The 288,358-nt window shown below is 40.4% G+C and overlaps 1 protein-coding gene across 1 annotated transcript; it reads left to right on the forward strand.

Moving 5' to 3' along the window:
- The first annotated feature begins 268,106 nt into the window (after nucleotides 1–268,106).
- On the forward strand, nucleotides 268,107–272,326 carry slitrk2 (SLIT and NTRK-like family, member 2). Its single transcript, XM_058063718.2, has one exon. It carries the CDS (start codon nucleotides 268,858–268,860, stop codon nucleotides 271,510–271,512), a length of 2,655 nt encoding a protein of 884 aa, XP_057919701.2. The 5' UTR covers nucleotides 268,107–268,857; the 3' UTR covers nucleotides 271,513–272,326.
- Nucleotides 272,327–288,358: the final 16,032 nt, after the last annotated feature.

Consider the following 288,358-nt stretch of genomic DNA (forward strand, 5'->3'; position numbering starts at 1 on the left):
TTCTATACCAAAGGTTAGTACAAAGTAGAGATAATTTATACTGACGGCTGTAAAAAAAAGTTAGAAAGTTGCCAGAGTAAACGGCTGACTGCAAAATGATTGTTACAAAATGTGTTGTAGAACATTTGAACATAAGCGAAATGGCTAATGCTAGCAAGCCTTGTACAGTTAATAGCATGCAGCAGGCTAATTGAAATATGTGAAATGTGTCTGGAAACAAATGGGTAATTGTTGATGTAATCATCTTATTATATCTGAAGTGCTGTTATTTTTGAGAGGAAGAATAAATCCTGAGGGTGAATATACGTCAAGTCTTCGTTGATTGTATTCCTTATTCTGTAGCACAGGATTTTCAATGCACACCCCTCTCCAGGTTGTGGAGGGGCAACACAAGCACACAAGTTTAAGGTTCATTTTCTGGAGAGGTGCTCATTCTGAGCTTCTGAGATTCCAGCGCTGTGACCAAATATATTGCTTTTATTTTTGCATACAATTTGACAACCTTTTTAAATTATGTGACCATGGGCCACTTCTCTGATAGCAACATGGTCCAACGAACCAGCAAGAAAGGCTAAGGAGAAGAAATAGCTGTTTCAACACAACACAATACATAGTAAACCAAGGACCTCCTGTATAGTGTTAGTAAAGTGTATTTTAGACTCTCTGTCATGAACATTGACATCCTACAAATGCAACTGGGGAAGGTTTTACTGAATACTATCACCCAGTTGATAATGTGTATTACCGCCTCACAAAACACAAATCCAAAGGACATTCTAATCTTGGCCCATGAAGAGATCTCATGTTTTACAATGAGAAAAAAACTAAAGGTTACAGTTTTCACTTTTTAGTTGTCTGCATGTCCGCTCAAATCTGCACAGACATCACTGTAAACATTTAGCAGTGGAACATTTGGGCTATGACATTGAATGTTGACATGTAAAGTCATACAAGGAAAGCCTATGTCCAGTGGTTAGACACCATCCATTCAAATTTAAAAGGGCTATTGTTGACTAAAAGGAAATGACCCTGTTGTTCACAACATATTGCCCTCAAGTGAAAGCTTTTAGGCCTCTATCTGGACTTCTCATCACATACAGGAATGAATTTAACGGACAATGACCCTTTCAAATGTCCAAAGTCGCTCTTCAATCCCTGGGGTGCTGTTATTTGTGGTGGATTTACATCAGTGTCGTTCAGTCTATTCAAGAAGTCCTGTGGCCTCCCAAAGTCAACCGCTATGCCACAAAGGAGTCACACATGGGAAATGCAGTTATTGCAATAAAGATCAGACTTAGCATCAGTTGGACTGCACATGGTCTGATCATATCTCTTAAAATGTCAGGATGGGGATAGATCACACGCAGTGAAATCTCAGTTTTAAGAATAGTAAAATATTATTTTCCAAAATGCAAAGTATCCATATTATCTGCCTGCTATAGTGCACATTTGCACACATCACACAATCAGTAGTTGCGAAAATTGTCCTGTTACACCTGATCTCAACAGCATATGCTTATACCAACAATATTCACAGTAATACAGCTATTTTTGTGTGCATTTTTCTTTTGCCCCCTCTATACTTTTTGTGCACCTTCATACTCAGATTTAGACTCTTAAAGATTTGTGTGTATAAAACATGCAGACTTGATTGTGTGGATTACTAACAGGGTGAAATGCATTCATTACATTAATTCATTCATTACATTGTTCTCCGCTCGGCCATCTGTGTGTGGAGTTTGCATGTTCTCCCCGTGCATGTGTGGGTTTTGAATGGTTGTTCTACATGTGCCCTGTGATTGGCTGGTGACCAGTCCAGAGTGTACCCCACTTCTTGCCCCCAAAGACAGTTAGGATAGGTTCCAGCACGCCCGCGACCCCAGTGAGGATACGTGGTATAGAAAATGAATGAATGAATAATGACATTGTGTTTCAGTGTATTTATGGCATGCACACCAGAACAAGCATGTTATGACGACAGACGGAATCACAGTGGGACGTCCCCACAGAGTCTTTTATAACTTAATTCTAACCTGAACACATCAACAGCAGTCCAAATCCAACAACATATACTGTGTGTATCTCCCACTCACACACGCCTCTAGTCCATTCATCCTGGGAAAGAAACTTCTCATTCAAGAAGGCGAGATGCATTCAGGCACACTCCAAACATCACAAAAAAAAACCACGAAGATAAAGAAAAACATGAAGTCGATATTCTTGTCACTAACGTCTGAACTCTTAATTGAGATATTTAATGAAAACAAGTAAATTGACCTAAAATTACAGAATTTCTTTGAACACAACCCCTTATTAATAAGATATTGAAGTTTTGAAGCAAATACATTTTTCGACTTGTGTGATGTCTTTCTGCTTGATTGACATATTCAGTTCATTTGGCGTTGCTAATACATACAAATCATGTCTTGTCATTTATCTGTCTGCTAATTATATACAGTAAAAATGTGCATATTTCATACATAGTTGCTATTGGTGATTAACCGTGATGCTTTAATTAAAAAAATGAACTGTGACTACAACAAATACAAATGAATATTCTTGAATGAATGGGTTGTCTGCATTTTGTTCAATAGCTGGCCTCAAACTTCCAGCCCTGTGGTCCCTTACCACTGGAAAGACTGAGCCACTTAGGGCTGCTGACTCTATGAAGTAAATATACATATAAATATGTAAATATAAGGTACATCTAACTGGCAAGACCTGCCTGCTGTTTTGCCATGACACATGCGCTTGACAGTCCGTGTTTAAGTATTTTTTTTTTTTAATGGTGGGGACAGGGACAAATATACTTTTAAAAATATTACTGTCGTTATGGATATGGCCATCTACTAAACTTACTAAAGCAGATCATACATCCCAAGCAAGTCATTAGTGCTAAAAATCATTCAATCAAATAATTTTTACAACATGGTTACAGACTTTGTGGGCCAATTTTACATTATGCAGTTTATTTTTTTAAACAAACATCTATAGAATATGAAATATACTTGCATATACTGTATATTCAGCCCTTTTAATCTCTTTTGAGTATAGTTAAAGACTTATCACTCAACGTGATTTACCTGGTTGAGAAAAGTTAATGTACGGTCATTCCTTATCCACACATACCTTGCAAAAGACGGCACAAGGTCAGTGCTTTTTGTCCTCTTTACAATGGCTGAGCAGTTGACTGTTTTAAACCCACTTCACTGTCAAGCATTCACCTCAATCATCTCAGAGCGAATGACAACTAGTCAATGCGGTGCTGTGCGAAAATGCCGTGACCCTCACAATTCAGTCCCCGCGGCTGTGCCAGAGGGATGACAGATGGCTTATTGAAAACAGAATAAGTTAAGTATTAATTTTAAGCATAAACATGTAGATGTTATCTCCCAAGTACCATGTCAATATGAATGGAGCATCTTGTTTTTGTAAATACACGTGTCTGCAAGCAGCTATTGTTACTGCAGCACAACAGTGCCTCACCACAATTACATTCCCTATAAATATATATATATCCATCTCAGGTTAATCTACACCATACATCTCTCTTACCCTCTGCGGGATTTCCTGTCAGCTTAATGAAACCATTACAGTTCAGCTGAAATAAAATGTATTACAACTTATAAGCAAGTAAATTTCAATCAATAGCTGTGTGTGTTAATGACGCCATAAGGTACACAAGATGCTCATACTAAAAGTACTAGGTTCTAGTAATAAAGCTGAAATAAATTTAAATTTACCGTCACATGCTGGAGCCTATCCCAACTGTCTGGACTTGATGCCATCCAATCACAGGGCACATATAGACAAACAACCATTCACACTCACATCATACCACATTCATTAACTATGGACAATCTGGAGTCATAAACCTGCAGTACCAGGAGAAAACCCACACACCCACACACGCTGCTTTATGATTTGTCCAAACAATTTTGATCCATTCTGGATACCATCCTGTCTACAAGGACTGGCTGCCTTTATACAATTCTTAATATTTTGTGTTTAAAGTTATGTTTTTTTTTAGTAATTCTATGTACACATATTTGGGTTTTTTTTGTCATTCTATGTGCATAAGTAAATACACTGAGTGTATTGAAATACAATGTGTGTATTTACTTTTCTGTTCTCTTTGATTTATCTGACACCATGACTATACTTTATGTTCTGTGCAGCTATCCCCCATTATAGTGCTTTCCGTCTGATATAATTGTTAATAGTAGTATTAAAAGTGGTGTGGTACCCCTGGACTTGATCTTGGGACCTCCACAATATAGCCCAAGCACTCTACTAGCTGAGCTATACAGCTTCCTGAAGACCAGCTAATACTAAGGTGTGTCAAATAATTCTAGTGTGAGTTCCCATCATGCTTTGCTACACTGCTCTTTAAATAACTGTTAATATTCATTCATTTCCTACCGCTTATCCTCACGAGGGTTCTTAGTTCTGTGTTCTCCACTATTCATATGACTGTAGTTTGTGTTCTGTGCCGTTGTCCCCCGTCACTTCTGCTTGACTTTTAATTAACAAATGCTCGAGGATTTAATCGACTTTTTTTTACTGCTCTTTAACAGTACCTATAGTCAAGAACCAGGTGCTCTACTATCTGAGCTATATACTTGCAATTGATTCAGCAGAATGCACATAGTCATAGGCTCTGTAATTCTATTCTTAATTGCCATAATGCAGAGGTAGGGAACCTATGGCTCGGGAGCCAGGTAGGGCTCTTTTGATGACTGTATCTGGCTCTCAAGCATTTCTTACCACAATAAAAATGTATTTTTGCTAACATTTTAAAGTAAACCATCACAGAAATGACTGTTAAAAATAATATTCAAAATCAACAACTTTCTTATGCATTTTAATCCGTCCATCTATTTTCTACTGCAATACGGCTGACCATATCCATCTTTCTTGATGATATTTTCCAGGTCAAACACCAAAACTCGATTATTACTGGGTAATGCGGTAGTCTACCTCGGTCATTGAGATATCAACATGTAAATGTAAACTTTCCTCCTTTAGTCAAATAGTTACCTAGCTAAAGCTGCAGAACCAAGCCTTCTGACGAAGATGGCCAAAAGAATGAAATATACAGAGTATGGTGCAAAACTATGCAGCAGCAGAAGTTGCATTAATGGCAGCAAGTATTTGATTTATTATTAGACACTGCGCTGCTCACGAAAGTGTGCTGGCCACACCCCATTGTCGTGGGGTAGTGTGCCTGGTCTACATAATTAGAGCCCATTATATCTAAAACTGTTGGTCTTACATAAAAATGCACACATTTTATTGCATTCAATGTTTAAAAAAATGCATATGGCTCTCACAGATACACATTTTAAAATATCTGGCTTTCATGGCTCTCTTAGCCAAAAAGGTTCCCGACCCCTGCCATAATGCATTGCTATTGGTAGATGACCAGTGTGTATTTACTAACTGTATGTATTTACTATTTATTTAATATTTACTAAATACTAAATAAATAGAAATAAAAATAAAAGAAATATTCATCACACCATGACTATGTTCATGCCCATTACTTTTCAATGGGAAAATGTTCACAGAGAGTATGAAATTACACCAAATGTGGGAACAATTTGAAACGTCTGAAGGGGTAGCACACTTGTCCTGAGTGAGCTGGTAATTTTGATGTTAGATTGATTTGAATTGGTTAAGAAAGTCGCAAGCGGACACAAAATGAGGAAGAATGAGACGTTGGAAGAAAATGAATAAATAGATAAAAGTGGCCGATATAAATAACATACATTATATGCTTTCAGCATTCAAACAATTACGAACATGGATAGTAAATGACAAGTCCCCAAAACACTTAATCATACGGGTAGAGCATAGCTCTATGGTTAGTGGATTGGTGTTAATTTTGGATTTTGTGCTGCAGCTTTAAGAACAATTGAAGTACTAACCTCAATAAAATTTGCCCAATGTTTAAATAATTTTGAAGATTTTATCACATTAACTCATTCAATACCAAATACGTAATTATATGTTTAAATACATATTTATATGTCTACATTTTTTGGCACACAAGGCTAAAAGAGGTGATGACGCAACTCCCCACGAATGCATGAAGCTGTAGTGTAGTATTGAGCCATAAAAACGGCCACTGGATGGCAGAAGTGCCTTTGATAAGAGCTCAGCAGCAATCATGTAAATCAATTAATCACATCCAAAAGAGGGAGGTGAAAGAGCATGGAGGAGTGTAGTGTGCAGAAGGTAAAAAAAACGCATGCAGGCACTCTCATGCACGTCAACACACAGGAACACACGTACTTCTGTTCCAAATGTGAAAATTGTAAATTGTAAAAGTTCATGGTGTTATTTTTGAAGTTATTTGGATGGAAAAAAAAGTTTAGATATTTAGTTAGTTTAGATATAAAGATAATATAAAAAATATAAATATTAAAAAATATTTTAAAAAAAAATTGTGTGTTAAAGTTATGTAAAGAAATGCATCTTCACAAAAAAAAATTTTTTCTTTATTTCCCTGAATTTTTCTTGATATTTCTGAAACTTATCTATGTTTTACTGAACGAAAAAGGTAGAAACAAACTAGGTTTCATGTTCATATAGCCATAGAACACAATATTCTGTGTGCCTTGAAAGATCGTCTAAAACGGCTGGTACTGCAGGGGATGTCTTTTGGAAAATGGCTGGGAGTTAAATGCGGACCCATGTCTCTTTGGCTTGATTATTGGAGAGTTTCCAAATCAAAGATTTTGCATTTTCATAATGGCAAAGACATCACTCCTTCTCTTCTTAGCTTTTTGCCCTGTGCATCTCAGTTTTTTAAAAAAAGATCCCAGCACTCAGAGGGTGATTTCATCCTTCAGTGGGCCATGAAAGCATTTATAACTACATTGCCGCTGCCAGCGCATTAATCGTCTCGGACATATTGATTTGGCTGTTCTGTTGTGCAAGGCGGCATATGGACGTGGGGCCAGGAAGAGACAAGAGGACATAGATACAAGGGAAGGGCAGCGAGGTGTAGAAAGAAATAAATGGAGAAGTACCATTTGGTAATTAGATGTCTATAAAGAGGTGGTCTGGATCTCACTGAGTGGATTTGTGCATACCAGCTGGTCTCGAAAGAAAGCAGGTAGTACATAACATATATGAATTAATCAAGGAAAGTGTTTTTTTATGCAAGACTGCAGCTCGGAGTTGAGTTCATGAGTTGGACGCATTTATCACTGTCAGCTGTTCAGAAAAAAACAGGTGGTGAAAATAAAATGTGTTCTATTCACTACACAGTTGTATACAAGGCCACGATCATACAAGAATTGCTGTGGTCAAAACGTGCACTGGTCATGTTGTAGTATATGCAGCTGCCTTTATGCATATGGTGCAGTCTCTGAGCATACACACAAGCCTGAGCACCTCTGTGACGGCCATCAGATGTGCACGCCTGTATCACAAACGTTCCCTTTGGCATACTTGGGCAAACTCGTAACACTCCCTGTATCCGGTAAGTCTAGAGGGGATACTCCTGGCTCTCAATTTCACCACAAAGACTCAACAAGACGCTCGTTTGGCGTCAGTATTTTTTTAAATCTCAGGACTGGAGCACACATCTTGTGCTGGAAGACACAGCCATCCCAAGGAGGGCGGACATTGTGTCGTTGTTGTATGCTGCTATGGTGTTGATGGAAGTAGCATTAGCTATATGAGCTATTTAAAATCAATGCAAGATACTGTAAGTATTACATATTTTCATCAATGTACTTAATGCATGATTACAGCATGTATTCATTCATGTTCTACCGCTTTTTCCTCTCGAGGGTCGCGGGGGTGCTGGGGCCTATCCCAGCTGTCTTTGGGCGAGAGGCGGGGTACACTCTGGACTGGTCGCCAATCACAGGGCACATATAGACAAACAACCATTCACACTCACATTCATACCTATGGACAATTTGGAGTGGCCAATTAACCTAGCATGTTTTTGGAATGTGGGAGGAAACCGGAGTACCCGGAGAAAACCCACGCATGCACGGGGAGAACATGCAAACTCCACACAGAGATGGCCGAGGGGGGAATTGAACCCTGGTCTCTTTGCCGTGCCGCCCTACAGCATGTACGTATATCAAACAATAAAATGTTAGATGTTAGATTTGTAGTTGACATACTGTAGGTAATTCCCGTTGTTGTGCATTGTTATCTAGCTTATATTAACTCATTTTTGTTGTCAGAATGCACTGAAAAAGAAAAAAAAAATGTGTGCATGTTTCACATAATGAATGTGAATAATGGGCAATTTTTTTTTTGCCATAACAGAAATTATCTAACCTGCGACACAGCAGCATATACTACATAAAGCGCTGTTAATTAATTGATTGGCTGTATAAGTAAATATGTACTAAGCGTGTTCTTGCTTGTTGTCGCCTGTCACTCACAGAGTCACATTGCAAAATGGTATAGAATAAATTATTATGTGTTTTGTGATATATTTGATTTGCTGGGTGCAGTGCATGATTGCACACACTCACAGCTGAGAGGGAACGTTGGGCAAATGGGTCACATCCTCGCCAAGTAATACCCAAGCCTGGACAAATGATTTTTTGATTTTGATTGATTTTGATTTTTGCATCAGGAAGGGAAACCAGTGTAAAAACTAAGCCAAACAAATGAAGTGTGCAACCTGCTGTGGCGACCCCTGCCAAAAAAAGCAGAGGTGTGATGGAAATTCTGACTCTTTTTAGAGAGGCTCAGTAAAAAGAGCCGTCTCTTTCGGATCCCAAGTGTCTCCTCAGATGTTTTTGTTTTTAATTTATGAGAAAATTATGTACATTGTATAAAATTAATTACTATTGAAAGAGAGCCAGGGACCAGGTAGTCTCAGTGATGACAGCTGATTGAAAGAAATAAGCAATATACAGCACAGAAATATGAAGTGCTTAACCAAACACATTCTTAATAGCTTGCATTAGCATTCCAATCCCACATCAATAACATCGATCAGTCTGTGTACAGTATTTCCATCTTCAACATCAATCATGTACGCCCCTCCCCCTTCACTGATTACTGTAGCACTTTTCTCATCGGCCTCCCTTACAAATTCCTCCATATAGATTGAAATGGCCCACATCATCACAAGAACTCCTTTCCATCACATTACCCCCATCGGGAAGAACCTACACTCAAATCCAGAATGATATCCAAAATCCTTCTGTATACATTCAAGGCCATCCACCCCTGCCTTTGATCTCCTCAACATTGCCACCTCCTCCATCCACATCACCGTTGCACCTGATTGCTTCAGCACCGTGGGTTGGAGAGCTTTCAGCTGCTCTGCTCCCAAACTTTGGAACTCTCTCACTTGACATCCCTATCTTAGACCGTCTTCCTCTTTTCAAATCCAGACCCAAAACCCACTTACTCAGGACCTCTTACTTGCTGTACTTTACTGTGCCATTTTATTTGATCTTATTTTCTTCTATTCATGTGGTGCTATTATTGTTTTCTATGTACTGTGTCCTTGGGTTCTTTTAAGCAGATACAATGATTTTTTTTTTATATTATTTAAAGGGAAAAACGATACTGCATCAACATATGAATACAACCTCTATAGTCTTGAAAATCAATTGGTGATCAGATTGCCAGAAGCCCCTGCTTGCTTTTATCACCAGTAACACAGAGTATCTCTAATGGCCTTTTAACAGGTTTTCTCAAGAAGACCATAAAAGAAACGCAGCCCATTTTGTTAGTTACTTTCCAGAAAGAAAATTGGTACTTTGTCACTGATAATTTAAGATGAGAGTAGTCAGCGATGAAACAGTGAAGGAATATAATATATGAATTATATAAAATTATTAGTATTAGTATTATGTAAATGTAAATATGTAAATATTGGATGATGTAATAAATCATGTCGTGCTGTAGTTGCATACTATTAAAAAACATATTTAAGCTTTTTTTCATATGTTTCGCCTAAATAAAGCATCAATATAAACATGGTTTAAAAAACAAATATAAGGTATTCAGAGATGTTATGTGATGGTATGCAGTATTCTACACTGGTCGCTAGGTGTCAGTAATGTTACTGTAATGTTTTCAGTGAGACACACAAGCATCAGACTTGCTTGCAGGAGCAACAATGTTTTTTTTTTTTTTTTATTGCAAGTTTGGATAATCTCACAACATGCACAATGATCCCTAACACAGGCTACTGTTGCAGCCATAACCCACGGTAAAAGTAGTCTTACCCCTAAATGTTCATAAATTTGTAGTTCCATTGTTCATACTCCCTCGGAAGCTTGTTAGAAAAGCTCTCTGCCACAGACGCACATTTCTCTCCCGTCAAGCGAAGCAAAAACTAATCTGCTAAAATAGTTCACATGTGGTGCCAATGCTTCTACACTAGAAATTACATTATTGTTGTGCACACAACTCACCCTCGTTGTTCAGGTAGGTCCACTAACTCAACAACCACCGGGAGCTAAACGATAAAACACATTTGTGTCAATCTCTTAACTCCGTTTCTGACGTGAGTCTCTCTCTTCTTCGTCTTCAGGCCACTATATAGTAACCCAATTGGCTCACAATTATTAACTAATTGGCTGGAACTGCACATTGACACCTGGCAAAACAAATTCACAAGAATTCATTGCTGAGACGTTCAAGGTCTGTTTCAATCTGGGAATTTTCTGTATCTACATATCTACATATTTGGGCAATATAATTGATGTCTCGCTTAGTATTGATGAGCTTTACAATGCATGCAATAAACTGAAGTAAGCAGTGTGCTACATACAAATATGTTCAACAGCGAGGCATACACTCAGGTAGTAAGCAAGTGCATAAGTTCAACAGAAGACATAGTTTAGGCAGTAGGTCTAATCGGTTTGGTATTAGACCATATGAGGTTTGTTTATTCAAGATACGAGCTGTGGAGTCAGACCATTATGTTTCTATAATGAGAGGAAATACCAGATTCAAAGGATGAGGTCAAGGTGCAATTTGGATGAGGTCAAGCTTCAATAGTCAATGTTGGAGGCTAAATATTTGCAATATGGCCAGAATATATTGAAGTGTGGGGGTCCTAATAGACATTTGAGGTATTGCTAGCGTAGTGGATCAACACAGCTGTCCTTTATGAGTGAGTGGCCATATTTGGATTATCCGTAACGGATACTCGTTTATAACAAATATACAGCTCGTCCCTAGCTATCACCATCAGAAGTTGCATTTAAGATAAGAAATGTTTTAATGTATTATTGCTTTGCTTCAGTATAACAACGTTATTAAAAAGAATAAATGATATTATTATATTATATTCTGAAATTATTGGTCTCGTCTAAAAATGCATGCATTTAGCATAGTTGCATTCACTGTTCAAAAAAGCCTTCACATGGCTCTCACAAAAATATATTTCAAAAGGGACCGCTTCGGCTCTTTGCATTGAGTTGTGGAATCCTATAGAGCAGCTACACACAATAACCCACATAGAAAGCTTTCTAGATATTCCAGAAATATCATGACTAAAATTCAAGGACACACAAATTTTCAAAATTCAATTCAACACTTGTTTAATCAACAGAAGATCAGGTTTCAAAATCAAACTTTTTTGTCAGTCAAGTACAACTATGGCACTTTCTTTCAAGTCACATACAAGTTGTGTCGCACATAAAAGGTTAACATGGCCGCTTTATCACTGTGTCCAACTCTTGATGTTCTCCTCCTAATTTGCTACAGCCCAAAATACTAGAAACAGCAGAAATATCTTAGAAAACAGATGGGAGAGATGACCCGAGTCGTCAAATAAAACGTAATGCTTTAAGACCTTCATTAGCCTTAAATAGCTTGAAGGTTTGCGTAACTCAGTGGAAAAGGAAATGGTCAAACCGATCGATTCAAATGATGAAAATCTCACCGCATATTTGAAAGAGTTGCAGCAGTGTGGAAAGGAGAGTTCACATACTTGTTCATCACAAATCCTCCTGACAAGAGGTGCCTACCTTTCAAATGCAGTATTGTTAATCTGCCAAGTGAATTCAACAGGGGAGTCTGAAAATCCATATGTCATATAGCAGAAAGCCTTGAGAGTGTGAGTCAAAGCTTTATCTCAGTGACATTAAAACCCCTATATCGCTGACGAGAAAATGTAAATGAACGCACGCTTTAAAATATGACATTCTCTTTTGCTGTTAAATACAGACTCCTAAAGTTGGCCCACCAAATTTAAATTAAGGCATAATAGAAATGGAGAAACCAAACAATATTGGAAATTGCTTCACATGTAAAAGTGAATTTCAGTGACAACCCAATCCACATCCACTATTGTGATGTGAGCTATCATGATGGAGACTGTAGGTCCAGAAGGGGCAGATTTAATATGTTTATCCCAAGTCCTCCAGGACACTCTCAGTTCTCAGTGAACACAATCTCAAAGACCACTGCACTGCTGCCGGTGAAATTCAATAATGTCATATCAATTCAGCATCAGCAAATCTATACCATCACACAACTTCAGTTATATCTGACAGTGTGGCCAAAAATGGAAAAAATAATGACAAAATATTAAGAAATATTTAATATATATTTTTTTTAATTTTAGTAAGTTAGGTTGTGAAAAAGTTGTAATATTATGGTAATAAAATAAAAATATTCCAAAAAAAATACTACTAAATTTCCTAAGATTTTTAAAAAAGGAAGATAAAATATTTGGAAAACTAACAAAAATAGCAAACTAGGAAAAGGAAAGACAGACCAAAGTTCATACTAATAATTGGCTTTTTCCACTTTCTGAGTTACACTGCTCTTGCAGCCCTGTGATAAACATTTTGTGGATTAATAAAACGTTAACACTTTTTTGATGACTGTCAATCATTAGAATTGTGCATAGCAACAGTTTCAAGATGTTTTGTCTTTTGTTTTTTTCTGATCCACAAAGCTTGACATCAAACACTTGGTATCCACCACATATCAATAACAATACGACAACACATTACATCGCTAACTGAGCAAAATCATTACAAAATTGACATTGATACCAAGGTTAAAATGGAAGCAACCACCATTTCTCCCTCTGCCTTCTGCCTTGTGGAGTGGATTCAACACTAACCCAATAGCTTATCACTGACTGTGCATTTTCTTTCAATTCCGGAAGAAACGTATCACAAGTGATACATGCCTCTCCAGCCTGGTAGCAGAAAATTCCCACTTTCCACCCTCAACAACACATAACGTTTTCATTATGTGGTCTGAGAGGGCCCTTAAATATTCCAATGAACTTTTAGACATAATGCCTCCTTTGCACATTTAGTATTCCCATTTAACATAATTTAAGATATTTACAAATCAGAAAGTAAGTTAAAGGCATATCACCACAATTCCCTAACAAATCTCCATTAACAGTTTTGGACAATATGTCACCTGACCCAACTGGGAAGAAGACAATATTGAGCATTCTTGGTTAAATATCCAATATAGCCTTCACCTCCATTTCGAAAATCAGAACTTTATGGGAGCAAGTTTGGTTAGTTTGATGCTGGGCTCCGCATTGACAAGAAAGATGGACAAAGAGATTCCAGAATGAAAGTACACAGAGTATATTTTGCAGTTGCTGCACCCCTGTAGAAAGTGAGTATAATGCATTTTTTCGAGTGTGAAACGAGTACATTTCATAATTATCATATTTGTGTTAAAAGTAAATGCTCATAATTTATTCACTCGTCAAGCTCTCTGATTGGCCAGTCACACACAATGACAATAGTTTGTATCTAAAGTTACTTGGTAAACTCCGATTGTGTAGTGAACACTCAATACATACTACAACCTGCAATGACTGGCCACAACATTAGCTACACTTGCACAAGGAGCACAAGAGTGTGTAAGGCTGACATGAACCATACATAAACTATTATTATTATTCATGATATTATTATTATATTATTAATATTATTATAACCCCCTAATATGTTGCAGTAGGCAACTTGCAATCTTAAACTTGTTTCATAGCTGCACAGTGCATTTTTAAAGCCAGCTGGCACGACCGTGCATCAGTCACTGACAATGTTTTGTTTTTTGCCAGCTTGATTCAGGTGGGGGCTGATGATATTGAGTCAGTTGGAAAACTGCTTGTAATACTGAACACGGTGTTTTTGAGAAAAAAAATCTGTCAGCAATCAGTCATGACATAATGACATTATTGTCATGTTTATTTCCATGTTTGCATGAATAACACTTTGCACAGCTAATATATATGAAATTATTAAAATATATACAGGCTCTGGCAAAATGCAACATGTGTAGGGCAGCGTATGGTAGGCAATAATCCGGCGTTCCCCGGCTGTCATTAGTCGGCTTAAGTGCCAGAGGAGTAATCAACCTCAGGTGCATTCACAAGCTCCCCCTCCAAGCCAGGAACAGAGGATCTGGAATGAGAGAATACACAGGGAGGAGACGGGGGCACAGAGCAAGGGCACCAGGATGTGACAACACATTTGTAGGTTAAATAAAAGGCAATTAAAGTAAAGAAACAAAAAATGTTTTTATTTCTGAAAAGTACATATACAAGTACAAGTACATATAATGCCATTATGTTTCATCATGTTTTAACAATTAAATCAGTTCTGGTGGTGCGAGGTTGGCCGGCTAATTTTCGTTTCAATGCAGATCCAGTAGCTCTAAAGTTGGCAAGCCATAACAAGATCGTGTTTCGAGCTGGTATGGCATCATGTCTACCAACGGAATGCTCGTTGTTTTGCAGTACAGTTTCATTTGTTTTTGTTAGAATAAAATGTAGATAGAATGAATATAGTGTTAGTTATCACCCTTACATCCATTTGCTTACACAATAGAAAGTGTTTGAATGTGCTGAAGAAGAAATGTTCCCGTGACCCTGATCAGGAGTTTGAACCTGACAGTTTTGATAAACGTTTCCACAATGAAAGCATGATGCTCACTAGTCCAATTCATGGCAGCAATAAAAAAAATGAAAAACAATGGCATTATAAAGAAACAAAGCAAAATGGCATATGAAAAAAATGTCATGAATGAATATGTTTTATGCAGCTCGTCCTAACTAAGGTCACGGGGGTATGCTGGAGCCTATCCCAGTTGACTTTGGGCAAGAGGCGGTGTACACCCTGGGCATGTTTTAATAAATAATAAATAGAAATTATATATATATATATATATATACTCCTCATGTGTTTTAAGTCTTACCTCATACTTACACTTGCTCAGTTGCAGTTAACACTGAAGTTAGCATAAGACCGTCTAAAGCAGGGGTCTCAAACACGTGGACCGCAGGACACTAGTTTGAGGCCCCCGCCTTGATATGAAAGTTTAATGTTAGTGCGGCCCGCGCAAGTTTGATATGGATGCTGAATGGTATCATGTACCCAGAAAAAAATATTATGTTTGATTAATGTTCATGTTAAAGGTTAAATAACTGTTAATAGTTATCCTCCCTATCCATGTGGAAGTGGTAAGTTTTTGGCTATTTAAGTTTAAAGGAAATAACTTGAAGGCTACCGTTTAGGTCGCTAGCTCTCTAGTTTGCGAGTTAGCATGTGTCTCAAGACCCTGCAGTTGCGCAATATGTTGTAAATAAAAAGAGTATAAATGTCACGCCCTGCGTGAGTTCCTGCGTGACAGTTTATGTTTGAGCTCCGGTCTAGGTTTTGGTTTCCGTTTCACACTCTTATTTTGTATTTTCCTGTCTTCCTTGGTTGCCTTAATCATTTACACCTGTCCCTAATTTGTGGTCTTATTTAGTTCAGGTGTGTGCATCTCCCCTTTGTGGGATCATTGTTTGGTTGTCCTCGCTGATGCTGAGTTGTGTTCTCTTTTGCTGCTATTATTGATAAAATAAATATTATTTTACCTGCATTCGGTCCTGCTCTCTGCACCCTGGGGTCGCACCGCAACACAGTGATGCCGAAACGTGACAGAATGATCCCACCATATGACGACGACCTCGCGGAGAGTGATTTTCGGACCTGGCAGCTTCTCGAAGCCTTGGAAGAGGAGGAAATGGCGAGACCGCCATGGGAACTGGAGGAAATGGTGCGCCGGCCGGGCGACACGCTCGCTTCAATGTCGTGGTTTTATACCGGACCCACCGACGACACTCCAGACCGGCCGCGACGCCGACGCAAGCCGCGGCTCCGGAAGGCGAAGCCACGCTCGTTCTCTCCTCCATGCAAAGCCAAGGTGCACCCGCCCTCCTGCCCTGCCGGCTTCGACGAGCCCGACGGTGATCTCGAGTTCGACGAGTGGACCCGGCAGTTTTTCAAGGCGTTGGAGCAGGCGTGTGCGATGTACACGCCGGAGGAGCTGGAGACTATGGTATGGGGGCCGGACTGCACGTTAGTGCCCATGATTTCGGTGTTCCCAGTACCCGCTGCACACCCTCCGACGCGGCGGCGTCGCCAACGCACGGCACGTCGTCAAGAGGTGTGGCCGCCCTCTTCCGCCTCGCCATGTCACGCCATGGCACAGCTGTATCCTTTCGCCGTCTCCGCGTCTGGGCCGGACGCTTGTGGCTTCTAGACTTCCTGCCGGAGCCCAGGTTCCACACCCAGGGCGCCCCCCTGAGGATGCCTACCTCGCTCTTGGTCGAGGGCGCCCCCCGGAGGGTGCTTACCGACCCAACCATTCCCTCCGTCACGTGGAGGGGTCTTGCTGGCTCCGCCGGGCCTGCCGCCCCGGCCGGCCCCCTGAAGGGTCCCGTCGGTGACCCACCTCCGGTCCCCCCACCACCCATCCCTCTTTGACTGAGAACCATTTTGGACGTCTGGGATCCGTCCTTGAGGGGGGTGTACTGTCACGCCCTGTGCGGGTTTGTGCGTGACAGTTTGTTTATGTTCCCCGTTTGGGCTTTGGTTTCCCTTTTGAACACTCATTTCCTCTTTTGCCTCGTCTGCCTTTGTCGCCAGGGTTACCCACACCTGTCCCTAATTTGTCTGCTTATTTAGTTCAGGTGTGCGCTTCTCCCTTTGTGGGATCATTGTTGGTTTGTCCGTCAGCAAGTCGAGTTGTGTTTTCGCTGCTGCTGCAATTATTGCTTTAAATAAATATAATTTACCTGCATTTGGTCCTGCTCTCTGCATCCTGGGGTCGCACCGCAACACAGTGATGCCGAAACGTGACAATAAATGTGACTATAGTCGTGTTTTGTCATGTCTACAGGGCTCTAATAATGCTTTGTTCATTTTAATCTGAAAAAAATAATTTGTCTATTCACCAACAATATGTGGTTTCTTAAGTTTTTATTAATTGCTGTTTTTTTATTATTATAATTTTATTAATATAATAAAAACTTTTTTACACACTTTTAAGTCTTTTACAGGACATTCTAACTTGTGAATGATGAATGTGAATTCTTGAATAGCTACCACACAACATAGTCAAACAGATGGATGGTTGGACTTATTATTTAAACAACTTGCTGACAAAAACACAGTTTATCTAGCTTTGTTACTGTTTAAATGCCTTTAGGTGTTTGTTTGAAAACTGGGCTGACATTCCAAAACTTCAGCGTATTTAGTGAAACATTTCCTGTGGTAATGTAAGGTAATTGTATGCTAATGTAGGCAAAGGTGTCTGGAGGGTAAACGAGTACACAGGAGGAGTGTCAGGAGGTGAGTTTCCAAATCAACTCCCATCTGTTGCAGCACTTCGGGGCCATGGACGTTACTACTGTGGACATGAAAGGACAGGTGCTGGAGGTTAGAGAAGAGGGGCACACCGCAATGCTTTTAGTGTAGAAAAGATGTATGTGTGCCTGTACTTGTCAGCGAGCCAGATGCTGGCCTAGCAGGTGGACCATCCCCTGACAGGCAGCACTTTTAACTGCTTTGAAAACCTTATGGCCAACAGACCGGGGTCACATTGTTAGTTAAGTACTTTGTGATTCTTCGGGGGAGCTCACTTTAACCTGCCTGACATAGGAACACAGTTAATTAGGCTCTTTATAAAATGCCAAAAGCACTTGCACAAGGTCTGGGAGGAACACGCGCACTTTTAGGCTTTTTTTAGCAAAAAAAAAAAAAAGAAATGCAGGGCTACATTGATTCCTAAAGCTGCTCTTGAAATATTTCAAATGTGGAAATATTGCATCAAAGTAATTCTAGCAAAACATTTTTTATTCTTTTACATACAATATTCAAATTTTCACCAGGTGGTCCTTGGTTTATAGCATTAGGGGGGTTCATGGTCACAAACATACTCCCATAAATTAATTGAGAATGTAACACAAGAATAACTCAGCAACTACAGGAATGATAACATTGGTTATTAGTTAAACTATTTATACTTAATTATGTCACCCATGTTCTAGAACAGGGGTGGGCAAACTACGGCCCGGGGGCCACATCCGGCCCGCCAAGTGTTTGAATACGGCCCGCCCAATCTTTCCAAAGTATTTCATTTAAACTCAACATACAACCTGGCATCATGGCCTGAGCCAACCTTTTGATGGTTTTATCAATTTTGTTTTTTGACATGGTCTGTTGTTTACAAAGTGCTCCTGAAAAAAGGGACACAAGCACATAATAATAATAATTATAATTATTATTATATTATTAGATTATTATAATTATTATTAGAACTATTGTGATTATTATAATAATTATATTAATGCTAATTATTATATTAATTATATATAATATTATTGTTACATTTGCATATTTTACATAATAATAATATAATAATTATTATTTTAATTTTATTGTAATTCTTATAATATTTAATTATTTTTAAAATATTTAAATATAAAATAATAAATAATAATAGCAGATTGCATGACAATTTTACAGATACAATAATACCAGATGGACTGTTACGTGTAAAATATATAGTCTGCCCCCCCCCCCCCCCCGTAAATTTTGCCATATCAATGTGGCCCGCGAGTCAAAAAGTTTGCCCACCCCTGTTCTAGAATTTCCAGAATGTTATAGTATGTGGTGCATATATTTAAGAGCTGACATAATTCGTAATTTGTAAGTCGCCGTCTAAGGATTTCCCATCATGAATGCAGGAAGATTTTTTTTTTCTTCTATGCATCCATATTCCAATATTGTCATGTAGGGTGTTTAATTACTGTAAAAGTTGAATCTTATTTTAACATTTACTATTTTTTTAGGATCTATTCCACAGAATGCAACATACTGTGTCCATTTTGATTTGTGTTCTGCATTTGACACAAGTGTGTGTGTGGGGGGGGGGGTGGAAGGGGGGGAATCATTAGCTGATTAGTTGATTATATGAGCTGGATAATAAAAACAAGCATCCATTACGGAAAATGCAGTTTTGTCAATTAAGAGTATGAAACGAGTACAGCTGTCAATGATCTGTATCCGTATTTGGGGGGGGTTACCACTTGACTTTTTGTTCCCTAATGCTCAGGAGCTTTCAAAAAATGTAGAAAACTGCATCCAACCTCAGCAGCAATGGCACGCTGTGAGAGGCCGTACTTATGCGGCTCAACGATCCAACCACATTCAAGAAGAGAAAGCTTCTTAGCTTAGGAGGGCATGACCGTGAGAATGCCTGACAGAAAATGAGAATTTTGATCAGATTTTGGCTTTTACAGCCTGTTGTCTTAAACTTTTGAGCAGGTGAAAAAAAAACCTAAAAGTTAGTTCAAATTGCAAACGTTTTTTGTGTCAGTCCCACTTCTTGCTTTTGCATATTGTAGCTCTACTTAAAACCCAATTAAGGTGCAAAATGCACATTATAGCAATTTTTTTGATTTTGATCAGGTCTGTATTCACTATTCAGTCATCACTTTGTGATTGGCCAGTCACACACAGCAACCTTTCTTTCAGCCAGCAAGTCTATCTGTATCGTATTTGGCGTATGTGGCGGTTTCAAGCCTCGGTACTTCCAAGTGTGTACTGTCTATTTGCAAAAATGTAAGCAAAATTTGGGGATCCTTACGTGGTGAGTACAGCCAAACTGAAATAAAAAAGCAGAACAGGTCCAGATCTTGGTTCACTGTACTTCTTGCCATTCTTTCCATGATCCAAATTGTAAATGTGAAATCAACCATCAGTCAAATGAGTGAATTCACCTCACATGTCTGGACCTTGTTTTTCTGCTGGTATACTGGAAAAGCGGTCAAAATGAGAATCCCCTGAAGCTTACATGATGAGAAGAGGAGCTGGTTGTCATTGTGTTGGCTAATTGTACACTTATGGTTTCAGTTGGGGCTCAAAATATTGCTTTATAGTCATATTATTATAACCGGGTCCAAACCCACCCTAACAATACAGTGGTCATAATTTCAACCAGACCATTTTAAAATGTAGTAAAATTTATTTTTTTGGTTTTATTTTGTTGAAATAGAGTTTCCTGACAAAGTCAAACAGCCTTAAAATGCAATAAACAAATGTTATGTGATTCTTTTTATGCATTAAAATGTAAAAAAGGTTGGTGCCGACCCTAACACATGAGGAGGGTTAATGTAAGGAACATTATACAATGTCAGATGAAGATGCGCAGATTCAGAGTGAAAAAAAAAATACAAGAAGCATGTTTATTTTGAACGCAGTTCGTCTTAATAGCTCACCACAAACGGGACACACTTCTTCATATTAATAGTGCCATTGCCTCATGTCTGTGTAAATAAAACAAGAGTGTCATAAAAATATCTTCCATATGCAGTTAGAATTACATGGGTGACTACATCTTCCTTAATCACAAGCACAGGCATTACAATTTGTTGAAGATTTAGTAGCAGAGGCTGGCATCAAGTGTATGTCATTATTAAGATTGTACCTTTTAATACAACACTCACAATTTAAATGTTATATCATTTTACATTATCATATGGTGATATTTCCAACAAATCTTGTGATACATGTTAAGGTACATATCGCTCAACTTTCATAATGGGACACGTTTTGGTTTTGTTTGTTTTTTTTTTTTCATCAGCAGAGGAAAAACAGTAAAAAAGGGGTTTAGCACAAAAAGTGGCTGACACAGCTACTTTGAATAATGCTTGCAATGAAGAGTAATATTCAGACAAAATGGCTTACAATCAATAGTTTAACACAGCAAACTATGTATCAGAGCTTTGCTTTTAACCGGAATAAATTGTGTGGGAACTCATTTCACAGATGAATGAGCAAGATGCTGCCATTCATTGGCTTGTAACCATTCCATATGATTTGGTGCAAATGAAAAACATATAGGATAAATCCTTACCTTATTTCTTATTACAGTCTTTTAACAATTCCTATAGAGACAATCATATAGCTTTCAGATTGAACAACATGCTTATGTTTGCACTCGAGGTATGGATGATAAAAAATATAATAGTACTACAGTTAGTTTGATGCAGAGAAGAACATAATGCCTGTGCTTATGTGTTAAAGACCTCACATTTTTGTCCCTCTAAGAAAGAAGATTATGTGCAAATGATGTTACGCATGACAAGCCAAGGGCAACAATGTCAGCATTGCTTTTTTTGGTTGTTTTTTTTTTTTTTCCAACAACGCCTATAAATGTTGTTCATGTGATGTGTTTTTTTTTGTAAGCATTTAATAGGTCAATTAAAACCCGGATTTAGGCTTGTGTTTAGCACATCTTAGTAATTGTTCAAAGGTGGCACTATCTCTACTTCTCCTCTTCGCAAGGTCACATTTTACCCAACCACCCACCCCCCTCCTTTCATACGTTGCCTTAATTATGCAATTGCAAGCAGTGACAGAAACAGTAGGTCAGTTTGGCAAGCTTAGATAAGGTTGAAGATGCCCAATGTACTCAATTTCCCCTGATCCTCTACTGCAGCATCTGCAGCATTCACTCATTTTCTGCTGCTTACGCTGCTCAATATCACTGGTAAGCGGAGCTGAGAGAGAAAGAGAAATTCATATTTCCAGCAGGTCTGTAAAAGTGTCATAATACTTATATAATAATATACGATGATAATAATAAAAAAGTATAAAAATAAATAAGGCAAGAATGTAAAGATGATAAATAAGAAATGGATAAGAATGAATAAATAAATAAAAGTTAATTCCAGTTATGTGTGTTTTTTTTTTTTTTTTATTGCTTCCCCTATGTTGTGTTGAAGAGTTGCATGAGTTTCCACTTTCAGTGGAGCAGGACAGTGATAGTAATCTGCCACTGAAACTACCGTTTGGGGCTCTGTGCAGCTGGGAAGTTGAAAAAAACAGCTCACCGTTTGCCACAATGCCTCTGCTTTATTAGGTTTTCTTCAGATCGCTTCTACTTTGGTTTGTCTCTACGTGGTAAACTTGGTCATTAACATGCATGGTGCACAGCGCTGTGCAGTCACTCAATAACTCAACTGGGATAGCATGACTGCATTTTTGTTTGAAATGTGTTTTTGTCTGACTCCATAAAAGAGGCATGCTCTCTACAATATATATATATATATATTGTTAATTTTCAGTTAGCAGTACACAGCCAGTGCTAACGGTATCCTGCATTGACTGGTCACAACATTAAGTACTCTTGCACAGTAGCACAAGAGTGGCATCAAGCATTCTGCATGTATGGCTGACATAAACATGTGAAAATATTACACCCTTTTCAGTAAGTTGCTGTATGCACCTTGCAATCATAAGCAGACTCAGCTCCTGTGTTGCCAGATGGGGAACATCAAATTATCCTACCAAAAAATAAAAACATATTATGAGGAAAATATCATATGTACCCTATTTGACGTTGGTCAGGACCATCACCTACAGTAAAAAAAAAAATACCAGAAATCTATAGTGTAGCTTACAATGCAGTTTTATCTTTAAGTGAGATAATGCATGACATCAGGCAATGTGCTGGTTTGCATTTTACGAAAATTGGTTTTCTTGACCTCTTAACTACCAGGGTCAAGCAGTTGTGAAAGGTTAATAACATAAATAATTATACACAACCCGACATCTTTAGGTTGGAAGTAAGATTAGTGACTTGGAAGACAAACTCACCACCACATAGAAGCAAAGTCTTTAGCCACCACCACCAGTGCGGAACATTCCCTTTGTGGAGCCGGAGCAGCTGGGAAATCAAGGAAACTGCGTGACTTATGAGGGAACAGCTTGAAGCAGATGCTTGCTGTGAGTCTGATTCCTCTGTGTCAAACAACTTTGCACCACTCAACAACTTGCCCACTGAGAAACCATGTTGTGGTATTTAAGCGCATCCCGCCAGGCCAGTCGATGTTGTGTCTCAGTTTAAGCCACTAGTTGGGGGTGGGGGGGGGGGGGCTATAAAAGGGAACATATTATGCTTTTTCCACTTTTCTGACCTATAAATGTTGTAAGAATGTTGTATTCTTGCGTTAATTGAAGCCAAGGTTTCTGATAATTAGGTTTGTGCATTTGGAAGTGAGCCCTGAAAGAAGTTTGGGATGTTTCCGAACGCTCGGTTTCAGAATGTCTTTTGTAACACCGGCTCTCTGTGATGTCACAAAGTACCGGGCTTCCTCATATGGGCGTGCGGAGTAGGCCAGATACACTCTCTGCCCTCCTCCAAGACCTGCCTCTCTGTTATATTGTTAGCAATGTCTCCACGAGTGTTTCTTTGGGTGTAAAGGAAAGCTAAATTTGTTTACAATTCCTCACGGGGCAAACATCAAGCAGAAGTGGTTGGAGTTTCTGACTCCCGACCAGCAAAAGAAAATATTTTAATCTGTCCACGGCATTTGTCACAAGAACTGTTGCTGAAGCCCACTGCCTTTCCAACATTATTTGGTCAATGAGTAACACTTTATCAGTGTCCTTTTGGGGTCTCACCTTCCCAACATGTTATTGATGACCATGTTCACAGCAGCATATTCATTAGCCATAGTCATTCATTAATGCACCCATTCTCTTTACCACCTGGTCTTTATACCAGCCAATGGCAGGGCACATATAGACAAATATTCATTCAAACTCATATTTATACCTACAGACAATTTGGAGTTGTCAAATATTTTTTTTAACACCCGAGTGGGGAAAATGCACATCTTTGTAATGAGTTTAAAAAAAAAATCCAACTTTGTGTGCGACCATGAATGCATCCTGGCTGAGTTCTGACTGGTGATTGGACAGACGGGATTCTTTTCAGTTCTCTCACACAGGTAAACATGGAAGAAAAACAGTAATACTTTCCCAGCGCTATTTGATATTTCATTCATTCATTCATTCATTTTCTACCGCTTTTTCCTCACAAGGGTCGCAGGGGGTGCTGGAGCCTATCCCAGCTTTTGATATTTCAAAAAAAAATAAATTTGAAATAATTTTAAAAAACTTCAGCATTTGAACTTTGCACCAAAGGAAACATATCAGGTAGGTTTACAGTAATTTACACATGCATTTATGTTTATCTCCGATATTAGCAATCCATCAACTCGTCTTTTCTTATCTGAACTACTTTGATACCCCTCCAAATTTGATGCTGTTGGTCGCCATCTAAAAGAAACGGGCTGTCAAATCTGTTGTATTCGCTTGTTAGAATTTAAGTAAGACGTATGATTTGCAGCTCCAGGCTATTTTTCTTTAGTGGGCGGGGGGGATCTATTCATAGTTGCTGACCCCTGATAAAGAAACAAAACATCTTCACGAAGCACATCTTGGACTTGAACAGAACACAAACTATTCACACTCTCATTCACATCTATGGACAACTTAGAGGCTCCAGAAAGCTTTAGCATGTTTTTGGAAGTGGGACACTCTAACACAGGGAGAACACACAGAATCATACACAATATCTTGAAAATGTATTGGATGTACATAATCCAACCAATGTATGAATATTATGCTTACTGAAGACAAATCTTATAAGAGAAAAAAGCTCAGAGAAAAAAAGCTCACCTGAGATCAGTCGGGTGTCAGTGTCTTTTGGCACGCTAACAAATAACTGTTTAGTTTCTAGTTTGAAACTAATGAATAGAAACAGTATTGACTGAGAGAATAGATAATCTTACATTTTGTACTGGTTTCCTTTGAAACAAGATTGATGCTTCAGATATGTGTGTGATATTCCCAGCTGGCTGTCAGATTGCATGTTAACAATGCTTTCTTCATTCACAAACGCAACATGACCATTAGTCTTTGATAGGCAAAGAGTGATGCCTCAAACAGAAGCAATTTTAAAACAAATCATTTTTTTTTTTTTAAGCAGACACAGAGGATACGCTCTAAAATTGAGAGCTTGGATAATAGTGATTTGCAAAATAGAATGGTTGCATATGGCATCTTACATGTGCATTTATCCCCAATGTTCAAACATGAAAGATTATTCAAATCATGTTTATGTTTTATTTTCTGATTGCAGGCACACCAAAAGCTCAAAGCACCAGTAAAACCACAGATTGTGCAGAACAATTTTCTATTTATTTTGTTTATTGATCATCCTGTGCCGGCCTACTCCAGCAAGTTTAGGTCTAGAAGGCAGGCACTTGAGACCAGTTGGGAAAACAAGTGCATTTTTCACGTAACTGTCCACCAGTGTCCACCACAATCTATGATGGTTATGATGCTAAAGGTGTCTTGTCTTTCAAACCACTGATACATATTATGATGACTTGTTTCATGGCAATGTGACATAACCATGAGTTGCATTGTACAACACTAGGCGGTTGTACAAAGTAAACAATTGAATAAAAGAGTTAACTGTTATGGTCAAGACCATTTCATTGATTATATACAAACAATATCTTATTTCTTTTAATCATGTCTGCAAAATAACCAACAGCAGAGCCAAAGAAAGTTGCAATTGGCAGCATTTTGATATAAAATGCGAGATACGCTGTTGAAATCAAGAAGCATCTCATAGGGGAACATGAAGGTGGTGTCCGTCTTAATCTCACTGTACCCACATTGAGTCTTTGGCGACAATCACATCTTCATTGAAGGTAAAAGTGTTCATTAATCCCTTCATTCATTCATGTTTTCTGCATGTAAAACTACAATAGTAAAAGTATTAAGTGTATGTGTTAACATTTTTCGCTTTATGAGAAAAAAAAATGGTTTTACTTTACAATAAGGTACACAAAATGGCCCCAGTGGGGGCACAGCAGACAATAACTGAGAACCACTGGTCTATTGTGCATCTTATGTTGGCGTCCTCCAGCATTCACTTATGTTTGCTCAGCTTGTGCAAAATGCGGCTTCTCATCTTAGCTAACACATCCAGATGAGAACACATCCATCCTCTTTTCCCTTTCAGTCACTTTCAGAATTGGTTTCAAAGTCTAAATGTTTGTTCTTAAAGCTCTTGCCCATTCTTATTTATCAGAAATGTTAACACTCTGGTGGATGTGATACAAACACTGGGGTGAACATTCTGTTGCTGGCCCTTAATGGCTCTGGAATACATTAACCTCTGACCTCTGTGTCTGAATTGATCCTTTAAAAAAATTAAAGTAACCATGTCTTTCTGTATAAACACTTACATAAATGAGGTTTGTGAAACGTCTTTGTTTTCACTTTTTTTTCTTTGTCAGGAAACTCTATTTCAACAAAATAAAACCAAAAAATAATTTTGACGACATTATAAAATGGTCTGGTTGAAATTCCGACCACTGTATTGTTAGGGTCGGATTCGACCCGGTTATAATAATATGACTATAAAGCAATATTTTGAGCCCCAACTGAAACCATAAGTGTACAATTATCCAACACAATGACAACCAGCTCCTCTTCTCATCATGTAAGCTTCAGGGGATTCTCATTTTGACCGCTTTTCCAGTATACCAGCAGAAAAACAAGGTCCAGACATGTGAGGTGAATTCACTCATTTGACTGATGGCTGATTTCACATTTACAATTTGGATCATGGAAAGAATGGCAAGAAGTACAGTGAACCAAGATCTGGACCTGTTCTGCTTTTTCATTTCACTTTATACTAAAGTTCTGTTGCTGAAAACAATCACTTTTTATACCTTTTCTTGACATTAAAAAAATAAAAATAATAAAAAAATTATATATATATATATATATATATATATATATATATATATATATATATATATATATATATATTCACCTGAACACCATAGATGTTTCTTTAGTGATTAATACTAAAATGAGAAATTAAATCAAACTAATTGATTTAAGAGATATGTTCTATAGCCCTCAGTAATAGCCAGGTAACAAAATAATTCAATTTATTAATATGATTCTTTTGAGGTTCATTTTACCATTTTTTGAAATTAAAATTGAGGGGTATAGTGACAAAAAAAAGGCCTACATTTTGTTTTTCTACAGTTCCAGTTGTCGACCCTCTTATAAATGTGGGGGGCATCTAATTTATCTTAGATCTCCCTTCTGACCTGGTTCCCATGGAAGTGGGTCATGTTCTGGGCCTTGTCCTTGGGATTCTGGAATTTTCTCATTAAAACGCTTCCTAACTCCCCAAATCTTAACTTCAGATGAATAAACTAACTTTACATTCTTTGGGCCTGGATCTGTGAGATCCTTGCTTATTTCACACAGGGCCATGTAGGTTTTCCAAACACATCTAGAACTGTGGTCTTCCTTTTCTGAACTATGTTCCTCACAGCTGAAATCCCTGAGCTCGCTTCCTTCCCCTAGACCATGATGTTGAACAATCTTTGAATTCAGGTCATTTGACAGATTTTTTTGAAACTACCATGTTGCTACTCTTCAGAGAAGATGCAACTTGCAATTGGCCACCTTAAATACCCTTTCTCATCATCGGCTTCACTTGTGTATGCAGGTCAAGGGTTAATGAGCTGACCAAATAAAAAGTTCGTGTTCCAATAATTAGTGTTCAAATCAATAACATGACAAGGGTGCCCAAATTTATGCACCCACCTACTTTTGTTTAGTTAGTATTGCATTCTGTAAATCCTATTAACTTAATTTCACTGATGTATACGTTAATGTGTTTGTCTGCTATATGATATAGTTATTATTATATAACTGAAATTGCTGATCCAAACGACCAGTAATTTATAAGGGAAAATCATGAACATTACCAGGAGTGACCAAACAGTACTGGTGGGATACAACTTGAAAATGTAGAAATTCATTTGTAGTCATGTCACATATTTAGACTTTTCACTGTTGAAAGTTTTGTTCTCCTAGTCTGACAGCTAGACGGCTAATATGTCAGTGCCTGATGGCCTGCCAAACATTGATGCAGGAACCCCCATTGGGGATCTTGGAGTGAAGACTGAGATGGGCAGTGATATTTAACAACTGTGAAAACTTGAATCTGTCTATTTTCAGAAAAAAATAATTAATTTGTTGCTGCATGAAAAACACAATTGTATAATAATAATAGTTATATTAATAATAATTATATAATAACAATCATAATAATAATAACAATTATCAATAATTTATATATGATAATAATAATTACACAAAATATAAAATCTACCTTCCCTCCCACCTAAGGGAGATAGCTCTGCAAAGGCAGCGGGGTACAACCACCTGTGCCGCCACCAAGGGCCAAGGCCCCCCCCAAGCCCCATACCCTACAGTCCCACACTGTAGCCAAGCGAGAGCGCCCAGGGCAGACCCCGTCCCACCGCCAGAGGCAAGGGAGGCCGAGTAAGAACCAGCGCCACCGAGTGCACACGGGCCCCCCCAGCAGCAGCCTACCTGCCTACCCACAAACCGATAGGCCGGCCCACACTGCCCCCGGGATGACCACCACCAACCACCCCACCCATGCCCCATCCCCAGATCCGGACAGCCCCTCACCAACCCCTGTCCACTTTCAGGCACAGGTTTTTTGTCGGGGACCACTTTACAAAGTCCTGTCCTCCACCTCCTGTCCATCTCTGATACACCAAAGCACTGTGGAGTCATCAGAGAAGTTTCCGCAGATGTACAGAGTGAACAGAAATGGAGACAGGACTGCCCCCTGTGGTGCCCCTACATGCCTGTCCACAGAATCAGACAGGGAAGTCAGGGAGAGTGGGGCCTGTCAGACAAGTCATCAGTAATCCAGGAGACAGAAAATGAGCTGACACCCATCCTGAGCAGCTTCTCACTCATCACAAAAGGGCTGGATGGTGTTAAAGGCTCTGGAGAAATCAAAGACGAACGCGAGCCTCACGGTGCCCAAAGTGAGCATCATGCAGCAAGTCGATGGCACAAACATGAGATTGATATGCAAACTATTGAGGGTCCAGGTAAGGGGCCACCAGGGTTCCCACCTAAGTTATGGCGGCAACAGTAACCTGAGATAGGAATTATTGTGCCTGTTGTAAGATAATTCAAACCTGTTTTCTAGCGAACATGTTTGGTGCTTGTGTCTCACCAAACATTACAGTAACATCACTGAAACCCAGCGACCAAGGTCGATACCACATACAGTATAATCACAATGTCTTTGAATGTGTCTTCTTTAATATGTGTATTAAAAAAATACTTAAATATGCAATTTTGGATTTACAGCACCAGAAGTACAGTAGCACACAAGATTATACTACGAAGCTTGCAAGAGCAGATAAAGTGAAAAACGGGACTACAAATACAAATCAAAAATTGCATAAACAAAATACAGTTATGTACATGTTGATCAGGTCACAGGTGTCCTGTATGGTTATTACAGTGTTTATTGCATGGTTATTGTACAAGCTGCAGGAAGGAAAGACCTGCGATATCTCTCCTTCACACACTTTGGATGTATCATCCTGTCACTAATGGACTCCTTAGTGCAGTGAGTGTGTGTTGGAGAGGGTGGGAGACTTTATTCATCACAGAGGACAGTTTGGCTGTCATCCTCCACTTGCTCACCTCCTCCACCAATTCCAGAGGACGGAGTTGGCCTTCTTAATCAGCTTGTCCAGTCTCTTCTTGTCAGCTGTTGTGATTCTGCTCCCCCAGCAGACCACACCATAGAAGATGGTGGAGGTCATCACTGAGTCATAAAATATAGTACGGGTCACCAAGGTTTTGTTTTATATATATACCTCACTTATGTTTGCTCATAATTTACCTTTTTACCAAACTTTAGCTTTCATCCACTTTGCATGCAATCATTCCTATGCTTTTTTCCCTATGCACCTTATTTTGCAACAATAATGTTGTATAAGGTAAGCAATGATAGATGCCCAACACCTTGCAAACATCTCCAGGGCCTATGGGGGCTTCTCACTGTGAAAGAAGATGAGTTTTACTCTATTAGCATTTTACTGCAATTATCATCTTAACCTTCATTCCAGAATTACTGGCGTTTCATGAACGAAGGCTAATTATAGACTACTCTACCTTTTTTAATACAAACAACCTTTGAATACTAACAAAGTTTTTGCAGGTTTAAATGAACGATTCTCCAACCAAGGACAAAGATATGCCAAAGTTAACATTAATATTCCACAACAAAGTTTATCAAGTAAAAAAACAAAAAAAAACTATATATATATGATATAAAATGAATTATATTATAATGAATTAATTAAATTAGCTTGCAAGTCAGACTTGTCCTGCCAGAGAAACAAGTATTGCTTATAAATAAGAATAAATATAAATATTCACTGGTCATCGGGCAATATTCATTCGTCAATTTTATGTCGCCCTTTTGCCAAAGTAAAAAAATTGCGGAAAAATTTGGTTTCAAAAATGATTAATTCTCTGATCATTAACAGTACTACCTTTCTGATTCAAAACAAAAAATATATATTTATTTTGGTAAATTTTAACTAAGTTGCTAGATGTCTCATTAGCCCAGTTAAAAAACATCTGGACCAACTTTGATTTGCCATTGTCTTGTTCAAAAACCCAACGACGACTGTATTCATTTTAACGTTCCATCCATCCATTCTCTATGCTGCTTATCCTCACTAGGATAACGGGATGCTGGAGCCTATCCCAGTTGTTTTTTGGCAAGAGGCGGGGTACACCCTGGACTGGTTGCCAGCCAATCGAGGGGCACATATAGACAAACAACCATTAATGGACAATTTGGAGGCCTCAATCTAGCATGCATGTTTTTGGAATGTGGGAGGAAACCGGATAAAACCCACGCACACATGCAAACGTCACACAGAGATTCGAACCGAGCTCTTCCCGATCTACCGGCTGTGTGGCCAACATGCCACTCTCCACCGTGCATTGATGTTATTTTCCAAAAGATCAACATAATTTTCAATTTTCCCATTTATTTGAACAAGGTTTCCTGTGTCTGAAGCCGCAAATCCCACATAATTATGCTCCCACCAGACTGCTTCACTATAGAAAAAGTATGTTTAGGTTTGAAGGCCTCACCCTTCCAGCATTCAGATACCGAAAAACAGCTCAAGTTTGGTATCATCAGTCAATCCAGTGGAAGCCACTTCAGTGACAATCACCTTTTTAAGTAATGTTGAGATTCTTGTTCACATCTGTTATTTTTCAAACTTTTGGGGGATTTTCAACCACACGCCAGCCTATTTTTGGGCAGAATCGGGTTATTTGTATGTTCCAATGATGGAACGCACAGCAGTTCAAGAGACTGAAGAAGTGGAAATACTGTATGTGCTGTATGGCAGTAACTATCCCAGAAAGAAGCAGAAATGTGTGAGCATCTGACAAAATGCAACATTGACATCATCAAGAAAGCACACAACTTCAGGATACAAAGTTATTTTATATTAAGAGACAAACAAAATTCGAACCTACATGGTCTTGTGTGTAAAAGTCAATTCTCCTCATATTAAAGTGAGATTGAGATCTCTTCTGACTAATAACTAGTAATGTTTTCCAGCTGCTCTGGCTGCATACTGGCCTATGGTCACAAAACAGTCCAGTGTGAAATGCCATTGAGGGATTAAAGTATTTTTCTAGGGAATGAAGAACTCCCAGATGGTTCATCACACCCTTGAAAAGCACCAGGCTAAAGAGAACAAGAACACCTTGTGTGGTGGATCTTGTCAGCAAAATAATACTCCTTCTCTGTACGATGTGGAGCTTTTATTTTGTTTTTCTTTTGCTGCCTCTTCCTAAGATCATGCTTTCAACCGCAGTGAAAAAGGCACCACTTTTCAGGCCTTTTCTTCCGATCTGAGATCAGTATAAAATGTTCAAAGCTGCTTCCACTGACTTTGTGCTGCTTTTGAAATAACCCAACAGTCTCTTTCCCTTTTCACAGTTGGAAGACTGACAGTGTTGGGCTCAGTCTGGGAGCCTTTTAACAATCGGGTTTAGAGCATGAACTTTGGAGTCTGGTGAAGTTTCAACTCCCCGTCACAGGCAATCATGTAGGGTGCTCTATCAGTCCAGACATTGTTGGATTGTATAACCTTTTGGCCCATGGGGGGGTCAATATACTCAGTAAAAGCATTATTCATTCATTCATTTTCTACTGCTTTTCCTCACAAGGGTCGCAGGGGCGCTGGAGCCTATCCCAGCTGTCTTTGGGCGAGAGGCGGGGTACACCCTGGAGCCAGCCAATCACAGGGCACATATAGACAAACAACCATTCACACTCTATGGAGTCACCAATGAACCTAGCATTATTGGAATGTGGGTGAAAACCAGAGTACTCGGAGAAAACCCACACAACCCACGGAGAACAAACTCCACACAGAGATGGCCGAGGGTGGAATTGAACCCTAGTCTCCTAGCTGTGAGGTCTGTGCGCTAACCACTCGACCGCTATGCAGCCCAGTAAAAGCATTAATTAAAACATATTAAGGACGGTTGCTTGAGTCGAGGCACGGTGCACAGACCTCACAGCTAGGAGACCAGGGTTCAATTCCCACCCTCGGCCATCTCTGTGTGGAGTTTGCATGTTCTCCCCGTGCATGCGTGGGTTTTCTCTGGGTACTCCGGTTTCCTCCCACATTCCAAAAACATGCTAGGTTAATTGGCGACTCCAAATTGTCCATAGGTATGAATGTGAGTGTGAATGGTTGTTTGTCTATATGTGCCCTGTGATTGGCTGGCCACCAGTCCAGGGTGTACCCCGCCTCTCGCCCGAAGACAGCTGGGATAGGCTCCAGCACCCCCGCGACCCTCGTGAGGAAAAAGCGGTAGAAAATGTATGAATGCTTGAGTCGAGCACGGCGTGGGAATATCCCAATATCGATCCCCTTCGCCAATCACCCCCGCAGCTCCAGCTTATGGCAACCGTCTCCCGCCCACTTTTCCTTCACAAAAGCCAAATGGCATAGCAAATGTCATGTGGATCTTATCTGTCATTGTGAGAGTAATACAAGTTTTCTACCTAGCAAAACATGCCACGAAAAATGTCTCACCGGGGTGGCACATTGCGTGGCATTTGGACAGCAGGCACTTGGTAGAGTGTGGTGGGTTATCGAGGTTATGTGATCATAGGTCGGCCAGCGGATAATGTAGCGTCAGCTATGCAGTTGCAGGTCTAATGGCCGTCACACAGGAGGCGACAAACAACCACGACCAACGAAACCCAGGAACTTGGCGACATCAAAGGAGTTAAGAGGGGGTGCATCGCAGGCAAGTGGTTAGCGCATAGGCCACACAGCTAGGAGACCCGAGTTCGATTCCACCCTCTGTGTGGAGCTTGCATGTTTTCTCCAGGTACTGAATGTGAGTGTGAATGGTTGTTTGTCTATATGTGCCCTGTGATTGGCTGGCAACCAGTGCAGGATGTACCCCGCCTTTCGCCCGAAGACAGCTGGGATAGGCTCCAGCTGCCCCACGACCCTTGTGAGGATAAGCGGTAGAAAAGTAATCAATGAATGAAAAGGAGTTCAGAGCAGGAAATGCAGCGGGTGGATGTGAATGTGTCGCCCACTGGGGTAGCTGGCCCCAGCCACCTGAGACCCATCGACTGCAGCTGCCCATCACTTCCTGTGGGCGGCGCCCTTAAGTCGGAATGCCCAAAAAGTGGTTGGATTTGTCTGACTGCCTGGGGGTCTTGCTAGAGCGCCATCAAGTTGATGAATTCCACCCCCTTAAACCTTCCCTTTGTTCTTACTCCTTAAAACCAGGGTACTAAGTAATGGTACACCACTTTATTCTGTTTATGGAATCAAACCTTTACCGCTTTCTGGCTGTGACAATTAAACACCTTGTTATGCCAAGGTAGTACTGTATATGATATAAAAACATTCTCTGGCAGGCTATGTAATCCGTGATAAGTCAAACACAGCGACAGTAGATACAAATAACTTTGGTCTTACTACAAGAGCCATCTACCAGGGCTTTGAAGCTAACCTTACTAATTAAAAAAACTATTTTTTTATTCATTTCTGTTCAATATTTGTACCAGCTTGTGGTTATGCTTCAATCAAACTACGGTGTGGCCCTAGGATCAAACAGCACGAGTTAATCGTGTGTTTAAAAAAAAAAAAAAAATACTGTGTTAACTTTGACAGCCCCAATAAATAAATACAAATACAAAACATATCTCTCTATTTCCTGGTTCAAGTCATTACATACGAAATATGCTGAATTTTGGAAATAAAGATGCTGACTTCTTGGAAGTTTGAAGAGACCCTGTAATTGTAGTGTTGCATGGAAAGTAGAGTCCTTTGTCTTACTGGACTGTTCTGTTGTGTCTCTCTTGCTGCAGCCTCAGGGGTACCCCAATAAAGAACCATCCTACCATAAATAATTATTCAAATATGGAGGGATATTGGAAAGGAAATGCAGGCGGGACAACCAGAAAAATGAGAGTGTTGGGCTTAATCCTTCTGCAACGTCTACCACTTCCAACACAGACCAACAGCACCCTCCAGCGTCGAAGGCTGGCAAGGAACTTTTTTTTTTATTTCACACAATGTTGTATGAGAGATTTAAGTTATTATGGCTCTGTTCCAATGAGACAAATGGGATAGGGGACATAACTATGCTCAGCATAATTTTTTGGAATCAAGTTTGGATTATGTTACTATAATATACATATAAAATTAATTCTGTCAAATTTGCATAAACAGCTAAACAATAATGAAATCAGTATTTTGAACACAACTAAAACATAACTGCTGAGTTGCTTTTCTTAAATGTCAGCAAAGAATGCTATACCTAATGGAAATAATAGTTTAATAATAGATTAGAATCATAGTCTCTTTATAAAGCTGCTTTGAAGGAACACCTTCTATACAGGAAGCTTTTGGCTTTAAAGCACAGTGTAAACACATTGAGGAAAAAAAGGATGCTATTTTTAGAAGATAAAAACAACCAAAGAACAATACACACATCAAAACAATGAAGAATTAACACTTTTTCAAGATGGCACGGAAAAAGTAAGCAATGTCTCGTTTACCTAATATCTAAAGACACTTGATGAATTAATCCACCTACAAGCTGTCCCCACATGTTTCTCCAATTAGTTAATTTCACAAGAGAAAGTTTTAGCTATATTGTGATATGGGACATTTTGAAGATATAAACACTTTTAGTTGAAAATATATCACAATGCAAAGCAAAAACATTGGTGATGAAATTAGATAGGTGGTGTATTTATGTAAGGACAGCATGTACACTAAATGCAACTAAAGTTAGCAGAACGTGTGAAACAAGAAACGTAAAGCAGGCAAACACAGAGCAGGGCAACACAGGAAGAATGACAAAATTAGGGCACGGAAACAGGAAGTACGGCATACAACAGGGCCATAAACACACAACACGGCAAACAAATAGTGCATGCCAGTACCCCACCCTCAAAGACAGACACAGATTCCAAAAAAATCCAAAGTCAAAAAGAGGGATGGGTGGAGGGAGGACTGGCGGTGGGTTATCAGCAGGACCCCTCCGGGGGACACAGGAATAACAGATCTAGTGAAAGTGGCAGGACCCTTTCAGGGGAAGCAGATACCTGAGCCCAGCAAGACCCCGCCGGGGGGCAGTCAGCATGATGAGCCCAGCAAGTCTGCTGGCAGCTCTCCACGCTGAGCAGCAAGAACGTGTGCGTGCAGGTGATGGCCATTCACACAGCCCTGGACAGTTCACAAAGCAAGGGAAAAAAAAAAAAAAATGCTGGAAGTCCAAGCAAATGCCACACACACTGACACACAACTTGTTCAACTTGTACAATTGTGGAATGAATTTAATTGTTCTCTTTTTTCCAATTACCATAATGAAGAAACATACATACTATTCTGCATGCATATCTGATATATATTTGTCTTGTATATATATTTTTTTTTTTTCGTTCTCTGGTATTTTGTAGCAAACTTAACATTGTTTTTTTCAGTATAAAAACAACCCTTATGGGCTGTGATCCTTTTCTAAAAAGAAGGATTGCAATCAACTGTCAGACTAAACCACCACCTTTACTGGTCAGCGATCTCGACGCCACCTCAACCAGATATTTATTGCAAAGTACGAACCAACAGAATAATGATCTCTTCCCTTGAACAGCTTGCGTTAAATGGGTAAAACCATATTAGGTATCAAATATTTTGCTCATGAATTCTAAAAGATTATAATTGCAATCACATATGACATTGGACAACGTCGGTGTAGGCTGGAGATAATAAGTCAGGATATCAATAGACATTTTCTCAGTGCACTAGAAAGCTGACATGATGAGATGAATTTCAGTTTGTCTCTTTCTGCCATTTTTATTTTCAGGTACAAATTTCATGGATTCGCCCTGAGAAAATTGTTTTGTCAGAAACATTGCTGAAGGACAATCAACAACTTTCTGGACAAGAACACACTTATTCACTTGAAGCATTTCACAGTCTACTTAATCACTTTGCTCCCAAGACCTACTTTTCTCTCATGAGGGTCAACTTTGAAGGTAGATGCAATCAGATTCAGAACTCTGCCAATTCATCACTAAATTGTACTCAATAAAAGTACTTTGTCTTTTTCCAAACAATCATGGCCATCCATCATTTTAATGAAAATGCAGAGAAAGCACAAAAAAAAACAACAGTTGACAAGCAAGATTTGGTTTATATTTTTCCAAATTGAAAAAAGTGGCAACACAGTGAGAAAATGTCTTCTAAACCCCACTTTTGTTAAGTTGTTTAAAGTATTTGTTGTGGAAAATAATGGTTCTCTAATACTGTGTCATTTTGTTTGCAAAGTCAATCTCAAAGTTTTTGTTTTCAAGCGTTTTTTTTTTTTTTTTCATTCAATGCACTCAGTGACAAATGACACACTTTAAAAAAAAAGTATTTCAACAATATGCTTTATTTTTTTAATGTCACTTCTTCTGAAATAGTACAACATTTCACCATGAAAACTTCATTTTTCAAACAATGTTAGTAATATTGCCAAAGAGTTGCCTGATCACTGCAAAACACAGCCCGAAGATCAGCCCGGCATTGATCCCGCTCCACTGAGCAGTGGTTTTTAGCGCCCTGACAAGGTGACTGCTATCGCTGAGCAACTGTCCAGGTATTAATCTGGTTTGTCATTCTGGAGGAGGTAGATTGAATCCAACATATTCAGCTGATGGAAAGGCAGATGATGGTAGAGGCATCCTGTGATGGCTTCCGAAGTTTCCCCAACATCCATTTTCTATACTGCTTATCCTCATTAGGGTCATGTGGGTATGCTGGAGCATATCCCAGCTGACATTGGTCACCAGCCAATCACAGGGCACATATAGACAAACAACCATTCACACTCACATTCATACCGATGGACAATTTGGAGATGCCAATTAACCTAGCATGTTTTTGGAATGTGGAAGAAAGCCGGAGTACCCGGAGAAAACCTATGCACGCAGGAGGAGAACATGCAAACTCCACAAAGAGATGCCCAATCAGATATTTAAACCCAGGTCATCCCAATCTCCTGACTGTGGTCAACTCGGCTGTCCTAACAAATTGTCTGTAGTCTGTAGTTCCTGAAATGAAATGGACCATTAAGCATTTCTGTTTGAACTTTCCCTTCATACAATAATTGAAGGATAAGTAACTCCAGAGTAAATCTTACCATTCTGTGTTTTCAAGGCAACCAACCTTCATCTAGCTTGAATTTTCTAGTCTCTAACAACATATTTGATGCTTTCCAATTAGGCTTTAGACCCAACCACAGCAAGAGACAGCTCTGATCTGAAGATGCAGGCAAAGTCTCACTTTTAGTTGTGTTGGCTGCCTTTGACATAGTTGACCACCTGATCTTATTACAGAGGTTAGAAAACTGTATGGGAATCTCTGGTACTGCTCTTGAATGGTTCAAGTCCCATCTGGAGGACAGAAAGTACTTAGTTGGAAGTGCTGACTGTGTCTCGGACCAAATGGCTAGGACCTGTAGTGTATCTGTACATGCTCCCTTCAGGCCAGCTGCAATGTGTCCTACCACAACTATGGAGATGACACTCAGATATACGTCTCACTGACGGCCGGTGAACATTGCCCTGCAGATTTACAGATCGGTGGTTGGAGGTAAAACAACTTTCTCCAGCTAAACTCAGACACAACTGCAATCATTGTCTTTGATCCACAGAAACAAAGACAAATTGTCATCAGTCAACTTGAGACTCTCACCTTGTGACTTCTCTAAAACCTCACCATCATGTTAGAAATCTAGGGGAATCTAGCGGTAAAACAGCTGCAGTACATCCAGAATGCTGCTGCTAGAGTCCTGACTAGAACCAGAAAATATGAGCAAATTAATCCAGTACTCAGGTCTCTGCACTGGCTTCCTGGCTTCAGGGAATAGACTTTAAAACATCTTGTCATGGTCATGTGCCAAAGTAATCTCCGACATGTCAGCCACATAAACCATCTAATGCTCTGAGAAGCTCAGGTAGTGGCCTCCTGCAGGTTCCCAGAGTCAGGACTAAACATGGTGAGGCTTTTTCAGGATTCACTGTTTGGTTTCAAAAATCAAACAATTTAGAACATTACAAACAACATATAAAATATGTAAAGAAAAGTTGATGAATCATGTCAGGGATCCTGCACGCCGGCATTGTGGTTTAAAGGGACGACGTCTTTAATGCGGAGATTAGACTCAATGCAGGTTCAAATATTTATGTTGCATGCTGTGTCATGCTGTGGAAGGGATCCAGCAATAACAGAACGTTTATACATTTACATAAAATATTCAATTTACACCTGACTGATGCCAAAGCCTGAACAAAATAATCACATAGAAATGAGGAGCAGATGCGTTGGAACAAGAAAGTAAAGGCAGACGGAAATGGAATGTAACAGAGCAGGAAGTAAATACAAAATAAGAACCTGAAAGAAGAACTAATGCACAAAATGGTAAAATAACCAAACTGTCAGGCAAGCAAACAAACATTTGAGCGGCACAGTACTAATTGCCTTTTGCTGCAATCTCGGCAAATGCAATGGTTGCGCTGCTTGTTCTATATCGGATCTCATTATAGGGAAGATACCAATTCCGATATAACCTGATACCAGATTTTTATGGCTGATATTCATCCCTAGTGTTAGAACATTCCTCATTGGCTGGTTGTGTGTCTATAATTATGCATAATTATGCATATGTATATAAATGCAATTGGCAGTGTAATCATCTATTGTGTGCTCTTCATTCAAAGTTCTATTATTCCAGCGATTAATCATCTTATTTAGGACGTCTATTATGCCGTGACATGGACGCATTATTCTGTCACACCTGCATTATTGTGTGACTCACTTAAACTAAAAAGTCTGTTTGTCTAGGCATATTTTTTTCATTTTGTCTTATCAATAATGTTAACGTCTCATCTAATTCTAATAAACCCAATCTCGTGTATCATTTTGTCTTGTGAACTGCAAAGTGTCTCATGACACCATGAGTTGCTGCTGATCTGAAAGTGTACTCACATGATGCCTGTGGGTATCATTTTGGCATCAAAGTGACATTTTGACAAAGGATTGTTAGGTTTTCATAGAAAAGTTTCAGTTTGACAGATGTGAATGTTTTATTTCCCAATTTTGTGTCTGCATGTTTGTAGGGCTTTGCCACCGAAATGTCTATGATGAGGTTGATTCACAGTATTTCCATATTCAGCACATAGGTTCCAGCATTGACAGCATCAGCATCAAAATGAGCTTGTCGCCGGTCAGAGCAAGACCATAGTATTTCATCAACATCACAAACTTAATGGAAAAAATTAATTTGAATATGTGAGATTTATATATTTAACCTGATGAGAGAATGGCAGATAATTGATGCAATTGTATATATTATATAATTTGTATCTGACATATAAAGGTACACATTTTCATTTATAGTGAGCATGTGAGATATAGTGAGAATTAAAGGGGATCTACTATGCTTTTTCCACTTTTCTGACCCATAAATGTTGTCAAAGGTTCAGATAGTTACGCATTTGGAAGTGATCCGTGAAAAAAAGTTTGGGATGGCTCTGAATGATCGGTTTCAGAGAGTTTTTTTTTTTTTTTTTCCTGTGACGTCACAGTGAACCACAATTCCTTATATGGGTGTTCCTGGATACAATCTGTATGTTTGCCCTCCAATTTGCTGCACTGTTTCATTGTTCTGATTTCACTGTGTGAGCACGGACCTAACTCTACTGGCTTCCAGAAAATATTTGGTCAGGTTTGAAGGACATCTAACTTACCTAAAGAGGCGAACAGAAGTGGTTGGCGTTGCACATTCCAGATGAACAGAAAAATATGGGACTGTTTTGGCAAAGCTGGACTATCGGCCAAACTGTCGCTGAAGTCTGATGCCTTGCCAACGTTACTGGCAGTAAGAAGAGGAAGCTTTAAGTAACAATTTATCAGTGCCCCAACTGTGTTTACTTTGTGTAAGTAAGCAGGTCTATGTAGCATTATAGAGTGTGCATACAGGGAGCTACTTAGTACAGTATTCAATCAGTTTAAAATAATCAGTACTTCTTCCCTGGACAGTTTTCTTTTTCCCTTTATCCCCAAATATACCCACATTTAAACAACTGTCATTCTTTTGACTTTGATCTTCTGTACTTCATGAATTGATTATATGATGTACTGTCCAGGTTTCCAGCATCCACCTGTTGCGATGTCCCAAGTGCGTTTTTTGGAACAATCTTTTCCTTTGTATGATTGTAATTTCTTTTACCTTTGTTTTCTTTTTGTTATCTGATATGTTAAAGTTTGTTCAAAGTCTGTTCAAGTGTTCTGTATTCGCCAACATAAACCAGAAAGGGGATGTATCACATGCTCATACCGGATTGGTCAAACTCTTTTGTGGGTTCCTCTTCCGGTTTGGGTAATTTTAATTTGTTTCACTTTTTGTTCACGTTTTGTTGAAGTGTTAGCATTACAGCTCCACCATAATCTCAGTAAAAAAACAAAGCATCTGTCGATTTCAGATTCACTGGCTTAGATTTCTTTTACAGTGAGTGTGATTGATTAACGGAAGAAGATACAATTTCAAGCTCCCATCCTGAAAACGGAGACATCCCATTTCCTCATGCTTTCTATGGAAATGTCTATCTTCTCTTGTTTCCATTGACAATTATTGGCTGTGTTTACATGCAGTCAAATAACTCTATCATAACTGGAATATTAGCATTGACCCGGTTGCACACGGCCATGTAAACACCAATAATCCAAATATTACCTCTTGGTTACAACTTTTATAACCTGAAAATTGGGTCATATTTTGTTCTGCGCATGTTCCATTCAAAATGAATCTTGGGTCTTTGAGAGGAAATATTGAATTTGAAAACATGTGACATGTAAAATTGCAGATTTTTGGTAATGCAGATAAAAGATGCATTTTTGCCGGATATGAGTATGAAATGAGTACATTTCATCATTATCTGTAGTCGTATTTAAAGGAAATGCTCATTATGTATTCAGTCTTCACGCTCAACGTTTGGCCAGTCACACACAGCGACCGCCTCTCCAGTCACAAAGGAGCTGAGTGGTGCCTCATTCATGTACACGGTGCATTTGGCAAGTTAAAAACTCTACAAGCGGAGGTCAGACAGGAGCTCAGCGGCTTCTCATTAGGCAAGTTAAAAAGGGCTGGTGTTGCGTTGGTCACACTGCCTCCATTTTGTAGGTTTTCTTCAGCTCGCATCGATTTCACTTTGAACCAAAAGTTACTTGTGTGACGTCACCATTAAAATTAACCGTTTGACTGCCGCATTGACTGGCCACAAGATTAGGTAGGTGTTTCACAAGAGATTTATGAGATGTTTCAGAAACCGGACTATTGACTGCATGTAAACATAATGAGTGTCTTTGTCCTTCTTGTAGGGCTTCTTTACCGTTATATCTCCCTTCTGACCTGGTTTCTATGGTAATGTGTCTTTAGCATTGTTAAAAAGCTTCCCCAAATCTTATTTTAGGATGAATAGACACGTTTTTTTAACATCAGTGGGATGTGTCTTAGTGGAGAAATGTGAATGTTCATCCATTATCCATTGCTAACAGCAAACCACCGCTAGGTGCTACTTTATAAAGAAGTTGCTGTGTCATTCTCTCTTGCCCACTTTGTGGTCACCTTGTGCAATCCCAGCAGTGCTGTTTGCGTATGGCAATTAGAAAGTGTATACAGTTATATTTGTGGCCCTACTCTTGTTCCTGGTTGTGCCATTGTAAAGCAGGTTGTTAGCCTCAGGCGGTCCCATGTCCTCCCTGTGCTGCTATCAACGAGCATGTAGCCCCAGCTATTTGTGGCAAAAAGTCACTTTTCTAAATTTTCGACGTAGGTGCAAGCTGCCTGATCTCCCTCTTTTTCTTACACGGGAACTTTACACAGGAAGCAAAAAAACGGCGTCCCAGACCTGCCCCCACTTAGGTCCTGTTGTCCCCGCTCCAGCTGGGTGGCCATATGTAAGAGAGATGATGCGCAATGAGGGACCACAGCAGGTGATCATCACAAAATGTGTTGTATATTGTATATAAAAGGTAATGTTATTAAACTGATTGTAATAAAAAAACATTTTGAGGCTTTGAAACCACTTCCTCTGCCTCATTGGTGCAACAAACCTCGTGTATCTTTGGGTAATTTAGTAATATGTAATTATGTCCTTGGGTGAAACTCCTGAGGTTGTTGGCCTCTTTTGTTAAAAAGCAAATCGATACGCCAATGTTCAGTTCTACTACTATTACAAAGGTTTATAGTGAAATACAGATATCTTCAAAAATAGCTGTGTGATTGAGTGTTTCGTCTCTTCTTTCCCATGCACTTTGGTGTCGAGTTCCGTTCACTTCCTGGTCACCTCGCGTCTTCCTTTCTGCTGCTGTTGATGCAGATACGTATGTAGCAGTGACTGTTTGTTTGTTTGTAGCCAATTAGCCATGTGATTTATTGTTACATTGGTTCCTATACACATTTGTAGACTGTTCCTGAACCCCCCGTGTGCTGGGACAACTCCCAGACTTTGGTTGGTTGCTACTGCGTTCTGCCTGAGGCACGCCTCTCCCTTGCTGGCGTTCTCATATGCTGTGCAGCTTCTAATTGCAATGAACAAAAACTATGTTGCTTTGCCTGGAGCTTCATCTGCCTTTTCGGCCTCCTGTGGCCTGGCTGGGTCATACGCTGCTCGCTTGCGGCCATGTGATCATGATTGGTGTGGATGTGTGCTTTGTTTGTCCTGTTCATTTAATAGAATGTATGATTTGTGATCCATATTGTTGTATGTTTTCGTGTCTTTGGCGTGGTATTGGTTTGTGACGAGGTGTCACAACTTTTTCCAGCGATGCTTACTACAGTAAACCTCGGATATATCGGACTCGGATATATCGGAAATTCGCTCACAACGGACAGATAAAAAAGAACCAATTTTCCTGTAATGCATTTCCAATAAAAATTCATTGCATATATTGGATTTTTTATAACGGATTTCGCCTATTTCGGACAAAATCTCCAGTCCCGTTCCAATGCATTTCCATTAAATTTCCCTCGCATATATCGGCTGGCCGCATCGTGGCGCTCCGATTCGCCGAATCGTGACAGGCCGCTATACGACGTCATTTGCAGCGTTGCCTGCACGTCCACGTACATTGGAAACATAGTCAAGGAAGTTTTTATAACGGATAAAATCCGATTTACGCATATACCAGATATAGATCTAGATATATGCGTAAAACGGACATTTTCCGGTATACGCATACAATGGATTTCGCTTATATCGGACAAAACCAGTGGGAACAATTGAATCCGATATATCCGAGGTTTACTGTAGTTTGCACCAAAGTCCAGAATGCTAATGCTAAGTTTGGGAAGATGTCAGGTTATAAACTAAACTTGCAAAACAGTAAACTCATGCCTCTTAACATTGCAGACACAATATATCCTCTCTCAAAGCGACCATTGAAAATGTCAACAGATAGCTTGACGTATCTGGGCACCTGTGTTACCAGGAAAAGTTCGAACTTAGTAGACCGTAACCTTTTGCCCCTCCTACATAGAATGAACAACGTTCTTTTCAGCTTGCCGCCGTGACAATTTCATGACAAATCAGCATGCCAAAGGTGCACTGAAAGCTTGCCAGCTCCAACCTGGGCTATTCTTGGCGCAGGCAAAGCGCACCCTGCGCAGTAGTAAATTGGATGACTTGGCTTGTCCCCTGAAATCAACATTTTAGAAGTTGATACTCTGCCAGAAAAAAAAAGCACAAGACAGATCCCTTCATTGCTCATCTCCGTGGTTCTGCTTCTTCACACACCAGAAAGCCCCTCCCGGGCTCCCCTTAGTAACTATCCAATCACAAATGAGCCAACACGAAGCGCGGACTTTGTGGACACAGGGAAAGTGACACATTAGACAACTAATATTTAACAACAAATAAAAACACTGATCATTATAAAGTTGGTTGTTTAGATGCCTGTAGGATACCCTGTAGATGTTTTAACTGTTATTTTTTTCTCAAGGCGAATAAGGAGGAGATACTGCAAATATATCATCAAAGGCTCTCCTATTTGGAGATGTGGAGCAGAAATGTTGTTAGAAAACAAGCAAAATGCTTGGATTAATCTGAGGCTATGTTTTTAATGTAACTGTCAGGAACAGATGACATTGAGGTGTGCTTGTGATGCACATTTAAAGACAATGAGAGGCATTCATTTGTTTGGTTAAGATTCAAATGGTTAAACCCTGGGTCTAGTGGTTAGCGCGCAGACCTCACAGCTAGGAGACCAGGGTTCAATTCCCACCCTCGGCCATCTCTGTGTGGAGTTTGCATGTTCTCCCCCGTGCATGCGTGGGTTTTCTCCGGGTACTCCGGTTTCCTCCCACATTCCAAAAACATGCTAGGTTAATTGGCAACTCCAAATTGTCCATAGGTATGAATGTGAGTGTGAATGGTTGTTTGTCTATATGTGCCCTGTGATTGGCTGGCGACCAGTCCAGGGTGTACCCCGCCTCTCGCCCGAAGACAGCTGGGATAGGCTCCAGCACCCCCTGCGACCCTCGTGAGGAAAAAGCGGTAGAAAATGAATGTTAAACCCTCTCGCACCTTCTCTCCTCCCTCTTTGCCACTTGCGCCAGTGGGAGGGATGGCTTTGGTGCCCTGGCCACACCTCATTGGCGCGGCATAGGCGTGGCACAAAGCAGGTGCTGTTATTATATTAATTCCATTTCAATTGATCTGACAATGACTGATTGTGTAATTGAATCTTGGAACTGTTTATGGCCTGAATAATTGCAGGCCATAATAATTCTACTCTGTTGAATATGTTGTTTGCAAATGTTATTTGTCAGCAAAATAAAATGCATTTCAATGTGGTTCTCAGAGTGGTTTGCACTATAATTTGTCACTGGACCAGCCTCCTAATCAGCTTTCACAATGTAATGTGAACTGGACAGAAACTGAAATATAAAGTGATCATTCTAAACCACTATTGAAGAATAAAACGGAATGTAATGGTGGCACTGAGTGCAGTGGTAATTGGAAAAAATGTGTTGTTGTGGGGAATATGCTAGTAAAGAAATTAGCTCAGTGGTAGCTTTCAATTTCCTGTTACACAAAAACACTCACATTAAAAGCCTACCAATATTAAATTAGTGGACAAAAAGCTCAGGATTCATTGGTTCCATAACAATTGATCGGTCAGTGCCTCTAACATACATATCATGTTCACTGAAAAGGTCTTTTGGACATTTGTAGTTTGCCTTTAGTGCCTGAACAATGATTGCAATCTAGTACAAATTCACATAGTAAAAAAAACAAATAATATCAATATACAATTTTAATTATACATATACATCAATGTATTAGCAAAAATAGGGGGAAAAAGGCAAGAATGACAAACAATCCAGGCACAATGCAAGACAATAATAGCCTCAATGACAACAAGAATCTGACAAGACTTGAGTTAAACATGACATGACAATAAGAAACAGTGATGGGACTTGTCATGTGAAGCTTGGGAGCCTATCTTGAATAATGCACTGTTTTGCTAAGCTTGTGTCAAGGCTTTATCCATGAAATATGTGTTAACGTCAGTGTCAGTAAGGTCAGTGTGTGAGAGGTGGCGGCGGTCGTGGATTACCAGCATGCAAAAACACGGGATATGAGCAGTGTTGCCAACTTGCCGACAATAAGTCTGGCAACATTCCAAAGCCGCTTGCTGACAGGTGACAGGTGCTGATTGTCTCAAAAGCAAGTTGCAACAAATCTAGCTGACTTTTTCTGGCATCGGTGGAGAATTTTCTGGTATTTGGGGACTTGAAGGTGACAGCAGGTATTGTTTTTTTTTAATGATGTAGCCCTTTATTGTTGTCACTTATACAGAAGTACAAGCTAAATAGTGCAATCACCCGTCCATGCATAGACAACATACTATACAGTGAGACAAGGGGTGACAGGATGGGAGATTGGGCGATGAAGGCAGTGAAGAGGGGGGAGGGAAAAAAAACTGTTAAAAAAAACCTCGGCATACAATTGGCATACACTGTTCACAGACACAAGACCAGCGCCACAAAGTGGAAACGGTAACCAGCCAGACTACCTGCAGCCCCTTAGGGGGACATTCATATATGTATGTCTTTGGATGCATGAGTGCTTGGTCTGCAATGCTTCCCCCGTCAGGTGCCCAAACCTGGCTCAGTTCGCAGGGTGTCATTGGGACACATAGCAGTTGCCATGGAGAAGTCCGTGGTGGGCCTAGAGAAGAGAAACAACAGGAGTCCATGAAGAAATAATGGAGGGTCAGAGTGTCCCGCTGCAGCAATCTCTTGGGAGAAGTTGTTTTCATAACACAACCTGGGTTAGCCGTGGTGGGGACGCCGAAATCCAGATTAAGAATGTTGTTTGGGTTGGTTTGGGACAGCCACATTCCAATAGACCGGGCGACCCTATTGTCCATTCTGGTCTCCCAATTGATCCAACTGCTTTTGCAAAGCCGAAATCTTCACCAAGATGGCATCCTTGTTGTGATTGACAGTCACAGTCGGAGTGTGAACGGCTTTGCCCACCAAATCATTCACGATGGGCAGCTGTGGGCCAACTCGATCCGCTGCCTTCATCATACAAATTCTGCGATACACCAGGAAAGTTCCCAATCCAATCAGCAACAGACTTGTTATCATGGTTCCGAATAAGTAGACCGAATAGGTAGACCAGATGTCCTCCACGGAACGAATCGCCAGGCACATGACCTTCCACTTTCCCCAACTGTCCATCACGTACCCGTCGATGTACGCTCTGTCAGGGCAGGCAGGTTCCCCCGAACCTGAGCTTCTCGTCGAGAAGATCGTGTCAATTGCGTGGAGAGACCAGTTGATCCATGACTTAGGTTTTTGGAGAACAGTGCACAGAGAGGCTCTTGAGAAAGTATAAGACGAGATTAGACAAGACATAAGAAGAAGAAAGCAGGGAAGATAAGGGATAGGGAAGAGAGGGGAAAGATGCGACCGCCTTTGTTGAGAACCAAAGAGTGGATTGTATTGTTCCGCAGTTTGTGTTCTTACTCAGCAGTGGGTACTACGATGCCTCGGTGAGGATCTCGCCCTAATTTACAAATTGACCTCAAAAAAGTTTTTAATTAAATTTCATTAAATTACTACTCATTACACTGGAGCCTCATTCATACTCGGTCCCTTACTTGTCAGTGTGTCAGAATCTGTTTTGGGAGATATGTTATAAATGATGTGATGTGTTATCAATGAAACTAGTAGTCATACTGCCAGATAAAGTGTGGAGGCTTGAGGTCATTCGGATGTAATTACGTTGGCTTGACTTTGAAAGGTGCTGGCCGAGATAAAAAGATTAAAAAGATTTAATTTTGATTAAGTGATGGCCAATTTGAAAAGAACAAACTGAAAATCTATTTCATTTGTAGTTCTAACATAATTAAGGTGTTTTTACTCAATTTTTAGATTCCCACGAAGTTATGCTTTTTAATCTACCCATCTTCTCAATCATATTCAAATAATATGCAAATTGGCCAATGGTGTCATCTAGCAACTTCTACGACATCCAATAGCTAACTGTGGAGTTTTCTTACTGTGGAGTTGGCAATCTTGTATATTCGATGCAACGGAGGTCCTTGATATTTTGTGGTTTCTGATCACGGATTGTGACAGAAGATTGTGTTTTGGCATTCATATTAAAATGGAATTGGCATTCTGGAATTCTGTTCGAAGTGTTTTAAAAGGGACCTATTATGCTCATCTTCAGCTCTTTGTATTGAGTTGGACTCCTACAGAGCAGATACACAGGATAACTCGTACAAAAAGCTTTCTAGCAGAATCTGCACCTATTCCAGCTGTATTTCTTGGATTCTCAAAATGGTCAGTTTTTAATTAATCCACCCATGGCCTGCCTTCGGGTACGTACACTCCGCCGTGATTGGACCCACTCAGCTTATACAGTTAACAGCTTGTGCAGTTTGTACCTGGGAAGGCCCATATAAGCCTGGCTCACTGTGATGTCAAAGGGAGCCACTGTTAGAAAAAACTCACTGAGACCGAACGTTCAGATTCATCCCTAACTTCTTTCAGGGCTCACTTCCAAATGTGCAAACCTCATTAACTGAAACTTTGGCATCGAGAATACAATATTCTAACAACATTTATAGGTCAGAAAATAATATAGGTCCCCTTTTAGTCACATATCACATTAATGTGTAGTATTTTTTTTTCCAATACTGGTTATTATGTATATAATGCTGTCCAATGTATTAAGTTCAACAGGAAATCTGAACGGAACTTACAGTGAAGAAAATAAGTATTTGAACACCCTGCTATTTTGCTATTTCTCCCACTTAGAAATCATGGAGGGGTCTGAAATTTTCATCGTAGGTGCATGTCCACTGTGAGAGAGATAAACTAAAAAGAAAAATCCAGAAATTACAACGCATGATTTTTTAACAATTTATTTGTGTGATACAGCTGCAAATAAGTATTTGAACACCTGTGTATCATCTAGAATTCTGACCCTGAAAGACCTGTTAGTCTGCCCATTAGAAGTCCACCTGCACTCCATGTATCATCCTGAATCAGATGCACCTGTTTGAGGTCGTTAGCTGCATAAAGACACCTGTCCACCCCATACAATCAGTAAGACTTTAACTTGTAACATGGCGAAGACCAAAGAGCTGTCCAAAGACACCAGAGACAAAATTGTACACCTCCACAAGGCTGGAAAGGGCTACGGAGCAATTACCAAGCAGCTTGGTGAAAAAAGGTCCACTGTTGGAGCTATCATTAGAAAATGGAAGAAGCTAAACATGACGGTCAATCTCAATCGGAGTGGAGCCCCATGCAAGATATCACCTCGTGGGGTCTCAATGATTCTAAGAAAGGTGAGGAATCAGCCCAGAACTACACGACAGGACTTGGTCAATGACCTGAAAAGAGCTGGGACCACCGTTTCCAAGGTTACTGTAGGTAATACACTAAGACGTCATGATGTGAAATCATGCATGGCACGAAAGGTTCCCCTGCTTAAACCAGCACATGTCAAGGCCCGTCTTAAGTTTGCATATGACCATTTGGATGATACAGAGGAGTCATGGGAGAAAGTTTTATGGTCAGATGAGACCAAAATAGAACTTTTTGGTCATAATTCCAATAAGCGTGTTTGGAGGAAGAAGAATGAAGAGTACAATCCGAAGAACACCATCCCTACTGTGAAGCATGGGGGTGGTAGCATCATGCTTTGGGGGTGTTTTTCTGCACATGGGACAGGACGAGTGCACTGCATTAAAGAGAGGATGACTGGGGCCGTGTATTGTGAGATTTTGGGGAACAACCTCCTTCCCTCTGTCAGAGCATTGAAGATGGGTCGTGGCTGGGTCTTCCAACACGACAACGACCCGAAGCACACAGCCAGGAAAACCAAGGAGTGGCTCCGTAAGAAGCATATCAAGGTTCTAGCATGGCCCAGCCAGTCTCCAGACCTGAACCCAATCGAAAATCTTTGGAGGGAGCTCAAACTCCGTGTTTCTCAGCGACAGCCCAGAAACCTGACTGATCTAGAGAAGATCTGTGTGGAGGAGTGGGCCAAGATCCCTCCTGCAGTGTGTGCAAACCTGGTGAAAAACTACAGGAAACGTTTGACCTCTGTAATAACAAACAAAGGCTACTGTACCAAATATTAACATTCATTTTCTCAGGTGTTCAAATACTTATTTGCAGCTGTATCACACAAATAAATTGTTAAAAAATCATGCATTGTGATTTCTGGATTTTTCTTTTTAGTTTATCTCTCTCACAGTGGACATGCACCTACGATGAAAATTTCAGACCCCTCCATGATTTCTAAGTGGGAGAAATAGCAAAATAGCAGGGTGTTCAAATACTTATTTTCTTCACTGTATGTAATACACCACTTTCAGGAATGCATGAAAATAAGCACCAGTAAACACAATTCCAACTGTGTTTTTTTCCCCTTCAGGCTGCCTAATCTGTGGCGTAGGTACAAGGACATCTGCAGTGAGCCTTTTGTGCAATATACCAGTATGGACTTGGGCGTGATTTGTGCTTCAGATCTACAGGTTTAGCCATCAGTAAAGGCAATGGGACCATATTTTGATGACCAGAAAACTTTGCCCCACAATGAGACACTGGAAGTTTACTCAAATATGTCTTCTAATTTCAGTACATTTAAAGTATAATCCATGAAAGAACATTGTTATCCTACAAAATAAAAAGTCCAAAGGACGAACAATGAAACAGGGTGCAACAAGCAAAAGATACGTCAAATTTACCCCACATGTTACAAAACAAGTTTACCAAAGTAACTTTAGATATGTCTATGTAGATATATAGTTAAATAGAGCTGGGCAAAACCTAATAAAGTGGAGACAGTAGGCAATGCCACACGAGCCATTTTGAACTCATCAATTGGACTGTCTATGTGAAGGAGGTACAGCAGCTCCTCTGTGGCTGCAGGCTGCAGAGTTGGTCTATGGATGGGTGGTTGCTGTGTGTGACTGGCCAATCACAGAGCATGAAGACAGAAATATGAAATATGACAAGATGTTCTCCTTTCAAAAATGCATTCTCCATAACGGCTACTCGTTTACAACAAGTATCTGGCTCATCCCCCAGGATGCCGTTTTCCCCCCTCTGATCAACGCTCAATCAATGTTGGGGTTGACCCCCACCAAAAAAAAAAAAACCTTTAAATGTACATATACTGTCTTTTGTTTTAAATACAGATAATGTCCCAGTTTATTCATTATACATTCACTCACTTGAATTGTCATTATGTTACCTTTTTGGCACAGGTCAATCTTACTTTTTAATTATACATTTATTTCTCAACTGTTTTAGTATTTCTAAAGTTTGAGAGCTAAGTTAACCAAAGGTAAATTCCTTATTTGTTTAAGCATTAGTGATGAGTACACCACAGCAAAGATTTTCATTCATTTTCTACTGTTTATCCTTACGAGGGTGAGGAGGTGCTGGAGCCCATCCCAGCTGTCTTCGGGCGAGAGGCGGGGTACACCCTGGACTGGTCGCCAGCCAATCACAGGGCACATATAGACAAACAACCATTCACACTCACATTCATATCTATGGACAATTTTGAGTCGCCAATTAACCTAGCATGTTTTTATGCAGGATTTTTTTTTTTAGTTTTTAGCTGAACTCCTGATCTGTGAGGATTTCAATATCCCATTATGCTGGCCTGATCAAATGGCAAACAACTATAAATGTCTTCTGGCATCATTTGACTTAACTCAATCCGTGGATGAGCAAACTCATGAAGCTGGGCACACTTTGGATTTGATCATTTTCCATGGGCTGCCTGTTTCCATGGTGGAAATTTCTGAGACTCTCATCTCAGATCATTTCCCCATTACTTTCAGTGTTCCTGCTCCTCCACCTGTCAGTCAGCCTCCGGCACCAGGTTCTCGCCGTCGGGTTATTACTTCTTCAAGAGCTGGTGGGGGGTTCTGCTGCTTTTGTGGACTCTGATTTTTTCCAACCTTAATGAAAATGTTCTTCCTGAATGACCAGATAGCTTTCTGTCATCTTTTTATTCTACTTGCAATGGGATCCTGGACACTATTTCTTCTATAAGGCGCAGGTCCTCCTAACCATTGGCCGATCCCTGGTTGAATAACTCTACCCGGGCCCTCAGACATCGCTGCAGAAAGGCAGAGCGACACTGGAAGAAGGATAAATTACATGTATACTCGCTCAGTATCAGAGAGCGGCAAAGTCCAAGTACTTGGAAGTACTTGAATATTATTTCCACTAACAGACATTGCCCTCGTGTGTGGGACTACATATCTACCAAAGTACTAATACTATGAACTCCTGTAACCCATGTCATGCCACCATCCTAATGAGCAGCAGCCATATTGGTCAGCTGACGGTAGGTCCCCTCCTGATTCGCTGTCTGCCCTGCAAGGAAGCACTAAAAGGCTCCTGCTGTGGCTGATCAACAAGCTGCATGCTCACAACCCTCTTTTTGATATCCACACCTACAGAAAACAACTTTGCGGTAAGCCTTTTCCATTTCACCGGCCACGTCTGCAGCCGCTACATCTGTATGGATATACGTATTTCAACTGCTAAACTCATTGCTAGACAGTAAAGTGGAATGAATGCCACAAGTGAACTTTTACTGAGATTATGAAGGATGCCCATCTTGAATTGGAAGTATGAGTAATTAGAATGTTTACCGGTAAATTTGGTAAAGTTGACTGACATGTTAATACCTGTTTGTTTCTGGCCGGTGCAGGTCATTTTTTTTTTTTTTAGAGGGCTTTGGTCCTACCCCAAGCAAAGTAAGCCTTGGCAGCGAACGGGTAGGACTATCTTTCTTTTTGACTCTGGATATTGGATAGAGAATCATTCCATCACCATCCCCGTTAGAGACTCATCGAACTGTTATACCAGCGACTTGTAATCCTCTGTTTTGTGAAAATGTACTTTTGCCATTTTGTTCCCCTTGTTTAAAATATATGATTTCACTGCAAATCACCTGTTTCCGTGTCTCATTTACACCAGTTCAGACTCCCAAGAACTACTCTTCTATGTTGTTTAGTCAGATAGCCCTAAAATCACCGCACGCTATATTATACTGTTGTTTTCAGTAGCTGGGCCCAGACTATGACATAAGCTGCCCCCTGAAATGCGCACTTCACTGACTTTGGGCTTTTTAATTCTAGGGTCAAAACCTATTTATTCTGACTGGCTTTTAATAAACAGTAATGATTGTAGACATGTTTTACAATTTTAGTTGTTTTGTATTTTTATAGTAAATTTAAATTTTGTTTTAATGTTAATTTTTAATGGAAAGCACTTTGGTCACCTTGTTTGTTGTAAAAGGCTCTACAAATAAAAGTTGGTTGATTGATTGATATTTTAGTCATGAATGCTTGATCTGCACAGCACTGTACAGCGTTGCATGGCATGTTACGGAACAGGTTTACCAAGTATCTTGAGATATAAACCAAAATACAGGCGAGCTGAAGAAAGCCTAATAAAGTGGAGACATTGTGACCTTGCACATGAATGAAGCACCACCGAGGTCCTCTATGTCTGCCACGTGCAGAGTCGGTCTTGGGAGAGGAAATTGCTGTGTGTGACTGTTCAGTCACCGAGCATGAAGAGTGAATACATAATGAGCATTTTCTTTAAATACAATACAGATAATGATGAAATGTAATCATTTCACACTCGTATCTGGAAAAAAATGCATTATCCGTAACTCATTTGTAACGAGTATGCAGCTCATCCATAGAAAATGAGCCATTTGGCAGAAGCGCCTAATCTACATCACACATAAATGTGACATTGCTTCAAGCTCACATATTCTGACAGTCCACATTCCTCCTGAAAAAAAAAAAAAAAAAAAAAAAAAAACATGAGTGGTAAGTACATGGTTGTTCATGTTGAGGTATTGATGTGTAGGTAATTTAATAAAAAGTCCAGCAGCTTTGAATGTGTATGTTTAATAATAAAACACAAGGAGAGGCTTGACTCCTATTACTGGACATCTACTGACATTCTTTGGGGAAAAATGTTACTTTAAAGGCTGTTTCTTCCTTTCAACCCTCTTTCTTGCTTCCTGCATTGCTATTGGAGAAGTAGTCAAAGATCACACCATTTAAAATAATTTCTAATCGTATTAAAAATAAGCCACCCTCTGCCATCTCTGTGTGCAGTTTGCATGTTCTCCCCTTGCATGTGTGGGTTTTCTCCGGGGGTTCCAGTTTTCTCCCTGTTAGAATAAAATGTAGATAGAATGAATATAGTATTAGTTATCACCCTTATATCCATTTGCTTAGACAAAAAGTGTTTGAATGTGGAGACCCCCAGCGTCCCCCAGGTCCTGGAGGTGCCTGGATGCGCCAACAGCAACCCTGCAGATGTTCATGTTAATCCTGCAAGAATGTGTCAAGATAAGAACTCATAAAACAATAAAAGTAATTACTCTCACATACACACACACATAGACAAACAAATACAGCTCGTGCAAATGCCTTCTCCCCCCCCTAGAGTTGCACGACCATGTAGTAGGGACCCCCGAAAGAGAATAAAAAAAGAGGAGCGTGAACTGCATATTCAGAGTGGAGCGGCATGTCACTGGGTATGTGGTTTCACTCTCCTCGCTGTGAGTAACTTTGAATATTGTTGTCTGTCTCTTCTGTATTTCTGTATTTAAGTGTTTTTAAAAGTGTCACAGGAGTTTGAACCTGACACTCCCACATTCCAAAAACATGCTAGGTTAATTGGCAACTCCAAATTGTCCATAGGTATGAATGTGAGTGTGAATGGTTGTTTGTCTATATGTGCCCTGTGATTGGCTGGTGACCAGTCCAGGGTGTGCCCCACCTCTCACCCGAAGACAGCTGGGATAGGCTCGAGAACACCCGCGACCCTCGTGAGGATAAGCGGTAGAAAATGAATGAATGAATTAAAAAATAAGAGCAATATGTCACATTTCACTCGAAGTGAAACCTACATTTCTGTGGAAGTGAAAGTTAAGGTTGTGAGAGTGAAAAAAATGCATCTATTGCGTGTCGGCCTCTTCTCTCAGTATCTTTCTATCGGTTGTCCATCAGTGCTGTTCAACTCCAGTTGTGGTATTTAAGCGGTGATGTCATGGAAGCATTCCTATGGGAAGCTATAAGACTGAATTACGTATATATTAGGCTGAACCTAAAAGTAGAGTTGGGATATCGTAACTATTCCTTCAGTGGAAACTGAACAAGTTGGTTCTGCTTGTATCGACAACCCATCCAGCCATCAATTTTCTATGCCGCTTATCCTCATAAGGGTCAAGGGGGTGTGCTAGAGCCTATCCCAGCTGACTTTGGCTGAGAGGCGGGGTAAACCCTGAACTGTTTGCCAGCAAATCTCAGGGCATATATACACAAACAACCATTCACACTCACATTCCAATTAATGTAAGGTAATTAATGTGGAATGTGTCCAATTAATCAATCAAACACCACAAAGAGATGTTCAAGCAGAGAATTGAACCCAGGTCTTCCCGATCATCTGACTGTGTGGTGCTAACATGCTAACCACTGTGGCTACCCGTAAGTCGAACAACTCAGTCCACCATCATATTCTTATTTCTCAAATATGCCTGTTTAAGTCCGCTCTGACATAAATTACATGACCGCATTTGTCAGCATAAAATCTGAGAACCAAATGGGTCACTTCTCTAAAAAGCCGTCCCATATACATATGTTCACTTGTGTAATATAATGTCCCCATTATCACTGAACATCATGAAACGACAACAGCAACACAAGTGTTTCCTTACATCACATATAAATATATAACCTGTTTTATTAATAGTTAATGTGTACTTAGTAAATAATAAATTGAATTGATAAAATGTGTTGCAATGTGACAATCCCACTGTTGTGCTGCACTGTGGTTTCTGAAATTTAGGTGGCGCTGTTGCTGTAAATCCGACCATGTTCAGTAATGGCCTTAAATTTAGTTTTCTGACGATTATTTCTGTGTGTTGTTGACATTTTTCAAATGCAGCTGTTATCAGACTCCAGGGTGAGCCGACTCTGTTACATAATGACTAGCATGCACAAAAGATATCTTCCTTATTACATCACACACAGTCCATTGTTTTTAGCAAAGTCAATGGAGATGCCCATCTTCCATCTATTTTCTATACCGCTTACCCCCATTAGGGTCGCAGGGGTATGCTGGAGACTATCCCAGCTGACTTTGCGCGAGAGGTGGAGTGGACATGTCACAAAGCAATAATCATTTTGACCTGCCTGTCATTGTATTGCTTATTCTCTCAATTATGAAGGCAAAACATCTAATCTACTTCCCATTTCCTATAATATAATAGAACAATAATAGATTTCAACACACCATGAATCAAATGAACCCTTTGATTGTTTAAAAAAAAAAAGTTTTGTGGTTTTATCTTCTATTACCACTGGATGGCACTAGTACTTTGAAAGCAAGGCAAGCACAAGCATTCTCTGCAACAATGCAGATGGAAGCAGAGGAGATGTTAAGAGCAAACAACTCAGGAAAAAAGCTGACAGCTCAAAGGCAGATGAAACAAGAAAACAAGAGCCTTTGTCAGAAGTTATATTCATCGGCTGCTTAGATTCCCTGTAAATTAGAGACAAAAGTGTGAGGAGGGCCAATGGGGAGTTTGACAGGCCCACAATGCATTGCCTGTCTGAGTTTAATGCGCTGTGACTGTAGAGACAGCACTGAACACATAGATGCAAATTTGCAAGCTGTATGTTTAGCGTCGGCTCCAGCATACACCCGTGACCCTAATGAGGATAAGCGGCATAGAAAACGAATGTATGGATGTTTAGCATTTTCAATGTACCTCACTTTGTTATTGTGTCCAGTAATGCTAAAGCCTCATGTGTCAAATATCCTCTGTCATGCATCAAATGAGTCTCCATTACATTGAGGCTATTCACAATGCTACACAAAATAGCATTTCCATTTTTTTTTTTCCATTTATTTCATAGCCATCAATAAAGTGCGTTCGATGCACATCATGTTTCTGCCAAGCCAGGGATTCACCTCTGCTTCACTTTAATTGGACCCAAAGCATTCTCTGTTGTCATTAGGAAAGTTACATATACAATATGTTGAAACTCACAAATCCTTCTTTGTTTCCTCTTTTACAGTGAATTATGATGAAATGTTCCAAGGATCAGTTTAATGTGGCGATGGAGGATGGAAAATGAGCCTCAGATACAAACAACCGTCACTGTGTCATTTGTGTCATAAGGTGGCCAGGTGTAGTTTTGATGTTAGAAATATCATCTAAAAAAATATGACTATTTTGCAAATAATTGCATGCCGTTACAGTTCAACATAGAATGCTGGCCCATCACAACTAGGAATGAGTCGGACACTCTTTACAATCCAGTATCCGTTACAAAATGTATTTTTGCCATATAAGAGAATGAAACAAGCACATTTTGTCATTATCCATATTCATCTTTAAAGAAAATGGTCATTATGTATTCACTTTTCATGCTCTGTGATTGGCCAGCCACACGTACAAGGTGCAACTGGCAACTTAAAAGCGTCAGTCACTTATGCATCAGGGGTAGCATGACTGTCTTTGTCCATGAAGTCATCATAAAACAGGCATGCTTCCTAAAATATAAGAATTTTGTTAATTTTCAGTTAGCAGGACATAGACAGTAGTAACAAAACCGATTGGCTGCCACATTGACTGGCCACAACATTAGGTACACCTGCACAGTAGCTGCATGAAACACTCATACCTGTACCTGTACCACACATACCTGTATGGCTATGGTGAAATATTACACCCGTTCGTGTTGCAGTATGCACACAATCTTAAACTTGTTTTGTATGCGGTGCATTTCACAAGACCTGTATACGGCTTGTTGTGCCACTGCCTGTGTTTTGTGTTTGGTTTTTTTTCTGTCTACTCTTTTCTAATTTGACTGGTGAGTTAAAGTCACTTTGAAATCTTTGCTTGAACTACTGAACAATACGGTGAAAAAGGCTGACAGATTATTTCCCTGCTTACCATCATCACTTGTTTGGCTTTGGCTTTCCACGAAGGTGGTCACATGTTTCCCCTTCCCTCTCTCATCTCGTATCTTTCCTGCTTTGCTTGCTTCTTATGTCTTATTTAGTCCTATCTTATACTTTTTTTTAAGTCTATTGGCGTGTGGCTGACACCCTGCGAACTGGGCACCGGATAGGGGCAACGTCGCAGGCCACGCACTCATGCATCCAAAGACACACATATTAATACACACTCACACCCCCTCCTCATCCAAAGCCTTCACCGCAATATCCATTACATCATTACAAAACTTAAAGGCATAGTTGGTAATGGAATTGGATGTGATTACAACTCTCACGAAAAAGCCCAAAGCTTGAAAACAGTCAGTAAATATGTAAATCTGCTTCAACAATTGTTCACTTAACAAGGATAATCTATTTTTATCAAACCATCTTTTGAATATGGTTTTAATCCGTAACTGTTTTAATTAGCTGTTGTGTATGTTCCCCAGAGCAAAAATATCATCTGCAAAAATCCGGGGCAAAAATGGGGAAAATCACAAGAGACGCACATGTGGACCTCACAAATGTTCAAACCCGCAGACAGTACACAAAGCCCATAGAATGCAAATTATTTTCTGCATGCAGGTCGGAAGGAGACAAGTATGTGTGTCGCAAATTTAAAAGTACATTGTGTACTTAGCTAGCCTCGGTCGTGGCTCCTCCTGCAGCAGTCAAGGTAGTCCTCCAAATGTACACTGTGGTTCTACCCACCTCCGTGTTTGCACGGTAGCATAGTGTATCCGACATTAAAGGGGGGTGGATTCACCCACTGTACACTCTAGTTCGCCCGATCATGATAGCCATAGGTACCATAGGAAGTCGTTACACCCATCTTACAATGGTTGTACGCGGCACTCACAATCTAAAAGCTGCCAACTTTCAACTGGGCGACACACAAGTGGGTGTCACGAGTCACTCCATAATTACAGCGGTTCTACAATTAGTTGATGTTTGCTAAATACAAGGATGAAGAGTCTTGAACCAGTCATGATGTGCTATACAGTGAAGAAAATAAGTATTTGAACACCCTGCTATTTTGCTATTTCTCCCACTTAGAAATCATGGAGGGGTCTGAAATTTTCATCGTAGGTGCATGTCCACTGTGAGAGAGATAAACTAAAAAGAAAAATCCAGAAATCACAATGCATGATTTTTTAACAATTTATTTGTGTGATACAGCTGCAAATAAGTATTTGAACACCTGTGTATCATCTAGAATTCTGACCCTGAAAGACCTGTTAGTCTGCCCATTAGAAGTCCACCTGCACTCCATGTATCATCCTGAATCAGATGCACCTGTTTGAGGTCGTTAGCTGCATAAAGACACCTGTCCACCCCATACAATCAGTAAGACTTTAACTTGTAACATGGCGAAGACCAAAGAGCTGTCCAAAGACACCAGAGACAAAATTGTACACCTCCACAAGGCTGGAAAGGGCTACGGAGCAATTACCAAGCAGCTTGGTGAAAAAAGGTCCACTGTTGGAGCTATCATTAGAAAATGGAAGAAGCTAAACATGACGGTCAATCTCAATCGGAGTGGAGCCCCATGCAAGATATCACCTCGTGGGGTCTCAATGATTCTAAGAAAGGTGAGGAATCAGCCCAGAACTACACGACAGGACTTGGTCAATGACCTGAAAAGAGCTGGGACCACCGTTTCCAAGGTTACTGTAGGTAATACACTAAGACGTCATGATGTGAAATCATGCATGGCACGAAAGGTTCCCCTGCTTAAACCAGCACATGTCAAGGCCCGTCTTAAGTTTGCATATGACCATTTGGATGATACAGAGGAGTCATGGGAGAAAGTTTTATGGTCAGATGAGACCAAAATAGAACTTTTTGGTCATAATTCCAATAAGCGTGTTTGGAGGAAGAAGAATGAAGAGTACAATCCGAAGAACACCATCCCTACTGTGAAGCATGGGGGTGGTAGCATCATGCTTTGGGGGTGTTTTTCTGCACATGGGACAGGACGAGTGCACTGCATTAAAGAGAGGATGACTGGGGCCGTGTATTGTGAGATTTTGGGGAACAACCTCCTTCCCTCTGTCAGAGCATTGAAGATGGGTCGTGGCTGGGTCTTCCAACACGACAACGACCCGAAGCACACAGCCAGGAAAACCAAGGAGTGGCTCCGTAAGAAGCATATCAAGGTTCTAGCATGGCCCAGCCAGTCTCCAGACCTGAACCCAATCGAAAATCTTTGGAGGGAGCTCAAACTCCGTGTTTCTCAGCGACAGCCCAGAAACCTGACTGATCTAGAGAAGATCTGTGTGGAGGAGTGGGCCAAGATCCCTCCTGCAGTGTGTGCAAACCTGGTGAAAAACTACAGGAAACGTTTGACCTCTGTAATAGCAAACAAAGGCTACTGTACCAAATATTAACATTCATTTTCTCAGGTGTTCAAATACTTATTTGCAGCTGTATCACACAAATAAATTGTTAAAAAATCATGCATTGTGATTTCTGGATTTTTCTTTTTAGTTTATCTCTCTCACAGTGGACATGCACCTACGATGAAAATTTCAGACCCCTCCATGATTTCTAAGTGGGAGAAATAGCAAAATAGCAGGGTGTTCAAATACTTATTTTCTTCACTGTATATATCACTATATTGACACTTACTATGGTACCCATTATGTCATTGGATGCTCATATCACCTCGTACTTCGGTATGAGGTACATTATAAAAAAAAATCTTAAACTGTATTATGGAAAGCAGGAAGTGAACAAATGTAACAGTTAGTGATTGTAAAAGTACCAGATGGAGGGGTAGGATTTAATAAGCTTTGCTTCTTCCTACTCCTTTAGGACATGTGGAACTGTGAACTGATTATGGGATGCATTCAATTGTAATCTGATGCATGTTCAAATGAAATAAAACCATAACCATAACCATAACAATCTCATTGATAACCCTTGTTATTGTTTCTATTACAAACAGTTGATGTTTTTGCTGTCATGTTCGGGCATGGTCGTGTAGTGTAGCGACCCCAGGATGCTGAGATGAGGACCCAATTGCAGGTAAAAATGTATTTAATGACGAGGCTATGCAGCAGAACAACTCACTAGCATGTCCAACAGCAAAACACCAATGACCCAACAACCAAAGGAGCACGCACCTGAACTAAATAGGCATCACTGAAAATGGGAAACAGGTGCGTTAGATAATGCAAAGCAACGGAACAACACAGGAAGTGAATACAAAATAAGGGCATGAACCAGGAACTAAGGCAGGAAAGGAAACTAAAAGAACTGTTACAAGGGGGTAACACCCACATGGTGACATTTGATTTACAATTATGGACGATATCAGTGATTTCCTTTCTTGTCACATGCGTAAGAAACATAGAATTATGATTCCTGTCTATTGTTTCATTCTTTCCTCCACTGTCCAGAATTTTGGAATCTGTTTACAAAGTAACATTTAAACTTTTGTACCTTGGTCATATCATCACTATTGGTGTTTTGCCAACCATAAAATAATGAGGGTAGTCGTTCTTAGTACCGGTCCTTATGATACTGTTTAGTGGTTATGTAAATTGATTTTGGAAAGACGTTTTGGTCCATATACACCAGACTCACCCAAGAAATAAATGCTGACAGGCAAATCACGCTGGGGAAAAATGACTTGTGGTTCTGGTTTCTATTATAGCACAATGTCTAGGGACATTTTATGATTAACAATATTTTTTTAACACAGTTGGACTTTTAACAACACAACATGACGTGTGAGAAGTTTAAATTTAATTTGACAACTTGTAAATACAAAAATATTGTGTATAAAACTGGCATACACCAAACAAGATTTCACTGTACATTAAATTATTTGAAATGCCAATAAACCAATTGAAAAAAAAAAGTTGGAGTTTAGTGTACAACATGTGTGGGACTCCACGGGTACGTATATGAGTATGCAGACTGTATGCTGATGCATGGTCATCACGGTCATGGATGTCAGTGACAGTGTTGCCAAGTTAGCAACTTGGCATATTCAGACCCTGACAAATCTAGCAACTTTGTCTTGTTAGAGACTGTTAGAGATTTTCATGCGTAAGCATGTACTGTTCTTAGGCTGGCTTATAGTTTTGCAGATTTGCAGCCGTCCTCACTGACCCACACAAAATGCACAGACAGTGAGTCACCACCAAGGTTGTTTTGTTTGGGAACTCATCCCAGGGAATCATATACTACAGGGCAAAGCGACTAATTTGTTACATGCAATATTAATGATAAGTGAGACTATATAAAAGTTTGCAATTTCACTTCCTCGTAGATCAAGTTCCTCTTATTTTCCTTGTTGACTCGAATGCCAATTTTGAGCTTATGTCTGGGAAGTCAATATGTGCCACCAGCTGGATGGAGTAAGAGGGATTTTTGTTTCTCTCTGCCCCAGTGGCTTTTTTTAATGGCAAAGAAACGGCAAACTTGTTGCTAAGCTTTCTGTGCAATGACTTGTGTTTCCTCAGGAAGGCATATTTGTATTTATCTGCTACTTGCTAAGTCATTTTCACCCTTTTTGATTTTCATCATGAAGCTGGCAATGTGCATGATATATATGTACATAGTATACATCTGCTGAAAACATTGCAAATCTATGCTGGCCGTCAGGTTGGAAGAATCTTTTCATTGTGTGGGTTATTCCTTCGCAGTGTAGGACGGTGCGCCAAGACTATTTATCTATCTATTTACTAGCCTTTCTGTCGTGGTGTAGTGGTTAGCGTTCAGGACTACTGAGCAAATGCCGCAGGGTTTGAATCTCCACTAGTAACCATCATTGGTTTTCGTCAGGAAGGACATCCGGAATATAAATTGCTCAAGTCAAAATCAGTATGCAGAGTAAAAGATCCACTGTGGCGACTCCGTGATCAGGAAAAAGCTGAAAGAAACAAATAAACTAGCTTCTATTTACTCTTCTTTGGCATTCCATACAATTAAATTGGGCCCGGATTATTATATCCCCCGTAGGTTTCACAGCAGGAAACCAAACTGATAACCTCTAACTGAAAAAAAAACATATATATATATATATATATAAGTAAGTAGTAGAGTTTTGCATGCCTGCCAGAATCGGCATCCACCTCGTGGGAGCGCACACGCTCAGTTAAAAGCGAAAATATGTGACGCTGCGGTGTTTTTTCGCCACAGTACTTCACGATAATAAAGCTATTATACTTTGTGTCTCCTTTATCAGTTACTATGAGACACCTAAAGCACACAGTATATGAAAGCTTGGATTTATTGGCTTGGTATTTGTTACGTAGGTCGAAGCATTTGACGTATGCGTATCCAGGAATGCGGTGAGTGGAGCGGGTTTGACATTCACAATGTAATTGTGGCGCTTCGTAACACATTTCTTCCGCCATGTATTTATTTCTGCATAACAAATGACAAATATGAAATGTGGAAGTATTTACCTATTCATTTTGTGGCCAGGAGCTGACGTAATTTCTATCGCATTCCAATGCAACCAAACCACAAGGAAGAGTTGTTAATACAGTGAATGAGGCCTCATGCAACAGTCGATCTCAACCGTTTGACATACTTTGGACTGTAAAATGAAAAATAAAGATGTTGAACTTGTGGGCTCCGCTCATTCATTCATTATGTGGCAACACAATGGTTATTTGGTGAATATTAAATTCCCCATCAGCAAATAGGGGGTGCATGCATTTTACGGCAGGGCGGATTTTGGCCTGCCAAGATTTGCATGCACCCCCCACTAGCATTGGCTGTCAATACCTGTCGATACCAGTATTTTTTGTAAATACACTTTATGTTTGTGGTATTATAGAACTCACTGCATAAATAATACAAGACAGAGTAATTTTGACATTAGTAATTCACAATTATCACATTTCTTGGTTATGGTCATGGTTGTGTGCAACACTTCCAGGCAGATTACAAACGCTAATAAAGTTCTGCAGGAGACCAACCACTGTGTATTTCTTGCAATTGCTGCAATGTTATTACTCTATATAGCTTTAAAAAAAATTCAGGCTACTTGATGGATATCATATCAGTCAGCAGACGTTATCATCATAGTGTTTGTGTTTTAATTCAACTCAAGGCGTGGCATGCTTTAAAATAATCTATCCTGTAATTTATCCCATCATTTATCCTGAAGGTGGTGCACTGTATTACACCAAGGGAAAAACACAAACAAAAGTGGTTTGTGGTGCAGAAGACGCAAACACCATTTTTGTGGAGTTTCATGCCAGCCCAACAGGAGCTCACACAGGCCAGAAAAAAACACGGGATGCCATTGGCATGCGTTTTTTCTGGCCTGGAATGACCAAAGATATTGACAAATTTGTAAGAACACACACGTTTATAATTGTATTTTCTAGTATTTGGCCGAAGAACCATATTCAAAGAAGCAAAAAAGGTACTGAGGACTCTGATTCGCCAGCTTCCGATTCATCAATTTGATGTACATTTAAGTGACCTAATGAGCAATGTTACAATGATGGACCAAGTTAGTTACTGCTGGTTCATATTGAGGTCATGACCCTTTTATTGCATTTTAATAAAGAACGATTTCACAAACTCACAAACACAAACTCTGTTTTTAGGAGTCTTTGGGGTCGTTGGATAAATCCAGTCCTGATTTGACATTTGACATTTAATTTGCTCCGTTTCTCCTCCCCGTTCTGCCTCTGACCAACTTCAGTTTGCATTTGGGTGTGACGATATGTTGGGGTTTGGACCCTAGATGCAGAGGCGGACAACAGTTTTAGTGTCTTAAATTGCAAGTCCAAAGAAAAATCCAAAAGAGCAACATAAGGGGATAGCGAAGGAAAAAAGGAAAACAACAGAAAATCTCACCACAAACACCAGATCAGGTAAACAGCTTGCATTTGGCAAAAATCTGGCCGGATGGGTAGGGAGGGCTAATCTAGCAGGAGTCACACACAAGTAAGCTTAAGCAGTATGTTAAGGAGGACATTAACATGCTGGATATTTTGATAGACAATAGAACTGGTTGGTGCATCCATCCATTTTCTATGCCGCTGATCCTCACTAGGGTCGCGGGTGTTCTGGTTGGTGTCAAAGCTAATTTAATGATTCACTGTTTTTTTAGGTCACACAGCAATTTGAACTTGTGGGTATGGACCTCATTGGCAAACCGACCATCACAACAAATGGACACATGTATGTGTGCGTGATGGTGGACTATTTCACCAAGTGCCCACAAGCAAGGGCTGAGGAGGTCACGGAACAAATACTTAAATTTGTTCATCAATTCGAAGCACTGAAACACATTTTCACGGACCAAGGGAGTGAGTTTGTAAATGCAATCTATTCTTCTTCTTTCTATTTGGGCTTTTCCCTTCAGGGGTCGCCACAGCAAACCATTCTCCTCCATCCAACCCTGTCTTCTGCATCTGTCTCTCTCACACCAACTACCCTCATGTCCTCCTTCACTACATCCATAAACCTCCTCTTTGGTCTTCCTCTACGCCTCCTACCTGGCAGCATCCTTCTACCAATATATTCACTATCTCTCCTCTGGACATGTCCCAACCATCTCAATCTGGTCTAAAGGACTTTATCTCCAAGGCCTCTAACATCTAATGTCCCTCTGATCATATCCATCCTGGTCACTCCCAATGAGAACCTCAGCATTCTCATCTCTGCTACCTCCAATTCTGCTTCCTGTCTCTACACCAAACAACATGTCTGGTCTCACCACAGTTTTGTATACCTTTCCTTTCATTTTAGCTGAAACTCTTCTATCACACATTACCACACCTTATTGGAATCTATTACTATGTGTTTAAAATAAGGTTTCTTAATACGTTATGCAATTGTCTGGAATTGTATATGTGTTACCAGATCAATAAGAATGTCTGCAAAATATTGGGTATCAAAAGAAGTTTGTACTTCCCCCTACCATCCTCAAACCAATGGTCTGGTGGAGCGCATGAACGCAACCATCCAGAGGTAAGTAATGTCACCTTGTCATCCACGTTATCCCTCAAAAATTATATTTTTGAATATATTTGCAATCTATTTTTTTCTCTTTTAGGGCTCTTGGTAAACTGGTAGGGTCCAAACCTGAAATGTGGGATGAATATTCGGATGCTGTCATGTTTGGGTTGCATACTAAAAAACAGATGACAACCAAATTCTCCCCCTACTTTCTAATGTTTGGCCGTGAAGCCCAGTACCCAACAAAAATTCCAGAGAACTTTCTGGTTTGTGAATTGCAGTATTAAGTTTAATTACATTATGAAGAATTAATGTCCATAGGAAAAGCGCTGATCTCCTTGGAGACAATGGAGTAGATTCCAAAAAAATCCGCATTGACCACCTAAAACATTTCAGGCAGGAAAATCCACAGATTCCCCACAAAATTGGAGCATCCGCCGCCACTGCTATCAATGTGCCAGGTGTGTCTGTCCCCACTGCCACTGTCCCCACTGTCACAAGACCTGCAGTCATTGTCCTCCCCAAAACAAGACCTTCAGTGATTGTCGCAGTCGCTTCAGCCCTCGCCACCACAGCCACTGTCCAAGCTGCCTCTGTCCCCGTCGCCACAGGACCAACTACCCCAGTCCACCCAGTCACTGTCCTAGGTGCAGCAGGACCTGAATATAAAGACTCTGCAGCTGAAGGACATCCAGAAAAAATATATTTATTATGTTTAATTTTATTTTTGCCTTTGCAAACACAATAAATCTGGTATGCATTGATGTTTAAATGTTTCTAAGTCAGTGTTCGGTCTCTGTAACTGTGATTAACTCATACGTTTCACTTTTGTAGATCTAGAAGCAGTGTGGACTGGGAACCATTCTAGTGACCACGTGCTACTATCAAAAATAGCAAATTATAAACTCTTTTATTGGGACATTGCAAGGATCGCTCCTGGCCAAGAGCTTGAGAGTGAGGTAAAAATTATTTACTTTCGAATTACAGACTTTAGATTAAATATATCTTGAATTGAGAGTACTGATCAAAGAATGTGTGTGTGTGTGTGTATTTGTTTTTTAATTAGTTGTTCTCACAAGGCACTTGTGGACCATATTTTAATCCATGAATACATAAATGAGTGTTTAAATGTTTCTGTGTTGTGTGGAAAGAAAATGTTATCTTTTTGTAGTCTTTAAGGTGATCAATGCATATCTAACGTTGCTTGTTCAGTGATACACCAACACCAACAACGTTGATCAAGCTGCTGTCATTGACAACAATGAAATGACACGCATTTGGACTCACAATACCTCCAAGCTCAAAGTTAGTAGAGAACATATTTTTCTAATTAAGTAATGATTACACAATTGCTTTTTATTGTCACATTTTACTTTATCATCCTTCAAGTTGTTTGTTTGGATTGAGATGGATCCGATGCAGTTCAACATCATTGTGGGGATTTTTAACGAACATCATCACTGGTTGTTAACGGTAAAGCTTTGACTGTCGCTTTGAATACCTATAAAATAGTCATTATTGGGACTGATATGACGTTTATGATTACAGTTTATGAAACATTTTAAACAAATATTAATCTGTTTTCATTGTCTCACTTGGTGGTAGTTGTAGTGGGAAAGTTGTAAAAGTTGTTACCTTCCAAAAGGTTATTTATCCTCATGAAAAGCGGACCTTGTTTGTGGATCCATTTGGATGATCATCCAACTGAAGATAAAATAAAAAGATGCCTGGAAACAACCAGGTCAGAAGAAAGCAGTTAAAAACATCAATCTGGTATAGACAAAGATGTATCATTTCATCAAAGGGCATTCATGCGGAAGAGGGACTGTAAGGTGTCAAGGTGTCAAGGACATGTGGTACCCTTCCTCATGGATTTCAGGGTGATCACAGGGCACATCAGTTTCAGGGCACATCATGTGGTGTCTTAGCCTTGAAAGTGAGATACTGTTGCAGTTTCATATAGCCACACTTTTAATGTTGACTCAATCAGTCTGTCTTATGCACACATACAATATCCATAACAGATTTTAAGCTTGTATTAGTCCTGCACTTTATTCATTGTCTGTAACCCCCCCCCCCCCCCATGCACAACGATGAGCCAATTCAAGAAACAATACAAGCAGTTGATGTTTGCTAAATACAAGGATGAAGAGTCTTGAACCAGTCATGATGTGCTATATATATCACTATATTGACACTTACTATGGTACCCATTATGTCATTGGATGCTCATATCACCTTGTACTTCGGTACGAGGTACATTATTAAAAAAAACAAAAAACCTTAAACTGTATTATGGAAAGCAGGAAGTGAACAAATGTAACAGTTACTGATTGTAAAAGTACCAGATGGAGGGGTAGGATTTAATAAGCTTTGTTTCTTCCTACTCCTTTTGGACATGTGGAACTGGGAACTGATTATGGGATGCACTCAATTGTAATCTGATGCATGTTCAAATGAAATAACACCATTACCATTACCATGATATTTTTTATGAAGTATGTACAAAGTATCACAATTCATTGGGTCCATATCCAATAACTTGTATTCAGTTTGCTCAGTGTATACTTCGATACCAGCAAAGGGGCTGCCAACAACATGTGAGAAGAGATTGCCAAAACTGTGTGTGCTACCGTTTGCCTTCTTTTGTTTGTGTTAAAATTCATTATTGAAGGGATAGTTTGTGGATTTTTTTGTCACCATTCTGTCGAATTAATTAAGGTTTTTGTGTGTGTGTGTATGTATTTTTTAAATTAGAATCCGTGCAACTCACTGAAATACTAACCGGTATAAAGACTCCAACCTGCTCCCTGGATCCTATCCCTTCTTCATTCATTAAACCCTGCCTCCACATCACCTCCCCGCTGATCACAAGTATCATTAACTCCTCCCTTATCACTGGATCCGTCCCACAGTCTCTCAAGCTGGCGGCAATCACCCCCACACTCAACAAGTCTGGTCTTGATCCCAATAACCTCTCCAATTTCTGTCCCATATCCAACCTCCCCTTTCTGTCCAAAATCCTTGAACATGTCATAGCTGCTCAACTTCAAACTCACCTCAACTCCAACAGCCTGTTTGAATCCTTCTAGTCCAGTTTCCGTCCCAAACACAGTACTGAAACAGCTCTTCTTAAAATCACCAATGATCTTCTCTCCTCCGACTCCGGCCATCTTACCATCCTCATCCTCCTAGACCTCACCGCAGCCTTTGACACCATTAGCCACTCTATCCTCCCTCCAAAACCAGCCTCAACATCACTGATTCTGGTCTGTCCTGGCTCCAATCATACCTCACCAATCGTCAACAGTTTGTGCACATAAATAGCTGCTCCTCCTCCATAGCCCCTTTACCCCAAGGTGTTCCCCAAGGTTCGGTGCTTGGTCTTCTCTTCATCATCTACATCCTTCCACTCGGCAATATCATCCGTCGACATGGCCTCAATTTCCACAGCTACGGCGGCGATATTCAACTATACATTTCCACCACCTCCATCATCTCCAATATCTACTCCACCCTCACCAACTTCTTAGCTGATATCAAAACTTGGATGGAACAACATTTTCTGAAACTTAACTGTGACAAAACAGATATATCATCACCGGTCCCAAAAACATCACAACACCCACCCATAACTTCTATCTTCAATTTGACAGCGCCACCCTCACTCCATCCCCGCTCATCCGCAACCTTGGTATCCTCCTGGACCCCACCCCTTCATTTGAAGCCCACATCAAACAGTTAACCCGGACTGCATTCTTCCATCTTAAAAACATAGCCCGACTCCGTCCATCACTTACATTCTCTGCCGCTGAATCCCTGATCCATGCATTCATCACAACCAGAATGGACTACTGCAACAGTATTCTCTACGGTACACCATCCAAAACCCTCAACAAACTACAATATATTCTGAACTCCGCTGCTTGCCTTCTCACCTCCACCCGCTCCAGTCAACACATTACCCCAGTCCTTAAAAACCACCACTGGCTTCCCGTCCCCCAACGCATTTACTTCAAAATTCTTCTCATAACCTACAAAGCCCTCCACGATCTGACCCCCCCCATATCTCACAGACCTGCTCCATCCACACAATCCCCCACGTCCCCTTATTTCCTCAGACTCCAACCTCCTGGCACTCCCCTGTAAGACCAAGCTCCGAACCTGGGGAGACAGAGCCTTCTCCATCGCTGCCCCCACCCTCTGGAACTCTTTGCCCCATTCACTCTGTGCTTGCCCTGACCTTCCCAGTTTCAAAAACCAACTAAAAACCCACCTCTTTAAATCTGTTTTTAATGTCTAACTTTTTATACCTGACTGCTGTGCCCCGCTTTTACCCATGTTTTATCTGTGAATAAACAAATGAATGTTGTATTTTAATTTATATTTTACTCTGTTTACTTGCTTTTATTCAACTCTATTTTTTCTGTAAAGCGTCTGAGTATTTTGAAAAGCGCTATACAAATAAAATGTATTATTATTATTTAAGTAAGTATGAAATAAATCCCCACAAAGCAGTTGTTTTATGTTTTCTAGCATGCAAGTGTCTGGCACAATGTTTTTAATATACCATTGTACGACCTTGGTAGACTGACATTTTAGGAGACATGTGACAAGAACATGATAAACAGACTTTGTGTTGTTTAACAGGTTCAACAGTGCAGATTCTGTGGCGCGCCTCCACTATTTGCTTCTGTCCCCAGGGTAATTTCACACTATTTTCACCCTTAGCCTTTGTTCTCTTACACAAAGTCAATCCATTTGCCTCACTTTCTTCTATTCCAGATAACAACTCATGTCAGTGCTGATGTTTCACTGCATTACAAAGGCGCAAACATCAACAAACAACAAGCCCTATGTTTGCTGCAGACTAAATTAAATGTTATCAGAAGGGAGCTCAGCTATTTTAACAGTGAGAGCTTATTTGTCTCAACAAAAATGTACTTCCACATATCAGGAAAAAGTTTATAATAGATATTTTTATAGCCATGGCTCCAGATAAACACTGAGTGTTTCTTGGGAAATTCAGGAGTCAGGTGTCTGAGACAAGTGGAGGATGGACTATCCATGTCTTTAATACCACACATGTTTTTCCTCCTTGATGATCATCAGCACCATTTCCACCTCCACTAGTCAATATTAAGTTATGAGTTTGTAAACCATGGTTACTAGTAGACTTGGAACAATTAGAAAGATGGAGGTTAGATGTTTAATGTACCCAACAAATATATAAACGCAGCATTTTTGTTTTTGCTCCCATTTTTCACCAGATGGACATAAAGATATAAAATTCATTCCAGATACACATGTGCATAATTGTGGCATTTCGATGCTAAATCGCTAACGCTAGACTAACGCTGGACTTCAGCCACGGTCATTGACAGCCCGTCAATAGAATCTGTAACTCCAATTTAGCTGGCAGCTTCAAAAATCCTCAGAGAGATGTAAAAATGTGAAAAACACTGGTTAGTTGGGCCGTTCTTATGCCATGGTAGTACTGTATAGGACAGGGGTGGGCAAACTTTTTGACTCGCGGGCCGCATTGATATGACAAAATTTAGGGGGGGGGGGAGCAGACTATATATTTTACACGTAACAGTCCACCTGGTATTATTGTATCTGTAAAATTGTCATGCAATCTGCTATTATTATTTATTATTTTATATTTATATTTAAATATTTTAAAAATAATAAAATATTATAATAATTACAATAAAATTACAATAATAATTATATTATTATGTAAAATATGCAAATATAACAATAATATTATATATAATTAATAAAATAATTAACAATATAATAATCAGAATAGTTCTAATAATAATTATAATAATCTAATAATCTAATAATCTAATAATCTAATAATCTAATAATAATAATAATAATTATTATTATTATTATTGTTTATTATTATTATTATTATTATTATTATTATTATTATTATTATGTGCTTGTGTCCCTTTTTTCAGGAGCACTTTGTAAACAACAGACCATGCCAAAAAACGAAATTGATAAAACCATCAAAAGGTTGGCTCAGGCCATGATGCCAGGTTGTATGTTGAGTTTAAATGAAATACTTTGGAAAGATTGGGCGGGCCGTATTCAAACACTTGGCGGGCCGGATGTGGCCCCCGGGCCGTAGTTTGCCCACCCCTGGTATAGGACAATAAAAACAATACCTGCACTGCTCCAGTCTCTGGCAGGCTATGTAATCCGTGATAAGTCAAAAAGTAACTTTGGTCTCACTACAAGAGCCATCTGCCAGGGCTTTGAAGCTAACTTAACCAACTAAATACTCTTTTCTTCCCATTTCCCACCAATAGTTCTTCCAGATTGTGGCTACAGAGTTACCGTACTTCAATCAAACTACGGTGGGGGCCGAGGGTCAAACAGGAGGAGTGCACGTTAATCGTTAACGCGACAGCCCTAATAGTATATATGCATGTGTACAATGTACACTGTATCTTCTCAATACCCGGATATGCTGGCAATTTGTCAATCTTCTGCAGTCTCTCTCCTGCTCAACCAGAAGGAAGATATTTTTCAATATGCTCTGTGATGTCCAATAAAAGTACAAAATTATCCGACATTAGATAGCGGATTTGGACATAAATCCTGAACTGTTGCTTGTTTGAAGTTTGAACACCGTGGAAGTTTTTCTCCTTTGGTCCATTGAGTCCTTTGATTTCACCTCACTAACTGGCAAGCAGTAAAACGACGACGAATGAAGTGAAGCAGAGGTGTGTGTGTTGTACTGGCGTCCATTGGCCACATTATTGGGCTTGTGAAGTGGAAATTTTGGTTTCCTCAGAGTACAAATTAGTGGGTTAAAGGACAATAGCGGTGGCAACGCAGTGCTTTTATCAAATTTGAAGTGACTTGACCTTGATAGCCAGGTAGGACAATATTTATATTATGCCTTTATGAACTGAGACAAATCTTCATTTACTTTTTCCACATTTGATAGAAAACAGACATGTTGTGAACAGTGCACTGTGGAAAAGAGACAGACTGTATGCACTTTTTGTATTTATGTCAGGTTCAAACTCCTGTGACATTTAATACAGAAATACAGAAGAGACAGACAACAATATTCAAAGTTACTCGCAGCGAGGAGAGTGAAACCACATACCCAGTGACATGCCGCTCCACTCTGAATATGCAGATCACACTTCTCTCTTTTCGGGGGTCCCTACTACATGGTCGTGCAACTCTAAGGGGGGGGCAAGGGGGGGCAGTTGCACAAGCTGTATTGTTTGTCTATGTGTGTGTGTATGTGAGAGTAATTACCTTTGTTGTTTTATGAGTTCGTATCTTGACAAATTCTTGCAGGATTAACGTGAGCATCTGCAGGGTCGCTGTTGGCGCATCCAGGCACCTCCAGGACCTGGGGGTCTCTGATCAGGGTCACAGGAACATTTCTTCTTCAGCACATTCAAACACTCTTTCTGTTGTCTAAGCAAATGGTTATAAGGGTGATAACTGACGCTATATTTACTCTATTTACATTTTATTCTAACAATTTATTTCAAATGCAAATTTTGGACAGTATTAAATCACGTTACATTTACTACACTCACTTATGGGTTCCTGTGTATTCTTTGATGTGCTGCACCACACTTACCCACACACAGCCTTTTTCTTATGAGGTGAACCTAAACTCTAATACGCTGGTCTAATTAATTGCTATTTGAGCCCAGTGCTACATACTGCCAGCAGTCGTTATAAATCACAGTCCAGCCCAGTTACACGTTTCATAAGAAGTTAATACTCCTGTGGTTAAAGTAAACACAACTGTACTGTATATGATAATAACTCTCAAGTATTTCTGTTGTCCATCAATAAAAACAATGTGTAATTTGTGGATATGAAACCTATATCAGCTGGTGCAACAGTACACGATACACAAACCTCACTTCCTGATGCCTTAAATGTCACACTGGACATTAAGTGGTCTAGCGATCTCGGCTGTAATTTGGTGGAACCGGGTTCATGTCCCAGATGGCGGATCGACCTGTTGGGTTACATATAGATTGAATACAGAAATATGTTGGTTAGCGTCATCAATCCATTCAGGAAGGTTGTAAATCCATTGTATCGCAAATCCATCAAATCCACTCCAAATGTCAGATCTATGTTTCTTCTGTCTGTTGTTTTGTTTTTGCTGATCTCTTCCGTTCCCTGGTGTTCTAGACTAGCCCAGTTCCAGGTCCTGGGTGGAGCCACGTGATACACCTGCAGTCACTTAATTAATCACCACAACTCTTAGGCTCAGCAACTGTTGTTTGCAGTTGCTCATTTGTTTCTCATTGTTAATGTAGCCCCCGGGCACTTTAGCTCTTGGTGGTGCAGGTCTCCTGAGCTCTGCGTTGTGTTTATTGGTGGGGAATTAACAGAGACTTGGAGCTTGGTGCAGACAGTGACACTGTTTATTTCCTGGAATAAGACAATGTGTCAGGATCAGTTCCGACGTCAAATTGTCAAATGTCTTGTTTTGTCTTTGTTCAACCTCATCCAGTATTCAGAGGGTAATGTGGCATAAAAGACAGCGATGGGCACAGCAAAAAAGACTGTGCCACGAAAATGCTCATTCAGTATTTCAAAAATCAGTTCTGGGCCTGCTGACACGAGTACTTACTGCTCACACTCACCGTACTTAGCACTTCCTCAGCCTGTTCTGCCACCGGGACCACTTTCTTTCTCATGTACAACATCATTAACGACTAACGGTCTTCTAATTTTGATGCTTGTGCAACATCTGTTAGGCAACAGGAATCATCAGTTGGTTAATGGACACAGCATCATTGTCAAACTTCACTCATTGGAACTGTATAGCGATGAGTAATGATTACCAAGAGTGTAACTTTTACTGGAAAAGAAAAATAACCCAGCTCATATGTATGACTTCGGCCCTGCCTTTGAGCAAACAACAGTAAAAGAACTATTTCATTTTGATCAATAGCTTTAAAATATCTGTTCGATCAGTGCTCTTTTGAGGCATGGCACACTTTTGATACATAAGAATTCCCGCAGCACATCACCCAACACCAAGGCTTAAAACAAGTATGTCTTTTCATACTTAGTTAATCATTCATACTTAACTTGGGTCTGTTTAGTTCAGGGGTCAGCAACCTTTACTATGGAAAGAGCCATTTCCCCCTCCTTGACCACTAAAGAAAAAAAATAGCCTTGAGCCACATATCACACAACATCTTATAAACTCTAACAAGAGAATACAACAATAGAAGTGCAGTGAGTGTGTATGTGTAACGAATGCCAACTAGTAGGGTTACCATGGTATCGTCTTGGTTAAAACTTGCTACCTGATGCCTGAATAAATGTGGATTTATTTTTAGATGGCGACCAACAGCTGTGATGAGCTCACATGCTGAGTCATTTATGAGTCTCCCACGGTTTTGGTCATCAAATTTGGAGGGGTATCAAAGTAGTTCAGATAAGAAAAAACGAGTTGATGGATTCCCCTTGCTAATATTGGAGATAAACATAAATGCATGTGTTAATTACTGTAAACCTACCTGATATGTTTCCTCTGGCGCAAAGTTCCCATGCTGCTGTTTTTTTAAATTGTTTCAAATTTATTTTTTAGAAATATCAAATAGCTCTGGGAAAGTATTACTGTTTTCCCTCCATGTTTACCTGTGAGAGAGAACTGAATAGGATCATGTCTGTTCATCCAATCACCAGTCAGAACTCCAGAATGCATTAATGGCCGCACACAAAATTTGATTTTTTAAAAAAATTCATTACAAAGATGTGCATTTTCCTCACTCAGTTGTATTTATATTTTGCAAAGGAAGCCATAACAAAGAGTGGCTAAAGAGCAGGTTACTGATTAAAATCTTAAGACCAGTTGATACTTGAATATGCACTTCACTCATTTGGACCTTAATGAGGTTTTAAGTAGAGCTACAATATGCAAATGCAAGAATGGGGAGTGAGACAGACGGCGGATGGTTACGTGCAGATATTAAAACGGGCATGCCTCATGACTGACAGCCCTCCTCTGTGTGGTAACAGCTGGGTTTTTGACCAACGACTTATTCAGGGAGAGTAACATCACTCTTCTAGACCATCCTGAACGTTCCCTGATTTAAATCCCATAGAGAACATTTGGGGATGGATGGCAAGGGAAGTTTGTTAAAATGGCCATCAGTTCCAGACAGTTGATGCCCTTCATGAAGCCATCTCCACAACTTGGAGCAATGTTCCCAATAGCTTCTGGAAACACCCTCATCAAGCATTCCCAAACTGATCTTTAAAATGATTAACAAGAACGGTGGAGCTACTCATTAATTAAGCCGACTGAGATTTTTTTTTTTTTGTTCTGGTTTGGCTTTCAAAAAATTTTGAAAACAACAAAATGTTCCTAATTTTGTCAAAAACACCGTCCTTGCTTTTGCATATTGTAGCTCTACTTAAAAAAACCCATTAAGATCCAAATGTGAAAAAGGTAAAGCTGTATTTCAACTGGTCTTAAGATTTTGATCGTTTGAGAAAATATTTTTTTTGGACTGATACATTTCTGGGTTCGTATTCGTTTGGGCATCTCTGTGTGGAGTTTGCATGTTCTCCCCATGCGTCCTTCACCTTTATTTTTATTTATTTTTTATTAACATTGCTTACTTCTCTGTGTTTACAAGTCAAATTGGACCTATTATGGTTTTTTCACTGTTCTGACCCATAAATGCAGTTAGAATGTTGTATTCTCATGTTAAATGATGCCAAAGTTTCAGATAATGAGGTTCAGATAATTAGGATTTGGAAGTGAGCAGTGAGAGGTTAAAACAAAGCTTAAAGCTCAAAACATTGGGTTTCAAAAGGCGTCGTAAACTGCCCCTTTGTGATGTCACAGCGGGGCAGACTTCCTTATATGGGCATGTCTGTAAGACGGATAAGTCCCTGCCCTCCTTCAAGTTCCGCTTTCCTCAAGCTCTGCCCTCCCCCAACCTCTGCTCCTCGGTTTACTTGCTAGCAAAGCCACATTGGTTGGAGTTCCTGAGTCCCTACCAGCAAAAGAAATGGATTTTAATCTGTCAACGACAATTCAAACTGGACTGTTCTGTGAACATAGGCCAGTAGGCAGCTGGACGAGCCGACACCTTTTCAACGTTACACTCAAAAAGCAACATGGGTGTCTGCTTTATCAACAAAAGTGTAACATGCAGTTTCTGCAATATTTATTTATGTTTAGTGGTTATACATTTTTCAGTCATGTAGTTTTAACATGACAAGCAAAATCCTTAAAATTACCTGATCGCTTTATGTCAGCATAACCTAATGGGTTCAGATTGGAATCCCATTTGCAATACCTCTCCAGAGCAGAAGGTGGCAGTCACACGTGCCAGGCTCTATTCATCAGCTGGGGTAGTTTCTGGTGGAGAAGCACCATAGCAGAGAAATAGCAGCCTCATGCCAATCTTCTTGCATCCATCAAAAGTTAAACCATGCCTGGTGGAGAAAGATCTCAATTGGTTAGTTCACTTTCCCTTTTAATTCTGTGATCTTTTTTTTTCGTTTATTTATTTATTTTAGATAGTTATGACTGCTAGTTTTTTGTGTTGTTACATTGTAGCTAAAACTGAATTGCTGCCAATTGCTAAACAATTGTGGCTTGGTTAATTTTACAAACCAAATACATTTTAAAGTTACAAACGACAGAAAAAAAATTGCCCACTATTGTAGTGGCTTCAGTATTCAGTCCACACGGTTATGTTCAAAGGGCTCCCAACAAGTATTAATGGAAGTGCTTCAAGTGCAAAGCCTATCCTGAGGTGGGACTATTCAATACATGATATTGCTAACTATTCTCTTGTGTTCTTTTTATTAAGCAGTGGAAAATGACATTTTTCTTACAGGAGGTTTGGGAAATGGTGTATGACTGCACTTTCCTTTAGGATTGGTTAGAGCTGTGTGTGTATCATACAGCTGTCAGCTTTTATTACACACTATTTTTTTTACTTAAATGTACATGTGTGTGTGTGTTGGTAGGAAACTAAATTTATCTCTGGTTGAAATGTGCTTGTCAACTCGTGCAGCAGCATCTGGCTTCCCAAACGCAACTCCCACTGAGAGTATGTCAGTGTGTGTGCTTTCTGCAATCTCAGAAGAAAAAGAAAGACTGACTGGTGTAGGACTGACACCATTTTATTGTCTCTACTGGTGCATTGATATAAGGCTTGTTCACTTGAGTGTGCTTTATTTGATGAAATCTAAGATTACTTGACAGAGTGCACTTACTAATCAATAGGATTTTTATGCATAATTATTTTGTTATTAAGGATGAGCCGGACACTCGTAGACGAGTAGCCATTACAGATAATGCATTTACGAGCACAAAATGAATGCAGCTTGTCATTATCTGGAATCGTGACAAAATAAAATCCTCAATATGTATTAATTCTTCACGCTCTGTGATTGGCCAGTCCAAACAGTGACCTCCCATGTCTGCTTTCAAAAACGTGGGAAAAAATGTGAGGGTCTGTACGTGGCGAGTACAGCCTCAGTGCACATTTGGGATCACACGGACATGACATAGTACTTTTAGTGAAGGAAGAACTTTGGCTGTGTGCGGGCTGCGTCGAGTCTACAGATATGTGGGATGTGTTTGCCCTCTGCTTCAAATGAGTGCAGAACGCACTGACCAACTCCACCAAACATACACACAAAAATAAAGCGCAGACCTCCGCCAAACACCATAGTTCTCTCCATATTGTGATTCACACCATTTCAAGTGCTCGGACCATTTTCCATAGTATACATGGAAAGGAATATTCCAACCTCTGGTCTACATGCGCTTCTATATACTGCATGCGCAGTAAAACATAAAGGTCAATTTCACATGATACCGGCTTCCTTGGGTTTTTCTTTCACTGGAATAAGGCCGTATTGCAAGTTTTTCATTCAATTCTTTCAAAGTTTGGATAAAAAAACAAACTTTCCACAGCAGTCCAGTGTTGATTGCTCACCTCCATTTTTAAAACTGAGGATCGTCTCAAGCTGCGTGTTACGTCATATCTGAGCATGCACTGAAAAAATCACCTGGAATAAAATTACACAGGAAAAGATAAAATTCAATCTCGCTAATGTTATACAATTAAACCGGAACCATGTTTTATACAGACATATATTTTCCTTTTTATATATTTCTTTCTTTTTATGTGAAACCGATTATATCTTCATTCGGATTGGCACTTTTCTTTCGTAATGAGGCGTATACAAAGGTTAAATTATTTCAGTTAGTGCAAATAAACCGAATTCAAGCGGAATATTTGGGCCCATGTATACGTGTCTAATGGTGTACTCACTCAACCCTACACTTTGAAGTTTCTAGAGGAAAGTGTTTTTTATGGAATCCCTGGGCTGTTTCTGCTGGTATCCATTTGGTGATCTGGCCATTACGTATATATGTATATTTTTCATCTGTTTTTAATGACCAAATTCTCTCAAGCACCTCCCGTGTCTCACCAGGAGATGCATACCTAAATAAACTTCTCTGCATGACGACTCACATAAAACATTAATTGTGGCGGTCTCATATCAGATGGTTGTTTATACAGATAGAAATGAAAAGAGTGGGAGGAAGTGAAATACGAGGCAGATCATAGGGATGCTGTGTGAGACAAAGGAATTTCCACCATACACAACTTCTTCCCTCAATTTTGTTTCTCTCCATATTTGATGGCGCCATTAAAATAAATGTTAGCAATTATTTGCATTAAAATTTAAATTAAGTGTAACCCACCTACTGCATCATCTATGTCATATTGTTTGTGTACATTGCTATTCTTCTTGCAGGTCAGTGAGTCATCATGTGTTACAACTGGCAAGGGAGTCTCAAAAAATCAGTTTTTATGAGATTTTTATTATTATTATTTGCCTTTGTCATAAAGGTTGCCTATATCTGTTTGATGAAAATATGTCTGCACTGATTATTGCTGTTCCCAAAAAATATGTATGCATTACTTGGAAAGGAAATGTCACAGTTTTAGCTCATTTTAAATTTATTTTTAAGTAAAAAATATTATGAATCTGTAATAATAAACCACTGCTTGAATTTTGCATTGTGCTGTACAGCACAGGGAATGTAAGGTGTATTTTAAATTGGAACCACTCAAATAAATCGAAATTACGCACATCTTGACAGATTGCCCAGAGCCTAAGTGTCACGGTCAGGCTTCATTGCTTTAAGGTTCGACCCCAGGATGCAGAGAACAGGACCAAATGCAGGTAAACAATATTTATTTTAGCTATAATTGCAGCAGAAGGAAAAGCAACTCAAGTAGCAGACGGACAAACAACAATGATCCCACAAAGGGAGAAGCACACACCTGAACTAAATACACACTGAAATTAGGGACAGGTGTGGGTGATTAGGGCAACCAAGGCAGACACGGCAAAACAGGAAGTCATATACAAAATAAGAGCGTGCAAAACGGAAACCAAAGCCCAAGAAGGTAACTCCAACTCAAACTGTCACGTGGGAACCCACACAGGGCGTGACACTAAGCTTGTAAAAGAGTAAATTATTTGCTGACAGAGTGTGTGCACTTGCAAAATAGTGATGGAAATTTTGATTCCTTTAGAGAGTCGGTTCTTTTGGCTCAGCTTCCTAAAAAGAGACGGCTCTTTCGGCTCCCAAATGGCTTCTGAGATTCTTTGTTGCTTGAAGGTGCTGTCTGCCTTAGTTAAGTACTGTATGAGGGGTGCTAACTTTTTAATGAGTTGCACGCATATCCCGCCCATCTTCCTGCTCCAACATTGCAAACACAAACATGCAAACACTTATGTTTGTTGTCAGCTAATGCTAGCAATATTGGAAAATTGAACTTACGAATTGTTAGATACCAGTGGTCACTCTGGTCATTATAATCATTTGATGTACACTCTTTGCACTGGTCTTTGGTCCTGGTCTTTCACTTCCACCTCCTAGGCGCTCACAGAACATTTACCTACTGAGAACACAGCATCTGGAGCAACTGGGATACTTCAAGATGATCAGGGGCAGGATTGAAGATCAAACCCCCTCCAGGTTGGGAGACGACCACTCTACCATGCTTCATATGATGCATGTCAAGTATCTAATATGTCATTTTAGCTTCAGGGTTACAAAATTGGTAATGACGTCAGCATGTCTCTTGAGGAATGTGATTCCCTATAAATTGAGCTTGATCTCCTTTTCAACTCATCCCTTGTTTCATCAGGCAGGAAAAGGTCAACAAATGTATACTAAAAAGGGGGAAACAGGGCTTGAGTTCCACTTTTATGCAAATGCCATAGCACTCTACTGCTTTCATTGAAAGTGGATGTATGACCTTTTATGATCTATGCCCTGTTCCTCATTCTCACAATGCCTCTATGGTTTGCATATGGGTGTTGCTAGGTATCAATGTCAATACAGAGTACAGTGCTTCATCCTTGTAGGCGACTAGTCTATTAAAAGTTGTCCTTTGAATTATTGTGGCATTCTCCTACTGATGATGTAGACTTTTTGGTTTTCCTTTTGTAGGAACTGCATACAAAACAAAGCTGCTGAATCTGTTTGTGTAAAAAATATTTTTGCTTCCAGGCAGGTTCTCCTCTTTTTGGGGTTTGGGCTCTCGTTTTCAAATTTCCCCACCAGCAGCAACCACAGCCATTTCAGACAACATATTTTAAGACCTGCTACAGCCATGAAGAGAAGCAAAAACTTTACTGAAACTATGGAGTCTTCACTTCATCGATGGGGGAGACTTTTTTCATGGAATCGGATGACTCTTCTGAAATCCTGAAGACTCACACCACAAATAGACTGGCCTCTCAGCTCGCTGAGTAGGAGGGGAACAAAGAAGAGGCCCACACAGAGCAAGGGGCATGGACGTCAAAGTGTGGACAATTGATGTAGTCTGATGGTGGCCATCATTTGATGATCCCAGTTACCCCAGGGTCAACTCACTATGCTGTTGCTGGAACCAGCTGCCCTGAGAGTGGCTTCAACCCAACGACAGCTGCAGGACATTCAACCAGGGAAAGCTAATTTTTTCCAGCCTACAGCATGAATTTTTTTATTTATTGATGTGTGAAGTCTAGTATTACTCTATAATTCTATATGAATATATGTAGTTCTAGTTCAGAACAACGGAATAAAATTGAAATGTTTTTTATTCCTGAAGTGTGCTCAATTCACTGTCAATCAAAAAGGGATTCGCTTCAGACAAATCATCATGCAAAAGCATTTGCAAGTGAGTGATGGGTCTTAGATAGTTCGGTTTTAGACACCGGCTGTTTGTGACATAACGGTGTGCAGACAGTGAGCACAAACTGTAGACCCACTCACCACCAAAACATCCACCACCCATACCCCACCACACAGTTTTGTTTGAGTTTTCACAGTGTGAGCGCGGAGTGATAAGGCGGCAGAGAAAATAGTGCCAAACAATTTGTGAAGTCTGATTTTTTTTCGAGTAGGCATTGTTGTGATGCAAACACTTTGTGCTTTTGGATGCATATTGTTTTGAGAAGCCAAACTCTTTACTTAACTGTCCCCAGCAACTATCTGGAACTACTTTCATCACAGTACTGAAATCCGTCCAGAACTCGGCAAAGTGGGGAGTGGGTCCCTGTTCACTGCTTATGGGAATGTCAAAAACTTGGTGTCAAAAAATCTGAACTATCCCTTTAACACATTTCAAGTGTTTTGATGCCCAAATGGCATATGGATGTGAGTCACAATTTTATGTTGTAAAAAAAAAAAAATGTTGTAAATTTCTTTCACCTGACTTATCACAATGATTCACAGGGAGATGTTTTATATGCTGGAGTAAATTCTGTGGTTTACCTCATAGTCCACAGTGCTGCACTAAACAGACATTGCTATGTTTTTATTGCTCTGATGACTAAACCTCATGCATTGTGTACTTTATTGACTGCACTGTTTCATAAGCTGCGCTGTTATGACCTTGAAGGTGGAATAAATGTAATTTATTTTGCTCTAAATGGAAAAAAAATGTTGTAAACAGTAGATTGTCAGTGCATCATTTCACAGAATAATGGTTATTGAAGAATTGTTAATTTGAATTAAACACATTAAGTGTTTTTCCCAACAGCAATAATGAATTAACATTTAAAGGGGACCTATTATGCTCATTTTTTGACCCTTTGTATTGAGTTGTGGACTCATATAGAGCAGCTAAACACAATAACTTATGCAGAGAATGTTCTAGATCAGGGGTCTCAAACTCAATTTACCTGGGGGCCACTGGAGCTAGGGTCTGGGCGAAGCTGGGCCGCATCAGGTTTTCAAAAAAAAAAAAAAAAAAAAAAAAAAACGCATTTATTAAAAACAGAAAAATGAATAAACTTTGCTTTGGTTCCGATTTTCTACAAGAAAAGCTCTGATAAAACATTCCACTGTTCTCAAATATCTTGATTTTTATTTTTCTACACAAAATAAAATCAAGTATAAAGAAAATCAATCAATCAGTAATAAATACATATAATAATAATAAAATGGCAAATAATTAAGAAAAATTAAGAAACCACATATAGTTGGTGGGTACACAAATTATTTTTTTCGGATTAAAATGAACAAAGCATTATTAGAGCACTGTAGACATGACAAAACACGACTATAGTCACATTTATACTCTTTTTATTTACAACATATTGCGCAACTGCAGGGTCTTCAGACACATGCTAACTCGCAAACTAGAGAGCTTGCGACCTAAACGGTAGCCCCCAAGATATTTCCTTTAAACATAAAAAGCCAAAAACTTACCACTTCCACACGGATAGGGAGGATAACTATTAACAGTTATTTAACCTTTAACATGAACATTCATCAAACGTAATAATTTTTTCTGGGTACATGATACCATACAGCAGCCATATCAAACTTGCGTGGGCCGCACTAACATTAAACTTTCATATCAAGGCGGGGGCCTCAAACTAGTGTCCTGCGGGCCACATTTGGCCTGCGGGCCGCGTGTTTGAGACCACTAGATCTTCCAGAATCTGCAACTATTCCAGCTGTATGTCCTTGGATTTGTGTATCAGCCAAAACAGTCAGTCTTAATTACTCAACATTAGGGATCAGCTAGTACAGCCATATTGGGGGTGGGCAGGACATAAACCAGAAGTGGGTGCGGTTTAACCGGAAATGGGCGTTTAACCGGAAATCTGTACATTATCTTAAGTCTGAAATTGACATGGATTGATTAGAAATTAGAAGTCGTTATATATATTGTTTATTATCCAGCTATGTATGTACTTTATTCTTTATTATTTTCAATGTGAAGCTATGTGAAGGTGGTGATTTATGCAAATGTTACCCCTCCACAGTCTGGAGAGGGGTATGAATTGAAATTCTGTGGTACAGAAAAAGGAAGACAATCCACGGTGATGTGTATTCACCATCAGGATTTATTCTTCCTCTGGGAACAATAACAACACTTCAGATCTCATAAGATGACTACACCAACAGTTGCCCATTTGTTTTCAGCATTATCAGCTAAACAAACCTTTGAACAGCTAAACAGTTATACAATAGCATTGGTGATGTTAAGACATTGTCTTCACATGTCAATCTAGTGACAGTTTCCACAGCCAATGTATATTTTTCACATACAATAATAAGATAACATACATAACAATAAAAAAAGTACAATAATATCAGTAACACTGTTGTAGTGTGGGGTCCAAAGGCCAAAACAATTCAGGAGGCAGACTTGCAGTTCGCCCAGTCTAGGCACATTTATTTAGCTTGACAGAGAAACTTATGGCAAACACTAAAAATAAAAAAATAAAAAATAGTGGGAAAAACAAATGACTTGACTTCCCAAAACAACAACAGGAACAAAAAAGGTATACACTCACATCACTGAAATCAAGTACTTTAGCCACCTCACCACACATCCCCAGCTGCTCCTCTTATAGGGCTCCCAATCTGCCCAGAATGTCCCACTTTCGTCCATAGGTGAGTCTACAGAACACATCTAATCATGAAACTCTTAGAACTGGATATCAACACCATCATCTGATGCGACCCCACTGCTGCGACCACTCTCCATAAAACATTAACCCATACACATATTTCCCTACCCGAACCTTACACCCCCCCCCCCCCCCCAGTACATGGTATGGTCTAATGACGTCAGTAATGACGTCACAAAACCTATAAAACCCAGACACTCATGGTGACTCCCCTGGTAAGTATCCCCAGGTAAGACGAACTCTGTACACCTGTTCAAATCCCAATTTAACCTGGATTAACACAGCACTATTATCAGTGACATAACTCCACAAACAATGACATCCTGAATACAACACAATGAGTTCTAACTCATTCACTTTGTCACAAACCTGCTAGCCTGCTATTCACCAAGCTAGCATTAGCCATTTCACATGTGTATAAATGCTCTACAAAACATTTTATAACAAACCACTTATGACTTATGCAGTCAGCTGTTTACTTTAGCAACTTTCAACACTCTTTACAGCCGCTTGTAAGAATTATTCATACTTTACACTAACCTGTAGTGCAGAAGACAATCCACGATTACGTGATGTGTATCCACCATCAGGATTTATTCTTCCTCTGTCTTTTTATGACCTACTCTATACCACCATCGCTGCTAGCACCCACTAGGGGACTTTGCGGTATTACACCCAAACACCAATGGAGATTTTGATTATTTTAGAAGCAAACATTTTAAAAATAGTGGGGTGTCTGTTTTTACAACAGAATTTGGTATATCAGACATGAATTATTACATTTCACTGCTTTAAACATATTTATGTTTTAAACTTTTTTTAACCATGTTAACTTATTGTATCTTTTTATGTACCTTACACAAACAGCGATAATCTGTCAGCTTTGTTGGCTGTATTTTTCTCAAAAGCACTGCGTTCAGTACGGCACGCAGTTTTCCTTGTAATTTCATATCACTAGCCAAACCAGCCAAAGCCAGTGACTGAAAAAAAAAAAAAAAACAGTGACTGATGCACGATAGTGCCTGCTGTCTTGAAAAAAATGCTCAGCGTACATTGTAAAACAAGTTTAAGATTGCAAGGTGCATACTGTATGCACTGCACGGTATTAAGTGGAGTGTAAAATTTTAACACGCTGACGTCATACCAGTGTTGAGTGGTTGGCACACAGGCCACACAGCTAGGGGGCCCGAGTTCGATTCGACCCTCAGGCATCTCTGTGTGTTCTCCACGTACTCCGGTTTCCTCCCACATTCCAAAAACATGCATGTTAGGTTAATTGGCGACTCCAAATTGTCGATACGTATGAATGTGAGTGTGAATGGTTGTTTATATGTGACCTGCGATTGGCAGTCCAGGGTGTTTTGATTATATTACTTTACTGTGAAATAACAGTTAAATGCAAGAGTACACTTTAATTTTCCACATTATTTGTTGTATTTTACAGGTGCTTTGATTACAGTGTTGTGAAACCGTACTATTAAATCCTGTGAAATCCTGGTAATATTTTACAGTAAAATTATGCATGCAATTATTCATGCATTTACATTTTACTATTGCACTTGTTGACCGTATTACATTAAAGTTGGGGGAGATAAGAAGAGGGCTTATCCTTGAATGTCCATGTGTTGGTGTGTGGGGGGAAGGAGGGAGGGGGTGGGAGGTGAACACTTGTGCCAGTTCTACTACATGATTGACATTTTCATGCTTCAATGCATTTGTCATATTTACACTGGTGGAGCCATCATGGACCATTAAAAAGTGCTGTCCCTGCAATGGCCAACAGAAGCCATCACTCAAAAGTGTGTTCAGCTTGGATGTTTCATCAGAGGCGGGCTGAAGTTCAGGAGGAGGCAGAGGAGCAGCAATCCTACCCTGGGCCCTCGGGAAGCGAAACAGCAAAAAAGGGTCATCAACCAGTGGATCAAGTATAGAAGGGTTGTGTTTAACAGACATCTGAAGATGGTTACCTGTTATTAATACGTTGTTCCTTGTTAGTCTTGTAAATTATTGTTGCATTAACTACTTATTCAAGGCTCTAATTACCTCATATCAAATATCCCAGTTTGGAAAACTGTACATATTTTGTGATGATTTTGCCATAAAAAACATGGCTATATTTTTGAGAAAAAAAACAACAAAACAATGAAAAAAATGTATAGAAATTTTATATCAACAGATCTGAAGTTGTTCTATAGATTTAAGCTAAGAAAAAAAAAATCTTAACATTCAACACCTTTAAATCTAACCATAATGAGATGGTGCTAGGGCCAGTCCTAGTACAAGGCAATCCAGGGGAGGAATACTCTTATGTACCTAAGCTGTAAGATCCGGACACTCTGTTCCTCGTGTGCAGACATTCAAGGATGCACAATCGATGTCGGCACGCCACACATATGCTCCACGCGACACATCACAACACTCAGAGTCACTTAATTGAACCTCGTGTCATCTGGCGCACACGCCAAACAAGAGACTTCTGTGGTGCACATTAAGAAGCACAAATTAGGGCACTTGCAATTGGAAGGTAACCATGGACTGAACCAAGTTACCAGATTTAAAGTATTAATATATGCTTATGTACTAATTTCTGGTGGCATAAAATGGCCATTATGTTTATGCCATGTTCATAACATGTGAGCTCTTATCATATATCTAAGTTTTTAATGTCTGTTAGTATGCCCGAGGGAGGGGCTAGGGAGGTATTTCAAGGGAAGGTTTCTCCAATGTCAGTTGTTGGGTGTAGGTTAGAAGCTGAAGTGTGGGAATAACATTACTGGTTACATGCTGCTGCTGCTGCTGCATTTTTTGCTTGTAAATATTTTTGAGTTGTGCACTTTTTTGCACTGCTTGGGGAATTGCTGTAAATAAACATTACCAACACCAGTTATACGACTGCACAATCATTTCTTCCACATTTTTTAAGTTAACCCGCAACACTATGACATTTCCAGTAAAAGTATGACATTATATTAAGATTTTATGTTGTACTGCTGCCACTGCACTACACACACAGATAGCAACAGTGTCAACAGGTGAAGGTAGAGGCTTCATGGTTCTTTGCCTTCACCATTCCCTCGATCAAATCTATTAACACCAAATGGCCTCTCTGTGAAATAGACTTATTTATTTATACGTACTTAACTAATATTGCAGCTTTAGACACGTCAGTCACTCTTATTTTGTATATGGCTAAGCTGAAGTGAAACGAAAATGCTTTGAAAAGTTAGAGAAGTAAAAATGTAGAATGAAATGCAGTGGAAATATGGTAAAACATCGAATGGAATTGAAAGTAAATTGGTGGTTTGAGCTCAAATAAGGAATTGAGCCAACCATCTGAGTCTGGATCCAAGCACTCTACCAGCTGTGCTAATTTGCCATAATTGGGGTAACAGTGAGTCTAGCGTAATCTCCCATCATGCTTTGCGGTACTGCTCTTAAAATACTCCATAATATTTTGTGTTTAATGTTGTGTATTTATTTTTTGTTTTGTCATTCTATTTACATGTATTTACTTTTTGTCATTTTTGTCAATACACAGTTTGCATTTAAATACAGTGTGTGTATTTACTTATCTCATTCATTCATTTTTTTACCGCTTAGCCTCACAAGGGTCACGGGGGTGCTGGAGCCTATCCCAGTTGTCTTCGGGCGAGAGGCAGGGTACACCCTTGGACTGGTCGCCAGCCAATTACAGGGCACATATAGACAAACAACCATTCACACTCACATTCATACCTATGGACAATTTGGAGTATTTACTTATCTGTTCTCTTCTATTTATCTGACACCATGGCTATATTTTGTGTTCCGTGCGGTTATCTCCCCTTCCCCACATCTGCTTTACATGTGATTAGCAAACACTTAAGTACTTCAGCCACAGTGTACTGAAGACAGCTTCTGTTATTGTGAAGGATGTAGTGGTGCAATCCAAAATCTAAGTTTCTACAAAAAAAATCTTCTCAGCTTAGCCATTGCTCCTAATTAGTTGATAGGTGGCAGGGAGTAAATTACGGTGACTGCTGTCTGATAGTACCATTTACAGTTGTTTAACACCGACGGATTTCATTGTAGGTTTTTCACATTAGCTGCTCCAATCGTAATATTGCTGTAGCTTGCTTAATATAGAAGTCAGTTGCCATGAAATATACAAAGTTTTCTAGCAAGTTGTTTCTTCATAAACTGAAAAGTTTGAACATTTCAAAGCTAGACTTTTGTTTGTCTTTGTGAGGTGCAAAAGAATAACCTGATATATGGGCCATTCTCCAGAAAGTGGCGCCAAGGTATTACATATATTCTAACCTATTTCCATGTGAAAATAAAGTTTAACTTGCTCTGTAGCGCGGACAAACTACCCGCCAAACAATCAAAATCTTGGAATACATTGGAATATTTGTATACAGAAAGAGCAACTCTATTAAGTCAGCCATTAACCTTGTTATGGCTGTTTGGCACCCTATCTCCTAAACCTAGAGGCATATTCACATTTTAAACTCTCATTCTCCATAAAGTAAATCCATTTTTTGGTTTGTTTTTAAAGACTAAGATTATAAATTGAGGACTGTCACAGATGACTGGGTAAACGGAGTACTCTTAATGAATATTTTAATTGGAAAGTTTTAAACCTCTGACTTGTCCCTTTTCTGCCAACTACAGCGGTGTGAAAAAAAGGTTTGCCCCCCTTCCTGATCTCATATTGTTTTGCACGTCACACTTAAATGTTTCAGATCGTCCCCAAAAAATATCAATCTTAATGACACAAATGAACGCAAAATGCAGTTTTTATCCGAAATGTTTGTATTAATTAGGGAGAAAGAAAATCCAAACCATCTGAATTTTGATGAGCTTGTTGGGTATTGTGGAGACAAGGCGCTGACCATTCCTGAGTCTGGTGACGGCATAATGCAAATGCACCCCCGGTTAGCGTGCAGGCCTCACAGCTAGGAGACCATAGTTGAATTCCATCCTCGGCCATCTCTGTGTGGAGTTTGCATTTTCCCCCCGTGCATGTGTAGGTTTTCTCCGGGTACTCCGAGTTCCTCCCACATTCCCAAAACATGCTAGGTTAATTGGCGAGTCCAAATTGTCCATAGGAATGAATGTGAGTGTGAATGGTTATTCACTTTCGTAATTCATAAACAATTCACTTTGTACCGTTTATTCTCACGAGGGTCGCGGGCATGCTGGAGCCTATCCCAGATGTCTTCGGGCGAGAGGCGGGGCACACCCTGGACTGGTCACCAGCCAATCATAGGTCACATATAGACCAACAACCATTCACACTCACATTCATACCTATGGACAATTTGGAGTCCAATTAACCTAGCATGTTTTTGGAATGTGGGAGGAAACCGGAGTACCCAGAGAAAGTCTATGCATCACAGGGAGAACATGCAAACTCCACACAGAGATGCCGGAAGGTGGAATGGAACTCGGGTCTCCTAGCTGTGTGGTCTGCACGCTAACCACTTGTTCACTGTGCAGCCTGCTTCATACATTTATTCCAACAAAAATAAAAAATCACAGTAGCAGTAGGACACGATGTATGGTATTTGACAATTGTCATTAGATTACTGCTTGTCAAGTGGACTGAAATGAGTCAGTTCATTTACACACATGACAGAAAGCTCACCCATTTGGTCTTCTATGCAGTATGCATCAAAGTGGCCATCATAGTACATTGATTCTACATTACAAGCTATAAATAAAGCACATTATTTGTGTATTATTATATCACAGATCTCCTTGAACACAGGCAGATCAAAGTTGGTGACAGCAAATCAATCTTCTGCTTCTGCAATGACTTTTGGTTTGACAGTTGACCACTTTGCCAGGAACCTCTGAGATACTTCATCACCAAACACTAAAAATCCTTGTCAATCTATAGACAATAAATCAACATTTCATATAAGCTTACAGGTTTAGAAAAGTAATGGTAATGGTTTTATTTCGTTTGAACATGCATAAATAAAACAAAATAAACAAATGAAAAAAAAATACCTATGGAAAAGGAGCTATAAATTTAATATCAAATGAAAATACATTAACACTTTACAGTAAGGTACACAAAATTACAGTACTTAGTGAGGAATGGACCTACCTAACCCTAACCACTACTCATTAGTTCATCAACTACTCGAAAAAACATTTTTAGGCATGACAAATCATGATGACAATCTCTCATTTGGATGAAAGCAGTGTAAATGTTGTAGTAGTTGCCGATGGTCTAAAAATGTTTTTATTAATATGGAAAAGTCAGAGTTTTAGGCCTTATGCCTCGCTGAAAGAAGAAATACATATTGCTTACCACATGAATGTGATGACTCAAGGGAAGGTTTGCTGTGAATCAAAAAAAAAAAAAAATGAAGATGTATTATTCGCTCAAAATTGTGTAGTTCACTTCCAACACATGCCTACTACAGTATTTGCTTTAAGAATGTTAATAGAGAAGTACAAAGAAGGTCAGAGGGAGCTGCATCGGGTCTTTGTAGATCTGGAGAAAACCTATGACAGGATGCCTCGAGAGGAACGGTGGTATTGTATGTGGAATGAGTGGGTGAGTGAGTGAATGAGTGGGTGAGTGAGTGAGTGAGTGAGTGAGTCTGGAGGACTCATAGGACATGTACGAGGACTGTAAGACAATGGTAAGATGTGTGGAGGTCTTGAGGAAAAGACAGGAAGCAGAACTGGAGGGAGCAGAGATGAGGATGCTGAGGTTCACATTGGGAGTGACCAGGATGGATAGGATCAGGAACGAGTACATAAGAGGGACGTTACATGTTAGAGACCTTAGAGATGAAGTCAGAGAGGCCAGGCTGAGATGGTTCTGACATGTCCAGAGGAGAGATAGTGAATATATTGGTAGAAAAATTCTGCATTCTGCCAGGTAGGAGGCATAGAGGAAGACCAAAGAGGAGGATTATGGTTGTAGTGAAGGAGGACATGAGAGTAGCTGGTTTGAGAGAGACAGATACAGAAGACAGGGGTGGTTGGAGGGGGTTGATTTACTGTGGAGATACCTGAAGGGAAAAGCCAAAAACATGCCTAACAATTATTTTGAAGTTACAGTAACAATTACAGTTCCCCACCTTGATATCTTGTACAGCATATCGGGTCCTTTGCTGTGGGCTACGGAGGCCTGCATGTGGGGGGCATGTGCTCCTCGTGCCAATTAGCTAGTTAGCTATTAGCTCATTAAAAAGGAAGACAGTCTAATGAAAATATAACGTAGCATTCATTTACATTGCCAAACGATGCACAGTCAGTACCAATTCAGCTCACAGCAGCACTATCTATTATTTAAATTATTTCTACAAATTATTGTTTACGCTGTACATTGTTCATATTTGATGTAATCTATTTATTCTCCACATTATTATTTATTATTATTACACGGGAGCCAGGCAACAACATTTTGTTGGCAATTTCACTGCTGTGTTATTGCGCAATGACAATAAAGAAAGTCTACGTCTGTGTCTATATACATGGCTGGCACCCTGGCTAGTTCCATTAGCAATCATGTGAAATTTAAAGGACAAAACCAGCAAATAATGGATGATATGGTTTAATAAAAAGTGAATTGCACGGCACTTGCCCATGTCGAAACCCATGAGTAGGCACTGAATGTATCACTGTATCTAATATGCTGTCAATTCTGGAAGCACCGACATCCACTAGTGCATTGTTCCTTTCCTCAATTATGAAAATATGCTAACACAAACTTATGAACAAAATTACATAAAGCTTTAAAATTCTCCCTGAATCATTTTTTATTTACTTGAGAAAATGTGTTTTTCATAAACTGCTTTTTGCACAAAAAAATAGATTAATTAATCCATCCTTACATGTACATGTATCTTGAAAAAAAATGCCAGTACACAAACCAGAAGCACTTATAGCCAAGTTGAGATTTCCCTCTGGTCCACTAAACATGTCTGCATGTCTGCCAATGCTTTTATTAACAAACGCAGAAACTCTTTGCCAGGGCCACCAAGGTCTACAACCTCCTCTGGGGTTCCACTATCATCCGAAACTTGATAAACATCTTTTTTGGGTTGTAGGGAACCTGTCTGAATCCCCTAAATGCATCATCGAGAACTGCAGAAAGATTGATGTTGAACTTGCATGCTCGAGTGTTATCAATTTGGTTGTCGAGTTGACCCTATATTTCACTGATGGGGACCTGTTCTTTTGACTCAACTAAAAATAAGACATTAGCAAATGCATTTTAATTAGATAACAAGTACTTGTTGTTAATCAGCAGAGTTCATTTGGTAGCCTTTATTTTCAATAGCTCAAAATCAAATGATTTTAATTTCAATAATTTAATTTTTGGTCTGCCCATCTTTTCGGTTGCAGCCTGAAACCTGGGAATTTGCATCAACATAAAGTCTAGGGGTCTGGCCAGTGATGGAGGGTCTGGTCACTTGGGAAGGGCTGGGTTGAGCATGCGTTGGACTCCCTGTGAGTTTCTGTCTGAAACATGGGAATTTGCGGTGGCTTGGACAAATACATCCTCCTCTTTCACCCACTCATCTTCTTCTGTGCTTGTATCAGTGTTTTATTGTATCACAAAAGTTTAAATAATGGTCAGCATGATATTCCCATTTGAAATGGAATCCTGATGTGATGTTGCTATTGAATCCCTCAAGTAATTACATTTTCAGGATTAAAAAAATAATAATTCATTGACAATGTTACAATATAGACTAATATCACAAAGGAAGATCAACACAGCTAATTGTGTGCATGTGTGACTGTGACTGGGCATTAGACACAGCCGTCATTTTGCGTGTTTGGCTTACTGTAGGACAGGGGTCTCAGACATGCGGGCCGCGGGCCAAATGTGGCCCGCAGGACACTAGTTGGAGGCCTCCGCCTTGATATGAAAGTTTAATGTTAGTGCGGCCCACGCAAGTTTGATATGGATGCTGTATGGTATCATGTACCCAGACAAAATTATTACGTTTGATTAATGTTAATGTAAAGGTTAAATCACTGTTAATAGTTATCCTCCCTATCCATGTGGAAGTGGTAAGTTTTTGGCTATTTAAGTTTAAAGGAAATAACTTGAAGGCTACTGTTTAGGTCGCTAGATCTCTAGTTTGCGAGTTAGCATGTGTCTCAAGACCCTGCAGTTGCGCAATATGTTGTAAATAAAAAAAGTATAAATGTGACTATAGTCGTGTTTTGTCATGTCTACAGGGCTCTAATAATGCTTTGTTCATTTTATTCTGAAAAAAATAATTTGCCGTTTTATTATTATTATTATTATATTTATTTAATACTGATTTATTTTCTTTATTCTTGATTTGTTAATTTATTTTTCATCTTATTTTGTGCATAAAAATAAAAATGAAGATATTTGAGAACAGTGGAATGTTTTATCAGAGCTTTTACTGTAGAAAATCGGAACCAAAGCACTGAAAAAGTTGATGCGGCCCAGCCTTGCCCAGACCCTAGCTCCAGTGGCCCCCAGGTAAATTGAGTTTGAGACCCCTGCTGTAGGATGTACACAATTCCACATTCATGAAAGGTTTTGCCCTTTGGGACAATTTGTGTGAGTAATAAAAAATCAACAATAAATTTGAGTCAAATTTGAATTCAAGCACCACTGCTGCACATCCAGTTACTCCTACAAGTCTGCTGCACATCCAGTTACTCCTACAAGTCTGCTGCACATCCGGTTACTCCTACAAGTCTGCTGCACATACTCACACAAATTATAACCAAGGCGGAGAATACATTTTTACTAACTTGCAATATTGACAATTCTGACCAATTATACTTCAAACCAACACTTACACTTCCCTAATGAGACAAAATATATCCAATGTGCTGGCACTATGGAGTATATTGCTGGGAGCCATCTCATGGGCTTAATTTAAAGCTTTTATCTTTTTTATGTTGCTGATTTTAATGAAGTTTACCTCGAGTAAGTCATATTTTATGTAAATAATTAATGTAGATGACAAATTTCAGGCTCTCCTCTTTTGTACTCTGATGCTTACCTCAAGGGCCACTGATGGTCTAATCTCACATACGTAAACTGGAGACCTAATGAAGATTAGTGGTGTGTCGGTCATGAACAAACGGGTCAAAAGAACTAGTTCTTTTTTCACTAAAATACCCATTCAGTACGTTCAGTTGCAAATGCTTTGTTTTTTTTTTTTTTGATTGGCTGGAGAATCAGTTCACCGTTCTTTTTGGTGGAATTAAAAGACCGAGTGAAAGACCAAGACATAGAGTATCAGTCTTTCTGACTGGAAATTCGACCGACACTCGTTGGCCATTCATTCATGACCGACACAGATCAAGATAATCAAGATAGTGAAAATGTTTAAACACTTTTAGTTTTTTTGATATGACAAGGAGTGCAGTCGTAACGCCGGACCGGGGAGCTGAGGCACTCGAATCCGGAGGACTGTCATAATACTTCAGATTTCAAGGTACGTCATCACGTGTTTCTGTGCTGTTGAGTCGGAACGAGCGTCAACATGAGTGAATGGAGTGACTTGACACGGCTGACCGGGTCTATGCACAGGGGGAGATCACAGGCTAATGACCATTTGACCGAAATGAACGAATTGAACGGATCTTTTTACTAAATGAACCGGAATGATCTATTTCACTGAAATGAATGGTTTTGCCCACCACTAATGAAGTTCTTCTGCATCATGGAATCATCTAACAGCTGGTCTTTGCCAAGCCTGGGTGGGACCATTTTATTCCCACAAGGCATAGGAATCTCCAAACTGAGAATATATATTCGTACAAAGATGAGAGACAAGTGTCACAAGTACGCAATATCTATATGACAGAAAAAACTGTTGGAGATGAAATGACATGACAGAATAGCTACTACCTGCTCTGGTAGCGTTAGCAATTCAGATGTAGATTAGCTCATTCATTTTCTATTTTTGGCTATGTACCTAGCTGGAATTCAGCTATGCTAACTTGCCATCAATGATTTTTTGTTTGTTTGTGTGTTTGTTTGTCATTTTATTTCGAGCAAAGAAAACAACAACAAAATAAAAAAAAAAGAAATGCACTGTCACAACATACAACAAGATACACACAATCAAGACCACAACAGTCTTGAGCAAGAAGAAATAAAATATAACACATTGAAATACCTGGATATGACCTGGATAATTGCGAAATACTTTAAACATAAACTTGGCTGTATATAATTTAGATTTTTGTCTTATAGTTATTGCCCCATATTTCCACACAGTAGGTTAGATAAGGAAGAACTAAAGAACAGTACAGGGTATGGAGTGCGCTGTAGTCACGGACATATTTAACGCTATTAATAATAGCAATACTTTTGGAAATTTTATTTGATATATGCTTAATATGTATTTTCCACTTTAACTCACGATCTATTATTAATTCTTAAAAATTGAATTTCTGCAACCTTTTCAATTTGAATGCCATCTGATACAACTCATTTTTGTAATTCCAGTTCAACATTTCCAAATACCATTACCTTGGTTTTATTTACATTTAAAGATAATTTGTTACTTTCCAGCCATTTATTTATTTTAATTAGTTCACTGTTTATGGTATGAATAAGATTGTCATTACAGTAAAATATATTTTTGTCATCTGCAAAAAAGTATACACTTTACCAATTGAGAAACATTGAAAATGTCATTAATACAGTGAAGAAAATAAGTATTTGAACACCCTGCTATTTTGCTATTTCTCCCACTTAGAAATCATGGAGGGGTCTGAAATTTTCATCGTAGGTGCATGTCCACTGTGAGAGAGATAAACTAAAAAGAAAAATCCAGAAATCACAATGCATGATTTTTTAACAATTTATTTGTGTGATACAGCTGCAAATAAGTATTTGAACACCTGAGAAAATGAATGTTAATATTTGGTACAGTAGCCTTTGTTTGCTATTACAGAGGTCAAACGTTTCCTGTAGTTTTTCACCAGGTTTGCACACACTGCAGGAGGGATCTTGGCCCACTCCTCCACACAGATCTTCTCTAGATCAGTCAGGTTTCTGGGCTGTCGCTGAGAAACACGGAGTTTGAGCTCCCTCCAAAGATTTTCGATTGGGTTCAGGTCTGGAGACTGGCTGGGCCATGCTAGAACCTTGATATGCTTCTTACGGAGCCACTCCTTGGTTTTCCTGGCTGTGTGCTTCGGGTCGTTGTCGTGTTGGAAGACCCAGCCACGACCCATCTTCAATGCTCTGACAGAGGGAAGGAGGTTGTTCCCCAAAATCTCACAATACACGGCCCCAGTCATCCTCTCTTTAATGCAGTGCACTCGTCCTGTCCCATGTGCAGAAAAACACCCCCAAAGCATGATGCTACCACCCCCATGCTTCACAGTAGGGATGGTGTTCTTCGGATTGTACTCTTCATTCTTCTTCCTCCAAACACGCTTATTGGAATTATGACCAAAAAGTTCTATTTTGGTCTCATCTGACCATAAAACTTTCTCCCATGACTCCTCTGTATCATCCAAATGGTCATATGCAAACTTAAGACGGGCCTTGACATGTGCTGGTTTAAGCAGGGGAACCTTTCGTGCCATGCATGATTTCACATCATGACGTCTTAGTGTATTACCTACAGTAACCTTGGAAACGGTGGTCCCAGCTCTTTTCAGGTCATTGACCAAGTCCTGTCGTGTAGTTCTGGGCTGATTCCTCACCTTTCTTAGAATCATTGAGACCCCACGAGGTGATATCTTGCATGGGGCTCCACTCCGATTGAGATTGACCGTCATGTTTAGCTTCTTCCATTTTCTAATGATAGCTCCAACAGTGGACCTTTTTTCACCAAGCTGCTTGGTAATTGCTCCGTAGCCCTTTCCAGCCTTGTGGAGGTGTACAATTTTGTCTCTGGTGTCTTTGGACAGCTCTTTGGTCTTCGCCATGTTACAAGTTAAAGTCTTACTGATTGTATGGGGTGGACAGGTGTCTTTATGCAGCTAACGACCTCAAACAGGTGCATCTGATTCAGGATGATACATGGAGTGCAGGTGGACTTCTAATGGGCAGACTAACAGGTCTTTCAGGGTCAGAATTCTAGATGATACACAGGTGTTCAAATACTTATTTGCAGCTGTATCACACAAATAAATTGTTAAAAAATCATGCATTGTGATTTCTGGATTTTTCTTTTTAGTTTATCTCTCTCACAGTGGACATGCACCTACGATGAAAATTTCAGACCCCTCCATGATTTCTAAGTGGGAGAAATAGCAAAATAGCAGGGTGTTCAAATACTTATTTTCTTCACTGTATATAAATTAAATAATTTGGGGCCCAGTACTGACCCCTGGGGGACTCCGCAAGCAATGCCAAGACATTCAGAGGAAAACTCACCCATCTGAACATACTGCACTCTGTCGCTTAAATAGCTTTTGACCCATTTCCCATCCACCCCACGTATATACCATATCAATATAATCAATTAGAGTTGCATTGTGCAAAGCAATCCTTGTAGGCTTTGTAATAGATGGAAAAATGACATGCTATGCATTCTATCAATGAAGTCATTAGTAGGTTTGTGATTGATTACTTGGATTCATTAAGTCAATATTAAAATCCCCACAATATCAATATATGGGCATGCCTTTGCCTACAGAAAACAACTTCTCCATCCATTCACTGAAAATATCCACATTTGATCTAGATGTTCTGTAAACACAGCTTACAAGGACATACTTTTTCTTCTCATTATTAATTTCGATAAGTAAAGCATTCCATAACATTATCCACCACACATGACACACTACTTATTATTGAATATTTCACCGTTTTGTGTATGTACAGATCCACACCACCACATGAATTGCTTCTATTCATGCAATTAAGATCATAATTCAAAATGAATTCCCCTTTCTTCATTAGACCAAGTTTCAGAGATGGTTATAATACGGTTGCTAAATGTTTGTAAATATGTTTGTCTCATATTTCATCAAAATGTGCATACATACTTCTACTATTGAAATGAATCATGGCCAGTTTACCTTTTATAGCAAGGTTCGTGTTGTACTGTTCATTAGTATGGTAATCACAATTAGTGATGGCAGAGGAGAGAAAATTATTATCTGGATCGATATCTGTCTCTGTGTCATGATTAGTATATTCGGTAAATCTAATTGCGTTCAGGTCCATCTGCTGAAGTTGCTGTATTTTTTCTACTAGCTCATGTTATCAAAATTGTCCTTCAGTGTAGACATATATCGTTTAGTGTTGAAGGCAGTGAGATTATCAGATGTTACCTTAGTTGATCTGATGAGCCATTGATATCACTGAAACTTGTCCAAGTCAACCACATGTTTAATGTTGAGAATATTTGCCTCCTCTGGTGGCCCATTCAGCTTTATGAAGATTTTACAGTTTGCAACCCATGTTTGTTGAATTTTTTGTCTGTTTCCTGAGGTGTTTTCTTGGCTAAATCCACGTTCTTCTCTGTCAGATCTTCATTCAGATAAACATTGTCCCTTTGAGCTTGCGACCTTGTTTCAGAAATTATATTTTATTCTTCCGATTGATGAGTCGGATAATGATAGCGGGCGTGATGTTACCCTTCCTGGGTAGAGGGTGGTATGCTTTGATGTCATCCAGGTTTAGCTCAATTCCTTTACTCCGGAGAAAGCATCCCACCTGTTGCTCCACCAAACGCGTCTCCAGCTGCTCCTTGGTCGCATCCCCACTGCTGCTCCCGGCCACTGCTCGCACATACGAGCGTGGTTTTATCGGGAGGCCGGTGATGACCAGGTCGTTCATCCGAGAGTACTGTTCGAGGTCGTCCACCCTCTGCTCCAGATCCACAATCCTGTGCTTCAAGAGGCGTCTTCATTTACCAGACAGTTCATTCGGTCTGGTGAACCCAGTACCTTTGGCCATTGTGTCCTGCTTTGTCATGATCGAAATCAGGTGTGTGCATTGCATAAAATTCGAGCCAAAGTGGTGCCGAATTGGTTATTTTTCTGTCTCTCTCTCTCATCCGAGAAAATTCGATTGGCAAACCATCACTGAGGATAATCATGCTCGCTCTCACACAGACATGCCATCTTAACCCCACCTCTTGCTCTCTCGGGGTACTAGCTGTATTTCCATATTTGGGGCCAGTAAGTAATCATTTGACTGGCGGCAGTCAGGAGGAGGTCCTATGATTGTGTCAAGGCTGTGCATACTGACAGCATTACAGTGACACACGCACACACACCCTTGTTTACACCATGTGTCTAACAGATTAACACCACTGTGATTCAGTGATTTATTTATTTATTAATGCCATGAGTCACATGAACTATACTCTGCAAACAATGCATATTTGTACAGCAAGATACAGCAAGAGACATTATTGTTTCATACGAGTTCCCTATCTTCATATAAATGTGGGGTCTTTTGTCAATATAAGATTATCAATGCACACGTCCTGTGAAGAATATGCATTTATTTGGGCACTTGCTGAACTGAACAAAATGTTCATTTTGGAGGTGCATTTTTGTTGTTCTTACAAATCCTGGAGTCTGTCTGTGTGGACAAGAAATATACTACTTTGGTGGAACAGAGGCTACATTATGATTACTTAAAAATAAGTATGTGAGACAGCATGTATTGACCATCAACTCCATTTCAGCAATATATGTGGCAAGATGGTGGTGTGCCTACATCAGTGTTTAACAACTTTACCAAACAAGTAGCCTTGCGAAATGTCTACAATTGATCCTGAGATATAATATCAATATTTATTGGTTAGCTGGCTTCATTTTATGCTCAAGATTCAACAGACAAAAAACTAATAGTAAAATACAAAACAAAGACCCATCTTCATTTGATAAAAAAAGTACTGACAGTCTTTATGGTAACACTGGTCTACAAGCAATATGCTTCTGGAACAAAAGTAGTGAAAATTTTCATGATTTAGGTCACTATTAAAAGAAGTAAGTCAGAAGTGCAGATTGACTATAGTTTCCAAGATACAGTATTGTGTCAAAATAGGAAATTCATACAAAATAAGGCAAAAACGGTAGTTCATCAGAACATACAGTGTGTCTACAAGCAACCAGGTCAATCTGCATATATATATATATATATATATATATATATATATATATATATATATATATATATATATATATATATATATATATATATATATATATATATATATATATATATATATATATATATACGTATATATATATATATATATACAGTGAAGAAAATAAGTATTTGAACACCCTGCTATTTTGCTATTTCTCCCACTTAGAAATCATGGAGGGGTCTGAAATTTTCATCGTAGGTGCATGTCCACTGTGAGAGAGATAAACTAAAAAGAAAAATCCAGAAATCACAATGCATGATTTTTTAACAATTTATTTGTGTGATACAGCTGCAAATAAGTATTTGAACACCTGTGTATCATCTAGAATTCTGACCCTGAAAGACCTGTTAGTCTGCCCATTAGAAGTCCACCTGCACTCCATGTATCATCCTGAATCAGATGCACCTGTTTGAGGTCGTTAGCTGCATAAAGACACCTGTCCACCCCATACAATCAGTAAGACTTTAACTTGTAACATGGCGAAGACCAAAGAGCTGTCCAAAGACACCAGAGACAAAATTGTACACCTCCACAAGGCTGGAAAGGGCTACGGAGCAATTACCAAGCAGCTTGGTGAAAAAAGGTCCACTGTTGGAGCTATCATTAGAAAATGGAAGAAGCTAAACATGACGGTCAATCTCAATCGGAGTGGAGCCCCATGCAAGATATCACCTCGTGGGGTCTCAATGATTCTAAGAAAGGTGAGGAATCAGCCCAGAACTACACGACAGGACTTGGTCAATGACCTGAAAAGAGCTGGGACCACCGTTTCCAAGGTTACTGTAGGTAATACACTAAGACGTCATGATGTGAAATCATGCATGGCACGAAAGGTTCCCCTGCTTAAACCAGCACATGTCAAGGCCCGTCTTAAGTTTGCATATGACCATTTGGATGATACAGAGGAGTCATGGGAGAAAGTTTTATGGTCAGATGAGACCAAAATAGAACTTTTTGGTCATAATTCCAATAAGCGTGTTTGGAGGAAGAAGAATGAAGAGTACAATCCGAAGAACACCATCCCTACTGTGAAGCATGGGGGTGGTAGCATCATGCTTTGGGGGTGTTTTTTCTGCACATGGGACAGGACGAGTGCACTGCATTAAAGAGAGGATGACTGGGGCCGTGTATTGTGAGATTTTGGGGAACAACCTCCTTCCCTCTGTCAGAGCATTGAAGATGGGTCGTGGCTGGGTCTTCCAACACGACAACGACCCGAAGCACACAGCCAGGAAAACCAAGGAGTGGCTCCGTAAGAAGCATATCAAGGTTCTAGCATGGCCCAGCCAGTCTCCAGACCTGAACCCAATCGAAAATCTTTGGAGGGAGCTCAAACTCCGTGTTTCTCAGCGACAGCCCAGAAACCTGACTGATCTAGAGAAGATCTGTGTGGGCCAAGATCCCTCCTGCAGTGTGTGCAAACCTGGTGAAAAACTACAGGAAACGTTTGACCTCTGTAATAGCAAACAAAGGCTACTGTACCAAATATTAACATTCATTTTCTCAGGTGTTCAAATACTTATTAGCAGCTGTATCACACAAATAAATTGTTAAAAAATCATGCATTGTGATTTCTGGATTTTTCTTTTTAGTTTATCTCTCTCACAGTGGACATGCACCTACGATGAAAATTTCAGACCCCTCCATGATTTCTAAGTGGGAGAAATAGCAAAATAGCAGGGTGTTCAAATACTTATTTTCTTCACTGTATATATATACATATATGTCTAATGTTGGCTGCATGGCGGAGGAGTGGTGAGAGTGCAGGCCTCACAGCGAGGACCAAAGTTCAATTCCAACCTCGGCCATCTCTGTGTGGAGTTTGCATGTTCTGTTCCGTCATGGGTTTTCCAAAAACATGCTAGGTTAATTGGCCACTTTGTCCATAGGTGTGAATGTGAGTGTGAATGGTTGTTTGTCTATATTTGCCCCGTGATTGGCTGGCGACCAGTCCAGGTTGTACCCCGCCTCTTGCCCAAAAACAGCTGAGATAGGCTCCAGCACCCCCCATGACCATTGTGAGGATAAGCGGTAGAAAATGAATGAATGAATGAATGAATGAATGTCTAATGTTGTCTTATTTTCAGAAATCTCTTTCTTGGATGTGGACAAAATGCATACATGTAAAGACATTTTATGAACGGTAGCAGAAATGGACTTTTGCATCAGAGTTTTTTGGAAAGTACATTAGGAAAGGCAGATAATTATAGCAGCCGGTGGCAAGTCCTACACAGCCCTCAGCTGCAATATATCACTGAAGATACACTTTTTGCATTCTCATCTAGATTTCTTTCCATTGAACTGGAGAAGAGAGTGATGAGCAAAGGGAACAATTCCACCAGGACATAGCAGCTATGGAGAAAAGATATCAGGGAAAGTGGAACCCATCTATGCTTGCTGACTACTGTTGGGATGTGGTCAGAGATGACCCTGCTGCGGAGTATAAGAGACAAGCCAAAGAGCTTCGTTCAGATACTGAATAAAGGCAACTTTGTTGTTTTAGGTTATGTATATTAGATTTTTTAATTTCTTGATGGATAAATAAATGCAAATACATTTTCTATCTTTAAATATTCTTTTTAATCGGAAATGCATAAATCTATTGCATAAACAGATGTGAGTTCGATTTAAACAATATAATGAAATATATTGAATACAAAACATAATTATCAATAGATTTTCAGTTAATTTTATCAAAAAATAAATGCTATTTAGTCACTTTTATCTCGGAAGCAGAGCAAGTCCAAAATTGTGTAGACAAGTGTAATGGTATTGCATACATGTTACATTGGATATACTGACACATCACGTAGTACAATTCATAGTTCTTTATGTCCAAAAAGGATCAAGAAGAAGTAAAGCTACGCCCTACCCACCCATTTCACATCAATTACAATGCATTTGTTCACTTCCTGTATTCAAAATGTACTCTTTGCCGGGAAGTTTTGGGACATCCATGTTCTGATTTCAGCAAGACAGGACAACATGCAAGAAATGTCTGTGGAGTCAGGATTTATAGGAAAATATAAGTGCGTGTTGTCTGCATAAAAGTGGAAATCAATATTAAAATGGCACATTTCTCCCAGTGGAAGAATCTACATAAACAGTGAACAAAAGAGGGCCCAAAATAGATCCCTGGGGGATCCCACAAAAAAAAAGCAGCACAAGAGGACGAGGCATCTCAAAGACTAACAGAAAAGGATCTTTTTGGCAAATAAGCGCTCTGAGACTGCTGTTGTGCATGTGCACACAGGATGGTATGACATCCCTATCAGCAGTGTGGTGCATCAATGGTGAGTCACGGCTGCTGGCTGCCGGGATCCAGGTGTGTCAAGGGTTTATTCACTGTAAATAAATATAACAGTCATAAATAATAATAACTACAGTATATCATAATATCTCAGCTCTCAACGATGGCAGTCACATCTTTCCCCTCTCCCCCCTTATCTTCCCTGCTTTGCTTTTACATCTCATTTAGTCCCATCTATACTTTTAAGAGCCTCTCTCTGCACTGCTCTCCAAAATCTAAATTATGGGATTGATAGATAGATAGACTCCCTTTATTGTCATTGCACAAAAACACAGTAGTGAAATTGCCAACGAAATGTCGTTGCCTGGCTCCCATATAATAACAGACACAAAAGAAGATAAGTAATAATAAATAATAATAATGTGGAGAATAAATAGATAGAATAGACACCAAATATGAACAACATAATGTAAAGTGCAGCGTGAACAGTAAATTGCCCAAATAATTTAAATAATTTAAACAAATAATAATAGGGAGGTCTTGAGGCCCAGTGGCTCCAACTTGCGTACTAGGTCCTGGCGGATGATCGTGTTGAATGCTGAGCTGAAGTCTAGGCCTTGTATTATGTTACGGGTCAATTTGACCCATTTCAGTTTTTGTGTTGACAAAAGTACTGGTTATCCTTTATTTTTTTTCATGAAATTTTGTGACTTTTCCTCATCTAGGGTCATGAACTGGTGTGTAAAATTTGGACACTCTGAGGTGTCGTGGTATGTCTGTGCTGAGTTTGTATACAAAGATGATGTTGCGGGTCATTTTGACCCAGACACTTTAATGTGGGTATATAGCTGTTCAGATCCAGAAAAAAACATCTCTTTGATGTACTTTGCCTTTGAAGAGCCATTCGGACCCAGAGACCCAGGTGTGTGTAGAGGAGGAACTTTCTCTCCCTTGTCCTTGTCACTGTTCTCTTGTCATCTCTTTGAGATGCACACCAAAAATGAGCTCCAGAAGGTTTACAGCGGAAGAAACTTCACAGATATTGAATAGTGATAGTGATGCAGAGGAAGATATTTCAGAGACAGAGGATCTTTCAGAGGCTGAGGACAATGTTATTGATGATCCAGATTATCAATTTTCCTGTGATGAGGAGGATTCAGAGGACGAGTCTGCTCCATCAGATGAAAACCAAGGAATGCAGCAATCATCATCCACAGAGGAGACATGGGCATCTAAAGATGGTAATGTAAAATGGTCAACATCACCACACCACAGCCAAGGCAGACTGTCATCTTCCAATATCATCAAAATGACTCCTGGTCCTACAAGATTTGCTGTCACACGAGTTGATGACATTCAATCAGCATTTCAGCTCTTCATATCCCCACCAATAGAGAGGATTATACTGGACATGACCAACTTGGAGGGGAGGCGTGTATGTCAAGAGAAATGGAAGCCACTGGATCAGACTGACTTGCATGCTTACATTGGAATTCTGGTATTAGCTGGAGTGTACAGGTCAAAGGGAGAAGCAACTGCAAGTCTATGGAATGAAGAAAATGGGAGGCCAATCTTTCGAGCAACAATGTCTCTGGAGACATTTCACATGATATCTCGTGTGATCCGATTTGACAACCGCGACACCAGAGCTGGTCGACGTGAAAGAGACAAATTAGCTGCAATCAGAGATGTATGGGATAAATGGGTTGAAATTCTACCTTTGTTGTACAATCCTGGTCCGCATGTTACTGTAGATGAGCGCCTTGTTTCATTCAGGGGGCGCTGTCCTTTCCGACAGTACATGCCCAACAAGCCTGCCAAGTATGGCATCAAAATTTGGGCAGCCTGTGATGCAAAATCTAGCTACGCATGGAATATGCAAGTATACACAGGAAAGCTACGTGGAGGAGCGTCTGAGAAGAATCAGGGGATGCGTGTGGTGCTGGAGATGAGTGAAGGCCTGCAAGGTCATAACATCACATGTGACAACTTCTTTACATCCTACCGCCTCGGAGATGAACTTCTAAAGAGAAAGCTGACTATGTTGGGAACGGTCAGAAGAAATAAGCCAGAACTTCCCAGTGAAATTCTGAAGATGAAGGGCAGACCTCGGCACTCCTCAATATTTGCTTTCACTGAGAAAGCAGCAGTTGTTTCATACTGCCCAAAGAGAAACAAGAATGTTCTTGTCATGAGCACAATGCATGCAGATGCATCTCTGAGCACAAGAGAAGACATGAAGCCACAAATGATCCTGGACTAAAACTCCACCAAAGGAGGAGTTGACAATCCGGACAAAGTCACAGCAACATACAGTTGCCAGCGCAGGACTGCTCGTTGGCCCTTGGTGATTTTCTACAACATTGTGGACGTGTCTGCTTACAATGCCTATGTCCTGTGGACTGAAATCAACCAGCAGTGGAATGCCGGCAAATTGTATCGACGTCGACTTTTCCTGGAAGAACTCGGCAAAGCACTCGTCACTCCCAAGATCCAGAGGCGAGCCAGGCCACCTCAATCCCCAGCAGCTGCAGCTGTCATTGAAAAGGTCAAGCTCAGGTCATCTGACCAATCTGCAATGGATCCAGTGGATACAGGTGTAAAGAAACGGAAAAGATGCCAGGTCTGTCCCTCCCGAGAAGACAGTAAAGCAAGCACCTCTTGTGTGAAATGCAAGAATTACATCTGCAGAAAGCATACAGTTACATTCTGTCCATCATGTGGAGAACACTGAAACTGTTAACATTGAAAATCTGAGAAAATTGGGCAAGTTAAATGGAAAAAAAGTGTTTGTGAAGAGGGAAATACGTTAACTAAATAGTTCTTAAACATAGTGTTTGTATTAAAAATGTTTTGTATGTCTCTTTTCTAAATGTTTATATAATCTAAAATAAAGTTGTGATTGGTTAACCTGATTTTTTGACTGTTTTGAGTGGATTTACACAGTATGGGTCAAAATGACCCGCAACATAATCAATGTAGTTTTTTTCCAACATAATACAAGGGCTAGGAACAGCATCCGTACATGGGTGTTCTTCTCCAGGTGCTCCAGGCTCAGGTGGAGAGCAGTGAAGATGGCATCTTCAGTGGAGCGGTTTGGCTGGTACGTGAATTGGAAAGGGTCGAGTGATGGGGGGAGTATGGAGGTGATATGGTCCTTAACCACCCTCTCGAAACATTTCATAATGGTCGATGTGAGTGCAACGGGCCGAAAGTCGTTCAGACATGTAACAGATGGTTTCTTGGGCACTGGAATTATTGTGGCGGTCTTGAAACACGGGGGGACTACAGCTTGGGCCAGTGAGGTGTTGAAGATGTCCGTGAGCACGTAGCTGGTCTGCACATTCCTTGATCACCCGTCCTGGAATGGCGTCTGGGCCTGCAGCTTTCCGCACGTTGACCTTCCTCAGGACTCTCCACACAGCAGCAGTATCAAACTTGACTGCCTGTTCATCGGGGTGGGGGGTAGCCTTCCTCGCAGGGTTATTGTTCAGAGCCTCAAACCTTCCGAAGAAGTTATTTAGCTCATTGAGGAAGCTGATGTCATTCTGGCAGGGTGCAGGTCTGGCTTTGTAGTCAGTGACAGTCTGGATGCCCTGCCACAGTTGTGTGGTGTTGCCGGGGTCCGGGAAGAAGCTTTGGATCTTCCGGCTGTGGGCACGCTTTGCCACTCTGATGGCACGGTTCAGATTTGCCCTTGCTGATCTGAGTGCCATCACATCACCAGATTTAAACGCAGCATTGCGTTCTCTTAGTCTTTCACGCACCTCCTGAGTCATCCAAGGTTTCTGGTTGGCCCGTGTGATGGTCGTCTTGGTGACTGTAACCTCCTCCATGCACCACTGTATGTAGCCTGTTACAGATGCAGCATACTCCCCCACATTGGTGTGTTGGTTGTATGTTGCAGCTTCTCTGAACATGTCCCATTCGGTGCACTCAAAACAGTCTTGCAGTGCAGACATAGCTCCCTCTGGCCACACCCTCACCTTCTTCACAGCAGGCTTTCCCCTGGTGAGCAGGGGCTGGTATGCTGGGATTAGCATAACAGATCTGTGATCTGAGGAGCCAAGGCGGGGGACGGCTTTGAATGCTTCCTTGATGTTTGTGTAAGCCAAGTCCAAAGTATTCTCACCTCTAGTAGCAAAATCCACATGCTGGTAAAAATTTGGAAGCACCGTCTTCATGTTGGCCTGGTTAAAGTCTCCAGCAACAATAAACACGCTGTCCGGGTGTGTGGTTTGCATGTCGCTGATGGCAAGGTAGAGTACATTCAGGGCTTGCTTGCAGTTAGCATCAGGTGGAATGTAGACGGCAACAATGGTGACGCTGGTGAATTCTCGGGGAAGGTAGAAAGGTCTGCATCTCACAATCATAAACTCAATGTCCACACAACAGTGACTGGAGACCAGGGTAGCGTTGTTACACCAACTGTTATTAGTATAGATGCAAACACCGCCCCCCCGGGTTTTACCCGTGAGTGCATGGCTCCTGTCAGACCTGAATGTTGTGAGCCCGTCCAGGCTAATGGCGGAATCCGGGACAGATGAGTTGAGCCATGTCTCGGTGAGGATGAGAATGCAGCAGTTTCTTGTCTCCCGTTTGGTGCTTAAGTCCAATTTCAGGTAGTCCAATTTGTTTTCCAGGGAGCGTACGTTGGCGAGCAAGACTGATGGAAGCGCTGGTCGGAACGGGTTCGCTTTTAGCTTAGCTGTAAGTCCACCACGACAACCCCGCTTCTGCTTCCTCTCGCATCGCCTTCGATGTCTCCACGGGCGGTCTGTACTGTGATCTGTTATTCCTAACTGGCGTAGCAGATCAAGGCTTTCAAAGTTTATGGGCTTCAAATTGCTGATTTTTCTCAGACGAAGGATAGCCTGTCTGTCGTATACTATTCTTGTACTGTTATGCTGGGCATTTGATGCTGAAAACACTGATCTATGTGGTGAAATTATTGATAAAGTGTCTGTATTACCAGGAGCCAAAGCAGCCGCAGCCGGACAGGGCGCCGCCATCTTGGAAAAAAAATATATATATATATATAATTTTACTGCTCACTGCCAAATGTTCTCGACCTGGAACAGTTGGTCGTCTCTCCAACACAGCAGTTTATTTTTTTTTATACACAACTACAACCATTGAGCCATTCAAGCATGCTCTGCTACTTGACAGGAAATAGGCATACTAAAATTATATATATATATATATATATATATATATATATACATATATATATGAAAAATATACATCGAAATATACATCCATTTTGTTCCTTCACCCATTCTTTTGTCTATCTACTTCACTTGCACCTAAAATGGGTGCTAAAGGCGGCCAGGTTTCGGTTCTCACCGCTAGGACTGTTAGCATTAGCGAATATACACATGTATGTGCACAGACTTTATTTTCTCACATAAACAACTAATATACATTACAGAGGCATCAAAAGTCACTCTACATGACTATACTACATATAGTGGTGTATTTAAAAACACTTCTTTTTCACCAACCTGAGACACATGAAAGAGCGGGAACAGTTGGTCGTCTCCCCAACACAGCAGTTTATTTATTTCTTCTTCACCGCTGTGTGTGGTCTTCCCAAGCCACAACGCCCCCATGTGGCGCCACTGTGCAACAGCACCGAGCAGCGAAAGTGCCCAACTTTCAACCACAAATTATAGGAACATTAAATAAAAAAAAAACAACTTTGTTTTTTGTGTTTTTTTTCACACCTTTACATATGTGATGTACAGTGGGGGAAATGAAAGGTCATGTCACGATTGTGTTTTGTTGCTCTGGTCCCGCCTTTGCTTTCTCATTGCAGCGCATGCTGACCAGCAGCAGGCGGGCCACTCCTGCACACACCTGATTTCAACCATCCTCCTGACTACAAAAGCTCTGCTCACAGCTGTGCAAACCGCCAGATTGTCCCTCGAGCTACCTCAAGTTCCTGTCTGCTGATCGTCTTCTGCCACGTGCATAATTTTGTGAGTACTAGCTGTTTTGGCCACTGTGTTGTTTTTTCCACCTCTTGGTTTATTTACCCGCTGATGTTTTGTCAGCTGTGTTTTTGTTCCTTAGTTTTTGTATCTTTCCTGTATGCCTTTTGCTGCAGTGTTTTTTTAGTTCCTTGTTTGACCAGTGTGTTTAGTGTCATTGCTGCCGAGTTTATTTGTAATTTTCCCTTGTGGACACTTTTTGTTAATAAACTTTTTTGTTTGCAATCTGCTTCGGCATTTTGGGTTCCGGACCAGTAGTACAGTTCTTGACAGGTCATGTGTGATTCTTTCTGTGGAGGACACCGAAAACATCTATTGATTTGGATTGTTGATTGGATTGGGCACTGCCCCAGTGTATCACTGAATTCATAAGGTGGAGGCAGCATATCGACGTGGGCCACAGTTGCCTGTCATGATATGATATGGTGGGTAAAGCCATTACCAATCTGACTGTGACTGCGGATCACAACAATGATTTTAGCGAATGCAGTTGGATCGACAAGACAGAGTAGCCCGGTCTATAGGAATGTGGCTACTCGCACAAACAATGGACTTCATCTGTATTTCGACTTACCCCCCACGACTAACCAAGGTCGTGTTGTGACAAAAACTACTCCCAAAAGATTGCTGCAGCGGGACACTCTGGCCCTCCATGATTTCTTCACAGACACCTGTTTGTTGTCCCTCTCTTGGCTAACTCATGGATGTCTCTATGGCAACTTCTGTTATTGGAATGACAAACTGAGGCCTCAAGACTGGGCACCTGTCGGGGGGGAATTTCTTCAGGCCTATGCAGCCATGCATCCAAAGACACTCGTATGCGCATTCACACACACATCCCTTTCCTCATCCAACGTATTTGCTGCTATAACCCCCTGCTCCAGGCGTGACGGGGACCACCAGAGCTTGTGCTGTAATTGGCTGCATGGGGCCGTGGCTGGCTGCTGGCCACGCTGGGATTGCCACATGCCCCTTCTTGGCCCTAGTGTTGTGTAAAAATGTGCTTACTTGTGCAAATGTATGCTGAGATTTAAGTCTCACACTGTTTACAAACCAAGCTTATTTGTATTTTTCCCTCCCCTTTTGTCTTGTTCCCTTTCTTTGCCCTCCTTCATTGCCCAATCATCTTGTCCTGTCCTGCCCAGTCTGCCCCTTCTCTCACTGTGTAGTATGTTGTATAGTATGTATGGATGGATGAAAAGGAAATCTGAAATTTTCCCTTGTGGGACTAATAAAGGCATATCTCTATCTCTCTTTGATGATGAGTGAAGAAGTTGGCAGAAAAAAGGTGAAATAAGGAAACAACTGCAATATTTCAGTACTTATCTTTTAAATATTATATTATCAAAGCAACATAATTTTAGGTTCATTTTTTTTCTTTTTACAGGAAGTAGTGTGGAGATTGTACAATGGCCAAATCAAAAAAATATGTACAAACAGGGTGACATTATTTGTAAACATAAACATCATTTATACTGTTAATGCCAGCTTGCAGGCCACTTTTCCTGCATAATCACAGACTTCCTTTTTTGCCAGTGTATCTTCACCCCCAACACAAAGGTATTGGGTGAGTTCATTGTCCTTATCCTGTCCAACCTAAAACTGACTTGTCAACATGTGACTGAACATGTTGTCTTGCTTATATTTCGTCAGCTTATTCTTTTTTATGATTATTATATTTTTTTCATTAACTGAACCCTTTCCTTTAAAGCCTTCTGCAAAACATATTTTGAAAATGTTGGATGCAGTTTCAAGTGCTAGGAAGTAAAATATACAAAAAAGTGGGAGACAAGTGTGTTGGAGCCTATCCCAGCTGCCTTCGGGCAAAAGGAGGGTATGCCCTGTACTGGTCGCCAAACAATCAGAGGGCACATATAAACAAACAACCATTCACACTCACATTCATACCTATGGACAATTTGGAGTGGCCAATTAACCTAGCATGTTTTTGGAATGTGGGAGGAAACCGCAGTACCCGGAGAAAACCATGTACGGGGAGAACATGCAAACTCCACACAGAGATGGCAGAGGGTGGAATTGAACTCGGGTCTCCTATCTGTGAGAATCTGTGAGAAAAAGAATCAATACTCATCAATACCCTCCTCTGAAAGACAAAAATAGAAACACAACAACGTCTTCCACGCTACATCAAACAATGAGCAGTATGCCAAAAGTGGCCTTCAAGAAAAACAACTAAAAGCCGAATCCATCCATCCATTTTCTATACTGCTTATCCTCTTTAGAGTCACAGGGGTATGCCGGAGCCTATCCCAGCTGTTTTCCGGTGAAAGGTTACACCCTGGACTGGTTGCAGCAGATAATGATCACCAAAACTACAGCCAAAAATGATACAGCAGCAAAAGCTGTGGTTGTGAAGCAGTGCATAAATTAATTACAGGTTTATGTGTTCATGCAGAAACATATTTTTATTATCAGACCATCTGCCTGGTGTACTCCCTACAAGGCTTTTGCCAGGCTTTTTGCAAAAATGTTACCAGTGTGACTGTGAAATAAATACTGGCCAGTGCAGGTGAAGTTTTATAGGCTACGTTCACACTGCAGGGTTGGATGCACAATTCAGATTTTTGGGTTAAATCTGATTTTAAACAAAAATGCTTTCGACGCATGCACTCCTCCTCTGCCTTGAAAATGCATGTGTGTCTCTTGCAATTTTCCACAATTTTGCAATTAACCGAGATGTAAAAGTGCTTGTGCACTTACAAATTGAAACATGAATTTTTGATCCAGGTCAAAGTGACTCATATTGAATACATTCAATTTGATAATGCTGGACAAATATGCAGCACGAGTTGTTTAGTGAAGTTATTTGACATCACTAACAAAATGGCCACTCTTCTGTTAAGAAAACCTTGAATTTTGCGTATTGTTGCACCCCTAATATTAATACATACCAGACCTCTGCAGGTTGCTTAGCTTGCTTTAGCGATGCAACTGCACAGGGGTTACTCTGTTCCTGTAGATTTTGGGAGAATGCAAGGTCATGCTCACAGCCATTTCAGCCCATCCTGCTCTCCTACCAACAGATTAAAACTTTTGTTTCCTTTCAAGGTTAGAGAATAGTTGACAGTGATATGCAAATGCAAAAAGGGGGGGGGGGGGGGTGTAGCGCCAGGCCAAAGGCAAGATGCGTATGTGTTTGGAATATTACAGTCTCACGTTGCTCCCTGTCTACTAGCCTTTTTGTGACTCCACTCTGGAGACATAAACAAGTACTTTGGAGTGTGTTTGTGTGGTGTATTCAGACACTGCATGTATACTTCATCAGAGTGAATGATATGTCTACTTATCTGTATGACAGGATTAAGCGATTTACAATTTAATTGTTACCAGAAACCTCTATTTTATATAAGTCCTTTACATGCCTAGAACTATTGCAGCCTGTGGCGATCATCCCCAGCTCACTTTCCTCAACACGGCGTGCCAAAACCCCAAAAAACACGTCTGCCGTGTGAAACTTACTTGCCGTTTGTCGGAGTGATAAATTGTGTACCCTGCTAAACATGCCACAAAAAGATTTCTCCGGGGTAGCATGTTAAAAAGCTTTAATTTAATATGGCATTTGAAGAACAAACACTTGATGTAGTATTGTATTTACAGATACTCATGATGTGATCATCAATCAAACGGCAGATGATATATATATATATATATATATATATATATATATATATATATATATATATATATACATTTATATTTATAAATATAAATACATACAAGTCCTACATTTATTATAGTTAATTGGTTCCAGGCCTGACTATAATTATTAATATCATAATTATGGACTATATTCAGATTACAGTTTTCATTGGATGGCATAAGAAACCCCTGCTCTGGTTCCAACATTAAGCAAACCAATTATAAGCATGAACATGAACATCAGTACACACATCCTGGGACTGTTACGTAAGCGTTCATGTAAAAAATGAAAGATGCCATGATCAAATGTGGAGTTAATGAATGGAGACACAGCAACATCAGAGTAGAGACAGGGCGGGAGAAAACCACTGATCTACAATGAATTCTCAGAACTGCTCCACTGTCAAAAGAAAGTAGGAGTAGATTAACACATGACACTTCCAAGCTTTAATGGCAGGCATCAAATGATGAAAAAGGCCAAACGAAAGCACAACATGTTGCGCAATGTTGTGGAAAGCTTATTCCCCAAATGCAGGGTACAGGGTTCTTGGAGTGATGTAATAGGATGGGAATGTGATTTAGAAAAAAAAAGATAAAAAAAAAACCAGGATAATTGTGAATGGATGCAGCTTTAATGAGTAAGCTGCACTTTTGACTTTTACCCTTCCTTGTAAGCCAGGGGTGTGTGGCTTTGGGGTAATTTTCGGCCCACGACTGTCTTTTTTTTTAATCGGCCTGTGGTTTTGTCTGTTTCTTCCTGTGTTTTCCTGATTTCAGAGTCACCACAGCGGGTGTTTTTATACGCATACTGATTTTGGTTGGAGCACTTTATATTCCGAATGCACTTCCTGACAAATACCAAATACCATACATACTTACTAGTGGAGATTCAAACTCGGGGCGTTAGCTCCGAAGTCCAGAATGCTAATGCTTTTCCCATAATGCATTTCAGCCAACCATACTGTGCATATGTGATGACCAGGCAGCTCTTTGACAGGAGCCTATGAAAAAACTCACCAGGAGCTTGTCAAATTGCAGGAGGCCATTACTCAATAGAACAGTCAGACATGTCACCCTGCCGGGACGCTACGTTATCAGCCTCCTTTCTTTGGCTCTCTCTGTTAGACAGGGACAAAAAAACATTCACAATCACATTCATACCTATGGACAATTTAGAATTGCCAATTCACCTAGCATGGATCTGTTTGGAATGTGGGAGGAAACTGGAGTACCCGAAGAAAACCCATGTATAAACGGGGAGAACATCCAAAGTCCACAGAGATGCCCGAGAGTGGAATCGGACCCACATCTCCTAGGTGTGTGGCCTGTGCGCAAACTACTCGACCACCATGCAGCCTCGGACAAAATTCATAATAGGAAAATGTTGAAAAAGTTGATTTCATTTATTTTAAGCTCATGTTGCGGGTACCAAGTGTGGGCACCATAAGGCAGATAATTTACCTGAATTGAAATGCAGGCAGAACAGCAAAGTAAGGACGATGCGTAGCATTCCCTTGCAGATTGCGTCTCTTTTTTTAACACACAAACTCATTCATTCATTCATTCATTTTCTACCGCTTATCCTCACGAGGGTCGCGGGGGTGCTGGAGTGTATCCCATCTTTGAGCGAGAGGCGGGTACACCCTTGACTGGGTATATGGGTATACAAAACATATTACAGCGTGACGGGGATCAATAGGGAATGTTTTGTTGAAATTAATGCTACTACAGCTCTGGACTAGGGGTACACCCTGGACTGGTCGCCAGCCAATCACAGGGCACATATAGACAAACAACCATTCACACTCACATTCATACCTATGGACAATTTGGAGTGGCCAATTAACCTAGCATGTTTTTGGAATGTGGGAGGAAACCGGAGTCCCCAGAGAAAACCCACGCATGCACGGGGAGAACATGCAAACTCCACACAGAGATGGCCAAGGGTGGGATTACCATTAATTGCATGTTCTAACAACCCTTTTAACGCATTCTACAACATGCTTAAGTTGTGACATATGTCATCGAAAATGTTCACATTTCTGCCTCACACCGTACCACACAAACTGCAAATCCACCTCCACCAATGTCAGTAATGCATAGAACCATAACATTTCAAAATTATTAATAATCGCTACATTTTCACATAGTCTATTACCTCAATAAACACAAAATTAAATCTATGTGGACACGATATTTTTGAGTGTGCCACACTCACATTGGTACTTGTGTTGCGTAGCTACCTTTTGAGTGTTAAGTTGTTGTGTGCCGAGTTTAGCATTTTTTGTAAAATGACACCGTCAGACTGTTCTATTGAGTAATGACCTCTCCTGGAGAGTTTTTTCATATGTCATGATTAGCCATCACATACTCAGAGTATGCCATTTTGTGACATGTAGCTTATAGTCCAGTGCGATTTATACAATATATGGAGAAATCTGATTTCCTGGTTCCTGGTACACGGATGAATCCATCAGAAATTATTATAAATCCATTATCCATAAATATGATTATAAATCCAATTTTATGGGTATACAAACATATTGTGGCGTGACGGGGATCAGTAGGGAATGTTTTCGTTGAAAAGTGTGAGGGTTCTCGAGCAGTAAATGAATGCTACTACAGCTCCGCTACTCGACTCAAATCCACATCAGAGCAATGAAGTACAAAAATGTATCCAGAAGCTGCTCCGATGTTGCTAATGTCTCCTCACTGATACAGCAGTTCTGTCAGCTATTTATCTCCAAATTCCTATTCAGTCCTCTTGGCTTGCGCTCACTAACATCTCCTCTTTTAAGTTAGCTGCACATTTGTCATGTTCTCCAAACCTGCTGACAAAAGACCCGACAAGGGAGTCAGACTTTAAAGTTGAGATGCACTAAAAATGTGCAGTGTTCAATCGTTGCCATGGTAGATGTATATTATTATTCATTCATTCATTCATTTTCTATCACTTATCCTCACGAGGGTTGCAAGGGGTGCTGGAGCCTATCACAGCTGTCTCTGGGCGAGATGCGGGCTGACACCCTGGACTGGTCGCCAGCCAATCACAGATATTATTATTCGTCCATTATTATATTAGTCCATTTGCAATCAAATCTTCTTTCATACAAGGCTTTCTTGACACATACACGCATGTATCACACCCAGTGTTGCGCAACACACATACTATAGACCTGATCAATCTTAGAAGATGATCATTTTTATGCAGATTTTGGCTTTTATAGCCTGTGGTCTTAAACTTTTGATCAGTTGAAAAACAGCCTATTTCAGTTTATTACTATTATTTCTTTAATTACAAGTTCAAAATGTTTTTTGGCTCACTCCACCTTTTTGCTTTTGCATATCGCAGCTCTACTTAAAACCTCATTAAGATTCAAATGTGCAAAAGGTAAATACTAGCTATTTTTCAACGCGTGTTAAGGTCTGTATGACTCATGAAAGAATACTGGGACAAGTGGCATAAACACAAAAAGTCCATTGTGGACGCTCACAGTTTAACTTTCACTTTCCTTGTACTTTCATTCAGGGCTCTTCCCTTATCTTCCTGATTCATGATAGAGTACAGTGCTATAACCAAATATATTGCTCTTATTTTTTTTGTACAATTTGAAGCATTTTTAACTTGTGTGATCAGTGACTGTTTCTCTGATAGCAATGCAGCACAAAGAAGCAAAAAAAAAAAAAAAGAGTGACAGTGAGAGAGAAGGCTAAAGAGAAGCAATTGCCTTTAGCAAGAACCAGTAGCCACATCATTAAAAAAAGTGTAAAAAAGATGACTGTACAGTTTTAAAGCAAAAAAGCAAATGTGCAAGAGCAGGAAAGTAGAGGTGGACGAAAGCAGAACAGAATAAAACAGGAATTAATACAAAATAAGTGCATGAAAACCATAATTGAGGAATAAACAGAAACAAAACAAGTTGTCACGCCAGAAGTAATGCAAGACATGACAATAACATGTATATGTTTGGCTTTAAACTCCTATTCCCCAATATACTAGTAGACAGAATAAGAGAAAGTAAGCCTTTTAAGACATAAATAAAACTGTTAATGTATCCCGGGGCAACGATAGACTGTGTTAGAGATTCTTGAGCCTGAGATCATTCAAACCTTCAATAAAACTTGTGATGAAGTCTGTTGATTTACAGTACTGACACCGAGTACACAATACACAATAGTCACTTTTACACTCATATTACCCAATGTAGTAAAAATAGGAACACATCATAAGGCATAATATAGACTCACAGGTTAGCATTTGGAGTGATACTTCTTGTTGTTGCTATTTTTACCTCCGGTTTCTGCACAGTACTTTATACAGTGGCTATTCTCATCAATGTAACATTACTGACACCTAGTGACCAGTGTAGAGTACTACATATCATCACAACTCGTAGAATGTGTCCTCTGAATGAATTTATATTTGTATCTTATTTCATTTAGCCATTTTTATGCTTGAAAATGCTTCATTTAGACAAAAATATATGATTGTTTTCTTAAATATGCAATATTTGACTAATAACACCAAATGTATTGTTTGAGTTACTTTAGTTTTTATGGATAATTTTGATGTGCAAAAGTCCAAAAATCACACTGGTTCTGATCAATCAGGTCAACTTTCTGAACCAAGTTACATATTTGTTTTTGGGTGTTTTTGTTTACTTGCACTGGTATTTGCATATCATGTGATGCAAAGTTATTTTATATTTATTGCAATAAACAAATTTTGGAGATTTTGCATGTGCCAACATATGACTAATTGTTTTATTTTTATATAGTACAAGTGAATGAAATGGCTTTGGATAGAGCTTGAAGAAACTAAGCTTGGCGTATTCTGCTACATATGTGGTGAATGTGCCATGGTTCATAACAGGAATGTAGTCACAAATATCATAAAGTGTGCTTACCATGCTTATTTTGGTATCAAACCTGGGGTCCAGGATAACGCTTGGTCCCCATACATGGTATGGAAATCATATTCCAAATTATCTGCGTCAGTGGGCCAAAGGCAAGAGGAGTTGTATGAAGTTTGGAATTGGAAAATTAGAATGTGATATTCTCATGTTAAAAGATGCCAACGTTTCAGGTAATGAGGTTTCCACATTTGGAAGTGAGCCCTTGAAGAAGTTTGGGATGGCTCAAAATGCTCCGCTTTAAAAGGCGTGGTAAAACTGCCCCTTTGTGATGTCACATGGTAGTTAGGAAGCACTTTCGGCATGTGACCAATCACAGCGGAGTGGGCGTACCCAAAGGCAGGAAGCACAAATCAAAGGAAACATAGCTGGAATAGGTGCAGATTCTGCAAAATCTCAAGTTTTCTGTGTGAGTTATTGTGTGTAGCTGCTCTATAGGAGACCACAACTCAATACAAAAGGTCAAAAAATGAGCATAATCGTGGCTTCCAGCTTCTAGCAAGTGCAGACGTGCTTTTGTTTGCTCCTGCTTTGTTCTGTTGCTTATTGTTTTTTGTTTTTTTTTTCCACTTTAAAATCATTGAACTTTGTCCTTAAGTCTTGGAGATTATTTAATTTATTTTCTTCGAATGGGAACCAAGACTTTTTGATTATTTTTTCCAACATATCTGACGAGCTAGTGACTACAACTTTCTCAACGTGCCTGAAGGAGTCATCCAAACAAAGTCTCCTTGTGAAAGCTGTTGGTCGGATATATCAGCAAGAAATTTGTGCGATACAAGCATGGATTTTTGCCTTGGAAACCGAAAAAAGACTTCATGAAACTCCCAGTGGAATCCAGTGGTGAGATGTCTCAGACTTGGTGCATCCAAAATAAAGTTTTTTTTACGATTTTCTAAGACAAATTTGACTAACAAATTTATAATTTATAACAAACTGAGAAAAATATCATCATGAAGTCAGAACAAAGCGGCAGACAGACATTGAGTCATAGTGCACTTCTGAATTATATTTGTATTTAATGCATTCATACACTTGAAAATGTTTACTTTAGACCAAAAAAAATGCTAAAAAAGCTAACAACTAATAATAAGCCACATTTAACCATAAAACAGTGATTAATTATTCATGTGTGTATTTTTAATAAACATGATAAAGTGACTTGTGGTTGCCGGGCTTTTTCATGGTTACTGCCCCTGATGTTATGTCATGCATGCTCTGCACATCAGATGCAACGTGACTACATGCTCTGCATGTTTGCAGCAATGGAATTGGCACACACTCCAGCAGGTAATGGCAATTGGGAAAGCAGCACTCATGGGAAACAAACACAGCAGGTGTGTTTTTAAAGCAAAACCGTGGGCATTGAAGGGGCTTCCCACGCTAAGTTTGATGGTGGTGGACAAGTAATGTAACATTTTTTATTAGATTTCCAAAGGTCCTCGACATTATGAATGTTATCTGCGTCGGAGAACACGTCTGCGTATTTGTGTGGCTTTCCTCCAGGGGATGCGGTTTATGGGGAGCCGCACAAGAATCACTTAAACTGCAAATCATTTTACAGGATGCAATCATACTTCATATCAGAGATACTCAATGAAACCATCATATCCAGGATATCCTCAATCAAAGAAAAGAAGAAATATTATTACGATTTAATTTATCATCATTATAACTCAATGATGAAACAATTAACTTTCAAAATAAAAGATAAATAAAAATAATAGAAGACTGTAGAGATCTCTGTAGGTTCGAACAATGTGTCATACTATATATGTATAGCTGACATGAATGCAGCACGCTATGAACAACTCAACACTTGAAGATGTACTGTAATTAATCGATTGCCTGAAGGCCGCACTGACAGTTCAGAATCATTGGGCACACGGGTAGTTGAACTTAAAGGCAGTGTGTCCTCTAAACACTTTTAAACAATGAGTTGTCCCTGTACACAACTGGGAATTGATCCACATTCCACATGCTCACAAACATCGTATCTCAAGGCGCTGCCTACAGAATGTTTACATGAAAACACAAGACAAGTGACATTACAATCAATATTTAACAATGATTCCCCTGCAAAAGAGTATACATTGTAAGTATGTGTAAGAATGAATTATTCTGATCCCAATCCGCCCCATGAAGGCCTGGTTGACTTATAGAAAAGAAATAAACATAACAAAGAGCCAGTTACTATTTTAATGGCTCGTCAAAGCAAGGGCCCCTCAAGATCCGTCTCACTCTCATAAAACACATCTTTCATAAAGTCTGAGTTATGCATGGTGTGCAGAAATAGGAGGAACACAAGAGTAGGGATGCACATACAATCATTTCTTCAGACACATGAAAAAAAGCCAAGCAGCAAACAAGCGACAGAATTCCTGGCAGGAGGAATCAGGGCAAGACAATAAATGTGAGCATGTAGGTGACAGAGAAACACATCACGCACGTCTTGGAATGTGCCAGATGTTCAGCTCGCAGGTGTGATGAACTTGTCTGCTCCGACTGTGTCCTCTGTCATCTGCTACTGTGGAGAGAGAAGACTGCTTTTTCTAAATCATCTCCAAATGTCCTCTAATCTGTCCTCCTGTTTGCTTCAGTTCCACCCTTTTTTATTTTTTACTACCGCCATGACCTGTTTTATCCCAGATTTCAGTGAAAACATCATGTTTATGTATGCCTCAATTTCTTCCCATTTTCAAGTTACAATCATTTCCAATAGCATTAGCAAAATTGAATATTTTCTTGAAAAAACTCTGGCGCCTAAAGGGTACTTGTGTTTTACAGAATTAAAAACAATTGCCACAATTAAAAGGAAAAACAATTCCCACACACACACACAATCAGAGCACTGAGGATCAAGGAAACACCACCTTTGGGGCCGTCCACACTGGGAGGAGCTGCAGGCCGTGCCATTGTGGGACCAGCACCCGGGCCCCCCGACTCCGACAGACGGGCGGACCCCCACATCAAAGGGAGGAACCCCCAGCCGGCCAGGTCAAAGGGACCCAAGGATGGCACCCCCTCAGCAGACCCGACACAGCCCCCAGTGTGGAGGACCCCCCCTGAGGAAACACTGGAGTTAAAAGTGAAAGACTAAGAGCATAAAATAGGACTAAAAAGATAAAAACGTAAGAAAAGTTTAAAATATTAGTTAAAAGCCTGATTAAAAAGGTGTGTCTTTTTTTTTAAAATATCAACAGTCTCCGCAGCTAAATCAGGGGTGGGCAAACTTTTTGACTCGCAGGCCGCATTGATATGACAAAATTTACGGGGGGGGGGGGGGGGGGCAGACTATATATTTTACACGTAACAGTCCACCTGGTATTATTGTATCTGTAAAATTGTCATGCAATCTGCTATTATTATTTATTATTTTATATTTATATTTAAATATTTTAAAAATAATAAAATATTATAATAATTACAATACAATTAAAATAATAATTATTATATTATTATTATGTAAAATATGCAAATATAACAATAATATTATATATAATTAATATAATAATTAGCATTAATATAATAATTATAACAATCATAATAGTTCTAATAATAATAATAATAATAATAATAATAATAATAATAATAATAATAATAATAATAATAATAATAATAATAATAATAATAATAATAATAATAATATTATGTGCTTGTGTCCCTTTTTTCAGGAGCACTTTGTAAACAACAGACCATGTCAAAAAAGGAAATTGATAAAACCATCAAAAGGTTGGCTCAGGCCATGATGCCAGGTTGTATGTTGAGTTTAAATGAAATACTTTGGAAAGATTGGGCGGGCCGTATTCAAACACTTGGCGGGCCGGATGTGGCCCCCGGGCCGTAGTTTGCCCACCCCTGGGCTAAATGATGCCTCACCGTGGGTTTTTGTTCTGGGTTTTTGGTATTGTTAAAAGGCCAGTGCCGGAGGACCGCAGGGTCCGCGGGGGTTGATATGGTAAAAGCAGATCAGATAAAGAAGAAGGTGCAAGGCCGTTAAGACATTTAAAACCCAGTAAGAGAGTGCTAATGAGTAACAGGTAATCAAATTAATTACTATTTAATGCTTTACAACACCGTAACAACAGTGAAGTCTGTCCCATAGTGATGCACCGATATCTAACACATGGTATTTGCTCGCTTGATTGATCAGCCAGGCAGGAGCAAAGACGCAGTAAAGTAAGGGTGTTTGTTTTTTTTTTTTAACCGTTTGATGCTGCATTGTCTGGCCACAACATTAGGTACACCTGCACAGTAGCTGCATCAAACACTCCGCTTGTATGGCTAAGGTCAAATATTAAACCCGTCTTAAGATGCTGCAGTATGCACGTTGTAAACTTATTGTATGCATCTATTGTGAGTAACTCTAATCTTATCATGCATCTATCAAAGGTATTAGAAAACTTGGGGGTCCTCGGCTTATGTTGTTCTGAACTTTGGTGGTGAATGAATAAATGAGTTACAGTATATCTTACACGCTAACACACACACCTGCAACTTGGAACTAAAGGTGCATTTGTTTGGACAAACATAAGGCTGATAACAAAATAGCTCACAAGAGTTTCATTTAAGAGCTGAAAATGTTCGGTTTCAAAAGGCATGGTATGACTGCCCCTTTGTGATGTGACAAAGGGGCGGACTTCCTTATATATAAACTATCTGCCCCCCCCCCCCCAAGCTCTGCTGTTCTGTTTACTTGCAAAGTGCATTGTTTACAACTCCCACAGACGCCACCATCAGGCACAAGTGGTTGGACTTCCTGATTCCCTACCAGCAAAATAAATGTGTTTTAATCTTTTAATCTGAAACTGCATTTCACACTGGACTATTGAACAGTTGAACATGGGTCAGTATGCAGCTGGACTAGCCGACACCTTTACAATGTTACTTGGTCCTGTGAACTGAGTATTTGTTAATTCATTCATTTTCTACCACATATCCTCACAAGGTTCGCAGGGGTGCTGGAGCCTATCCCAGCTGTCTTCATGCGAGAGGCGGGGTCCACCCTGGACTGGTGGTCAGCCAATCACAGGGCACATATAGACAAACAACCATTCACACTCACATTCATACCTATGGACAACTTGGAGTCGCCAATTAACCTAGCATGTTTTTGGAATGTGGCAAGAGGAAACCCACACATACACAGGGAGAACATGCAAACTCCACACAGAGATGGCCGAGGGTGGAATTAAACTTGGGTATCCTAGCTGTGAGGCCTGTGCGCTAACCACTCATCCGTCATGTAGCAATCAGTAAGTAACCATTTATCAGTGTCCAAAGTGTTTATTTTATGTAAGTCAGAGCAAAAGGTCTTGCATACAGTGAGCGTGGTTGCCATTAGCCGTTTCCAACCAAAATTGGTGGCCACATTAGATGTTACAGATGCTGTAGAAACCTTAAAATGCTAAAGCAACTTGACGTCTTGAAGTAACCTCTTTTCTCGAGAAACTTCTGACTGTCCAGTCTCTATTTCGGGATCAGATTTGGGATACAACACATATTGCTGTAGATTATAATGTTAACTAGAGGTAATAAAGATAAATCGCCATTTATGTTACGTTCACACCGATGCCGAATGTCGCGCTTTGAATCGGCGACGAATTCGGCGTCATTTTTCAAAAAAATCTCACGATCTCCTCAGATATGTTTATGCTCTGATAAGCTCTGATACGCTCTGATACGAAATTCGTTCCCGCTTTAGGCGACAAATTATTTCCCGAATCGCTACGGCAACTCACGCTTGATCAGGATTTGTTACGCTTTAAATCACGCTTTGATACGCTTTAATACTCATTGATAAGCTTTGGTGCGCTTATCACGCTTTAAATAACGCTCTGATACGATTATCAAGCTCTCTTGTGCATTGATAGGCTCTTTAAGCTCTGTTACGCATGGAAAATTTCGAGATCCCGACTGCATCCCGCCTCTGATCCAGAGCATATATAAAGATGCAGCAGATCCATTGATCCTTTGAACCAAGCTCTGTTAAGCTTTCCTACGCTTTGAGCAAAGCTTTGATAAGCTTTGTGATGCTTTGATAAGCTTTAATACGCTCTCCCCGCTTTACGCAATTCGTGACAGATCGCCTCAAATTTTTAAACAGTTTAAAAAATTTTGGCGCTCTTGCCGAATGTCCCGAATTGCTCAAACCTTTCTTACGCTGTATTACGGTCTTTACGCTTTCATTAAGCTTTGTTACGCTTTGCCGCCGCTTTGCTCGCCAATTTAATTCGCCATCGATTCGGCGTCGGTGTGAACGTAGCATTATCAACTCCTATGAAGTTCGGTGTTTCCATGCATGCATCTTATAACACGGTGCACCTTTTGATACAATACTGTTCAAATTGATTTCTACGTGTGGAACTATAATTGCTCTGTATTAAAAGTGTTGTGTGTTAACATTTGTGGATGTCTGGATTGGATGTAATTATATTTACATACTTTGCTATGGGGAATAATATTTTCAGTTCATTTATGCTTAGGTTTTAAACAGACCCTTTTAACAAATAAAGGTTCCACTGATTACATCTATTCTTGAAACAGACACAACAAGGTTTCAACAGCAAGGTCAATACAATACAATACATTCATGAAGAAAAAATACTGGTAAATACAAGTCAGATTTTTACCACAGTGATTCATGACAAATATAATCATTCACTGTCATCCCTCAACATTTTTGGTTATCATGATTTCCATCACATCTCCCCTGACTTTTCTCTTGGCTTCATCCACTTTTCAATTTTAAATTCACCATGAAGGACTAAACTACACGGGAGAGATGATAACCCACCTCAAATCCCCAAAGCTTCTTCATTTCCACTTAAAATCACTAGCCTTTATTTTTTTCCCTCATCCCTCAAATTCCATTTCTGTTTGTTTGATTTCCATCCTCAATGGAGGCCGGTGAAATAAATCCAGCTCACAGAGAAGCTGAGAGAGAAGAAACATAAAATATATCTCTTGTCATCTGTGCTTACAATCAGAAATCACCTCAACAAAATGTTTAATCGACAAAAATATTAGGGATGAGTGAGTACATCACGTCCTGTATCTGTTCACCCATCTAAATGATCTGTATCCATAGCTGTACTCTGAATATGCGGGGCATAAACCACAAGTGAGAATGTTATACCAACATTCTCAAAATGGGCGTGGTATGAACTAGAAGTGGGTGTGGCTTAGCCTGAAATCAACATGGAGAAGTTGCTATATGTATTGTTTATTCACCAGCTGTGTATATGTTTACTGTGTATGTGTGGAATTGATCTGTCAGTTTAGTATCAAAATTTCACTACTGTGTTTTTGTGCAATGACAATAAAGGGAGTCTATCTATCTAACTATTCTACAACTTTGAGTTTTTTCTTAGTTACTTTTTCTACAATGTGCCGTCTTGGGACCACAATACATAAAGACTTGCTGACTGCAGGGGTGGTCGCTGTGTGTGACTAACCAATCACAGAGCATGAAGAGTGAACAGTGAATGCATTACCCAATGATTTAAAGGAAAAAAAAAAAAAAAACTTTATTCCTAACAACTACAGAACAGTATGAAAACACAACAAGGATTTCCCTTTCAGATACGGATAATTGACAGCTGTAGTCCTGTCATATTCATAATCTGCGAAAATGCATTATGTGTAATGGATACTTATTTATAACGAGCTCATCCCTAGGAAATATGGTCACTTTGTCTAGATGTGTAATTATTATCATGTTATTCTATCCTTTATTAAAAGAGGGGAGATGATAATTGATATACAGTGTTGATTACTTTCACTAACAATGTTTATAAATGGATGTACAGTATAGTTGGAAGTCAGTGGTGTGGTTTCAGTAAAACTATCCAACTGCCAAAAAAGTATGTACATTTCACATATTTTTTTGGCAATTGGTTCAAAATCAATATTAAATTCATTCAGATCTAGAAATTATACTCCTATTGCGGGCTGTCCAAATGTAATTCTGACGAGGAGGTAATGGTAGAGAAGTGTGTGATGTAAAGAGCATCATCCATTGGTTGGCTCATTGTGTAGCACTGATCTCTGTAGTATCGAACATTGGTACCATAACTTGGCTTTTTGATCCAAAACCAGGATTTGGACGACCAGTTGCTTTGACCGTTAGTGACGCGGATCAGAGAGCTGCTCACCTCGCTCTGTACAGTGGCTTGACAGCGGCCGGGAAGCTTGTTTGTTTGACGGCGTGGGAACTTTGACATCTCTACCAAGACAGGTTATGATTACCCAGTAAATCCGGGTAAGTGGTGAAAAGACAATATCTCTCTGAAGAAAGCTCATTGGAAGAAGTAGAGCAGATAAAACGTCATCACAGAAGAGCCCTCAGCTGTAAGGCGGCAGCAGAAGGATATCTTGGATTTGGTTGGAGAAGTAAAGCTAACTGTCAGTACAGAATGCTGATAAGTATAAATACATACAGCAGTTAGAAAGCATGGTCGCAGACCTGGAACAGTACACCAGGGTCAATGATGTGACTCAGAATCAGAATCAATCCGAATCAGTGACCATGGCGAACCAAAGGTATGAGCCTGGTGAGAAGGACGTTATCTCTATGGACAAACAGGAGGCCGAGTTGGGAGTCCAAGGGGATTCAGTTGGACTGCAATGATATCAAGGCCTGCCACCCACTGCCCAAGACAAACAATGGTAACAAACCAGACAAAAAAAACCAAATCTGGTTCTCAAAAAAAATAAATATATAAATAAATTGCAAAGCACTTATAAAACTGAACAGGGCGCAGATGAAGCAAGTGTGATCAGAATACAAGGCATCACTGAACTGGACAAATTTACAAATTTCAATTAATGTCACAACTAGATGAGTCACAGAATTATCCTATTAGCCAATAAATCCATGATACTGGGAATTATGGAAAGTACCCACTAGGGCTGAGCAATCTGTATCTGTATCTGTATCAGTATCTGACACCCATCTATACTTGGACTGGGCGGGCATAAATTTCTTATTAATTTCTTTATTTCTTAAAGTGACAGAATAAGAAGTTACAGTGATATTACAGTCATACAGTGATATTGATATGTCGTTTGTGAAAAAGATCACTGAGAGCATCTCCAAAGCATTAACATACACATGTAACAAACTTGTTCATTTCCAAATGAATTGAAAATAACCATGTCATACCCCGATATAAAACTGTGAACAAGCTTAATTTCACTAATAATTATAGACCGGTATCATTATTACCACAGTTTTTTTCAATACTGGAAAAAAAAAAAAAAAACTATTTAACAAAAGATTGGACTCATTCTTGGAAACTCAACATACTTGCATCAGTATGGATTTAGGTCAAATAGCTCAACAACATTGGCAATCACAGAAGTAATATTACTAGTTACAAATGCTATAGACCACAAGGAATTTGCAGCAGCGCTGTTCATAGATTTAAAGCAAGCTTTTGACAAAATCAATCATGACAATTTAATCAGTAAACTAGAAAGAAATGGGATTTTGGGAATAGTGCTTGATTGGGTCAAAAGCTATTTAAACCAAAGAAAACAGTTTGTGAAGTTGGGTGATTGTTCCTCATCAGGTTTGGACATTGTTTGTGGTGTTCTCCAGGGGTCAGTATTGGGCTCCAGACTCTTTGTATTTCAAGAATATGTACAAGGTTTCTAAGACAATGCAATTTGTTCCATTTGCTGACAATGCCAATATTTTTCACTGTGCAGATAACACAGTAAAATAACAGGAGGACATAATTACAAACATGGACAAATGAAGGGTTATCATTACATTTAGGTAAGACAAAGGATGTTATTTGGAAATTTTAGAATGAACTCAAAATCAAAGATCAATGTACAACGGGTGGAAGTTGAGAGTTCATGAAATAATCAAAGAAACAAGGAACAATGCAGTCATAAATACAGCAAAAAATGCTAATTTGCATAGCACAGCATAATTTTAGTTGCTTTATACATTCCTCATTTGCGTGGAATTTTTTACATCACCTAAATTATCTGACATTTGGAAGTTTTGTCCCCAATCAAAAGAGTCCAAGTCCAATGTCATAATTAAATTGTATTTGTTGTCATTTTATTTCTTGTATTCGTAATTGCCAACAGTATGTCAAAACAGATAACAGATCAACACATTTTAATTGGTCTCCTATTTATGAATGTATGTCCTTTAATTTGAAGATTGACATTACCTTTTAGTCCATGCTTCATGCAGTAAATAACTGATTAGACTTTCAGTTCCAACCAAACACCGATCATCAATCAGAGAAATAAATTAACGCTCAAAGAATAAGCACTGACCTTTGACAACTAATCCCTGCTGTTTCAATCACCACTAGTGGAATGTAAATGAAGCTTTCTGGATGCAGCAATCAAGATGTGCATGGATAAAAAAAAACCTTTGCTAACCATCCAATTGTGACTTGCCAGACATTGTGGTTTTTATTGCCTGACCCGTTCATGTTATTTGGTGCTGACCTTTTCATACTACCAATTAGAAGTCCTCATTTAGAAGTTTCTGTGAACATATCTTGAGACATCTAAACTCACCACAGTTCCTAATTTGAAGTCAAACCGACTACAGTATTAAAACCCACATCATGTTTGCACAGTAGTCAAATTATACATTCGAATTGAGTCTTGGAGTGACATATAGTAAATGATGGGAAAATAAACAAGTGTGTCATTGCAGACGTGAAATGTATGACAGCAGGTGTCAAAAGTCCAATTCTCATTGGTCTTAGAGACAGTAATGGCAAGCTGAAATCATTGCATTCACAAACACCCTAACATAATACAGTTGGTTGGAGGTTGGTTTTGTAATGTTCATGTTGACTTTGATGCATTGAAGTATTTATCTTTGATAAGGCACAAAGAAGGGGAAATTTGGGGAGATAATTCCCTGTTCAATAAGAGAAACAGTAGTTCAATAATTGCAGAAAAATAACACACAGTGATCTATGTATCGAGAACGACGTCCACAAACAGTGATGGGAGACCTTTGGGAGCCAGATGAATTACTTGGAGGTGAAACTGAAATAAGGATTTTTTTAAGCCACCCTAAAGACCCCAGCAACAGCATGTGGACACTGACCTGTCAGCTCGTAAGGGATCACAAAAGATAAGGTCAAAGAAAGCTCACACCTCTTACAAGGAATGACAATAACAATCGGGAGTCAGCTTGACATACTGTGGCTGATTCTATGATCTATGATTCTATGATCTTGTGTCTGTCTGTCTCTTACAAGAGATTACTAAAGAGTGGAGACAAAGCCCCAACGTCTTCACACTAATGGTCTGTTTTATTTTATATTGATTCTTGGAGGCCTGTAAATTTCCCCACTGAGGGACGAATAAAGGTATATCTAATCTAATTATGTGGCAAGTTTAATGTAAAAACAGGTTCAAAACCTCACTCTAAGAAAGAATAAAATAAATGTATAACCCAGAGTTAATTTCATTCATTCGTTTTCTATAACGCTTATCCTCACGAGGGCCGCCGGAGTGTGGGAGCCTATCCCAGCTGTCTTTGGACGAGAGGCGGGGTACACTCTGGACTGGTTTAAATTGAATCCATGCGATTAATAGTTAAGAGTGCTTAAGGTTTATAAATAAGCTGTTAAAATGAATACAGTGCCCTTTGAATAACATAAATGAGCATCCAAATTCATAAAGATATTTCAAGGATTGAATGTATGCATATCATTGATAATCACCCTCAAAAGAGATTTTTTTTTTTTTTCATATTGCTTTATGAATATTAAGTCCCTAGATACAAAACCGAATACTGCCTCTTTAATAGAGCAAGGCAGCTTAAAGTTAGCAGTAGTGTTGCCAACTTGCCGATTGCTAGATCTGGCGACATTCCGACCAACATGTTTTCTCAAAAGCGACAAATCTATCCAGTTTGTCTGATATCTGTCTGGGAATTCTTCAATAAGGTCAAAGCACTTATTGTTCTGCATTTTGTGTTCTCACTGAGCCTGCCTTTGGACATTATGAGAACATAATGTGGAGCTCTACGTATTGAAAGTGCAAATTAATTGGTGTTACATACATTCACTAGAAGACTGCTACTCGCAAACCCCATCTGTCATGTTAATGTGAGCAATGGACCAAACACAGCATAATCAATGATTTGCTGATGAATTATGTTATTTAAAAAAAATAAAAAAAAAAAACTTCTCAATAGCCAACATGTGATGGGAGAACTTTGAGAGGAAGCAACACTGACTGAACAAAGCTTTGGATTTCCTCATCTGGATACCACGCTAAGTAGCCTTCAAAGGTGTTTTAGTTTTTTTGTTGTGTGATTTTGATTGACTTTGGGTTGGATTATCCTTGTTTTTTTTTTTTTCCTGTAAAGAAAGAAACAACAAAAATAGGACTTCATTAGGGATTATTCATCTGTTGACCTAACCAGGAAACAGAAAGAGACATTGGAAATATATTCTCTCCTTTTGTTTTTCAGGGGTATTTTGTGGTTTTCATGTTGTTGTATGTTTTCTGTAATTACACCTGTTAGTAAACCCCCGGCTCAAACGTCAACTTCTGGCCTTTGGTCTATTTGCAGTATCTCCTTCTACTTTTTCCGAACCTGCACCTGTAATTATTCCTATATTGGTGTATACAGGCGCTACAAATGGATTGGATGTTTATAGTAGCACTTACCTGTCTGTATGCCTGTCCATCCATTCGCCTATGAAAACTAAACACAAGGAATGTTAATTAGCAGCCCATAAACCATTCCCAGGCTACCAGAACTTTCCATCTGGCCACCAGAATAAAAATACTGAAGTCTGAATCAAGTACTGGTCATTTGAATGAAAACAAATAACAAATTTCTTTGAATGGTTTTCTCAACAGGACAATTACAATAACAGCTATTTACACATAAAAGTTGCATCTAGTTTAATTAAAAATATCAAAGGACAGCTGGACATAACTGACATATAGATAAATAAAAACAGTGAGCTGGTATTGCCAAACAGGTTTTACTGCTGACACCCTTATTGAAAAGACAGCATTTGACAGACAGATAGCCTGTGAGAAAATGCATACAAACTTTAATTCCGTAATTTTACAGAGTGAAGGAATTAAAGGAAACATTGCATTAGATAAATAGATACTTTAATGATCTCCAAGTCTAATTCACATTTCCACCATCTCTGCAAAAACATCATAATGAACTGAATCACAAAATAAAATGAAATAACCAATTAAACAAATACAAATAGGATAAATCACATCGAGTTTGTAGCACAATAAAACTTGATGAATAATAATAATAAATCACATTAACAGTCCAGTCAATGCAGGTTATATGTATTGTCCAATTCTGTGTGTGTGTTTTATTCACTCCCCCTCTATTTTGTTGAAAAGCCGCATGGCATGGGGGAGGAATGATCTGCTCATTCTTTCAGTGGAGCAGGGCAGTGATAGTAATCTGCTACTGATACTGCTCTTCTGTTGGGAGATGATGCTGGTTGTCCATGATGGATGATATCCTGTGCTATGTTGTTTGCTATGTGAAAGATGGACCTGTTGTTCAATTCTGTGAGGTGGGTGTGGGAAAACTGGCGAAAGGATAGTGTACAGAAGGATGACTTGAATAATGCTGTGAGTAGGTGCGGTGCAACATAGTCATTTAGTCTTTTTTGAACATCCATAGTGTGCTGCTTAAAGTTTATTGTTTATATTTATTATGTTATCCTAACAATGGTTTGTTTGTTCTAAAAATACAACAAAACAATAATATGATTTAACATCAATTTGTGGGACAATTCAAATTTTCAAAATGCACCCGCATTGTTTTTTGGCACGATTTTGACACGAACTAAGTCCCAAAATGTCCACCTCTTGGCAGTGGCAGTAACAGCTGTCTGCACACCAGGAAGGAAAAAAAAAACTAATAATGTCCGAAAAGGTCCACTGGCTAGGGAGGTAGGGACAGCTGGACTATACCTAGAGGGGAGGATGTGGCTCAAGCGGTGCAGGAGGGAACTTGGAAGCTATAAGATCGCTGGCAGGTAAGAATCGTACGATGGGTAGAAGGAGAAGAACCAGCGTCTCCCAGCTGCCTCCACTCTCCACACTTAGCTGCCTAAGTAGTGGGTGGTCTGATTAGGAGAAGGTGTGTCCAGCTGCCCCGGCTCCAGCCGGGCGCCCAACTGTAGGAGGAGAGAGAGAAGGAGTGTGAGCACCAGAAGGCACACCGGCAGGTGATCGTCACATTATCTAACAATGTAATACATTTTCATTTCACAATGTAACACAGCATTTTTGTAATAATTCACCATATTTTAACTTTTTACATATTTCTTGTTAAAGTTATTACACAACATGAATGATGCAAATTTTATTTTAAAGAAAATATAACATTCTGGTGGTGTAGGGGGCTTTGGATAGAGGTAGTACCTTTGTTGCTCGGCAGCTTCTCCTACCTAGTTAGGAGGACGGGCATCACTGGTCCTCATCCAACTACTAAATCTCTCACGTGCTGACTCCAAGCGCCACACCCCGGCTCACCGCTTCAGCTGGCAGGCTAAACCACATGAGGGGGTGGTGTTGACACTGCACCACTGGGCGAAGGATCTCAGAGAAACAGATCACCGGCCAGGGTTGAAGGGGTTCAGAAGAACTTCAACAGCTAAGTGCCCATGGCCTGGGAAGTCGGCCGTGCACATGCCGAGAGAGGGATGGGCTCTGCCAGGCGTCATTGCCAACCAGAACAAATTTCATGCCGATTTGGTTTTCGCCAAGGACCGCCACATCGCTGGGGCATCAGGATGGAAGTGGAAAATATGATACTGCTGCAACCAAAAAAAACACCAAAGGTAAGATCAGTGGTACGCGTAAAACATAGTAATCGGAATTTCAGGACACTATACTCCTGGCAAGGTTGAAGAACATACCCATACTATGAATCGGTACAACTAGAATGTGTTAGGGATATGTGAAATGAGATGGAAAGGCATGGGAGAAACAACAACCCACGAAGGCCACAGGCTTTACTTCAGTGGAAGAGATGACAGACACAAAGAAGGTGTGGGATCCCTTGTGCAAAAAAGCGCAGCTAATGCAGTGATGCAGACCAATCTCAAGCAGGCACATCACCATACGCCTAAGGGCTTCACCTGTCAACTTCGCAATCGTGCTAGATTACGCACCAACCACAATACACTTTTTAATTTTAATTAAATTTCTACCATCACTTCCTCACATCAGTCAATGTCGCCAGGACACACAATTTCCCTGGAGAGGACATGATCAGCGACCACAGGCTTGTCATGATGTCCTTCGGCCTACACCTCAAGAAGATGAAGAAGAAACTGGGCCGCACCAGAATTAAGGTCCAAAGGCAAAGAGGGGTTGGAGGTGGTGGAACCGGAGGTGGGTTGCTGGCCGGACCTCTCTGGAGGTCGGCGGGTGGCTTGAAGGGTGAGCAGGCCGAAGGGGACGGGGCGCCTCGGGAGGACTCTCCGGACAGCAGGTCCAGCCAAACTCATGGATGGAACCCTCTGGGGGGTGGCCAGGGTGGTGGACCTGGCCAGGGAGGCCGGCCCGACGTGGAGGAGTAAAGTGATGCTCAGGAACATATTGAACGGGTTAAGACCCCAGGCTGAAGCAATTATACCTGAAGAGCAGGCAGGATTCAGGACACGACGCTGCACATCTAAGCTACACCGAGCCCACTCGTATCTGGACAAGGGAAGTGGCAGTGGCAGAATTCTGTTTCTGGACTTTTCTAGTGCCTTCAATAGCATCATGACCCTTGCACTACAAGAATGTGAGTGGACCCCTGCCTGGTTGCTTGGATCTCCTGCTACCTCACCGATAGACCACAGTACATCAGGCTGCAGGATATCACGTCTGATACTGTAGTTAGCAGCATTGGTCCTCCACAGGGGACTGCGCTGTCCCCCATCCTATTCACTCTCTACACCGCGGACGTCTGTTACAACTCCAACTTGTGTCATATCCGGAGGTTCGCGGACAACTCAGCCACAAGGATTTATTAGAGATGATGACGAAGAGTACCGGAGCCTGGTGAGGGACTTTGCTGCCTGGTGCCACGACAACAAGCTGCAGCTGAACACCTCCAAAACTAAGGAGCTGGTCATTGATTTTGTGAGGAACAGACCCAGCTCTAGACCAGTTCTGCAGAGCGGAGGAGGTTGAGGTTGCTCAGAATTACAAATACCTTGGGTTGTGACTGGACAACAAGCTGGACTGGTCATTCAACACGGGGAAACTCAACAATAATGTACTACTGAGAGCTTTCAACATCTGCAGGAGCCTCCTGTGGATGTTTTAGCAGTCTGTGGTTGCCAGCGCTCTTTCTTATGCTGTGGTGTGCTGGGGAGGGAGCACAACAAAAATAGACATCTCTAGCTCAGTAGTGGGGATGAAGCTGGAGCCTCTAGCAGCAGTGGCAGAGAGGAGGACCCTGATCAAGCTCGGGGCCGTTCTGGACAATGCCAGCCTCCCTCTGCACACTGTCACCAGCAGCCAGAGAAACATGTTCAGCGAGAGGCTGCTCCTCCCCATGTGCAGGACCAACAGACTGAAGAACTCATTTGTCCCCCGTGCCATTACTTTTATTACTATTACTATTATTTAGTTACTTTAAACAGTGCTACACATAAAAAATCAATAACAAAATCAATAACATTGGAACAAGATTAAACATTTCAGTTTAACAAAAAAATATTTGTATACTAAAAGGATGTTTTATTGATCAAACCTAAATCAAATGTAACCATACTGATTATAATGAATAATACAAGCTAGAGATAAAAGCTACACTAATTGGGTATTAATGACACCAAAAATACCACAGTCACTGAAACATTGGAAGACATACACATACACGCATTATGAATTATGTTATGCAACCATTATACATGTCATTTGTGAATTGTTCATCAATGATGATGGATAGAGACCATACCAGAGGATGCACCACCAATATATTTTTTTCTCCCATGGCATACTTCAAATGGAAACATGCAGCTTAAAACGTCTTTTGGGTCTTTACATTTTAATGGCTTGGCCATATGTATTCACTAAAGATATTTATTACTGTGAGGAGATAGCAAAATGTGACATGACCATATCTACCCTGTACTTCTTTGGCCCAGATGGACCTCCACATGGGCAAATTCCTTTGAATCACATTTCACTAATTGTATTGATTATTTATACGCTTGTGTCATCCAGATCTTTTCTTATCATGCCGCCCATTTTCATTTTCAAAACTAAATAAGCCTCATAAGACCAACAATTCCACTGTTGCAAAAGAGGGCCTGGCCATCAAATGGACTTTGGAAAGCTTATGGTACTGCCTGGAGAGTGTGACCAATCACAGTGGAGTGGGCTTGCCTCTTGGCGGGCCATGGGTGGACAAAATTAAAACAGACATTTTTTATCGGGAAGCAGGAAATCCAAGGAAGCACAGCTGGAATAAGTACATATTTTGAAAGTCGAAAATTAGCATAATAGGTTCCACTTAATGAGGTGGTACTTTGCATTTCCGCCATTGAAGTTCAGGTGTCGCGGTCACACCCCACAGGCTGCAGGAAGGTGACCCCAACCAGGAACAGGGTGCCACAGGGCGGGAGGACAACCAGCTCCAGAGCCAGGCAAGCAACCATACCAACCATACCCCACAACGGCAGACCAGGGAAGAGGAGGCCACACCCTATCGGGCCCATAGCAGCCCTCACACCAAGAAGGAGACCCAAACTCATCCCAGGAGCGCCGAATCCCCACACCTGCCCGCACGCCAGTTCCATTTATCGTATAAGAGCATAAGTTAGGTTTGATACAGAGTAAATTTTGTGTCCCTGTTTGACTCTCCAGTTCTCAGTACCTGCAAAATGTGCGTATACCAGCTCACCATCCAGCCTTCATAATATCTGGTGAGAAAAACTCTTGGACAAATGAAATCGATGACCCATGACCCACATTAGACCAAGTTTAAGCTGCAATATTCCTCCTGTATTCAGTACTTTTGTCCAACATTAAATTGTAGTGCCATAGCAGCAAGATATGACAAATTACTTTTTCTCTATTTCTCTTTGTTCCTCTTCCTTAAATAGCTGTAGCAGGCTGAAACCCTGTACATAGAAGCTTTCTGTGAATTATCAACTTTGTGACCTTTTATAACTCATGCATTTGAATCCCATCTGTATATGATATCAGAGGAGTGGAGATTTTGACTGCTGCTACTTTGCTCATTGCCTTGTTCTGGCTCTTGTCTTCTACCCATCCATCCATTTTCTATGCTACTTATCCTCACTAGGGTCGTGGGGATATGCCAGAGCTGGAGCCAACTTTGGGCGAGAGGCGGGGTACACCCTCGACTGGTCGCCAGCCAATCACAGGGCACATATAGACAAACAACCATTCACACTCACATTCATACCTATGGACAATTTGGAGTTGTCAGTTAACCTAACATGCATGTTTTTGGTATGTGGGAGGAAATCCACACAGATACAGGCAGAACATACAAACTCACTCTCAATATACACATAGATGCCCAAGCGGGGAATCAAACCCATGTATTCCTGATCTCCTGACTGTGCGGGCCAACATGCAAACTACTCTTCCACTATGCGCTCTTCCACCCAAAACAACTTACCTCCCCCATTTGTCATCACAAATGGCTCCAGTACCTCCGTTGCTATGAACAGAACAAACAAAAGACATCAATTAATGACAAACAGTATCTTCAGCATTGGTCAAAGCATTTTCTTCCTTCTATTTATCCATTTAAGCCGAAACATGGATCTCAAAACCTGCACAGCCACAGACACAATCTTTGGCCAAAAGCTTTCAAGAGTGCCTCACAACATCAAAACAACACTTGAGCGCCCTAAGTCCAAATTCTGCATTTCTGCTGTCGTCTCTCACAGAGCTGTCTTCTGTGATTGATGAAGTCTTTCTGACCCTTTGTTGCCTTCTGAAAGCCTTACTTCCCTTTAAGCTTTGGGCAAATTTGCCTTTCTGTCGCAGTTGCTTTCTTTAAATCTGCTCTCCCTTCCTTTTTGCTGGAAGGTACCATTTTTTTGTATGTGTCACTTCAGTACTCCCTCTTGCTCTGGCTTGGGGCTAAGCCTCTCCCATACTCCCTCTAATCTCTGCTCTGTGTCGAGGGTCACATCTCTCTCCTCTTTATGTCCTTCTCTGTCTGTCTTGAGGTGACTGCTCTGGAAGACTTTTTGTTAATTCAACATCCTAAAGACAATGCCGCTACATGCTCTGCCAGCACTGAGTCATGGATGATGGCAACCTTTACAACAAATTTGCATATAAAACAATGTCACCAGGCCACTGATAATCATACAAACCAGTTTTTGGAACAAGTCAATTACAATAACTGGACAACGTACTAGCTGGACTCCAAAATGCATAACGTGCATAAATCCACTTTGACAATAAAATGTAATTATTTCACTGAACTTTGTCCTTTGAGACGATTTAGTAGCTTTGGGTTTATTTTTTTGTTTGAATGGGCCATAAGCATAATTAAATTAATATTAAATTTAAATAAATGTAATTTTAATTAAAATGTCAAAATTATAAGCTTGTAAAAAATTGTAAAGAAAATTGAAGGAAAAGCATTGGTTAGGTTGTAGTATGTGTATTTAATGGTTTTGTTTGCTGTGACATGCACTATGGGGATTGTTTCTTCTTTACATGATACAGTTTTTCTTTGTGTTGTTATACCAGGCAGCCATTGTTTGCACGACATTGTTTAATGAACCTAAAAATAATCTAACTTCCAAATGCTGCATTTACAGCCTTGCAAAGCGAGAAAAACAATCATTTATGAAGAATTCTGAAACACAGAAACTGAGTGAAAAGATATGAATTTGTTAATTCTTCCTTTTTGACAAATGGTGCTGTTGGACATATGACTATGAATAAAATTTGATGAGTTGCTATGTAATAAGGATGAGTGAGTACACCACTATCTGTATCTATTCACCCATCTAAATTATCTGTGGGTGGGCAAAGCATAAACCAGAAGTGAGTGTGGTTATCATTTTATGTCTGAAATTAATTTAGATTGATGAGCAGTTGCTATGTATTGTTTATTATTCAGCTATATGTGTATGTGTATAAGCAATCCTTGGGACTTTAGTCTGTAATTACTTATATATATTATAATTATTTCCTATATACGAGCTGGGTGACTATATACGAGCTGGTTATTCATGTAAACATGGCAATAAACAACAATAATGTGCCAGCCTTGTTGACTGTATTTTTCTCAAAAGCACGGCGTTCCGTACTACAGGCAGTTTTCCAATTGACTTTATAACACCAGCCAAGCCACCCGATATAAGTAGACAAAAAAAAACAAAAAACAAAAGTCTGTGACTGATGTACGGTCGTGCCTGCTGTCTTGAAAAAAATGCACCGTTTTTCTGTCATTGGGTGTCTGGAAATAAATCATCATGCAGGAAATTTGCTATCTATTGTGTAGTTATTAAAGGTCGTATTTGTTAAGAGTATGGACATTTTTTGTACAGTTCTGATGTCTGAAACCACTATTGGTAGGCTATGTTAGCTGCTTGTGCTGCTCTTATAGGTGCAATAAGGGAATAGCACCTTTATGCTTGTAATGCACTTCCTGTGCTGCCTGGAGACTTCCTGTAGGCTTTGTATGTTTCTAAAACAGTAAATAGTAAGTAAATCTAATTATATATAAAGAAAATGTCCAATTCACATACAAGTATATTGTACACACACACACACATTGTACTTGTATATGCTTAGTGGTAACATAAAGTCATGCCCTTGCACCTCATTAAAAAAATAAAAAATACCATTGGTCGTGTCAAGATACATTTCTTGCTCTCACTGAGCTGCCTGCTTCCACCGTGTGATTTCATCTCTCCAAAGGTTTTTCTCTTCGATGCAAAACCTTTTCCTGTGGATTACTTCCTCCTCAGTGTGCGCCTCAAGCATTTCCCTGCGGCTCTCAGCAGAGACTACCATATTTCAAGATGCTTCCTCTCACTACGTGAGGCAGCCGCCTGCTGCCGCCACTCGTGCAATCTATTCTTATTTAGTTGGTCCCATCTGTCCCAATTAATGATTGAAACAGTGCCTTCAACATGTTATGGCTTCTTGAACTCATGTCTTGAGACTTAAAATAAGAAAAATCTTTAAAATCCACATATTAATAATCCCCTCTTGACCATGAAATCATAAAAGTGTGTGAATCGCTTTTATGTCTATTGGAATTAGGATGATTTAGGCTAGTTTGTTAGTTAGAAACAATATGAACGATATTTATCTAAAAATCACAGAGTACATGTTAGGGTATGTATGATATCCTCAATCTTTCCCATCTATACTTCACTGAAGAGTTTTCTGACTACTTTAGAGACTTGAGGCAAAGTGATGGCCATGTAAACATCCATGACCTCTGCTTCCTCCTTGGATGTTGTGGGACTGTGATGGTGAACACATCTCTTCAATATTGAAACATCCAATTTTGATATCCTTTTCATTCACATTTCCCATTGAGAAGAAATGACTCATAATTGTCACCAGCATCAAATATGGTGTTTGATGCTGCATGTTTGCCTTGACTCGAAGTTTTGAATTTAGCTGGAATGGGCCCCGACTCTCTGGATGGAGGATGGAATATTTCAGGTAACATTCTTCATTGCCATTCACATAAGAAATTGTAATATTAATAGGTCAGAACTAGAGATGCTCGATATTGGCTTTTTACCGATATACCAACATTGTCCAGAAATTCATTACCAATACCAACCGATACAGATATTTGCAGCAGCTTTTTCCTTCCTCCATTGTGTTTTTCATACCCCAGGCTTCGCCAACCCTTTGATGGCCATCAACAAGTTGTTTATGACCTTGCTGGTCAATCCTGAAGATATAGGAAAATCAGGAAAAATAAATGCATTATTACATCATTATAACTTCCCAGAGAGTGACACTGATATTTTGACCACTGAACACCCCCATGAGCCCAATCGCCAAAACCCGGAGGTGCCAATGCACACCACACGCTCTCCCTGCAAACAACTGTTTTAGGTCTTACAAAGGGAGAAGGACTCAAAAGCCTCAATATAACACCTCCACTGAGTTTCATCCTCCTGTTCTCTAACCTTTCCTCTGACATTCCTCAGTGAGCTTCTGGTACTTGAGCTGCTTGCGCTCATTGGCTTGTCCTCCCAGTCACTGTCAGCTCCAGAAAGAGAACTTGACAGATGACAGCACCACGTCTGCTCTCAAGGAGGTCGGTGTTATGTGCTTTGGGAACTTGCTACTTATGAGAGAAAAGTGGCTGCTGTTGTTGGGTATGATTGTGGCCCCTCTGCCACTTGCAGAATGGCATTGTCCTCCGACTGTAGTTGTATTTGTTGTTGGCCCCTGCAGTGGGGATAGTCTCAGGCACTGTTTTCACTACCTGATTGTGACCACAGCAGTAGCGACCTTCACTGGAGGCTGCCGGGCAGCTGTTCAGGATGTGTTCCAGGACAGATGAGATATATTGGGAGTCATTCCTGCTGGTCCTCACATCCTCAACCCCTGACTGCAGCTCCTCCAGGACAGGAGAAGCGCTTGCCCGATGGCTACAGTTCAGCTCTAGAGGTCTGAACTTCCTGCCAGACCACACTACTATGCTCGATGATGCAACCCTGGTGTCATTGCAGTTTCAGTGGAATCGCACCTCTCTTATGCGGGGAACCATGAATTCCTCCTCTAGGCTGATGAAGGAGTTTGCTGCCCCTGCCATACAAAGGTGTTGCAGCAAGACTGCTTGGCAGGCCTAGCCATCTTTGGAGCGTGAAGATGATTTTTTCCCACTGTGGTTTATTTTATTAATTTGGTATATTTAGGCTGCACGGTGCACGAGTGGCCTTACCAAGAGGAGATCCGGAAGGCTAGGTTTGGTTCTCTGCTTGGGCAGTTTGCATGTGGGGGTTTTCTCCGCGTACTCCAGTTTCCTCCCACATTCCAAAAACATGCATGTTAGGTTAATTAGCAACTCCAAATTGTCCATAGGTATGAATGTGAGTGTGAATGGTTGTTTGTCTATATGTGCCCTGTGATTAGCTGGTGACCAATCCAGGGTGTACCTCACCTCTTCCCCAAAGTCATGTTAAAACAAAAGAAAGTCCCAAATAAGAATCAATGTATCACAACTTGCACTTAAAGTATCGTAGACATATACATAGTGACCTCATACACCAAGTGTGGTCAGGAGATTCGGGGCAGAATGCCATGTTGGTATAACCATGCTATAAACCTGCCTTGTTGGGCCAGGCTTGTTTAGTGTGACAACCACGTTTCAAGGTTCTTGATGGTAGCCTGGTCTATCGCTGTGTCTTTGACACTGTAGCCCTAGACTTTTCCAAGGCTGTGATTGGTTTCTCAAAGATAGAACGTTTCCACCATCCGAAGGGAAGCAAAACTTGTCCACTCCTTTTCCTGTCTTCAGGACCATGAACCTGGATTTTGTGGGTTTTAAGCTCATCCAGGCCTTGTGTAGTAGTAGTAGTGGTAATCGGCAGATAGTCCATAAAGGCACAGATGTCTTCGCCAGATTCCACACGTGGAAAGGACACACTGTCACAGATGCTTTCACCAACATACTCATGGCAAAGGAATAAATGAATAACTGAGATTGTACAGCCAGTTATACCTGTAATCCCTTTCTTAAACCAGTACCAGTTGAATGCTATCCTCTCTATTGTCACTCTCAGCCTGAAGTGCTTGTAGAAGTTCAGGATTAGAACCTTGATCTCACAAGGTAAGTGGTGTATCCACCAGGTTGTGGCGAATTGATCCATATGCATTGGCTACATCCAGCCAAAAGCACCACCAGATCTTGATTCGCTTCACTTGCAATCTGGGTGACCACTCTGGTGTGATTGCAGCACCCATAAGTCCAGGAATTTGTCTGTATATTTATCCTTAAAGAAAATGTCTGCTATTCCTCTGGCTCGGATTCTGAAGAAAACCTTTCCATCCACACTGAGGAATGAGATGTCCTTTACATCCAGTCGGGCAGTGTACAGCTGAGTTAGCCCAATGCAAACTCCATCTCACTGAGACTGGATGGCTGCCTTTAGCCTCTCTTCTTCTAAACAAGGGATTGCATATGTGTCACAGGGTGAAGGTGGTTATGCATGTGTGTGCATGAGTACACAACGTTTTGGCAACCTCTTTAACAACTATATTGATTAAAAATATATAGGGAGGAGCTACTGTGATGTTTGCAGATGACATTGTGATTTGTAATGAGAGTAGAGAACAGGTGGAGGAGATGCTAGAAGAGTGGAGGTTTGCCCTGGGCAGGAGAAGAATGAAGACTAGCTGCAGCAAGACGGAGTGCATGTGTGTGAATGAGGGACTCAAGTGGAAGAGTGAGGTTACAGGGAGAAGAGATACAGAAACTGGAGAATTTGAAGTACCTAGGGTCAACAGTTCAGAACATGGAGAATGTGATAAGGAAGTGTGCAAGAAGGATGCAACGGATGCGAAAAGTGTCAGGTACCAACAACGTAATACATTGATATTATGTGTTTCCTTCTTTTTTATGACAAAGTGGCTGACAGAGCATCCTGTTTAGTACTCTTCAAAATAAGGTACACACGGTTCACCAATTAAAATACATTTTGTGTACTCTTTTAGTTTCCATTCAAATAACATTCCTCATTCCTAACATTAAATGTGAGAATAGGTTCCAACATCCTCCCACCCAATGAACAACTGTTCATCACCACTAGAGTAATATTGACCTCAACATTTCCAGAGGACACAACTGAACAGGTCTTCTTCACACATTCCTTGTTGAAGTGCGAGCACTCAAACGTATTAGACCGTGCCTGCCTGGAAAAACTTCAGCTATTCTACCCATTTTCCAGGTCTGTCTGGATGCATTGTCATCCCCAATCAGTACAACATCTCCTACTCTCAGTGCTGTAGGAGTAGGAGTCTCGCAATTGTGGGCTGATGATTTCAAGTCAAATAGTCTGTGCGCCAGCTGTTCCACAGGCTGGTTGAAAGTCTCTGCTGATATTTCCACCTCCGCTGTGAAGGGGTGAAGTCTTTGGAGGTAAGGAAGTCAAGCGTTTACCAACCAGGAAGTGAGAAGGGGAAAGTGGCTTTGCATCTAAAGCCTTACTGTGTACATAAGACAGAGGTCTGGAGTTCAACACTGCTTCAACCTCAGTCAAAATAGTTGTCAAGTCTTCAAAGTTCAACAAAGCCTTCCCCAGAACCCTCTTCAAACATGTTTTGACAGATTGCAGAAGTCTCTCCCAAAAGCCACCCCACCAAGCTATTTGCTCTACAATGAACTTCCAGGTGATCCCTTTGTCAGTCAAGAACTCTGTGAGTTCTGACCCTTTAATAGTTTGCCAGTTTCTTCAGGTCTTTGTCTGCTCTTTGGTTGGTTCTAGCATTATCAGAATATTTAGTCATGCATAGTCCTCATCTTGCAATAAATCGCTTCAAGGCTAAGAGGAAGCTTTCAGTTGTCAGATCAGATACCAACTCCAAATGTACGGCCCTAGTTACTGTACAGGTAAACAGAGCAATGTATGCCGACATGCAAGGGTCCAGCAAAATCCATCCCTGTGACCTCAAATGGAGGGGAGCTGTCTGCCTCTCAAAATCCAGTAGTATTCTCTGACTTGAATCAAGGTGTCTCTTACACGAGAATACATGACCCTTTCATGACATGACTGAATCAGTAACTCGGAATATTTGTGATGCGTGGGTAAAACCCAGGGATGTTGCTCTGTGTAGCTGAGACGAGTGTTCTGCAACCTTCTCCCAACACATAATAGACGATTTTCATCGAGTAAAGTTCTCAAGTCTTTGATTTTAGAATCTCCTTTCACATTTTGGTTTGACCTTAGCTGGAATATTTCAGAGCTAAATCAACTCTCTTGTATCACCTTTACCCAGTAATTTCCCTGCTGCATTTACCTCTTCGGCCGTTAACTCTCCCTGGACCTTCTGACTGGACTGTGGGTTACTCACAAACAGTTTGACCCATGCAGTTATTCTTAACACAGTCTTCAGTCTACTGTACTTGTGTCAATTTAACAGAGGTTCACCTTGTTCAATGCTAGCCAGTTGTACAACAGTCTGACACTTGGATTTCAACTCGTTATTTACCTCATTAGCTCGTACATTGTTTTCATCAATGTCCACTTTCGTTGCAGCTGAGGACAGTGAAGTCAGTCCATTCCACCACAGCTGGCTCTCAATCAGGCTCTTTACAGGCTGACCACGTGTGGGCAAATCAGCAGGGTTCATTTTGCCAGCACAGTGGAACCATGACTCTGGGTTTGTGAGCCCTTGAATTTCAGCCAATCTATTGGCCACAAATGGCTTCCACCGCTGGGCTGAGCTGTGGATCTAGTGAAGAGCGATCATCGAGTCTGTCCACATGCTTAGCTGGTTCCTCTCCAGGTTCAGTGGTTTGAGAAGGCTATGTCCCAGGCTTGCTCCAACAAGTGCGCCCATCAGCTCCAAGTGAGAGCACGTCATTGCACTTAGCAGTGCAACTTGACTTTGCCCTTGAAAATACGCAACAGCACAATAAGCCTTTTCACTTGCATCACAGTAGACATGCAATTTTACAGTGCGTGAGCCTGGCTGAATCTCAATGTGGTACCATCTGGGAATGGCCGTTCCCATTTTACAGTCAAATCAGTGGGTAAGGGTTCATCCCAACTGAGTCCTCTCTACCACATCTTATGGAACAGGCACTTCGCCCTGATAGTAAAAGGAGTGAGAAATCCAATGGGGTAAAATATACTGGCTGATGTCTTCAGTAAACCTCTCTTTGTGTTCTCCTTGTCTTTCAACATCATCATTAGTCCCTTTGGATCAAATACAAAATCAATCGGCAGCAAGCAGGAATGGGCTGGGAGCCACTCCAAAGACTTCTCTGTTCATTCTCATAACACGTACCTCATTGTCTTTGGTTGGAGGTCCGTGTAGCCACAGAAACCTAACAGCGTCTTTGTCCGTTTTGTTCCGTGTTCCATATGTTCTGAAGCTCCACTCTTACGATATTGTGTTTCTCTGTTAGGAGTGGTGGAACCAAAAACGTGGAGGTTCAATATCTCTTGTCTCACGACTGGCAGGCCAAGAGCTCTGGCAGTACTCCTGTGAATAAAGCTATGCTGACTGCCTCCATCTAATAGCGCGTTATCGCTCTCTACTTTGGGCCTACCGTCCATGCCTCAACTGTCTGAAGCAGTACTATGTTCTGAATATTAGTCTTAACTTTTACAGGACTGGTTACGGAAGGCAGCACAGTATCTGTAGTCTCACAACTAGTAGTGTCAGCCTCTGGCTTAGCTTCAAACTGTTCACAAACTGACTGGTGATGCCTGCGGTTACATAGTCTACATGAGACCTTGGGTCTAAAGTACTTTGCAATGTGCTTCGGACCGAAACAGACATAACACCAGCCCAGCCTTTTTAGTCTCTCTTTACGTGCGCTTACCGTATTGTCTGTACAGTTCTCTGGTCTATGGTTAGTGCTGTTACAGTACACTCAGGTCTGTGGCGTGCTGTTGGCTGTGTGCAAAGCAGCCACTGAAGGGACATTCCACTTTCGAGGTTTGCTCTCCCCAGCGCAGGACATTTTCCACATCGGTCTGTTGATTTGAGAAGTATCCTTCGAAGTGTGGCCAGGTCTGTTAAGCTGGAGCACACGTTCTCTGCTCTGCACCTCCTGCTGTAGAAACTGGATCAGCTTCCATTCCAGTTGTTCAAGTCCGGTTGCTGGGCTAATGCTATGTTTTCTGGGATAAGCTGCATAAGCAGTTAACATAGCAGACAGCCATAACTGTCACTGTGTACTAGTGACTCCAAGCTGCGTATCCGGATCTTACAGTCATCATACAATTGTCTCAGCGCAGTCACATCAGTTGATCTCTTAACAGGTGTCAGGTTCAATACCTTTGACATGTGAGCACTAATTACAATGTCTTTCCTCCCAAAGCAGGTCTGGAGTAACTGCTAACTGCTAACTGCTAACTATTGCAGAATCGTAATTTTCATCTGCTGTTGTGAGTCCTGCAATAGTTCTAGCAGCTGCTCCAGTCAAGTAAGATCTGAGGTACTTGAACTTGTCAGTCTTGCTGACTCGCCATCTTGCAGGCTCCCTTGTTGCCTCTAGTGATCTTTCAACAATGCTGATGGCACGAACCTTCCACGTGAGAACGCGGTCCATATACTCCGTCATGCTCTCAAGGTCGGCATCCAGACTGTCTGTTGGCGTCTCCTCTTCAATGCCTTTGTCCAAGTCAGTTAAACTCCTTTGATGATAAAACAGCCAGGAACTCACATATTTTGCTGGAATCTGGTCCTTCTTTGCTCATCTGGTCTTTTAGACGGCCTCAAGTCCTTACTTCCCGGGTTTCGGCACCAAAATGTAGCAGAGTGAAAGTTTCTCAATGATGACAGCGACAGATGTTTTTTTGGAACTCAAGATTCACCTTTGTTGATGGTCACATGGTACCACATGGTACCAACAATGTAATGCATTGCTATTATTTATCTTTTTTTTGCTGATAAAATGTCCGACATCATCATCCTGTTTAGTGCCCTTCAGAATAAGGTAAATCCAGTTCACCAAATAAAACATATTTTGTGTACTTTTTTAGTGTCCATTCAAATAACATTCCTCAGAATAATACAAAAAAGGTTTTACATTAAATGTCAGAATAAGTTCCAACATCCAATGGTCTCTCAGCAATGACTGTTTGATGAATCTAATCACGAAAAACCTTAGTTGCACAGTGCAAAACAACAATTCGGAAATACTACAGACATAAATATAACCACTATGTTTATGTAAATGTAATGGCTTATAACTCCTTAACCTGTGGAGGATTTTGTCCCAATTGTCAGTCTGCTCAGGCAGCATTGTTGCCATCGTGGCCCTCGGGCTTGTTTCACTCTTTGAACTTTTGTTTTAAGTATTTCCTCTTTTTCTTCCTCTGTTTCGGTATCCCCAGATGTGAGGCAAGAAATCAGGTAATTCAGCAACATGCAAGCCTTTGAAATGTAAATCCTGAGTGTGTGTATATGTGTTTGTGCATGTGACTGAGGATGAGACAGTTATAGCATCTTTGGATGTTAGTCTGTCAGTCAGTGACTTAAGGCGCAAAAGATTTTTGTCACTACTTCTTGAGATTTGCTTGTTTTGTTATTTTACATGGATGGATGATATATTTATTGTGATTATCATTTTAGCACGAGGAATGTCCTCATCAGACATTTGACCAAGTGAATGATTATGAAGCTGCTATTCATGTTTGCAACCAAGATAAATTGGGAGCTAATCAAATTTCTTCTGGGAATTGTTCACTGGGAATTGACCTTTACAGTGCCCCCTCACTACATTGCGGTTCACCTTTCACAGATTTGCACTTTCGCAGAATTTTTCTAAGTGCAATTTTGCATGTTTTTTTAACAGCATATGAACACGTGTGGTCTATCGGAGCTCTGTTGGATGTGTTATTGTATTTATTACTGTTATGGGTAGAAGGTGTTGTACGTATAACTCATGTGAGAGTTGAAGACATGTCCAGATGTGTCTAGTTCATATCATGTGTCTAGTGGCTCTATATCGCCACAATAATCCTGACTGTCAATCAAGCTGCTTACCAAGCACCAACAATTAATTTTTTTTTTAAATTCGCAAATTGTAAAATTTTACCATCTAATTGAATTCAAAACTGCACAAATGATGTTTAAGGTAAATAAAAACATGCTCCCAAAAGTTGTCCAGGGGATGTTTCAGATTCATACTAGTCAATATGATCTACGAGGAATGAGTGTGAATGCAAAAGGGAAGGTACGAACAAATGTAAAGCAGAGATGTACGTATGTCAATCAAAGGAGTCAATATATGGACTGATTTAGGTTTACAGATGAAAACTTGTGATACGCTAAATAGATTTAAACAAGTATTTATCAACAATCTTATGAGTAAATATGAAAGGGAATCGTGAGTACCAGAAAGCAAGTTGTATACCACATTTGCATAGATTACATAACAGTTGCTGTGAGGCAAGTTGCAACCATTTCTGTTGTTATGTTTACTTCATGGTAACATAATTTATAGGCAGATGGAACATAAGGGGGGGGTGATGTCGGGCATCCAAGTGAAACTCTGGGATGGGTGGGGGTGTGCTGTGGCCTCGTCAGGTGGACCCTGCCTTGTCTGGCCTTCCCTGGGCTACTGGGGGTGTGTGTCTGGGTCTCGGGTGCTTCAGCACACTTGCGCGGCTTGCTGCTCTCTGGCTGGGCTGGGGCCTCAACACCCGCAGATGGCTCTTGGGGCGCCCAGGCTTGGTGGGGGCTTCTTCTGGGAGCATTCCGTGTGGAGTCTCACAATAATGAGGTACAGTGATGGTTGGACATCGGGTGTCACGTTGAACACATGCTAGTGACATGTCGGTGGCACGATGAAGAGGTCTGTTGAACGACAAAAGAAAGACTCCATCCAAATGTAGACCCGCCCAGGGATCACACATACTTGTGGGTCCAGCCAAAATGGCTTCTTATCGGAGGGCAGTGGGGTGTGCTCTTTGGGTTCTACATAGACAATTGTCAATCAATCTCCTTCCTGTAGGACTGCCTGTTTCCTGTTGTATGATTGGTAGCTGCTAGCTACAGTACATGCTGAATGAAGGCAGAAGTTGTGCGGCAGTACATTTTCCCAATGTGTTAAAGCGCTCCACAGCAAGCAGGAAGTGGGAGGGCATGGAGGAGTATAGCATGGAGGTTACGTATTGAAGAGATATTTTAATACATACGTATGTGTTCACGCAAAATGTTTTCTGGCAAAATTGAGACAAGCCTTAATGTGCTTTTTGTTCAACACTAGTTTTCCTCTTAGAACTCTGCAAGCCTTTTTCTTAGTGAAACTGAGGCAAGTGATGCCTGCAGTCCTTTGGATGTTGTGCTACAGAGCACTGTAAGTCAAAACATCTACGCACAGAGAGACTTCCTTCTTCAACGCTGTCACTCTGATCGACACAGACTTGAACTCATCAGAGTTCACACACACACACACAAAAATCATGTTAATCATACAGTAAATTATCTGTATTTGTATTCGTACTCAGAGAGGGCATAAACCGTGAGCGGGTGTGGTTTAACTGGAAATGGGCTTAAAGCTTTATATTATTGTAAGTCTGAAATTGATTTGGATTGATCAGAAGTTGCTTTATGTATTGTTTATGATTCAGCTATAGACTTTATTATTTCATTATTTATATTTATCACAATTATTGTGAAGTTGGGCTGCATGGCGTTCAGGTGGCTAGTGTGCAGGCCGATTCCACCCTCGGCCATCTCTGTGTGGAGCATGTTCTCTCCATGCATGCGTGGGTTTTCTCTGGGTACTCCGGTTTCCTCCCACATTCCAAAAACATGCTAGGTTAATTGGCGACTCCAAATTGTCCATAGGTATGAATGTGAGTGTGAATGGTTGTTTGTCTATATGTGCCCTGTGATTGGCTGGCGACCAATCCAGGGTGTCTTGCCCGAAAACAGCTGGGATAAGCTCCACCCCCCATTTGGAATGTACATCCTTTTCAGTCAACAACAACAAAACAGTACAAAGTCTGAACTGTCCAGTTTCATGCAATGGAAACTAAAAAAGTTGATTTTGCATGTGTGTATATTTTACTCTGGTCACTGTGACGGGCCGCAAATCATCAATGTGGGCAGTACTGAATTTGACCATGGTTTTTGATTACTGGGGAGTACTGGGGATTTTGGACGTGAGGATGGCTGGCCCAAGAGAGTATGCAAGAAGGGTGGAGTATTTCATTTCTGAAAATGTATTTCTATTTTTGTGGCCTTTGTTATGGTTATATGAAAAGACAATGCCAACGGTTCAAAAGACGATGCCAGCAAGGGTGATGGATGAAGCAACCCCTTAGTGGGGATGGAGGTACAATCGAGGACAAAACTTTTCTTCCATTATCGAGACAGCCCGATAATCTCTGTGTCGAGGGAGAAGGAGAAATAATTGGTAAGAGCAGAGAAGACAGAGAATAGTACACTAAAGAAGAAATAATGTAATAGGATATATATATATATATATATATATATATATATATATATAATAAATGTTACTGACATTTATTTTCATAGCTTATTTCAAGCCAAACAAAGCCAATATTTGTTTTACCAGAACATGACCAAATCCACAACTCACATTTTGCATTTGACAATGCATTTATTTCCAATCTTCTCACATTATTAACTGAAAACCTGAATAAAGAACAGGTTTGTCCACCTTTGCTGTGTCCCTCCAGACACATCCACTGCCTCTGCCTTCTGAACATGGTCTTTGAATTGTATAGCACTTTTCCAACTCTGATACACTCAAAGCGCTTAGACAGTGTTCGCACACTTCCCTACTGATGACACAGCATCCGAAGCAACTGAGGGCTCAGTATCATACCAATATCAACGACACTTCCTCAGGAATCATGGGAGGATCGAAACCACAACCTTTAGGTTGGGAGACAACCACTCTACCACCTGAGCTATGTCGACCAGTCGTGCCACCATGGCGCCAAAAACGACGGATAAGGCTTACCATTTGTCTTTATGTTCATGTATCTATAATATTATACTTTATTGATAAGCAAGGTGTGTGAGTAGTTAGCATGTTGGCGACACATGGATTTAAATATATGCTTAGGCATCTCTGTGTGAAGTTTGCATGTTCTCCGCGTGCACACGTTGGCCCTCTACGGTTTCCTCCCCATTACAAAAAATGGTGAATCTTAGAAATGTTATATTAATTGGCAACTGTGACAGAGAAGAGAACCCCTCCATCCCTCTAAGACTTCGCTATATTGACAATGGCGAGTCTCAGGATAGATGTGTGACACAATTTGTAAACAGTTCATTTGAGGTTATTTTATGTTGTTTCTGCACCATCCATTTATTCTCTAAAGACCCACACCAACCAGACCCTTTAATAATCCCAAAACAATTTACAGTGACAGTTCAAAATCGTCTTAAGGTGCAGCGCCTCACTGGCTCAACAACAATAACAGAGAGCCCTTTATTCCCTAAACTTCCAAGTGTTGATAAAAAAAACAAAGATAATGGGGTGAGAAGGTCACACTCAAGGTGTTTTATAATCCACTTCACTGTACTACTGTATATGTAATTAGCTGCACCCAATGGCAGTGACACCCACCGGTTGTGAGGTCAGCTACTCAGTATAAAGTTATCTATTTAAGTGTGTGATACACATCCAAACTAAACCAATCACCTGCTTTTGGAAGTGAGAATGCAACACTGTCTGAGTTTTATAAAAAAAAAAAAAAATCAAACATTCTACTCAAAATTTTGATTTATAATTATATTAAAATGTATATTTAATTTTTCTTGAAATCACCCCGGAACACCAACAAACAAACAGGGAAATATTTATAACAGTCTTATAATCAATTTTACACTTAACTATGATTAATAGCTACAATAATAACAATAACCATGATTGGTGAACATAATAAGTGAAAGTAAAATAATCTTTAATGATTACATTCCATTTTATATTTAATAACTGCAGTCAACCACCATCCATCCGCTTTTTCTCTTTAACCATATCTATTGTATATATAATTGTAATATCTTAGCACAATGGGCACGTCTGTCTGACTTTGTCACTGGCTACAGTTTGTCTGCTTTGCAGGCTTGCTATTGACACTCTCAAATCAAACATGTTGAGCTGAGATGAAAAGACAGATCTTGTCTTCTTTGAAGCTGAACTTTCAATTAATTTGGATGGATGGAATTACATGGCAAATATGTCCTCATTGTTCCGTGTTCACCACCGTTTCTTTTCACTTGCATTGTCTATGTCATACGAGAAAAAGCCCTTGTTTTATCTGCAGTTGTCGTATTGTGTACATCTGTTTGCCTCAACAGCGTCTTATATTTAAAAAAAAATGTATGCTTGTTGGCAGGGTCTCCATATCATGTTTCACAGCCACTGTCCTAAGTCCAACCCCATTGTGACCCTGAAAGATTCAAGCAGTAAGGAAAGTAGCTAGAAAATAGTGAGCAAAATTAAATAGTGAAATGAAATGAATTGCCAATATAAGTAGCCCTTTCATAACTCATGCAACTTCATGCAACTGCTCACTTTTGATTGCGCCTCAAACATGTTGACTTTGTTCCAGTACCATCCATTTTCCATGCTGCTTATCCTCATTAGGATCGAGGGGGTATGCTGGAGCCAATCTCTGACTACAGGAGAGAGGCGGGATACACCCAGGACTGGTTGCCAGCTAATCGCCAATGTACCAGTCCCGACATCATTTTTTCAAGTAACTAGTTTCCAGGAAAGTACTTTTTCCAATGCCCTCATGTTTGCATGATTTGGTTTCTGCCAACAATAAAGGTACTTTCACTGTACCTTCTTTATCTGTTTGATTGTAGCAGATTGCACTGAAGCCAAGGGTACAGAAGTGTTGAATGCAGGACTTCCAGACTAAGACATCAGTTTAAAGGGATTATTACTTATGCAGGATCTCGTATCTTCAATGAGATCCTTAGATGAGCATCTGTGGAGAGTACACATTGCTCTCCACAATGCAATTAAACATGTGTATAATCAAAGTTGTCTACTTATCCAATAGCTAAACTTTGTGTGTTGTTCCTTCATCTGAAGTCATGTCTGACGCTCAGTCACTCGTCATGGTGTCCTCCCTTGATCTTGGACTTCCTCTCCTGCACTTGGCAGATACTGAAGGTTTTCCCAGTATAGTCTCATTTTTGTATTATCTGGTTATCTAATGCCGATCTGTTTCAATATTACTTTTACTTTTGCACATAAGCCTTGCACTCCATGACATGAACGGTTGTCGCCATTGTCAAAATAGAGTGACTCTCATCCTTCCATAGAGAGAATGTCAGCCTTTTATTTTTTCGACAGCAGCGCCAGCTCGAGCTCGATTTATCAACAAGTCAAATGTATTCAAGATATTTTTCTGCTCTGCTGAAGGAATTAATTAATTTGATTGTCAAAATAGTATATCCAAGTGAAAAAAAAGTGAATTAATTCTCTTTTTTTGTGTTATTCTCTTAACAAGCACCCTGTGTTAACATACAAAAAAATAAAAACCTCCAAAGAAGTTTACCTCATCAGCCAAGAACCTCACCGCACATCAACTGGTAACCATTGCTCAGTACCATTTGTTGCATTCTCATGAAAATGTAATAATTGTGTATCTAAAACACAGCAATAAAAAGATAATGTTTAGTTTTCAGGGGAGCTAAAGCCCTTGCCCATTATGTTGTTGTTTCCACTTCTTTGCTTTCCAGTTTTTACTGACTTTCTTTCAAGCCTTTTGATTCTGTTGTTGTTGTTCCCTCCTTGTTGTTGTTGATTAATTGGACGTACGTTTATAAACCAATAAACTGGTTAATCACCACAAAGACATTCAGGCATGTGTTGGGTTGGAACTGCTCCAGTCAAGTGATGATTTCCGGCGGGTATGTCGTTGTGTGGAGACCCCAGGATGCAGAGAGCAGGACCAAAAGTGCAGAGAAAAAGGTATTTTCTTGATTGATGATTCCTTTGCAGCAGCGGGAATAACGGCAACTTCTCAAACCGAACCAAAAGTATGTAATGAACCAGAGAACGGAAGAAGCACAAACCTGAACTAAATAGGAGAGGGGGAAATAGTAAATGTGGAATGTAGGAAACAGGAAATGAGTACCAAACTAAGAGCATACAAAGTGAAACTAAGCTAGAATGGGAACACAGGAAGTAGTGGCAAACTAAGGGCGTAGACACAGGAACAGAGGAAAACTAAGAGAGCTGTCACAATGGGGTGAAGCCCAATCGACATCCCATGGACAAACTACAACTTGACTTGTGGGCTCAGTGTCGTGGGCGAGCGATGGTGAGGCAATAGAGACTGGTTAATGCAGCCCCTATGAACTGTAGCTTTTTGGAAGTGCACGTCTGTAGAGTTATATGTGAAGTTACGTTTGTGCCCTAATTTTGAGGTAGCAAATGCAACTTTTCAGCCATATTTAACTTGCAATAACTACTGATGTGTGCAGACGCACATTGTTGTGCTGATACCTCAGGTCGGGTTTGTGAGGGGAGAGCACTGATGTAATATATTTTTTTTTTTTGTAATATTCCCGCGATCGACCGGCAAAGTCTCAAAGATTGACCAGTAGCTTGCGATCAACTGGTTAGTGACCCCTGTCTTAGAGCATATGTGTCTGCCATCTTCCACCACACGTTGAAAACAATGGCATGGTAATGGTAATGGTTTTAATTCATTTGAACATGCATCAGATTACAATTGAGTGCATCACATAATCAGTTCACAGTTCCACATGTCCAAAAGGAGTAGGAAGAAGCAAAGCTTATTAAATCCTACACCTCCATCTGGTACTTTTACAATCAGTAACTGTTACATTTGTTCACTTCCTGCTTTCCATAATACAGTTTAAGGTTTTTTTTTTTATAATGTACCTCGTACCGAAGTACAAGGTGATATGAGCATCCAATGACATAATGGGTACCATAGTAAGTGTCAATATAGTGATATATATAGCACATCATGACTGGTTCAAGACTCTTCATCCTTGTATTTAGCAAACATCAACTGCTTGTATTGTTTCTTGAATTGGCTCATCGTTGTGCATTGTTTGAGGTCCTTACTCAATCCATTCCATAGTTTGATTCCACATACTGAAATGCTATGGCTTTTTAACATAGTCCTAGCATAGAAGTGTTTCAAATGTACTTCTTCCCTGAGATCATATTTCTCCTCTCTTGTGGAGAAGTATTGGATGACATTTTTAGGTAATTGGTTATTTTTAGCCTTATGTATTATTTTAGCTGTTTGAAGATTAACTATATCAGCAAGTTTAAGTATTTGTGATTTTAGAAATAAGGAGTTAGTATGTTCTTTGTAGGCGGCATTATGAATTATCCTTACTGACCTTTTTTGCAGCACATTTAGCGAGGGGAGATTGCTTTTATAGTTATTAGCCCATATTTCCACACAATAAGTAAGATATGGTAGAACCAGAGAGCAATAAAGAGTGTGGAGTGATTTCTGATTGAGAACAAATTTTGCTTTGTTCAATACTGAAATATTTGTGGCCACCTTATGTTGTATATTTGTTATATGAGGTTTCCAGCTCATATTTTCATCTATTGTGATCCCCAGAAATTTATTTTCGTTCACCCTTTCAATGTCCACACCGTCTATGATTTCGTCTGCTCTCCCTCCAGAACAAAAAGCAGCAAATAGTAGGCTTCAATTGTGGTCAATCAATCGTGGTAAATAAATATTCAAATGTTAATGTGTCTTTGTCAGGTCCAAAGTCTTCTTGAAATGTGTTGACATGCCAAGCGATGTGAGAAGTCCGTGAAAACACAGCACACCACATTTAATTAACAAAAGATTCTCTAACATGTCTCATTGAAAAGGCTCTCACTTGTCAGAAAAGACACAACTGACTATTTTCAAGACATTCTTTGCTTTAAATGATCCCCTGGTTACCAAAAGTGGGATGTTCCCAACAGTGAGACTGTCTCATCCCTGTGATTTGTTTTTCTATCCTCTATCCCATCAGTTATGCTGCACTGCCTGACTTTACGTGTTTTCGATGTAACTTTACTTCTCATCAGCAATTACCCTGAAGTTTATGTGTCTGAAGGAAACCAGTGAGGGTATGCTGTTATTTAAAAAGACCAATTTCTCACACTGTATCGATTGATGTGGAAACATTCATATTCATGGGGTTGCCAGTCTGTATCCATTCATCCTTTTTGCTATTAACAACAGCAGCAGCTCTATGAAGACGACCATTGAATATTTTTCCTCACACTTGTTTAGGGCTGGGAGAAAATATGCGAGCGCCTGTCCAGAAAAAAAATAAATAATAGAGTGCTCTTCTGCCTTTGTTCAATTTCACCCTAGAGTCTTTTATCATGGCTGCTTCTGTAAAACTTTCTCCTCTTCTTCTGGTCCCCCTCAGAAAAAAAGGAAAAAAAAAGTTTCTCAATCAAACTGGAGTGGACTTTAGCACTATTCATTACCAGATCCTTTTCAAGCGGTGAGGACCTCCTCTCCCAAATTCCCTCCCTCTCTCTGAAAAAGAGGCCACCCTTTTCTTCACAACTTTTCAATGATCTACTTTTGTTCTTTATTTCTCAAGTTTGATGCCTCTAATGAAACTACTTTAACGTAATATAAAAAAGGAGCAAATATGGTCAACTGTGTTCACTTAGAGGATCAAATCTGTAATTTCATTGTGGTACTGTTGTATTTTCTTTGAATGAGTGAACAATATTATGGATATGCACAGAACCCTTGACAGAGGGCAGCTTTGGGGGATCATTATCAGGTTCAATACACTGCCAGCAATGCTTAACAACACCAACTCCCATTACAAAGAGACCAAATGGGACATGGAACACTCGGACATCCAAAATATTGACTCAAAATTCATCCATTCAAAAATGCATACTCCCTCTGACTTGTTTATTGTTTTTATCCATTGTCATTTTTGTCCATTTTATCTGTGTCATGTGCAGTGTCCTTGGGTTTGTACAAAGGCACTTACAAATACAATGCATTATTATTATTATTATTATTATTATTATTATTATTATTATTATTATTATTATTATTATTATTATTATTATTATTATTATTATTATTATTATTATTATTATTAACTCCGGTTTCCTCCCACATTCCAAAAACATGCTAGGTTAATTGGCGACTCCAAATTGTCCATAGGTATGAATGTGAGTGTGAATGGTTGTTTGTCTATATGTGCCCTGTGATTGGCTGGTGACCAGTCCAGGGTGTACCCCGCCTCTCGCCCGAACACAGCTGGGATAGGCTCCAGCACCCCCGCGACCCTCGTGAGGAAAAGCGGTAGAAAATGAATGAATGAATTATTATTATTATTCATTCACACAACATTCATACTCAGCAAGCAGGATCAAAACTAGCAAACTGCTGTCAGTGCTGCTCCAGCTTTTTCTAAAATGGTGCATTCAGGTGCATCACATAACTCCTTGGACGCAAGTTACCGCTGCATTCAGGGACACTTGTAAATCACAGTAAACCCACCCACAGATGCACATGCAGCCCAAAGTATATCACATTTACCAAAGGAAGAACCTGTTGCTCATCCAACAATAAGACAACATTACAAAATGCTCTACTTCTAACAGGCATCAATCTTTGGACGGATACTGCTTTATCACGATTGTTAATCTTTCCTCTTCAATTTGTTACGGAATGAATATGCAAACTAGAATGAATGTAGAGAAAGTAGAATGTAGAAAGTATAAAGTAGAATGAATTGAAGCTCAAATTATGTCCATTCAAATTAAATCGATTCAAAGGGAAAGACGCCAACATCAAAACGTAATGAGAATTTTGCTGTATTCACTAATAAATGTTTTTCCTTTTTTACTGTGTTTTTTTCCTTACAGTGGAGCAAATATTCACACAATCATGAATGGTAAAGGAAGGCCTGACAATGAATTATTCAAGTAATAGCAAAAATAAATGTCTAGAAAATGAAAAACTGAAGCCTGAAATATGATGACACTTCCGCGGCTGGTATTTCCTTGCAGAGCAGCGTGGCAGCCATTGTGTGCAGGATTGTTCTATTTGATCCCCCTGGCCTCTGTAATTAAAGAGGGTTATGTAATAGAAAACTACATGACTGGAAAACATGAGTGGATCCTTATTTCAAAACCTACTTTGTACATTTGCAACTAATCACAGAAGGACAAAAACAACTTTTCCTGGCCACTTCAGCATTGACCACCTTCTCATGTGACCAGGTATGACAAGGAGTCACGTCTGATGTAAGTGCATACAAACAGTCCTTTTCTCAAGTGAAATATGTTAACTCAAAACTTATAAATATAGAAATATTTTTCAAATAGCCTAAGCTGATTATGGCTAAAAATGAGACAGTAGTGTGCCATGAACATCCCAGACTGAGGCAGGGTGACTGCAGAATGCAATTGCACTGAATGTGTTTGGCCATGGGCACTCGGCTATGACCCTTTTCATCTGTACTGCAGCCAGGGCATGGCAGTCTAAAGCAACATGAATAAACTACAGTGACAGTATGCTACAGGAATCGCACATTCACAGGAAGTCCCCTTTTATTTTGACAATTGAAAGCAGATTTTGGTCATTCTGTCCTGAAGCGGTAGGGAGCAACACTCCAGCCATCACATTTGGAGCACATTCTCTGTGTCTAAAATTAATATTATACTTCTTGAATAACGGCAGTGTAACACACAAACATTGCCAGCCCAAACTGGACCCAGCCTGGAGGACAACAGAGGACGCTGGCCCTAACTACATCATCAGGAACAAATGGCACACCAAGGAAGTGTTCCCGTGGAAGATATGGTTTGGCTGGCTGACCAGAAAGCACTCTAAGGTCAGTGCAAATTGTCCTCAATGTCAGCGACTACATTTACATGCACTAAAACATTAGATTTTTCACACTTCTATGTCACGTGCACTTGCTCTAATTCAATAGTTGGCCAAACGCTGCACGCCTCCAAAATCCTAGGGGTTAATGATTACCTTTTTGCAGGAGTGCAGGCATTGTCATAACTACACAACTTATGTCAAAGATTGACATGTTTGCATTTTCAAGACTAGTCTGAACAATGAAATTGTTATTGTTTACACACTTGAATCAAATGTACATTCACAAAAAAGGCTTCTGAAGTGGCTTTGTGAGCATGTTCTGTATATACAGTATATACCGTATATACATCTTTGAGAATAACAAAAATCATGGTGAATCAGCGCTTACAGACATATCACACATATCAATGTATATTTTCTCTGTCTAACGAGGATGGCCAGTGAAGAGTGGAGCCCGTCTCATCATTGAAGTTGAAGTTGTTTTTCTCCAGTGGATTTCAGTGCTGGTTGATGTGCCACTCATAGACTGAGAGAGAGACATTGGATTGTTTAATTTTGAGCATGACTGCATGCTCTGGGATGCACAACACTATCTACTTCGCAATTGTAAATTCATGTACGATGTTTATGACATTGCCAAGAGAGCATATTTAACAACACACCATGACTTTGAAGAAAATCTCTCACAGGCATTCTGTGGGGTGATTTCAGTTGACCCTAGTCCAGTCATACCATAATTACTAGGGATGAGCGAGTACACCGCTATCTGTATCTGTATCTGTATCTGTTCACACATTCAAATGATCTGTATCCGTATCTGTACTTGGAGTGAGGGTGGAGTAGTTTAACCGGAAATGTGTGAGGCTTACATCTTATTATTTTAAGTCTGAAATTGACATGGATTGATCAGAAGTTGCTATATTTATTATTACCCTGCTATATGTGTACTGTGTATGTGTGTAAGTGACCTGTAAGACTTATTATTTGATTATTGTTTAATGATCTGTTTGAAGTTGGTGAATGTGCATAATGCAGCATATTGAGAAGAGTGTAATATTTGACCATAGCCATACGGGCAGAGTGTTTGATGCAGCCACTGTGGAGGTCTACCTAATGTTGTGGCCAGTCAATGTGGCAGCCAATCGATTGTTGTTAGCACTGAAAATTAACAAAATTGTAATATTGTAAGTAGTATACAAGTTTTATGATGACTTCATGGAATAAGACTGAATAAAGTGACTGATGTAACACAAGCCTGCATACGGTACAAGATAAGTTTACCAAGTAACTTTTGATACAAACCAAAATAAAGGCGAGCTGAAGAAAACCCAATAAAGTTGAGGCAGTGTGACCAACGTAACACAAGTTGTTTTTAACTTGCTAATTGCACCATGTACGTGAATGAGGCACAGTTTAGTTGCCGCTGTCTCGGAGAGGTGGTTGCTGTGCGTGACTGGCCAATCACAGAGCGTGAAGACTATAAAGACCATTGTCTTTACACACATACAGATAATGACGAAATGTACTTCCATACTCATATCCGGCAAAAATGCATTTTCTGTAAGGAATACTTGTTTTTAACAAGTATTTTGTACTGTAATTTCATAATGAAAGAAACAAATCTACCAAATTTAATCTTTTATTTTCATTTATTCATTTTCTACCGCTTATCCCTTCTATATCCCTCCCTTATACCCTTCTACCGAGGGCCGCGGATGTGCTGGAGCCTATCCCAGCGGTCTTCGTGCAAGAGGCGGTGTACACCCTGGACTGGTCGCCAGCCAATCACAGGGCACATATAGACAAACAACCATTCACACTCTCATTCATACCTATGGACAATTTGGAGTCGCCAATTAACCTAGCATGTTTTTGGATTGTGGTAGGAAACCGGAGTACCCGGAGAAAACCCATGCATGCACGGGGAGAACATGCAAACTCCACATAGATTTTTTTTAAATTAAAATATTGAATATAACACAAATAAAAGGGAAAAATATGTTTCTGCAGTGCAAAAATCATTCAAGTACAACACTTCTCAGCCCCCCTTCTCTCCACATTGACAAAGTCCAACAACTGAAAGGTGCTTATTTACAAGCTCAAGCTCTCCTTAACTTGCATTTGACTTAAAAGGGGATCTATTGCTGTGCGTCCACAGAGAACCATAGTGCTCACTGTCACGGTTGGCCCGCAAAAAACCTGCATTGACCACATTTCCAAGATTGTCTGGCTTCTGAGCTCCTCTGACAAAGTGTGTCCGACAATGGGTGCAGGCAAGATTGGAGGAGCACCAGCGGTACCTACTCTTTGAGTTCATAGACGGTATGGATGGGTCTCCATCCAGTAGCTCCTAAACACTTTTCAATTAACTCTCCAAAGACTTTATTCATTTATTCACCCACTAAATTAGAACATCTTGTTCGCAGTAGTCAGGAAGTTGTTTGGGAGTGTTACGGACCACGGTTGGTTGGAATAAATTAAAACAGACCATTTTGATGCGAGCACAGATCCAACGAAATCCATCTGGAATAGGTGCAGATTCTGGAAGACCTAGAACGTGTTCTGTGTGGGTGATTGTGTGTAGCTGCTCTATAGGAGTCTATAACTCAATACAAAGGGTCAAAAATGAGCCCTTTAAATCCACATTTACAAGTTTAAACTCTCATTCAAGAAAAAAAAAATGAACAGTAGTTAGTGTATAGCCACCAAGTAACGTTTGCTTATTTCATCATATACATTCCATAATGCGGTGTACATGAATTGATGCTATAGCACCATACTTTTATCTTTGGCCCGTTTTTCTTCTTCTTTCTAAATTGTGCACCTGATGGCTTTTGTCAGTCCCGGATATGTGGCATGGAGGTCGAATCCCAAGATGCAGGACAAGGTAAGCTCGTGTAAGAACAATATCTTTAAAAAAAAATAAAAACGGTGCACAGAAAAGGAGCACAGAGGCACAAAATGAACCACAACAGAAAATGGCCTGAGAGTTAGGTAAGCTACCAGACAGGCAGGAGGGTGTGTAAGAAAAAACACATTGCACTGGCAAAGAACAATAGATAGACTTCCTTTACTGTCATTGCACAAAAACACAGCAGTGAAATTCCCAACAAAATGTGGTTGTCTGGCTCCCATATTACACCAGAGACCAAAAAGATAAATAATAATAAACAATAATAAATAATAATAAGAGCATAAGTTGGGGCTACTCGTTCAACAGTTGGCTTACGACAGACTACAGTAAAGGACTGCAGGCCATTAAGTAAGGCTACCTCAGAGAAGCTGACCAACACAATTACTTAATGGATTGTACAGGACTGTCGACCAATTTGCACTGTTGAAGACAGGGGTTTCACAGAAGTTTTGAAAGAGGCGGACCTGAACGTATCCTACACGCCACACGCCAAGATCAACTGTAATGCTCAGTATCCACGAGCTCTAAGACTCGGAAAATAAAATGGAAGAGATTTTTGCTCAAGCGAAATATTTCTCTGACACAAGATCATCGTCAGTGAGTAATAACAACTACCTGGATGTAACTGCACATCACATCACTTACGAATGGCAAATTCCTTTGCACGAGCGATAATGAAGACTGAAGTGTGGCATTTTGCTGGAGCATGCTAAGAACAGTTCCCAAGTGTGGAAGACAAGTGGGACATTAAAAGTATAACTACAAGTATTGGGACCGACAATGCAGGCAACATGACTGATGCAATTCGACTTACACACTTTGAGCACATGGGTTGTATTGCACACATGTTACAGAGAAGCAGAAGCACTGTAAGCCTCGCTGACAGTGGCTTTGTGATGCATTAGCCAAGGGATGCAATATCGTAGGCCATTTCAAACACTACCCCACAAATGCAGCAGAGGTACGAGCACAAGTGACACTGCAACAGAAGCAAGAGCCACTGTTCCAGGATGTTCCAACACGGTGGAATTCAATACTTGAAATGGTCAAGCACCTGATCACTAATAAAGAGGAAGTCACAGGTGCATAAACTAGTGTTGCCAAGATCAACAGAATGGGACAAACTCCAAAGGCTGGAGTGACATGTGCTTTTACCCTGGTGTATGTCCAGGTTTTGTTGTTATTTGGACTCTTACGGCTCTCTTTGTGCATCTGCAGATGTGGACCTCCCTTGAGTTGGGCGGAGCTACCTGCCAATCGTCCTAATTTCCGCTCTCCTTCTTAAGGCACTGAGCTGCGGCAGGAGGGTGCTGGGTTATTCCTTTGTGAACGTGACAGACCAGCTACTAGCTGTGGCCCTGCTCCTGTGCCCATTCAGCGCTGCTCACGTCTCTGCCACGCCCCCTCCTACCCGTCCGGTAGCCCGCGTGCATCTAAGACTGCTTACTTTTTCTTGTGGTGATTTGTGTTGTGCCTGCTTGCACTCAGTCACGGACCCCCCTCTTTTGTGCTCCGTCGCCCTTAGTTATTTGTACTTCACTCGACTGGACTATTAAAGCTGTAAAACCTTACCTGAGCCTGCTGTGTCCTGCATCCTGGGATCTAACTTTACTAAGTTTACTACCTCTTGTTCTAATAATCTACTTTCGGTTTTGGTCATTTCATTATAGATATGCAACTGATCTCCTGGGTAGTGAGGGCGATGTTTCTGCTCTGTGGTGCTACCTGCTCTCTGCCATTTGTGGTGAAAAAATGATGCCTCTGATGAGGACCCTGCATATGTGGTGAACTTCAAGAACAACTTCAAGGAAGACCTATCTTCCCGCCAAAAAATATCAACAATGCATGGCTCAAGGGTGCTACAGTGCGAGATCCAAGTTTTAAAGACCAGAGGATCCTGTTCAAGTCAGACAGAGAAACAGTGTGAACCACACTTGAAGGAATGCTGTGTGAAAATTCACCAAAGGTCTCCAAAGACATCTGATGATGGGCCACCTAAGAAGAAAATCAACCTCCTGCAGATGGGCTCGGGTTCAGAATTGGATCATGGGTACAACCTGACAGAGTTATACACAGGTACAGGGCAGAAACAACCATTCACCTGGAGGACTGGAGGACTGGAGAACCATCCCTCCAACATGGAGCAGGGCAGTCACTACCTTCAACAAATCAGATCTGCATGTGGTCTTGTTAGACCATGCAAATGCACTTAACTCTTGATTTCTACCATGAGCCAGCATGTATCCAGAGGGTCATCACAAGTTACTTTGCCCATTTCCATGTGTGATACATAACCCAGGACATCTCAACAGGTTGGCACTGGCTGGAAAAGGGAATAGCAATGGGCTGCTCCATCTCCCCCATACTTTTCATCATCCTGATTGGTGGAAGCAACAACTCCCGGCTCTCTGTAGCTACATAGATGATGTTACCACCCTCCTCCAGACAGCTGTGTGCACTTCCAGACTCCTGAAAAGGCTAGAAGAGTTGCGAGCATGGGCATGGATGCGAATAAAACCAGCTAAGTCCTGCAGTCTGTCCTTCAGGAAAGGGGTATGAAGTGACAACATCTCCTTCTCAGTTGATGATGAGAAGATCCAACTCCTGGCAGACCAATCAGTTCGGAGCCTTGGAAGGCTTTACACAAGAGCAAGATCAACCAGAGCCTTCTGCCCCGGAGGCTAAAGGTTTAGCCTGAAATGACCCCTTAAAGCTTTGTGATATTACACTATCCACAGCTGAGAAGCTACACACCAAAGCAAATACCCACATTCGGAAGTGGCTGAGCCTTCCTCTATGCCTTTCCACCACAGCTCTCTTTGGGAGAACCACTGTGAGGCTGCCACTGAAATACATAAACTTCGGCTACAGACAGGAGAAGTGAGACTCATTTTCAAGATTAGCTCAGTCCATCCAAAACATCAAGGCCCATGTCCACACTGGGTGAAAGTGGGATGCCACACAAGCTGTCGACCAGGCTATTACCTGCCTGAAACATCAAGAAGTCGTCAGGCTGCAGCAAGGCAGGAGCAGCCTTGGATGGGGAACAGCACCCAAGATTTCAAAGGCAACAAGGAAGGAGAAGAATATCTGGTGCTCTTCGAAGCTGTCAAGATTGAGGAGTGTTACAAAGTCAAGGTCGTCAGCCAGCAGCAGCAAGGGAGATGGATGGGAGGCCGTTGTAAACAGAACCATCAAATGGGCCAATATGTAGAGGATGCCCCAAGCAAGGCTGAGCTTCGTAATCAGGGCCACGTATGACACTCTTCCCAGCCACCTATGCAGTGCCAGCAATCCGAGCCTGCAGCACATCCTATCCGGGTGCAAGGTGGCACTGATGCCGGTACAGGTGGTACCACAACAGAGTGCTACGGAAGCTAGCGGAGATCTTGGAGGGTGGACGCCAACAACAGCATCCCACCAACATCACAGCGAGGATCCAATTTGTCCAGCAAAGGGGAAAAAGCCAGAGCAGCAGCAGTACAAGACAGTGGTCTCTTCTTTCCCCTTGGAGGCAAATGGACCATGGGAACTGACCTCGACCAGCAGTTAAAGTTCCGCCAGGAAACACCTACCTCCCTCCAGCCAGACATTGTCATCTGGTCCATTCCCACAAGGACCGTCATGGCAGAGCTGAAGGTTCCATGGGAAGAGGGGATGGATGCAGCTTTCGAATGAAAGAAAGATTAGTCCTCAGTCCTGTCAGCTGGGTGCTCCCAAGCAGGGTGGAAAGAATTTGGGTGCAGATGTTTCACTGGGACGTCCGCTCAGCGGCTCATGGTGTCCCAATGGTGTCATGGGTGTTCGTGGAGGAGGCAGTTTTTGGCTCTGGCTCCGGAGGAAAGACATGGCATGGGAGAAGCAAGGAGCTGAGCAGGATGATGTGTTCGGTATGCGGTGAGGCTGTACGCCTGACTCAAGGAAATGGACTCCCTTGCCAAACATAGTCCTCTCAGACTCATTTCACACACAAGTACAATAACAGATGGAGAGAAAATGAGTGAGTGTGAATGGCTGTTTGTCGAAAATTGCTCTGCGATTGGCTAGCGACCAGTCCAGGGTGTACCCTGCCTCTCGCCCAAAAGTCAGCTGTGATTGACTCCAGCATACCCCACGACTGAGGAAAATGATTGAACTGATTTCAGCGAATGATTTGCCGCTTTCAAAACACATAATTGTATCAACAATATAATTTTGTGTATTCTTAGTTCGGCCAGTTCTCCTCTGCTTTATATGTTTGTTACCTGCACACCCAAATCCACATGGGTCACCACCTCCGTCTTACGAATTCTGCGATACATCAGGGCAGTGTCCAATTAATTGTTAATATTTGGAGATGCAGGTGGCATCTCCAAATATTGGGTGGAATAAATTCAGGCAGTTTCTGAAAGATTCTGGAAGATCTAGAAAGCTGTGCAAGCTATCGTGTATAGCTTACTGTAGTAGGGGTCCACAACTCATGACAAAGGGCTGAAAATGAGCATAATAGGTCCCCTTTAATAAGTTGTTTATATAGAACATGTAAGTCACGTATTGAAATGTTCTGGGACTCATCAAGGCAACTTTCACAGACTTCAGCCAAAAAACAAACATCTTATGTGGGGACGTCAATGTTGATCTTTTGAATCCAAATATCAAAATCAATATCAAATATTCATAGACAAATATGTGTCTAAAATAACATGTCAAGTCTTTGATTTTCTCCTGTTTTATTGACAACAACAACAAAATAAATTTAGCTTGTGGGACAAGTATGTAAACCCTTGAGTTAATGTCAAAAATATTCATTGGAGTCAATACTGAGGACCCCTTGAGTCTCATTTTTTCTTAGTGGGTTTGGAGTTGTGGACTACAGTGACTTAGAATGTACAGTTACTTTAAAAAACCTCAAACTTTTAGAACAGGCTTATGTGAATCATGCCTTGCCAAAAAAAGCTTGCAAAGTATCTACAATCAAGAAATGTTGAAACAATGTTGAACAATCTACAAATAGAGACACTTTGGGACTTTGGCTATTCTACTAAGAAGTGGGTGCCCGGGCAAGATAAGACCCAGAGGACTATGAAAACTCATCACGGACGTAAAGAAACAACCATGAATGACAGCTACAGATTGGAACTGGTCATCATTGGAACTGGTAAACATGTCTGCACAATACGTCAAACACTGAACAAGCAGGTCATCTACGGCAGGACACCACAAAGGAAGTCACTGCTTACTAAAAAGAACATTGCTACACACCTTAAGTTTGCTAAGGACCACAATGACAGTCCACAACTGTATCGTGTTAGAGTTGGCAAGAATTTTACAAGTACTGTACAATTAAACAACAATGGAAGCACTGTTGCTTGTAAACTTAGGTACAGGTGCCTGCCACAGCTTGCACATGAAGAACACACTCACATGCACCATTGACTGACACGAGCCAGTTAGATACAGACACATAGACACTCACCGCTGATCTACGGTAGGGAGAGGTCAGGCCCCTGCGAGGGTGTGAGGCAAAGGTAGGATAACAGAGCAGTTACTTCCTAGTCTTGAGTTTTTTTTTTTCTTCCTTTCGTCTCTTAAAGTGTTGAGGGTTGAACGCCTTGGCTCCGAGCTTTGTAATATCTTCCAGTGTTCACTAAAAGATTTATTACTCAGAAACTGCAGTCCATCTCTTTTTTTTTCTCTCGACACAGGAACAAAGAGTCTGTTCATTTCAACTGGCAAAATGTTTTGTGGACTGATGAAACAAAAATTTAACAATTTGGGAAAAACAGACAGCAGTACATCTGGTGTAAAAAGGACACGACATCATGAAAACATTGCATCAGGACTTGGTCAGCTTGTCATCACTGAGGTGAAGATGGATTCCCAAGTGTATCAGACAATTCTTCAGCATAATGTCAAAATGTCTGTAAGTTAACTGAAACTGTGTAGAGGTTGGGTGATGCAACGGGACAAAGATCACAAACATAGGGGCAAGTCCTGTCTTGGTTTCAGTAAAACTTGGACTTGTAGTGGCCAAGTGTAAATTTAACCTAATAGAACTGATTTGAAGAGGGCCATACACATGAGACATCTGAAGAATATGACAGACAAAGGGAAACTGCACTTTTATGGAATTTTGCCCGTCATTCGCAATCATTATGTAAAAAAAAAGAAAACATATTTGTTTCCCTTTTGTGTGCATTATATCACCAGAAAACAAGTTAATAAGAACTGGCTAACAATGCACGTTATTGGGACACAACTATTTAGATTATGAAGCCCTCTAAAAAAACTTCTAAAATTCATTCATTCACATTCAAAAAGCTACAGCTACATGGCACAATGAAGCTATGGCCAGAGATTTGACCAAGCAACATTGGAAGGACATCACAGATTGTGTTTGTCACTGCAGTTGGACGACTCTAAAGACATGAGTGACACAGCTGAGGTGTGCATTTTCATTCGTATGGCTTTTTCTGATACAACTGCGACAGAGGAGCAGCAGTGCACATGAGTGAACATACACGAGGAGATGACTTTTTCAGTCACTCAAAAACTTTATTGAGAAAATCCAGCTCCCAGTGTACAAATTGGAGTCCATCACCACAGATGAAGCACCTGCTCCAGGCCACGTGAATACATTTATAGCAGATGTGACAATGCTTTACCACATTACTTGAAATACCACTGCATAATCCATCAATGGATGTGACAAAGGTCACCTGTTCTGTTCACACCAGATCTCTTCAAAATGATTATTCTGTACACATCTAGAGGAGAAGGCTGAATGCGACTACTCTGAGTTGTTGCTACACGTGGATATGAGATGGCTCAGTAAAGGGACATTTTTTGAAATATTTTGAGAGCTCTGTCCAGAGAGTAAAGGTTGTTACCATTTGGGTGGACATGCAGAATACAAGCAACTAAATGTGAGTCAGTACCTCCTGGACTTGGCATGTTTAACTGACCTGACAATCTTGAACTGCAAGGAAATGAACAGTGATCAATACGTATGTTCAGCTCAGTAAATGCTTTCAAAAGACAGATTCAACATCTCTCCTCAAAGCTCCAGCGGCAAGATTTGACAAACTTCAAGAACCTGGCAATGGAGATTCAAGCTGGCTTGCAACTTGATAATGCACGCTATATACAGAGCAGATTGGCAACTGTCTGTCTGAGACAATCGCTTTCAAGGATTTTCTTTGCTCGAGCCAGTTGCGAAAATCCATGAACTATCCTTTCCATTAAGATGCTAAAGTTGACTCACTCACATCAAAACATTTCTTACTCACAGATGGGAAGTATCCCAACATGAGGCAATGTGCTACCTCCTTGACTAGATAAGTCGGCTCCTCTTATTTATGTGAGTCAGCCTTTTCCCACATGAAGATCACAAAGTCCAAGTACCATTCCTCTGTAATTGATGATCATTTGGACATGTGCCTGAGGTTGGCTGTCTGCAGCTTCTGTCCGAACTATGCATCTCTGGCTGATTCCATTCAATGCATGTCAGAGTAAAACCCAGGTAGTGACGACAAAAATTGTACATAGTTAATCATGTTGTGCAATATGGGCTAATGCAGTGATGCAAAGTACATCTATACATATATATATATATATATATATATATATATATATATATATATATATATATATATATATATATATGTATAACTGAGTATATAACTGAGTATTCTTTATAATTAAATATATGCTTTGCAATTTTGTAGCGGTGGTAGAACCTTGGGACTTTGTCATTTTAAAAGTATCTTGCAGGCTGAACAAGCGTGAGCACACCTGGTTTACATGATCCACTCAGGGTTTGTGGATGACAGCATAAAACGCACAAAAAGACAGTAACACCTTGCCTGTGCACAGAGGAGTAAAAGAACAAAGACTTGTGTTTATGAGGGAACTGGGGGTGTAGGCAGAAGAAGAAAACTGTTTACGTGTTAGGGCGGATGAAATGTAAAAACACTACATTGAAGACGAGCTTTGAACATGAAGGTGGGTAGGGGAAGGCAGAGTAGCGCAGAGCAAAAAAAAAAAAAAGAAGTGCAGCAGAAGGAGAATGCTTTTCTGGGTGAAGTGTAGACTCGAGGCGATGACTGTGATCCATTCTCCCCTCTCGCCTTCTGAGTTGCCATATTAGAGCACAACTTGTGAAATGCACTTCAACAGGCAATTATCCTGCCCCCATAAATCCTGTGTAAGTGTCAGCTTATTAGGAGATGAATATGCCAGGCATTTAGCTTGTTGTTGCACAAATGAATGAAGAGAAAGCAGTGTCAGGGGAAACGCGTTGAGGCACTGAAACACACACACGTGCACCAAACACCTGCACATACTTGTAGAAGAAAGGCCCTGAGATTCCCAGAGAAGCAACTGAATGACAACAAATCTGAGTACTTGTCAAATGTGCTGGATTCAACCTCCCGCTATCACCTCAGGTTCGCAAAAGAAATCAGATAAGTAATTTATGTAGACTTGCATTTTCGGATTAATCTGAGTGTATTGGTACTGCAGCCTGTCCCAACTAACCAGTACAGTGCAACCACCCGGGCTGTCCCTGAGGGCCACATGAGTTAGAAAGTTATTTCTAAAATTAATTTTCATTGTGCAGCTATTCTTTTGGAATCACACTTGCAGTGTTGTAGCTTTGAAAATGACAATAAAGTGGTACCATTGTTACATGGTTAATGTAGAGCTTTTTCGACATATATACATCCACATATATACACACACACCATAGATATATATATATATATATACACACACACACACCACACACGACCACCATTGTGCAGGTAAGCATCCATGGGGAGGAGAGAGAGAGACTGAGCTGCCGGAAGTGAAACACTTTATTCCCTGGAAGCATCCTCCCAGGTGTTCCAGATCAGGACAACCAGGATGAATGGGCTCCATGAAAACCTCAGCGAGAGAACACATTAGTGAAGGTGACACACCTGAGGCCCCCAGGAGCCTCAGCAGGGCCATCACAATTGTGTAATGCCAAATACTGATAGCAGTATTGTAGGCGTACAGTAAGCGTGGCTGTAAGCAGGATAAGCTCTCTGCCCTCCCCCAAGCTCTGCTTCTCTGTTTACATTGTTAGCAATGGCTCGTACGGGAAAGCCACATTTGTTTACAATTCCTAAAGACGCCACCATCAGGCACAAATGGTTGGAGGTCCTGATTCTCTACCAGCATTTTACTCTATCAGCAGCATTTCACACTGGACTGGTTTTGTGAACATGGGCCAATACGCAGCTGGACTAGCTAGCTTGTTAGCAGCACAAACCGCAAGTTTTGTGCTGCTAAACTAAGGGTGGAATACATTAAAACAGGCCGTTTTAATCCAAAGAAATACAGGGTGCAGATACTGGAAGAACTATAAAGCTCCACAACTCTATACAAAGGGCCAAAAAATGAGCATAATAATAGGTCCCCTTTAAGTGATATTGGGTTTTAGCTCCATGGGAGTGTGGGGTCTTATTCAGTTTTGAGTGTAATGAGTGTAATGTTTGCACTAGTAATATTGGGTACAATAGAGAAGCTACAATGATCTCTGTGACCATTCTGCCAACGAGGTGTGAGCAATAATGAAAATTACTTGGAATTATCCACGAGATAGACATTATTTGACATATGTCTGACAATTTTGCTGAGTAGATTAATCAGGTTTTATGATCATCTGGTTATTAAATGTATGCAGGTTGCATTGTTTTAAAATCAGTTTATACTTAGTATGAGTATAGAGTTACTCTCCCATTGGAATCTTTGCTCATGAGATCGTTGTCGTTTCATTGACGATTGACTAAAAATCAGATGGATGTGTTATGTTCAAAGTTAAAATTCAAGCAATGTTCTTTTTGAAGCCACTCACTGTTTGGGAGGGTGTGTTGAGCAACACAAACACAAGTGCGAGCCAAGACAGCAATGAATCACACATCACATCAGAACCACCAAGATGAGTCATGTCGACATCTCCTCATCCTTGCCGCCGGCGCAGATTTCTGGGACTGTGCGGTGTCCATGGCACCACATGCTTTCTGCTTACCTTGTGTGTGGAGGTATTAAGGCTTTTCTGATGGCTATCCATCTACATGACAAGTGAGGCCCATGGGGGTACCAATTAAACCTAAACTTAAATTACACAACACACCCACCTGAAGATTACTGTTCAAAGGCATATTTCAGGTTTTGTGTTTTATATTTGTTATTTACAACCAAACAAGAGCTTAAGCAATGTTACCTTATCTTGCATACAGTGATTATGCATTTTCAACCTATACACTCCTTGATCAAAATTGTAAAACCTGTTTAAAAATTGCAAGAATTTAAAGAGGTTCTAAGTAGAATAATAGTATAATAAATGAATAAACCGCTTGGAGAGCTTCTTGAAAAGTGGTTAAGGGCTACTGGTAGCTTGTGAGCTACTGATTGTAGACCCCTGACCTATTGTGTATGGAACTCTCTTTCCTCGTCAACATCAGTAGTGGAAATGTGGTCATTACTAGTTTTTTTTTTTACTAGACTACCCGTGTTAAAAAAAAAAAAAAAAAAAAAAAAACATTTGGGAGTATTTGGAAAAGCTTCAGAAACAGTTTGTTGTATCGTCCAGTTTGAAATGCCATTGACAGATGAAAATATTTTACTCTTTTTGACTGGGAATCAGAACTTCAACCACTTCTGCCTGATGTTCCCTTACACCTCAACAAAACATTTCCTGTGAGACATTGCAAACATAGTAAACAGAGCTTGGGGCAGACCACATCAGCATGCACCCATATGAGGAAGTCCGGCTCATTGTGATGTCACAAAAAATTCCCAGAAACCGAGCATTCAGAGTCATCTCAAACTTTTTTAAGGGTGACTACCAAAGTGCAAACCTCATTATCTCAAACTTTGGCATTGTTTAAGACGAGAATACAACTTCCTGAAAACGTGAATTGGTCAGAAAAGTGGAAAAACATTATAGGTCCCATTTACACCTTCAGGCTGGGGAAAGGGTCCTGACTGACGTTTGTGTGTACGCGCCAAATGGCAGCTCAGAGTACAGAGAGAGGTTTGCTGGGAACGTCTGCCAGAGTCTCCTGTTCGTCGAGTCTTCAACTCTCACTCTGCATCCCGGGGTAGGACTGGGATATTGAGTCCGAATGGGCCATATTCCATGCCTCCATTGCTGAGGCAGCCGACCGGAGCTGCAGCCGCAAGGCGGTCGGTGACAGTCGTGGCAGCAGGCCCTGAACCCGTCAGGGCCGCCGTCAAGCTGAAGAAGGAGTCCTGTCAAGCATGGATGGCTTCCGGGACTCCTGAAGCCTCTGCGGTTGTTGAGGCAAAAACTCGGGTGTGGGAGGAATTCGGTGAGGCCATGGAGCATGACTTTCGGTCGGCCTCGAAGAGGTTCTGGCAAACCGTCCGGCACCTCAGAAAAGGGAAGCAGTGCCCAGTCCACACTGTTTAAAGTGGGGACGGGGGCCTGCTGACCTCGACTGGGGATGTAGTCGGACAGTGGAAGGGATACTGTGAGGCCCTTCTCAATCTCACTGAGGACACATACGTGGACAGTGCCATCACGGTGGCTGAGGTATCTGGGATGGTCAAAACGCTCCTCAGTGGCAAAGCTCCGGGGGTGGACGAGTTCCGCCCAAATGTTCCTCAAGGCTATGTTCAAGGACTGTCTTTGCTGGCACGTCTCTCCACATTGTGTGGAAATCAGGAACAGTACCTTTGGATTGGCAGACCGGGGTGGTGGGCCCCCTCTTTAAGAAGGGTGACCGGAGGGTGTGTTCCAACTATTGGGGGGCTGTCACACTCATCAGCCTCCCTGGGAAAGTCTATTCCAGGGTGCTGGAGAGAAGGGTATGACCGTTGGTCGAACCTTTGCTACAAGAGGTCCAATGCGGTTTTCGTCCTGATTGCATAACACTGGACCAGCTCTACACCCTCACAAGGGTGCTTGAGGGTGCATGGGAGTTTGTCCAACCAGTCTACATGTGCTTCGTAGACATGGAAAAGGCATTTGACCGCGTCCCTCGAGACGTCCTTTGGGGGGTTGCTCCGGGAGTACGGGATTAGTGGCATGCTACTACGTGCTATTCAGTCCTTGTACAAACGGGGCACTCTGGTTCGCATTGCCAGTAGTAAGTCAAGCCTGTTTCCGGTGAACGTTGGTCTCCGCCAAGGCTGCTCTTTGTCACCGATTCTGTTCACAATTTTCATGGACATAATTTCTGGGCACAGCCAAGGTGTTGAGGGCCTTAGAATCTCATCTCTGCTATTTGCAGATGGCGGCAGTAAGATAAGAGATAGGAAACTAAGACTAAGAGATGGGGTGAGAAGCTCAGTCATCCGGGAGGGGCTCAGAGGAGAGCCGCTTCTCCTTCACATGGAGAGGAGTCAGTTGTGGTGGCTTGGGCATCTAGTCCGGATGCCTCCTGGACGCCTCCCTGGTGAGGTGTTCCGGGCATGCTCTGCCGGGAAAAGGCCTCGGGGCAGACCTAGGACACGCTGGAGGGATTATGTCTCACAGCTGTCCTGGGAACGCCTTGGTGTCATCCTGGTGGAGCTGGAGGAGGTGGAGGTAGAAATGTGCATTTGCAGCACCTCTGCAAAATTGTGACAATGAACTTAAATAAAATCACAAAAAAAATACTAGACAAGCGGGACAAAGAAAGGGAGAGATCACATTAAATTTGTAAAAAAAATACAACAACAATACATCATAATCTTAATACATCAGAATATATCAAAGGTTCAGTCCTGTATGTGTAATCTGCCACTGAAACTACTCTTTGTGAGATGATGCTGTACATTAGATAATTGCTCATTGTCCATGATGGCAATAGCCTCGGCCGCACTCTGCCTCTCGCCCAAAGTGAGCTCCAGGGATAGGCTCCATCTGTGACAGGATACGTGGTAGAAAACAGTTGGGTGTCTGGATGCTTTGTCAACTTCTGTTACTTATTTAACTGCAGGAAAAACACCCATCTACAATCACCTTGACTTTAAACATTGACCTTAACAGATGTCTTCAATACAGAAAATTATGGAGCCAAATGTTGGCAGACTGATATCTGTGAATGGGCCATAATTTAATGGCGTCTTTTAGCTGGCGAAAGATGACCTTGGACCTAAAAGTCGTATCTCTTTAATATGATGTCATTTGGACACTATCATGAATCCCCAAGGCAGATATATTAAAAGATCAAGATTATGGATTCTTTGATATTGTCAGCATATAAAACCATATTGCACGCAGTGGTAGGAATACACACACATTCTCTCATGGGGTTGTGTCTCTTCTCACACATTAATTTCCTTTCATTCCCTCTCTTCATCAGTCAAACAGCATGCTTAATTATGCAGCACTTTGCATGTAACACCCTCTCATTGCTTTGGCACTCATACAGCATTGCACTTACAAACTGGCACTTCTATAATGATGCACCCCCCCTCAACACACTAATCTTCCTAGCATTTAGAGAGGTGCACTATGGCCACAGTTGTGATATTAGTCTCATTAAAGCAGCCGCTAATTGGTGTCTTGAGAGATAAAAAAGGCAGACTGGATCAGAGAAATGATGAGCGTCACAGAGGTGCACCGCAGTGACACCAGGTGTAAACATCCTACGCACGCACACATGGTAATGGTTTAATTTATTTTGAATGTCTGTACAAGTTACATTGGAATACAACACATGGTTGCAAAATGTAATGAATGTACAAAACACTGCAAAACAAACTGGCATACAGTACATGATTTGCATAGATCTTGTGAAGCAGAAAGGCAAAACACATTTGGTCACATCCACTTGAGGTGACTTATTGAGGAAGCATATTGTAGATGCACCCTGTTCTATGTGTGCTAATTATGAATAATAAAGCAGATGTTTAAATATTTGCCATGGTGGTCCTTAGGTGCCTCTCCAGCAGCTAACTAGGTCACATTTGATGAAGCGTTTCCTTCTGATCCGTCCAGCGTTCAAGCCCCTAATAATAGAGAGACGGTCTGGGAATTCAGTAGCATGACATTCCATGGAAATCAGCCAGAAAAGCTGCAGAGTATTTTTGGCAGGAACCAAAAGGTCTTTAAGCCTGGGAATTTTCCCTTTGACAATTGCTTGTGTGTGGGGAAAATTCATCAGATTCAATTACATTTCAAGGCACATCATTCCATTGGGTTTTTGGTCTTTAAAAGAAAATTTCTTATTTGTCTATTTATTAGACAGTGTTTCAGTCTTTTAATTGAACCATCATGAGAACTGTCAAATATAGTATTGTGTTAATGGTGGTTACAAATTAATTAAATTAATTTTGTTGAGAGTTTTTGCATAATTGCCATCATAAATGCAATGTGCATCGTGGCAAGCCACTCCTCCTGCTATGTCGGCAGACAGAGGCAGCACCCCCACAAAAGAATGGGTTGGGCACTCTTTTAGAACTTTATTCTGACCCGAACACATCGCCATTAGTGCAATTCCAACACCATATACAGTGGAACCTTGGATAGCGGCATTAATTCATCCCAGAAGGTCCGACTTTAACCCAAACGGATACTAGCTGAATATATGTTTACATTTGTAAATAATAATAATAATAATGTAAATCAAATTAATCCATTCCAGAGAGCCAAACATGTGAAAACAAAACTTGTTTTACATTTTTACAATTATACTTTTACATGCAGAAAGCATTGAATATGTGACCTTCCTTTTCCACCCCACTCTCTTCCATTGCCATGAATTATTTAATTTGTTTGTTTGTTTTTCTCACCTCAACAACACAAACTGGAGCCAAAGAAATTTGCGAGTGGCAGAATTTTGATTAAAAAAATGAGAAAAAATATTTTGAACTCCAGAAAAAATTAATAGCACAAGCAGGTGGGGTCCGTGTTGATGTTGCTGCCACATGGTGTTTGATGGAAAAAAAAAAAAACAACTTTGAATGCTCATTTATCACTTTCATTCATCAGTAACTCATTAGCAAGACGTATTTATGTTTTTTTTTCAACCCGACTGTTCACTACCAAAGACCTTTTACACGTCGGTTGATGATGCAACTGCACAGTACAGGAGATCACATTTGGTATAATTTTAAGCTGAAAAAACAGCTACAAGGTGGCAGAACTGCATTTCATGAGAACTTGGCATGCTCCACAACAACCAGGAAGCGAAACTGCATCTCGTTGCACTGCGAATCCACGCACACAGGTTTAGTTGCAAATGTGAAAATTGTAAATAGTTAATTGTATTATATTTGTTTAAAAAGTGGTATTTTAATGTAGAACAACCATTTTTGATGATGTGGCATAGATGTTTACACATTTTGGTAACATATACAGGGTATATGGCTAAATTTGACAGAGGGGCCATTGTTCTTTTTACAGTCATGAACAAACCTTGTACCTTGTGTATACCCTGTTTATATACCCTTAGGACAAAATATTCTGATCACCATGAAATATTAGTCAAAATCAAAAAGAATGTCCAGTACTGAGAGGGACGGCTTTTGAAAAATGGCTGGGATTGAATGAGTTAACATACATTTAGAATCATTTTAGGTATGTACAGTAATTCCTTGTTTATCATGGTCACCTGATTCCAGATAAGTGATTTCCGCAATGTAGGATTCCTTATTTGTAAATGGAGTGTTTTGGTAGTGGAAGCATTGAAAACCTTAGAACACTTCGTCATTCCCATGGTGCAGTCACTGACACGCCAAACACCACAGCATCTGTATAAGTGTAGTCCAACTAAACAGAAAGCTAAACAACAACAAGAGGCTTTTGTGATCAGCGTGCGCCGAAATACCAGAAAATACATTTAAAACATGGTTGTTTGGAATCAGGTATATATGTTCTCTTGTGAGCTGGTCTCTGCATAACAAGCAGAGACACTTCCAATTACAAAAATATTTATTGAAGCAAAGGGGTCCACAGTAGGGTAAAGTACAAACGAGGAAAAAAATGGTGCAAAAGGTAACAAAACTGGGCGATACTGAGCCAAGAAGTGGAACACAAAAATTAACAAAATAAAATGGCTAGCAGGGAAAAACAGAAGGAAAAGTACAAAACACTGCTGACAAACAATCAAGGAGGCAAAACTAACACGTGACAACAGAAAACAAAGTCTAATGGGCAAATACTCACAGGTAAAGCTGAGAGCCAGAAAGCAGGGATTCAAACAAGACCAACATGTTGCAGAGCTGAACGTAGGGGGTGATGCATGAGGGGGCTTGAGGGACAATCTGGCGACAAACCACACCTGCTGCCATGCTTAAAAAGCTAAGAAGGTAATTGGCAGCATGTGTGTTCATGGGAGGACCGCCTCATGCAAGTCAGAGGTGCACTGCAACAAAAATGGCAGAAGGCGCCAGCAAAGCAATACAGATGATGACACAGTAAAAATAAGATGTAAGATGGGCCCATTTTAGACATAGTTGCAAATGGTGATTAATCATGACTAATTTCAAAAATTTAATCTTTTAAATTTGAATTTTTTTTCTTATTTCACAAATGTGGTGCGTTTTCTTTCATTTCCAGCAGTGACACAAGGTCTCAATTATATTTCGAGATGGGGCAGTTTCTACCTTTGTGTGGACTCTACGCAAAGCATGACAGGTTGGACTTTGTGTTTTTCGTAATATACTCATGTGCAATGCATTGACTTTTTTAGCATATGCCAAGTTCCAACTGGTCATATTCTGCTAATGCACTACAGCGGGATGAAGGATGCAATGCCGAATAACAAAAAAAAACAAAAAAGTCACCAAAAAGGAAAACACAAAACACTGCTTGGAAATGTAATAACAGGCCTACAGCCTATTCTCAGCCTTGCTGAGAATCAAGCAGGTAGGTAGGTAGGTATCAAGGTAGGTATACAGTATGCTACTGTTGGAATAAGCCAAGCAGGGAAAATACTCACGGTAACAGAAAGCTAACACACAACAAAGGAATGCATGCAGCAGGGAAGCAAGGACTGCAGGCACGGGGCGAGGAACAATCTGGCAATGAGTGTTCTAAACAGCACTGTTTAAGAGGCCCGGGTGAGTGATTGCCTGCTGGTGTATACCGGTAGCTCCACTTCTGCTGGCTGCAAGAGATGGCAGACAGGTGGCAGCAGAGCAGCAACACAGCAGATGTCGTATTGGGGCAATTACAGAACAGTGCATTATTTCAAATAGAGAACCTTCTGGCTGATCCAGGCATGACAATGCATCATGTTAACAACATAATTGTGCACTTAAATTTCCTCCATGTTTAGTGTTGTGTTATCACAAAGTGGATGCATTTGTTGTTTTTCTGCAATAATAAATACTTTATTTTCAAATAGTCTGGTCCTGTGTGTTATGGGATGTAGACTCAAAAAAATATATAGTATATATAATATATAATATGGCTCCCTGTCACATTTTACAGTGGCCTTCCTATTTTGTACATTTGTTCTCTGGTTCCTTCCATTGTTTTTTTTTTTTTTTTTGTGTGTGTTTTTTTGTCTGCTAATGCCCTTCCCAGGAAGGAAGCCTGGCCACACCTGATTTTGCTTGCTGGTTGTTTACTTCTGACGCGGCTAGTCATCCACTCATGGACTTCTACTCTCCTTTTTATACACTTGCATTTTGGCTAGATTAGACCAGCTGCTTCCTTACCATCCAGCCAGCTCGTCTGCTAGTTTTGTTACTTATGCTTCTATGGTGTTGTCCTCAGTTCTCAAATATTATTGTTTTTTTTTTTTTTTTTTTTACACTTTCCCTTGACTTAAACTGTGCCACAAGCTTCCTGACTCATAAGGATCCAAACCTTTTTAAAATACTCAAAACACAAATGGCAAATCCCGATCAAATATTGTTCACAAAACTGTCAAAATCTGTTTTTCAGCATTCATCATCCATGTGTGATAATGTAGCCATCCCACAAATACACTGGCATGTCCAGATGCTGAACAAAAGGCCACTCCAAAATATGCATCTTAACTGTATTGGTATATTGGTTTAACAGCATCAGTTTCTGCAGTGAGATCCATTTTCTCAAATACCGTATACACGGATCCACAGCATCTCAAACATGCTCATTGGGTGACATGTGGGGTGAATGTTCTGGCCATGAAAGAACTGGAATGTTCAGCTTCAGTTCTGTTTCAGCTAACTGATGCATCAGTGTCGCGGATGAAGTGTGCATGGTGGCAGTGGGGTTATGGTATGGACAGGCCAGTATGTTATGGACAACAAACACAGGTGCATTTTATTGATGACATTTTGTAGCTGGTGAGCATTTTTGGGATTAGTGTATATGGTATCTAAGGCAAATGGTGGTCACGCCAGATATTGACTTTTCAAAAACTAAATTGTTGCATTCAATTTTGGAAGCTTCCTGACCACAGTTTGGAATGACAAGACTAGAATAGTGCGCTAACAGCTCCAACTTCAATCAGTGACTAATTATAAGCACCGACAGATGTTAGCATGGTAAGCTAACGGGCTAACCATTGAAGCTTGAGGCTGTTGCTTAGCAACAAAGAGTTTTTCATTACCGAAACAAAACTCACCAACCATCTGTCAATTTCAGAATAACCATCTTTGATTTATTTTATGATGCGACTGATTGACGCAAAATTACAAAATTATACAATTTCTGGCGTCCGTCCTAAAAAGGGACTCATGGCGCCATCCTAAAATGTCTGCTCACTTTCAGCTTAGAATCATCCTTAAACACTTCCCAGCCCCCTTGGTCAAGGATGGAGGGGGTGGAGGGTGGGGGGGGGGGCTCTTTGAAATCTCCATTTTGCCTGGGTCACCATGGCAACACATCCTGTCCTGACTATCGATGCTTTTCCTCTCATAAATACCAACTAGTCACACCAGTGCGACGCTGGCGTTATGTGTGATCGTGTGTGACACAACCGTATACACTATACACTACAATATAATAGTAATACAACAGTTACAAAAATGACAATAGATTCATTTTCAAGTGTGTGCTTGCAGGAGGTTGTGTAATTAGCATGGCGATATAAAATGTATTCCCTTTCACCACCAGAGTTCTCCAACCTTCATCACTGTTGGGCAATTGCATTCCCTGGGCAATGTATGTACATAAATAGCTTGGGAGCAGTTTCAATATTGCCTTATAAATATGAACATACCATTCATCCTTGCAGCAAACACAAAAGTTTCTGACAAGACATTTCCAACGTGCAATACAACATTGACCGTGAACACGAAAAAATTCCATCAAATTAAAAAAATATTACATCGGCCAAGCCCAGGCATTTCACCATCCTAAAATTACTTTAAATTCTCCTAACATAAGTTGAGGTAAGTTTAGTTTGTTTTGAAAATCATTCCATGCAAAGGGAGCAGCGTATTGGAATGCTGTCTTACCTAACTCTGTTCTGACTCGAGGAACTACCATTAGTATGTTTTCCTGAGAGCGGAGAACATACTGTTGTTGGTATTTATGCATGTATGCACAGAGGTAAGACTTTCTGATAAAGAACACAGTGGTGCGTTAGTGATTTGCAGTTTGTCACAAACCTCAAGGCACAATGATACACAATGATATACAGAGACACAACAAATCCTTCGATGTATGCATGTAAAGAATGCATGTAAAGTTTCCATAGTCCACCATAGGACGCAAAGTAGCAGAAACGCTTATCCTCACGAGGGTCGCGGGCGCCCTGGACTGGTCACCAGCCAATCACAGGGCACATATAGACAAACAACCATTCACACTCACATTCATACCTACGGACAATTTGGAGTGGCCAATTAACCTAGCATGTTTTTGGAATGTGGGAGGAAACCGGAGTATCCTGAGAAAACCCACGCATGCACGGGGAGAACATGCAAACTCCACTCATAGATGGCTAAGGGTGAGATTGAACTCGGGTGTGCTAGCTGTGAGGTCCACGCCGTTACCACTCCACCGCCGTGCAGTTTAATAATAATAATGAATTTAATTTATAATGCACTTTACATCAAATACATTATCTCAAAGTGCAACAGTTACAAGAGGAGAATAAAAAGTATAAGCAAATGTTACAAAACCATACTAAAACAACAAACAAAATTAAACAGTGGAAAATACTAGAGCACAATCGACCAAAGATGTTAAATAGGCATGTGAAAAGACATTACAATAAGCTAACTATGCAAACAATATATATATATATATTTAAGCCTTTTAAAACAACGTCTGTGGCACCCTCAGATGGTCAGGAAGTCTGTCCACAGACCCTCAGCAGCTGTGCAAAAGGTGCGATTGCCCATAGTTCTTAGCCTAGTCCCTGGCGCGAGGAAGATTGTGGGGTGAGGAGTTTGAGGTTTGAGGTAGGGAGGTGGGCAGTGCAATAGAGGCACTTATGAGTCAGGAGGGAGACTTTAAATTCAACCTGTATTGATCAGAGAGCCAGTGGAGGGATTTGAGGACAGGGGAGATGTCGCAATTTTAGCACCCTCATCAGGATTCAGGCAGCACAGTTCTGGTGGATGTGCTGCAGAAGCTGGATGTTTTTGCTGGGAAGCCTGATGAGGAGTGTGTTGCAGTAGTCCAGCCTGGAGGAGACAAGGCATGGACAAGTTGTTTTGGCATCGGCGAGGGTAGGTGAGGGGCAGAGTTTTGTAATATTCCTGAGATGGAAAAGGGAGGTTTTGCACAAATGTTTGATGTGGCCTTTGAAGGTCAGGTGGGGGTCCATTCTGACACCAAGGCTGGAACTGCAGATTAGAGATGGATGTCCTGGCCGGAGAGGGTGATGGCAGTGATGGTGGATGACCGGGTCTGGTTTGGGGTACCAATAAGAATAGCTTCCAGTTCAGTTCAGTTCAGTTGGAGGAAGTTAGCTGCCAAAGTGTGGACAGAGCTACAGAGGGGTCCGGATTTGTTCTAATGTACAGCTGAGTTTCATCCGAGTAACAATGATATGATATTCCATGCCGGCTGATGATAACCAAAGGGGAGCATGTACAAGGTGAAGAGGGTGGGGCCAAGTATCGATCCTTGTACACTGCAGGTGACAGGGAGGGTGTCTGAGCATGTGTGTCACTGAGGGACTTGCAGTAGACCAGGGGTCTCAAACTCAATTTACTTGGGGGCCACTGGAGCTAGGGTCTGGGCGAGACTCAGGTTTTCCAAAAAAAAAAAAAAAAACGCATTTATTAAAAACAGAAAAATGAAGAAACTTTGCTTTGCTTTTGATTTTCTACAAGAAAAGCTCTGATAAAACATTCCACTGTTCTCAAATATCTTACTTTTTATTTTTATACACAAAATAAGATGAAAAATAAATAAACAAATCAAGAATAAAGAAAGTCAATCAATCAGTAATAAATAAATAAATATAATAATAACAATAAAATGGCAAATAATAAAAACTTAAGAAACCACATATAGTTGGTGGGTAGACAAATTATTTTTTTTTCAGATTAAAATTAACAAAGCATTATTAGAGCCCTGTAGACATGACAAAACACGACTATAGTCACATTTATACTCTTTTTATTTACAACATATTGCGCAACTGCAAGGTCTTGAGACACATGCTAACTCGCAAACTAGAGAGCTAGCGACCCAAACGGCAGCCTTCAAGTTATTTCCTTTAAACTTAAATAGCCAAAAACTTACCACTTCCACACGGATAGGGATGATAACTATTAACAGCTATTTAACCTTTAACATGAACATTAATCAAACGTGAAAAAAAAATTCTGGGTACATGATACCATACAGCATCCATATCAAACTTGTGCGGGCCGCACTAACATTAAACTTTCATATCAAGGTGGGGGCCTCAAACTAGTGTCCTGCGGGCCACATTTGGCCCGCGGGCCGCATGTTTGAGACCCCTGCAGTAGACCCTCTGGTGTTTCTGGTAGGCTAATTTATGAACAGCTGGTCCAGAGTCTTTGATATGCCGTTCTAGGACATGTCTCATTCGCTTCAGTTGTTGCAGCTCACTAGTGTACCAGGGAGCTGAGCTTGTGAACGTGACATTTCTGGTCTTGACTGGGGTGTGGGGGTCCAGGAGGGCACTTAGTGATAGGTTGTATAAGTTGCTTTGGTTGATGAGGTGGGGTTGGCCGTGGAGAGGTGGTAGAGGTCAGCAGCCAAATTCCACATTTGAGACATTTTTACCATTGAAAATTAATGGGGATTTTTTCCATATTTCTCACATTTCACAGAACGATGCTCAAATCATTGTCCTCGTCCTCTCTAACAGCATGTATAAGGTGTTCTATAAATCAAGTGAGCAAGGAGGAGTTGAGTGGGCACCCCTCTCTGCATCCCCTTGGGAGGGAAACCGATATAAGGGGATAAGCTACAATAAGCTACAATTGATCTTGAGTCTAGCCAAGGGGGAGCTATACAAAGATTCAATGCAGTTAACAGCATGATCACAAACCTGATTGGCGGAGTGTTTGATACAAATGCTGCCGGCAAACTGAATCAAAACCCTTCTCAGCATCAAGATTGACAATTTTTGCAATATGGTCAATTACATGAAGTGCATGTTCCACGTTGTCTTGCATCTGTCTATTCACAAACTCAGCTTGATCTGTATCAGTTAAGTCATCCTTTTAACTAGTATTGATGCATACAGTCTGAAATCTTTATTAAAGAAACTGGTATAATGGAGGAGCAAGTACACCACTATCAGTATCTGTTCACCGATCTAAATTAAGATATGCCTTTATTCGTCCCTCAGTGGGGACATTTGTAATGTACATGTATTCTATCCGTACTCTGAGTGGGCAGGGTAAAATGGGCGATGCATGTAAGGTAAACAAGTTTACTAAGTAACTTGAGATATATACCAAAATAGGCCCGTACTGTATTGACTGGCATTGCACAGTAGCAGAGTGGCATCAAGCATTCTGCATGTATGGCTGACATAAGTGTGCTAAAATGTTACACCCCTCTCAATACGTTGCAGGATGCACGTTGCAATTTCAAGCTTGTTTCATAATGTAAACAGTGCATTTCACAAGACCGTGGGCACAGTCACTGAAGTGAAGGTACACAAAACTGTGGTGAGACCAGCTATGTTGTTTGGTCTAGAGACAGCGATGACACTGAGGAAAAGACAGGAAACAGTACTGGAGGTAGCAGAGATGAGGATACTGAGGTTCACATTGGGAGTGACCAGGATGAATAGGATCAGGAACGAGTACATAATAGGGACATTACATGTCCAGAGGAGAGATAGTGAATATATTGGTAGAAGGATGCTGCAGTTAGAGCTGACAGGTTGGAGGCGTAAAAGAAGACCAAAGAGGATGTTTATGGATGTAGTGAAGGAGGACATGAGGGTAGTTGGTATGAGAGACAGGAGACAGGGTTGGATGGAAAGGATTGATTTGCTGCACTGACCCCTAAAAGGGAAAAGCCGGAAGAGAAAGAAGACGTTTGAATGAATCACCAACTTCACACTAATTTTTAAGAATAAAGAATAAAGTCTCAAGGATCACTTACACGCATAAATCTCAGTACACAAACAGCTGAATAATAACAATACATCTAGCAACTTCTGATCAATCAATGTCAATTTCAGATGTAAAATAATGTACAGATTTAACCCCCACCCATTTGCAATTCAACAAAAGAAACACTCTTTTCTGTTTTCTTATTGTGCAGTTATTTGGAGTAGAGTTATGATGCATACCAACAAAAAAAGTCTGTTTTGCAAATGACAGGGATGGGAATGGCTTTGCTGAAAATCAGCTGAAAATAAGTCGGGGGTCTGGGGGCCACCGAAGCCCCCCGGAAGCTCCCAACATTTCAGCTTTTGAGGGCACTAAAACTGGCATACAATGAAAGAAATATTAAGACCTCAAACAACAAAAATAAATGAATAAAAAACATGGAACAAACTGCATTCAAAGTAAAATTAATAGATTTACATAGGTTTGAATATGTGACTCACAATTTCCTTTTAAACACGTACGTTGAAGTCAACACCAGGTAACTTAACATAGTCGTTTTCTTTTTGCAATCAGTGCATGCAAACGATCAGTCGCAACCTTCCTCTTTTCTGCTTTTTGATGTGCCAGTCTTGCAACTTTCGCTGCCTTCTCGTTTTTTTTCTTCTGCTCAGCTCTACTCTCTTTCTCATGTTCTCTCTTTCACCGTGTTCCGCCATTACGGGTTCACCGAACGCGTTTGAAACGCAACGTGTGATTGGCTGAGAGACACGATACAACCAATCACAGCAAGCCTACTAAACCAGCTCATTTTCTCGTCGACTTCGCGGCCAAGATGCCGCCTCGGCCCGATCGGACACGATATACCGAGACTGTACCTACACCTACCCCCCCCCCCCCCCCACCCCCCACAATTTTCTCAACGAATTTACACGAATTACGAAAATGGACTTTTGCCAGAAAAATCCGCGGAATTCCGCGGATCCGCGGAAAATTCCCATCCCTGAAATGAGTAGGACAGCAATTACGTCACTAAGTCGTTCCTGCAACAATCCAGTATAGTGTATCCATCTGATAATATTGGCTCCAATAGCGACTGCTTGCCTGCACGCAGCAAAAGTTCCTCCTTCACTAATAGTGCAAACTTGTGTCTGCATGCTCCAAATCCGCAGCGAGGCTGTACTCACCACTTATGGATCCTCAAATCTTGCACATGTTTTTGCAAGTAGACATCACAGACTTGGAAGTGTCGTGACTTGGGACAGACAAGCTGGCTGCAGGGGCGGCTGCTGTGTGCGACTGGCCAATCAGTTCAAGGAAAAAGCTTGAAGAGTGAACAATGAATACCCAATGAATGAATTACCCAATGAGGTTTGTTTTGTAACATAACCTTTTGTACCTAACAAGTACAGAAGCGTATACAAACACAATGAGGATTTCCCTTATGGATATGGATAATTTACAGCCATACTTGTAATTGGAAAAAAATTACTTGGTCCAGTGAGTGATACTCCTCTGGCACTGAGGTTGGGAGGAGTTGATAGAGACAGCTCTGTGAGCAGTACAGGAGAAGCAGTGGAAAGTAAACATTGTGAATGGCAGAAATTACTCCAATTGATAATACTAAGTGAAGATCAATCAATAATAGGGCTCTGCTGCTTAAGCCAAGTGAGCCAGACGACCACCGGAGCAGTACCTGACGGAATAGTAATAAAAAATAAAAAATAAAAGACTGAGATGGTTATCAGCAAGAAGGAAGGAATATACACTAGTCTGGCACGTAATATTAGCAAGATGCCCACCATCAAAGCCTTAATAATGGTAACTTAACAGTGGGTATGTGTGAAGGCTTAACTAAATCACAGTCAATAAAATTATCATCTGCCCCAGACTCAATGTGCTTCATCACCATGTGGTAAAGGTTAGGCTGCTCCGCTCGGCATTGGAACGTGAGCTACCGTAGTCGCCCATCAAGTCTCGTAGTTATGGCGTCTTCTCACGGTTGGCCATAGCAAACTGGCAGCGCTACCAGTTGAAAGACTGAGCGTCCACCCTTGTGGAGTCTGTGGTGTACGTGAGCGGTTGCTTGGCAAAGATGAGGGAACAGTGTTAGTGTTGGGGATTCTGCACTCCTGGATGGCTGGGTTTGGTAGCGGGAGAAGAGGCATGACAGGAACAGTGTGTTGTGACGTGGGCGGTGATCTGAGCATGAATGTCCTTTATAAGAGTTGACATATCCTCAGGCATTTGTTCATGGTGACTAATGGTTTGGCCGTGAGCCTTGATAGCCAAAAAAACTCTCCTGCTCAGCGGGATTCAAATCTTGGTCTGTTGACTCTGTCATGCCACAGACTAGGGTGGATCCCAAAAATGCAGACCAGAAGGAGTGTGTGAGATAAAATAGTCTTCAGTAGCTGTTCCACAGAGCATAGAGGCCAAGAAGAGCAGAAATACAACAACCAAAATCTATGGTGCAGGAACAATGAAGGCAACAAAAATGCAAATAGACAATAGAAAAATAAGAACTAAGGAAGTAAAACTAAGAAACTCTAACTGGAGGCAGCTGGAAGCATGATATACTGTACCAGTATACAAAAGATGGCCATAACCACCTTGGAAGAGCATAGCGTGTAGTAGTATGCATCCTAAGTTGCAATCAACTGACTCCTTCCTGCCACAACAGGAGTGAATAAAAAGATCAAAAACACCTGTGGCTTGTCAGGTAACTCCACGTGTCTGATAAAGGAGAAACTAAAACAAGCGGAGAAACCACAAGGCTGCTCACCTGCAGCAGCTAACTGGTGCCAGTCACTAAGAGCATGCCATCTACAAAGGTTATCAGAACAATAAACTGATGAAATTAGTTTTGCTTTGGAAATAGAATGACTGTTGAATCAATGTTGAAATGTAGAGTGGATGTAGGAGTGGTTTGACTTATTTGAATTATTTGGAAGTTACATTTTTTTTGGAAATTTAGGAACAGAAAATGGCTGAAAGGCTAACATTTTGACTGTCAGCATGCTAGCACCCAGCATTATGGTGCTATGTATCTAAACAAACACACACATGAAAGTAGCCAAAATGCTAACTGTTAACATGCTACCATTGCTGTTAGCATACGAGCACCTAGCAAGATAGCAGTAAGTATGAATATAGGTCCCTCCTCCCCATGGAAATGGTAATGATTTAATTGCTAACACGCTAATGTTAGCATTAGCATGATAGTGCCAAGTGACTATGTAAGGTTATACCTATTGCTGGAGTTGAAATTCTCTGCAACCTAATTAAGGCCTCCATGACCAGTTTTTAAAGTAAATTTCAACTCCCCTAGCGTACTCGATAATCTCCACTTATGAGGAGGAATACCCCCCCCCCCCACACACACACACACACTAGTAAAGGTTAACATCATGTATTGTAAAATTGGCCACACAAAATCAAATCACAAACACAGCATCCTATGTTTCTCGTCCAATGTCCGCCTGCAGCTTCCCGACGAGAAGAAGGAACGTCAGCCTCGATTGTTGCATCCCAGAGCTTTTTGTATAGTGCCTCAGATGGGGAGTGGTTGGGGGTATATGTGTAAGCTGGACCAGGATCCTGATAACGGACCAAATAATTCCTCCTTCACCCCATTATTTTTATTTCCTTGTGAGTTTACACGTTTGAATGAGTGACTTACTGTAAATGCCTGGGACCATCCTGGCCATTTCTGCATAGACAATACAAGATACAATTAATCACATTCCTAACCTTCTACTGGCTAATGTTTTCCCAAGAGTCTATCAGTTGAGTAACTAGGTGAATACACTTTAACTTAGGTGTTCGCATGAACTACTTAAGATAAATATGTATCTGCTCAGCTATCAACTTAATAAAACAATATTATCCAATACTATGAAGATGGCTAAAATGCTAACATGTCAGGGTTGGCAGGCTAACAATGCTAGCATGCTATCTTTTAACATGCTAACATCTAGCATGACACATGTGGAAGTCGTTAGCACAGAAAAACCAGGGTGTAGGATTCTTTGTCCAAGCATTCACACAATAAGAAGGAAATTGAGGTAATATTTGTTGAGGTGAGGTGTAATAGTTTAGCACACTTATGTCAGCCATACATGCAGGATGCTTGATGCCGCTCTTGTGCTGCTATGCATGTGTACCTAATGTTGTAGCCAGCCAATGCAGGTTACCTTTACCAATGTCTGTGTACTGCTAACTGAAATTTAACAAAATCCTTATATTGAAGCACACCTGTTTTGAGATGACTTCATGGAATAAGACAAAAACAAATTTCAAGGAAGAAAATGCTTCATGCTCCCCCAATTTTGTGAGATGTTTCTTATTTTGTCTGAAGTAATAGGGCAGCAAAATTGCAAGAGTTATTGTGCCAAATACATTATAATTAATGGAACATTCTTAGTTCTGCAGCAATTCTCCTTCACTGAAGGAATGACTTGACTTCCTTATTCCCTGAGAATGCTTGATGGAAAAGACCGCTTGCATGTCTCACTTATCGATTCCTGCTTTAACAGGTGGGTGTCCAGTGTCACAAACTGCATGTACACATTAGTAATACGCTTGGGGACAACCAAGGTCTGTGTTTGTGACTTCTGGGAAAGATATTGTGGGTACATTTGAACAGTCCGATATTTCTTTTTTTTTTTTTTTTTGTCCTTTCTCTAAAAGGGTGGATCCTGCTCGTTGGTGTCTTTGATGAACAGAAATCATCTTTTTTGGCTCCAGAACACACACATACGTATTTGTATATAGGATAAGTTTGATACAATACTGATGTTTATGTTTGTTACTTGTGGTGTATATTAAGGTAATGTTAGCACATCTTTTTCTAAGCCTGCCATTTTATGCACATATTCACTCAGTGCCTAATACATTAGTAGCAATATGCAATATTCCTTGGCTGCCACTTGCAGATTCTGTCTAGGGAGAAGCGGTCACTGTTTACAGTTTATAATGAGTATCCGGATCATAACTAGTAAGAATGTACAACATTTGAGAACATTCCTACTGCAACCGAGTGATACTAGGTGCTAAGTGGCTGCAGGTGTACCTCATCATCTCATCCCCGGAAGTAAAGAGATCTAAAAGACAGTGAGAACTGATGCAAAAAGACAGACAGCAAGCAAGGAGCATGATACTGGATATATTGTTTTAAATAATAATGAACTAAAAATGATCCAGGTAGAGCCAAGGTCAAATATCAGTTTTTCTTTCAGTTATACTGAGTTTTATGGTTATTGACAATGCAATAACCATCTGACACGAATGGACAACATAGTTGAAAATAATTACCAGTTTTAATACATACATTTTTCACTCTCTTTTATTGTCACAGCATAAACTCAACAGGCGTTATCTGATCTATAATTCATGAGGTTACATAAAGAGTTGTTTTTTGTCAGTGCTAATCTGGTTTATAAAATCTTTACTGTGATCAGTAATCACTTCACGGGGACTATACAACAGTGTTTGCATCCATCTTCTACCACTTATCGGATATCGGGTCATGGGGACAGCAGCCCAAGCAGGGAAGCTCAGCCTTTGGACAGGGTCGTTTTGCCAAGAAGAGATTGGGCAGACACACTTTTTAACAATTTAGTGATAAAATTGTCCAGGAGATGTCAAAAAGTACAGCATTGGACCGCTACCCTCAAAGCAGAAAGCCCTGAAACTAGGACGTGGCTATTTGAAAATGCTATCCTTGTGTCCCGCCCACTCCTTCCTGATTGGATCGTGTGATTATGTGTTGTCATTTAACTGGTTCCAGCCAATCACGGGTGTTCTAGTGTGGATGCAAGTTTGATAAGGTTGCCAGGCAACTTGTCTGCGAAATTAAAATACAAATCTGTCTATTATATATAGCATGTTTATTGGCTATTTATTTGTGAGTTCCTCATTTTAATACTTTGTTGTGGAGGCTCTTGCACAATGTCATGCTCACATTATCTGTATCGCCACAGTGGTATGATCTTTAATATGTATCCAGATCATTGATTTCTTTTCCTTTTTCCTGGACCTCCATTAGTGCTCCAAGTGCTTTGTATCTTTCCTTGCTTCCTCAAGTCTTGTGCTTGTCGGCATTGCATTTTGTCAGATGCTCATTCATGTAGACTTTGTGCCTCTCAGCTTCTTTCCTTGTTTCAGCAGTGCAGTTTTGAAATCTACATCCACCCCCTTTGGTTGTAGGAAGGTGGGAATATGTTGCTTTGTTGAAGGAACATCCATTCCATCTGGTTTCATCTCTGACCGCCCTATCTTTTGACCAGGATGTATCTCCGAGCCCTGTGACACATTGATCATTCATGTGTTCGGATGAATGTGATCAATTATATATTTCATTTGCTGAGTGATAGTTTCCTTAACTTCTTTGTCTTTCTGAAGTAGTCATCTAATGACTTTGTAACGTGTAATGACCACATTACACGTTACTGATGTTGTAGAAAACCCAACGCTAAAATTCTGAAGCTACTTACCTTTCAGAGACATCTTAAAATAACCTCTTTTCTTGACAAACGTCTGACTGTCCAGTCTCTACTTCCGGATCGGTTTTGATCTTTAATATGTATCCAGATCATTGATTTCTTTTCCTTTTTCCTGGACCTCCATTAGTGCTCCAAGTGCTTTGTATCTTTCCTTGCTTCCTCAAGTCTTGTGCTTGTCGGCATTGCATTTTGTCAGATGCTCATTCATGTAGACTTTGTGCCTCTCAGCTTCTTTCCTTGTTTCAGCAGTGCAGTTTTGAAATCTACATCCACCCCCTTTGGTTGTAGGAAGGTGGGAATATGTTGCTTTGTTGAAGGAACATCCATTCCATCTGGTTTCATCTCTGACCGCCCTATCTTTTGACCAGGATGTATCTCCGAGCCCTGTGACACATTGATCATTCATGTGTTCGGATGAATGTGATCAATTATATATTTCATTTGCTGAGTGATAGTTTCCTTAACTTCTTTGTCTTTCTGAAGTAGTCATCTAATGACTTTGTAACGTGTAATGACCACATTACACGTTACTGATGTTGTAGAAAACCCAACGCTAAAATTCTGAAGCTACTTACCTTTCAGAGACATCTTAAAATAACCTCTTTTCTTGACAAACGTCTGACTGTCCAGTCTCTACTTCCGGATCGGTTTCAGGATCCAACAAATGGCTGTATGTTAAAAGCAGACATTTAAAAAAGATGAATCTCTGTTTATTATCAACTCCTATACCGTTTATCAACTCCTATCAAGTTGGGTTTGGCAGCTATCTGGAAGTCCTCAAGCACTTTGGAGTGTGACCAACGTGCTTAGAGGTTTGTATGTGTTTCTGACAAAGTAAAGAACCTAGTCAGTTGAAAAGATCTTTGTAATCTTTCCGGATGTTTTTTTTTTTTTTTTTTTTTTTTTGTCTCCCTTATTTGATGCATTATTTTCACCAAACCGAGTTTGGGACATCTTATGTGATTTCAAAGTTAATGCTGTACTTTTGGCCAAAGTCTTCACATGTTATTTTGCTTCCAAAGAAGTCAACATGCTGGCTTGTCTCTTACATCTGGTGCCTTAAATGTTTGGACTTGCATTGCCTTGCAGTCTGCATCGACAGTATGTGCAGTTTAAAAGTCAATGTTGTTTCTGTTCAACCTTTGCGTCCACGTTTTATTTGTGGAGCCTCCATCACTTGTTCCTCTGTTGATGCTGCTGAGTCTGATTTCCACAAGTGATTTTTCTTGTTGCATGTCTTATGTGTTTGACATATTGTAGGACAGTTTTTTTGTTCCATGTTTGAATCCACATCTGCTGCAGCTTGACTCTCTTTGTTCTGTGCTGGCTTTCACTTTGTCTCTTTATCTGACAGCTTGTAGTTTGTTCATTTCCACTTCTTCTGTCAGTGCATTTACTTGGCTGGTTGTTATCTTGCTTGCACGGCAGATATCAATGGCTTTTTCAAGAGTTAGATCAGCCTCTCTTAACAGCCTGCCTCTCACTTGGTCGTTAGTAATGTCACACACAATTTTGTCATGTACCAGGGAGCAGTCCAAATTCACATTTATGGGCCTTGTTTTTCAAATCCTTCACATACTAATCAATAGACTTTGACTGCCTTTGGGCTTTTGGATATTAGGTTATGTTTTCTCTGGGCTCACAATATTCTCAAAGTTTTTTGGAAATATGATACAACGACACAGTGATCAGCCAATCAAGACTAGTTTCAATTCAGGAAGAGAGTGTACAGGAGAATGAATGCTTTTTAGATGCCATATAGTACAAAGGAATAGTGAAGGACAATGCAATAATAAGTGCAAATACTGTAGATAGTGACAATGAGGACAAGGTATGAGTAATCAACGCATAAATAAAAATAAAATATGAAAGGCCATTCTTGTTTAAGCGCTTATTTCCAATCAATCAATGATGGAAACCAACCACATTGCAAGAACCAGCAGATACCCAACATCCTCAGCCTAACGACTCCATCAATAAACCCCCATCTGGTTTTAGAATGGTTGTTTCAAGGGAAAAGTTTGAGATAACTGTGATTCATGTGTAGTGAGTAGCCGTACAGTCATTCAGTCATTTTATACCGCTTATCCTGACGAGGGTCGTGGGTGTACTGGAGCCTATCCCAGCTGTCTTCAGGGCACATATGGACAAACAACCATTCACACCATGCTCACATTCATACCTATGGACAATTTAGAGTCACCAATTAATTAACCAAGCATAGTATTGTTTTTTTTTTTATGTGGGAGGAAGCCACAGATGCCCGAGGGTGGAATCGACTCGGGTCTCCTAGCTGTGAGGCCTACGTGCTAACCGCTGTGCAGCCAGTAGCCGTACATTTCACATTAAAACATTTGCTCAATAAATCGACGAGGCATATTACAGAGCACAGAACAGGGATATGGCAAAGTGAAGCCAGGTCCGGAAAGTATAAAACCACGGAAATAACCATAGTCGCTGTATTGGCATTAGACTCCGCATAAGAAATATTGCTGTGTTATACAATCCTCGGTAGATATAGGTTAGGGTCTTTACAGTCCCTTGGGAAGACCGGATGGAGGAGGCCCACGAGCGGAAGAAGGCCAAATACCTGGAGCTGGTGGAGTTGTGTAGAGAGAGAGGCTGGAGGGCCCGCTGTGAGCCAGTAGAAGTGGGCTGCAGAGGCTTTCCAGGGCAGTCGTTACATCGAGCACTCAAGCTCCTTGGCATCAGAGGGCTGCAAGAAAGAAGGGCCACCAAAAACATCAGCGAGGCAGCCGATCAAGAGGGGAGACGCATGGAGTAGCACGCTGCTTGGACACAAACCGGGGCCTGATCACCCCCGGTTGGGTCGCCTAGGTGAGGGTGTCTGAAGATCAAAGACCCGAAACACCCAATGACCCTAGGTCCTTCACTGAGGATGTGTCCAAGCCGCACCCTTGAGGTGTTTCATCAATCTATTACATAGCTGTATTGCCGATATGTCATTTAGCCATGCTATATTCATCGCCTTGGTTGGCTTCTGATTGACACGATGACGGTGGCGCTGCCGGGAGGACTACCTAGAATGATGAGAAAGAACCGGCATTTTGGATGGTGAAATTGACACAAACATGGAGTAAGTGCCTGGCGAGTTACACACCGTAAGTTAAATGGACTATCTAACAGGAACAGACTGACAATGATGCGAGCCAACCGGTTATATGGTGAAATTGACATGAACATTGGCGAAGCGCGTGGCGAGTGTAGCTTGGGCTAAGGTACCTGCTTTAATTGTATTGTCTGAGTGTATTGTTAAATAGTAGAATAAAGTCAAACTAACTCACTGTTTTGCTTCCATCGCCTTTTATTGTCGAGCGTGTAGTACTAGGGGGTTGGTACATACAAGTAATTCATCCCACAACTATTGAAGTTGAGGGTGTTGCCACCTGAACGGTTCAGGCAGAAAATAAAGTTTGCAAGCTGCCTTCCACACTTCGCTTCAACCATATGTTTTAGTCTTATAACACGGTGCACCTTATTGTGCAGAATATACGGATAAATATAAAGTTTTTATTATTAGAAATATCAAAGGACAGCTCTCCGCCTTGGTATGAACAGACAAATTAAGAGGTTTTTTTTTTCCCCCATAATTGGTGAAGTAGATAATGACATGGACACTTGGCTCAGGGGACTGTGGTTTGAATTCTAGTCAGGCAATGGCAACGTATGCCAATCTATTATTATTGTTGTTGTTGATTTTGTTGTTGTTGTTAAACAATACTGCCCCTTAAAGTATTCCAACAAGTCTGGTCGGTCAAGTCCCTGCTGAATGCCCAGTTCCTAAATGCACCACCCACCACTACGCATCATGATTCTCAAGCCTCACCCAGGAGTGTAAAGTGCGGTCCGGTTGCCATTTTGGCCTACAGCTTGTATTTTATTTGTATTATTCAATGTCTTGGCTTTCCCAAAAAGGCTGAGGAGTGTGTCACTAAGGATGTTCAAAGTAAACTACACTATCACAATGATTGTGACTATTGACTGATTGGAACATTGCCCTATTCCATGCAGCAGCTGCCATACCCGGAATAGCAAACCCACCCACACTATTCAACACCCTCGCTCACATAAAAGACAGCAATCAAAAGAAATAACATCCTTATCTGTGAGAAAAGTAGGAATAGGTCATTACACTACCAGAATTGCATTTCTATGTGTGGAAATGACAGTATTGACTCTCTCCCCACAGTCTGTCATATGATTTCAAAAGGTACTACTTTGCATGGTAAACATGGTAAAAGACCTTGTCATTCTCACATAAAGGACATTGCATTTGAATGGCAGTGAAAAAAGTGGACAAGATTATATTGGTGAAATAATTGAGATCAAGGTACATGGAGAAAACAAAACAAAAACACTTGTAAAGACTATTCATGAAGAGATTCAAAATATGCAGAAAAATGCATACGTCCGCTTCTTCTCGCTAATAAGTAGCTTCCATTTTCTGGCGTACCATTGTAACTTTTAACCATGAAGTCTTCTCAGAAGAGTCGATAGGGATAACATAAATCCTGCCCTCTGCAGGCTGTTACTGATGCCACGAAGAGTTGTTTTGGGGTCTTTCTTTCCAGCTCTCACAATGTTTCTATCATCAACTGCTGACGTTTTCCTTAGTCTACCTGTTCCAGGTCTGTGACTTAGTAGTCCAGTGGTTTCTTTCTTCCTCAAGACATTTTACATTTTACTTACAACAAGGGTTGTACGGGCTCTGACCAAAGTTTGTGCTTGTTATTCACCCATACACAGCTCTCTGGTTTTCATGTTGTTTTCACATCTAAATGCAGTCTGCACGGCAAAACCTATCCTCAACAATCTGAAACCGAGCATCGACATTCAGTGTTATTCGATTATATTGATTGCATTAGTAATGTAATAGGACAACACATGTGTGGTTTAAGTGGATTAATAAATTAATCAACCTCATTGTTCCAATATTTCTGGAGGGCACTGTGTTTGTTGATGTTATATTGCCAACTACTGGTACCACTTTTGTTTACACTTATTACAAACATTTATGCTGTATTGTTAGTTTGTACATGTGGTATTTTATTCTTTTGATTAACATGCGTGCCTCCTGTTTGACCCTCAGCCCACACTGTAGTTTGACAGTAACTTTGTAGCCACAAGCTTCAAAGCCCTGGCAGATATCTCTTGCAACAATACCGAAGTTATTTGTATCTACAGTCAGTGTGTTTCAGTTGTCATGGATGCCATGGCCTGCCAGAGACTGGAGCAGTGCGGGTATTGTTTTTATTGTCATATACAGTGCTACCATGGCATAAGAGTGGCCCAACTAACCAGTGTTTTTTTTTTTTTTTTCTTTTTTTTTTAGATGGAGCCGTCTCTCTGCTGATTTTTACATTGAACTGTGAGGTAAATTTGATTTACAGGTGATGTTTACAGGCTTTGTATGAAGTCGAGTGCTTTGCTAGCATTAGCATCAAACTCACTAGGGAAAAATTTACAAAAATCAAAATATCAAAATAAATCCATAGACGGTGCATTCAATGAGCATTAAAGTTGGACAAATCTCCGCTTGCACTGTTACATTCAAAAACAGGGTATTTCAACTAATAGTTACAGTATTGTAATCAAATAATATTTACTGCAATATAATTTTTAGGGTTGAGTCTTTTGGATATCATCCTTAGATCTCTTGACTTTCAGGGATGAGATGACGGGGTAAACCTGCAGCAACGTAGCACTTAGTACTTATAGACGAGGCGGTTGCAGCAGGAATATTCTCAAATGTTGGACATTTTACTGGGGATGATACTCATTATAAATGAGTATCCGTCGCAGATAATGGACTTTTGCCAGTTACGAGTATGAAATGAGTGCATTTTGTGATTATCCGTTTTCTAGTTTAAAGAAAATGCTCATTATGGATTAAATCTTCACGCTCTGTGATTGATCTCCCCAGACCCCAAGCGGCAGGCATAGAGCAGCTCAGTGATGCCTCATTCATGTACACGGTACAATTGAAAACGGCTCAGCATTTGTCACAATGCTTCCATTTTATTAGGTTTTCTTCAGCTCATCTCTTTTTTGGTTTGTATCTGAAGTTACTTGAGCGGTGCACAGCACTGTGCAGACACTGAACACCTCAACTGCGGTAGCATGATCGCTTTGGTCTTATTCCATGAAGTCATCGTAAAACATGCATGATACCTACAATGTAAGACTTTTGTTAATTTTCAGTTAGCAGTACACAGACAGTGGTAAAGGTAACCTGCATTGACTGGCTATCACATCAGGTACACTTGCACAGGAACGGCATCAAGCATCCTGCATGTATGGCTGCCATAACGCTGCTAAAACATATCAATACGTTGCAGTATGCACCTTGCAATCTTAAACTTGTTTCATAATGTAGATGGAGCATTTTTTTCTAAACAGCGGGCACAGTTGTGCATCTGTCATATAGCTGAATAATAAACCTAAAATAATGTACTGATTCAAGCCATGCCCATTTGGTTAAGCCACTCCCACTTCCAGTTAATAACCCCACAACCCAGAGTATCGATACGGATATCGATAATTTTGATGGGTGAACAGATACAGATACAGTCAGTAGTGTACTTGTGCATCGCTAAAAAGATATTAATATCTATATATTTTAATGACTGTCTTTTAAAAGACAGGAAATTTCATTTAACTATTTTCCTGCTCAAAGATAAGATGTGTTTTAGGTATACTAATTTGTACATTTCATTAAGCAAAAGTGCATTGTGGCAAATATTTAATAATAATTGTGTCTGACTGCTCCCAACTATGCTTTTCGAGTCACAAACATTTAGAATTTGAAACCAGTATCATAAATAAACAAATCTTACTTTGAGCTGACACTGTCATCAAAACAACAGTCAGTATGAGAGGTCTCACTCGCTCACATTCAGTATTTGCTGAACCTTTTTGGGCGAGTTGAAGAGATAATATGCAAATAATAAAGACAAATAGTAACAAAATATGCTTTCTGGTTGTATATTACCATTGTATTAAATAATGGCCTATATTTAAAAAATGATGTACTTTTAGATAAAATTTGTTGTAATTGCTCATCAAATCCTCAACTTATTATAGAAAAAAATACATTTGTGATTAAATGCTGATTCTGTGTTATCTATGGACAAAATGTGTTTAATTGTAAATAAATAATTTAATTAATTATATTATAGGTGATGGTTGCAAAATATATTTTTTGTATTCTGAGAAAACTGATGTGGTATATTAAATGAATACATATCAAATTAAATCGACAGTAAATGTCAAAAATATAAACGATCATGGTTCATTCTTTGTGGGGTTTAAATGGCTTTACCATTCAGTCTCTTCTTGGTGCTTACAGAATAAGACACAGTTGACTTGGTATCTTGACTGGAATGTGGAGAGATTCAATCAAGCTGTGACCTTTCCATTACTTGTACAAAATGACATTCTGCATTCATCATAAGAGTTTAAGATAAGCTTATTTCTGCAATATACAGTTCACATTAGGTTTTTAGATGCCAAATGCTCAAATATTGAGGTATGAAATTACATTTGTTGTCAGTGGCGAATGAAATAAATGAAACACTGAGCTTGTCCAACTTAATTATATTTCTGCTGTGTGGTCCCGAGTGTTTCAATCATATGCCATAAATATTTCATAATATACTTTTTATTTTCCTGGGGCATTTTATTTTATCACTCATAGTGGCTTGTCATTATTAAATGTGTTAATCCCATTGAGGAGAACATGGATGTATTCAATGTCCAATTCAATAAGTAACTCCTTGCAATTTCTGCAAAACATATTGTCTCGAGGGACAAACATGGGTGGTGCTATCATTAGGCATATCTCTGAACGATACGGGATATTATCTGCATTCTGAGTTGTAGCAGTAAACCATTGACCTCTTATGAAACTGTCCAGTAGCACACTTTTGCTAATTCAAAAGTAAGTAGACAATAGAATTAATAGGAGAATGGAATGTAGGATGATGTGATTCTGATGGCTTTCGGAAGGTGTGTTTACTGGGGCAGGTCCCAGCTGAGTGTGAGGCTCACGAGATGAAACTCAGCACCTCCAAATCTGAAGCCAAGGTTCTCAACTGGACAAGTGTTGATTGCACACCTCAAACAGGAAGTGAGGTTTTCAAGTATCTCGGGATCTTGTTCATGAGTGAGGGAAGACTGGGGCATGAGCTGGGCAGCCAGATTGACGCAGCTTTGCAATAATACTCTGAGTGCAACAGACTGTCATGGTTAAGGAAGAGAGAGAGATGAGCCAGAAGGTAAATCAATTACCTTACTGTTAGAATAAAATGTAGATACAGTTATTATAGTGTTATTTATCACCCTTAAATCCATTTGCTTAGACAATAGAAAGTGTTTGAATGTGCTGAAGAAGGAATGTTCCTGTGACCCTGATCAGAGACCCCCTTGGAGGTGCCTGGATGCGCCAACAGCAACCCTGCAGATGTTCATATTAATCCTGCAAGAATGTGCCAAGATAAGAACTCATAAAACAATAAAAGTAATTACTCTCACATACACACACACATAGACAAACAAATACAGCTCGTGCAACTGCCTTCCCCCCTTAGAGTTGCACGACCATGTAGTAGGGACCCCCGAAAAGAGAATAAAAAGAGAGGAGTGTGAACTGTATAATCAAAGTGGAGCGGCATGTCACTGGGTATGTGGTTTCACTCTCCTCGCTGCGAGTAACTTTGAATTTTGTTGTCTGTCTCTTCTGTAATTACATGTTTTTACAAGTGTAACAGGAGTTTGAACCTGACACTTACATGTATGACAAGACAGTTAAAATAGTTTAAAAAAAATCTATACAATCAAGAAACGTTTTACGTTTTATTTTGGGTTTTTTTTACAATTCTGATGAGAAAAGACATGGGAATATACCATTGTGCACAAGTTTCACAGCTCAAAGCTTGTACCTTTCATGCTGTTTGATACGTTGGAACCCCAAATTCGCACAAAATGTTTTTTTTTTTTTTTTTTTCTGGAAAAAAAAAAGTTGAGTGAGGTGTGGATCAGTGAAGAGCACTTGGAGATGTGATTGTGTTGGCTACTTTGTCTGAATTTGGACACTCCAAATGTTTCAAATACCAGTGAATGCAGAGAAGTATTATAACCAAAGTTTTGTTTTTTTATTGTACTGTACAGCCATTGGGGCAGATGGTATTATTGATCTAAATGCCCTTACATGCTAAACAGAGTTGCTCTGTCAGGGAAAAGTGTAAGCTAAACCTTCCCTGTTATATGGAGTATTACTTGACCTGATTTGATTTTTTGTTCCATCCATCCATTTTCTATATCGCTTATCCTCACAGGGATCAGGGGCATGCTGGAGCCTGTCCCAGCTGTCTACGGGTGAGAGGCGGGGTACACCCTGGACTGAACAACCATTCACATTCACACTCATACGTATGGATAATTTGCAGTCACCAATTAACCGAACATACATGGTTCTGGAATGTGGAAGGAAACCGGAGTACCGAGGGGGTGACCACAGGGGGACAATAGCAGAACAACAAAAACAAACAGGACAACATCAGCAAATGATGGATATAAAAGACCATAACGGAGAGGACAAAGTATTAACCAGCCACAGTGATATTACTGAAATGAAACAGTCAAACATCCATCCATCAATCAATTGTCTACGCCGCTTATCCTTACTAGGGCCGTGGGGTATGCGGGGCCTATCCCAGCTGACTTAGGGCGAGAGGTGGGGTACACCCTTGAGTGGTCGACAATCAAACATATTAGTGGTGATAGTAGTAATGAAAATATTAACCATGATAGTAAACAGTATGACAATAACACACAATTGTAATAATGACAATTGCATTGTTGACACCATCATGACTTTAATAAAACGATAGCATAATGAAGTCATGGATAAGTGGGTGAGTTATGCAGGGAAGTACTTACGTACTGTGAGTGTGGTATGAAAACATTTGGGCACCCACACTGTTTGTTGGAACATCAGAGGGACATTACATGTTAGGGGCCTTGGAGATGAAGTCAGAGAGGCAATACTTATACTGACTGGAATCCATGCAACCTTCAACTTTAACAAGATCACCAGTGCCTGCACTGGCCCCTAAGCCCCACAGCATGATGGAACCACCACCAAATGTTACTGTGGGTAGGAAGTGTTTATCTTGGAATGCTGTGTTTTTTCCACCATGCATACCGCCCCTTGTTATGTCCAAATAACTCAATTTTAGTTTCATCAGTCCACAGCACCTTATTCCAAAAATGAAGCTGGCTTGTCCAATTTTGCTTTAGCATATCTCAAGAGACTCAGTTCGTGGCATTTGGGCAGAAAAGGCCTCTTGAGGATGACTTTCCCGTACAGCAGCCCCTTGTGCAAAGTGCACTGAATAGTTGAACGATGCACAGTGTCACCATCTGCAGCAAGATTAGTTGTTGGTCTTTGGAGCTGGTTTGTGGGTTGAGTTTGACTGTTCTCGCAATTCTTTGCCTCTACTTACCTGAGATTTTTCTTGGCCTGCCACTCCGGGCCTTAACTAGAACTGTGCCTGTCTACCATTTCCTCGCAATGTTCCTCAGAGTGGAAGCTGTCAGCTGAAATCTCTGAGATAGCTTATTGTACCCTTCTGCTTTCAGGTCATTTGACAGTTGTTTTGAGGATACCATGTTGCTACTCTCCAGAAAAGATGCATCTTACAATTGGCCAGCTTAAATACCCTTTCTCATGATTGGCTTCACTTGTAATGCAGGTCAAGGGTAAATGAGCTTACCAAACAAATTTTGTATTCTAATAATTAGTACTAAAGCCATTCTAATCAATAGAACAACAAGGTTGCCCAAATTTATGCATCTGCCTCCTTTTGTTTAAATAATAATTGCACACATTCTGTAAATCAAATAAACTTAATTTCACTTCTCATGGATCATTGAGTTTGTCTGTTATATGATATATTTAACTGAAATTGTTGATCCAAACAACCAGTGATTTACACCAGAGGAAAATCTTGAAAATTAACAGGGTGCCCAAATCTTTTCATAATTTGTTGTGTGGAAATATGGGGTAGTAACTATCAAAGCAATCTTCACTCACTAAATGTACTGCAAAAAAAAGGTCAGTAAGGATAGATCGTAATGTCGCCTATAGATAACATACTAACTTCTTATTTCTAAAATCATAAATACTTAAACTTGCTGATATAGTTAATCGTCAAACAGCTAAAAAATGCATAAAGCTAACAATAACCAATTACCTAAAATGTAATCCAATACTTCTCCACAAGAGAGGAGAAATATGATCTCAGGGAAGAACTAACTTTGAAACACTAACGTGGACAACGTTAAAAAGCCATAGCATTTCAGTATGTGAAATCAAATTGTGGAATAAATTCTGGTGCTTTGCATTGCCTTGGTAATGTATGGCTTGGATGCAGCTGCTCGGCCAAGGAAACCCATTCCATGAAGCTCTCTGTGTACTGTACTTGGGCTAATCTGAAGGCCACATGAAGTTTGGAGCTCTGTAGCTATTGACTGTGCAGGAATCAGGGACCTCTTTGCACTATGCGCCTCAGCATCCACTGACTCCCTCTCCAGTTGATGTTGTTCCCAAACTCTTCCATTTTCTTATATGTATTAAAGCTGTTGACTTCCACAGTTGACTGTGGAATATTTAGGAGTGAGGAAATTTCACGACTGGATTTGTTGCACAGGTGGCATTAGATGACAATTCCACGCTGGAATTGACAAAGCCAAGACCCCACCCCGGAGAGGCATTGCAGCCGACCTGAAACAAGCCAGAGGAGCCCAACCCCGGAGACTTGTGACACCCCACAAGGGCAGAAGGGCACAGAGGACCACACAGGAGGTGGAGAAAGGGGGACAAATTAAGAAATAAACGGTGATGGGAATAATGCCGTGTTACTAACACCGTTACTTTTTCAGTAACGGGTAATCAAACTAATTCATTTTACTGTCAGCATAACGCCGTTACCATTTTCGACACCGAGTTACTGCACATTACTGAAGCCACCTAAAAATATATCACCGACTTCATAACTAATCTGCAGCGCAGTGAGAGTGTGAGATTGTTGCAGAGTGATAAGGGAGAGGGTGAGATACCACATACAAAGCAATAAGAATTGGTTCAGGTTTTAGTAAAATTGTGTCTTCAGCCAATCAGAGAACTTGAGTGGATGGGTGTTTAGAGCGCATAAGCAATGATGATTGGCTAAGGTTTAGTAAGATTGCATTTTCAGCCAATCAGAGAACTTGAGTGGACGGGTGTTTAGAGCACATCCAAGTACATCCATGTACTGCCAAATGGAAGTACAGACACTACTTTAACCTTGTTGATGTCAAAGGTAAAATGTAAAAAAACTTTGTCCACGTCTTGTGTGAGCAACTCAAACCCACAGAAAAACCTGTCGACTGCAATGGATGCAAACCTCTGTAATAGTACCCGTCTTTGCTGGGGGGCAATAGTTACTTTAACTGGTAACTAGTTACTTTTGTAGTGGAGTAACTCAGTTAGTAACTCAGAACTATAACAAATTACTTTTTAAAGTAACGTGCCCAATGTGCCCAACACAATAAAATAAACATATCAATAATTAGACGCAGACACGCACATGCGATCTCACATTTAATTAACTTTGAACTAGTTGAAATTAGAAATGATGAACTATGAATGTGAACAGTTCATATTGATACCATGTGAACTGAACTTTGAATTAGTTCCTGAGAACTATGAACTTGCACAACACTGGTAGCCAGTCTCCATGCAGTGTGAAAGATAGTGTAATCTAACAATATGTCTTATAACATAACTGATGCGGAGTGACCAGAATAATGATTTTATTATTAATGAATAAGACATACTGATGAAGCGATATTTGAACCACTATATAGCAAGAGAGGACTGTATCGTCGTTTTATCCATAAACATTATTACTATGGTTATACAATAATGGTTTGTGGACGATGGGGTAAGCAGCATTCAAATGTCCAACTACTGTTGGAAACCCAAACAGAGCTGTGGCTCGACTCAAATTAGTGTATGTGCAATAAACTGCAGAGCTGGTGTTACAGTTTCTACATTTTTGTTCAATTTCATGAGGCAGATATGAGGCAATCGCTTTTACAATAAGGGTTTATTACAACAATTTGACTTTGATTAATGTCACTGTGCCATTTTTAAAATCCAATATGACTTGGTTACTATGGTGCCAAGGATCAATATGTTCAGCTATGTTCTCAGTTTTAAAATGTGCTGCAGTTATCTGCTGTTAGACCCATTCATTATACACTTCACACACATTTCTACTCAGCGGGCAGCACAGTGGGTCTTAATATGTCTGCCTTACAGTAAGAAAGGTTCAAATCTCGACTTGGACCTCTGTGCGGATTTTGCCAGAGTTTTTATGTGTCTTATTATAAGCCATAGCATTTCAGTATGTGGAATCAAACTATGGAATGGATTGAGTAAGACCCTTAAACAATGCACAACGATGAGCCAATTCAAGAAACAATACAAGCAGTTGATGTTTGCTACATACAAGGATGAAGAGTCTCGAACCAGTCATGATGTGCTATATATATCACTATATTGACAGTTACTGTGGTACCCATTATGTCATTGTATGGTCCGATCACCTTGTACTTAAACCATATTAGGAAAGCAGGAAGTGAACAAATGTAACAGTTACTGATTGTAAAAGTACCAGATGGAGGGGTAGGATTTAATAAGCTGAAACTCTGTGTCATGTCGTGTGTCATGCAACTAAGTACTCATCATTTCGGTGCTATATATATATATATATATATATATATGTAACACCAAATCTGTCAGATCTTAGTATTTTGTTTTATAAAATTGTTCACAACATGTACTCTTCCCTCATTTGACAGTTGAGAATTGTTACATTACCATAGCATTACCATAGCAACACAGACAGCAGCCCCCATTACTTTCAAACCTTTTACAATTTAAAAGGTAAGCAAAAACATTTATTTTTTGCCAAGGGGAAAAACCTAAACAAGAATCTGCAGAACATGCAAGACATGAGGCAGATGTGCTAACCACACACACTATCTTGCCGCACGACAACACTACCAATACCCCTAATGTATGACAATGAAGTAGTATGAAGAAGTATGTGTGTGTGTGTATATTTGTATGCACACACACACACACAAACATTCATTCATTTATTCATTTTCTACCGCTTATCCTCACGAGGGTCACGGGGGGTGCTGCAGCCTATCCCAAGAGGCAGGGTACACCTTGGACTGGTTGCCAGCCAATCACAGGGCACATATAGACAAACAACCATTCACACTCACATTCATACCTATGGACAACTTGGGAGTCGCCAATTAACCTAGCACGTTTTTGGAATTGACCTCAGGCCTCCTAGCTGTGAGATCTGCGCGCTAACCACTCGATCACTGTGCAGCACCACACACAAACAAATATAGTTAATAATTGATTACTTTAATGTTGTGGCCTGCAAATGCATAACTAAACATTTGTTACAATCGTTGAGCCTTGCATCTCATTGACTCACACCCATTTATATTTCAACTCATAAGGAAAACACAAATTGCAACCATTTAGAAACCAAACTTTGTTTTCCCCAAATGTGTTTCCAAAATAAACACTTAATAATAGGATTATAATAAAAAAAGGAGGAGAATGGTACTAAGGAAGACAAATGGAGTAGCATATGTCTTAGGACTGCGGCGCTATTAGGCACAGTTATTGAATCAATTATTCATATAATAATGATTTGTGCAACCTTGGGAATGCTCAATAAAGGCTTTTTGTGAATACCACAGGGTTATCCAACACATTCACCAACTGTAACTTCACAAGGTATTCCATTAGTAAAGCTGTACAAATGTACATCAATCAAAGGTTGTCAGTGTAGAATGTGAATTCAGCAATGGTTGTCACAATCCAGTAAAAACATATTTTCTTTTTTAGTTCAAATGTCCTTTTTCAGTTCCTGCTCAGGATATGAGGGGACTTCATCACGAGTTGACCTCAATATAAATGTGTCTGGCTCTAATTGGGCTCTAATTTTGAGGCGCAGTGAATGGTGACGTGCGCGGCGCACCCCAAACTGTGGTAATTTTATTGAGCGCACCCCTGTGTGCAGCCGATTTGGTAGACTGGGCTGCAACAGGCTCCATGTTTTCAGCTTGGTGCAGTGAAAATTTTGTGACAAAAGGAAAAAGTGTGCTGAAAGATCACCACCTCAGACCTTGTCTATTCTTGGTGCAACAGTAGTAAATGGGATGACGTGCACATCACCAAAACCTCACAGACAGATTTTTTAGAGTGTCAGGCACATTTCAATGCAATAAACAATCACAGTGACCACTATTTAATGTAACCATCAGAACTAACATGAAGATCTCTGACTTAATTGTCACATCAGATCTGATATCAGATCAAAGACGTCACGCACAATGGAAACCTGGTGGCAGCTGAAAGTATGATGCCTACCGGGGCTGGTTGGTGTTTCCCGAAATAAATGGCTTGTCCCCCCCAAATCAACATTTTAGAAGTGAAAACTCTGCCAGAAAAAGCACAAGCTCCACTCATCGCTCATCTCTATGGTTGTGCTGAATGCTACTTCACAACCAAGATCGCCCCTCCCTGCCCTCTCCTCAGTAAACATCTAGTCACTGTTAGTGAAAATGAGCCAAACATGTTGCACAGACTTTGTGGAAACCAAGAAACTGACAAGTGACACACAAATAATTCCCAACAACTAACAATGATTAATATAACGTAAGTTGTTAAAATATGGCTGTAGGGTATTTTATTTTAATGTTCATTTTTTCTCAAGGAGAATGAGGGGAAGATACCATCAAAGGTTCTCCTATTTGGCGATGTAGAGCAGGAATGCTGGTGGATCACAAGCACAATGCCTGGATTAGCCTGCTGCTGTGTTTAATGTGACTTTCAGGAACACATGATATGTATCTCACAAGGTGGTCTACATGGTTCATGACGTGTATTGTGGTCCTCTGATGTGGAGTCCAGTCACCCCTGTGCATTTAAAGGCAATGGGAGGCGTCATTTGATTGGTTAAGATTACACTCGGCTGTATAAACCCTGTCATGCCTTCTCTCGTCCCTCTTTGCCACTTGTGGTGGTGGGAGGGAAATTGCTCATGTAAATTGCAAAGTGCGCTGGCCACGCCGCATTGGCGGGCATAGACATGTCACAGGGCAGGGCAGGTCTGACTGGTGTACGTAAATAGAGCACATAATGTGTATTAATCCAATTGTATAGTTTACCTTTGCTGAGAAACAAAGACTAGCACGTATTTACTTCACTTTACTTACTCCAATTTATGTTGTCTTAAATTAATGTATTACCAAATTATGTATATTCTGAAAAATGCTTTATTAATTAAGAAATACATTATATCAACTGATTTATTTAAACCTTGATGGACAGCTGAAAAATATACAGTATTATAATCTAATGACATATTGTAAAATGCAAAAACAAACCCGAGTGGTTAGCATGTTGGCCACACAGTCAGGAGATCAGGAAGACTTTGGTTCAAATCTGGGCATCTCCGTGTTGAGTTTGCATTTATGTCCGTGTGTGGGTGTTCTACACGTGCTCCGGTTTGATCCCTCATTCCAAAAACATGCATGTTGGGTTAAGTGGCGACTCTAAAATGTCCATAGGTATGAATGTTAGTGTGAATGGTTGTTTGTCTATACTCAGGTATACTGGTCACTCAGATTGGCTGGTGACCAGTCCAGGGTGCCAGGAGCTAGGATAGGCACTAATGACAATAATGAGAATAAGCTGCATCGAAAATGAATGGATGAATGAACAAAAACATAGACCAATCTCAATAGACAATTTCTGTGTTGTGGTTGGCTGAGGTATGTGAACTCATTAGTTGGCATCATACTTTAAGCTGTCGTCAGTTCCCATTTTGCGTGACCTCTTTGATCTGACATAAAATGTGGTGAGACAATGAATACAAATGTTGGTTCCTGTCAGCCAGTTTACCTTTATTCACCTGCACCAATAATAGACCAGGTCAGAGCTGGTGAGCTTTAAGCGCACCTTCGGCGCACTGTTTTGTCACAACATTTTTACTGCTCGAAGTTGAAAATCTGGACACCTTCCCCTGGTGCATTGGCACACCCATCTTGATGCAGCCCAAACTACCAGATTACCAAGTTGGCACAGTGGTGCACTAGACGAAATCATTGCACGGGGTGTGCCACGCTCCAACATACTGCGCCCCCTTGCGCTGCACCACAAAAATGGAGCCCATTGTTATAAAAGCAATTCTCCTATAACACTTCCTAGTCAAGACCATATGATCATATCCCCAATGGACAGGGGAATAACAGAATGGACACATTGCAGTTCACTGCATTATTGATTGGAATACTCCCCAAGGCATGTAATAGTATAGAATATAATATAAGCTTTTATTTGTCCCCAATTTTCACAGCAGCAAGTAGTGAGCGTTCCAGTAGAGGTGGAGTGCAGTGACTGGAAAGTAAAATTATAAAACTATCAATGTGTATGTTTACAACTAGAGCTGCAACAATTAGTCAATTGATTACCCTTACGGAAAATAAATATATTGCAGTATATTGGCAAATATAATGCTATGTATTAGGAAATATATTCCCATTCCAATATATTGCACTATATGCATAGATCATATATGTGTATATATTGATACATATAAAAAATACCTTGCCATCAAGACAAAAAAGCCACTATATTTTTACATATAATTTGTCTTTATATGTTTTATATGCTATCACAGAACACTAGATGCGTTCATACATTCAACCAGAAAAGGCTGTGTAGAGTGTAGATTTGTCAATGGTGCACCATATTAATGTTCGGTAGCCAATCTTAATTAAATAAATAATTCAGAGTTAATGTCAGGACTCAGTGTCTTTTTGTCGACTTCAGAGGTCTATTTTGACTTGTTATAAATGATTTAGTTCTCATTGACTGATATAATTGCAACTTAAGCAATAAAACACAATATTTATCCGATTAATTATATTATTACAATTATAATTGACATCCAGCAAGTGAGCTGTAACATGGCCTATATCCACACGTTTATAACAAACCATAAAGCCACACAGCTATTTAGATAGCAGATATAGTGTTAGCATTAGCATGTGCACTAGCGTTAGTATCGGCAAGAATCAAGGGGGGGGGGGGGGGGGGGGGGGAAGACCTTTTTTTCCATAATTGTCTTGTTTTTTTTTTTTTGGAATATCCGCTCCATCAGAACCCGGAAGAATATATTTTCTTTTCAATCGGACTCAGTCCATTTTCTACATTTGTCAGCATTAGCATGACTCATTGACAGCTTCAACCAGAATGTTTAGCGTGGACCATGGAGCTGGCGCATGTGCAATGCTCAATCGGGAACTGCGATTCAGGTGCGAGGAGGACGGTTGAACAGCCAGAGAGACAAGAAGGAGGCGGTGGAACATTTTCTTTTGCAAAAAATGTCAATATATAGGTTTGCCGTTGTTAGTTGGACAAAGGGACCCAACAAAGATAAAACCAGCATTGTTCCCATTCTGCTGGATAATTGATTTTGACCCAGGTGATACTGACAAGACATATTTTGTGGAATGGCGGTCAATTAACCACCAGAAGCTTCCTAGTGGATGGCCCGTTGAACATGCTTTTGTTCTTCAGTTAGCAGGTAAGGCAGTCTTTACACACTCACACACGTATTTCCTATGAGTTATTGTATTAGCAGGTACAGCTACAGAATGAATGTTCCGTTTATCAAAATGTGTATCCCACTTTTGACTGTTTTACAATATAGCAATAACAAGATCTGCAAAGATAGTTTTTAAAGAGGCTGAGCCTTGATGTTTTTTCTGCTTATAACATGATGTTTATAACATGAGTTGTAAAGAGAGGGTAATTGATGTTTGGTCAAAACAAAATGTTTTCATTAGAAGGTTCAAACACTAATTTCTGATAGTAATCATTGCTAAAGAGTATTTGTTGATTAACAGGGGTCTCCATGTCTCTCCAGCTTTTGAATAACCAGAAAATACTTTTTCAGGTAGGTGACAAATGTTGTGCCTATCGGGAAATAGTACATTGTAGTGGTAGGTTACCGGGACATTCACCCCAGAACGATCGATAGGGGAGGGGTTGCCACCCGGAGGGGTGGGTGCAAGGGACGGGGGTTTTCTGCTTCCTGTTGTGGTTGAGAGACGGGGCTTTCATGTCTTTACGTAGCAAAGAGTGCAAGTTAATGTTTGCAAGAAAAATAAAGTTTTCTCCCAAATTCGACACTCCGCCTCAGACTCCAGTTCTTCGGCGCTTCACTGGTGACCCCGACAGTAGTCCCGAAGTGTTTGGAGCTACAGCGAACATGGCTACAAACGCCACCCTAAAATTGCCAGAGTTCTGGGAATCAGCAGCGGCGGCGTGGTTTGCACGGGCGGAGGCACAGTTCGCTGTCCGCGGTGTGGATGACGACAACTCTCGCTACTACCATGTTATTGCGGCGTTGAGCAGCTCGACGGCCGCTAAAGCGGTAAACTTCATCACCTCCCCTCCGGCCAAGCGAAAGTACGACGGTCTCAAGTCGCACTTGCTGAAGACATTCAAGCTCTCTCGGCAAGAGCGTGAACACCGGCTCCTGGACATTTCCGGGTTGGGAGGCCGTAAGCCGTCGGAGCACATGGAGATGATGCTGGACCTGTTGGGCACGGAGGAGCCTAATTTCCTCTTCATGGAGCTTTTCCTACGGCACATGCCCCCGCAGGTGCAAACCGCCCTCGCCAATACTGCAGCCTCCGACCCGAGGACCCTGGCGGCCGAGGCAGACCTCTTCTTCTTGGCCGCCCAGTGCTCTACGCCCGGCCATCTGGCCCCGGTGCAAGCCCGCGCACCCCTGCGAACAACGTCGCAGGCGAGGGGGAGTCTCCAGAGGCCCCCCGAGCGCGAGGATGGATGGTGTTTCTTCCACGCCAGGTTTGGTGCAAAGGCGAGGAGATGCCGCCCCCCGTGCACCTATAAAGTTAAGGGAAATGGGGAGGCCTGCGCTCAGTAGCAGCCCTGGGCGCAGGCACAGCGAACCGGCTGTTCATCAGGGACTCCCTCTCGTGAAGGAGAAGCGTAGTTCCTGCGACGGCCAAAGACATCGCGGGGAGCGGGCATGGACCGGCTCTGGCCTCCGCCAACGATACCCCCATCCGGCCCTATGGAACCCGTGCAGTGGTTCACTTTGATGGACAGCGCTTTGTGTGGGACTTTGTTACGGCAGACATCGTTTTTCCCCTACTCGGCGCAGATTTTTTCTGCGCACACGGATTATTGGTGGACGTTAAGAATGGCCAGTTGGAACGATCGATAGGGGAGGGGTGGGCGCAAGGGACGGGGGTTTTCCGCTTCCTGTTGTGGTTGAGAGACGGGGCTTTCATGTCTTTCATGTCTTTACGTAGCAAAGAGTGCAAGTTAATGTTTGCAAGAAAAATAAAGTTTTCTCCCAAATCCGACACTCCGCCTCAGACTCCAGTTCTTCGGGCGCTTCAACATATTTATTATCTTAGACTTTATCTTAGATGTTTCAGTTCTAATTATGTCAGCTCAATTCTTTGTGTCATCACTTCCAAATGAAATTGTTCAATTCTCTCTCCTGGTTGGTTTGAATAAGAACTGAAACTAACCTGAAAATGATTTTCTGCAACGTCTTTTTTCCATTAGGGAGGTGGTTTACATGATTTATATCAAATCCATCCATAGACACATACATACTTGGGGGAAAAAAAGTTATTTGATAGTATTTATTAGATTATTATTTTATTTGTGTTGATTTTTGGTATTCCACACGAATGTAGAAAAAAAGGCTACACTCAGAGCTGCTGAGCGGGAGCTCGATATACAGATAACATCTCGGGCAAGAGGGTGAGAAAAGCAAAACGCCTGGACTTTAGTGATGAAGATACCAGTACTGGCAACAAAGCCTCAGGCTCTGGAAATTCACGACAGGTAATTCAAAAGAAGAAATTAATATCACATTAGGGATCATTTGTGTATTGTATTATCTATGATTAAATATTAAAAATGAATATCTTTGCCCTATAGAAAAAAGCCAATGTTGCTGCACAAAGACAGGCGGAGGAGGAACTACTGTCAGAGGACAGTCAGGTCAGCTCTGATCCATCAGAATCATCAAGCCAGAGAAACAACGACTTTACCAGAGACCCGCAGAGCCAGATCAAGGCCTTACAGAAAGAAAACATCAAACTGCGGAACATGGTAGTTAAAGGCAAGTATTGAGTATTATATCATCAAACATTACTCTATGAAATGGTATTAATTCATTTAGACCTGAAGGTGATTCTAAAGACACTTTCTAAATCTACATTGCATTCTCTTTTCAGAGTATGTTTGAAGAATTTAAAAAATACTTCTAATAATAATACCTCATTTCTGTAGCACTTTACAAAAGGAATTCAAAGAAACAAACAACTTTTTTAAGAAATAACTGTTTAAAAAACTGAAATTAATGAGCCAAAATCACTGGAATTAAAAAGACCAATAATCAAAATTAGGAGGAGAAAGCAAGTCCAAAAAATTGGGTTTATGATAAACATATTGGTCATATGCAGGAAAACTTGTTCATGAGTTTATTTCAATGATAAGTCAATTGATTTGTAGGTTATTGGACAAGTTCAACTATAAATGGGGTTACTATTTGAAAACTGGAGATGTGGTTTTCAGACACATATTGGCTTCTATGGTTGCTGTCTGTATAATCTTGTAGCACTTTTTTTCTTAGAAATTCCAGCTTTGTTGGTAGACGTGAGAAAGCTTGTCTCCATCTACAACACCACCAACAAAGATGTTGACCCTGAGAGTAACGGCCCAGGTGACATGACACTTTGCACATCTTCCAGACCTTCACAAGTAAGTAGTTATGAATTTGGCATTCTATTGTTTGCGGCAGTAATCTTTGTTCATTTCTTTGATTATGTTGTTATTTATTGGGATAGGCTCCAGCACCCCCGCGACCCTCGTGAGGATAAGTGGTACAAAATGAATGAATGATCTTATTTATTTGTTTACATGAGGTGAAAATCGGGGAAAGCTTGTACCACCCCCAATGGGCTCTTCATTGTCAATTTCCTCCTCAAGTCCAACCTGAAAGGAGGGGTCAATAAGCTGAATCCCTCTGCTGAGCGTCGGCAGGTTCTTGCCTCGAGGAAAATTCAAGCTTTACAAGGTAAATAGTTTTCAGAGTATGGCGGTAGAATTGTCTCAAGAAGACTAATTAAATATACAAATACAAATATAAAAACCCTGCTGCTTGCCTCATTGACACTTCAGCCACTTTTGTTAGTTTGGAGATTGAAGAATCAGAAACACCACTGTCAACTTGTTGGAGTGAAGGAACAGTTATCACTATGGATGTTACTGGTGACTAATTTCCCTGTTGATTAAGTTAATTTAGACTAGATGAGTAGCTCTTAAAATTGAGCAGAATTTATTTATCTAAAATTAAACAAAGTCCGATAACGTGTTTAAATTAAGAGCCAATTGAAGCTGATAATCACAGTCTACAATCATACTTTAAAATGATGCAGCTTTAAATGAAATGCGTACTACTTTGCACTTTGCAGTACAAGCCCAACACATTAACATACAAAACTTGAAAACAAATCACTTGATGTTTGCAGCTCTGTCAGGCGGGGAAAGGATGTCGTTTTTCGTGAACTAGAGAGGGAGGAGGAGAGTAGCCGAACAATGATTGTTGTTCTGTTCCACAGATGCCGTTTTAAACTGATTTCCGACGATTTCAATCAGTGAAGAACCAAGATGGATTCCTTACTAGAATGACAGACTGTTCTTTAGGCAATTTATTTCTTTGCTTTTCCACAGTTCCAAAAGGTCTTAGACAATTTGTATATTATTATTTGTGCATCTTGTTTATAGATATTTTATTCATATGTTATAATAACACTGCTTAAAGTCATTCAAATTGCTTTGATTTATAATTTATATTTTATATATTTTCTGTTCAATGGCATTTTTTAAAAATGTTGCACTGCTGGGTTCAGTGTCTGTGCCTGATAAAAAGAATATAAAGGTGGCTTTTGATGATCCTGCCTGTGTTAACATGTGTTATGTATTTTCATATATGTACACATATATTGTGCATACATTTACAATATATATTTACATTTAAAATATATTACATCTTATCATAAGACATATCAGTGCATATATGTCATATTTTTGTTTCCATATAATTTTACATTAATAAAATGTATTCCACAATATATTGAACACGTAGCTGTACATGTACTTCATATATGTTTTCATATAATTTTACATATGTTTAAAATATATTATGCCATATATTAAACATAAATGTGACACTATTTTTACATATATTACTAATACATTTTCCCATATAAATCTGAATACATTGTGGTGAATATTTATAAATATAAAATTGCATATATTTTGGGATATATAAACTCATATATTTGGATTTAATGTATTTCAATATATTGAAAGCGGCAATCATTTATATAGTATGCAATATATTGCCATATATTACATGAATATATATATATAATATTATTTCCATTATTTTCCAATACATAAGTAATATATTGATAAATACAATATATTATATATTACATATATAAGTAATATATTCATTCATTCATTCATTTTCTACCGCTTTTTCCTCACGAGGGTCGCGGGGGTGCTGGAGCCTATCCCAGCTGTCTTTGGGCGAGAGGCAGGGTACACCCTGGACTGGTCGCCAGCCAATCACAGGGCACATATAGACAAACAATAAGTAATACTATATTGATAAATATATTTTCCTTTTATAAGGATAACCACTTATCAAATTAAAAGCTCATCAAATTAATCGCTAAATAATTATTCAAATTCTTATTATTCTTTGAACCCTATACTTCAAAACTACTACTAATCGTTTAAATACTGTGCCACTCATGAGTCAGTGAGGAAATTGTAGCTCTTTTTTTTCAGCAGGAGTCAATCAAAAGCTCTAAAGGAACTCCTGTTGTCAGCCCATCAGAAATCACAGGAGGTCATTACTCAATATACCAGCCTCACATACTTTTGGCTACTTTCCCCATCTGGTGTGCTTGGTTTGTGATTATGATTTAATGATGGTGAAAACCCATCTCTGTCCATTTGATAGAATACATGCAAGTTAAGGGCCAGGAATTTACAATATGTCAATACTGTTCATCAATGGGAGAGTGAGATTTGGTACCCCGGAAACTGTACTTTGTCATCATAATTTTATCAGGTTGAGTGTTCAAACCCAACAAGGATGAATCTAATATGCTGTGGAAAGAAATAGCGAACCATTCGGGTACAAAACCAAACCAAGATGTTACTACATTTTGTAAACAAGTAAGGTAAATAAGTAAATAAATATTTAAATAATAAAACAAGTAAATAAATATTAGTTCAGGTAGGCATAAACCTATAAATCTGACCTATAAATGTAGTTAGAATGTTAGAATGTATTCTCATGTTAAACAATGCCAAAGTTTCAGATGCTGAGGATTGCGCATTTGGAAGTGAGCCCTGACAAAAGTCACTCTACCCTCCCACAAGCTCTGCTTCCTCTATTTACTTGCTAGCAAAGCCACATCTATCCATCCATTTTCTATGCTGCTTTTCCTCACTAGGGTCGCGGGTATGCTGGAGCCTATCACAGCTGTCTTCGGGGGAGAGGGGGAGTACACGCTGGACTGGTAGAGCAAAGCCACATTTGTTTACAATTCCTAAAGACGCCTCCATTTTAAAAAGATAAATCGCTGTTTATTATTAGCAAGCCGCACAAATGGAACTGCTTTTAAGTACTCGCTAGTGTAACCAACAACAGCAGATGGGCGTGCCTGGATGCGGGCCATGGGTGGAATACATCAAAACAGACAACATCCAAAGAAATATAGCTGAGTAGGTGCAGATCCTGGAAGAACCATAAAGCTTTGTGTGCTTGTTATCATGTGTAGCTGCTCTGGAGGAGTCCACAACTCAATACAAAGGGCCAAAAAACTAGCACAATAGGTGACATCTTATACAGGTGGTATTAATCCACACACATCAAACATACTTGCTCAGCGTACAATGGAACAATAACACTATACAAGTTAAAAGTTAATACATCATATAAAACAGCTACTTTGAAAAACAACAACTAAGCCCTAAACATAACACTGCAACAACAATATGAACTATTAACAATAAAACATTAGATATCAACAGCATGTGAACCCATCCTGGTTGACTTCTATGATGACCTCCTCAATATATTTTACAAATATTGTTGGGCGAAAAAGTACCACAAGCTACCCTGCATGCTTTGCGGCAGGAATATATGTATGGATATTGGATATTTATGGATATATGTTTATTGATATTTGTTTACTGCCCACATTGTGCATTTGTTAGGTTACTTAATAAATGAAACTTCAGGTCATTTTGATAGCCGCAGTTTCGCTTGCATTAGGGTCATATTAAGGCCACTTTTCTACACCTTTGCGGCACAGGAAGGATTGGGTCTTGCTGAAGTTCTGCGGCAGAGGAGGAGAACGCTCTTGAAAAAGTATTTCACTTCGGGGTACCCTTTTCTATGAAAGATAAACTGGTGTCTACAGAGGAAGACCAAGAACGGATTTGCTTGGCATTGAGGGACTGTCGTAGGACCTCACATTCAGGCTTGAAGACATTGCATAGTTTAGCGGAGAGTAAGGTAGCCCCCAGGAGCAGATCAATAACGTTGTGCTGTTTTGAGTGCACAAGTGTGCAAGAGATGTTCCATCTTTGTCATGTAGTTATTTTGAGCAGTTGAAAAATAAAGCTCTGCATGAAACCAAACATTGAGTCTTTCCTACAACAGCCACGTTGGTGACCCAGTAGAACATGTTTCAAGAAGTGGATGAGTGTGATTCCTATTTGGCAGAGCAACCTGACTTTGTAGTTCCAGCATATCAAGATCGTCTTCCACTTGAAGGGATTCACAACTCCAATCATTGCTACATTCAATCAGATGACCACTCGCTGTTGTGTGCACCTCCATCCATTGGAAAATTTGAGGCTCTCATGCATTTTCTGCTCAGAAGGTACTGGCTGTTGCCCGTGGAGAGGGCAGACAGACTGCTTTCTCTGTTGGGCTTGGGCGATGGCGGCTCCTTTTCCCGCACATTTTCATTTCGCCCCTGGGACAAACTTCCTTTTGGCTGCCGGTTCTCCTTGGTGCAAAGTGTTTTGCGGTGTACAGTGTGAAGTTGGATCCACAGCAGATGGCGACGGAAGATGCGGACCCGGCGGTACTGGCACACTTTCATTCTCTGGCTTTTAAATCGGCATGAGTTGTGGGGTCCTCTGTATCTATTAGTCCTTTCTTTTGCTTTTAATTGGTTTTACTTGGACCCCTGGCCCAATTCACCGCTGTTCTCCACGGCCAATGGTGCTGCTGGAACTTGGGTCTTCTTGTTTTGTTGTACGCCATGACGGCCCTTTTACAGCCCTTTTCGGGTGCTTGACTGCAGGGTTTTGTGCTGGACTTCAGAGGGAATAAGGAGCTTGTTATGTTGGATAGGCTTAAGCCTGCACATATGGTGGTGAATCCCTTGTCCTGGTGAGTCCCCGACTGACTCTATGCAAGTCGGAGTTGCTTGCCCTTCATCCCCTTTGCAGGTTTTGCCCTTTCCTCTGGCGGATGGTCAATGCAGCCATTGTGGGAGGCTGGTGAGGCCTGGTTGTTGGGGGAGGTGTGGGGGGGGCATATCTCTCACCCAGGTTGGTTGAATGCGTGGTTTGTATGTTTTGGGATGAGAGATGTTCCATCTTTATCATGCAGTGGTTATGACCAGTTGAGAAATCAAGAATGAGACCAAACATTGAGTCTTTCTTGCCACAACCACTCTGCAATCATATGGTGAGGATAGGGCTTTATCTTTGTTGAACCCCTCACAGAGATCATGACAAGTTTCAGAAAGAGGATATAAGTCATCATCTTCATGTGTATGGCGGGACTGACAAGGCGAGATTGGCTGAATAGACACAGCGGCTTCTCTCTGCTTCAGGTAACGGATGTCCTCCCAGCATTTTGGTCCCACTGATGCCAGCTGTGGCCAGTGATGCTGCAGTGGCAGCGTTGCTAACATACAGTAAATACACTTACTATAAACACATTCATTCTGTATGGGTTTCCTTTAAAAAAAAAAAAAATCCAAATACGATATATTGAATGTTCAACATCTTCCAGGAATTGATTGGTTTTGAGTTCTGGAATCCTATGTATTGAACGCAGTAGGAAGTGTAATTTCAAACCACCACAATGATGAACATTTTGGGCTCTATTTTTGTGGCGCAGGGTGGTGGAGTGTGGCACACGGTGCAGTGGTAATTTTGTCCAGCACACCAATTTGGTAATCTGGTAGACTGGACTGTGTGGAGATGGTTGCGGCAGCGCACCAGGGGAATGTGTCCACATTTTCAGTTTGGCACAGTGAAAAATTTCTGACAAAACCAAAGGTGCGCTGAATGCTTGCCAGCCGTCCTGGTTAAAATCCCTGGTTTTAAGTCTGCACATAATTTTCCCATCAACACCGACAGACAGCTGGAAAACGAAGCAAGGTTTTTGGTGAAAATGTGGATTCTCTGGGACACTGTGCGCCGTGCAGTTGCGCGCACTAGATACCCAAGCCATCACTTGTTCGGCAGCATCCACAAGTCGAGCAAGGCAGGAGTCAATTGAGGAGAGAGGAGTTTCCACGTCCTCGAGCCAAGCATTCAGAGATCCTAACTACATCTTCAGCAACTTGAAGCCACTAAGCTTGATGTCTAAGAAGCACTAGTCCTGGCTCTGTACACGGGCCGGTCTTTCCCTGCTCCCTCCACTTCCTCTGGCCTCGGGTCGGCAAGGACCTCCTCTTTGTCCTCCTCAACCTTCTCTCATGAGATTATTAAATGATAAACAATCAATCAAGTCTTCCATCTTTGAGTATTATGTACTTAGGAGTTACATGCCAAAATGATTATGATTCAATAAGGTAAAACAAGTTAATTTCACATGCACATAATGAAAATGTGTCATTTCAGCATGTAAGTTCAATGCCATTACACAATTTATTCACGTTGTGATTTGGCCACACCACTTGTCTTTATTATGCAGGGTTTAAATAAAGGTTACAACATGTGAGTGTATCCATTAGGAGGAAATTATGTTTGCTTTACCCGTAATCCCAATTTCAATCCCACCAAAGCCGAGATACTGTACTTATCACGGGGAGGGTGGAGGGCGCCATGTCCCCATCGACAAGCTGGTGGAGGGGCCGCTCCTGGTGGCCACCATGTGGCTTCTTTGTCCTGACAGGGTTTTTGCCCTTCTCCTTACATCATTGAACCATTCTTTGTCACTTGCGTTGGTGGAAGGGATGGAGGAGTAGGTGCGCCATGCCCTGCGCCATTCACGAAAATTGCTGGCCACACCCCGGAAATACCCATGGACATACAGCCCTCTGTGTCAATGAGGATCTTTAGATGCAAGTTTACCTACTGAACAAACTGTGAGAGTATTTAACTTACATCCGGTGCATTGGGCAAATACAATGAGTGCTCTGTTCATTGGGTCACCAAAGTCATCTGAAACCATCTAAAGTGTCTCAGTACTCTGCAGTTCCATCCTATAATTAGGTTGGCTCCAATCAAGCTGTTCAAAGTTACAATATATATTTTGCCATGGCACAGGGTCAAGTGAAGCTATTTTAGTTTTTATTGATTGTGGCATAGTCATTTCAAGAAGATCATATCATGTGATATGATATCAGAATACCAGTGTTATCATGATAATGCTTTCAGACAGGCACATTGTGCACAATGGAACAGATGTTGATATCAACTATCTTCTTACTTGGCTGCAAATGCTCCCCCGGAAACTCGAGAAAAGTTTTTATGCTCCATTTGTATTGACACATAATCACCTTAAATGGAACAGTGCCTGAAGCAAAAAGAGGCAACCATATATTGCGACCATACTGTTTTATTTCTATATCATCAACAAACAATCAAAACGGATTGGAATTAAACTGTGTGTGTGTGCATGTGCGTGTGTGTATGCATGCATGCATGTGAGTGTGTGTGCATGCGTTAAAATGTCCCTACAATGCGTAACATTCTGGATGCAACACTCTCACTTCCTCCTTGCTGTGGAGTTTTATTTCATAGGAAAGATGCATGCTAAGTTTTTGCATGCTAAATGCACTTCTGCCACCTTGTGGCCATTTTTATGGCTGAAAACCGCTCGAAGCGTGACTTCTTTTGTTGTGCACTCTATGTGCCTCCTGTGCAAAAAACAGAAAAATATGTATAAAATGTTTTGTATAATTGCACGTTTGGGTTTACAAAAATGTATAAATATATCTTTGTTATCGAATGAATTAAATTCATCAGCCGATGAAACATTTACAACCATCCATCCACCATTTTCTATGCCCCTTATCCTCACTAGGGTCGCTGGGGGGGCTGCAGCTGAATGCTGCAGCGTATTCCAGCTGACTTCGGGCGAGAGGTGGGGTACATCTTGGATTGGCTGCCACACAAAAAAAAAAAAAAAAACTCCACAAAGAACTGCAGAGAATCGGACCCAGATCTTCCCAATCTCCTGTGTGGCCAACGTGATAACCACTTGTCCACGGTGCGGTCAGTTTACAACCAGTTTTTAGTGTCCTTTTTTGTCAGGTATTCACACTGTCATGATCTCTTGATGGCAAAGGCAAAAAATCTTTCTCACTTTGATTGTTGAGCTGCACAAGAAGGCCTCTCGCAGCGCACCATTACTGCAGACGTTGGACGCAGTATGACAGTAATTGACAGTAATTTGAAACTTCTTCAAAGACCCTGAAAGTTATGGACCAAAATGTAACTGGCACTAAATCGAAGGATCTGATTTGCTGTCTGTCAAGACACGGGCCGATCCTCGGCCCAAATGAATATTGTAGAGAGAAGGGTTTTAAGAAGTAAAAAATCTATTCTCTGATGAAAAAAAAATATAACCTTGATGGTCCTGATTATGGCCGCACGGTGCCCTGGTGGTTAGCATGTTGGCCACAGAGTCTCGGGAGCGCAAAGAACACAGTCAGGGGGATCAGGAAGACCTGGGTTTGATTCTCCGCTTGGACATGTCTGTGTGGAGATTGCATGTTCTCCCTCTGCATGCGTGGGTTTTCTCTGGGTACTCCGGTTTCCTCCCACATTGCAAAAACATGCTAGGTTAATTGGCGACTCCAACGACGTCCATAGGTATGAATGTGAGTGTGAATGGTTGTTTGTCTATATGTGTCCTGTGATTGTCTGGCGACCAGTCCAGGGTGTACCCCGCCTCTCGCCTGAAGACAGCTGGGATTGGCTCCAGCGTACTCGCAACCCTCGTGCGGATAAGTGGGATTAAAATAAAATGGCTGGATGGTCCTCATGGCTTCCAATATTTAGTCCTTTCAGTGTTGTGTTTTTTTTTGTCTAGTGTTCACTACAACCTAACAAGACAGAACTTGAAGTCTTGAAATCCTCTATGAAAAGAACACTTGTATGTTTATAGTCCCAGTGGTGTTTGAAACAGAGGGATATAGATATATTTTCAATGTGTGGTGTTAAGAGTAACAGTTTACTGTCTTCCAAGGGGAAAACTTATACTTAAAAATCTGCTAGAAGTTTACTAATGAGCCAAGGAAAAAAGGCATGCATCTCCCAACAGAAAACTGTTCATGTCCACAAGGCATGAAGCCAGAATGCACTGATGTGTAGAATTTTATTTTTCATCAAGTGGGTGGATAGCCAACATCTTCATAAGAAAGACTGCAGCATAAAAAAAAGGTTTACTATGAAATGTTTGGAGTGCATTAGTATGAAATAATGTTAGTCAGTCTGCCAGCGTGATAGATTATAATTTCAAATGAGTCTCAAGTTTGAAATTGATTTGTCAGACTGTAAAATCCCATTAGCTTCTGCAGCACTGAAGCACTAAACACATCTCCAAGTGAAATATACCAAGTGCTCTTGGCACCATCACCACATAATGTGTCATATGAGTATACTGTATATTACTACCTCCACCTCTGCTCACCAACATGAATTGAGGGTTACTCCCATGTTCACACTTTCGTCTGCAGCCAAAGGCAAGACTGTCCAAAAGGTGCATATAACCTGGAGTGGATGCTGAAGTGGTGGATGAGTGATTAGCATGTAGGGCAAAGTCACTGTCAGGAGAAAGCTAGGAGAACGAGAAGACTTTAGAAGATTTTATTCTCCTCTTAAGCATCTCTCTTTGGAGTTTGCATATTCTCTCTGTGTGCGCGTGGGTTTTCTCCAGGTACTCCGGTTTCCTCCCACATTCCAAAAACATGCTAGGTTAATTGGCGACTCCAAATTGTCCATAGGTATGAATGTGACTGTGGTGTGAATGGTTGTTTGTCTATATGTGCCCTGTGATTGGCCCAGCCACCAGTCCAGGGTGCACCCCTCCTCTCGCCCAAATACAGCTGGGATAGGCTCCAGCACCCCCGCAACCCTAGTGTGGATAAGCGGCATAGAAAATGGATGGATACATAATCATGTTGGTACCCAAGAACTGTGATGAATTAATTATTCAGTAACACTATTACTACAAATCACAGTGCAAGGTAAGAATACGTGGGACTAAGGCTATGAGATTCCCAAAGGTTTAGAAATTCCCCAAACCCCATGTCCCAGCAAGTACAGTAGATGTGTTAAAACATGGGCAGGACATCATTTTCAGCATGCAAGTTACAAATAAAACAACCTTGTCATAATTATCTACCTCCAACTATGTGTGGAGGTATATAAATATATATAAATATATATATATATATAAATATATATATATATATATATATATATATATATATATATATATATATATATATATATATATATATATATATATATATATAGCAGTATGTGTATGTATATATACAGTGGAACCTTTGTTAGCATCATTAATCCTTTCCAGAAGGTCAGACTCTAATCTAAACATACCAGTACTGTCACCAAAAACTTTTCCCATAGGAAACAATGCAGTGATTGCGACGCAAAATCCAATTAATTTATTCTATTCTAGCTATTCTGTTCCATTCTAATCTATGAATCTATTGTGTTTTGCCATGAGCTGTGAATCTAGTGACAAATGTCATATTGAGGATAGATGATTGGCTGATGTATATAGTTTTTGAAAGGCATATGACTGACCCACTTTACCTTCAATCAACCAGCCCATCACAATCAGTGTAAGGTGGACTCCTGGCGTAGCGCCCAAGGAAGCCACGCAAATCTCTAAGCAATGCTAAGCATAATGGTTATGATTTGAAGCCTCAAAACCTTGGAACCTCACAGTTGCTTTCATAGTAAGGTTTAATTCCTACATTCCTACATTCTTAGGAGTTATTTAATGTGCTCAGAATGACACCCAGCTCATGTTTTTCGACTTGCTAAGCAAAGTAAGCCAGCTGGGCAGAACGTTCACATTACTTACTTTTACTGGTAACTAGTTACTTTTGTCGTGGATTAACTCAGTTAGTAACTATAGCAGGGGTGGGCAAACTACGGCCCGCCCAATCTTTCCAAAGTATTTCATTTAAACTCAACATACAACCTGGCATCATGGCCTGAGCCAACCTTTTGATGGTTTTATCAATTTCGTTTTTTGACATGGTCTGTTGTTTACAAAGTGCTCCTGAAAAAAGGGACACAAGCACATAATAATAATAATAATAATAATAATAATAATAATAATAATAATAATAATAATAATAATAATAATAATTATTATTATTATTATTATTATTATTATTATTATTATTATTATTATTATTATTATTATTATTATTATTATTATTATTATTATTATTATTGTTATTATTATTATTATTATTATTATTATTATTATTATTAGAACTATTATGATTATTATAATTATTATATTGATGCTAATTATTATATTAATTATATATAGTATTATTGTTATATTTGCATAGTTTACATTCTAATAATATAATAATTATTATTTTTTAAATATTTAAATATAAATATAAAATAATAAATAATAGCAGATTGCATGACAATTTTACAGATACAATAATACCAGGTGGACTGTTACGTGTAAAATATATAGTCCCCCCCCCCCGTAAATTTTGTCATATCAATGCGGCCCGCGAGTCAAAAAGTTTGCCCACCCCTGGACTATAGTGACTAAAGTGACTATGAGTAATTACTTTTTTAAAGTAACGTGCCCAACACTGTTGGTGACATGCTGAGAAATAGAAACTGACAGGCACCACAAGCCAACTCAGTGTGCACTCATACCATAAGTGGGGTTTTGCACACGAAGCTGAGAATCCACGCTCATGAAGGGGGATGAGGCGGATACTTGTTAGGGTGCATTTTTGAAGGCTACAAGTATGAAACGACTACATTCCGTCATTATCCGTATTCGTGTTTAAAGAAAATGCTCATTATGTATTCACTCTTCACACTCTGATTGACAAGTCAAACACAGCAACCACCTCTCCCTAGATGACTCTGCAAGCAGAGGTCACAGAGGAGCAGAGTGGTGCCTCATTCACATACAATTTCCAAGTTAAAAATGGCTTGTGTTGCGTTGGACACAATGGCTAAGGTCAAATATTACACCCCTCTCAATATGTTGTTGTATGCACATTGCAATCTTGAACTTTTAGTATGCAGAGCATTTCATAAGAGAGCTGTATACAGCTTGTTGACCACTGCGGGGGTTTTCTTTTGTGTATGCATTTTTTTCCGGTCATTCCCTTCTAATTTGGCTGGTGAGATGAAGTCACTTGGATCAGGAGATCGGGAAGACCTGGATTTAAGTTTGGAGTTTGCATGCAAGTCTTACAGATCACTTACACATACAGGCAGCACCCATATAGCGGAATAATAATAAATATAGTAAATTCTGATCAATACAAGTCAATTTCCAAATTAAAAATAATTAAAATAATATACTGATGTAAATCCCACACATATCCCACTTCCAGTTTATGGTCCACCCACTCTAGTACAGATACGGATCCAAATAATTTGTGGTTGCGGTGTACTCACTCATCCCTAGTTTTGTTTTTTTTTCCCCCAATTTTTCCTCACGTAGGTCGCGGGGGTGCTGGAACCTACAGATGATGCTGCTGACAAAAACCACTAAAAAGGAAACAGTAAACAAGAACTTATACACAATTAAACCACATAACAAACAGAGAATCCGTCCGATCCGTCTGTTGACCTCACGCTCCCACCTTCCCTCACTCGTGACCAAGCCCCCGAGATACTTAAACTCCTCCACCTAGGGCAGGACCTCATTCCCAACCCAGAGGGAGCACTCCACCCTTTTCCGACTGAGAACCATGGCCTCTGATTTGGAGGTACTGAGTCTTATCACAGAAGCTTCACACTCAAACCGTCCCAGTAAACGCTGAAGGTCTCAGCCCGAAGAGGCCATAAGAACCACATCATCTGCAAATAGCAGAGATGAGATTCTAAGGCCCCCGAACCGGACTCCCTCAACACCTTGGCTGGGCCTAGAAATTCTGTCCATGAAAATTGTGAACAGAATCGTTGACAAAGGGCAGCCTTGGCGGAGACCAACGTTCACCGGAAACAGGCTTGACTTAGTACTGGCAATGCGAACCAGGCTCCTACCCCGTTTGTACAAGGACCGGATAGCACATAGTAGCGCGCCACCAATCCTGTACTCCCGGAGCACCCCCCAAAGGACGCCACGAGGGACGCGGTCAAATGCCTTTTCCAGGTCTACAAAGCTCATGTAGGCTGGTTGGGCAAACTCCCATGCACCCTCAAGCACTCTTGTGAGGGTGCAGAGCTGGTCCAGTGTTTTGCAACCATGATGAAAACCACATTGGACCTCTTGTAGCAAAGGTTTGACCAACGGTCGTACCTTTCTCTACAGCACCCTGGAATAGACTTTTCCAGGGAGGCTGAGGAGTGTGATCCCCCTTTCGTTGGAACACACCCTCCGGTCACCCTTCTTAGAAAGGGGGCCCACCACCCCGTTCACCGGAAACAGGCTTGACTTAGTACTGGCAAAGCGAACCAGGCTCCTGCCCCGTTTGTACAAGGACTGAATAGCACGTAGTAGCGCGCCACCAATCCTGTACTCCTGGAGTACCCCCCAAAGGACGCCACGAGGAACGCGGTCAAATGCCTTTTCCAGGTCCACAAAGCACATGTAGACTGGTTGGGCACACTCCCATGCACCCTCAAGCACTCTTGTGAGGGTGCAGAGCTAGTCCAGTGTTTTGCGACCATGACAAAAACCGCATTGGACCTCTTGTAGCAAAGGTTTGACCAACGGTCGTACCTTTCTCTCCAGCACCCTGGAATAGACTTTCCCAGGGAGGCTGAGGAGTGTGATCCCCCTTTCGTTGGAACACACCCTCCGGTCACCCTTCTTAAAAAGGGGGCCCACCACCCCGGTCAGCCAATCCAAAGGTACTGTTGGTAAAAAGGTAATGTTGAAGAGACACGCCAGCCAAGACAGTCCCTCAACATCCAGAGCCTTGAGGAATTCTGGGCGGAACTCGTCCACCCCTGGAGTCTTGCCGCTGAGGAGCGTTTTGACAACCCCAGAAACCTTAGCCACAGTGATGGCACTGTCCACATATGTGTCCTCAGACTCTGCTTCCTCTATGGAATGAATGCCAGTGGGATTGAGAAGGGTGATGTGGATACCACAGATTTCTTTTCTGATTCGACAATGATGAAAATTCGGGCTGGAACTGGCAACACCAATCCAATACTGAGACTTGGGGCAAATACACCTAATGTGTCGGTAAATTTCCAAATGTAGTGTATTTCAAAGGTGATTAAGTAAATCATATTAAACAGAGTAATTTATTCATTTTCTTTCAAACAATATACAATTTAGACAGGGTCTCAACAATTTAGATACGTTCCACTATTACCACATATGACTCAAGTATGAAAACCGAAGCATGGTACCTTTTGATTTTATGTGTGTGCCATTTATGCCTTATGCCCACCTGTGCCCATGGGCACCCGTACAGCCTAAACACACAAACTTATAAACTGTCTCCTACACTTTCTTCTACCTTATTTTAAGATGTGACTGTTCCCAAAAAGACATGATGTGTCAGCGAGATCAACCACCACCAGTTTCCTGTTTTCCCATGAGTCATTTTTTGAATTCAACAGTGTTTCTCACCTTCTTTGTCAAAATGCTGGTACTTGCAACATTCTTTGTCTGTATTATGGGTTATTGAGGTGAGAACCAATACTGAATACAATAAATAATTCATGTTATAACAGAAAGATGGTGGTGGTTGATTTTGCTGCTACATCGTTTCTTTGGGAACAGTCATCAAGAATCACTTCTTCCATGAAAACAAAACTAATAAATGTTCATTTATCACTTTCATTCATTTATGTGCATATATACATTTTAATTGTTTACTGCATGTAAAACTATTATTGTAAAACTATGAAAATGTGTTTTGTGTTAACATTCTGGGCTTTCTGGAACAGATTATTTGTATTTACAATAATGACATTTTATGTGTCATTTCAATTGACCTTCTGGAATAATTTAATAATGCTAACCAAGGGTCCAACATAATTTTTCTCCATTTTTCACTTGCTTTTTGTTTCTCTTATGATTGTATTTATGTACGTAGTAAGCATTTGAGTTTTGATCATTTAATACCAATAAATCATATTTACTCCAAACAACAAAACAACAACAGAAATATCCTCTTTCAAAGGCCATCTTGAGATGAAAGACAAGAAAGGCCCTCCAGGTTTTTCCACTGTGAAGGAAAAAGCCAATTTATGAAGCCCTGTGTCTGGCTACTCAGATATTGACCAGTCAGCAAAGGATTATGTCTTCATGATTTGAAACAAACACAAGAACGATTGCCTTCTGACCTATGATCTTTCCAAATTGGACTTCATTCAGTGACTGAATGACCTCCTGCTCTTGTGTTCTGTGCTGTGTTGGCAGAATCCTTTTTTTTTTCTGTAAAGCCAGAAAAACAGGAAACTATTTCTTCACTTTGTATGGTTGTTTCTTTCTTTTTTAAAGCCTAATTCAATACTGAAACGGTTGTGGATAAATGAGTGATTTGAAATACTGGAACTATTCTATACACACAATTCGAATAAGATGACCTATTGTGCCCTCTCGCTGTGAAATTCCAATGGATTGTATTTGGTTTTTGCCAACATTAGACAACAAAACATGTTTACCTACTTTGACAGGTTGCAAAAATAGAACTAGTGACTATATTGTGCTTATTACTCATATGGTTCACCAAGGCAGGTTGGATGCCTTAATTGGCTAAATGTTTATTTTACCACTGGCATTACAGATGTGCACGTGCATGTGTCCTTCCACATGCACACACTCAAGTACTGTGCAAAAGTCTGAGACCACTATTTTTTTCCTCATTTTAATTGGAGATGCATCTTCTAGTGACTTCATATTGTTGTGAAATGTATTCAGGTATTTGTTAACCTAATTAGTGTTTGTTAGGGATGAGCTGGGTACTCGCTGGCATTTTTGCTGGATGAAACGAGTACACTTCATCATTATCCGTATTTGCTTATTATGTATTCACTTTTCACGTTCTGTGATTGGTCATTCACACACAGTGACCGCCTCTCCCGAGACGACTCTGAAAGTGGCGGTAACGGAAGAGGTGAGCGGCGTCTCATTCAGCAAGTTAAAAATGGCTCATGTTGCGTTGATCACACTGCCTCCCCTTTATTAGGTTTTCATAAACTAGCTGACCTCTATTTCAGTTTGTATCAAAAGTTACTTGGTGAACTTGTAACATATGCGGGCTTGTATGATGTCAGTCACTTGTGCATCAGGGGTAGCATTAGCGCTATTTTCCTTGAAATATATTTAATTCCATGGAGTTATCATAAATCAGTCGGTGTATTCATTTTCAGTTGGTATACAAAAGACAGTGGTAATTACCCGATTGACTGCCACATTGACTGGTCACAACATTAGGTACACCTGCACAGTAGCAGCATCATGTTCAAATATTACACCCCTCAGTATGTTGCAGTATGCACGTTGCGATCTTAAACTTGTTTTGTAAGCGATGCATACAGCTTGCTGTATCACTGCCGGTGATTTTTTTCCCCATCTGCTCTGTTTGGCTGCTGAGATAAAGTCACTTGGAAACTTTGCTCCATATTGAACGCTGTGTTTTTTGAGGAAAAATACAGTGAATGAGTCTATGTTTGCATGAATCACCAACTTCAAACAGATCATTAAATAAATAAATAATAAGTCTTACAGATCCCTTACACACATACTGTAGAAATCCTCCCCCTGAGGACTCTAAGTGGGTTTCGAATAGAGGATAAGGGAGTCTTAAAGAACCAAATTATAGAATGAGAACCTGATTGTTTATTCCTGACAATGCCTAATACAGACGTCCTTATCTGCAGTCCCTGTATGCCTACAAGTAAACGGGTCTTATTACAGCACAGCTGCAAAAAAGCACCCTTCCTTTCCCTGCCCGACCTTTTATACACTCGAGGCTGGAGTCCTGAGGCTGGAGTCCTGGACCAATCAGCTTTCACTACTTGCTTGAACCGCTTTCATGGTGTTTCTCCTTTCATTTGTTCGCTGGGGCATTAAGGCATCTTTCCTTTGCAGGGGCATCAAGGCATCTGGATCATTCTGCTTTTCCTTTGTTGCAAAGCAAGTTGTCATATGCGTACTCGATGTTTCCACCTTAACTGTCAGATGTCACGTTAGTCCCTTTTTTGTGTGGGTGCGTGTATAAGTATATTTTGTCTGTATTTGTGAGACTATGTGTTTGTTTTAGCTTTTATCTTTAGCTTGCAAAATTGAGCAAATACCTTCAATACCCAATACATATATCACGGATTTAATAACAAATATAGCAACCTCTAATCAATCCATGTCAATTTCAGACCCAAAATGAACACATGAACCACGCAAACTCCTGGTTTATACGCCGCACAGTCCGAGTACACATACCCATATAGATAATTTAGATGGGTGAAGAGATACAGATACAGATAGTGGTGTATCCACTCATCTCTAATAAATGGACCAGCTGTTAAATCTGTCACAGTTTCACTCTGTCTTGTCCAACAGCAGACCAGCACCTCTGTCTTTGTTTTGGGTTTGACCTTGTTAGTTAAGTTTTACCACTTTACAATGCGTTGTATCCATCATCCGTTTTTGTTGTGGTTTCTTAGCTGGGTCACACTTAATGTCAGTGATTTTATGAAATGCATTCACACAGGCCGCACTGAAAAGCAACACAAGTTTTCTTTGCTTAGCATTATATCTTTGTATTCTTCATGTTTACTGAATATTATTACTTGCTCTGGTGCCTTTGCACTTGTTCATATTAGCGATTGGTCTTCTTCTGTTAACACTGCCCCTTTTACAGTGTATGAACACCATCATGACCTTGGGTTGACTAATCAAGTTGTTAACCAGCGTTGCAGGACCACACACCTCGAATGGTTTGGTTTGGCTTGGTTAACACAGATAAATAAAGATATACTTGCTTCACAGTACAGGCCTCTGATCACAAAACACATATTTGAAGGTTTTCAGGTGTGTAGCATAAGAACGATAAAAATGCGAAGGAAGTTCCACAAACCCAGGTATTGTTTGGATTGTTCTAGGGATTATGCAAAACAACGAACAACCCATTTCCATAAAAATGTTGTGAAGGTGTGACTCATGTACCAAGGAAGATAATGTTTTAGTAAACAGTCCTGACCTTGACGTTTGTGTGTCATGCTTAATCCAAAATATTTCTCTGTTATGCTTTCTGTTCATTTGCATATCATTTAATCTATTTGTTTGGCAGCGGTGTAATTTTGTGAGAATAAATCCTTTCTCATTGAACGTTGACAGGAATAAATATGCATATTTCTTGATAACGTGCATCATTTAATTAATAAAATAGTGATGTATAATTATAATGCATGCAGTGTAATTTCAAGTTGCCAGACAGCATAATTACAAAAAGTAAACAGTACAAATAAAATGCATCCCTACGCATTGCAACAATGATTACAGTGAACAGGGTTGGATCAGCAGTAGTGCCATTTTGTACAGACAAGATACATGATTTACTTCAATTATAAATACTGTACATATCTATGTAATATTTGTATTTGTGTAGCACATGTAATGCTATGTTAGCATGCAAAGCAGTACAGTGGTACCTGTACCCGCAGTGGTTAGTGTCATGAATCTATTCCAAGGTTCACTAGATCCCACCCTCCTGTCAGACTTTTATGACCGTTTCTCTGAGAAACCAGGTTGGCCGCCAGGGGGTGTCCGTTGGGGGGGGTACTGTTATGGCCGGTTGTACTTCCCTGCCTTCTCCTGGGCGTGTTTATTTATGTGCAGGAGCTCTCTCTCCAGGGGGAGGTGGGGACACCTGCATCTGCATCTGATCATCTCCTACTCCTCCTATTCCATCTCCTAATGCACTGCATGCACCGACGGCATGTGCCTTGTTTTTTTACTCTTTGGCAACGTTGTTCTCGTACAACGCTCTCCTCCTCCCGAGGACCAGCCTTTTGCCAGCCTCTCCCAGGTGGTGCGTCCAGTGCTCCCTGCCCTCCAGCTTGGTGACCCTCTCTGCTCCTATGGTGTAAACTATTCATGGTGCCTATGGGTTGAGTTCCCGCCTCAGCACCATCACCTTTTGTTGTGTAGCCATTCTAAGAAAACCAGCATAAAAAGTATTTTTTTACATGCATTCCTGCTTCCATCCTCCGCATCTGGGGTCCAACTCACGAACGTCCGTAACATTTACTTATATTCATATATTCTTAACATATTCCTTGATTTCTGCTTTCCAAGTTATGCGCAACTATATTCTTATCCACACACTCAGTGTTCAATATATTAAGTTGTAGACTTGTGGCCCAGTTTTATGGCATTTTGCATAAGATAATTGGATCCTAATACAGAGTGTACAACTTCATGCATACTGTATATTGCTTCTTAATTCAAAGCAGAAAACAGCAGTGCAAGCGTTTTCCACCTCCCTGTAGTGGCTCTTACTTTTGGTACTCTGCAGCTGAATAAATAAGCATTAGAAATGTCCCTGTGTCGTTGTGTTCCACTTGTGAAACAAATGAAAGACCTTTAAATCATTATTTCCTTACCAACTGCAGAAAGAGACTGCTGAATCCCAGGTTGCTGACCCACAGCAGTTCAACTCAAACGTGTAAACAACGCAGAACTTCCCCCTCTTTTATTAACTTGTGGGGACCGTATGCAGCAAATTACCCAACTTCCTATAGGGAGACAACATTTGAGTGATTAGCTGCACTTTTTCTTGCCCATAATTCACAATCTTTATGTGAAACATGAACACATTTCTTTCCCTTTTCTGTGCATTATAACACCCAAAAACAGGTTATATGAGCTAGCTAATAATGTACGTCATTGTGACACACCTATTTCGACTACGAAGCCCTCTAAAAAAACCCCACTAACAATGTTTTATCGGTTTATATACATGCTATGATCATGCAAGGAAACTTTGATAATAACAAATAATACTTACGGTATTGTGCCTTAGTTGGATGATTTAAAACTACCAAATTGTCTTTCCAAGGCGCATTGATTTCAAGTAACGTTAGCGTTGGGCATCAACGAGTTTGTCAGATAGTCCAGCTGCATACTGGCCCATGTTCACAAAACAGTCCAGTGTGAAATGAGCTTGACAGATCAAATGCTGGTAGGGAATGAGGAACTCCAACCACTTTTGACTTTTGTTTTCCTCGTTATGAATGTCGCTTTCATTTACACACGAAGAAACACTTTCTAGGAGACACTGCCAACATGGATGCGGGACGGGCCTACAGCGCATGCTCATATAAGGAAGCCGACCAATCTGCGACATCACATCACACATCGCCAGTATTAGTACGCCTTCTGAAACCGAGCGTGCGGAACCATTCCAAACTTCGTTGAGGGCTCACTTCCAAATGTGGAGACCTCATTATCTGAAACTTTGGCATCATATAAGATGAGAATACAACATTCTAACTACATTTATAGGTCAGAAAAGTGGAAAAAGCATTCTTTTAACAATGATGCAAGTGTTTATGGTGTCGACATCTACATGCACCTCCCTTGTTGGCAAGAGAAGTTGGCAATCTTGGTTTTGTTGAAGAAACACCTACCTACCTATACCTACCTGCCTACCTACCTATACCTACTCACCTACCTACCTACCCACCTACTTACCCATCTACCTACCTACCTATACCTACCTACCTACCTACCTACATATACCTACCTACACCTACCTAACTACCTATTCCTGTCTACCTACCTGCCTACCTACCTACCTACCTATACCTACCTAACAACCTACCTGCCTACCTACCTATAACATTAAGATAAGATATGCCTTGACCTACCTATACCTACCTACCTACCTAACTACCTACCTGCCTACATACATACCTACCTACCTACCTACCTATACATACCTACCTACAAGATTAAGATAAGATATGCCTTTACCTACATATACCTACCTACCTACCTACACCTAACTTCCTACCTATACCTACCTACCTACCCACTTACCTATACTTACCCACCTACCTACCAACCCACCTACCTACCTACATATACGTACCTACCTATTCCTACCTACCTACCTACCTATACCTACCTACACCTATCTACCTATACCTACCTACCTACTTACACCTACCTGCTTACCTACCTACATATACCTACCTACCTACCTACCTATACCTACCTACACCTGCCTACCTATCGTGTAGCTGTGAATTGAATTGATTGTGTGATGCACTCAATTGTAACCTGATGCATGTTCAAAAGAAATTCAAGCATTACCATTACCATTATTATAGTTTCCTTTTCTTCTTTCTATTCCTCAAGAGTAGTGTGCAAGGCAACATTATGTTTCACTAGTTTCTTCCATAAGGTTTTTAAATCTCCCTAAGAGCACCACGTGAGGCAACACTGTCGTCCAATAATTCCTTGATAACAACCTGTAGAACTGGCATAATGCTATATTTTCTTCCATAGGGTTTTTAATCTCCTTAAGAGCAGCACATAAGGCAGCATTTTCATTTTGCAACTTCTTGATTTCTCTTAGTACCTTGGTTATGTTGCTCACGGAGCTTTATTTTCCTGCATAAGGTTTGTGACAACAACATTGACCCCCACGATCATATTGATTAGTCTTAATCTGACTTTGCAAAAAATCCTTCTTCAAGGCATGTAATAATGTCACATTTTCGCTCGCGAGAATGTTTTCGTATTCTGAAATAGTCCTCTTCCTCATCCAACAGCCAGACTGACCCAAGTTTTGATTTTGAATCCTTATTTCCAGGGCCAGTATCATTGTTTGGCATTGTTGATAGGCAACTCATTTTAGCCTCAGCAGTTAGCCAGTTAGCTTGATTTGCTAGCCGCCGTCAGCTCTTGTAACTAGTTTATTTCAAAGATTCTGTATTATCCGAGTTAAAGTTCAGGGACAGCAAGTGGTTTTGATCTAGTGTTCCTTAAATGTTGTCAGGAAAGCGTCAAAATATTTCAAATTTCAAGCATCGTCAGCAGAGCTCTCACTGTATGTCCTTTCCAGTCAACAGCAAGAAAAAAGGAAACAAAAATCAATAAGCAATTTATTACAAAACAACGATTAAACTGAAATAGGCTGTTCATCAGCTCATCAAAAGTTGAAGACCGTAAGGAATATATAAACCATCACTCAGTCATATACTGTATGTTGTTTACTTTGCATGTGGACATTTACATAACTTTGCATTGGGTCGGTCTATGGAAAGATAAGATTCCCTGGAACATCCAAACACTTCTGTTTGGTTGGTTCATATGTTATTTTAACATAAAAAGCAGCAAAGGCAGCCTCAAAGGCCCCTATCAATATACAACCTTGCACTAAATTAATACAGGGTGAACAGAATGAGAGAATAAAGTTTCAGATATTGAACCAGTGTATGTGTATAAATGCAACCTCACAACAGATGTGTGTGTGTTTCAGAGAGTAAGAAACCGTGTATATGTACTGAAGGTGAAGATGAAAAATTGCAAGGTAACAAAAGCAATTACTAAACGACAAGTCATAACTATATACAGTGTCAGGTGGAAGGCATGGAAATGGGGAGAAATCAATTGTTTGCAAAGATGACTTATTTTTATGTATTTATGTGAGATAGAGAGAGGGAAACAGGAAAACGAGAGGGAAAAAGAGGGGGTGTTCATTTGTGTGCCAGAGATTATATCGACATGTGCTTCAAAATACGTAGGCCAGTGTCTAAATAATTACCGTTTGATGAATACAATCTCACCCCCGTGATTGGCCAAACTCATTGCCTAAGCCAGGGGTCGGCAACCTTTACTATGAATAGAGCCATTTTATCTCCTTGCCCACAAAACAAGCTGCAAAACGTACATTTAAAACAATGTTTTATAAACTCTAACAAAAGAGTACAACAATAGAAGTGCAGTGAGTGTGCATGTGTAACAGATGCCAACTAGTAGCGTTATCATGGTATCATCTTGGTTAAAACTCACTACCTGACGTAATGTGATAAGCTCACATGCTGAGTGAATTATGAGTCTCCCACGGTTTTGGACGACAAATTTGGAGGGAATGTTGGGGTATCAAAGTAGCTCAGAAAAGAAAAGTACTCTGGCTAGAATTGGAGAGAAACTTACATAAATGTTTGTGTAAATTAGCCGCAAACATGTTCCCATGCCACAGATGTGGGAAAATATTACTTGAATATCATCCTGTCTGCTCAGAACTTCGCCAGGATGCATTCATGGTCTCACACAAAGCTGGATTTTTTTAAAACACATTACAAAGACGTGCATGGGAGCCACAATAAAAAGGCTGAATAAAACAGAAAACTTGCAGCTCTAGAGCCGTGGGTTGCAGACCCCTGGTCTAAGCATAGCAAACCATGCACACTAGAGGCAAGAAAGCGGCGTTGATTATCTATACCCGTGGGCGACATGTTCAAGCTACTCACAGACTACACTCGTCATGTTCACAGAATAAACAATATGTTGTTCGCTGTTCAATTGTGTTCAAAAACAAAAAAAGTTCCCAATTGCCAACATTTGATGGGACAACTGTGAGAGGCGCTGGCCTAGATAAGATATTAAAGGAAAACTGCACTTTTTTTGGGACAATTATCCATATTTATTTCCTTTTTCTGTGCATTCTAACAAGAGAAAACAAGTTAGCATGAGCTCGCTGACATTGCATATATTAGGACCTGCGTATTTTGAAGCTAAAGCCCTAAAAAAAACCTTCAAAAATGCAGACAAAGGTCATTTACAGATCTGACCTGTATATTAACCCATGTATATTACATGGATATTGGTATTGTAGCAGCAGCAAACACAAAAACCTGTATTTATCTGGCAGAGTAATACGACATAACAACGCCTCGCTAGCCGCTAGTGTCAGGAGTCACTCACAGACGAAACAGACATAAGAGTGGGTGCTACTCGCTTTCAATCTCGCTATGAAGACTTGTTGGCAGTCAGTATTTTTTAACTAAGAGCTGGAGCACAAATATTGTGCTGAAAGACAAAACCATCCCAATGAGAGCATACATAGTAAGTGTCGTGCTGTTTTTATGCTGCTGGGTTTTGCCAATGTTTTAAATCATCACAATATGGCAAGATACTGTAAGCATTACATGCTATGATCAGTGTACTTGGTAATGCATGATCACAGCATGTATACAAAACCATCCAACCTTCTTTTAGACGGCTTCATCGTTGCAACTTCTAGAAGAGCCAATAGCTGCTATTCTTACTGAAAAGTTGACAACAGTCTGTATTGTGTTTGTGTGGACGGCGGTCCCAAGCCGCCATACTTCCAAGTGCGGGCTTTCTATCTGCATGAATGTGGGCAACATTTGGGCATCGTACGTGGTCAGTACAGCCTCGATGCGGATTTGGGAGCACACAGACACAACATAGCAAGGTTTCGCTCCATGCAGCACGCGTGTGTGCGGGCTGCATGGACGACACAGCAGTCGCTTGTGGAGCCATGCCTCAAGTAGCTATGTTAACAGATGGATACTGCAGGAAGGAAGTATAATATTTTGGGGGTGTTCTTTTATTTATGGGTTCTTTGTAACAGACTCGCTAGCATGTGGATGTTTCTGCCGTCTTTATCCGCCCTCAGACTTCTGTATAAACCCACGTAACAGATGTAACACATGTGTAGATAGGGTCAGATATGCCATCTGATGTGTCACAACATATTATACCTTATAACAGGAATCACAGTATTAATCCAGTATGCATGTATATTAGTCAGTCTTCAACACATCTTCTAATGCACATATCATATGTCCATATCAGTTGGACATATCATCTGTGTTGTTTCCTGAAGTCACTGAGTGTCTCAGGTCTTACAACAGATACTCTCATCCAGGCGACCAAACCAAGGTTGATCAGACCTTGGCTTGTGTCTTCAGCCAGATCCATCAGGATGCTTTCTCTGCAGCCTCCACGTTGTTGTTGATAGCTCTTCAGCGGTTGGCACCCGGTATGGCCTTCTTCAGAGAGTGGCTCGCAAATACTGGACAGCCAACCTCCACCGGCATGCATGTTGTCCTCCAGCCGTTCCACCGACATTCCTCCACCAGCTACTGGTACTTCTTCCTCTTTCTCTCACTGTGCCTCCTCCATTATCTCCTCCCAAAGGAACTGTAAGCTCCAGAGTCTGTGCCAGAATGACCTTCTCCCTGACTAAGCTGAAAGGGAGCCGAAGCTTGTTGGTATTCCCATACAACCCAATGCTACTTAAGCTGTGTGGCAACCCCAGCCATCTACACAGACAACTAATAACTCATTGCTGAAACCCTTCAACTACAGTCATGGGAACCTCATAAATGAACAGGGCCAGAGGACTCTTGGAAGAATTCCATGTTGATCTATCCAAGCTTTGAATTTTCCAGGGAGCCCAGCCTTATTCACTGCCTTGATTGAATCGCTGTTATTCAGGCTACAGTTGAAGACCTTCCCGAGGCTCTTCACTGGCTTCTCCGTTACTGATGGGATCAGCTCTTCCCCTAGCCTGAAGCGAAATCTGTCTGCGACCTTCCCCTTCCTTAGAACCAAGGACCTGGACTTTGAAGGCTTGAAGCTCATACAAGCCCATGCCATGATCCTCTCTAGCCCCTTGAGAATCCACCTGGCTCCTGGTACAGCTGTTGTTGCCACTGCGAGGTCATCATGAAGGCTCTCGTGGGTGGTTGCCTTACTCCAGACCTGCCAGTGGACCTCTGCATTCTGCCTATGCTCCCTTAACCAACATGTTCATTGCTAGTACAAAGTGGGTCACTGATATGGTACAACCAGTGATTATACCCACTTCCAGCTGGTGCCAGTCAGATGTCCGCTGGCCGGATGAAAGTCTCGAGCTGAACTTGCCGTAATAATCCAGGATGAGGTACTTCACCTTTTGGGGTACATGGTGTTTTTCCAATGCAACCTCCACCAGCTTGTGTGGAATTGAGCCATAAGCATTGGTGAGATCCAGCCACAGCACAGCTGCTCTCTTCCTAGCTCTCTCTATCTGCCTGCTCCTGTGGAACTCTGCCCTCCTCAGGGTCAAGAGTTGCTTCCTTAGGATTGTCTTTAGGTTTCTCCACTTCCCCTGCTGCCTCTTTAACAGCTTGAGCTCCTCCCTGAGGCGCTGGATCCTCCTTGCTCTATGACTTGGTGCAAATGTCGATGGTGCGGGTTTGGGCGCCTCGGTTCCAAATCCCTCAGCTGTGTCGTTCACTGTGAGGGTGGCCATTGTTTTCAGCCCATTATCCACATCCCATTAAACTGCTTCCACTCTGTTCTGTTCGAGGAGTGGGGCCACTGGGTGTTTGGTTGGGGTGACAGAGTACCGCTTGTTGGAGCCAGAGCTTGCTGGCTTTGGGGTTCCTGTAGGTTGTTGAGAGATACTTCTTTGTATGGGCTTAAGGCGGCAGGTGAGCTGCTGACAGCAGGCATTGATGACACTAGGAGGCCAACCCTGTGGTCTCCAGGCCTGGCTCCTCCAACGTCTGACCAGAAGTAACTTCTGTGCCTTGTGTCATTGCTGCCTTTGTCAAGCAATTTATCCTGCCTTGAACTGTTTCTACAAAGTCCGTTGTCAGTGCGAAGTCATCACTGGCAGGTTGGTGCGGTGTTTCAGTCTACCGTGAGTACAGCTGATGCAATGTGTGTGATGGACTCTGTCCAGCCAACGTGGATGAGGTAGGTGACTGGTTCCAGGCGTTGGTTGTCTTTAAACATTTGTCCTTTCCTCTGCGGAAGTTTCTGGCTCACATTTGATCAACTGTCAGTAGTTTATTGAGCCTCGCAGCTGCTCTGTCATGGTAAGTCTTCTGTCTGTGTAGTTTTTCTTGTACAGCTCTGTCAAAACTGTGTTTGACCAAGCTAAATCTCATCCTCATCTGGCGCTTTAAAAACAACTCAGCCAGCGAAACTCCTGTCACTGAATGCAGCGTGCTTCCATACAACAGCAGAAAGTTTGCCAGTTTGTGTTGCAGTGACTTGATCCTGTGCTGAACTTTGTCCGCCAGAACTTGTTTCCTTAGTGGTGCCTTCACTGTCTGCATCAATCTTTCAGCAGTGCCATTCCATGCTGGATGGTAGGTTTGTATTATTCCCTTGCTTTTCAGAAACTTCTTAAATTCACTAGCACTAGAATTGTGGTCCGTTGTCTGGCACAACTTCCTACAGCAGCAAAGATGTTTCTGAGCACATCAATGGTCTTCACTGTAGTTGTGGTTTTCATGTGAACTGCTTTAAGACATTTAAACTGACTGTTAACCCCCAACAGCACCAGGTGTTGTTGGTCTTTTTTTTTTTTTTTTGCAAAGGTTTATGTGTATCCTTTGCCACACACAAACTGGCCAATGGTGCAGTAGAGCTATGGCAGGCATCACTCTCATCGATTGACATTGATACCAGCTACTGTTTTCTCAATATCAGCATCCAAATTTGGCCACCGCACATACAACCTGACCTTTCATCTGGCAGATGCCTGGGTGTCTTGGGTGCAATCTTGCATGTTGTGCTACAGGCACAATATCTTTATCATTTTCATTGGTGGGGCTAGGAGCATTTATTATGGCTTCCACTTTCTGGTCTGTGGGGTGGAGACCTTTACTGTGTGACCTAAATATTCCACTCTGCTTTTCATAAATATACACATGGACCTCTTTGGACTCTCACTCCATATCTTTTTAAGTCGACTTAACACTTAACTTAGCTTTTCAAGATTTTTTTGAGCCTGCTGTGATCAGGATGTAATCCAGGTAAACTGTCACATGGTCTAGTCCTTGTACGATCTGGTCCATCACTCCCAGAAAGATAAATGGCACACTGGAAACATCACAAGACAGGTGATGATGTGTTTTCTGTCCACGATGTATGTCTACAGTTAGATATTTTTCAGAATCTTTGTCTAATTCTAACTGCAGGTTTGCATGTGACAACTCAAACAGCTTCCCTCCAGCCAGCATTGCAAACAAATCGGTTTCCTCTTCCACACTTTAGTTACAGTGAAGAAAATAAGTATTTGAACACCCTGCTATTTTGCTATTTCTCCCACTTAGAAATCATGGAGGGGTCTGAAATTTTCATCGTAGGTGCATGTCCACTGTGAGAGAGATAAACTAAAAAGAAAAATCCAGAAATCACAATGCATGATTTTTTAACAATTTATTTGTGTGATACAGCTGCAAATAAGTATTTGAACACCTGAGAAAATGAATGTTAATATTTGGTACAGTAGCCTTTGTTTGCTATTACAGAGGTCAAACGTTTCCTGTAGTTTTTCACCAGGTTTGCACACACTGCAGGAGGGATCTTGGCCCACTCCTCCACACAGATCTTCTCTAGATCAGTCAGGTTTCTGGGCTGTCGCTGAGAAACACGGAGTTTGAGCTCCCTCCAAAGATTTTCGATTGGGTTCAGGTCTGGAGACTGGCTGGGCCATGCTAGAACCTTGATATGCTTCTTACGGAGCCACTCCTTGGTTTTCCTGGCTGTGTGCTTCGGGTCGTTGTCGTGTTGGAAGACCCAGCCACGACCCATCTTCAATGCTCTGACAGAGGGAAGGAGGTTGTTCCCCAAAATCTCACAATACACGGCCCCAGTCATCCTCTCTTTAATGCAGTGCACTCGTCCTGTCCCATGTGCAGAAAAACACCCCCAAAGCATGATGCTACCACCCCCATGCTTCACAGTAGGGATGGTGTTCTTCGGATTGTACTCTTCATTCTTCTTCCTCCAAACACGCTTATTGGAATTATGACCAAAAAGTTCTATTTTGGTCTCATCTGACCATAAAACTTTCTCCCATGACTCCTCTGTATCATCCAAATGGTCATATGCAAACTTAAGACGGGCCTTGACATGTGCTGGTTTAAGCAGGGGAACCTTTCGTGCCATGCATGATTTCACATCATGACGTCTTAGTGTATTACCTACAGTAACCTTGGAAACGGTGGTCCCAGCTCTTTTCAGGTCATTGACCAAGTCCTGTCGTGTAGTTCTGGGCTGATTCCTCACCTTTCTTAGAATCATTGAGACCCCACGAGGTGATATCTTGCATGGGGCTCCACTCCGATTGAGATTGACCGTCATGTTTAGCTTCTTCCATTTTCTAATGATAGCTCCAACAGTGGACCTTTTTTCACCAAGCTGCTTGGTAATTGCTCCGTAGCCCTTTCCAGCCTTGTGGAGGTGTACAATTTTGTCTCTGGTGTCTTTGGACAGCTCTTTGGTCTTCGCCATGTTACAAGTTAAAGTCTTACTGATTGTATGGGGTGGACAGGTGTCTTTATGCAGCTAACGACCTCAAACAGGTGCATCTGATTCAGGATGATACATGGAGTGCAGGTGGACTTCTAATGGGCAGACTAACAGGTCTTTCAGGGTCAGAATTCTAGATGATACACAGGTGTTCAAATACTTATTTGCAGCTGTATCACACAAATAAATTGTTAAAAAATCATGCATTGTGATTTCTGGATTTTTCTTTTTAGTTTATCTCTCTCACAGTGGACATGCACCTACGATGAAAATTTCAGACCCCTCCATGATTTCTAAGTGGGAGAAATAGCAAAATAGCAGGGTGTTCAAATACTTATTTTCTTCACTGTAATTGTGATCTTGTAATCACCACATATTTTGATGGACTTGTCTTCCTTGGAACTACGACTATGGGCGACTCCCCCTCCCTCTGATTTGTTTTGGATATAATGCCCAGTACTTCCAGTCTGTTTTCTACTGGTTATCTGAGGACATATGACACTGGTGTAGCATTCCTGCAGATGGGTTGCCTTTGGCTGTTTGGTCTCACTCTAATGGTGGCTTTGAACTCCTCAATAGTTCTGGAGCCTTCCTCAAACACTGCTTTGTGTTTCTTTAACACAACATCCAGATCAGACTCACCTGCAGGGTGGAGAAGATCTCTCTCCAGTTCAGCTTTAATTTGTCCAGCCAGTCACATCCCAAGTCTGCAACTCAACCGGGTGTGTGAGCACCGCTGTGGAATTCTTCTTCTGTGTGTAGCGGGAACACAGTGAAATATGCATATCAGTGGTGTCCAAAGTGTGGCTCGTGGGCCTTAGAGAATTGCATTTTTGTGAGCCTGTGCACCGCACTTGAAACGCACATTGTGTGCACTGATTTCTGCAGTGGTGCCAAGCTGACGAACAAGTCTCCTCTCTCCTCCCACGACTGCATGAGTCACCTGCAAAGCTGCTTTTCATTCAGGTTTTCAGTAAATAATGCCAAAAGACTAGAAAGAAATGCAGTGTGAAATTAAAAAAGGTGACTTGTGGATACTAGCAGTTTGTTATTGTTCTGGTAAAACAAGCACATTAACTTAATTGTATTGAAATAAATGTTACAAAAAAGTGTGTTGCAAAAAAGTGTTGCTCTTGGCCATTTTCATTGTGTGTAAAAGTAGCTCTCACAAGAAAAAAACCCAAGTGACCCCGAATATAGCCAATAATGTATTTAAAAATTTGCAATGCATCTATGTGATCGGTATCAGTATCAGCAGCATAAAACCCTGATCGGACCAGCCCTACAGATCACTTACACACATACACATAACACATATACTGTAGCTGAATAATAAACAATAAATATACAACTTCTGATCAATCCATGTCAATTTCATAATATTCAAATAATTCAATGTAATATACAGATTCAATATTTAATATGAATATTCAAATAACATACAGATGTATGCCTTGCCAATATCCGGTTAAACTGTGCCTACTTCTGGTATATGCCCCGCCCACTCTACGTACAGATATGGATGATAACAGATATGAAGATAATTTAGATGGGTAAACAGATACAGTTGCGTACTCATAGTGAACACAGACAGGGAATACTTGCACGTCTTGTAATATAAGGATGTAGTTTCATATGGAATAAGTGGGCTGCAAGGCGAGTGGTTAGCAGGCCTCACAGCTAGGAGACCTGAGTTCAATTCCATCCTCGGCCATCTCTGTGTGGAGTTTGCATGCCTCCCCCCGTGCATGCGTGGGTTTTCTCTGGGTACTCCGGTTTCCTCCCACATTCCAAAAACATGCTAGGTTAATTGGCCACTCCAAATTGTCCATAGGTATGAATGTGAGTGTGAATGGTTGTTTGTCTATATGTGCCCAATGATTGGCTGGCCACCAGTCCAGGGTGTACCCCGCCTCTCTCCCGAAGACAGCTGGGATAGGCTCCAGCACCCCCCACGACCCTCGTGAGGATAAGCGGTAGAAAATGAATGAATGAATGAATAAAATAAATTACATTTTCTTTTATGATCTGGATTTAGATGCATGTTTTGTGAAAAAGGATTGATATTGTGATTACATTCAACAAAATGGTTGGTTTGCATTGGTAAAGGAGGAATATATAAATACATAAAATATTGGCTGTGTTAGACTCCTCAATACTGATATGTATTGATGGCCTCCAGTAAGAAAGCTCTAACTAGAAGAAAGACCCTTGCACGGTCCGCATTCAGGAAGTTGGAACGCATATAGAGAGGTGAAATCATTTCAATTGAAATGAAAGTAAAGCTTTCCACACCACATGAACTCTTGTATGGCTGTGAAACTTATTACTTACTGATATCAAGAGACATGGAAAGCAAGATCAACTCCTTTTCAACTTCATGCTACAGCACAATGCTCAACATCAAGTGCGTTGACCATGCCCCAAATGCACAAATATATGCTGACGCGAACACAGAACACCTAACTAACCAAGTGAGGCTGCGACAGCTGACCCTCCTCGATCATGTATTAAGAATGCCAGAGGAAGAACCTTGTTCAATATATGCCATCGATACTCCTCCCCATGGGAAAAGGAGACCAGGACGACAACGAACTTCATATACGTATGTCCTACATTCAAAAGCGATTGGGGGGACACAGATGGCATGTTGCAACCAAACGGTATTTGGACTTATTTGGACGGTATTTTGCACAAATTAGAGGTGAATGGACCTGTGAATGGAAAATTTGTGATCGCCTGCTGTGCAGCCGACTGATGATGAGGAAAGCTCAAACAGTGGCAACTCTTCAGTATAAGAACACACCGCGGATCATGTTTCAAGTACTCCAGTTGGGACTTTTTGTTGTTGCTGTTCCAGCCCAGGACCATTGTTGCTTTTTTAATGGAACTACCCCGAGTCGAAAAGCAGACGGTTTTCGGGCAACAGCATGCGATTTTATGCCCGTGACACACATTGAATGGTGCGTTATGTTCACTGCTGGACGCTCCACACCACTGTTGGAGACAGCGCCCAAATCCCTTAAGTCTTCAATATTGCCCATGAAAATCCAGCTTCAGTCTGGAGGGTATAGCCGTCTTTCTTCGACAAAGACAGGAAAGAGTTGTTGCTTAGCGGCTAATATGGAGATAAATATGCCCTCCCCTACAGTTAAAGTGGAAAAGAAGCCCTTCAAGAAGATGTACCAAGTGGGGTTAAATAAAATGATTCTTTGTTATATAGAACGTTTGGTGCAAAATTAAGTCAACTGTAAAATAATTTCAAGCAAAGCCTGCTATTTTCTGTATCTGTGATCTCATTCTTTCAGTCACCACCCAAAGTTCATGACCATAGGTGAGGGTAGGAACATTGATCGGTATATTGAGAACTTTGCCTTTAGGCTCAGGTCTCTCTACACCAAGACGGTCCAGATGCATTACTGCCTGTCGACCTCACGCTCCATCCTTCCCTCACTCAGGAACAACACCCTGAGATACTTGAACTCCTCCATCTGAGGCAGGACCTCATTCCCAACTCGGAGGCAGCTATGCACCCTTTTCCGACTGAGAACCATGGCCTTCAACTTGGAGGTGCTGAATCTTATCCAAGAAGCTTCACACTCAGATACAGACCGCCCCAGTAAACGCTGAAGGTCACAGCTGGACATTTTCTGCTCATTTCATAGTAGCCTTTTTATCACAGTTTAAACTACGGCTATGTGACCTGTGCTTTTTTTCTTAAAGTGATACACACACAGACACAGGGCTTCACTCTCTGAACTTGACACATGTGACACATAATATATATATATATATATATATATATATATATATATATATATATATATATATATATATATATATATATATATTATTAATGTTGCAATAGACATTCAACTTTCCCACAGCTCACTTGTCCTAGTCTTTTAGTGAGTCATTCCAATGAAAGAGTGCCCAGCTCTCTAAACATAGCATGAATGTAAGTGTCATTGGTTTATGGTACTGAGTAACACCAAACTTACCCCACCTGTGGTATTGTGCCGTGGACATTTTGCAGTGTCTGACCTAAGGCACACCTGTGCAGTAATTATGTGGTCTAATCAGCATCTTTATAAGCCAACCTGTGACGTGGCTGAAATATGAAAGCTCATTCACAGATTTAGTAGATTTGTGACAGATTTTATAGAGAAAACAAAAGTGTTATGTTTGTATTTTTCTATGTAATATGACAAATGTCAGCTAAATCTCAGCCAAGCAAAAGGGCAAATGTTGAAACTTGCAAACAGCATAATAATGTCTCAGTATGTCAATAAAAATCATAGGATTTCAACAACAAACTTTACAACTAGCACTCCAAACAGTACAAAAAGTCAACACATATTATAAACCATGCCTTACTACTTTGCATTGATATGTTCAGGTGAGCATATTTAGATTCAAACTAGGACACTGGGGAAAATGGTACATTTGGTCACCTCACAATATGTACTATACCTCACAGCTTAAATATCCATCAAAGTATCCCAGTCATTGTGGTACAAGCAAGGTGCAGTGACAAACTCATTTTCGAGAAATATGGAAATATGATTAATGTCTCCTGAACCACTTAAATGCTGAGATAGTTTGACTCTGTAACATAATTATTCATTTTACAATAACCTTATTATTGTGATTGTAGTTTGCAGTGGTGTACAAGTGTACTGCATCTGTCTGTAGAATATAAGAAACAGTTCTTAGAATTAGGCAGTACAGTCCTACAGCCGGATGACAGTACGGCTCAGGTGAAGCTGGGGAACACTCAGGTGGGACAGAATGAACGGAGAATTGAAGGTGCTTACGTCCTCATAAATTTGAGCCACTGCTTCTTGGAAAGCCACCGCCTGTTTGGACAGTAAATCTTGTCCTTAGCTATGGCCAGTGTCTGTTGTGCGGAACTGTCCACACTTGGCACATATGTTGGATTTGACTGTTTTCATGTATTTACACTTTGGTGTCATTTGTTTCCACAGGGTCAGCACTCTCAGAATGTGGTGTAGAAATGTTGCCTGGTGCCAAGCTGTAGTGGCAGTAGTGGCATCTATATAACTGCTGGCTAATTTGTGACCGGTTTCGGCAGCATCTGTCTTTGTTCTTCTCTGACCCTGGCGGAGGACATCTTACTTTTTGCATTCCCAGCTTTGTGGTGCCATGCTGTAACTGTCTGTGTGTCTGTGTGGTGTAGTTTCTGTGGGCTTTGTATTGATTGGGAGCAGTGGTTCGCTGACAAGGGGTTGTGCCTCCGGTAGTATCAAACCTTGCATGAGAATGGAAACATATTGTGCCTTAAATCTTTTATTATGCCACTGGATTGAGGTAGTTTGGTTTACAACAGTGAGTTGAAGGGTGGTCTCATTTCTAACAATGCTATTAATCAAAACTGTCGGTCTGTTTTTTTTCTAATCATTTAAAATTACTGCCCGCCTAGAAAATGTCTCCTGTTTTTGTGGCTGTAATGAATGTCTAATAAATAATGATTCAATTAGGCAAGAGAACCACTTGAGCCCATTACTCAGTGTAAATTCTTGTACTTTGAACCCCTGCTTCTTTTTTAGAGCTCTAATGCAGCCATTGAGCAGTTTCTCCTCATGTGGTGCAGCCGTCCAATTGTGTCTACATTCTGAAAGAGATCCCACTATGGCACTGGACCGCTGGTCATTCAGTGTTCAGCCTTCTTGGTTTCTTTGTTCTACCAGGTACTCTGCAAACTCATTAACACAACCCATATTTGGCGTCCAAGAAATCCATTGGTGTCAGGTCATTCAATGCTGCCCTGCCTTCTGCCAACTCTGCAGAAAGGCTTGGTGAAGACACTCTTACTGTCCGCACATAATGTGGAGCACACAGCTTATTTTCTTCAGTCATGTAAGTCTTAGGACGTCCATATTTTGGAGAATTACACACAGAACCAAGAGTTTCAAATTTATGTGATAAAATTTGTGTGAAGGTGGAGGCGTATGAAAGGCTTCTTGACACATGCTTGGCAATTTCCAACTTCCAACACTGCTTTATCAGCCACCTTGTTTGATCTGTATTGTTTAGAAAATGCTTAACTCTGAAAATGTATAAATGTTTTTAAGACATGAGTATGTAGCATGGAATAAAGGCTGGGGTGCTATCCCTTGGCAGTCCATGTCTCCCTGGGCTTGGGGCCTGGTTGTGGATCTGGGACCCCTGGGTCCCCCACCCTATAACGTCCCGGATGCCCCACACGGTGACGTCCACAGTGTGCTTGCATGTGTGCGTATATTTTATGTATTTCTTGTTTTAAATACTTATTAATTATTAGTTTTATTATGCTTAGCCATCATTGACATTGAACTGATGCAGTCCTGTTTGTCACTGTTGTTGTTATAAAAATTGTTGTTGCTGCTGTTTTTGTCTCTCTCGCTCTACTGTCCCACCCCCCAACCCCGCACCCACCCCAGTTTCTCTTCTTCCTCTTGTCTGTGTTTCTTCCTACTCCGGTCCGGCCGCTCCAAATTCGCATAACAAAAACATCAAATAACGGCAAATAAAATTCCAAAGTACAGGGGAGTTGTAGCTTACACCTTTCCTGACACAGAGCAAATTTGTTTAGCATGTAAGAACATTTAGATCATTATACTATCTGCTCCAATGGCTGGACGGGACAAAAAAATTTAAGAAATAATAAAAATAAAATTAGATTCCTAAGGTGAATTGGAAAATTAAGTAACTGCAACCCTACTTTTAGTTATAAGTCTATAACTAAGACCTAGATCAAGGACATGCCATACTCTCCTGTGAAGACCTCTACTGACCAATGGATGCATTGTACAAGCTGTGTTAGTGGAAAGCTGCAAAAGAAATAAAAAGTGGCTTCCAAACCTGGTAGATGTCAGTGCCTGATTGTATATCATAGATGCCGGTGGAGGAAAATACCACAACTCGAGGTGGTCATGAAGCTCCAGCTTTCTGTTGGCTCTACCTTTAAATCATGCTGCTGACACCCACTGATTATTCTCCTGTGTAGAGATTTAGGGCACAGAAGTGGAAGCACAGCAGATTGCTCTGGCTGAAATGGATTCTGTGATACACAAGTAAAAAAACTAAAGAATACAATGACAAACAAACCTACATACACTAATGTATATATTTAACTTTAGTGGATTAATATCCAAAGCCTTCTGAAATTAGAGTCAAAGGCTCCATGTGGCGGCCACCCAATTGGTGAAGACATGTCACGAGGTATCAGTATATTGAGATATTACCTTAGATTCCATTATCTTACTTTGTTCTTCTTCTCTACTCCATTTGAAACACTTTCTTAAATTTAGAGGCTAACTAGTTAGCTCGGTATTTTGCTATATGCTTGCGATATGTCGTGTCCCTGCAATGATGCCCTGCCCTGCGTATTAGTGTTAGCGTTGCACAATGTGGGGTAAATTAGAATATGAGTGTAATGGTGTCTATAGGGTTGTTATTTCATGTCCACAGGGCTCTAATATATAATGTAATTATAGTCATAAACAGGTTTTCTATGCACAAAGCACAAAATTATTTTTAATATTGAATCCTACTTCACGGAATGTCACTTAGCATAGCCGGATCTGGAAGCAATTAACCGTGATAAAGGCGGGATGACTGTAAGGACAGATTAACAGGCAATTGCAATTATATTTAAAATGTCATGCTTTTTCACAAGTGAAGTGAAGTGCTGTTTGCTGTTTTGTCACACTTTCGTTTGTAACTATGCAGAAGAACACAAGTCAACTACAAATCCAGTGTTTATTCTGCTGCAGAAGAAATCCAAGAATAATCACTAAATCCAGTCATGCAGAACCAACAAATCCATTCTTCATCAAAATAAAAGGTCCATCAAAATCCAAGGTTTTTTTTCCTCCCAACTGAGGTAGCATAAGCGCACAGATAGGGGGAAAAAAATGGAAAACAGAAAGCAAAACAAAAAACTGAGAACAAATGCCAGAATCCATTGTATTTCTGGGCGGGTGTCTGTATTGAACAGTTGTAGTGAAGAAATGAAAGCAAGAGGTAGGTGCAGAAAAGGCCTAGAACTTCGAAACATGTCCAGCAGAATATGATAGATGGCTTTATTATTGGTGTTAATGACAGAACCAGTGCTTCAATGCTACCACTTCTCCTGAGAATTCAGTCTTTGGAAAGATTGAGTGCCATTACTCAGGCAGTGTTGACAGCAACTAGGGGGAAAATGTCAATATTTGTGTGAAAAAATATCAGTATTGCAGTATGCCGCATTGTTCACGCTCACAATACAGTAATGTGTCCAAGTATGTATATAGTATGCACACTTGATGCGTTGTCATCATGAACTCTAATTTATACATGCAGGGCAAAATTTATGTGGCTGAATTATTTATCAAAGTATGGATGATATGTGTCACGGTTGCGCTTGGCGGTGTTGTGATACGACCCCAGGATGCTGAGAGCAGGACCAAAAGTGCAAATAAAAGGTTTAATGCAGGAATGGCAGCAGCGGGAAAACACAACAGCCACTACAAAGCAAAGACAATTCACAATGAAACCACAACCGAAAGAGCAGCACCTGAACTAAATAGAGATAATGAAATTAGAAGCAGGTGTGTGAAAAGAACAGGGGTAAGGAAAACGGAAGAGAACAACAAAGGAAGTGGTTAACAAAATAAGGGCATGGAAACCAGAACAGAGGCAAAGAAGGAAACTAAGAGAGCTGTCACGAGTGGGCTTCACCCCCTCGTGACAATATGAACTGAATAGTATGTACATATCTGATTTCATTTTAAAGAGAAGCTACACCTCTATGTAAACTGTACATCAGCTCTCCGTTTAGAAATAGTACTTACATAGCATTGGCATTGGGTTTGAAATGTGCATTGTCGAGGATGACACACAAACTATTCTTGTATGGAGGAGGAAATGTAGCATTCTCCAAAACTGTCAGCTTGGGTGGATTTTGTACATTGTTATTGTTATAGGAGACATTCAGCATTTTTCACAGATTAAAACAGTTCTTATGTGTCTTAATAACACAACTCTGAAAGGGCTTTGTCAAAATACCCCAAAGCACACTCAAAAACTCTCTATAAACATCCCTTTTACAGGAACCTGTCTTGGGGGGTTTGTTCTGTCTCATGTAAAAGGGCCACCGCTCTCCCAGAGGAAATAACATGAACAGACAATCAATTTAATGTTAGGTTTATTTTAATAGAGGAAGGATAACAACATCTGTCAAGAAATATTAAATACAGCTTTGTTTGATTCTCAGGCAAAACATAACTTGGGTAGAATTCCAGCAACAGCAGCATTTTAGGATGTCAAATTCTATTGCCATATCACAGCCTGTTGTTATTTATGGTGCAATACTATCATTATAATTATCAGGTGCATTTAAGGTCATGCTTCCTACGCAATTTCCTGAACACTTGCACTGTATACTGTATATGGTTGTATTTTTGCTGCTGTAATTATCATGTATTATAAATACAGAGTACTCTGGCACAAGAATTTCCTTCGGGATTAATAAAGTTCTTATTTATCAATACAGCAACAACACTTACAAAGTATGCTCTCATTGGGATAACAATATTTTTAATGTTAGCTGCTACAATAATAATATCGTTGTAGCTTGGTTAATGTCCAAGTCAGTTATGTAAATAGGACACTGTTAGCGTTTGTTTTCAATAGCTTCAAAATAGGCATTTCCCATGATGTATGTTGTTAGCTAGCTCATATTAACAAGTTTTCTCGTGCTAGAATGCACATAAAAGGAAAATAAATGTGTTCATGTTTCACATCATGAGTGAATGATGTGAATGATTACAAAAAAAAGTGCAGTTCCCCTTTAAGTATACTGCATTAGTGTGGTGATTTATTTAAAAAAGAAACAAAGGACACATCATATAGCTGACATATCAAAAGTATCACTATTTTGATATGAAAATAGACTTTAGAACACACAGGAGCTGGTATCAATGTATCAATATTTCAGTATTAATCCACACATTGACTTTCTGCTACAGGAGTCAATTTTGTGTCGACCAAATGATTCTGTGTAAAGATTTAAAGGGTAAAGAGGGAAAACCTTTTGGCTGAGGCAGGTGCGTGTGGGTGGCAAGAGTGGTGAGACACTAACGATAGCTGCTTCGCTAACACTTTCTAAAAATACATTTCGGATGAGAAGAGAACTTTTACTTACATGGTTGAGTCCCTTTATCCAAGTCTTGCGTGATAAACGCCTTTCCATGACTGACAACTACTGGGCATACGTATTGATTTTAATACTAACACCACTTTTGTAGTAAATATTAGCAATTGTTGCTTACAACGAAAAATTTAATATTTAATTTAAATAATGTGTAAAATAATAAACATGTGATACATGGCCCTTTCTGTACCCTTTGCAGAGAAACAGACCCAAAGCAGAATGCTTCTGCCTCCATGTTGGAAGGTCGTGGAGTCATACTATTTTTCTGCTTCCAGACATGGCGAGCCGATGCTCAAGAGTACGAAGATTCTCACAAGCTTTCTCTGAATCATTCGGTTGTTCATTAGTCAACCTCAAACGTGCCGGTGCACATGCCTTCAAGGGGACCTTGCGGGAACTGCACGTGTCAAACACAAGGCGGAAAATAGCCTTAATTAGGGTTACATTAGATACCTCATCAATGTGCTTATGATGATGATATATGCAATATCAGTTACAAGTTTTCCTGTACCATATTATAATATTCATTATATATGGCAATAGTAATGGTTTTATTTCATTTGAACATGCATCAGATTACAATTGAATGCATCCCATAATCAGTTCACAGTTCCACATGTCCAAAAGGAGTAGGAAGAAGCAAAGCTTATTAAATCCTACCCCTCCATCTGGTACTTTTACAATCAGTAACTGTTACATTTGTTCACTTCCTGCTTTCCATAATACAGTTTAAGGTTTTTTTTTTTAATAATGTACCTCGTACCGAAATACGAGGTGATATGACCATCCAATGCCATAATGGGTACCATAGTAAGTGTCAATATAGTGATATATATAGCACATCATGACTGGTTCAAGACTCTTCATCCTTGTATTTAGCAAACATCAACTGCTTGTATTGTTTCTTGAATTGGCTCATCGTTGTGCATTGTTTGAGGTCCTTACTCAATCCATTCCATAGTTTGATTCCACATACTGAAATGCTATGGCTTTTTAACGTAGTCCTAGCATATAAGTGTTTCAAATGTAGTTCTTCCCTGAGATCATATTTCTCCTCTCTTGTAGAGAAGTATTGGATGACATTTTTAGGTAATTGGTTGTTTTTAGCCTTATGCATTATTTTAGCTGTTTGAAGATGAACTATATCAGCAAGTTTAAGTATTTGTGATTTTAGAAATAAGGAGTTAGTATGTTCTCTGTAGGCGGCATTATGAATTATCCTTACTGACCTTTTTTGCAGTACATTTAGCGAGCGAAGATTGCCGTTATAGTTATTACCCCATATTTCCACGCAATAAGTAAGATATGGTAGAACCAGAGAGCAATAAAGGGTGTGGAGTGATTTCTGATTGAGAACAAATTTTGCTTTGTTCAATACTGAAATATTTATGGCTACCTTATGTTGTATATGTTATAATAGAGTATATATTATAATACATATAGCAGTATTTGCACAACTAAAACGCCACCATTTAAAAACTATACAAATTGTCTGTACCAAATAACACTTTTAAGATGCATAAGAAAGGCAAAAGTGCTAATTTTAACTACGACAAAACATGCGTGACCTACCCATTCCACAGCTTCAAACTCTTCCACACTGTAAAAAATGTTTGTAAAATTGACAGCAGAATGCGGTAAAATCAATCAAGCAAAAATCATTTTTAAGATAATGTGGGACAGAAAATAAACTTTCTTTGTAGAATTGACAGATTCCTATAACTTAGACACAGAAACGTCATGCAATAAACAGTACAATGAGGTCACTCACTACAACAGGTACTATTAAACTCCTCTTACAAATACAAAACAAAAATAAAAATAAATTGAGAACATAGTGTGTTTGAGCATTTTGAGTCATTTATCATCTTTACTGCTTTTCTTTTCTCTTCAAAACCTAAACATTCTGTTTCTTGATCTTTCGTTTGAATACATCATAGCATTTTTGGAGGATATGCAACGATCTCGTTCCTCAATTGACGGAGTTAACATTGAATGCATCATGTGCAACATCTCCTGGAGATTTCATGGCGGTTTACTCCACGTCCATCAGTCTGCCAGCGTTGGAAGCGGTTGGAACACTACACAAGCACTGGTAAGTTAAATAATGCTTTTTAACATTAAACCGCTTGATCATTAACTCTTTTTTCCTAAAGATAAGATGCTAGCTTAACATTCTTCCTGTTGTTGCTAACTTTCTGGTGTTGCTAAGATCGCTAGCTCTCCTCTATGCAGTCACACATGAATGTTAATGTTCTTTTTTAAATAATGGCTCTCCTGGGAAGCAGACATTTTGTCAGCTTGTAGTTTTTCGTGTGTAACTGCCAACATTTTATTTTTCTGTGTATTAGTCGTTCAGCTACAGCATTCGCCAATATGTTCGTGTACACGTCTTTTGTTCTCTTTTGGCGCTCACTGGATACATAGCTTCTGTTGGCTCGTTTTCGCCTGTAGCTGTGTGTGAATGCATCAGCAGTGTAATGGTCAAATGTAAATACTTGGATGGTGGTTTTATTTCATATAATTAGCTGTCGTTTTCATAATATAACTCTTGACTTGTGTTTTTTTTGTTGGTTTAAATGACTGTTGCTGATGCTTAACGGCCACAGTTATCAAACGCTGGTGTACGCTGCCCTTACCTTAATTGGTAAAAATGATTACCTGTGCTTTTTGCAGTAAAACACTTGAGACAACAAGGGCTTATGTGCGGCATTGTGGAGTTCATAGGAACGAATCACATTGCATTTTCAAATGTGTCAGCTATGACTGCAATCAAACTTTTTGTAGTTATGTAGCTTTTAAAGCTAATTTTTTATCGTGTTCACAATGTTCCACATCCCTCTGTTATTGCTAGAGAAGCTGTTAGTGACCTAAAATGCGCCATTTCCTTGTGTGAGCGCCAGTTTCACACAGTGAATGAACTGAGCCCTCTTAAAGGAGCATATTGTTGAGGGGCGACCTGTGACATGTCCCATAGCTGATTGTAAAAATATTTACACTGTATATATATAGCTATATATTTTCACTATATATAGCTATATTTGCCCTATTGGAACATAACATTATATGACTTACCTAACCTTTAAGATTGAGAAGCAAATATGCTCAGTATTTTTCTAAAATGTTTGTTTACATTTTTTTGTAAAATGTTCTTTAGGACATTGTTTAGGACGGTCTTGCTTTACATCAACGCGCGAGTTTGGATCAAAACATCGTGCATGACAACATCCCCTCCTTTGTTTCCGTCCTGTGCTTGCTGTTTGGGAGCTATTACTTTTTTAACATCCACTATCCATCGGCACTGGCTTCAACCCTGGAGTTTATGCAGAGGTATGTCCTATTAATAGACTTTATGCATCATTGTAATTTATTTGAGCTGACATACATCTGTCACTGTATGGGATTTATAGGACTTGACATTTTTTTACTGTTTTATGAGGCAACAGTCTTTCAAAAAGCTGTGCTTTGAAGTAAGCTTTTTTATTATTAATAAAGGTCCTGTTTTTCTCATATTTACAGATGTTTTTTCTCCATCAACAGAAAGAAGAGCACCAAAGTGGAGAAGACAACCACATCCCGCCTTAATGTGAACCCGAGAGTAATAACTTTGATTCGGGAACTTTCGGATCATGAGTGGCGTGATGTCTGAACTTGGACTAAACTGAGAAAGGCAACCCCTGTGCCCCAATGATTGTTTTTGTGCTTTATTGTTGCCATGTTGGTTGACAGTTGTTACTAAATTCATTCATTCATTTTCTACCGCTTATCCTCACGAGGGTCGCGGGGGTGCTGGAGCCTATCCCAGCTGTCTTCAGGCGAGAGGCGGGGTCCACCCTGGACTGGTGGCAAGCCAATCCCAGGGCACATATAGAGCATACAATACAGCAAAACAATGTTGTTTTTTCATAGTGTTTAATAGTGTTTGATGTAAAATTAACAACAATTTTCTGCAAATATTACATGAATAAAATGTGAAATAACAAAATACCCATATTGATTTAACAAAAAAATTGAGCAAGTTTGACAAGATTCAAGTGTATTCTTTCTGTAAATTGTAACAGTTTTAAACTGTAAAATTGACAGTTTATCCTGTAAGACTGTTTACACTTCTACTGTAATTTTAACAGGATTATTCTGGCAACCACAGCTGCCAGTTTTTTTTTTTTTTCGTAAAAACTACAGATTTTTTTTTTTTTACAGTGCAGGTTATACATCGAGCATTGAGGACGAGGAGAATGAAGATGAGGTGGTCAATAATAAAATGAACTAATAATCACTAATAAACTAACAAATACATGAACAACTACACTAAAACATCCACAGTTGTATAGCTGCAAATGTCTCCCCAACCCTTATCCTGGCTCATGGAATCAGCAGTCGGGAAAAAATCACGGCCCTGGGAAAAAGTAAACATTTCAAGCAGGAATGAACTGACACGATCACAGATATTTTCAAAACTGCACATTTCTCCACTCCATCCTGTGACCTAACGTAGGCTTTGAGTTTGGCCCCTGTGTGTTGGAATTTGACAACCCTGCATTAAGGCAAAGTGTGTTACCGGTTGTTTTCTTGGTGACTGTGGTTCAGAGTATTTGTCTCATGAGATGAGAGTTTGTATGGTACTACAGAGAAGAAATGGTGAATGAGTATTTTTCAATAATCAAGTAGAAAATTACTTAATAACATTTTTGTTCCATTAATTCACGTTATATCTGTTATTCTTTGGTCATCAAATAAGGGTCATTAGCATAGCCTATGGTCAAACACAAGGTGTATGTATGTATTTATTTATATGCTGTATTGATCCCTGAGGCAATCTGGATGTTCTGAAAGAGAAGTCAGATTGAGAGGAGATATCCAACTGTTGCAGTTCAGTGTCTTCCTCAAGGACATCCTAGCAGAACTAACCTCGATTCAACCACCAACACATTTTCCACTAACCTCAACGGCAGTGCAAATTCAAGTTTCTTACAGACTGAGGTGAATGGTAAATTACAAAATCTTTAAGATGGCACCTCAAAAAGGTCGGCCACCCTAGTCATCTTTGACCCATATTTCATGAACCCCCTACGTTTTTATGGACATCCTAATTGGATATATCTGTGGGACATGGAGGAGATGCTGATCCATAACAGTGTACTGAAATTTCACCTCTGCTTCCATCAATCCCTCTGGCAAATCTCTGCTGCCCCAGTGGAACCCACTAATACTTCGCCTGTTTTACTGAGGAAAAGACGTAAAACAATGTACACACTTCAAGCTTTCACCTACCAGAATGATTAAATCAAATTCGACAAACCCATGCAATTTATTTTTGCATGAACAAACCACAGCAGTTTTTCTCCTCCTCCTCCAATCTTGTTAACATTTAGTGATGAACAGGATACTCATTATAAATAAGTAACCAATACTAAGGTATAAACCACTTCTAAGGATAGATGGTAATGGTCGTAATGTTTGGCTCACCTTTTCCACATGTATGCCAAACACTAAAATATGAAAAGTCGCTGGTGATTATGATCCAGTGAATCAGGGAAGCAAAGCAGGAACAAAAGCACTGCTGTGATCGCACAAATCACTGCACCTTTAAAGGGGGTGCAAGTTTTTTCGTCCCTTTGTATTGAGTTGTGGACTCCCATAGAGCAGCAACACATGAAACCAGCACAGAAAGCTTTCTAGATCTTCCAGAATCTGCACCTATTCCAGCTGTAATTCTTTGGATTATGTGCTTCCCGCCAAAGCGGTCTGTCTGAATTTATTCCACCCATGACCCGCCTCCAAACACACCCACTGCGCTGTGCTTGGTCGCACACGCAATTGCTCAGGAGGACTTCCGGTGTTGTGCTAATAGCTGCAGAACCAAACTTCATAGTAGTTGTTAATAAGCAAATTTTATAGATTAAAATATTTTTCTTTTGCTGATAGGGAATCAGGAACTCCAGCCACTTGTGACAGATTGTTTTTCCCCGTTACGAGTTGTAAACAAATGTAGCTTTCCCTTAAACCCGTAGACACACTCACGCCGTAAACAGAGAAGCAGAGCTCAGGGGAGGGCACAGAGCGCATTTGGTCTACAGTGCACGCCCCCATGTAACGAAGCCCAGCAATGTGTGACACCACAATCCGGCTATGTTAGAACAACCAAGCGTTCAGAGCAATCCTAAACTTCTTTCAGGGACTCACTTCCAAATGCACAAACCTCATTATCTGAAACTTTGGGACCCTTAACCACGAGAATAGAACATTGTAACTAAATTTATGGGTCAGAAAAATGGACAAAGCATAATGAGTCCCCTTTTAAATATGCAGAGAATTGGCATGCCTGCCATAACCTTGCCTGGGTGTCTGAAAGTAAAGCCAGTTTATTAAAGTTAACTGTGTGGTTGACATCACTGGCTGCGCCTATATATCTCAAAATTCCTCATTTTGTTGACTATTTAGCAATAAAAATGTATATTGAAATGATTAAAAAAATTAATCAAACAAAAATGCTTTAGTTAAGTGGATTAGTAATTAAAGTAAACAATACTTAACATAGTTTCCAGATTTACAGCAAAATTAACCTGGGGCCAGGTACAGGGTCTTTTAAGCTTATATTTTGTTAAAAAGTTTGACACCAGAAGATGTTTTCTGGTGTTCCTCTTACTACTATGCTGCTGAATTTACTTCAAAAATAGACTAGAAATCTATATTTTGCGCAAAAACACGATGTGCACGACGCACATAAGACGTGCATATGTGCCGGCTGGAGTGAATTTCCAGACTGATTAAAATAAAAGCGATTTGAAAGTGTATGGCGTGTATGGCGTACTACGCCATACTGTCGGGTGTGAATTCGAGGATAGGCTTCAACCTAATATTGGTGCCAAGATTTGAATACGTATAATAGCTATAGGACGCATGAGCAATATTTATCAAATGTATGTTTGATTTTTTTTTTATTGTACACAAGTCCAGAACAGCTGTGTCCAGAACACAGCTTTCAATATATTACAAAAGCAAGAAGACTGTGTAAAATATCAGACACACTATAATTACAATTCCTCTGGAAAGCCTTAAATTTAACAGGACTATCGCCTCAAATTGCAAATTCATAAAAATAGTAGCCTGAAATCGGTCTATGTACAGTAAATAGTTGTTCTTAAACATGACTAAGATATAATTTGCAAGCTTAAAGGGGACCTATTATGCTTTTATCAATTTTTCTGACATATACATGTAGTTAGAATGATGCATTCTCGTGTTAAACGACGCCAAAGTTTCAGATAATGAGGTTTGCGCATTTGTGAGTGAGCCTCGGTTTCAGACGGCATTTAAAAACTGTTCCTTTGTGAGGTCACAAACACACTTAAAATCTTAGCAGTGGTCCTGAGGTGTGTTAACTTTAACGTCAAGTTAACAGCCAGTTAAAGTTAACCAAGTTTTGGACAAGATAACGGTGCTGTTAAAGTTAACATATGGTTGAGCCTATTTAACCAGTGGTTAAGAAATAACCGCGTTTTGAAGAACCCGGCAGAGGACGATTCATTGCTGGTCTGCGACTAAAGCTTGTCACTGGATCATCACTAATATTGTTACTTGGTCCCTTATTTGTTTATTAGGCTTTTGTTTGTGCTAGTTTTCCTCACTTTTTGCCTCACTTCTCATTTTGCCTTTTGATTCTCTTTTCTTAGCTAAATAGCTTTTTTTCTAAACTTTGTTTTGCTTGGAGATACAAGTCTATCTTAAGCTACCTTTGTTGTTGGTTCTGTATATTGCACCTTGGATCCCTTAATTATATGCGAAACACCAAATGTAACAGTATTGTTATTAAAAAGTCCAAATGTTGGTGAAATAAATTGGAATGTTTTATCAGTTCTCTCAGGTGCCCACAATCAGAATTAAATTGTGTCTTCCTCTTTGTCATCACATCCACCCCTTCTTACAGAAATTACCCCTTCATCTGGAACAGAATCACAAAACAAAACACCGCAAATAAGTCAAGTGAAAAAGCAAACTAATCAGTCCTTCAGATGGTTAATGAGCCGCTTGTTGTCTGACTTTTGAGGCAATTTTTTTCTTGGAAAATTTAGCTTGAAGGGATTTGGCTTTGAAAGTTCCACTGCATACTGAATATTAGATGGTCGTCAAATAAGGAGGTTGAGTGTTGCTCAGCTCGGCTTAGCTGAAAGAATAGAAGCTATGTGAGACATTATGAGGTTTGCTGAGTGATTATGTCTGTGCGTGACAAAAAGAGAGCGATGGAGACTAAGTACAGCAGATTGATCTCAGCAAGGATTTCTGTTCATCACTCATGTTGCCTCCTTCTGATGGTGGTATACGGCTCTCTCAAACACACGCAATGCACTGTGAACCTCAGCACTTTTCAGATTGGCCACTCCCTCGACTATACATCACCTCACTCTGGGAGTATCCCTTAGACCCCACAAGTTATAGAGCTGACAGACACACACACACACACACACACACTTGCTGGTCACCACTCACATTTCATCCTTCCAGCTATGGAAGTATCTATGCAGGAACACGCGCACACCATCATGGCTGTTATGCTGTTCATCAACCAAACTAACGCTACTTCTAAATTTCTTCACAATGGCCACTGATGATATAGTATATATGTGTGTCTCACTATTTATCATCTCGAGTGGCCTGCATATCACAGGACCCCTGAAGTCCAGGTGTTAGTGTGTGTGTGTTAAAAATATCTACTCTAACCATCTAACATATATTACTCACTTAATACTCATAAGTGGTTCCCAAAGGTGTTTTGTTTATAATCCACAATATATACGTATATATTTTTTTCTCCAAGAGAACATGCACTGGATGTGGGAGTTATTACAGTGAAGCAGCTTGATTGTGATGGCAAAAAAAAAAGGCTCAACTCAGGCTGTAGGTGCTGCAGCTTGTGTTTTACCCACGGTGTCACCAGTTGAGCTGTTATGACATTCCCACATACGTATGTATATTAAGGCTGTCAAAAATAACACATTAACGGCGGTAGCTAATTTATTTCATTATTTATGTTATTTTTGTTGTGTAATTCTATGACTTAATTCTGATGTGAACACACACAGCAGGAGAACAACATCCTATACTGTATTTACGTGCCAATATTGTCCAAGTCTCAACCCTTCTGATTTAGATCAGAAGGGTTGTAAACAACATTGTAAAACATCTGACAAATATTTGCCATTGGGCTTGGGCTGTGATATTTGTTTTAAAAGTCAACAGAGTAGCAACTATTATTATTTTTTTTGATAATCAAAAAAGCCATGGAAAAAAAAATCAATTTTCATGTAGTGTGCAGCAGCAGTGGCGGAGCCAGAACGTTTTCATTGGGGTGGACAAGGTGTGACTATTACTCACATAAGGGTGGCAATAAGTTGATATCTAATGTCTACATGGCTTCAATTTGGACCTAACATTCAAAGCTGTTGTATGATTCCAGGTGTCATCCGGACTCCAGTGTAAATCCGATGCAAATTGAAGAGGAAAAGTCTCAACCTAAAAAAAACATTTATTTTTCAAAAATACACTCCATATCATACATAAAAGCAGCATTTTCATGGGAGTACCCACAGACTCTACGTATCGAGCGCACACACACACTGTTAGGTTTTACCGTGCTTACTTCCGGGAATTGTTACATTCCTCCTAAGGAATCTATATGTATGTGTGTGTATGTATGTATGCACTGCTGAAGAAAACACAATAGACCAACACTGACCAGCAAAGACCAGCATAAACTGGCATCATTTCCATGCTGGTCTATGCTGCTTTTTTCAGGGTGTATCTACGTGTGTAAAGATGTAGTGGAATTAACAGCGCCGCCAAGAGTGAGAGTGAAGAAGTTGTGCTTGTTCATTCAAGCACATTATTATGTGCCGTGAGAGAGACGTCCAGTGACGTTGGTGCGATTCCCCGTCTACCCTTTGATATTGAGGCGTCAGCGCCCCGGCGAAGTCAAGTGGCTAGGAAGTAGAGATTTTGAGACCTTCTATTATCATGAGAAATGCGAATTCACTACCGGACAAGATCTACGAGCTGGTAAGAACGTCAAGACCTTCAAATTTGTGCTTCACTGAAGAGCTAAAAGCTAGCATCGAAGGCTAACACGAGAAGCTAGTCAACGTTACAGTACAGTCAGGGCAGCCAGGGACACAAGAGCCTGGGGGAAGCACAGAAGGTCGGTCACAGATAAAACGGTGGTGTTATCCAGGCCATGTGAACATGACCATCTAAATAACATGTTTTAATGTTGGTTTTTATTATAGGGGAAACAATCAGATACCAATGTCACATTTTTAAGTTGATATCATAAAAATCATCATATACTGTGTATATATGCAGACCTGATCAAAATCTTAAGACCAGCTGAAAAATACCTAGAATTTACGTTTTGCACATTTTAATCTTAATGGAGTTTTAAGTGGAGCTACAATATGCAAAAGCAAGAAGGGGAGAAGGGGAGCAAGAAAGTGCTTTGAAAAAGTAATTTATTGAAAACAACAATTAAACTGAATTAGGATGTGATGAGGCTAGTGATGGTCTTCAACTTTTGATCAGCTGATATGATTATCGGTTGATCAAAAGTTTAAGACCATGACTCAAAAATATACAAAAAACTCACCAAACCAGAACAAACAAAATTCTCAGTTGGAACCAGTAATGAGTAGCTCGCCATTCTTGTTAATCACTTCAAAAATTGGTTTGGGCATGCTTGATGCGGGTCATTCCAGGAGGCTTCATGAACGGCATCCACGGTCTGGAACTGATGGCCATTTTCATGGAAATTGGATAGATGAATGGATTATTTCTTATGAGAGAAAACGATTCAGTTAGTGTACGTTTTGGTAAGAAGTCAGACCTTTTGAACAAATGAATGATGCTGACTAGGGATAAGCCAGCTACTTGATATAAACAATTACAGATTATGAGTACACAAACAAGTACAGCTGTCAATTATCCGTATCCGTAAGGGAAATCCACATTGTGTTTATATACTGTTCGGTAGTTGTTAGTAATAAAGTTTATTTAAAAATGTGTGGTTCATTCCTCATTCACTCTGTGATTGGCCAGTCACACACACTGACCGCCCCTGCAGCCAGTAAGTCTGTCTGTATTGTGTTTGTATACGTGGCGGTCCCAAGCCGCAGTACTTCCAAGTGCGTGCTGTCTACTTCCAAAAATGTTTGCAAAATTTGGGGATCCGTACGTGGGGAGCACAGCCTCAGTGCAGAGTTGGGAACATGCAGACACGATGTCACACTTTTAGTGAAGGAGGAACACACTCATTTGCTATAAAACGTTTTTTTTTCATTTGTACGCATCGTAACTCGGCTTTGAATTCCAGCGCCACACACATTAGAAAGATTGCTTCTTTTGTCATGCAAACTGTGCAAACATGCAAACAAACGCTCACAAAAGGTTTATCACTTTTTTTTAAGTGCAAAATTTCATATTTCTCAACCTGTGAGAATTTTGAATATTTGAAGCAATGGCTCTGTAGCATTTTAGTTCACGGCTTCAGTTGTTTTGCACAAATTGTCTGCACAATTTAAGGAACCTAACTTGCTTTCTGAATCTTTGTTACAGTCTGTTGATTTGCTTGACCATCTTTCAAGTGTATTTGACTGCATTCCCAAAAGACTACAAAGCAGCAGGTATTCAACAGAAATCCATCCCAGTGGTTGGGTTCAACAACCTGGGTTCAATCAATCCCTAATTGTTCGGTGAGTCGATCGCACTGGTTGCCCAGTGCTGCAGGGAATGTGAAGTGTGATTAGGTCGTGGTCGTGGTCGTGGTAGTACGTTGTGTGATACTTTCTTCATATTTTAATCCATACTAACTAAGTCGAGCAAAAAATGAAAGTGGTTGAATGAATATGCACAACATGTATCATGGTAAAACATATACCGACGTCATGAATTTGAAATCAATACCTCCAACAAAGTTAAGAACCGCTGATCCATCCTTTTCTACACCACTTGTCCTCAGTAGAGTTTTGAATATGTTGCATATTCAATAGAGATGAATCATTTTAAAGAGTGAACCAGGTCCAGAGTGAACCCTAAACCTCCCAACCTGTAGTAATAAAAAAGTAAGCTTTGAGTACATATAATTTTGGGTGCATTTCAATAAAAACATGCATAAAATAGATCAGTCTAATCAAATTATTCATGGAAACACATGGCCAAAAACACTAGGTGAGGTTGAGTAACCAAAGAGATTTTAGAGTAAATCACTGAATGGCTCAGACGGGCTCCTTCCATAAGATTATGTTCTCAATAGCAATTAGCACAGCTTTAGCTCAGTGCCACAGGGGAAGCATTTAAGCACTGATCAAGTGCCTCATGCTATTTGATTTAATAAGAAAAGTAGAGAGTGGTACCAAAGAATGATTGTAAATGTGCTGTAAAAAGAAAATCAATTATAGTGTAGCCTTCTTTTCAAAAAGCCACACTGCTGATCAAAATTCTCCTGACCATTTTTAAAAATTGTAAGAATGTATGCACTGTTCAATATTAAGGATATTTTAAGTAGCGCTTCAAAATTTTTAAAGAAGGAATCAGAGTGACACCAAGAGAAATTGGAATAAGCACTTTGTTGCAACCCCCCGGTGGTCAAAACGGAATTAAGAAGACTGAAGAGAGAAAAACTCATCACATTGCAATTGATGTGCAGAATGAGTGAGTCGGCGCAAATCACATACATGAATGGTGTGATTGTGACAGGGTTCTGAAACTAAGCCAGGGCAGTCAAGGGCGGAGGAGGAAAACAAGATCAAATGGCTGTTGCCTCAACAGAGCAATATGTGGCCAACCTTCTGCAATCAAAAGGAAGTGGGAGTGGATGTTATCCAGATGAAATAACAAAGCAGCAAAACCATCAAATCATTCAATTTAATCTTTCAAGTAAACATTTTTGGCATCTGTATCGGCTATACTATCCTTTTGCAGTAAAAAAAAAAAAAAATCCAGTTTGGCGCAAATGAGGCATAGCACCTTTAAGAATGCAGTTGTGCAAGTATAATGTAATATTACAAATAAAACTATAGCATTCATATTGTGAAAAAAATAAAGTTTGAACAACAGCAGCAATAGTTTCCTGCCAGCCTACCAGGAGAAGGTGATGACAAGTAAGGTGAAATGCTAGACTGAACATGACAAAACTAAACTGCTTGAATTAGAGCCAAACTCATGGAAGGAAAATAATCCTTTTCTGCCTCCTGGTGGCATAAGAAACAAGGCTTGCATGGACATTCAAATGGAAACGTAATCCTACCAATGTAAAACAAAACGAAAATACACAATTTGACTAATGGATCTACATACTAAATACTGCAGCTTTTGGAGTTTATGGAGCAATAAATTGGAATACTAATGTAACATCCCCACAATGTCATTTTAAGGGTACTGCTATTTCTAATGACAAGAGATGTCTGAGATTATTTTCTTGTTTAAAGGAAAGTTAGAATTGAGTAGTATAGTTTATGTTATTTTAATTGGCGACTCAAATTGTCCATAGGTATGAGTATATAGTATGAGTATAGAGTGAATGGTCTACATGTGCCCTGTGATTGGCTGGCGACCGTTCCAGGGTGTACCCCGCCGCTCGCCCGAAGACAGCTGGGATAGGCTCAGCTTACCACAGCGACCCAAATGAGGATAAGCGGCATAGAAAATCGATGGTTAAGTGTTAATGCTGCAAGGATACGTTCCTTATTCTTCATGATAGTTGCAACAATCACACTATACCTCATAGTCAGAAGACATAACGTTCACAAAAAACAATATATGCTTGAGTAAGCATTAGTGTGACTATTCTTCTTCCACAAACTAGTTCTCTTGTTATTTTTGTGTTAATAACTTATGAGTGCATTAGTAACTACAAAATATCGCAAGCTGAGGACTACTTGTAATAGCAAAGACGTGTCTTATACTGTATATATGTTACATTGGGCGATAAGAGTGAAGTATTATTTGAAAATACCTCAACTTGATTTTTTTTTGTGCTCAGAATGGCAAATGAACAAAGTACGTATTTTATTTCAAAATAATTGCAACTTTGAAATTTGCTGAGTGGATATTACCATTTTTACTGTGTGACAAATACATCAAGTATGGTTTATCACAGCATAGTTCACAGTTCACAGTTTTCTTGACGCACAAATTGACGCACCATAAACACAACAGCAAAACAGTTGAATTGTAATATTAATATGTATTATTAATATAACTGAAAAAAATTAAGTGTTTGGAAATTTGGATTTTTACCTGACACTGCGACCATTTGATTTTTCTGTTTGTAACGCTGGTGTGTGTGTGTGTGTGTGGGTAAGGGAGTGGGGTAAGAGAGCCTAGAATATGTTGGACGAGCGACCCATTGGTTTGAAACCACCCCCCTCCCTCCACACACACCAGCCCCTCTCTCGCTCTCTTCCACGCACACACACACAAACACACACACATACAGTCGGCAGTAGCAGCAGGAGACGCTCACTGCTGTGCTTGTTGTGTTGAGCAGAGGAAGAAGACCGACGGCTCCAGTTATGAGCTCAGGGAAGATAGATCTCCCATGACTCTCGCTCTCTCTCTCTCTCGTGTCTTGCTTATTGCATTCCCGAGAGTTCATCTTTATTCCTCTCCTTTGCTGTACGAACGGACTACTTGTTGTGCATCATTGTACAATAACAACATTGTTTTTCCTGGGACTTTAAATCAGGCACCAAAATGACATGCTCTTTCAGCATGGACGTGAGGAGAAAGAAGGAGCCTTTGGACGTCCGTGTCAGCCTCTGAATATTTGCTGCAGTTGCGAGTGAAGGTACTCGCCAAGAATCCACTGATATGCGGCGACTCTGAGGAAAAAGGGGAGGCAGTGAGTGGATTTGCTCCCGATGATTCTCGTCTCTGTGTTTTCCACACAGGATGCTCTTCATGTGCACTGCTTTTTTTCGTTAAGCAGATTGCTTTTTTTCTTGTGCAGAGGAATTTTGGAGTCCCAAAGTGGAGGTCAGTGGACATCCAGCATGTCAAGTTTTCATCTTAATACTAAAAAAAACGATGGCCTTGATTTTGTGTGCTTGTTTGTACATGTGTGCGTGAGATCCTATTTTGTGAACCATTTTGTACGATGCCAATTCTCTCCTCCACTTTTTTTGTTCAAACCAAGGCTCACGCTGCATCGTTAAATGCCGGATCCATATCTTAACGATCACTTTGGGCTGTAAAAATGCTGAGCGGTGTCCTCTTTCTGAGCGTCCTCACGGTCACCAGCCTGTCACCGTACGAGACTGAGAGCCGCAGAACTTCAGCCTTCAAAGATATCTGCAAGATCCGCTGTGCCTGCGAGGAGAGGGAGAATATTTTGAACATTAACTGTGAGAATAAAGGATTTACCACTGTTAGCCAGTTCCAGGCGCCCCCGAATAAGATCTCACAGCTCTTTCTCAACGGGAACTTCCTGTCTCGAATCAGCGCAAATGAATTTGTCAATTACGGAAATGTCACCTCTGTACATCTGGGGAATAATGGATTACAGGAGATCCAAACTAACGCTTTTCAGGGGCTGCGCTTCTTGAAGAGGCTGCACTTGAATAACAACAACCTTGAGGTGATAAAGGAGGACACATTTGCAGGACTAGAGAGTATGGAGTATTTGCAAGCAGATTATAATTATATCAGCACCATTGAAGCGGGTGCTTTCAGCAAGCTGAACAAGCTTAAAGTGTTGATCCTCAATGATAACCTCCTGTTGTCTTTGCCTCCGAACATTTTCCGCTTTGTGCTCCTTACCCATTTGGATTTACGTGGTAACAGGCTCAAGACTTTACCCTTTGCAGGGGTACTGGAACACATCGGCGGGATCATGGAGATCCAGTTGGAAGAAAACCCATGGAATTGTACTTGTGATCTGATTCCCCTTAAATCTTGGTTGGATACTATTTCCGTCTTTGTGGGGGACATAGTGTGTGAGACACCTTTCAGGCTGCACGGTAAAGACATCACTCAGCTCATAAAGCAGGATCTGTGTCCACGTAGAAATGCTGGAGAACATGCTCACCCTGCCTCTGACTCTCACTTTCAAGGAGCGCTGCCCGCAACCTACCTCCCTGACATGATCATCCCCACACGTGCCCCGAAGGCTTCACGGCCACCCAAAATGCGATACAGGCCTACTGCTCGCATTACAAAGGACAAACACGTCTTTGGGCCCATTATGGTTTACCAGACACGTTCTCCTGTGCCTATTTTGTGTCCAAGTGTGTGTGTGTGCACATCACAAAACCCCGACAGTGGACTGAACATCAACTGTCAAGAGCGTAAGTTGCACAACATCAGTGATCTCAACCCCAAGCCCTCCTTCCCCAGGAAACTGCACCTGACCGGTAACTACCTTCAAGTGATTTACAGAACGGATCTAACGGAGTACAGTCTACTGGAGCTGCTTCATTTAGGAAATAACAGGATAGCAGTGATTGAAGAGGGTGCATTTGAGAACCTCACAAATCTGAGGAGGCTCTATCTGAATGGGAATTACATTGAGTCACTTACACAATCACTTTTTGCTGGCCTTCAGTCTCTCCAGTATCTTTATTTGGAATATAATATCATAAAAGAGATCTTACCGCAGACATTTAACGCTTTGCACAATTTACAGTTGCTTTTCCTCAACAATAACCTATTAAGAGCACTGCCGGACAATGTTTTTGGGGGCACTATGCTAACAAGACTCAACTTGCGGAATAATCATTTCTCGTATCTCCCAGTTAAGGGTGTGCTTGATCAGTTATCCGCTTTCATCCAGATTGACCTACAGGAGAACCCTTGGGACTGCACCTGTCATATTGTGGCACTCAAAAATTGGATGGAGCTGTCCAGTACCAGCGTGGTGGTTAATGAAATCACATGTGACTCACCGTCTAAGCACGCGGGTCACCTGCTGCGTTCACTGCGCAATGAGGCTATTTGCCCTGAGCCAAGCGAGGAGCCCCCGCCTCAATACGCACCCCCTACCAAAGCCCCAACGCTAGTAAGCCCCAGCACTGAGCCACCAACGCCCTTTTCCTCTTCTTTTTTTAGCTCAGTCAGCCCGACCGAATCCCGAATTGAAAGCCCTGAGTTACATCCAGAAGTACCGCTTTCAGTTCTAATTTTGGGGCTTCTTGTAGTTTTCATTCTTTCTGTCTGTTTTGGCGCAGGACTCTTTGTTTTTGTCTTAAAACGACGAAAGGGAGTGGAACATGTCCCAACAGGCTCTAACAATGTAGATCTTAACTCATTCCAAGTGCAATATGGCTCCTATAATCCTGAACCAACCCAAGACAAAACCTCTGAAAGTCACGTATATAATTACATTCCTCCACCAGTGGGCTTCATGTGCCAGAACCCCATTTACATGCAGAAGGATGGTGAGCAGGTGGCGTATTACCGCAACCTGAAAGAGCTTAGCTTTGGTCCACTGAATGCAAAGAAGGAGGATATTCTCACACGCAGCCCAGGAGCATATACCATCAGTGCAGTGGATTTTATGGATAAACCCCCAACAACGCGAGGTTTGACCACCCCAGAGCGTCCTGAGATGTTGTATCAAAATGTCGGGGAAAGGCCCAACAAGGCGCTTCCAACAGCTACAGGGACATCTCCTTTCAGTTACAATTTCTGCACTTTACCCAAGAGACCTTGCATCGTGCCCCCTTACGAGGCTGCCACAGCCCCGAGGCATGTCTCCAACAAGGACAGGTTGTACGGAACACCCAGGAAATGCTTTGGGGTTGAGCTCCCATCCAAAAACAGTGAGCACCAATTTCTTCTTCATGGAAAGCTAAAAACAGAACCGGACTACTTAGAAGTTCTGGAAAAACAGACTGCTATGAGCCAGCTGTAAGACGGTGATGTATTATCTTCCCAACCTCTACTCCCAGTCTGCCTGCAAGGTGTTTTGCTTCTGTCATAATCATTATTAAGAGTTAATCAGTAACTGTTATCATAGCCCAATATACAGTATAGCTATCTTATCTCTCACATGATTGACAGAGAGCAGACCCCCTTTTTATTACTCCCATTCCTTCTCTTATTTTCTTTCCAATATGTATAAATGGATTATAAGAAGTATATTATGATTAATTGCTATATTTTCTCCTGGGATGTATAAATTATTCCATCTGAAGACATGGATGATGGCAAGACTGTGTACAAATATGGCCTTGTGCATTCGTTTTCTAGAATCGAATTGTATTTTTTCTCTGAGATATAAAAAAAATTATTCATCGATTAGTCTTTGTAGATGGGGAAAAGCTACAGAATGACATTCCTGTATATACATCAATTGCACATGGTGAGTGTCCCCCAATCCGTTTGAAATGTAATGAGAAAACTCTCGCTACATTTGCTCCATAAAGTGCCTTTGCACTCAGTTGTTTAGTCATTGATGAGAATTCAAATGTTCTTTTATTCGGGTAGTGCTGTATTTTAAGGAATTCAATCTCCAAAAATATTTGTCTATTGAAAAAAAAAAAGAATTTTAAATGTACTTGAGAGTGGGCACGTCATTATCCTTACTTCAGACAGGGACAAACATGTATTTTGCTTTCAGTATTGTCTTTGGCGATGTACAACTTTAAAAAAGAGTGTATGCTACAAGGGAGCAATATACCGTTGTACAGTTGTGCCATTAAATTTTCACTGAAGCACTTTGTCAAGATGCTGAGCTTGAGGTGCATTTTGTTTAGACTGTGCATGATTATTTTTGGATTCGGCTGTGGAGTGTGATAATCAGTGTGTGTGTGTGTGTGTGTGTGTGTGTGTGTGCGTGTCTGGTGGGAGGCAGAGAAATAGAAAATTGAGCTTGCCTGCAGCTCCGGCTTCCCTGTCTCTCCAGTGGAATGAAAATGACACTTTTTCGCTTCTCCTAACTTTAACCCAGAAGAACATACAGGTGCCACTAACACCATTTCTGCTTGACTAGAACTCATTAAATCCGACGCATAGGAAACATTTTGGAGTGGTTGTCATGCTGAAGTCATGTGACTACACAGGATATGGCTTCTCCAAAATGACAGTGTTTTGTATAAACCAGTGCCAAATCGGGGGGGGGGGGGGGGGGGGGGGTGAGCTGTCAGGGGGGCATAAGAAGCAGGGATGACTTTCAATATTAGTGGAGACCTGCCAACATTTATGAATTTGTTGTATTCAGCATACAGTTTGACTCTTGAATATGCTTGTATGCTTCGCTGCTCTCCATTTTGTTGCATTTCACTGCTTTTAGTTTTGAGTTCAGTCTGTACAGTACAGATAAATAAATAGCTTCTCATGACATGGCATGACAGAATGTAATTGGGAACCTTTGGTATGTCGACCAGTCCAGTCTGCCTCTCGCCCGAAGTCAGTTGGGATAGGCTCCAGCATACCCTGGACCCCAGTGAAGATATTGATGGATGGGATAAACATCAGCAAGAGCTAATAACACGTGTGAAGGGGCAAGCTCATATCCACAAGCATTTTTTTTGCGATGCAAGGCCATTTAACAACCGGAATGCTTTAATATGGTGTTAATATTACGATTCAAGTGTTTTTACTACATTTCTTGAAGAAATTGATATAAAACTGCTATGGCTAATGCTCATAAGCTGCTTAGTCCACTATTGAAATTGTTTTGAATTAATATATATTTTCTTTTGTTCAATTCAAAGTACATTTGGGGTCCAAAGCGCAAAAGCGTCAAGTTGTTATTTTCAAATAAGGAATACATTTACTATGAACGTTCAATGTAATATATATTATATGTATTACTAGAATCACTAGAATAGTTTATGGTGGTTAATTGCTTTGACTTGATTGTGCTGATTGAATTTCAGTAAGATAAGTAAGTAAGATTTACCTATAAATTTTATATTTTTGTAGTTACAGCACAGAAAACATGTTCACAGGCTTCTAAATGCATTTTTAAAACATAATTAGAGACCTCTAGACATGAAATAACACCCCTACAGTAACCTTTGCACTCCTTTGCACCCAATAGAGTAGACATCCATCCATCCATTTTCTGTACCGCTTATCCAAAACATAAAGTAGACTCACATGTTTACTTTGGGGGAGTCACATCATCAAGTACCTCATGTGGTGGTTATTGTTTCATCAGTATTACATTACTGACACCTAGTGAACAGTGTAGAGCATATCATAACACAATGTGACTCTAAATAACAAATTCTTAGTTAATTTAACCATTTTATGCTTGAAAATGCTTCATTTAAGCCAAACTTTGTTAAATGTGCTTAAATATGCAATTTTACTAATATCTCATATTCATCCACGATGAATTATAGAAAATGTTCATTACCGAAAAAGAAAAAAAAAATGAAATAAAACCACTTTAAAGTGAAGCTGTTAATTTCAAAGCATGAAGGGACGGCTGTATTGTGTTTTCGTTCCACGTGGTCGATGGAATGCTCCCCATCATATTCCTTTAAGCAGAAATGGGTCTGGGTTTTTGATGAATAATTCTGTTCTGGGTTTTTGTTTTGCTTTTTTACTCTTAAAATGTGCGATGATGCAGAGTTATATTGTAATATGTCATAATGTAGTTATTTACTGTCATTTTATATAAATCACAGTTCGTAGAAGCTTTTTTTTCCAAGTACACCAAGTGGATGTAAAAATCCCAGCAGAGATTTGCACCTTGTGGTTGAGAAGTAAAAGAAGGCTTGAGCTGGAGGTGAGCACTGGAAAACATCAAAAGAGGTACTGCAGGAAAGTATCATTCACATGAGGTTCTTAGCATATTATACGTTTGTGTAGTTGGGAAAACCTTCATTATTGATCGACCGTAATCCTGTCCTGAATGTGACATGGATCAACTGTGCTTTTGTTCCCTTACTTCCACTCAAGTTGACATCAGTTGCTTTCATTCTGTTCGTAGCCTCCCAGCCTTATCCCACTTCCTGCTCCATTGTTCATCCCCACTCATCCGCCCCAAACCCACGCCTTCTTGTGGGCCTTTTGTCCCCATGCCTTTGCCCTGCTGGATCTCTGCTGCCCATTGTGTATCTGTCCGCGGTGCTGAAATGTTGTGCACGCAGGTTGAAAACAAACCTGACGGCTCCTGTGTAAGGGAAAGGGTTCATGTCTTCAGGTGCAGATAGCGTAAAACTCTCATTCTATGTGTCTCGGGCCATGTCCACACAGCTTCAAAAAATATATTAAAAACTATTTTAATTTTTAGTGTGGACCTTGGTTACCATCTTTTTTGATTAACACGATTAACAACAAAATTCAGTGCAAAATTTTGCCACGGTTGGCATTTTCCGATGACCTCCTTCTCCCTTCTATGATGTGATAAGACATCAGTTGACTGTCATTGTTTGCTAACTAATACAGATATGCCACAAATATCAACACAAAACACATTTTTGTAGTTTTGCATTTATGAACAATTCTAAATGCACAAACATATTGAACAAAAGGGATGAATGAAAAGTTAAGATTACTGTGTATCTGCGATATCGAGACAAGGACATAATGTCTTGGTGAATGAATATGGCAGCAAAATACCACCTTGGCGTTTTGTTTTGAGTTATTTCTTTGAGTTATTTCAAAAAGAAAAGCAGAGACTTGCTGGCACATTGTGTCCGTGTCAACAGTAACCTTCAAAGAAGGAAGCAACCTTAAATAATTACATATTCCTTTCATTCAGCATTTATATTCATTTTACATTGTTTATGCATTCAAAACCCCTGGATGAACTGGATTTAGATTTTTTTTTTTTTTGATGAGAAAATTAGTTTTGGTTAGAGTACATTTCAGCTTGAGTGACCTTCTGGAACAGATGAATGACGCCAACCAAGGTTCCACTAAATTAATTATAGTTAATTATTTTTTTACAGGGCGGCACGGCGGTCAGGTGGTTAGCGCGCAGACCTCACAGCTAGGAGGCTCCCTCGGCCATCTCTGTGTGGAGTTTGCATGTTCTCCGGGTTTTCTCCGGGTACTCCGGTTTCCTCCCACATTCCAAAAACATGCTAGGTTAATTGTCGACTCCAAATTGCCCATAGGTATGAAAGTGAGTGTGAATGGTTGTTTGTCTATATGTGCCCTGTGATTGGCTGACGACCAGTCCAGGGTGTACCCCGCCAAAGACAGCTGGGATAGGCTACAGCACCCCCCGCGACCCTTGTGAGGAAAAAGCGGTAGAAAATGAATGAATTTTTACAAACAACATGCATTTTGCTGTCTGTTAAGTATACACATCTACCATTGTACAAAATGACTTCAGCTTAATAACTTGGGTGTGTCCGTGCAACCTTTGCAAAAAAGTCAAAATAGAGAAAAAAGTTGTAATTTAACTAGAAAGAGTTTTTACATAAGTAATGTAATATGTAAGTAGGAAACATAACATCAGTTTAGTTTCGGGTTTTATTTCACTTTCTCCAACAGACTTTAAGTATGTAAAAATGATCAAGTTATTTTTGGCACATTTCGAAGCAATTGTAGTGAACTTTCCAGGTCACATTCCTATTTTTAGAGTTAAGAGGACCAGCTACAACTTATCTGCGTTTTCTACTTTTGGCCATTGGATGATTTATGACAACATTAAAGCCTCACTGCAGATGCTGTGTTGCCAATTGATTTGCACGCAAGCAATCCATGATGGCAAGACTGTACAAATGCATCCTTGTGTATTCTTGTCATATAACTGAATTGATTTTTGAAGTATGAACTGGGGGCTGCACGGCGATTGAGTGGTGCGCGTGCAGGCCTCACAGCTAGAAGATCCGATTTCGATTCCACCCGCAGGCATCTCTGTGTGAAGTTTGCATGCGTGAGTTTTCTCCAGGTACTCCTGCTTCCTCCCACATTCAAAAAACATGCTAGGTTAATTGGGGGCTCCAAATTGTCCATGTGAATTTGAGGTATGAATGTGAGTGTGAATGGTTGTTTGTGTATATGTGCCGTGTGATTGGCTGGCGACCAGTCCAAGGCTTACCCTGCCTCTCTCTCGAAGACAGCAGGGATAGGCTCCAGCACCCCCGTGACCCTCGTGAGGATGATTGAATGAATGAATGAAATATGAACTGATTAGCTTTTGTAGATTGAATACAATTCATATATATACATCAGTTGCACATGAGCATCTGTGGGTTGTTTGCAGAGCTATGGAAGTACGGAATATACCACTTTTTTGTATTTTGCTTCCATCTTTACAGTGCAGAATTTTTCAGACAAGTACAAGCCCAAAAAACAAAACAAAACCAACCACAACAAATTATCATTCATGTTTCGTATTCACCTTGGTCACCAGTCAGGGTGAAACCAGTGACTTTTCAACAGTAGAGATTGATTTCATTACATTGACCAGGATGTCCAAAGTGCGGCCTTTTGTGGCCTGCATTACAGCATTACACAAAAAGTAAAGAAAAACCACAATGGCAGTCGAATAGTTTGTATAATGTGTATATGTATAGGTATATAGGTGTATATATAGGTACGTATATACACACACACACACACCGGTATATATATATATATATATATATATATATATATATATATATATATATAAGTTTGGACAGGCATGACACAGATAAAGCAGGAATGTATCAGTTCACCGCAGTCAGCAGACTTGTGCGCCTTTGTTGTTCTAGAAGAAGCAAGCCGAAAAAGCAATCTCCTTTAATGTTACCATTAATCTTACTGCTGCATCTTATTTTCTCTAAACCCAGACGCTTTCTCTACCTGCACGCTTTTATTCCTTTGAACCTTTCTACTCTCACTTGTGGCCCCTGAGTGTTTAAAAAAAGAAATTAAAAAAAAAGTATATATATATATATATATATATACTATATGTACATATATAAATATATATATATGAATATAATTGCTTTCAGTTGTGGTTTCTGGTGCAACATCGCACAGCAAGCAGAGAAGATGCTGCAGCAGGCAAAGCTGTGAATGCTGTCATGTGGGCTTCCTTTTTTTCCTTCTTCTTCTTTTTAACAAGCTTTGCCATTTCAGCTGCTTAGTGAATGTAGGGAGAAGAAAGAGAGAGCGGGAGGGCGAAGGAGAGAGGTTAGGGGAAATGAACGGGACGGGGGAGAGGGAGAGCGTGAGCTGTTCATTCCTCTCTTTCTCTGAAAATGGAGTGATTTTCCTTCCTTGGGCACAATTGCTCCTCTGTGTCTTTTTAGTGGCAGTGAAGGAAGGAGAGAGAAAGTGCTCTCTTGCTCACACACACATGAGGGATATAAGGGAGGGTTGAACATGTGCAGCCTTGCACACCAATGAGGAGGCTTTCTCCACCAGAACACTCTCTCCTCTTATCTTGACGCCCTGGGAGTTTGGTGCATGAGTGAAAGCGAATGAATGAGTGACTGAATAGGTGAGGGTGTGTTCCTATATTCCAGGGGTGTCCAAACATCTTCTAGCAAGGACCACATATTAAAAAATGACAGGCTGCAGAGGCCACTTTGATATTTAGTAGATATGCAAAGAAGCTGTCGTGTCCAGATAGCAGATAGTATTATTAATGTAAATGCCCATACATGCTAAACAGATTTGAAGTGCAATCTACACCTTCCCTGTTTTCAGGAGCAGGAGGGGATAGAAAAGAAGAAAACAAGCAGAGGAAGGAGTGCTGGGACGGAAGGAGATGTTGGGGGGTGTGGGGGGGGACACAAAGAGGGGCAAGAATAACAGAAAGAAACAGGACTACATCAACAAATGTCTCTGATGAGTATATAAGACCATAATGGAGATGGCCAAGTATTAAATACCCACAATGACGTTACTAAAATGAAACAGTCAAACATATTAGTAGTAATAGTAGTAATGAAAATATTAAACAGTAAACAGAATAACAATAGCACACAATTGGAATCTTATTGCTGACATCATAATAATAAAATAATTATGATAATAAATAAATAAATATTAATAAAAACAATAGGATAATGATATGCACTGTGAGTGTGTATATGTGTGTGTGTGGGTGTCTCTGTACATGTGCATGTCTACATATATGTATATGTGCATAAATGTGTATATGTATGAATGTGTAATTGTTACTGAGAATGTATGAACGAAGAGGGACTGCCACCTGCCACCCGACAAAGGCCGAGCCCCCACCACCAGAGAGCCACCGTCCCAATCGGGGCAGGCAAAACCAAGAACACCTCGCCCCAGAAGCCCATCTCTTGGGAGACCAGCAAGGCGAGCCAACCCCCAAGACCGGCAAAAGACCACACCCTACAAGGACAGAAGGGCACCCAGAACCACACACCAGTGGGCGTTTCGAATTTTACAATTCTTTGAAGCCCGTGTGCATGCGTCAAGGAGTCGGCTCACCATGACAGTCAACACGCAACATACTTGGGCTGAAGTTAAGGAACGTGGTGGGTTGCCAAAACACTAATGTTGAGGGGGGGAAGACTCCTCTGTGGCTTTGACTCAGGAGGTAGAGCAGGTTGTGCACAAACTACAAGGTTGACGGTTCGATCCTCTCTCCACCCACTCATTCTTGTGTTGTCCCTGGTACAAGAACCTTGCAATGTTGCAATTTTTTCAGCTCCAAAATGTGAGACTCTGCATTCCCTTTGGACCAGGTTGGCAAGGCTTAGAGGGGGCCATGGTAAATGGGCAGCACATGGTCTCCATACACATTGCCCAGGCTTGAACCCTGTTCTGAGGTGTAGTGAAAAAATACACTGCTAATACATACGTAGATAGACCTGGCCAGGATCAATGAGAATCATCACAGACATAATAGATTCTTCAGAACATTACAATGTTATTCTCATAAAATAACATTTTTTTTCTTGTTTTCTTATATTTTTACAATGGGCTGTGGACCAGAAAAATAAACAGCTGCTGACCACAAATGTTCCGCAGGACACACTTTGGACACCCCTGATATCTTAACATGGTGCACATGTGATTGACTCTTCTTTGCAGAGCTGCAAAGTTATCCATTACAATGGTATGCTCTCAGATAAGGCTGAAATGGATAAATAGCAGTGTATCGTCTAATGTACGCTGTCACCTTCTTATATTTCTCCATCTCTCTTTACCTCGCTCTCTGAGAAATATGATAGAGACGTATAAATTGGTATTCTTACCGAGTGGCTCAATTTGTGGCTAAGCGATTCAGAGATGACTTTGAAGCATAAGGGCTGTTGCTTTGAAGCATGAGGGCTGTTGCTTTGAGTTGATTTATAGAGGCCATTTCCGCGCTCTTTTCACTGGTTGTGTGTGTGTTGCCATTTCTCTGACTGGCGCGTGATTGTGTTGGTTATGCTGTGGGTGAGGGGTGATTTTATCACCTACAATTTGAATCATTTTTTTGTAACTGACTGCTTCCCTCCATTGCACATGTCTGCCTCTTTTAGGATGGAGGGTAGTGGCGTACAGGGTATGTCTAAAATCCAATCATTTGAAATTAAGGTCGTAAAATGTCAAACATTTTTGAAAGGTCTTAAAATTGTATTAACATTACTTTTATTTAAAGCAAATACGCAAACTTGAACAGGTAGGCACCCTGGGAATTCGGCCTTACCCCACCCAGGTGGAGTCTTGTTGACTGAGGGAAGGCTGGAGTGAGATCGAGAGGCGAATTTGTGCAGCATCTTCACAAATGCTGTCGCCGGACTGAAATGTTGTGGTGAAGAGAGAGCTAAACCGGAAGGCAAAGCTGTCAGTTTACCAGTCAATCTATGTTCCCATCTTCACCTACGGTCATTAGTTTTGGGTCGTCAAGGAAAAGAATGAAATACAAGCGGCCAAAATTAGTTTTCTTCGTAGGGTATCTGGACTCACCTAAGAGATAGGTGAGGAGCTCACTCATCTGGTATGAGCTCATAATTGTACCACGGCATCAAGACAGTTGAGATGGCTCCACATCGAGTTCAGATGCCTCCTGGACATCCCGCTGCATGGACATTGGGTAGGGGGCCCTGGGGTAGACAAAGGGCACACTGGAGGATTCACGTCTCTCGAATGCCTCTGTGTCCTCCGGGTGTAGGGAATAGGAATAGATGTAGGTCTGGACACCCCTACAGAGACTGCTGTCCTTGCGATCCAGACTCAGATAAGCGGAAGGATGGATGCAATAAACCTTTGAAACATTTGGGGTTTTGAGGACAGTTAACACAGTTCATGGTATAATAGTTATCATTTATTGTACATTATCTTGTAATTGCTTCCAGACCCGACCGTGATCAGTAAATGTCCTATTTTTAAAATGAATATTTGTGTTGTTAGAGCAAGGCTTCACGGAATGGGTAGGGCGCAGGCCTCACAGCTATGAGACATGAGTTCAATTCCACCCCAATTCTCAACTCCACTCATCTCTGTGTGGAGTTTGCAAGAGAAAAGCCACGCATGTACGGGTTTTGTCCGGGCACTCTGGCTTCCTCCCACATTCCAAAAATGCTAGGTTAATTGGCGACTCCAAATTGTGTATAGGTATGAATGTGAGTGTGAATGGTTGTTTGTCCTGTGATTGGCTGGCAACCAGTCCAGTGTGGACCACACCTCTCCCCTGAAGACAGCTGGGATAGGCTCCAGCACCCCCGTGACCCTTGTGAGGATAAACCGTAGAAAATGAATGAATGAATGTATTGAGAGCATAGAAAACGACCCTTCCGACCTTCGAAATATGATTTTTAACATTATTAGAGCCCTCAAGACATGAAACTACATCTCATTCACCTTCACACTCCTATTACCCAACACAGCATCCATCCATGCATTTTCTTTGCCAATTATCCTCAATAGGGTCGTGGGTACGCTGGAGCCTATCACAGGGCACATATAGACATATAGACCACCATGACTGACTCGTCATGGTGGTATTTCCTCACAAAACTAACCCTATCAGCGAAATAACATGGGAAGTTGTCAAACTTGCCTGGGTTAGCAGATAATGATGGGGCAACTAAGGCTGTATGTGTGTCTTTCCCCTTTATGTTGTGTGTGCTATTTCTTAAAGGGAACCTATTATGCATTTTACACGTTTCTGACCTATAGATGTAGTCAGAATGTGATATTCTCATGTTAAATGATGCCAAAGTTTCAGATAATGAGGTCTGTGCATTTGGAAGTGCGCCCGGAAAGATGTTTGGGATAGCTCAAAATGCTTGGTTTCAAAAGGCAGGGTACAACTGTCCCCTTGTGATGTCACAGAGGGCCTGACTTCTTTATATGGTTCATAGTTAGGAAGCACTTTGAGCATGTGACCAATCACGTCAGAGTGGGCATGCCCAAAGGTGGGCCGTGGGTGAAATAAATTGAAACACACCGTTTTGTCAGGAAGCACAAATCTAAGGAAATACAGCTGGAATAGATGCAGATTCTGCAAAATCTAAAACAAATCTGTGCGGGTTATTGTGTGTAGCTGCTCTATAGGAGACCACAACCTGATCTCCCCTTTAATAAAACGATTGGAATTGCACTGCTACTATGACACCTTTAATCATTAATAGCAGTTTGTTGTTTGTTGATGTCCCCAAGCTAGCCAAGCTACACACGTCTCTTGTATTCAATGACACGGAAAGCGCATACTCTAAAGTGTGTATTTGTGTGTCCTGAAGATCCCTCTGAAAAGTTATTAAACTTGCATTGCACTGAGCTATTAAACTGGCTATAAAGGTGTAAGAACAACAACAAGAACAATAATAATATCTACCAAAATAGAGCTGTTCCAACCCAACTCTACAGTTAAAACCACATCAGTTTATCAGAGGATTAATAATTGTGCAGGCTTTTCATACATTAAAAGCTTCCAGCAGAAGACACGCTCATGGGATTTCAAGGTTAGTAATACTATATTAATATATGATATTATATTAGTGTTACAGGCAGTGCACCTGCAGTCATACAGTACGTGTTTCAAGGCTGGATTCATTCCAATTGAGTAATTCCACTATGCTTTTCAGAAGCTGTCTCAGCGAGTTGTTTTCAAGGTAAAACTACTGCCTTGAGCACTTTTTTTTTTGTACAAACACTACAATGTTGAAATGTATTATAATAATGTGTAAAAGATTCCAGTGTTTTATTTTATTTTCCTGTGCAGGGTCACAGGTGAGCTTGGACCCAGGTCGGTTGACTTTGGGGGAGATTATTTCACAAGATGTGCTCAATGGTTTCTAGTCAATAAATCCTCTGTTGCTGGTTTGGTTTATATTTAAAGTTTTTTTTCCCCTTTTTGGACATCTCTGTCTCCAAAAGCTAACTTGGCTGAGTGGGCAAACGGTAACGTAAACGATTTGTTAAAAAAATGGAAAACCGCATCAAATTGTGGATGCAAGAGGAGGCCCATTGTTTATTGTCCTGTTGGACATCTGCAGAAGTCCAAAAAAACAAGAAGAACCCGGCCAATATTGGAAAGCATTTGAGATGAGGTAGCTGCTGCCACCTTTGTTCTGTCTTTACCCAAATAAACCACCATCTGAAAAAGTTCAAGAAGGACTATAGTTGGTAAAAAGCTGGACCAGGGCAAAGATTAATGTCTTATGTGCTTGATTTTGGGCCGGCGTGCCAGCTCAGTGGGGCACTAAATATGAGTACAGTGATGGCTAACTCCTACGGAACACCAGAGGCCTGAAGCGAAATAAAAGACCCCAACACAAGTCAGACATGCCTGGAGTATTTTAGAAATGTTCACTGCATAGTTTTGAGTGTAAAGATGCGAGCATACATACCTTTAGCAAACTCGATTCTTTGGTCGAAAAACTGAAAAACCTTCAACCTCCCCTTTTTCATTTGTGACTACAGCAGCAGACTAGTCAAATCTCAGCTCACCAGCGCTCAATAAAACATCAGAGAACTGGAAAGTGGTGTAACACTCTATCATGAAAAAACAGAATATATGCATTATTGATTATAGCTGGACATGGACTTACTATAATTCAGACATCATATTATGTATACTTTGAATAAACTGTTCCTGTACACAGGAAATCCAGACCTTCTGCAATATCTGTAGAGGACAGGGAAAGGGCTGACAGCCAGGCAGCCTTGGAAAGTATGGAGAGAAATGTGAGTAGTGTGCTATGTTGGTTTCTTATAAAGTGGTCAACACACAAAATGTGTGCTGTGTTTTGGTTCAGCTATGAAACAAACTTCAATAATACGGTTGTATTCAATAACACAGTTGTCGCTCACCACACTGAACCTCAAATGTTGTGGTTTCACTTTAACAAAGTTTTCAAGAAGATAAATCATGCTGTATCATTGATCAATACGATCTATTATCAGTCAATAAATATGCATAAATATGTAGTGTAAAAAGTGTTATCCCCCTTTCTCATTTCTTTTTTTTTGCATGTTTGTCAAACTTTAATGTTTCAGATCATCAAACAAATATAAATATTACTCAATGACAACACAACTGAATAATAAAAGCATTTTTTAAATGATTTTTTTATTATTAAGGGAGAGAAGACACCCAAACCAACACGGTCCTGTGTGAAAAAGAGGGTGCCTGTTATGCCGTTTCAGGACCTGGAAGACTTTCTGTGATAAAAGGAACAATGGATTCTGCTGTCTACCAAAAAATCCAGAATGAGAATGCCATCTGTTTGTGACCTCAAGCTGAAACCAACTTGGGTTTTGTAGCAGGACAATGATCCAAAACATACCAGCAGGTCCACCTCTGAATGGCAGAAGAAAAACAAAATGAAGACTTTGGAATGACCTTGTCAAAGTCCTGACCTAAATCCCACTGAGATGCTCTTGTATGACCTGTGGTTCATGCTGGAAAACCCTGAAATGTGATTGAATTACAATAATTATTCAAAGATGAGTGGGACAAAATACCTCCACAGTGCTCTAAGAGACTTATTGCAAGTTATTGCAAACGCTTGCTTGCAGTTGTTGCTGCTAAGGGTCTTTTTTGGTCTGCCACTCCCGGCCTTAACTAGGAGTGTGCCTGTTGTCTTCCATTTCCTCACGATGTTCCTCAGAGTGGAACCTGACTGCTCTGAGCTAGCCTTTTTATCCTTCCCCTAAGCCATGATGTGGACCAACCTTTGTTTTCAGGTCATTTGATAGTTGTTTGGTTGCTATTCTTCAGAGAAGATGAAACTTGCAATTGGCCACCTTAAATACCCTTTCTGGCGATTGGCTTCACTTTTGTATGCAGGTCAAGGGTCATTGAGCTTACCAAACAAATTTTGTGTTCCAAGAATTAGTGTTAAAGGTATTCAAATTGTATAATTATATAATTATATCATATATTTATAATGATGTATTAATTTAAGCACTTGCCTGCTTCTGTTTAAATAATTATTGCACACATTCTGTAAATCCTATAAACTTCATTTCACTTCTCATCACTGTGTTCGTCTCTTATATGATACCACTGTATATACAGTATAATTTATTTATATATATTTATAATAATATAAGTATAGTCATAATAATATTGTTGTATGAACCATAATATTGTAATTATTTTATATTTATAATATGCCCTTTACATTTATAATATTGGAGTCTGCTTTTTGTTTCTTTGAAATATAACATTTTATACAATTGAGCATGATTTATAAAAGATATATATTTCTTTATGTTTGGTTGGAACGCCAACACAAGAAAATATTGTTACATCATGTAACCGCATGTTTTTGGCTCAGCTCTGATTTGCAGTCATTTTGCAGCCATAAGTCTGTAATTGTAGATTGTTTGTTGTGATGTCACCCTTCCTTTTTTCTAAAAAGGGGCTTCTTCAGCCAACTTGGGTATGCCAGGTCTCCAATCAGGTAATGCCCCACATCAAGGCCCAAGATTGTCACTTATTGTCACTTTATTTCCATCGCTTAGCAGACCCCACAAGCTAGACTGCTGTAGCACTCTGGAATCACGTCCACTCTCGGGATATCCAACACAAATCTCCCAGAATTGTCCTTTTTATGTATTTACAACACCCTGTAAAATGATGGAATGCCAACCTTTTCTGTTGTAGAAGTCACGGACAAACTCCTCAAGCACGGTTATGTGAATGTGACTACCATCAATGGCCCCCACATTCCCACAATGCTCCAAGGGTGTAAAAGTGGGGGGAAACGTAGGAATATCAGTTATAAAAGCTGACAACATGAATGCTAAGATAAATGCTGTCAAAGTTCAATAAGGTTGCTTTCATTACTGTCTGAGACTTCCTACACCCACCTTGAAAAATGGATATTGCTCCTGGTAGGAACAGTAAGTGCAGCCAGCGAATATTTGCACTCAACAAAGACGTCACAATGTGATCAAAGCTCACCTTCATGCCGCCGCACACAGAATCAGCATTTGGCAATAAGGATGAGGTAATAGAAGAACATCTATCTGTGGCACTTTGGAGAACCACATTCAAGCAGCATTCAATATGGTGCATTCAAGGGCTGTCGAAAGAGTACATTATTTTAATACTAACTTCAAAAGACAATGTTTTGCAATAACCAATTCTTGTAATAATTATTATTTTGTGCATGTAAACATACTGAGTTGCGTATGTATGCCAAAACACATTTCTGGTCTTGCCTGATAGACCATCACACAAACATCTGTAGACTTGTCTTAATGGGGCCATTCCGTGGGGTTTTCACTGCTTTGGACAAGGTGCACACACACACACACACACACACACACATACACACACACACAGAGGGAAAACGGCCCTAAATGTGACCATCTCAGTCAACTTAGCATCTGGTGTGGGCATATGAAGAGGAAGCACACCGGTGTCTCTACTTAACACACTCAATTACACACTTCTTATCCTGACTCCAACTGATGGCTTATAGTCGGATATTCTCCTCTAGTAGAAAGCTTCCAAAGTGCAGATTTTGGCTTTTAGGACCTGTGGTCTTTTGATCAGGTGATTTTTTTTTTTTTTTTTAAAGCAACTTAGCAGCAAATACCACCGAGCAAGCAGCATGTTGTCATGCATGGACTTCACAGGGTCTTGTGGAAATCTCATTACGTTGTTGTCGATCATTCGTGAAATTTAGTGTTGACATCATAGTTATAGAAAAACAGATTATGTAGAAGAATAATTTTAAATGCCTGTAAAGTTGGATATGTATAATTAATTACTTTGACAATAAAGTTACCATTCATACCACTCTGTCCATCAAAGGCCTTCAACATCTTATATCTTCCAGGTGCATCACATCCTGTTATTGTAAATGCCCAAAAAGGGAATATTTTGAGAATAAAAACAGTGTTAACTTCAGTGTTGTCAGACGTACAGTAATTATTGTACAGTAAACCTCGGATATATCGGACTCGGATATATCGGAAATTCGCTCACAACGGACAGATAAAAAAGAACAGATTTTTCTGTAATGCATTTCCAGTAAAAAATCATTGGATTTTTTATAACGGATTTCGCCTATTTCGGACAAAATCTCCAGTCCTGTTCCAATGCATTTCCATTAAATTTCCCTCGCATATATCGGATGGCCGCATCGTTATGCTAATCTTGTTGATGTCACTGGCTATTGTCTTTCTCCTGGCTCCAGATTTAGGACAAATATAAAAGTGAGTGACGTCAATAATACTATCACAGCAGTGAATGAGATCTTAACCTCACTATTGGAAATAACGTAGGCCTGACGGGCGTAACAGGGCCTAGCTTAATTAACAATTTGTTGTGCTCAGAGTCCAATAAAGTTCAATTCTCATTACCTTACGTCTCTTTTCATTGCCCAGTCCAGGTACATTGGAAACATAGTCAAGGAAGTGCCTTTTTATAACGGATAAAATCCAATTTACGCATATACCGGATATAAATCCGATATATGCGTAAAACGGACATTTTCCGGTATACGCATATAACGGATTTCGCTTATATCGGACAAAACCAGTGGGAACAATTGAATCCGATATATCCGAGGTTTACTGTATTTGTACTTCTTACTATTAATAATTCCCAAAATCCCACAATGTACGATAATTTGACCCCTTTCTTATAGAAGACCTTATTGGCACTCACATAGCACAACTAGATATGCACAACATTCACGGATAACCAATGGAAAGATACTGGGAGAGACATAATGGATGTATAGTTGTGACTCACACCATCTTAATTCTAACTCTGAATTTTCACTTTACTTTAAAGTAGGGCACAGAGCTGCTACATGTACGTAAATAAACTTTCATTCTGGGCTCTTTCAGTGACCTTCCTAATTTAAATGATTATAAATGATTATAGGATCCAGTTCTGTAACTAAAGATATTGTTCTTATTTTTAATACAGTTTGAAAACATTCTAAATTTGATCAAAGTCTATTTCTTCCATATCCACATGGTTCCAAGAACCAGGAAGAAAGGCAAAAGAGAAGCCAATAACTTAATGACTATTAGATACTCAAACAGATTACCATATTTTTACTGTATTTTCCAACAGTCAATCAAGTGGAGCGCTTAGGGGCCATCCATAATTTTCAACATTTTCACAAGCGTACAAACCGTACGAGGGGGGGAGGGGGTTAAGACATCAACGTACGCTTTTTTGAAAACCAGAAAATGTCGATGTCTGTATGTTCGAACCGCGGGACGCAGTCAAATTTTAGCGCAAATAGACTGGTCCCGTCATCATATGCTAACGCGAGAGCGTACCAGTCCACGCGATACTCCACGTAGCTCTGCGTGCTTCGCATTCCAACACAACAATCAGACAATGGCCGACTCTGGTGATTTCGATTACCTATTTTCGTTCATCAAAAAGAGAATTGCTGCCATTCATCGCT

This window comes from Doryrhamphus excisus, linkage group LG22 (genome assembly GCF_037039965.1).
Source record: "Doryrhamphus excisus strain RoL-2023G ecotype Guam linkage group LG22, RoL_Dexc_Guam_v1.1, whole genome shotgun sequence".
NCBI classification, from domain to species: Eukaryota; Metazoa; Chordata; class Actinopteri; order Syngnathiformes; family Syngnathidae; genus Doryrhamphus; species Doryrhamphus excisus.

Coding starts and splice junctions, on each gene's coding strand:
- slitrk2 (XM_058063718.2), top strand. CDS start 268,858: ATGCTGAGCGGTGTCCTCTTTCTGAGCGTCCTCACGGTCACCAGCCTG.